This window comes from Cuculus canorus, chromosome 1 (assembly GCF_017976375.1).
Source record: "Cuculus canorus isolate bCucCan1 chromosome 1, bCucCan1.pri, whole genome shotgun sequence".
NCBI classification, from domain to species: domain Eukaryota; kingdom Metazoa; phylum Chordata; class Aves; order Cuculiformes; family Cuculidae; genus Cuculus; species Cuculus canorus.
Window position 1 is genome coordinate 20,506,356 of NC_071401.1, and position 288,358 is coordinate 20,794,713.

Genomic DNA, 288,358 nt, shown 5'->3' on the forward strand with positions numbered 1-288,358 from the left:
AGGATATTCAACAGGTATGTCCTAACACTGAATCCAATATGCGTACCAAAAGACCATTCACAACACTCCACCCACCCTGAAATGGAGTAGAGTTCCCATTTAACCACCTATTCCAACAACAGCACATGCTAGAGGATTTGCTCTCTCAAATTCCACACTTAAGCTGCTATGCAGTGAAAAGCCATCATTTTCATAAATGAAACACAGTGATCCAATTAAATTATTTATTACTGTTCCAACAACAGGAACATTCAAGCTTTTACAACTGTTCACCAAGAAGCAAAACCCATCACAACAATATTTTATCCACAATTACGAAGACATATGCAATCCTCTTTAAAAGAATTCAGTTCTGTAGAACATTTTTATGAGTCCATGATGAACGTTTCGAAGTCATGGTCTAAGTCTGAAACAAGGGCATCCACAAAATCTTCCACTGAAGGGGATTTCTGAAGCATACCTACAAACAAAACAACAGGCTCTTAGTAAGAATACCATGACCTTGAAAGTTTTGTCAATAATAATGCTTATTGCTAACTTACTTTTAATGTCACCATGGGACAAAAATGGCTATCAGGTTACTTTCTCAAGAAAGAAATGCATTCACAGTGTATAGGTATTATTTAAATTCTTCAAGCTGCCTGTTACATGTTATCACAGACTGACAGGTTCCAAGACTTTCAACTGACTTTTATCATTACAATCTTGCTTAAGCAGGGAATTATATTCATTTTAAGGCAATGTAACCATAGACTCAGTCATACCCAAGTGACTGGCATAAATCAATGATTGAGAGCATATCTAAATCCTAATTTGCTGAGTCTCAGGTCTAGAGCCAGAAAGAACACATTTTCTCAAAGTTTTATGCACCTTGAAAGCATTTAATCCATTATGTAAAGTACAACTATCTGAAATTTTTCAGAAGGCATGAAACATACCCAAACAAAAGCATTTTCAGTGCATTGCAGTTTTAGTTTTGCTTTTTTACAGTACCAGGGCTTACCTTTTATTAAGAATGTTAATTATTGCATCTGCTAGCTCTATCATACAGCTACAGAATAACAGACTGGGAAATTAGCATAAAGAAGAATCATGCTCAAGTACTTTGCCAAGTAATTGTACAAACAGAGCAGCTCTTTTGCACCTTCCTCCCCAGAATCCCAGTTTTTAGAAAACATGAGAATATATCCTGTAAATTATTTTCAGATGTGTTTCTCTTTGCTTAATATTACATTAAAGTTGGTCTTTTCACCGGTATTAACATTTTCAAGATTATATATGGAAATTTACTGCACTAATTGTACCAGAAAAAAACTCCAAACAGTACAGCTGCCAAATGTAAAATTTAATCTCTGTACTTCTTTGAAGTGATCTGTTCTTTCTGACAGCTGCCAATGTAAATATAACCCTGTTCTACCCTTTCTGATCAGTGTACCTACTGAACATAATTTCATATTCTTTCACATCCTCAATAATATTTGCTTTCAGTGGAAATTATAATTGCATGCTGCTAAAAGACCAGAATCTTTTACTATCACAATGATTCAAAATGCACCAGGAAACAGACCAGCTTGAGGTAATTTTGTGTAAGCAACCAGAAAGAATTTTCTTGCTAAGACCTCACAGAATACCATTTCAAACTGATTTAAACACATGATGCAAGTGTCAACATAAACTGCCATGACCCAGTAGATCAATACTGCACAGTAAAAGGAAAACAATCTCATACTATATATAGGCTGACTGAAGTGCTGCTAAACGAAGTTTTCATCAGGTTATTTTCAAAATGAAAGAGAATTAATATTTCCAAATACTTGGTAAAACTGTTGTGTACTCTAATGTTAATAAAATTGGCTGTGTACTTCTAGTTCACAATGAAAAATGGCTTGCTGTATGCTGGGCTGAGAAACAGTTGTGTTCAGATACCAGCTACTAATCTAACCTCCCCAGAGGGCCACGGCCTCTTGCAGACTCCCTTTCTCAGGCTCCTGAGTGGGCTGGCTGGGGAGCATGCATATTTGCTCCCTAACAGCCTTGGAAAAAAATCTAGTTTAAATTCATATTATTTTCCTGCAGCATTCTCAGAAGTTGAGCGAATGCCTTAAGAAGGTGACATGGATGGCAGCCATATCCCAGAAAAGAAACCTGGATGACCAGCACAGGTATAAGAATCTCACTAGTGGAATTATTCCTTTCTTCCTTTCAGTTTTTAAGATGTGGCTCTATAAAAAGAGTCATTTTCCTATAGCCAATATGACTTTTCCTATCAGATATCAATATGGAGGGATGACTGTAATGCTGCATAGACTGTATATAAAGATGGCCGTAATAGACATAACCATCCCAAGCCCTAAAATACAACCCCTGCCTCCCAATATTCACTTTTATAAAAAGCAAACACTCCAGATGATGTTTAGCCAGTCCTTTTGACAGACTAAAACTTATTCTGCTGTGGACACCTCTTAAAATCATGATTATCAATATGTTGCAAACACAGCAAAGTTAACTACAATCATCGGGGGAAGATAAGAGACTGATGCTGGGATTATCTTCAAGTTGATTCAATTTCCCTCTTTCATAAAAATGGCAAATCATAACAAAAACATTCCAATCCTGGATATTACAAAATCAATAAAATAAACCAGTACACTTGGATGTATTTTAGCGCAGCTGAATACAGTCTTACCAAATCCCAGTCAAAACTTGTTAGCAATTGCATTCATTTAGACTCCACATGGTTTGTTTTAAATACGTAGGAGAAATCAAAATTGTTCTGGTGATAGTGCTGCCAAGTAACCTCCTACCCAGTAGTTCCAACTTTTGATAATACAAACAAATTTCAGATTTCTTGCATTAGTGGTCTACTGCCTTGCTATTTTCCCATCACCAACATCAAAAGCAGACACTAGTAGAATTTGCTTTTGCAAGGGAAGGACAAAGAGTAACTGAGGTCATCGCTGAAGAACTCCTACTGTAGTAAAATGATCAAGCCCTTGTGAAATAAATAACTACAGATTTTAGAGCAGACAACGCCAAAAGAAACAGACACTGATGGTATTTCTGAGTTTTAACCTCTTACTCTACACAGATGTGTTAATAACAGTCACGTCTCCCTTTAAAGTCCATTAAAATATATCAAAGCAAGATCAGCTTTGATATATTGTAAGTACTCAGCACTTCAGTCTAAATGATTTAGTAAGATGTCCACAAGGTCTGATGGTTGCAGTTTTAAAACCTAGGAGTGTATTTCATATGTTCAGCCCAACTCCTATTTCAGCTCAGTCTCTCCCAAGCCTAAGGCAACTGCATAGCTTATCTTCTCTGCTTTGAAGTTTTCTTTCACATTACAGCACTGTGGTTAACCACACCCTTTTGAGAAATGGTTAGCTATAACCTACAATCACTGAAAATTGGGAGAAGAATAAAGCCTCTGGCAAAATTTGGCCTCTGCTCCTTTGGAACACTAATTATTTTGGGTCCATGTAGTTTGCATTAACATGTTGCCATTCACATCACTTCTTAGGATTCATGCATATTTCTTACACTTTCAAAGAGACATACAATCATTATCTGAAGATATTTACAGCCTCTTCAAATCATAATTATTTCATGAAGTACAATTTGAGGCATGGAATAACAAATTTTCAAATTGCATTGGAGCAAATGCGTGCTTATCTACACACTCCGTTGGTTTGACTATCATGTATGCACACAGCCAAGTATGACTGTCCACAACATAATTCAGCATTAATGAATCAAGAACACAACTTCACGTGTATTTTGCATGAGGACTTCTTCAGAGACACAAAGGGCAACATAACTGTACCAGAACCGCGGAAGCAGTGCATCCCACGATATGTTCCATGCTTGCAGCTCCCAAATCATCCAACCCAGCACTTTTCATGCCGCAATTCACTTTCTGCCTATGCACCTGGTTTTCCTTCCAGTTAGGAAGTGCCAAGGGAGTGAGGGAGGGATGGTGCACACCTGAATCTTGTTCAGACCTGCAACCCACACACAACTGGACCTGGAAGGGACACCTGGGTTACACATCTTTAAAGGAATTTGGAATTCCTAATGCTACGTAGTCCTGAGAAACAGATGGTCTGCAAGAGCCATGCTGCCAACCCAAGTGACAGAGGAATCAAGCAAGTTCTTCCCAAACTCTATTTCCACTCTAAGGGGAAAAAAAAAGAAAAAGCAAGCCTGTTGGACAAAGCATTGTTCACTCATTTTTTAATTGCCTGCTATCCGTATCTGTGACTATTTTGTCACAGATTATCAAAGATGTAAGATAAAAGAGGTCACTTAAGTAAATGTTAAAAAAGGTTTCATAAAGCTTCTATGTTGGTTTGTTGGCTTGTTTTTTTTTTAAATGGAAACAAATGCCAAGAGAACCAAATCCAAACAATGAAAAAAGTATATTGTGTTTTCTAATTAAAGACTAGTCCAAACAAGAATCTTGTCAGTTAACTCCACTGAATGGCAGGTCAGATTCTTTATCTTCCCTTATCAGTACATCTATGAAATCATGTGGGATAAAGATTAAAAGCTATGGTCATATCCAAACACAAAAGACATTCAACAGATACCTTCCAAGAAGAAAATCATAATAAAGAAACTATAATGAAATGTGCTTCCGAAGTTATCTATTATCAGTCAGTCAATGAATACGGCTAACTTCACAATGAGATAGAACCTAAACACATTAAAGAACAAGTAACTGTTCTTACTTTTCTCCTTAAATTATCAATTTTTTGTAATAAATACAGAGTAATTAAATATAAACATATAAACTTTTCCATCACGTGTTCTAGGATTAACCTCATATAATCCCAAATAAGCAATCAAATTATTAACTTGTCAAAAAAATTCATTTTTCAGGGAGTTATTCAAGCATGCTTGTTTTAAGTTTTGCACTGTCTAAAAACGCACATCACAACAAGCAGAGGCAAGGAATTTTTATGGTTATTTTTATGACCTTGAATACCTTTTAAAATTTCTGTTTAAAGAAATATTCAAGAAATACAGAGTATAGAAGTGAAATTCAGAATACAAAAGTGGCCAAGGAGATAATATGAAGCAAGGAAGATGTATCATTGGTGGAAGAGGATCAGATCAGGGAATATTTAACCAAACTGAACATACATAAGCCCAAAAGGCCCTGAAGGGATGCAGTCACGAGTGCTATGGGAGCCGGCAGATGGCCTTGCAAGGCAATTCTGAGTAATCTTTGAGCAATCACAGCCACTGAGAGAAGTGCCAAAAGACTGGAAAAAAGTGAAATGCCATACCTATCTTCAAGAAGGGCATGGAGAATGCAGGGAAGTACAAGCTGGTCAGTCTCATCTCAGTCCTTAGGTAGGTGGTGTATCAACTAATCCTGGAGCCATTTCCAGGCACACGAACAACAAAAACATCAGGAATAGTCCATGGATTCACCGAAGGCAGGTCATGCTCAACCAACTTGGTAACTGTATATGATGAAACAATTGGCCTGGCAGATAATGGGAGGGCCGCGAACATTGTCTACCTGGACTTTAGCAAGGTTTTTGACACTGTCTCCTGTAAGATCCTTACAGAGAACCTGTTGATGTACAGGCAGGATGATCAGAGAGTGAGATGGATTATAAACTGGCTGAATGGCCAGGCCCAGAGGGAGGTGATCAGTGCTACAAAGCCTAATTGGAGTACAGTCCTTTTAAACATCTTCATTTAATGATCTGGATGATGGGGTAGAGTTCAACAAAGAGAAGTACAAAGTCCCACGCCTGGGGAGGAAAAGCCCCAGGTAACAGTATATGCTGGGAACCACACAGCAAGAAAGTACTTTTGCAGAAAAGGACCTTGCGATACTGGTGGACACGAAGTTGAACATAACCCAGCAGTGCACCCTTGCCACAATGAAGATGAATGGCATCCTAGGCTCATTAGGCGAAGTATTGATAACAGCCTGATCCTTCCTCTCTCCTCAGATTTGGAGAGAATCCAGCAAAGGGTCACGAAGATGATGAAGGGACCAGAGCATTCTTCCTGTGATGAAAGGCTGAGAGAGCTGAGACTGTTCAGCCTGGAGCAGAGAAGGCTCAGGGAGATGTTACTAATGAGTAATACTTGAAGGGAGGGTGCAAAGAGGACAGACCCAGGCTCTTGTCAGCAGTGCCCAGTGACAGGACCAAAGGCAATGGGCACAAAATGAATCACAAGAAGCTCCCTCTGAACAGCAGGAAATGCTTTTTCCCTGTGAGAATGACCAAGAACTGGCACAAATTGCTCAGAGAGACTGTGAGGTTTCACTCTTTGGAGAAATTCCAAAGTCGTCTAGACATGGTCAGAGGAGTTACTGCTGTCTAGTTCTCTACACATGAACAAACACACTGGCAGCTGCGCTACAGTTACTGACGGTCAGGTGACACAGAGTTCTCTCTAGTAGTTTATGGATTTGCTGATTTAAAGAAAAAAAATTTAAAATCAAACTGCGTATTTTTTACACACAGATGTTTTGGTCACATCATAAAAGATCCTATTAACCTACCACTAATGTCAAGTTGACTGCTCTGCTGTGTGCACAATTATTCCTTAAATGTAGCTTGCTCTCTTCTGCAAACTCCAGGCTGCACAGATATCGCCTACACATCATTAACCATCGGTCCTGACAACTTGCTGATGAACTACCAGCACTAAATGAATCAAGTAAATGACTACTATGAGGACTATGAATACTGAAGTGCCTAAAACATCATATTACTGCATTTCAAGAGTTGAACTTGCACGTATGCTTTCACTGTACCTTGCCAGACTTCAACATATTTGGATTTCTTTTAAACTTAAAATAAACTTGGAATTTTCTGGACTATGATGCCACTTTTCCAGATTAATTTCAGTAGCAAGTTTTATCCAAAATATCTGATGCATACTCTCAACCCCACACTGATTTTTGATCTTTAAGGTCCCTTCCAACCCTTACTATACTATGATTGTACCATGATTGTATCATGGCCCATTGTGTTCTCATTTTATTCAAGTCCATCCACAGATGAATTTTGTGAACTTAATTTGAATAACATCTGATTCCAGGAAGCACACTGCCAGCAACTTCAACATACCCTCTAGGACATTCCGAGAAGACTTTGTGCTCAGTAAAATGAAAAATACATCCCAAAAATAGAAGAGATGATAAGCATAACTCCTGTTTAAAAACACTTTCTTTCTCTACCACATGACTTACAATATAATAATTGGAAGCGCTTGAAAAGATGTATGTTCCTGTCTTGCAACTACTTAATCCACAATTTTGGGCTACAGCTTTTTGAGGATACAAACACAAACTCTTCAGGAGCAGTAAAGAAAGGCAAGTCCTCGAAGTCATACTGAATGAAAAGTAACTCTGTAGATCTGAAACATAAGTAGACTGATCTACATAGTTGCTTAATATATCATGAGTCTAATGAAAGCAGAGGTTATAGCCTCAAATATAAACAGATGGGTCAGAGAACTGAAATATTCTAGTAATGAAACTGTGCCAATCTCATGATGAAATACAGATGCATTACCGCTGTCTTCCTTATCTGTAGGAAGAAAACTCACAACTTCTAGTCTACCAAACTGCAGTGAACAAAGATCAAAAAATTAATATTCATCCTTAATATTATGAATTTCAGAGTTAATTGAAAGGTGCCCCATTAGATGAAGTACTTACCAAATGCTCATATTAGGAACAGTGATACTAATGCAAAAATATTTGAATGCTGCGAGACTACAGAGGGAAGTCTTTATATTGATCTCACAGATCAAATAGATTTGACATGAAGTAAGCAGTTTCTCAAACTTGTTTCATTCTCCTGAGCATTATTTTAATATATGAAGTACAATATTTTTGCTATCGCTATGAATGATTTTTAAACGTTGTTTTTCAGATTCAAAAAGCAAATATGGTATTGAGAGGAAATGAACAAAGTGTGTTTATTACATTCTTCAAGCCTCCATTTCATGAGAATGTACACTCAAAGTACTAATACAACCAAAGCTATTTTGATGATGCTAAAATGACATGGCCAAAACAAGTTCAAGTTCTTGTATACAAAGTAAACAGATCTATTATAAATTTCACATATGTAGGAAGCATAATTTTTTTGGTATCCAAAACTGATGTCATCTGTCTTCCTTTAAGTGCATTATATTCTGAATTCTTTAGACAGCCTTGTAATACAATCCTTTCCAACACTTCACCCCAACTATCTGTCTGTGTGTCTTTATAATCTGTGTATTACAGAGAATTCTACCGACCATGACACAAAGTTGATGGCCAGTCCACTTAACTAAGTAAATGAACAAGTTTTCTTTCATAAATCCAACGAAAATCATAATTAAACTAAAAAGACCAAATTGGGAAACGCAGTTAAATTAGTTCTTCCTTGAGCAAGAGTATAAAGCAGGTTTTTTTCTACCTTCAACCATAAGTATGGGCTCTCTTCCACCACCGTGTGCCAGCATCTCTCTACGATAACGCTCGCCCATTGCCCTGGAGAAACACAGACGTTAGAGCCACTTGCAAGTACAACCTGTTCAGTTTTCAGTCAGATTTGCTTCTAGGATCTCTACAAAACTCAGAGACAAAGATCAAATTAAATTTTCCACCCTTGATTCCACATCCACTCCTCAAATTCAAATTACATTTAATATTATACTATGAGTAACTGAACTAGACAAATTTTACACATATGAATACGTGTTGGTGTTTATAGAAGTTAATTGTGAACAACATTTCAGCCTTCGTTGCTCCAAGGGGAAAATTTGCTCTGTTACAATGTTCTGAATGTTCACATAAGGTATAAGAACACCTACAATTTGCGATCTCAGAATGTACTTTTTAATTTCACAAAGCAAAATAAGTAGGATAGCAATACTTAGCTTTGAAGTTGGTGACATGAAGCTTGTTTAATACCTGCAGTTGCTTTGATTTCAACAGAAAATTACAAGTAATTAGGCATCTATGAAAATCAGGCTCTCTAATTACATCTAAATATGGATTTCAGTGCCTCCCGACCTGGCACGCCTGTATTTTAAAACATCAACACAATTTTTTTTTGCACCAATGAACATGTCCCACGGTACACTTTATACCTGTGGTTATTTCCTGTTTTATAATCCACTTAATATCAAGAAAAAGGAGGAAGGGCAGCTTTAGACAGGATATAAGGAAGAAACTTTTTACAATGAGGGTGGTGAAACACTGGAACAGGATACTCAGGGAGGTGGTGGAGTGGAAACATTCAAAGTCAAGTTGGACTGGGCTCTGAGAAGCCTGATCCAGTTAAAGATGTCCCTGGTCCTGCACCGGTGTTGGACTAGATGACCTGTAAAGGTCCCTTCCAACCCAAAGTATTCTAGGAGTCTATAATTCTATGAAAAAGGGTAAAAATTTATTTTCTTTTAAAAAGCCCATTAATCTACATGACTCCATTTGCTTTATGTTTTCCAGAAGCACACAGCACAACACTTCATTCTACTTCATATTTTCTCTGTTTTTACCTATCAAATGGGTTCTGAGCAAAACACTGTTTCCACACCATGGAGGCAACAGCCCTGGACATAAGGTAGGAGTAATATTTGGCACCGTAGCCCACAAGATGACTGAATCGCAGCTGCCAGGCCTGTAAGAAGAAAAGAAACAAATAAACAGAACAGAAGTCATATTTTAAATCCTTTAAATTGTTCAGCATTTTCTGAAGTATAATGGAAGAAATCTGACAAACTGTTAAGAAAAAAAGTTAAAAAATAAAGACAGCCAGAAATCCAAGAATGAACACATTCTTTATTATAAAAAGCATGTTTCAACTTAAATATTGTATATCCAATAAACTGATCATCACAATTGAAATTTTACATAAATGGGATCAGGAGAGAAAATTAAGCAGTAAAAAAATATATTCATATCTGATAACAGCTATGTTGTTCTTCCAGTCTTAAAAGTAAATCACAATTACCTTATTAAAAGCAACACCACATTTCATCATTTTCCATGTTGGTAAGTGCAGCTTCACACTTGGAAAAGTTCAATTTATAAACTTTTGCCACAAACAAGATGATAACAGGGACTTGCATTTAATACTATAAAACATTCAGAGCCAGACAAATTATATCCACATGCAATGTCACCGTTCACAGATTTGTCTGCACATTTTTAAATGCATATATACAGCAGATTGTCATCCGTAGTTATACTGTCATTCATTTATGTATTGCTTGAAGCTTGGCTTCATGACCCATTCCAGTGATGGTGGACTCCTTTTTTTAATGCTGTTTGGTGTTGACTGTTTACTCTAGTTTTCTTAGCAGAGAAAATCAGAAGCACAAGCCTTACTTTCACAGAAAGAAAAATACTTTCATTTCCCTGACTGTAAGAGTGTAATTTAAACCACGAGAGACCTCCGAAGGTCATCTGGTCCAGCCCTTGCTCAAAGCAGAGCCAACTTTGATGAGCTTCCTCAGAGCTCTGACTAAAGTTTCAGTATCTCCAAGGATGAAGATTTCGACACCTCTCTGGTGCAATGGGGAAAGACAAGCAGGTTCCAGCTGAAAAGACATTGATTCCCAAGAGATCTGGGCACATTTTTTGAACTGAAGATGGATTACCGTAGAGCTAAAGCAGTGAGAAACTTACTCTGCACTTTCAGCTCTCTGAGGAAACCAAAGAAGAGACGAGTCCCATATCTTATTTCCCCTCCTACTCAAAGTTGAAGCTCTTAACATTCTTGTGATATGACTTGTCAAGATTTTTGTAGGTACTACAGAAAACAGAGTTTTAAAGAAGAAGTGGGAGATAAGCAATGAAGTAGCGCAACCAAGGTTTTAAATATAAATCCATGGGCTGTCAGATGCTTTTTCCTATTCTAGAGCCAAAGGCTGAAATTCTGAGGCAGCCAAACAGAAAAGTGAAGGGGCATTAGCAATTTTCCAGAACTATTTATCTTTGATTATGATTCTCTGCCCCGCTGTAAGTAACAATCTCTTGATTTTTGAACAGCTGAAACAAATTACATTTCTGTATTCAAGTCGGTGCTGATGATCACCTTATTCTTCGCTTAACCAAGTCAAAGATGTATGTGTACGCCCAAAAGAAAAAATCTGAGAGGGTGGAAAAAGAAGTATCTGACTTTTAATCAGTCTTTTTACCTCAAAATGTAGCAAACAGTGATCTATAATCTATATAGCTGTGAATAGCCAGTGAGGAACAAAGTTTTTAGCTCCCACTTCTAAGCAACACCTACAAATAAAGTTCTCAGTTAGCTGCAGTTCAACCATTCAAAAGCTACTTTTAACAAGATCGTTATCTCCACCCTAAGACAGGTTTCCAGGCCAGATGGAATTTGCCATGAGTGAGCAATCTAGCCTCTACTGGTAGCCTACACAACTAGTTTAAAGCAAGAGCAGCAAAGTTAGAGGAGATGAAAAAATGTCACCAGTCAGCAATTTTCCTGTGGGTCTTGATGCAGGATGCAAATTCTTAAGACTGATTAACTTTTTTTTTTCTTTTCTTTAAAGTAAACACCAACTGTACCATATCTCATTGTAGTGCAAGTATGTAAAAACATTTGGCTTGGATATAGATTCTCAAGTTTGCTCTGAAAAGTATTGTGGTTGCTGTGTTTATATACAGTTTTTCTAACTAGTCCCTTAATTATAGCCACAATCACTAAACTAAGAGCACATTTTGAAACAGATCAGAGAGTCTACATTTTTAGAAGACTGAGCAGGAAAACACATCCATTTATATTTTATTGTATATTAAGTTTTCAAAGTTAGGATTAAAAGCTTCAACTTAAAAATTCAACTCTCTCAGGAATGTGGAATGCTTTGCTGATGAATTGCTTTCATATACTCAGAAATTTAGATAACTTCCAAATATATAATTTCAGTGAAAAAAATCAAATTGCTTTTTCTGCTACAAACAAAAAAAAATTCTATGAGTTTGACACAGGGAAGAATATTTCATAGAATCACAGAATCACTAGGTTGGAAGGGACCCACTGGGTCATCGACGCCTTAAACCATGCACCTCAGCACCTGGTCCCTTAAACACCTCCAGGGAAGGTGACTCAACCACCTCCCTGGGCAGCCTGTTCCAGTGCCCAATGACCCTTACCTCCCCCATCAGAAAGGAATTAATTAAATGCATCATATAAGCTGTAACTAGGACAGTGCGTCTTCCTTAACAGCTCAGACTACATTGTTCACATCAAATCCTCTTGCATTTAATGATCTGCACCTAAACCAGCTCATCTGTGCTTCCAAGATGACTAACTAGTACATTCATTAAATTTGTTGAAATTCTCTGGATCACAGTAAGGAGAAAAGAAGATATCAGTAACCTGCCTCAGACCAAAAGATTGTTTCAGAGTCCATACCTAAAACAGATCTCAGTGCCCTCTGTTCAAATAGAAGACATTCTGTCTGATCTTGTCTTTGTTAATGTACCTAAATAAGAAACTCCACATTGCTTCCTTTCAAACAACCAAGGAAAGACACCGCTCATCTCTCTCTCTGCATTTGAGGAGGCTCTCAAATACGTTGAAGTTGAGAGTTCAAAAATTTACTGGTAACAGCACGGTATCCAAAAAAGCAAACAAAACCACAGGATGAGTCAATCCATCTTAAGATAGATGTCTAAGACAGATAGGCTATCGATGGCTTTACCTTCTTTTATTGGAACATATAAGGAATATACTTTTAGATAGCTTAAGTTACATGACTGCCACCCTCAAAGGTGTAACGCAACTAAGATTGTTTCCATATTGCCAACAGCAGTCAAGGAAATCTGATTATGAACACTGCTATTCCCTAGTGAATTTTGAAGCCTATATACTTTTTTTAACCAGTATAGATTTTTGCCAATCTAGAAATTAATAACACCAGCATATCATCATTTCCTTTCACTATTTTCTTCTTAGTCGTCACAGAAAGTTTCTAATCAGGAACTCCTAGTCTTCAGTATTTCACCATTACCTATTTCATTACTCAAGTACATTTTCTGTTTCTATGCTGTTTTACCAATTAACTTTCCAAAACTGTACTTAGCTACCCGTAAACAAATATTTAAACATTAAGACACAGCCTCTACCCTAATTCACAAGGAGCTACCTGCCTGCCTTAAAAAACTCTTCCTGCTTTATACAGATGAGATTACGATCCAGGCAATAAAACGTTCAAAATGCCCAAGAATATATAGGCTATTACTCCTTTAAAATGTTCTATTATCAATAACAAATAAACATGTAACTGTAAATGGATATAAATCCAAGTGGTTCCTCCTTTAGCATAAAATTCCATTTTAATAAGATTAGCTATAGATGCAAAATCACTTGATTTCTTGTGTTTTTCCCAACGCTAAATGATTTCTCCACATTCAAAAAAAAATATTTTAAGAACAATCTGCCTTTTGGAAAGCGTAAAGGCTAGACACATAGAACTAGGGCACATCTCCTTCTTAAACATTGCATTTTTGGTAAGAAGCTAGAAAGCTAACAAAGACTCTGAGTAACCACCTACTCCAAAAAGTTCCATGATCCCATTCCAGGAGTTTATAAAACATTGCATTTTATAGCATAGCCCGTGGGTTATCAAAATATGCCATCCACAGGTCATGTTCATGCCTGTTTTTTATCTAGCACAACAGACTGAAATAAAGCTGTATGACTGATCCACTGCAGTTATTAAAGGGGCCCTCTTTCCACCAACATTATCAATCTTCTCCTATACTATGTCTGAAATATTTCCAAAATTCCATGTGCAATGGCTTTCCATCCCATTGTGTAACAAACAAAAATACCTCACTGATACTTTTGTATTCTTACCAGGATTTTTTTTAAAGTCCTTGTAGGATACATTCTCAGGGTAAGATTCAGCTCATTTCATTTCAGCTACCAGAAATCAGGTGTCTTGCCCAAACTAGTCACATAGGCATCCTTTGTAGTCAGAGAACAGAAGTATTTATCCTGTTATCTTTGGAGAGGATAAGACTGCTGCTCTAGGAGAAATCTGAATAATTTACTACAACTTCTATCTTCTATTTAAAAGTTAAGCCTCTTCATTTATTTTAACAATATGACAGGATCAGTTAAGCTAAACTGTTTTGAAGAATACATAAACTCATTTAGGCTTCAATTATTTAGTTTGAATTCTAAATTTAGAACTGTTAAGATTATCACAAAAATAATCTCATATAAAAATATAGATATGATTCTAAAACTACAAAAACAAAATGAGAGCTTAATATATACTACACTAGCTTTTGTTTGTGGGTAATCATTTTTTCCACAGCATTCCACTAACTACATGGAATCAGTGCTACAAATTCCTGCTACAGCCTTTGGAAAGAAAAAAAAACCCTACAGAAATTCTTGACTAGTGCTTGGACTTCTCAAAATGTTCTTCCAACAGTGTCTGCTGTGACTTCAGGTACTTCAAAATATATTCAAGTTCATTTTGCTTTGAATTTTAAGACAACAAAACACAAGTGAGAACCTGAAAAGACCTAACATTAATAAGAAAAATGTTTTCATCATTTAAGTCTTCTAATTACAAAATGTGTGCTACAGTAGTTACTTATATGAACAAGTTGTTGAATAGTTTCCACGAGAAACAATATTTGAAGAGATGACATTTGGTGCCCTCTCCCTTCTTAATTAAATTGTTTCTGGCAGGAAACCCCACAGAAATGCAGCCAACTCATCTCCCTCGGCGGCTACTGAGTGAAGAAGCCTTGGATCTGACACTAACTTGACATTATTGCTTGTAACACCCTTGAATTTAACTATCAGTATGGGTGGAAAACTCCTGAGAGTCATGAAGAAGCTCTAGGGTCTGGTAATGGGAGCCAGATGTGAACAGTGATTAGCACAGAAACCACCACAGGCTATTGCCCTCTGCTGAGACCAAGGTTTATCAGGGCTAGTGGAACTCAAGGACAACACCGCCCTGGCATGCAAACACATTGAGAGTTAGCGCAGACAATGTTTTCTTGGCGCTGTGTCAGCCACTCATATAGTGGGAGCTGCAAATGGAACGTAAAGAGCTGCAGGTTACAGGTCAAGAACCAATAAGCTACTTTTCAGCACAGAGAAATGGTTAATTTTCTGTGGGGTGCAGATTAAAGGGATGCTCCACATTTAACTTAGCAAGCTTCCCATTTTGATGTACTAGCTGCACAGGCATAATTAAAAAAAAATCATAAAAAAACTGCTTTAGCAAAAGAAAAAGTTGTATTATGTGGTCTTTTTTTTTTTTTTTACTTTTACTCCATTTTGTATCTTCATGCTCTTCACACCCTTATTCTGTCCCAAACGGAAGTTCAAGATCACTTTTCTCTAAATTGAAGGAAGACACTGCAGAGATTTCATGACACGGAACTGCATCAACATCCAGTCATCACATGCAGAAAATTTCAGTCTCATTCACTCATTGCAGCGATGCCCAGAGTTAGTGTGCTCATCTACTTGAATTAAATGCCCTTCTCTGAATGTCTCCTATGCTCCCTTTCCCAAAATAAATGAGTCTGCAGTTAAACAAGCTGAGAAGCTTCCTGGTAAGGCTCCTCTTCTTTTCTTGCCGCCCCCTCCAGCAAAGGGAGTGATCAGTCCAGCTCTGCTAGCAGAAGCCTGGACTGTGGCTGCCAGGCTCCGAAGCTCAAGCTCTGCTGCCCGGTGCACTTATTCTGGGGAGGCCAAATTGCCATGTAACAGAATATATTCTCCCACTTTTAATTAACTAAGTGAGTAGTTTAAACTGAAAGAAGAAAAGGATTTTCACTATGCTTTGCAGCTCAAAGAATTCACTCTTTTGTTCTGAAATAAATAATAGAATTTTTTTCCTTATTGTACTAGTTTGTTATGTAAGTTTACAGTGCTTTGAAGATGTCCTCAATTCATTCTCACTTGAAAGAACAGTTTAATGGGGTTTGGAGTACAGAGTTTGCAAATGATGCCAGTAGCTTGCTCTGGGGAAAAGCTAAGAGCACTCACTGACTGGCAGAAACAACTCTCTCCGCAGGTATGCAGCAGCCTGCTCGGTCAACTTTCTGTGGTTTTGGCCTCAGGACCTCTAAGTTTTATAGAATTACATCATCATCATTCTGGAGTTACACAATAATTAAAAAAAAATCCAATAAAGAGCTTTAAAGCCACTTCCTTTGCTGCAGTTTCTAATCTTGTTTAGAATAACAGAAAGTTAATTTCAAGAAACCACATCTTGTGCTGTGCCCCTGACTTGCTTAATGTCAATACTCTTTAGTTTTTCAGAGTCTTGTATTTCTTGTTAGGAGTGGGAGAGTGCACAAAGTAAACCAACTCAGAGACATTGCTGACATTTTAGAAAGAGAGTCAAACAAGAGATTAAGATTTCAATTTATAACACTTCTGTGTTTTTATTATAAAATGATAAATAAACCTAGCAAGACAGGGAATGTAAATATTTTTGCAGTTATTTACAGGGGGAACAAGGAAAGGAATTTAACATGCAATTAACCACTTAGGTGATTCCAATATGTACCATATGGTCTTTGAATTACTTTAATTAAAGAAAAATATTTCATTTTTATTTATTTATAAACTATTAATGCATTTGAGCTGCTTATAGCAAAACCATTTACAACTATTTATTCTTCACCCTCTTCTCCCCTCCCCATAAAGGGCTTGGGGGAAGGAGGCCACAGGAGATAACAAATAATAACAACATCAAAAAGCTGTGTGTATGATCTGCATTGATCTCCACAATTCTTAGAACTTGGATTAAAACACAGAAGAGATATGAAAATTGATTTTATATTCTGCCCTTTGACCTTCTCTGGACAATATGAGAGCCAGTGCTACTTGTAAACACTATAATTAAAAAAAACATGCAGTCATGAGGATCTCCAAACAAGTCATTCATATTGTAACACAACTTTACACACATATACGTACACATGCAATACACACACAGACTTCTATTATCAATTAATAATTTATTACTGTCAAATTTTTAAAGATCCATAAGTCCAAGATAACTAGAATCAGACCATCACAGTTTCCTTTGGGTACAGACTCACATTGAAGCCTGAGGCTTTTGTTATGAATTGAACCAATTTTAAAGTATTGACCTATTATTTTAAAACAAACATCGTGAATGCTCCTTGAGGTAAAATCTTACAAAACCCAAGAAATATTTTAAGCAATGTTATAACTACAAAATATATTTGCCAGTACAACTTAATCACGTAAATTACCTGTGCCTGGAAGATGAAACAGATACTATTTTACAGTAACGCTCATTTACCATCTTTTGCCAGAGCCATTCCAGACACAGATTTAGGGGATCACAGCTTAAATCCTGAATCTGCCAGAAACTACTTTATTCCCCAATGTCAGTCTAACTGCCACCTCATGTTAAGCAAGGGTCATAAAACTTGCTCTCTCTATTTCTTTTCTGGTTTGACTGCAAGCTTTTCACAGAAAGGACAATTTCCCACTACATTTGAAAAACAGTTCACTTCAGGCTCTCTGGCCTGTCATTACAGCAACAATATATTTAGTTTTATCTATCAACTCCAGTACTGCAATCCTGGAAAAAAAAGGAAACATGATATGTGAGAACAGAAATATGTAAAACGAAACAAAGCAATTTGCATGTGTGTATATTAGATATATCTAAAGCACATATAGCTATTTCAAACTGCTACAAAGAGATGTATGCAACTACTTCCTGCACTGTTCGTTAAAACGCTCTGCTACTTGTAAAAGCTATCGCTAAAGTATGTTTGAGTTTCATGGGGCTAACACTCACAAAAAGAATTTCCTTAAAAGTGCTTTGTATCTCATGATATCTGTAAACACTCTGCTGCTTTAGATAGTTGCCCAGTGAATAGTGTCATATTACCACTGGAAAACAAATCTTCAGAATACTTGCTATCAGCATTTTCTTTATCATAAAATTAACTCAACTCCAGAAAGACAGAAACCTAAACAAACCTTGAAGTGTGACTTTAAGAGCTTTTGAAAGTCCAAGCGTCTACTTTAATACTAACCTCAGCAGGGCACCAATCTTCCTGAAATGGCTTTTAGCTATTAATTATTTATAGAACTATCACTACTCCAGACTTCACTGTGCACTCCTTTATTAATCTTCTCCTTAGACCCAGACTCTTCAACTTGATTCTATAATATACTTTTAAGAAGGCTCATATGAAAACTAATCCTGGGATTTGTACTTTGTGTAAACAACTTTGGTTTCCAACATGACAAGGTAAAAAATTACTTTGAAGGGATTACACAAACTTCAAGAGGTTGAGTAATGACATACAACTCCACCTCTCTTCAAAACACGCCCAGAAGTGGAACATGAGCAACATCAGTGCCTCTTCAAGTAACTGAAGAGAGAGAAGTGGAAAAGCAATCTTCTATCAAGGCTCTCTGTCTTTACCATTAAATTTGTGTATGTGATCTATAATAGTGGTTTCTTTAAAACTCCATATAAGGGAGATCATAGACATACAGGGTGTAAGTTTCCACCTTCAACAAATGAGGGAAAAGATTGACAAGAGTTCAAAAGATTAGGGACTAACCATAATCATATTTGCTGTAAATGAAACCATTTTTTCCCCTCCTACGGTCTGCTTATGAGTAAGAAACAAATTATCACAGTCTCAATTCTGATTATATTTTCTTTCGTAAAGGTTTTCAATAACAGAACATACATACTCATGTATGTCTGCATAATTTTCTCTTTGCTAACCAAATAAACTCCATTTCCTCAACCTTCCTCACAGGCCATGTTCCCAAAGCTATTCTCTTTCCCAAACCACTTCTCCGTATTTCTTTCAGGTTTTCTACATCTTCTCAACAGGTAGACACCTACTGCAGGACACAACACTACCCACTGCTAAGTCCTCAACACCAAATACTAAAATACATACTTAAAAAAACCCCCAGATTTTATTTAAGAGCATACCATGAGTAAAAACAGACTCTTTCAGCATTTATTGTCCTTTAAGTGCTTTTGCAAACTACTTTGGATCCAAATTCTCCGGATCATTAATCTTTGGATCATGATTTCTACCACTTTTGTCAACTGAAGGATCTTCTATAAATATTATAAATAAATTCTCATCCAAATCATTAAAAAACCTTAAACATAGAACAACAGGAATTTCTAGACAGATCTCTGGTGTCTTCCACTTAAAATGCCTCAGCTTGAAACTAGGCTTTCACCTGCTCTTTCAGTATGCTTTCTAGATATTGGCTCAGCCATATCTCAACAGTTTGCTTGCAGAATTATGATTTGCAAGTGTCAGAAAGCTGGCCAAGTCTAGAGTTCTGCTATCAACCACTTTCTTCCTGTTTCCAAGGGCAACCGATTTCTTGAAAGTGGATTTTTTTTCCATCTCAGACGTTTCTTTACAAAACCATGGTTATTTTGCTTACTTGATTGTTCTCGAGGTAAGAACAATTGGTTCTACTGCTTCTTGAGTGACAAAATCTCAATGATTAGCCTAGAGTTCCCAAGTACTCCTCCCTCCACAGAACAGCTATCATAACACTACAACATTTTAAATGCGTTTGTAACAATTCCTCTAGTCAGTGACCGCTTTGACAACCAAATATTCTGACAACTTGACTACATCTAATGTAATTACTGTCCCTTTCATTCCTTAGTCTCAGCTGTATTTCCATCTGTCTCAAAAATTATATACACTACCTACCTAATCAAAATTCACTTATTTTTTACAAAACATTGATGCACAGACATAGAATATTTCTGCTTCCTCTGACATTTGTTGTTCTCTCTCTCATTCTCCTTTTTCTTCAGTACTTATAGAAGTGTATCATCTTCATTACTTGAATTTTGCAATTCAGCATTTCTAGCCTTTTTTTGTTCTGAATTCTTGTATTCTTTTAGTAATTATCTCTAGTCATATCACGATTTGTATTTTTTTACCATCTTAATAATGTCTTTAAAGGGCTTGTTCCCTTATTACCAAACCTTTTTTGCATCAAGATAGTTTGCATCCTCGGTTCAGTCTCTCTGACAACTACATGTCTTTTGAATCATTACACTTAGCTATATCTGGGAGCCTTTCTCTTTCTGATGCATTGCTTTTAATGATTATTGATATTTTTTAGTTTTTAAGCTGCTCAAATATTGCACAATTATACTTTTGTCTCATTAGAGTCTTATGTTTTTCATACTTTTATATTGCTTCTACTTTTCTAATAACCTTTTCTCAGATATCTGAATGCACAACCTTTTTCTCCCACTTGGTTCTTCTCAACATCTTATTGATAAGCACCATAAATTTTATTCCCTCATCTTCAACCCAGTATTGGTCATTTAAAAGCTCTTTGCTAACAGCATCAATTATATCCTTCAACTATTTTTTTCCTCATTTGCTTTAACATAACTTTCAATTTTGCATAGGTTCTAAGGTTACATTAGTTTAACTTAAAAATATGGGACAAATTTGGGAAGATTTTAGGTTAAATAAATATGAAGTGAAATCATAGAACAAAGAGTTTAATAGTTAGGCAGCCACTACCTAGCCTCTCTCACCAATAATTTCAAGATTTATGTTCACCACTTGAGTAAAGTTTTCAGAATTCAAAACCACTTTTACCTCCAGAGGTTAAGGGTTATCGTTTATTTATTTTAAGACAGCTGCCTTATCTCTTGCCCAGTCTGACTATTTATTCTTTTTATATGGTGTTCCTGATACTCACATGAAATGTTATACAGGTCCAGAGTTGTAACTACACATTAGCAGTCACTCCAAAGACCTAACAAGAAATCCTAAGACAACAGATGCCACAAGGACACAGCAGATTCAGTAACAAGATACTTCCACTCGAACTGCCAGCCAGGCTTCAGCAGGCTGAGGAATAGGCATATTAAAAACAGTAACTCTCCACTGTGGTACATGATTACTTTAAGCAATCATGATCAGTACAAGACCAAGATACAGAATGTCAGAAACCATCGTCTCCTTTTTTGTCCTCTGGCTTACCTAACATAACTAAGCACAAGGTCAGGACACATTCAGACTCCTAGGAAAAGGCTCTTAAGAAGGAAAATGAGGTATACAACTGTTCTTCTGCTGTCAGGTGTTTTTCCAACTAAATAAGAAGGTGGCTTGGGCACACAGTGACAATGTTTGATGTAGAAACTATTTTATTTCTGCAGACAAGCTAGTTCTCTCTGTCTAGTGACACCTCCTCTTCAGCTGGCCAACCTCCCAGATGTCTTCATATGAGCCCTATTAATGAAATCCTTGTGTTTTCAGCATCCATGACGAACCATATCTTCTTGTAGTACCTGACAGTCTCCCTGAGCAAGCATTCCACATGTTAGGTTGCATATCAGCCATTGATTTCCTTTGTCAGGAACGTGACAGACAATCCCAGCAAGTTAAGACAAGGACCTACGTGGAGCCTTCCAAGGTCAGGATCACTGTCTGGGCAGAGTCCCCCCCAGCTGCAGGAAGAAGAAAGACTAACAACCACACTGGTGATACACCATTTTTCATGTGCTTCTTCCCTCTAGGGTAACTAGAACAATACGTGCCTTGTTTTCTGTTGGCAAACTTGGCTTGGTAACAGATTTGGTCTCACAGGTGCTTTGGTCTCTGCAATTCCTAGCAGTCACAGGCTATTAAGAAGTCTTAAGAAGCAAAAGAAACCAGCACTCTAGACTCCAGTATAAAAGCATAATTAAACCCATAACCTGTAAATTTTAGGCCACCAGTAGAGGTGATTATTCTGATCTAAGATGTACTTGACATGTTACAGCAAAAAGGAATAGAGCAAATCATTTAGTGTTCCAAAAAAATCAAAAGATTCTCGACATACCAACGAGTTTCCTCTTATCAAATATAATTATAATGATGTATGTTGGTTAAATTCCAACACTGCACTTTGTATTCAAGTACCACGCAAGAAATTTGTCTGTTTCTGGAAGAAATACTTCCCGGAAGGCCACATAATTTTAAAAAATTCAAACAGAACTACTTGGCAGAGATCTAAGAAAGAACTCGATTCACCGTGCCTCACTCTTCAAAACCATTTTTCCTCACAGTCACAAGTCAAACCAGCATCTCTCATTAAGCTTCCAGATTAGAATGAAGGAAGGCTACTTTGACAGACAGTCAATTAATTCAAAGTAATTCAACACTTCACAAAGAAAATTCAGGAATGATGATTTGGTCGGCTGGTGTTTATTGTAAAACCACTTCATTATTGAGAGCTGTTTCCTGTAACGGTGGGAGTCTCCAGTTCCTACTATCACTGTAGAGCCTTTTTACCCCATGTCTCATTTTCTGTTATAATATTGAACCAAAACGCACAGCAGGAGATAGGAATTATTATGCCTGGCACAGGACTAACAATAGCATATCATTAAGGTTTGATGACTGTCTCAAACAAAGGTAGTTTTCAAGCCTGAACTTGGGGGACGAGCAGGGGACAGATCATGGGGAGAAACTTTGATCACATCTCAGGTTGATCAAAGGGTCACCTGATACTTCTAAAAAGCCTCCTTGGGCATCCTGGAGACAAAGGTAGAAGAGACATGGGGAGATACTCTAAAAGCAGACCGTGTCATCAATTGCAAGGCAAGAACATAGAAATTCGCTTCACAAGAGACAAGAAATAAGCTATGATTCAAAGACATACTGGAGCAAAAGCAGAGAACTGAATTCCCCACAGCACACAGATTTTGACACCAAGTAATTCAGGAAGCAAAGGCAGGAAAATGTGTGGTCACTATTGCTTGGTTTGTCTTGTTTTCTTAGAAAAGACTGCTTCTTAAAGGCATCACAAGGACCCAAGAATCCAGGCTGTGCAAAATTTCTATTCATTTTCCAAAGTCAGTAACACAAATCTCCTCTGGCAACAAAACCGCCAGACTCTACAAAAATAGACAGATACATTTCCTTGCCCCCTGCCTGTCAATCATCAGCTTCCGGATTCAGTAATAGAGCAAAGAAATCCCAGCGGAATTTCATCTTCTAAGAGCCAGCAGCAAACCCTGTGAACTTTTGAACAGATAAGCAATGGCCAGCCAGAACCTGAGATTTGCATTCATCAGAAAAACAAAGTCTCATGGAATGCTGTACCTCATGGAGCTCTGTGGTTCTGTCTGTCTACAGTTTGTTCCATCTTCCTTTCTGCCTCGCATATGGCACTAGCTTCTGCAACTGCCTGGGTCAACGCAGCCAATGTAATTACTGCCACATGCAGTGCCAGTTGCCCCAGTGCCTGTAAATCTATTAGAATGGCAAATGCAGACATTGGCAGGATTTTCTTCCCACTATCCCTCCTATTGCTGGCACATAAAACACAATATTTGCTGAGGATGATGCTTTGTTTTACCTTAAAAAAGGTATCACTACATAAGTGCAGCAGCAGCACACACTTACTAGGTGTAGTTTATGTGCCTCATTTTTAAAGTATAACAAAAAGATGAATGCAAATTGTCCTGTTATCTGAGCTCTTCTTCAGAAAGATAGAAATTCCTCTGCTGAAGTTATCTGCTATGACTACAGTTCAGAAAAAGAATTTGCACATGAGATTGAAGCCCACTTACATTCAAGGGATATTTACTAAGTTTATTTGTCTGTCAAGACCATTCAGAGGGAATTACGGTTTATCAGGAGTGCAGATCTGACAGACAATGCTACTACAGAAAAATCACATTAATGCAGGCAAGACCTTCACTAAGGAAGAATCACCTCACTAACTTAAGACATACAAGCCTGAATTAGCAATTCATAATTGAATCTAAACCTATAGAGAGCAGATGGAATTCAAATAATCAAAATACTTTGTTTTCTCTACCAGCCATCTGTGCACCTAGCCAAATGACAGATGAAAATAAAAGCTGGTGTCTTATGATATTTCTATGTCTAGCTCTGAAATTAAACCATAGGATGGAATACACTCTCTTTAAAAAAAAATACAAAAGAAATCTTTTTACTTTCAAGACATTTATGTTTTTAATTGGACCACAAATTAAACTGAAGACATAATCTTAAATTCAGAAGAAAGAGCAGCAAAGGGCAATAAGCCAAATTACAGACATTAGTTACTTTACAGAGCACTAATGTTCTTCTAATGTAATTTTTAACTTTTACTGAAATTTAAATTGTACTACAGTTCTTGACTAGATAGACTAATTCTACATTCAATAAACGTAAAGAACATAGACTTTCTGACAATTCGAAAGTTCACAGTACATTTTGCTGCAATAAAGTTCAAAGCCAAATTTGCTGTAGTATGTTTCTACTCACTGTGTTAGGTACGTATGGCAATCCATAAACTTTCTCCTGTGTTTCCTTTAAAATTTCTGTGGTTGACTTTTTTAGAGGGTGTTTCCCATGGTAGATTTGGTCCAAGGCAGCATAAAATACCTGAAGAGATAAAATACATGTTTGTCTTTAGTACATGGCATTAGCGTTTGAAATTCAAATTGACAAACAGAATAGAACGGGAGAGAGAGACTAGGGAGAGGGAAGAATTTAAATATATATAGTTTTGTAAATCTTCTACTTTTAGTATAACATACAAGGAGAGAAACAAACTATCGAACTATACCAACCACCACCGACATAACCTACCATAAATCCACGTTTAGGTCACCAAGAACACTGTCAGTACTAAAGTCACCTGCATTTTTTAATAAAATTAAGACTTGTCCCTAAAGCCTTCCATCCATTTCCTGTTTCAAAGGAACATTTTTAAACAGATTTAATAAAAAGGTTTAAAGCTACGTGAGTGGACACAGCAAAATAAGCTATTCCAAGATGTGTGCCAACAGCTATAAGAACACACCACATCTCCAGGGCCAAGTTACAGCCCAGGCAGTGAGCTTAAAAAGCTGCACATAGAGCTGCTGATGTCCCCGAGTTTCTGCTAGAGCATTCCAAGTGCGTAGTAATAAGGCAGATGCTTCTTTCACTTTAGCTGTCACAATCAAAACAATAAACTGCTGCAGTGTAAGCTTAGCCTGCGATCACACTGCACCAGGAGGGTACTTTGCCAGAGGTAGGAGCTGGTTCATAGGCAATTTTTGTGCAGAAATATGTGAGCTATGTCAGCACACAGGTGCATGACTAAACTACCGAGTTGTTTGGAGATCAGGAAAGCAGAACCAATAAAAAGACTTTTCAGGCAAAGACAGCATAGCAGAGTATCTGGTACTTTAACAGCAAACATGAAATAAGCAAGGATAGAAAACGGTGGCATGCCCCAGAGTGTGCCATCACTGAAAAAGGGCAGCATTCATTTTTTTTTTAATACAAAAATTTCCTGTTCTGTGGAAATGAGGGAAAGAAGGAGACACCTGTTGCTGTGCAACACAGGATATCTTTGAGAAGCTGGGTGGATCCAGACATTTCAGCCAAACAGGTCAGGCCACTCTGTGGTAGGCAAATTCCACAGAAAAACTGACAGTAGGGAGTCCCAAAAAACTTCAGTGCAAGTGATGAAGCAAATGATTTGGCTAGAGATTCATGCCCAGTCACATTTGCACAGATACTGCAATACCATCCCCAATGACATAAATGCACTATTTTAGGAATTACAATCATGAAATGAAGAAATTTTATGGAGAAAAGGCATTTTCCATCCAAGGAGAATGGATGTTTTACATGACCTGAAAAACACACACCCCCCAGCCCGTGAGAAGAGTCCTTATGAAATTTGGGTACAGAAATATCTTGAACTCTTTAACTATTAGAATTCAACATTAGAGGAAGGCTTGATACAACACACAGAGCAAAATGTGACTGTTTCTACAGGACCATATTCCTTCTGTTTGAATATGTCATCTTCTAACACACAGAATCCTGATAAATTCTTTGACAGTGTTTTCAGATGATCAATGTGACAGTTGATTTTTTTTCAGAAAAAACTGAGGGTTATAAGGAGAGCAGTGAAGAAGTCATGGCTTGCAGGAGCCAATCCTGAATTTCCTGCTTGCTTCCTACATGGCTAATGGGAAGAAAAGAGGTCAGTAATATCCATACTCGCAGCATCAGTCATTGGCAAGTTTTGTGTCCTAGATATCAACACTAAGCAAGAGATGCAAGCACTTAAAATTGCCATCTACAAACCCAGAGTAGTCAACAAGTATCTGTTGACAGGATAACTCCACAAAGACTCTGCACTAAACGGTAAACAATAATAACTACATTTTTAAAAAAGAACTAACTTTGAAGTGGTACTTAAAATTTTCCATTATTACACTGATAACAGAAAACCCCCCAAAATCTAAAATAACTCTATACTTGATTGGATAAACTACAACATATTTTACTCTTACCTTAAAAGAGAAAGAGGCTCAGCAATGCCTTTGTTTGTTCTTTTCATCCTCAGAGCTGGTCTCTAGAATCCCGGTTCATTATTTTAACAAAGTTTAACAAAAGCTACAGCATATATGGTAGCAAGGGTGATTGAGGTAAATACGAGCAACTGCACGTAACATGAATAGGACTGAAAGTTACTTAAGTCACAATCCTAGAAAGCTCTTTCTCTCAGCATCCTACATCTTCGTGACTCTGCATGAGTCACTTTACACCAACTTTTCTTTTCTTTCCTTTCCTTTCCAAAACCACAAACTAAACATCAGGAATTTCAGCACCTGATGATCACAGGCTTAGGCATCCTACTTCAGCCCAGCCTTGATCCTCTTTTTCCTATGTCCTGGTCTTGGTAGGGTCCAGGCCACCCGGACAGCACAGCTAAAAAAAAAAAATCCATCCCTCAAAATAACTTGACGGAATTTCATATTGATAAGCATTCCCAACTACAAAACACACTTCTGTGTGTTTACATAGGCCTTTGAAATGGGAAAAGGAGACAAATCCCACAACCATGGGATTTTAGGACATACTGCTGAAGAGCATGCTAACACTTAACATTAAGCAGCGGCTAGAGGATGATTATTAATTTCAGTAAAACACATTTCCCAAAAGACCTAAAAATATAAAAAGGCCAGCAAATAATTATCTACCTTCATATCATCTCCCTATTTTGCACTGACTTTAGTACTTTTTAGTTTCACTTGACTCCAGTTCTTTTTAGCTCCACTTTTGCTTAATATCATCATAGATTCATAATACAATTAGGGTTGGAAGGGATCTTCAAAGCTCATGTGGTCAAGCACCCCTGCAGTGAGCAGGGATATTTTCAACCAGAACAGGCTGTTCAGAGCCCCGTCCAATCCGACCTTGAATGTTTTCCAGGGATGGGGCAACCTCCACCTTTCTGGGCAACCTGTGCCAGTGTTTTACCAATTATTAATACGTAAACTCTTATGCATTTTCCAGTGAAGCTACCACTGATTGAAGGACTCTGAGACTTAAGCTGCATGGCAAAACCCTTATGAGGCCGTGCATGGATTCTCCAATCTTTCCTCTCGAGTAACTGATTAAACCAGAGGGGTTATAGTTATGATGAAAAATCAGCTTAATTTCTTATTTTCACATGCCAACAAACTTATTTTCAGAACAGACCACAAAAGGACCTTTAGGAATTTTACCCGCTGCACCAAAGTTTGTAAGCATTTTTCTTTCTTCCAAAGGTCAAACATGGCTTACATAACATCTAGTCATGAATAAAGAACATACGCTTAGCAAAGTCTGAAGGAAAGGTATTAGGGTCATCATTCACAGTTTTTTCAGGTATATACATCAGTAGTACGTATATACTTTGCCATCTGCAGACCGAAATGTTTTCCTTCAATGAATTATTGCACTTCTAAATCTGCATGAGTAACAACACACCCTTCTACAAAGCAATTTGTGAATTTGCCATGCAGCCAGCTTCTCTGGGACACATTTTTCTGAATTAATAAATAGAATGTCTCTGCCAGCCAGCCTCTTTGAAGCGAGCGTATATTTCTGTGGGCATTACATTTGGAATCTCTATAAATGTGGTGCTGAAAGTAGGAAATTATAACATTATTCACTGTGGCATTGTGGTTGTTTGGCTCAGGCTGAGACTGGTTCAATTTCAGTTACACAAAAGTAATTTGAGGACAAGCAGTCTGCTTAATCACTGTATCACTGCCAGCACCAGTCAATCACTGTGTGCCTGCAGGAATTTAAGCCCACCAGGAGTGGGTGTTCCCTTCCCCCGTTCTATAGCTAAGGGGTCTGGAGTCACTCTGGGACAGAGTCTACAGACACCCCAGGAGCAGCCAAGGGCCAGCTGTGGCAAGGGGGATTGCACAGCCCACCCCATGGGACCAATGCAATGATCCCTCCTTGACTTCTGGAACATGCTATCTCCACCACCACAGGACAGGGAGGCCTTGTTGTTTGTTAATGTATCTGTGACTGAAAGTGTTCTTGGTATCCAAGCCCATTTAGCCCTCACAGTGTCAATGTGGTTTCAAACCTTGACAAGACTATAGCAAATACATACGAAAAATTGAAAGGAAATGTTAGATCTATACATAGCTGCAACAGACACACCAGAAAAGAACCGGTGCGTGTGAAAGCACTTGATCGCCACTCAATATTAATTCTGATAATTCAACTATTTTCAAAAGCTGCGGTTTTCACAGTATTTTCCCACAGATTTAGATATTTAGGCTTAAGCAGTGAGCACAGAGTACATTCACAAAAAACAAACTTGAAAATTAATATTAAAATGACTTAATGTTCATTAATTTGCAGACAGTTAGATAACGCGTGTAAATTAAAACAAAAAAATGGTAAAATTAAAAGAATTAAAATATGTTCCCTAAGTTCTGGATAGAGGGTAGAGACTAGAATGTAAAGAACATACCTGGAGTTGCATATCAGCTGCAGCACACACCTTTTTGGATTCACATAGTCTTGACACCATGTTTTTCGGTAGTGGCTTGAATAAAAAAAGTCAGAAAATATTTAGAACTGTTGTATATTTATAAATAGTGTGCTTAATACTAGAAAAGGCTGAAGACATAAAAAAACCGAAGCTTCCTGTTGGTAATAAAAATATATTTGAAGTGCTTTGCACTGAGGAAGGAAATCTCATTACTAAACAAAACACTAAATAGGCAATTAAGATATCAGCAGTAATTTATGTAGCAATCAAGAAATCACTCCATCGCAGTGTTTGTTTTCTACAAATTGATCCTATGTTCCCTTACACGCCTGTTAAAAATACTATGACAATCTTTATAGATAAAGAACAGACGGGGCAGTTAAAGTCCTATCAGGTCTATTAGTCCTATCCCGACTAATCTTCAAAAGCAGATACTATACAGTAGATTCTTCTGTTGGTCTTTGAGCACAGTTCACTTAGATTTACATGGAGGCCCATGTAACTCCCATTGATCTGGTGGGGTTTTCATAACTTCAACTGGGATAGCATCAAACCTTCTACCCTAACCCACATTAAAATGTTTCATCATACTGAACAGTAAATAGCTACCCTTTGAAATTTTTAACAAAGTTGAATTTATTCCACATCTACGGCAATAAAATTATCTGTGTCACCACAAGCTGAAAGCCAGAGACATTTTTTCAGGTCATTAAGCAAGTTCTTTTTGATTTCTATCCAGATGTCTGAAAGTACATCCAAAGACATCTTAATGCCAGATTTTTAAGAACATCTGTATGTGAATGCTTGACCTTACACTTCTGCTGCTGCTTCCTGAAGCTTTTCAATAGATGTTTTGCCTAGTAAGTATATTCCTTTTTTTTTGCAAGCAGTTTTATTAAACAAAAATATAAAAAATAGTTAAAATAACTGGGTTCTTGCTAAAATATTAAGAAAGCCACTACGAATTGTTCACTGCAATACAGATGTTTGGTATCACACTGAACTCTAAAAGCATATCTACACTTTTACAGTGCATTGAAGCGGATGAGAAATAATACCGAAAGTCTACAGATCCCAATGGCAGAGCCATATGTATAGATTCTGTGCAAGCCATATGACTTCAAGACAAACAATGTTAATGTTCACAGAATAAAAACTCAGCTCCAGAAAAGTTACACATAAGTGAGGAAAATGTTATCAATTAACGCTGTGGAATCTGGAAGTTACAGCAGATATGAAAAATTCTCAAGTTGCACAGCTGTTTTGTATAGTAGTTTGCCAAGGCTTGTAAACCTCTTCACTAAGACAAATGTTAGCTGCGTCAAGAACAGGACAGAACGACATCCAGTATTTTGCCTGTCATAAATGTGCACAGCTGTTAAATTTCAACACATAAAAATGAACCAATGAATGTGACATCTACAGTATATCCTTGTTAGGTCACTAATTATCCTTCCCAAAGAGAAAAATTCTATTTCAAATTATATGACGACTTTGGGCTACTAGAGTAAGGTAAATGGGCAGTTATCCATAGTTAGTAGCTGAGTACATCCATACTGGATTTACTATTGCTCAAAATACAACTTAATTACGTAGAAAAGTTATAAAGGCCAGAAGCAAAGTAGAAAGAAAATTACAAATGGCAAAAACTGATTTGGTTGGGCAATTTTTCTCCTGGCTCTAAGAACATCTCTTGTCCAATCCTCTTGCATAGGCAGAGTGAGACATGCACTTCAACAACTTTTCGTCCTGGAACTTAAAGCACATGTGGGTTTGCAATAACACAGTTTCAGCTGTCATGCGAGAAACGCATGACCGATAGAATTTTGAACAGATTTTGTTAATAAGTACCAGACCTATGAGCAAATTTTGGCAGCTTTTTGGACATTTTCATTTCCTAGTGAAGTAGTACAGAATGGAATTAAACAAAAGTGATGTCTTTTAGGGACACCTATATTTTGGATACAGTGAACTGAATGAGAAATCTTAAATTGTAATTTGTTGGTGCTAAAAAAGCTGAATATTCAAAAGCTTGGCAACAGCAAATCTGTATATTCTACACGGTTATAATATAAGAGTGTTAAGGCCAAGAGTACTCCTACCAGTAGGGTCAAACCAGCTATTTCAACATAATGGATTTTCAGCTTTGGCAGCCTCTGCATTCACCCATTTCTTCCTTACATTCTGCTAAAAGCATCTATCCTATTCTAAATTGAACTCCTGCAGGGAGACACAGAACCATCATTAACAATGGACTAAAATCTCCTTGCACAGGAGATGGCTTAACACCACCTTCTAGAGACCACGTAAAATGTAGGTAACACCAAGAGCCTCCAAGAAAATCTTTTTTATCTTTTTTGTAGCCATACTAATATCAAACAATGTAGATCTGCTCTCCTCTGAAGATCAAGCTCTACTGTTTGAGCAGATTAAAATCAACAGGAAAATAATCACTCTTCTGACAATACCTATTGACAAAAAAACACAGGATAAAGACAAATGTTTTATTGTTTAAATCTATCAGTGTTACTGATCCTGCTTAAAGATGTTATTGTGATTATAATTCACAAACCAACCAAAATGGCACCAGAAAAACATTGCCAAAATTAGATTAAATTGCAAGAATGATTAAAAGGAGATAAGTTATTTTTCTGAAAGAACCTTTGGGATTTTAAAATTTAAGATTTTAGGGAACTAAAATTAGACTCCAGAATGTTTTTTGAAGATCGACATTCCTCTCCAAAGTCTGTTTCTGTGAATGTAAGGCATACAGATACACTGAGTTTTGAGCGTACTGAGGAAGATGCTGTTTCAGAGAATAGAAACTACTTCTCCTTGCTCCATTAGTCTCATACAGTCCCTTAATAAGCAGCTGAGTGAAGAACAAAGTGCATTAGCAGGATTGTTTCACTTATTCTGAAAGATGAGCTCTCTGATAAGGCCAGAATCAAACTCTCATCCTCATTCCAAAAGAAAGACTTCACAGAGGTTTGGCTAAAACTATTTTAATTGAATAACCATTCCATTTAAAAAATTTAAATACTACATGCTTTATTTTGTGTTCCACTTTTCCATCCTTTTATGTTAAGTAGCTTTAAGATCTTGGCATGAATTTTTCAGTATGTTTGCAACGGTGGCTTAAAGAACAGAATTTCCTGTGTTTCAAAGCACACTTAACTCCTTACTGCTATGCAGTAACCATGACACATTATGGCTGTTTACTGTCTGTGGCCTATTCTTGTAATCATGCCAATACAATACAGCCTTTGTAATTCCATCTCTGCAAAAAATGAAGTCAGTTCAAATTTGAACAACTAAAATACTGGCCTTTGTTTAAGAGAGTCTTCAAAATCACACAAGCTTAAAATTATCCAGTGCAACAGACCTACCAGGTATCTGTGCATTTCAACAAAATTAAAACAAACATAGTGACACAGAAGGGTACACATGCATCAGGTTGTCTGTTTAAGCACTGTTGTGACCTCATTTTGGACCAGCTTGAATCCATGAGCTTACTTGAGCAATCAGACTTGAGTAACTAAGTCGTCTCTAGTTCTTTTTTTTTCCTCAAGTATTTTCAGCTCTGTGTTATCTTTAAGATGAAAGGAAAACTAGGCTTGCTGGAAAAAATATTTTGTGCTGGCCAGCTTTTTGAACTAATTTAACATGACTTGCTCTTTTGGCCAGAAGAGCTCACAAGCTTTTTGACTCCTTGGTACTCAACAGCATAACCATCCAAAATGCACAAGAAAGCAGAGACAGGCTTTCTGTAAACCTCAAGATATTTTGGACCAGATTCATATGATCCACATCTACATGCACAATGCATTTGCATCTTTGAAAGCCTGCCCACCAAATCTTTTTTTTAACAGTTCATATGTTTTAATAACCAAAACAACACCTCTTTCCCCTCCTCTTCCCATAAGCATAAGCACTGTTCCTAAGTGAGGACCAGTCCTACAACAGGCTTTTATGGTAAGGGCAATCATAAGCTGAGACTATGCTACTAAGTTTTTCTGATGTAATTACAGCCACTAGTAATGTTAAAAATCACACCACCTAAAATTTACATGCAAAAACTATAGCATAGATGCAGCAAGGCCAAAAGAAGAATGCTTTTTCAAATCTTCTCCACAGAATCAAACAAACCAGCGTAACTTCCTACTTCCCCTTGAAAAGGGGGTGAAGCAGACTCATTTTTCTTTCAAATAACTAGAAAACTGGTGAACAAAATGTTGATTCCAATTTCCATTTTCACACCAAAACATTAGACAGAGAACAAGCAGAAAAAACATAAGCCCCAAATGGATTTTTGTGAAGTCATTAACGTAAGAGAATTAGGATTTTCCATTCAAAGTACTTAGTAACATATACACAACAGACAAAAGTAATTCCTGTAACAATCACTAATTTCAAGAACAGAGAAGATGACTTCAAACTATTTGGATTTAAATGACAGATGCAGAAATCTGATATCTGACTCTTAAAACTAGCTTAGATGAGTGAACATAAGCAGAAGTAGATTTATATATGTTGGATAATGGCTTAAAAATACACTCTAATTTTTTTTTTAAGAAGCAATTAAAAGGAAGCAGTCTGAGGCCCTCAAAAGCTACACAGCAGTCTCAGGCTCTTTTTCTCATCTTCCAGCATAATCCATTCTTGCCCCCTTCAAGACTGAATTTCTGCATTAAACCAGTGCCTGTTTCTTAGCTTTTGCACTGCAACTAAACATGGTTTAGATTTGTTAAACCATTTTGAAAATACAAAGTCATAAATAATGTTCCACAAATCTCTTTCAGATGTTTTAGTCAAACTCATTCTCTGAACTCATATGCAACCAGATTAACTCCACAATGTTTTAATGCTACATGAACTTTATAGAGAACACTAAAAAGCAGTATTTCAGTATGTGGATTCAAAGAAATGACAAATACTCCTGAACCAAGCACTTTCAACTCCCACGTTTCAAGGAGATTCTCAGTTCTGTGCACATGATTGCTCAGTCAAAAAAAAAAAAAAAAAAAGAGCAGATTTACAGAGCAAATTTCTCAGACATTATCTATTAAAATAGAAGTTAAGCAACTTAAGAGTCTTTCCTAGTTTTGCATTGATGTGTAGTCTATTCTTCAACCATCGCATCTGAGCACACTGACACTTGCCACAATCAAAAGCACTAGAAAAAGATCTTCGGTTACTGTTTACTGGTTTGTATTTTTGAAATGGCTGTATAAATATAAATCCTGTTCTGCTGCCTTGCATTAAAGCAATCACCGAAAGCCACTTTGTTCCAAAGAAGAACAGTTCCCTAAATTTCCCATAGAAAGAAGATCCTTGCATTAGACTGCTACTGAACAACTGCAAAGATTTGTGACTGCTAGAATCTAACTAATCCGAATCTTAAATAAAGCAGTACACCTTTCATCACAAAATATTTCAATTGCTACCCTGCACTGTGCTAAAAATGGGAGTCCTTAAACACCACAGATAATTCCCATTTCTTTGCATTATTTGGTATCTGAGCTTTATTTTAAAGGCAGTTTGACGAAGAGTTAGTATTTTTCTCTTAACCCATCTGCAATTAAATTAAAATATTCCACTTAACTCTATTCATACAGAAGTTGTTCACCAACTACATTAAGTCTGTGTAGAAACTACACACCTTTTGCAGGAAAAAAGGTTGAAAGTCTTAAATATATAAATGGAACCTTGGATATAAGCATCCGGTCTTCCTTTAAAGATTACATTTATCTTTTCTGTTATGAGAATATTAACATTTATTCTGAAAAATTAAAATCATAATTTCTATCCATTGCTTATTTCTACTTAACAAATAACACATGAAATTTTGATTGTTTTCCTGAACACATTTATTCCCATTTTCAGTATTTTACATATTAATTTTTCCTACCTGTCCCGTTTTGTAATGCCTTGCAAACTGGTTAACCACTCGATAGTCATTTGCAAAGTACTCCATTAAAATTGAGGGAACTTCAGCAAAATCAGTGGCACATCTGGTTCCTAGAGGTAGAATAATTGTATACATTAGCATTTACAATTTTCATTCACACAAATAGTTAACTCTTCCCAAAAGATTTTGCAATGTTCAGTTTGGACTTTTGGTGAACTTTAATGTTCTTTCATTTATTAAGTCAATATTTTATTTCCATAGCATTATTGCACACATTGCCAGAAAAGCTTCATTATAATCCTACACATTTTACTATAAATCACAAAGTAAAACAAAATATTTGAACAGCTGGGTGAGGCACCTTATAAAGCTCTAGATCACACCCTTTTTAAACTAAACCAGACTGAAGCCAAACTGGCCCTACATGAAACACAAAATCTATTAAAGTGTCTTAAACCTAAATCAAACTACAAGGTAAATAAAACTCTGCCTTAATCCCATTCGCAGTTACAACTTTTAGCTTCCATCTGTTTGCTGATCTTACTTATGCTTTATGTTAACCCTGCTTTATAATGCCAAATCATTCATCCAAGGAACACTTGCAGATTGAAGACATGTTCTAAGTAAGTGCAATGAGGTAATATCTTAGCAGTCAGTATTTTTAAAAAGCACTTTCACAAAAACCTTGTTTACTCTAATCATTATGAGCACCTTACACAAAAGAAGTTAAGGAGTATAACACATTACCAAATCAATGCTACTTTTCTAATTTCTATATTAAAGTTAGGGATGTACAAAGTTGCCATTTTAATAATGGGCCCTCTGGGTCATTACCTCTATCCCTGACTGCTAGAGACAATGTCAGCATTCAAAATTAGACTTAAATGTAAGTATGAGTTTTGCTGCTAGAATTCTTTCTTGAAGGTTATTTTTCTAAATCACTCCTTTGATTTTTACAATATCTAATACGTAATATGTAGTTTGAATCCATAACCTGTTTATATTCAATGTCTTCACACCAATACTGCTCTTTAGTATAAATACCATTTCCCACAGTTTTTACCTCTTAACATGAGAGCAACTATATTCTCCCTCAGCCATCATTTCTCAAAGGCAAGTTAAAATCTAAAAGACTATCCCCTTGTAGCTCTTCCCTGCACCTGCTTCAGTTTGAATTCACCTTCAGACCAGACACAAAACCATACCCAAGCATTGCATGAGGTTTCATCAGTATCTTTCTTCACCATTCTAATACTTGTTGCTGTTAGATAGACCTCTGATATAATTTCAAATTACGTTTGCCACTTTCATACACATGAGCTATTTGTAGTTCTGCATTAGCACATGAAATTGCTCCTGTTCCTCCTCCGCTGTTGAAATATCCATATGATAGCATAAATTTTCTTTGTACTCTTTAAATGACTGATCTGCACTGTGTAGTTCTGAACTGCATTTCATTTCTTACACTGCAATATCCAGTCATTCAGTTCTCATACAACACCCCAAATCCTTCTTTTGTGCCATCACATTTCATTACTAGTCTTTTTCTTTGCTGCTGGAAAATTAAAAAAGCCTAAAACTAGGCAGGACTAAAGACAAATGCTTGCAGAACTACACGGATGTTCCCATAGCCATTTATGCCTTCCCAGTGCTCCTTAATAAAGTGGCAGAATTCTTTCAATAACCTTTCAAGAGACTCCTGAAAAATTACATTATCTGAAAGTCAGATAGGTATAAGGTCGGGCAGTTATCTGGGATATGTTAGTCCTCTTGCAAAACAAATCTAAGTATCCTCTACCACAAACTAACTAAAATGGAACACAAGCTAGAGTTTGAAGAATTCTTATAGACACACATACTCATTAAATAATCAATAAATGCATACAGTAAAATGACAGATTAACTTAAAAATAAGCACATCTTAAGTCATAAATGCACAGTGTTATCCAAGTTTTGGGCCCATTAGCAGCAGCATGGGTTCCTGACTACTTGGGAATGTTAATCAGAAAAGGGCGGAAGGGGACAGTAGGAAAGGTGTGAAATACCCAGTGCATCTCATCTAGAACATGAAAGTTTTTCTTCTCACAACAGCCTGTAGTCATCTTTTTGCCATCCAAGTGTCTCATTAGAGCAGATGGCCCCTAAAGGACATCCCTAGGATGAGCCATTTGATTGTCTCACATTCCAAACCCTAAAGGAGAAAAAAAAAAAAAAAAAAAATTCCCTACAGAAACAGCCCTACTGACCTCCAACACTGCTGTTGCAATGCTAGATGTGGAGTGAAATCCCATGGGACACAGGACTGCCTGGAGCTAAGGCAATGCTGAAACTACATACTGGGGCTTATGGGAAGTCTGAGCCTCAAAATTAACTATTTCCTGCTATATTCTGCCCCTTCAAGATTTTCTGACATGGAGACGAATATGATTTACTGCCACAACAGGAGAACCCCACCAAAGTAATTACACTGGGCATATAAGTACCCTTGGAGGTCAAGAAGAACGAGGCCTTCTACTCCTTTCACGTGAGTAGAAAGGAAAGGGGAGAGCAGTTAACCATCCCAAGGAGCATAAAGAGCTTATACTGAAAGAGCATATACAGTGTTCATTTGTTTTAGCAATGTCCAGAAGAGACACACTTAAAACCAGCTCATTTTAATTTTAAGTGGAAAACTTAAGAATGCACATTTTATTTCTGAGTGCAAAGTATATGTTGATAACACACTACCATGGACTCCCCTTTGTATCATTAGCATAATACAAAAATGGTAAAACGTTTTAAAAAGTCCCTGAGGCAAGGGAGCTAAATTTTTATCTGTTTGGTCATGCTTTGTGGTTTTTTAAATAAGTCAATGTCTACTGCAAATGGGATTTCCACGACACTATTACAGAAGAGGACATACCAAGTTGTGCACGGATAAGAAAAGCAGCATGCCAAGCAGCTTTAGCCAGAACAGGTCTTTGACCCTTTTGCCGCAACTGCAGAAGGCCAGAGCAGCCTGCGAGCTGTCAGCCAATACGTTCACTGGCACGGCAGGACTAAATGAAAAAAGGCAATATTCCTTTTCTGTGCATCCACTAAACCGTGGTTACATATTCATTCATGTTCATTTACATATGACAAAAAGGCCTACTAGTTACACATGCTTACAAATACAATACATTTTTACTTTATTGGCTTGGCTTTGATCAGAATCAACTAGAAAAGGCCTGGCTTTACAGATTTTATCATATAGCCACTGTATACTCTTTACAAGAGCTAATTTACTAATTTTCCTCAATTAAATTTCCTAAATCATTTGCAACTCGGAACTCACTGTGCTTTTACACTAGGTAAAAGTTTAGCTCTATTTCCTTCCAATTCTCCAACTATCCCACCATTATAAACTCCACATAAGGCAAACCTGCAAGAATGGATACCACCACTAGAAGAAAAACCAACAGTACAGAAAGAATACAGATGCATAATTCTTCTTAGAAGAAGAATAATATTCAAGTGTTGTTTCATTTGGTTTTAGAAAATATCTGGGGATCTGATATTGTATTTTCAAGTCACTAAAGATGCAGAAGTATCAACATGATTTTCTGGTTGTCTCTCTTTTTTTCTTGTTTTTTTTCTTTTTTTAAACTACTCCCTTCTTCTAGAAATTAAACATTTAATAAATAAATAAATAAAACAAAAAATCACTATTCTAACTTTCTTACCAGTGACATGTTGGTACCGAGTTCTTCCCAGCATAGAATGCATAGCATGTCCCATCTCATGGAAGAGATTTTCCATCATACCAGGACTCAGTAGTGTTGGTGCTCCCCGTGTTGAATGGGGCAGGCTAAGCATAAGAACAACTACAGGCAGCTGATACTCTCCATTTTCCCTTAGCCTGCCTCCACGAACTGTAAAGTGACAATCCTTTTCAAGATAAAAGCAAACATATGGGCAGCTGATGTCATTATACCAATGATATTAAACAATGATGAAATTATTATATTCAATTATTAAATCAAACCTAAATGCATACTCAGCTACACAAATTGAATTCAAAGGTCATTAAGTGTTGTTCAATAGTAGCACGCTGTTTCTTCATCTTCATTATTTGCTTCACATTCATAAAGAAACTACCTTATTTCATAAAGACACGAAGGTGTTGCTTTTAGAAAATAAAATTATTCTTGGTTTCAGAACTATCAAAACCTCTCAATTTTTCTAAAAAATACCACTAGCTCAAAGAAATTTACTGATGTGCCAAATCTGTAATTTATACATAGAAGTTCTCTCCTCATTCACCATCAGAAACTTCTTTATAAAATAATACTACATAGCACTCCTAATATATTGTGAAATATTAGCAAAACAGGGAAATATATTAAACTAATGCAGATTTAAAGTTTGCCCACTTACCACTTTGCTAAAGGATATCTCTACAGAGTGAAAAGCCTATTGTATTGCATCATATAGTCAGTATACTGGCATTAGGCAGCATGAATGAGTGAGTCTCAACAGCTGGAACCACCTATGGTTTTATGTAAAATTTTGAATAAAATTAGTTTTCATTATGAGCTTTCACCTTCAGAGAGTATTAAGATTTCAGATTATTTTAACTTATAAATAGTTCTCTAAAGAGAGTTCTATGACATATCATAGCACTTGTCATTCTGTAGAACAACGAATGTGAGTTCACCTATCAGGTGACGTTTTTCAGATGAAAGGTTACTCACTAAAATGCTTTACTTAAAATCACATTTCAAGCTACAGACCTTCCCTGTTCAAATTTTATTTGTTTTAAATCAAGGTACCATTTACTCAAACTTACATTGAACGCAAATGGCCCTAACACTACAGTCATTACACAAATAAAACGCATGCTGGAATCAGGTCATAAATGTTACCTGATGTGGTTTATCAGGCCGCTGAAAGAAATCACAGTAGATGTATCCTAGCAAGCCTTCAGTTTCATGAACAACAGCCTGAAGGAAAAGAAGGTATAATTTCCACAGTGAAAGAACTGATAAGATGTGTAAACTGAAGACGTAGTATTATAATCCAAAGATTTTTAACGAATACATGACAAATAAAATGGGAATAACTAATGTAAAAACTGTTGGCAATTTTAGTTAAAAAAAATAATGCAAGATTCACAGCTTGTTCCTCAGACTGCAGTCACCCCTCCATTTCACTCTAACTAGTTACAGATTAGTATTAAAAGTAACTTCTCTGCAGCTCCTAAATGCCTTCTGGGTCAGTAACAGAAGTTGATTTACCATGGAAATAAAAATAGTAAGAGTTAGGAGTAATTATAAAATTATCCACATATAATATAATCTTTAATATAAAGAACTCTTGCGGGAGGCTGGAGGTGGAACAACAGTGAAGAAGATCTGGCAGTGAATATACGGAAGGAAGTCAACAGAGAAACCTAGGAACCTGACGAGTAAATCACTGCCCAAGTTTATGTCTACATCCTCCCCTAAGATAGGGCAGAAAAACAAAGATATAAAAACCAATCTCAAAGTAAAGATGACATGCAGAATAAAAAAAATGAGGAAAAGAAACGACTGTTAAAATACGCACTTATGGCACTCATCATCTACAAATCGAAACTACAAAAACATAGCAGGACTCATTCAGACAGATGGCTTGAAAGGTAAAACAATAATCTTCAAACAGAGAAACTGATTCTGATTCAAGCACCCTTCAAACAGAGGCACATTATAAAGGCTTTTAAATACTAAGCATACAAAACGCACTTGGAAGGAGCATGAAGCCTTTGAGGTCTAACTTCAACTAAAATTAGACAACTAATTTATGCTTTTGATAGGTACTCAAACAATTTAAAATCAAACTCCAATTCATGGCTCAGAGGAACACACCATCTGGTCTAACTTCCCTCTGTTGTTTCACGTGTTGGGAACAAGAATACTTACCAACTTCCGAACATCTTCAGACCAAACCTCTCCACTCTGTGTCTGTTCAGCATAAAGGGAGATTCCCAGGAGCTGACTGAACAAAGAGTTCAAACCTTCCATGCAGGCCCCAAGAGAGAAAAATGGACAGTACAAGCCAGGATCTATGTTGTACCTACAGGAATATAAGCATAGTCAGTTGGTGTTGCTACACAAACTACAGTCTTGATCTCCAAGTCATAGCATGTGACAGCATACACTAGATAAGCCTCACAAAGACTTTATTGAGTGTATTTGGCTTTATATTTCAAATAATAAAATTAAGTCATAGAACAGTCATGGCACAGTGCTTCACAGTAGCTCAGTTTTTCTTATATTTGAATTTAGATACCAAATTCAGCAGATGATGACTATGATTCTCAGAGATGTGGTGAACACACAGTTCAAACTGAGCATAGCTACACCATAGGTAGCCAGACTGTGGCTTTTATCCCCAAGACGCTGCCAGCACTCAAGTGTGATTCCCATGCCAAGGCTGCACCATGTAACTGATCAGCAAATGGAGCTGGCTCTGGTGTGAGCCAAAGCCTCAGCTACGGCAGGAAACCAACCAATAAGCACTGCTGACTCTGCAGACTTGTCTTTCGCTGGAGCCACAGAAACACCAACGAGATGCACCCATCTCCCACACATGACTCACACCTCAAGCTCTGGGGACTCTCTGAACCGTGCAGAAAGTATCTCACAGCTTTGAGCCACATGAAGATCCTACTATGCGACGTGGAGTTCAAACATGGCCAAGCTGTCTGAGCCCAACCTTAAACAATTAAGTATGTTCAAGACCCTGTGGCACATAAAACACATGGGGAGGAAGACACCATCCATCTGCACATACACACAAACTGAGAACGAACAAAAAATAATTATAAAAGTAGTTCAGGGATGTAGGCATCCAAATCTTGGGCTCAAACTTCCTGAGACTCTAATCCTAAAAAATAAATTACAAGCTTATCAAGAAAACAAACGCTTTGCAAACTTACACCTTCTACAAGCTGTTCAGAGTCACACAACTCTTTGGAGGCAACAGCAAAATCAGAACTGGAATCTGCTTGTGTGCACACCCCAAATGGCAAAAATGTTCCTACTCCCTTACCTATAAAATCTAGGTGTTCATTTATTTAAATCATCTTCTAGGGTCTCAGAGTAAAGACTGTTTAACTTGAGAATCACAGACTCTCCTTTCTATCTTCTTTCTTCTTCCACGTTCTTGTGCTTTTGCTTCTTATTGAAATGGTAACTAGTCACTGAAATGTAAACAGCTAGACTACAACTCGAACACCAAAAGATGATATACTATTTTACAGTTTATGATCAAAAAGCTTAGTTAGAGACGAGCTGTGAGTCAGCTGCTCCCTATCCACTTGCTGGCCCTTCCTTCCTTCCCGCTTGAACACACAAAAGAAAAGATCTAAACCTGAGGTCCATAGGGAATATGACATCAGTCAATATGCTGCTTACAACTGCAGCCACAATCCACCACCGAACTTCATTGCTCTGTGATGCACTGCACAGTGAGGTTACTTCTCTAAGCCACGACACTCATTCCTGAATATGGCACTGTATTTTGTTTTATTTTTCTAGTGTTCTTTATATTACCTTTATCACATACTCTAGCAGCATTTTGCAACTACCATAGCAACATCTGTCAAAAATACACATATGTTCACTTAAAGGATTTTGCTCGTTTTCACACTGTAAATGCAAGAAGCTGAAGCTAATGTACTCCATTCTTTTTTAATTATACTAGAACATAGAAAATTTAGCACATTTTGCCTTTGCCATACTGACACAACCTCTTCAAGATGCATAGCAACACTTAAATTTGCCCTTTGCATAGTGCAAGACACATTTTCCTTCTTACTCAAAAACAATCTTTAGACCAAAAGAACAAAAATAAGCACAATATAAATCACTTTAAATCAAGTTAGATAGAAAGACTGGAAGCAAGTCTCTATAAGAAAGCAGAAAAGAAGAATTGATTTCCATGTAATAAGACACAGAAATTTGGAGCATGAGGGAAACTGCTTTACACCCAGAGCCCCCCAGAAGTACAGAATTATAGCATGTGTGTTGAATATCCTGAGATTTTAAAATTGGTAATTCCTAAGAACCGCAGCTCCTTCAACAGTAGCACTTTTTGGAAAGCAGTAGTAGATAAATCTCGGATGTCTCTAGACTTCTATAGCATCACCCTGTGATTATACTATCACCTTCTGCTCAGATTGTCACTCTGAAAACTTAAGCCCATCACTAAGTCCTTCAGTCCTTTTGATTCTGCTCTGAAGCTTTCCCTGCGTACAGACTATAAGACCTGTTAAAATGATCCTTTTATTAAAAGGAAACATAACATATTTTAGCAGTGAGTCATAATAACCTCCATAATGGTTTAGGACTGGTTTTGTCAAATCACTTTAAAATCTTATACCTTCTCATTTTATATCTATAAGATATAGACAATCTTATATTTTATTAGATTATATTTGCTAGATTGTATTTATTAGATTGTAAGATACATGTTATTTTATAATCTTATACGTATGCATTCTACATACTACTCTGAATAATAGGAGAGTTTCCCATTTGTAATTAAAACAATTTTTTCTTTAACTAAGCACTAACCATATATGGAAAGTTCAATACAAAAGTTCTGACTCTGCCCCAATTCTGCTCATCCCATGCTGGTTTCTGCAGAGCCACTCACATTTACCATACCCTGTTTAGGTTCCAGAAAGGTTTACTAATTCAGATGCAGCACAAAAACAATCTGCAAAACTATTTCAGAACCAGGGGAGTAACACAGACACACTCAAGTGGTTTCAGATGCAGGGTGTATGAGGACTCTTTGCAGGGCTTTTTGCAGAGCTCATTTCAACCAGCACTGCCAAAGCTACACCGGCCATGCGCAAAGCCCATCTAGTACCTTCGCATCCCCCCTCCTCCAGACATCCAATATCACTGAGTGTTTCCCACCCATTCTTTTCCTGTCAACTGAGAGAAGAGAGCTGATCAAACAAGTACTTTAAGAACCCACACGATACAATACTACAAACAAACATTCAGTAGAACAAAATTTAACTCCACCAACAGCTCACAGTCATTGCAAGCCATCAGACTTTCACAGCTGCAGGAAATTAAAATAGTTCAATAAGAAGAGAACATCGAGAAACACTTTTTCACCATGACAGGGGCTGAGCACTGGCACAGGTTGCACAGAGAAGTTGTGGTGTCTCTGCCCCTGGAGATACTCAAAAGCCACCTGGACGCAGTCCTGCTCAGTCAGGTCTAGGTGGCCCTGCCAGAGCAGGGGGCTTGGACCAGATGACCTCCAGATATCCCTTCCAACCTCAACTATTCTGTGATTCTGTGAAGACATCACATGGAGCCTAGAACTAAAACCACACAGCTGCAGTATGAGATAGATTCGAGCTTCATCAGAGGAGGAGAACATTTCATGATAACTGGAAAGGATTACCACGCTCAGCTGAAATACTGGATTAACATGTTTGCTGCGGGGTGCAGGGGACAAACTCTGAAACTACTTTGTTTCCTTTCGTTTCTGTTAAAAACAGACACATACTAGTGGGAGAAAGCAGTGATATTTCTTCACAGATAGAAGAGCTGGCATTAATATGTTACAGGGAGAAGATAAGTGTCATCATTTCTTCCTCTTTCTCTCCGCTCCTTGTTCGTGTGAGTTGTCCCCATGAAATTGCCTCATGATGAAGTGGATGGGGAGAAGGCTTTCTGATAGGTATTTTGTAATACGCTGTCACTATCCAAAGTGGAGTAAAAAAAAAAAAAAAAAAATCAGTCTGTAATAGTTTTGCCTTCTGGAAAAGCACAGTATTTATCCACCCACACACGAAAACAGCAGTAACTAGACCATACTGACTCAAGGCAGACTTCTCAGGGGAACTAGTCCTCTGCCCTGGCTAATGCTTGAAGATGTCACAATCCTGACATTTTGAGCACAATGAGGTCCTGATTAAACAATCACTTTAATAAAAGCTATACAAAGTTAATGTCTGTCACTTCTGGGAGAACATTGTCAGGATCAAACTTCTCCCACATTTAATGAAAGATGTGTTTCAATATTCATCTTGCCAACGGAAAATTTAAAAAAAGTTTTGAAAACCAACTTTTTCTTTTTTTTCATATGGAACACAGAAAAATGTTTCTAGTTCTGATCTCACTTATTTCTCTATTTCTGCCTTGCCTACTACACAAAGATCAAAGAACAAGATACTTAAAAATCCTCAAATAGCACTACAGTCATATGACACAAGACTGATATTTAAATTACTTTTGGACAATCCTGACAGGAGCCAGTGGTGATTATTATACTTTAAGTTATCTGGCATTCATTGTTTGTTAGTCACTGCAATGTCATAGGAGTTACAATGAAAGAGGTTAAAATATGGTAATATAAAGCAATCACAATCAGATTATAATCATCAATAACACACTTCAAAATGAGCATCGGGTACTGAAATAAAGCTACTGCTCCAGGAAGTGGATAAGTACATCTTCAAAAAAAAAAAAAAAAAAAAAATCTTTCTCTAATACCAGTCTATGCCCAGTAAGCAGCAATGACTCCAGACACAAAACCACAGCTTTAAATTCACACATTTTTAATTTGCTCCTACCTCATACATGAGTTCTTCTCACAAATCGAGTAAGACCAACTACCACTGAAGAAAGCCTAACCCCAAACTTGCACTGATTCCTGTAAAACTTTCTCTTTGGGCTCATTTAGGAATAGAAATTAGCCAAAACCTCTGTTATCTGAAGCTGATGTCCTATAACCAAAAACTCAGTTCCTGGAATTACCGATAGATTATCTTCCCTTTCAGTGGCAAGAGCAAGCATACAAATGACTTTTCTGAGCTCACACCTTCAAAATTTAATGCTACTCACTGCAGAATGAAAGGTGTAACATCAGATAAGATTAGAGAACAATGGGGAAAAGGGAAGAAAATAATCTAAAAAAATCTTGAATCTTTCTCAAAAAAAGAATACTTAATGAGCAGAACAGGAAATCCTACAATCTCTACCAGATCTGTAAAACTGAAGTATGGCTCAAGGGTGTGGGTGGAAAAGTATTTGGAAGAGTTTAGACAAACTACATGCTCCCCTATTGAAGATCCTTGCTTGATTCCAGGCACTCAAAGGGTAGCAGCCATCAGCAACTTCATTGTTTCCAGATGACAGGATAAAAGCATCTGTTTGCTAGTAAATGATTACCCAGCCTCGGTTATTCACAGCTTCATCACCTTACTGAAACTATTAAGAACACAACATTTTCCAGTCACAGTACTTCAGTGTTCAAATTCATGCTAAGCTACAACACCTTGGCAGCAATGGGGACTGCGATTGTGACAGCAAGCCAAACTTCTCTCAATTTTTTGAATGAAATTTCTAATGCCCTTCAAGGATCTGGGGTTGTACCTTCAAAATACTCTCTGACCCAGGCCAGATTATCTAAAAGACCACATAAAACTCCAAGATGAAGAATTCTATCAAGACACTCCTTCAGCACTTTAAACTGCTCTGTAACAAAGATGGAGCTTGTCTGTATCACATGCAGAGCTCTTTTGAGGGCTGATCCAAGACTCTAAAATGAATTTCTCCCGAAGCTAACGCGGAAACTCAAAGTTCACCATCTTCTAACCCAGGTGCATGGTATTTCTTTGATCCTTATTTTCAAATGTGAAACTAAGTGTATTTGAAAATGCTTACAAAAGCTTCCCAACAAAACCCTACCAAAACCAGACATTCCACTGCACATTACTGCTCTTGTTGATAGAATGAAAGGACAAAACCTTTTGTTAATGAATTAACTGATAGTGACTGACTTTACATAAAAAGGAGCAGTTTCCAAAGTACGACAGCTCAGGCTGCCCCTGAACTGCTCACTAGTCAGAGCAAGGCAATTTTCTATGTGTTAAAAACTGTTGACGACCCTACTGTGCATATAATTATTTTTCTTATACTACATATTAAAGAAGCAGCCATTCTAAGCATCACCTTATATATAATTTTCAAGCTGTTATTAACTACAGGCTTGAACAGCTGTCTAGCTTTGCTCCTTCTATTTAAAACAAATAGTAAAAAAAAAAACCAATCAAATAAAACTGCAAGAAGCAGCTGCTTTAATGAGCACACTCTCTCTGGTCACTCTTTGGCATGCTGCCTCTACAATCATTCAGACAAGTTACAATTTTTACCTCCAACAGGAAATGCATGCAAGTATTTCTGGGAAAAGAAATCAGAAAGGAAGCTGAACTATGCTAACAGGCATTCTGCTACCAGTAAAATTTCTGCTAAGAGTTACTGCTACTATCAAGAAGGGTTAAAGTTCTAGTGACAGATAGCTAAAATCCATGTTCAAAACCAGCTGAAACTCCATTTGGTGACAACTGCAGAGAAGTGCCTGAAGACAGGTTTTCTTGAACACTGTAAGTTGCAGCCTGCTTGCTTGCTGCACCAGCTGAGCAGACAGGTAGAATTCAACAGGGAGGATGATATGCATGGCATACTAACTTTACTAGCAGAACATTGTACTGCTCTTTCCAAAGCTGCCAAATACATGGGAACATAATTACAGCACTTCCTAAGGAAGGAAAAGGATTCAAGTCAGCTCAGCAAGCCAGGTCAAGAATCTGGTCTGGATGTTCTTTCGCTTAAAATGTGAGTTCTGGGCTTCAGCAAAGTGATTCGGAGTGCTTCAAATGGGCAGCTAGGATACGTGTCACCAGAGAAAAGCAGACACAAATGTAACACCACTTTCAGGCTTAGCAAGGTACCTACCAGGTAGCAGAAATCTTGAGCTTAACTCAGAGGTCTTGCTCCTCTCTGGAACTTAGGCTTCCCTGACTAGACTGCATGTAGACCTTGATACGAAGAGGATGAACAGCACAGCCTTCTCTATGGGATCATGCCGATGAAAATGCAGGCAAAGGAGACGGAAGAATGGTGGTCTGATGAATCACCACAGAACTTTTCAGAGAACTACGTACTCCAGTCGAAAAGATTTCTTACCATAAAATCTTTCTTCTAGGGTATCCGAGGTCAAAAAAAACAGGTATGTATTGATCGTTGACACTTGCAGTGCTAGAAAAAGTTTCCTGACCTACGCCTGAACTTGAGCATCAAATTTTTCTTAAGCCCTTATGGGAAACTCAGGAGATCTGAATGCACTTCTGGGAGAGCAGGAACAGGAAATACCAAAATTTCTATCCATTACAGACACACACATCAGAAAACACATTTTTACATGACTAGATATTTTAAAAAAATTGTTTTTAGTTTAGATGTAGGAAATATACTACATTTATGTAAAAAAATAAATAATACTGGTATATAAATCTGTACAAATCAGAAAGAACATCAACAAATATATACATGAACTCATCTGCACTGGAAAAAAAATATTTTTTCCCTGTGCCAAACTTTCATCTTGGTTATTTTTTTAAAATCAAAGTAAGGAATTCAAAGTAATCCCGTTATTGTAATAACGGATCTTAAATTATTTTTTTGTTACTGTAGAACTGCATAAATATGCTTAAGCAACAAAACCTCTGAAAGACTGAGAAGCAGAAAAATGAATAAAAGAAGTTTGTTCTGCTTCCATTATGTCTTCCAATGTATTCCCATAACTTAATCTCTCTAAACACCTGATTCCAGAGCATTTGTATTTACAATAAAGCCCAGGAAAGAATGAAAACGTTCTTGTGTACTTTGCGTCAAAATGTGAGCTCAAAAACTTTATGAAGAGAAATCTCAATACCCTCCTAAAGAAAGCAAAAATATCAAAAGAAACAGTAGTCTCTTTGATGGAAACTCCTGCCTTATGCTAAAGAAAAAAAACTGTCTTAAAAAATCCAGACACCTCTTACTTTTGCAATATGCAGCCTAGCACTATTTTTAGAAGTAATGTAGCCAAAAAAATTTAAAAATCAATTTTAAAAAGAAGTTAACTGACACAGTGAGGTTTGGTTATTCTTCAAGAACAGCAGGCTTCAAACAAAAAAGCTGTGTCCCTGTGAAGAACAAAGATGTAGTCTGTGATTATAAACAATTATTTCTAAGCTTGTAGGACTTCACTGAGTCTAAATAAAATGCAGACTTCTAAAATCACTTTCATTTAAGCTGCATATTTGGAAGGAAACTAAGACTGTTTTGTGTAGCGTGGCTTTCATCTATTAAGAAGACTTTTTGTAAACTTGGACATAAGGGATATTTGAGTAAGGATAACCGTTCTTCAGAACACAAGCATTCAGACTCTTAACAACTGCAAATTAGCTGCTTGGCAAGAATTCTTATCAGTGGCTATTAAATGTAGTCTCTGATATATCCTGATTTCTCTTTTTGGTTTTTTTTTTTTGAGAGAGAAATTATTATCCTGTTGATGATCACAAAAATACAGAACACTAAGTTAACTATCTCTAATAAAACAGATTCTGTCAAAACTTTCAAAGAAACTTGAAAAAATCTTGTTAGTGGAAGATAAAAGTGAGATGAACCCCTCGGGTTAACTTAAAGAGATCAAGACATGGAAAACCCCTTCCAATTTTCACTACATGCCAGACTACAAAATTTAATTCTTTACCTGAAGGGAGACTCTTGAACCATGATTTATAGAAGACTCTGGATTTCTTAAAAATAATAATAATAGAAAGCCTTTGTACTCTAATCAACCATAAACTCGCACCTGTATCTCGCATTCCTTTTCTCTTTCTGTTAACTGCACTTCATAGAATATTTTGGAGGAGGTCAGGGGGTAATTTGGAGTATTGGTTTGGTATCGACACTGTAAGTAACTTCTAAATTTGATTTTGTTTTCAAATCAACAGTGATTTCTTTGTCCTTCCACAATGTTTCACATAAAGAAATAATTCTTGTAACACAAATTCTGCTTTCCAGCAAGACTTCAAAATGCAGATTTTTCTCAAAAAAGCCCAGTCCATGAGCTTAGTGACTGGTAAGTTTAACAGACTTTTTGCACCTACATTAGGTGATTTAACATAAGACATGCCTTCCATCGCTTATAAACAGAAAGTTACAGAAAGTTTGCCTTCTCTATGAGCACTTTGGTTAAAAAGAACCGGGAAATACATCAATGCATTAGTTTTCCACTTCAGCTTTCAATTTGAACAGTGAGAGTTTTCAAACGTGTTCCATAAAGAGTCTGGGCTATTTTCCCACATAGTGTTCCCATCAGAGGAAACAATTTAACAAAAAACAGCCATAAAAAGTTTGCTTACAAGTAACTTGCAAACCTCAATATTAGTTGCAGCTTTTAGCAACTTGAGAAACGTAACTCCGTATTGAATGTACTCCTCTGAAAAGACAAAATTGCGGCCCACCCTCCTCTGAAGCTGGCAACCTATGTAGAGTTCCAACAAGAAAAGAGATGAGCTGTTCCTAATTCCTGTTCAGCTGGTCACCCCAAGACCCAAAATGCCAGCAGTTGCTGTGGTAGCTTCTCTTTCTCACACAGCAGGCAGCTGGCTTATTTTGACATTGATTTGTTCATCCCTAAGGCCAGTATTATTTATTTCTACAATCCCAAAGAGGCAGACCGGCACAGAATGCAATACCCTGCAAGCACATCCCAGTTGCAAGTTGAATAGAATCTGTGACATTTTAGCAAAAATCCTAACAGTGGATTATAGGCAGTGAAGTCAGCGCAGCCTGGTAGGCACCAAAGGTCAGGGAAACGGGAGTCAACACCAATTACACCAAGCTCACCACTGACAGTTCTCAAGAGCAGCTCCTGTGCCTCCATCAGAAATGGCTTGAGCACAATCAATCCCACCTTCGAGCCAAATATTTGGCCTCAAAAGGCCTTTTCCAGTGTCCTGGGGGTGTTTTTTTATGACCCGGAAGAAGTCAGCAAGGCTTCTACATCTTTGCAAGATCAGGGCTTTGAGAACTGTTTATAACTGCAGCTGCACTCACTGAGAAGTAATGGGATTTCATTAATACTAAGGTACATGCCTGCACTAAAACTCAACAGCATTATTTTTACAATATACATATTAGACATCTTCTTACTTGTTAGAGGCTGAAGCATGTTCAAGCATTCACTCTTTTATTAGCCTAAGCCTGCCAAAATTCTTGAGGTTCTCCTAATTACTCTGTCTTCTTTTAAGATACTGCTACCATGATTTTCTGACTTTTGCCTTCAGTTTCTCTTACCTGTACATTTATACTCGCATCTATTTTCTCTGCCACTTAAACTGTAGGTACAAAAACATTACAGTGACATAAATGTGGGTTTAAAGCCAGATAGGCTATTTAACAGAATTAAAAAAAAAAAGTAAACTATCTTGTTACCATTAATGGGAGACTCAAACTTTTGAAGTAGGATTAAATTCCCAGGGAAAAGACTTGGTGAAAGCTGACAGAAACAGAATTATTGTGGTTTGTGGCTAGGTTTACAAAAAGAAAAATGCACTCTGTGAATTGAGTCTGGAGCTCCTCCTGTTGTTCAACTTGCAAAACAGCAGAAATGGTCAGTAATTTAAAAAAAAGAACATACAGATATAAAAGACATTAGAAATGTGTCATGACTTTCAGTGCCATTTGAAACAAAGCGATGTAACTGGTCAAAGTCTAGAGAACTACAGAGGAAGTAAAAGATCACATCAGGATCGCACTGGCTAAGGTTTGCTCAAATTGCTCTTTGTAAATGTAGTCAATAGACCAAAAAGAAGAAACAATGCATCTTTTTCAACAGACACAGACAGTGGACAGTGATCCATCTAATACTTCTTGCATCCCTTAGTGGTGCATGTGCAACTTAACATTATAAAACATTGCTAAGTTGCTTAATCAAGACCATGGCAGTTCTATAAAAGACATATAGCTAAAAGTACATTTTCTTCCAAAAAATAGAAACTCTTGAAGAACAGAATAATTAATCTACTAAACAAAGAATACTAAGAATGGTAGAAATGCATGACAGGTAGAGATATCTTGTTTGAAAACATATTTTGTCTTTCCATGATGCAAAAATGCAAAATAAAATAGCATATAATAAGTAAAAATAAATTAAATTATATATTTACCTTATAAATAAATAAAACTAAACAATACAATTTAGAAACAAACAAATAGAAAGTATAAATTATTTTTCTGGGATAGGGGGGTGCAGGGGAAGCTGACACACCAAACCAAGGAAGAGAACATAACTTCTCCTTAGAGACATAATATAACATTCCAAGCTAATTGGGTCAGTTAGAAAGAAAGTAATAACAAATAGCCAAAAGTCAAACTCGCATCAGTATGAAGCTTTGTGTTAAACGTGGTTCTCATCTTCCAGTTATAAAAGTGTTGAAGAGAACATACCATAGCATCCCTGGGGCACTGAAGAAAGGATGTGGTCAAACAGAGGTAAGTACAAATAGCAAATAAAGGATAGTGGATTCATGTTTATATAGCTAATTAAGTGGCAAATAGAACATGTTTAGGGCACAGACATGACAAGGCACATTCCTGTCCTCTGGTTGTTGTATGAATGTTCTCCGACTCCCACCTGGTTTCAGTCATAAAGCACAGCCACTGATACTTTGCAGTGAGGGAAGTTTTACTTTTCAGGGCAAATTACCCAGTACCCTGTCAATTAACTACAATATGGGCAGAAGGAATGTAAAGCATTGTTAAGACACTGCTAGATCAAAAACTTTTCCCAAAGACAGACCACTACATAGAAAACACTTCTATGAAGTGAAAGACCTAAGCCCTTGTTTTTCATCAAAACACTGCAACACATGGTGGAGATAAAACCAACTTTCCCTTCCCAGTCTTGTAGATGCTTGTATACCTGCCAGAAACAAATATTACTGCCTAGCCTGGAGGGAGAAAAGGGCTGAGCCTCAATCCTGCACTGTAATCAGGGAGGCTCTGCACAGGTTCAGGAGATTCTTCACGCTGATCCAGCTGCCAGACTTGGTGCCAAATAAATAAAAAATAGCAAAGATATGATGGCAACATCTTGGTCTGCTGCACCAGCAGCTCTCCCTACACAAAGCTACCATGCAATTCTTAAAAGTAAAGCAACTTTACCGGGTCTTTCACAAAACTCTACAAGGAAAGGTTTTTCTTCGTAAAACCAAAATTAGCAGAACCTATTTGTCATCATCAGCAACTCACCGACAATGTGGTTAGCTTTATTAATTAATCTATGAAGGGCAATAAGACAGTATCAGAAGACATTCCGTCAGGAGAAACAAACACAGAGCCTTCTACACCTGAACGCTCTAAGCCTAACACTAACTATGAAAACAGGGAAAGCATACACTACAGGAAATATAGAAAATAAATAGGACACATAGACAATAAAATTCATCAGCATTTGACAGTAATGTTAAGCACTATGTATCAGAATGTAATTCTTGCTGTTTTGAAGATACCATGCAGGCAAGGTAAAGAAGATCTGTAAGCTACAAGACGGTACCTTGAATGAGTATGACAGTGCTCTTCCACAGACTGCTATTCACCACTTTTAAGATGGGATTTGGAGATATATGGACCTTGACTCTCCTGCAGCATAACCATTAACTCATTTCCACTTTCATAGAAGCATGTCTGCTATCTGCCTAATCTAAACAAAAGCAGACACTCCCAGGCCGTGGCACAAACAAGCAACCCCAACATACACCGTGTAGTGCTGCGTGCTCCAGCATCAGCTACCAGGAGCAGACACAGCACCCAGACACCCCTCTCGCTCCCCTGCATGGCAAGTTCTGCACATTCAGGACATGACTGTTGCTGCACATACAAACCTCAGTTCCCATCTGAGCACGCAGTAGCTTATGACAAGGCAAATATCAGAGCTGCTGCTCATAAAACTACTGCCTCAGTAACAAAATACAAGAGGGTGGCAGAAGAGCCAGGCCAACTGCTGCCAATCCTTCTGGGCCATGTCTGTACTAACACAGCTTTCCGACCTAGACTAAACTACTACTTTAATCAGATATCTCCAGTCATAAGTGTTTTTTAAAAAACAAAAACTTATAAAACTGCAGTGAAGGAAGATGTGTGCTCTCCCTCTTGTGAGAGAAGTCCCAACTTTAAATTATCTTTTCCAACACAAACCTAAAAGTCACTGCTGCTGGTCTAGTAAAGGCAACATACAGGGCTCACATCTTTCAGAGCTAGCATCTCATTATGTCTTGTGCACTATTTAAGTTTGTGTAGAGGATTCATTTCCCACTCTTTGCAGGAGAGATGAGAATGAATTCTATCCATAAACAGTGAAAATCTTCTCAAGAAGTTGCTATTTCAACTCCATAGAAGGGGATGATAGGTGCATGTTCAGCAAGAAGTTAAAGTACAAAGAGGAGTTGGATTGCATTCAGTGATCAATATTTAAACATCTACTGCAGCTGAGAGCTAAAAACGAGAACAAGGATTTTCTAGCTTTTCTGAAATTGTTTCATCCTCTTCAAAGAGGGCCAATACTTCCCTGTAAAGCAACAGAGGAGCCAAAAACTTTTACAGGCATTCCAGCAGTAACTAAGAAATGCCCCACCAAATTCTCTATTTCTTCATATTGGAGTACGTCTTCAAAGAAGGAAACCCTTTTTACATTAAGGACTTTCTTTATCCTTATTGCAAGGAATGAAATAAAGACGCTCATTTACATAACAATCATGGACATAAGGAGCTTACCTCTCAGCACGAAGGACGCCACTGTAGTAAGGGTGATCCCACGGCATTAGCTTCTGAAAGAGAATTCCAGTTTATAATTACAATAACGGACAACAAGTGAACCTAAAGAAAAATTTTTGTTTCCTTTGAATATTTTTTCGGTTTTGAAAAGTCACAGAACTTTAAAATATAATGAGAAACATTCAGCACTAAAACCTTCATCAGAAATAGCATCATTTATTGCAATTTGAAACCTTTGTTTTTACATTTGCTTGAAGATGGTACTTCTTACTCAAATACATAACAAGACTGCCTACGAGATTTCAACAAATACACTCAAGTCAAACAAAAAAGATAAACGTAGTTATGTACAAAATTAGGATACATACACTATGGTATGCAAATAGGATATGCATCCTAAAGTACAGCTCTTGTTTTTCAAATGAGTCAATTAATTCAAAACAAAATAACATTTACTTTCACCACTTAACGGTTTGGTTGTCTCAGTATCATTTTGTATGAACCAACACCAATCTCACATTCAGTGCTTGGTTTTAACACAAACAGCAGCCAGAAGGCAGAAAGTTTCTAATTACACTACATACACTAAAATAGAGTTAATTTTTCTTGTTGAAAAAAGTTAGCTTATACTATAATCAAAAAAAGAAACAAAACAGAAAAGCACACATAGAAATTTAACTCACTGAATTCTGAGGGTTGAGCTTCATTTTCATCTTTGTCATCATTTCAAAATCTTTTTGTGTTCTGAAAAATATTTTTAAGATGAAAGTGTTAATGAAAGATTTTTTAACAGTGGCATAGAGTATATAACACTCCACCCTAACAAAATGCCCAACATCAGAGATGGATAATAATCTATAAAACGGCAGTCCCATATACTACAGTAAAAGAACTTTTCCATTCTGCTTCTGCCACACCTTCAGATCAAGGCACTCTTACTCTGGTTGTACCTCTCTAAAGCATTTTCTTTCTTAAATACACCCCATTTATACATAGTGATGAAACTGTTTCGTGCTTTTGAAGGCAAGAAGGACAAACAGAAGAATTTGCTTATAGACGAAAAATATAGAGAGTTGTGCATATGGAGAGAAGACCAGGACAAGCGTTCTTCAACTCTTAAACTTGGTCTTCTTGTTTGCTGTTGCCTACATTTCTTGGCACATCACTTGTTGCATTCAGCCTCCGGTGTTCTCCGGTCACAGACATGGAATTTATTCCAAGCCAACAGCTCCCCTCAAAACTCCGCGGAAGTCTTGCTTTTTGTTTGATTAGAGCATATAATAAGCAGCACTGACTGACTTAATAATGCACAAGTCCCTCTATTCCTGAAATAGAGAGCATAGTTAGAAAAAAAAAAATTGGTGAAAAAAGATATACCTTTCAGACAACTGGTCAGAAAGCTTCTCCAAAAACCGCGTTACCGTCTCTAGAAGTAAAACAGGGGGAGAAGTTAAGAAATTGATTTCTTCCTGTAAAAGTCATTAAGTTTACATCAAAACATTCCAAACAAAACAAGGTCCCTTCAAACAACAAAGTTCTTTTTAGAACAACAAACTACTTTGTTGACCCCTGTGCCATCATTTCAAGACAATTTAGTAGCAAATTTACTTTGCTACATGCTGGGATTATGGCAACTTCATAATCTAACAAGTGAGCATTGATTCTGAACAAAAACACTAGTTTCTACTCAGTGAGTATTGCCATTTACAGAAAGCACAAGTACTGCACACTGCAAAAGGAAAATGCAGCAAGATACTTCACTGGAATAAACAGGTGTAAGCTTAGCAAAAGAAATTAACAACTTTGGACTCTTATCTAACACAGTGCATTTGATTTCTAAGTGTGCCCTTCCATAAGTGCTTTATACCTGGATTTTTGGCCATTGTTCCCTGAAGAGCCCTGTGGGCAAAGGTTTCGTACCCAACTAGCTGTGCCAGACTGTTTCGGCTAGTAAGCAATTCTTCTAAACAGTTCAACTGCCCAGCATCGGGATAAAGAAAAATCTTGTAAGCAGCTTCTCGCACCTAATACAAAAAAACAAAAATTAAAAGGTCACATTACTACAGCACAATTTTTAAGGGAAACACCCGACTGAAGATCAGGCACTACAGCTGTATTTCACAGATGTTGTTGGGAAAAGGTCTAAAGTCTTTTAACAACAGTAATTAACAATGACTGACAATTACTGCTCTCTTATCCCTTAAAGATGGAACAAAGAAATGCAATGACACAACCTAACAGATCAAGACTACCAAAAGGGGTACTCTTCTCTATTCCTGTCAACAGTCCCCTCTCTGCTCATTGCCTCTTTCCTTCTGCCAACATCTGTGCTTTTCAGACCACTCTGTGGGCTGTCTTAACTCCCTAAAACTTCTGAAAATGAATCCAAAAGCAAGCCAAATTGTTCTTTGCCTGTCCTTTAAGCTAGCTTATGGAAGAACTGATGAGAAACGGGGGGGGGGGGGGAGTTTAAAAACTTTCTTTCTTTTGAAGTAGCAAGCAAGCTATTAGTCAGTCCATCTGCCCACAATCAGTCTTTCTCCTATTTCTAGTTTGTTTGGGATTTTTACAACTTATCAAAAAAATAAAGTCACCTCAAGCCTCAGAAAATTTGGTGAAATGCTTTTCATGTTTTACAAACTAATTTAAGATAATCTCTATTTGCACAGATGGAATAGGCTTATGAAACCCAGCAACAACTTATGTTTGTCTTCATTAGAAAGAAGTGTCTCTCTTGGATCACATATTCAACAAGAATGCAGGTCCTGCTGATGGCAATAGCCAGTTGTCTCTGCAGCCTGGGATGCAGCCCACTATGTCCCAAGGCACAGACTGAGTTTTCCCAAGTGATCCAAAACTGGATTCTCATCTGCTGCTCGCTGTTCTTCTTTGTGAACCCCTTCACTAAGCACAGAAGGCTGGGAGAACTCACTGGTGAGCACGGAGGCAAAGAAAGCCATCGGCATCTCAGCCTTACCTGTGTCTGCTGCCACCAAGTCACCCACCTTACTCAGCACTGAGCCCACCTTTTCTCTGTCCAGCCTTTTAAGTACTAATGCAGCTGCAGATGCTCTTCTTGTTGCTTTTGATGACCCTCGCAAGCCTCAATTGCAGCTGAGCTTTGGCCTTCCTGACATCATCCCTGCATGTACAGACAACATTTCTAAATATCTCCCTTGCATCTACCTGCTTCCACCTCTTGTCTGCTGCCTTTTGGAGACAAAGCTTTGTCTTGAGTTCCCTGTTTGCCAAGTCTGGCACCTGATGATGTCTGCTTGGGTTTCTAAGTACCAGAATGCACCACTACTGAGTATCTTAATATCCTCGTCTGTTTGGAGGATATTTAGAGAAGTGCCAGTTTTCTTGAGCTCCTTTACACTCTTCAGAGCCTCATCCCATGGGATTTCATCTCCTAGTTTACTGAATAAGCTGAACTCTGCTTGCCTGAAATCCCCTCCTTCCTCAGTTCATTAAACATCTTCACTTACATTATTTCATAGCTGCTACAGCCAAGGCTGCCATTGATTATTGTTGCAAAACAGTTCTTCCTTGTTAGCCATAACAACATAATCATAAATGACAAGCATTTGCATCAACAATAACTAAAATATCAGATATGCACTTTTGCTATAGAGGATGCCAAAGCAAAATTGGGGAAATACACACCAGATCATCAGAACAATCAGCATGTAGACCAGCAACTTGTAAGTAATTGCCTTCAGCTGTAAAATTATACCGAATATGCTCTGGCAAAACATGTTTGTCGATCTTGTTGGGAAGGTGAGTTCCTGTCAGAAATTCATTACATAAATCCAATATTCTGACATTGAGGTTGACTGCCTTCTTACGCTGCAAGAAAAATAAAGTACAAAATACATAATATATTCAGATGTAGTACAACCAGAACTCAAAAGTTTCTAAAGCCTAAAGGACTTTTCCAGAAATTAAGCAACAAATACAACACTTAAAATTAGACCTACAGTACCAGCAAAATCCTAATGAAGGGCTGAAGTCAACAAGATCAGATGCTCACAAAAATCTATAACCTCATACAGGATTGAAAACTGAAAGAAAATGCCTACATTTCTGCAGTAAGAAAACGTACAGTGGAGTTAAAGTAGAATTTACATAAGCTTTGCTAGCCGCTTGGAAAGCATTTGTAAAATTATGCCTAATATGATTGCTACGTAAAACACTAAGGAGAAAAAAAGAAGCACCGTTGAGATTGATAAATCCTGCTAGCATCCAGAAACAGATACAGAATTGCAGTTCTCTTGTTACTGTTTGTATTGCGCTATTTTGTGGAGACAGCAAGGCATTTATGGTATTTCAACCTTTTCCTGAGGAATTTGCGATACAGGGTTTTATCACCATCATCATGGTACTTCCCACATTTAATGCTACTCCAAGTTTTGCTTCAGTGAACCTGAGAGTATGCGCTCCATTGCCTGTGAGTTCATAGCTCAAAATAAAAGGCCAGATACAACATACTTATAAAGTCCAAAGAACAACAAAACCTGTAGATCTCTGTCCTCCCATTCAACCCTTATTTTTTTTAAAGCGCATCTTTTGAGTTTTATTTTAAAAAGCAGAAATTCTTTGCAGCATAAGTAAATTTCAACTGATGATAGTGAAGGATTTCTGAAGTCTGAAATGTGAATTGAAACGGAACACTGAGCAGAAAGCAACAGAAAAGTGGAATAGGAATGGGATAAAGCGGAAAACATGCAAAAATAAGGGGCAAGTGAAACTGTAACTGAAACAGGACGAAGTACAGTAGAATCAACATTCAAATCAGAAATAAAACCCCGAGTCCAAGTTTCAGAGCTGTTCTTCATACAAAGTAATTGTAAAAATATGTTCTAGAAGCATTTTCCAGGTCACAAAAAAAAATCACAACCATGATCTTCAGAGTAACTTTACCACATAAACGTGGTAAAAAAAGTCTTGGAGGGTATGACTCAAAGAAACAAGGTACTAACTTCATATCAGGACATCAGCTATGAACAGACATCCAAGAGAGCATCCATACCTCATACAGTGAAAACTGATGGTTTTGGTAAATCTATCACTAACTACTGCAAAAGCATGTAAAAGCTCTAAAGATGTAATCAGACCATGCCCAGACATTCAGTTGTGCACAAAATTTACAACCTCTGGCTATGTGAACACCAAAGGAGAGCCTGGACACACACCTGATCTCTTCTAAAAGACTCTATTTGATTAATGTTTCGTCACAGTGCACAGGTGCTGCCTTTCCCTTCTGCAAGTTGCTCAGACATCTAAGCATTTATTTAAAATATCTGATGCAGACACCAAGCAAAAGAAGCAGGATCCCAGGTCTTGCTTATAGCTCTTCATAAGAGACAAAGGAATGACGAGGGTCAAACTGGGAAGAACAGCAACTAATATCTAAAACAACATTAAAAAACACACTTTAGAAGTTATTTAAAATATATAAAATTAATTACATCTGAGAAGACAAAATTCCACAGAGGACATGGGGAATCTTGAAGGACAAACTGGCCCAGAATCACACATCCCACATGTTTCATTATCTGGTCTTCAGTAGCCAGGCAAATTTCTGTTCATAAATTGTAGCCAAAAATTACCTTTTCTTCATCCAAATGAATGCCACTGATCTCAAAATCAAACATAAAAAGCTCTGCCACTCGCCTAAAAATACAGTAAATCCCCGTTAAGACAGCCTCATCTAATAACAAGCATCATTTCTTAACAGATTTTGGCCATAGCAGCAATTTAGGTTTGATGTCTTTTACAGAGAGCAAGGACAGTTCTATGAGTATTGTTATTAAAGACACAGACTTCCTATGGTTTATGTCCTTAACAGTTTACTCAGTGAAACAGGGTTTTTGCTTTACAATTATTTTAGTCATCTGCATGGAAAATATCCTTCAAAATAATTCCACTACATTAACCTAGATGTTTAACCAATTTGTGGAAATTACCATCTTAGTTTGACACTACCTTTATTCTAACAGATCAGAGAAAGATCTTTTCAAATCTAACATCCTTGATTGTCAGGAAAGAAGAATGAAGTAACTTACTCAAACATTAAGTTTGTCTAACCATATGAGCAAAGAAATAATTCAAAACTATAACTGAATTCAGCCAATAAAACATTCTACAGCAATCATAAAGTAAGCTTTAAATAAATATACTGTTATTCTGATTTTAAAAGATATGTTTCTGTAAACTGAAATCAAGTTACATAGTCTGCTCCCTACATTTATTGCTAAAAATACTGACAGATAACCACAGCACAGCACCTCATTTTAATCAAAATGGTGCTATTGAAGAAAATCCCAAGTTCTCATTTTTTTTTTTTGTTTTTGCAGATCTCGGTTACTCGATTACTACAGAACTACAAACTTCCTAACTCCTGTGCAGGTAATTTAGTAATGACTAATAAATTAGTAACAGAGATACAGTATGTTTTCCAGCTGTATTAATTAATTCAACAAAACACAAGATATAAGCAAGAAAAAGGAATTATATATACTATCTAAAAATCTAAATCTATAAGCAATTATTAAGTACCTGGTTTCTGGATCTAGTGAGCTCATAAGAACTTCATCAGCCAGCAGACGTCTCAAACTCTGGCACAGATCAACATCTGTATTTAATCTGGAAAGACAGAGTAGAAAAGTCACACATTAATAACAAACACTAATATTTCAGTTTCTTGGTATTACTTATTCAAAGGCAGAGCTTAATGCTTACTGAAACAACACTGAAAAACAGGGACTGCATTTTCAAAATGCTTTCTGGTTCACAACCACACTTAAAAATGACAACATTTTTATAAAAAGATGTGTGGACAAGTTGGCACGGAAACAGGTCTTGTGCAGCCAGACAGGAAAATACTCCTGATGAATATTTCACTGCCTCTGCAACTTACTGTGGGTAAGGAAGCAGCAGACTCTGGGTCACCTTCAGAGTACTGCTTGGTAAAGCTTCCGCTTAAGAAACCTACTCCAGAATGCCATAGGAAGGGAAGATCACTATGTTTGGAGATTAAAGATCATCCCTTTCCACCTTCTCAGCATCAAGAGCAGAAGAGAGGCAAATCAACTCATTGTGGTCAAGGACCAGAGGGAGCTTTCAGGATTTAGGTTTTATGATATTAAAAACATGTTCTATGAAATGGGTTTTAAACAAAGCACAGGCTTGCCAGGGTAGGCCAGGCATGTATCACAGCCCTAGACAGACACATCCTCAAACAGACACATCCAGTCATATTAATGGAAGACGGCCCTTTCCACTCACATATCCCACTCACTGGCTGGAATTCAAGGGGTCAACAAAACAGGAGAAAAAGTGATGTGAAATATAACAGTTTAAATCTTAAAAACAAATCAGCATTTTGTACATATGGTTTATAACAGCTAGTTAACTGTCACAAGTCCTAGAAAAATGTAGCTTTGAGTCCTTATTGGGTTTCAGAGCCTGGGAATCAGTTGATAACTGAAAAACTGTTCAGAACCAACTAAAATACAAACACCTTTCATGAGCACAAAGTTAAATCCTTAAATATCTGTAACAGCAAGACTGACACACTGTTCTCATGTGCAAATCCTTCCTACATACTTTTCTGTTGATTACTATTTTTATAGATGATCACACAGCAATTTTTAGCAACACATACGGATACAGTGAAAAGGAAAAAAAAAAGACAACATACTTCTCTACCACAGTACCAATGTTCCTGCAGGCTTCCTCAGCAGCCTCCCTGAATGCAAAGTCAGGATGAGCAATTTTCACAAAATCAGCCTGACATATTAGAAGAAGAAAACAGTGAGGCAAAAAGACAAAACCAAAAAATCATGCATTATAAACAAAATTGCATTCAAGTAGTTCCATTAACATTTATTTCTACAGGTCTGTGCAATCTATTTGCAGAATTTGCATCTTTTTCTAGAAAAAATAATGTATTGGAAAACTGTGTTGACAACTATTAAATCAGACAGTGAATGTTTCTTTCCAAACAATATCTTCAATCCATACACTTCTTCAAAACATTTTTAGTATGTTGCGTATCTTAACAGTCCTTACAACTATAGTCCAATGTCTTTAAATGTCATTATGAAAGATTTTTAAAACTAAAGCTTTCTTTAGTTTTCTTTAGTTTTTTTTTTTCTTTAAGAAGAAAAAACGCTACCAAATGTGTGTAGAGGGTTTGTTTTCAAACCTTTTTTACCCTTGTGTAGAAACCATCAAGTTATGCTTTGACACAAATATCTAGCAAGAAGAAATATGTTTAAAAAGAAAACCCAGAAGTTCTCCTGTATTCAGAACAGGGGTTTTATTTCACTTACTAATTTTTAGTAAGTGTCCAAATACTTAAAGGAGTTCAGAAGGCTAGAAAGATACTTAAAAGGGGGCTGGGGAGTTACAGGCTTCCATGACTACCAACATGAATTTAGGGAGGTTCTGGCATTGAAATGATAAAGAATCAAAAATTAGGAATATATTTAAAGATTAGAAATACATTGAAGACATTAAGCATGGTTTTACCAAGAGTATATGAAACAATCTTGACTCCAAAAGTGTGACTGCAGTTTGATTGGAAAGGCAATCTTACAAATGTTAAACACTTACAACTTTTACTTCAGAGTATTCCCATTTAAAATCCTACATAATATTGACAGAATAGATACTGAAGGGCACATCTCAAAATTCTTAGGTTCTCAATAGGTAACAATCAACAAATTGCTTCTAGAAAGAGCTCTGCAAGTTCAGCATCTTTGAACATGTAAACCTAAAAGTAATATTTAGGATGTAATTTTAACTTGGCAAACTTGTATAAATCTATGACCACTGAGTTCTGACACTAGTGTTTTAGTTAGATATTGATTAAGATGAATTGGACAGAGTCTATATAAAATATAACAGACAAAACAAGAATTAGTGACTTGACAGAGCACGTAAATACTTTCAGAAGGAAAAAGTGCCCAGCACAAAAGATGTCTTGAATCTAGACAATAGTAAGAAACAAGATTTGAGAACTGAAAACAGGCAGAGAAATTCAAATGTGAACATCAAAGTGAAAAAACACAGTGACCTATTCATTAACAACTTATTTCAGTATGAAGGTTCAGTCTGCTTCCTTCAAATGAAGAGTGATGCTTTGATAAAAGATATACTTCGGGCAAACAGTTTCTAGAGAGCAATATAAAGTGCTCCCTTAAACTTAACATTTTGTGATACAGAATATCAGACCAAGTATTTTAATTCTGTGGACCAAAGAATTTCCAATCTAGGAAATATCTGCATTTTTTTCTTGTGTTAATAAAAAGCAATACTGTTTAGTTTCATCTGCTGCTTTTAATCTGCAAGTTCTTTATGGACCTTCACCTATAAACTTCCCTAGCCCAAACACGTGTCTTGCATCCCCAACTTGAACTTTGACAGCAATGCCCTGTTTTTCATAATGTGACACTAGAAAGCTTATGCATTAACATCACAGCAGAAATATAATTCTGATTTCACTGTTATTTTTCTTGTTGTGGCCTTCACAGTATTTTTACTATCTGTATTAAAAATTAACTGGACAGTTTGACAGTATTCTGTGATTTGTAGCTACTTAACCTAATCCTGTAGTTACAGGTAGAAGTCTCTGTGACTAACTTTCAATCCATTTAATTTTCTGTCTTAACACAAAGTTTCACAGAGCTGATCTACTATTTACCACACTGCAGAAAATTATATAATGGAAGAACAAGGTGTAAGCCTATTAAGCCAGTCAGTTCAAAATAAACTGCTTCAAACAATAACAAAAGCTGTAACTTACCAAGTCTGCTACTCTGCACAAGGCATCTGAAAGCTGATCAAAGATCACTACTGTCTCTGGCCCAGGTGGTGTTGAACATGCCTTCTGGACTAGTTGTTCCGATTCTTGTAGTGCTTTGTCCTGTGCTTCTTGAAACCCTTCTGGACAACTCAGTTCTGGAACGCCAAACAGACCCTAGAGCGCAGAACAAAATGAAAACACGTGACTATTACCCGCCTTAATTTCTGCCCCTTTGTTTCAGGATGGAATTATCACCACAAAATTTTGCCAGAATGACCCTCGCTAGCATATTGTGTCACTTTCCTAAAACATTTAGTGTCTTTGTAATGAGAAGAAACACAAAATCAAAGACACTGGTATCACTGGCAAAAACAATCTCCCAGAGCAAAACCTCATTAATGTTCTTTAAGTTAGAATCTATCTCAGCAAATCTTAAGAGCTTAGTAACAAATTATCACAAATTAGAATCATAGAACAGTATGGGCTGGAAGGGACCTTAAAGATCATCTAGTTCCAAGCCCCTGCCCTGGGCAGGGACATCTCCCACTAGACCAGGCTGCCCAAGGCCCCATCCAACCTGCCTTTGAACACCTCCAGGGATGGGGCATTCACAAATTCTCTGAGCAACCTGTTCCAGTGCCTCACCACTCTCATCATGAAGAAATTCTTAATGTCCACACAAAATCTGCCCCTCCCCAGTTTATACTTGTTCTCCCTGGTCCTATCTCCACAAGCCTTTATTAATAGCCCCTCTCCAGCTTTTCTATAGGCCCCCTTCAAGTACTGGAAGGTCGCTATAAGATCTCCTCTGAGCCTTCTCTTCTCTAGGCTGAACAAGCCCAACTCTCTCAGCCTGTCCTTGTAGGGAAGGTGCTCCAGCCCTCCGATCATCTTTGTAGCCCTCCTCTAGACCCGTTCCAAAAGCTCCATATCCTTCTTACGTTGAGGATTCCAGAACTGGACACATTATTCCAGATGAATCATAGAATCATAGAATCACCAAGTTGGAAAGGACCCACTGGATCATTGAGTCCAACCATTCCTAACACTCCCTTAAGCCATGTCCCTAAGTACTTCATCCACCCGTTCCTTAAACACCTCCAGGGAAGGTGACTCAACCACCTCCCTGGGCAGCCTGTTCCAGTGCCTGATGATGCTTTCTGTGAAAAATTTTTTCCTGATATCCAGCCTGAACCTCCCCTGGCAGAGCTTCAGGCCATTCAGGCCCCTTGTTCTGTCCCCTGTCACTTGGGAGAAGAGGCCAGCTCCCTCCTCTCCACAACCTCCTTTCAGGTAGTTGTAAAGAGTAATAAGGTCTCCTCTCAGCCTCCTCTTCTCCAGGCTAAACAACCCCAGCTCTCTCAGCCGCTCCTCGTAAGACTTGTTCTCCAACCCCCTCACCAGCTTCATTGCTCTTCTCTGGACACGCTCCAGAGCCTCAACATCCTTCTTGTGGTGAGGGGTCCTGAACTGAACAAATGAAGTCTCACAAGAGAGGAATAGAGGGGCAGAATCACCTCCCTCGACCTGCTGGCCACGCTTCTTTTGATGCAGCCCAGGATACAGTTGGCCTTCTGGGCCGCAAGTGCACATTCTCCTCTTTCACCCCATAATCTCCAACGCCATCCTTTTCTCAAAGCACTTTTAATCTCGCTTCCAAAGCATGGGCACCAGACAAATCCTAGGAAGTCTATTTACATCCTGCAATGCAGGAAAATCACCCCCCTGAAGCAAGAGAGACTTACCAAGAATGTGAGGACTAAGCAGGAGTCTCAAAACAGTGAATAAATTGGCCAGCAGCTCTAGATATCAATGGATTGCAGACAACAGGACAGTGCTCAGGCTCATTAAATGAGGCCCAAATACTGGAACCAGATCGCAAAGGAACACTCAGCAACTCAAAAATTTAATGGCATGAACCCTTTTATTCCTGAAGTTCTTACCAAGCCTGGCCCCATCCAACAGGGCAGTGTAAACACACTGACTTGGGCAGAGTAATTTCATATACACACACGTGTATAAATCCATGCACACAAACATAAATACACATGTATCGCACCACCCTTCAATAATGTTTGCTGCATATAAGACTCAAGACTGCGCCCTCACTCAGACCCTCAGCCAATGTCCCACAACGTCCCAGAGAGCTCCTGGCCTTCCTGCTGCCCTGCATCGTCACCCTCCCAAGAAAGCATGTAGCCCCCTGTGAACAGAAGGTATCTTCTCTTAGAGACAAATTAGCCATGGAGCTCCTCTTCCACATGACACCAAGTCTGACATAAAGATTTAAAAATCACCAAAAAACGAAGGCCTGTGCAGGTCTTCATGTTCTATAATGGTGTGGCTGGAAGGCTGCAGCATTATTCTCTTTGCTTGTCCTCAGTATTTACACTCTACCTGTCACAGCTTCTTTGCAAGCCTGAAATAACATATCTCTGTTCCTGAAGAACTCTACCTCCTCTCCATGGATTAAGTGACTCCAGAATTCATTCCCTAGTGCAGAAAAATGCACATTTAACCAGATTATTTCCCAGAGAAAGACTGAGTATCAGTATACTCAGAGAGGCAGGAAATCCAGAAGAAAAGTTTCCCAAACAAATGCTGGATTATAAGCAGAGGTGATATTTGTCCTTACTGAATCCTTTAGTCCCAGAATTCAACAGTTTCACTGGCCTGGGCATCACTGCAGGAACAGATGACTCAGAGGCCTAGCACCTGGTATTTAGAGGTGTGAACTATCACACACACACTGTGCCACTGAAAATACACATCTTACACTGTCCAGGTACTTCTCCAGATTTCCAGGGCTCACATTAACAAACCTACTCAACCAACCCTAAAGAAACACATTAAACAGCCCAAGTGCCACCAACCCAGCAAACAAAACACTTTTTTGCCACATGCAACTGAATGTCAAGGATGATTTCCACGCAAAAGGATGTTAGCAGTCTAACTTATCCTGCTGTACTGCCGAAGTGCATTGGCATGACACTGGCAGATTAAAAAAAGACAGAGTCAGGTAAGGGCTGGGAGAGGAAGGGATAACACCTATGCATACACATAGTCTCTACAGAGGTTCTAGGTAAACGTTTCAACAACCAAGGCCTGTGATTTTCAAGCCCTTGAGTGTCTGGAAGACAGAATGTTTCAGTTGTTTACAACCAAAAAAAACCTTTACAAAGACGTAAACACCTAACCCACTGGTAACAGCCTGGCTGTCCCCACCACCGCGATTTAGAATCATAGAACAACTTGAGCCACAGCAGACCTCAAAGATCAACCAGTTCCACCCTCCCCCGGCATGGGCAGGGACACTTCCTACTCGATCAGGTTGTTCAATGCCTCATCCAATCCAGCCTTGAACACCTCCAGGGATGGGGCAGCCACAACTTTCCTGGGCAACCTGTTCCAGTGCCTCACCACCCTCATCACGAAGAATTTCTTCCCAATGTTTAGTCTAACTCCTTCCTCTTCCAATTTAAAGCCATTCCCCCTCACCCTATCACTACACACCCTTGTAAGAAGTTCTTCCCCACTTTTCTTGTAGCCCTTCAAGTACTGGAAGATTGCTATTTGGGCCCCCAGAGTCTTCTCCAGGCTGAACAACCCCAACTTTCTCAGCCTGTCCTCATACGAGAGGTGCTCCAGCCCTCTGATCATCTTTGTAGTCCTCCTCTGGAGCTGTCAGAACAGCTCCATATCCTTCTTATATTGAGAACTATAGAACTGGGCACAATACTCCAGATGAGGTCTCACAAGAGAGGAATAGAGGGGCAGAATCCCCTCCCTCACCCTGCTGGCCACATTTCTTTTGATGCAGCCCAGGATACAGTTGGCTTTCTGGGCTGCAAGTGCATATTGCCGGCTCATATCGAGCTTCTCCTCACCCAGCATCCCCAAGTCCTTCTCAGCAGGGCAGCTCTCCATCACATCATCCCCCATCCTGTACTGAAATCACAGACTGCCCCTACCCAGGTGTAGAACCTTGCCCTTGGCCCTGTTGAACCTCAGGAGGGTCACACAGCGCCGCTTCTCCAGCCTGTCCAGGTCCCTTTGGATGACACCCGGTCCTTCCACTGTGACAATCCACCACTCAGCCCGGTGACACCTGCTGCGGATGCATTCAATCCCAGTGCCTGTGTGATGAAGCCATTAACGCAAGGCGGCTCCCCTGTGCCCCCCCACCCCGCGCTCAGGCTCCCACCCCCCCCCCCCCCCCCCCCCCCCCGCCGCCGCCACACACACAACCCCGTCTCTCACCGTGCCCGCCCCCCCCGGCCGCTGCCGCTGCCGCGCGTCGAAAGCGGCGCCTACGGGGCTCCAGGCGGTGCTGACGGCGCGGCCCCGCAGCGCCCGGCCCAGCGCGCCCCGCCACCCGCCCAGCATCGCGGCCCGGCGGGGAAGAGGCGGAGCTGCCGGACCCGGCCCGGCCCGCCGTTCCGGGGCGGGGCTGAGGGGGAACCGGGGCCGCTTAAAGGGGATTGGGTTTGCTGACGCAAACACGCAGGCCTTGGGCGCGGGGGGTGAACGCTCTCTGAGCAGTTCGGGTTGGAAGGGACCTCAAAGCCCATCGAGATCCAACCGTCTGCCATGGGCAGGGACACCTCCCACCGAACAGGCTGCTGAAAGCCCCATCCAACCTGGACTTGGACACCTCCAGGGATGGGGCAGCCGCAGCTTCCCTGGGCAACCTGTGCCAGTGCCTCAACACCGTCATGGTGAAGAATTTCTTCCTAATGTCCGATGTAAACCGTCCCCTCCCTCCAATTTAAACCCGTTCCCCATTGTCCTATCACTACAAGCCTTTGTAAAAACTCCCTCCCCAGTTTTCCTGTAGCCTCTTCAGGTACTGGAAGGTCATTTATATGGTCTCCTCAGAGCCTTCTCCAAGCTTAACAACAAGCCCAGCACCATAGAGTTAGAATCATAGACTCATAGAATCATAGACTAGTTTGGGTTGGAAGGGACATTAAAGATCATCCGGTTCCAACCTCCTGCCATAGGCAGGGATACCTCCAACTCGATCGGGCTGCCCAAGGCCCCATCCAGCCTGGCCTTGAACACCTCCAGGGATGGGGCATTCACAAATTCTCTGGGCAACCTGTGCCAGTGCCTCACCACTCTGATCATGAAGAAATTCTTCCTTATGTCTGGTCTAAATCTGCCCCTCTCCAGTTTATATCCATTGTCCGTAGTCCTATCACTGCAAGCCTTTGTAAAAACTCCCTCCCCAGCTTTCCTGTAGCCCCTTCAGGTACTGGAAAGTAGCTATAAGCTCTCTTCAGATCTTTCTCCAGGCTGAACAACCTTAACTCTCTCAGCCTGTCCTTGTACGGGAGGTGCGCCAGCCCGCTGATCGTCTGTGTGGCCCATATAAAGGAGCGAACTACTCTTTACAGTTGACCTCTCTTGTGCAGAATCCATGCTTAAAATGAGCTGTACTGCGGCTGCAGCTGTAAAAATGCTTTGTGCACTTTGGGAACCTTTTTGAGTTTTAAAAACAAACAAAGCGGTCAGCAGTGAGCAATTTAACGAATACACTTGGAACCTTGTAACTGGGACAAGAAGGCTAGACATAAGAAGAGTTTCTTCACTATGAGAGTGGTGAGGCACTGGAACAGGTTGCCCAGGGAGGCTGTGGCTGCCCCATCCCTGGGGGTGTTCAAGGCCAGGTTGGATGGGGCCTTGAGCAGCCTGATCCAGTGGAAGGTGTCCCTGCCTATGGCAAGGGTGTTGCAACTAGATGGTCTTTAATGTCCCTTCCAACACAAACTATTCTATGATTCTGTGATGCTAATTCAAACTCTTCCAAATACAGCTCTGAATACTGAGCTGTGTTTTAGCAGCTGGTCATGAAAAATGCAGCACAATGAGTTATGCAATGAGCTGTCGTGTGCATAATGAGGCCTTTTTTCCTACAGATACAAGTAGTGTGATTCTGCGCCTTCCCACTGTGATGACTCCAGCAGTCAAAACCAAATTTTACTCAACATTTAGGGATATATCTAGCTGGTCTCAACCTGCCCTGCAGTCCTACATTTCCCTCTCAGCCCTCAGCGTACCCTCCTGGATGACTCCAGCAGAAGTTGGCCATCAGGTGACAACTTTATTAAGGAAGACCAATGGACAAATACATAGAGCACCCATGGATAATATGGAGTTACACAGTGGGCAATGGCAGCAGGTCTGGTGGGCCAGAGTTGCTGAAAAGGAGGAACCCAGTGAAGGTGGTATCATCATCAGCGTCTGCATACAGCCCGTTGAAATTCTCTCCTTGGTGAGCCTGCAGCCACACCTCATCTCCTCCCTGTAGCTCAAGGATGGTGGCTCCCGAAGCCTGGTCCTCTCCACTCTGGTACCGATCCTCTGTGTGCAGCATCTTGATGCCATTTTTAACTAGAGCTACTCGGACATTCCTTGAGTAGACCGTGATGTGGTAGGTGAAATAGTAAACACCGGGGTATTTGCAGGTGAATTTGCCAGTAGCTGGGTTGTAGTCATTCAGACCATTATAAAGCACCTTGTCAAACTTGATAGGGCGATTTGGAGGGGGAAATTTGGTGGCAACTGTAAGGCCAACACTGAAAGCACTCCTTGGCTGGACTCCTGGGGCACCTATGTTCCCCTTATCTCCTCTGTCTCCTTTCAAGCCTCTTTCTCCCTGAATTCCTGGATGACCTGGTGGCCCCAGATCTCCAGTATTACCTTTAGGACCTGGATTACCAGTTGGGCCAATTGGCCCTGGGAAACCAACTCTTCCAGGATGGCCAATTTCACCCTTTGTCCCTTTTGGACCTATGGGCCCAATGTCTCCTTTTAACCCCTTTTGTCCTTGTAGTCCCAGCTCTCCCTTCTGACCTTTGTAACCCACTGACCCCATAATTCCTTTTGGCCCAAATTTCCCAGGATGTCCTCTTTCTCCTTTATCTCCTTTGTTCCCCTTTTCTTCAACAGTCCCATTGGCTCCTAAATGAAAAATAAAATGACAAAAAAAAAGAAAACACTTTCTTGTGATCTTCCACTGGATTAGCAGGACACAATATGAATTTCAGCATGAAGACACATATGTGTAGGTGTCATCACTGTATGTCATCACTGTACATACTGTGCTCACTGTACATACAATTTCTCATGCATTTAGGTGTAGGATAAGGATAACATCTGAAGAACTTGCTGTTGTGTTAGAAAACAGGTGCCCTGCTGTGAGCAGTAAGAATAAGCTCCAAGAAAGGAAGGTGGGTTTTGTCTACAGGAAACACTGACAGCCCACATCATATGGGCACAAACAGCATCCATCCAGACACTTGTTTTCAGCCTTTGGTGTACAAACTGGGGGAGACGTTTCACAATTTAATCAGAGGAAGGTTCTATTTGTACAATACTCAGAACTTGTTTGCTGTGTGTTTCTATAGTTTCTAGATGCTTGGGTTTCCCAGATTGCTGCTGCAGCGCAACTAAAGGCTTTCTGTCCTTGTTATTTGCTACCACATGCTACATTTATTCTTCATCCACTCTTGGACTAAAGCTCAAGGCCTTTGGAAATCCTCTGATTGCTGCACAAGGGTTTGAAGGTGAAGGTCTCGTGATGTGAAGGGCTTGTTAGCAGTTGATGCACAAAAGATACCATAGTATACTCTATCAAGCAGGAAAAGAAGCTGATAATTTCTGCATAAGAGCCTCTGGCTTCTGATGTTAGCAATAATACTCTATTTGCAGTTTAGTGTTCTCAATTTACAATTGAGAGTATTTAACAGCAGCAATCAAAGGCAAATAGGTGAGATTGTATGGTGAACCTCTGGGAGAAGCGGCGCAAGTCCATCAGGACAAGGAGGCAGGAAAATAGGGTAGCTTGGGTAACTTTAAACATTTATGACCTCATGTCTCATGCTTCTTCCAGGACTGGGGTTGTTTCTAGTAGACCGGAGAAAAAATCTGAGAGTTGCAAAGCAGCTTGTAATTACTTCCATGCAATGCATATACTGTATGTAATTTTTCAGGGTTAGCTTCAGGATTTGGGAGAACCTGGACACTGTCTTTGGCAGATTTCCATGCTTTTGGATATATACAATAATTCTACAGATGCACAAGTCCAGCATCTCAGAGATACTGACTTTGTGCAGAATTATGTGATGCCACTTGCTCAATGGTGGACTCCCTGCTACCATGCGCATGTCACTCTGCACATGTACATCCGTCTGACAAAGGAGATATGCTGCATAGGCATAGGTTGGCTAAACAGATGTAGTATACTTTAGGTGTATAACCTGTGTATTCTACAATTTCTTTTAACAATCTCTTTCCCTGCAGTTTCACACATAGCTACAGGAGCCTCACTTTCCTGGGGTATCTTCAGATGTGGTGTCTTCCTCAGCAGCTGACAAAAGGATCAGAGGTGGGAAAGGCAGGATAACAGGCTGAGTAAACAGCCTGTAGGGCATCAGAGGTAGCAGGATAATTGAACATGGCAAATTCCACTTGTAATGTCAGCATGTGTATGCAGCCTCTACAACTTCTGGAAAAAAGTCTTTTCAACCTTTAATAAGTTACTTTCACTACAGATAGAATGTATAGCATGTCCAGTGCTCACAAACACAAGGGCAGCAGTTGACACACAAATAATAAATTTGAACACTCTTCTCTGACCTTGTTCTCCTTTCTGTCCATTTACACCATCTTTTCCTGGACGACCAGGAAGTCCTGCTTCACCTAGCACAGACGAGAAGAACAGATTTGCATTAAACAATTAAATGAGAAAAAAATGGGGCAAATCCTTCTGTAATCCTTCTTCTACAAGTCTAGTTAAACACTAATGTAAAAAAGTAGTTGAATTCCTGACTTCTGGTGGGTGCCACTGATGGAGAACTCTAAGTCATTTTGTGAACAAGAGAGTTCGAAATAAGTCTTTAGGAATTACTGAGGTAAATAAATAAGTGGGTAGGCTTGTCTTTCAGTGGTCCCAGGGCAGGCCACAAGCAGTGAATAACTCTTCATTGCCCAAATTATAAGTTCTGGTTATTTTTCAGCTGATCTAGTTTACTGTATAGCCATGCAAACAGTTGTGGTGTGTGAAAGGAAAGAGTCAGGTGGCAGGAAAAGGATCTGTTGGAGTATCCTGTCTATTCCAGCATAGCTATTTAAGAGCCACACATCAAACTACATCTTCAACAGTGACTTTGCAGTATGCACTATCAGTGGAGGTTTGGTCTTTTCTGGTGGCATAGGTGATTCATCAGCTTCGCAACCCAGTCTGTTAAAGGCAGACATTTCCATTAGCTCGAAAGACGTAGTAAAACACTTTAGCATATTTTAAGTTAATTTCCTTTAGACTGTTGACCTCTATTTGGTTTAGGTTATATACTTCACTGAAAACAGCTGTGATTCACAATCCTTGGGATCAGTACTCAGTCAAAGGTTTTATCTGACGAACAAGTTTGATCCAGGTCAAATTGTGCAGCTCAGTTAGCCAGGGTCACAATAACAGTGTTTGTGGCAGGTGTTAAGCCATATTGTCATCTGCATGATGCCACATAATAGCTGACCTATCATAAAGCCTGTTGGGAAAAATTCCACACCACCACCCCCGCCCCACCTGCCCCAATTTTCATAGAATCATAGAATCATAGAATGGTTTGAATTGGAAGGGCCTAATTTTCATAGAATCATAGAATGGTTTGAATTGGAAGGGCCCTTAAAAATCGTACAGTTCCAACCCTCCTGCCATGGGCAGGGACATCTCCCACCTGATCAGGCTGCTCAAGGCCTCATCCAACCTGGCCTTCAACAGTTCCAGAGAGGGGGCATCTGCAACTTCCTTGAGAAACTGGTGCTAGTGTTTCACCACTCTCATTGTGAAAAATTTCTTCCCAGTGTCTAATCTAAATCTTCCTCTCCCTCCAATTTAAAGCCATTCCCCCTTGTCCTATCACTACAAGCCCTTGTAAAAAGTTTCTCACCAGTTTTCTTGTAGGCCCCCTTCACGTACTGGAAGGCTGCTATAAGGTCTTCTCAGAGTTTTGTCTTCTCCAGGCTGAACATTCCCAGATCTCTCAGCCTGTCTTCATATGGGAGGTACTCCAGCCCTCTGATCATCTTCGAAGCCCTCCTCTGGACCTTAAAAATCATCTATTTCCAACCCCCCTGCCATGGGCAGGGACGTCCCACTAAATCAGGTGGCCCAAGGCCCCATCCAACCTGCCCTTGAACACCTTCCAGGTTGGGGCATCCACAGCTTACCTGGGCAACCTGTTCCAGTGTCTCACCACTCTCATTGTGAAGAAATTCTTCCTAATGTCCAGTGTAAATCTGCCCCTCTCCAGTTTATACCTGTTCACCCTGGTCCTATCTCCACAAGCCTTTATGAATAGCCCCTCTCCAGCTTTCCTGTAGGCCCCTTCAGGTACTGGAAGATCACTATAAGACCTCGGAGCCTTCTCTTCTCTAGGCTGAACAAGCACAACACTCTCAACCTGTCCTCATATAGAAGGTGGTCCAGCCCTCTGATCGTCTTTGTAGCCCTCCTCTGGACCTGTTCCAACAGCTCCATATCCTTCTTACGTTGAGGATTCCAGAACTGGACACAGTACTCCAGATGAGGTCTTGCAAGAGAATAGAGGAACAGAATCACTTCCCTTGACATGCTGGCCTTGACATTCTTCTGATGCAGCTCAGGATACAGTTGGCCTTCTGGGCTCTGAGTACACATTGCTGGCTCATGTCGAGCTTCTCATCGGCCAGCAACCCCAAGTCCTTCTCTGCAGGGCTGCTCTCAATCACATCATGCACCACTCAGCTTGGTGTCATCTGCAAACCTGCTGAGGGTACACTCGCTCTTGCTGTCTATATAATCGATGAAGACATTAAACAGCACTGTTTAATGGTCCCAGTACATGAGGGACACCACTTGTCACAGATCTCCATCTGAGCATTGAGCCCTTGACCACTACTCTCTGAATGTGACTGTGCAACCAATTCCTTATCCACCAAACAGTCTACCCATCAAATCCATATCTCTCCGATTTAGAGAGAGGGATGTTGTGGGGGACTGTGTCAAAGGATTTACAGAAGTCCAGACAGATCACATCCATTGCTTTTCTGGTGTCCAATGCTGTGGTCACATCATCATAGAATGCCACTAGGTTGGTCAGGCAGGACTTGTGCATGGTAAAGCCATACCGGCTATCTTGAATTACCTCCCTGTCCTTCATGTGCTTTAGCAGATGCTTCTATAAGGATCTGTTCCATGATCTTCCCAGGCAAGAATTTTTTTAATAAATTAGAAGCAGCAGATTTGCAGTTGTCCTGTGCTTTGCATTCTGGTTGTGACACCTCAGATGGACTGTTATATGTGCACATGCCCATAGATTTATCACCTTGTGTAACCCTGGCCTTGATATTGCAGAATGGGTACAAGGGCCACCATTATCCCGAGGCCTAAAGTGCTATGAGACACTGAGATTACCTATGTCTTCAGTTAACACACACAAATTTCTGTTACAGCCTGTTAAAGCATACATGGATTCTAAATTGTTGTAATAGTCATAATTCCTGAACTTCCCTCTAATGACTACTGAGTTACAGCAAGTCCTCCAAATGTAAAATTTAGATAAGAAAGAGAAATCTTCTTACTGCTGCACATTTATTTCACCAAGCAAGGGATCAGTTGTTGGGGTCTTTTACTGGACTTGAAGCTCTTTGCAGCTCTTTGCTATCTTAAAGGTGTAGGAAGAGGTTTTCATACTTTAAAATTTTCAAATAGACATGAAAATATTCACAAAATAGAAGGTATATGCTTTCTTCTTTTGTTCTTATCCCATGGACCTGATCCCTCCGTAGTATTATCTGTCATGCTTTCATTATTAGATTTTTCTTTATATTTCCTTATTCAAAAAAGTATACAACAAATGACTGAAATGTTTTCTAAAGGCTAAGCAGAATAATCCCATTAATGCAGAGTGACTACAGATCACTTCAGGAACTAACAACATTGCATTTGTTACATGAAATCATTTTTTCTGAACATAGTACCTGTGTCTCCCTTGTTGCCTTTTGAACCATCACGTCCATCACGACCAGGTATACCATTGTGCCCAGGATTGCCAGGAATGCCAGGATACCCTTGGGTACAGAGATCCTCTTTTTGTGTTTCTGCTGTGCTGACTGCAATAGCCAGCAGTATAATCCAGTTTTTCATTCTTTAGGTTATCAGATAGGTTATCTGATTGTGGCTGAAAGATTTAAGAAAGCAAAAGTACGTCTGCCTAAGTCTACCTTAGAAGGAGATGCAGTGTGGGATGAGTATAAAAAAGAAATAGGTTTTCACCATGTCTATTGTTTTGTTTTGTTGTATTTATAGGTGTCTGTATAGCACTAAGTACGGTCCTGGAGACCACTGAATGCTATTTCAAATAATAATTTAATGGGAATATCAGCCATAGCATGATAGCGTCATCCAGGTTCCCCTGGATGACATCTCATCCTTCCACTGTGGCAACTGCACCACTCAGCTTGGTGTCATCTGCAACTCGATCTCGCTGTCAGTATTGTTGATGAAGATATTAAACAGCACTGGTCCCTGATGAGGGCAAAGGTGTGAGGGATAAAGCAAGAGAGGTTGTTGGTGAAAACAAATCTTTAATCTGGTTCTCTCTGTTCATTAAACTATGCTACATAAAGTCCAACTTATATTTATCCTTACCATAGAGTGTCCTTATATAACGTCTTTTAATATAGGCTTACCGAAATTCATTAATACTTAATGCCAGACACAACCGTTTTAACTGAATGTAGGAACAATTAGTGAGAAGAGATTAGACAGAGGAACAAAAATCAAATAGTGACAAAATTAATGCCCATTTTGTTTGGCATTATTATTCGTAAATGTCTAATGCACAGAAACTTGGGCTATACAGATTAAGTAATTATACAGACAAAAGTGATAGTCAGAATGAATAAGTCTTCCTTCACTGGCTTTTGGATTGGTTCTTTCATTAATGAGAACTTAATGCTAAGATCAGTATTCCTTTTGCAATATTAACTAGCATTGACTAAAATAATGCCTTCTGTTTAATCTCTTCACCATCATTTCTCAGTCTTATGAAACAGTGCACACAAATACCGTGTGGAGAGAGACCAGTATGTTCTCAGTAAGAATAATTACACCCTGCTAGCAATATTCGATCCAAATATTCTTTTAACTTAATTTAAAGAGGAAGACCTTAGTTTTGGGACATGTAGCTGAGTAATTTTATTCTGTCTTCAGAAAAGTTCCCCATTTTTCAACAATTATTGGAAAAGTAACTTATTGTGCCTTTGCCAAGGGTCTACAGAGAGATGTTTGATCACACACCATCAAAATCCTGTTTTGTCTGCTGCTGCTGGTTGGCACTAAAGAAAGTGGAAAACAGATTAAATGTTCACTACTTCTAAGCTATATAAACATTTTCCGCCTTAGGCAAAGGACTCCAGAGGAGTACAAAAAGAAGAAGTGCTCTCTGTGAAGCTGTTAAAGTATGATGCACCCCATAGACATATCTGATGGTCCTTGTCTACTGCCAGAAAACCCCATTCCCAGTTGCCTAAGGGAATGTTTCTAGCCTAAGTAAGTAATAGACAGTTTGGTCCCCATACACGCTCTCTGCCCCACAGGCCAACAATATGAATGTCAATATCAATATCAATGTCAATATCAATATCCACATCAACATCAATATCATCATCATCTCCACCACCACCATCATCACATATATAGAATCTTTGTTCTTACCTCATTCTCTTTGTACTTGTAGTGTTCTTGGGCATGTTAAACCAGAGTATAAAAGCATCAGGTAAAGGAATGCAAGCTCCAAATATGTGCCTTGAGGACAAGCACTTGTTTGGTCACTAAATTTTCAAAGGTCAGTGATTTCATTTTGAGAGCTGTTCAATAATTAAAACAGAGGCTTAGACTGGAATCTTCCTATTCATTCCAATATTAAGCTGAAGCACTCTGTACTTTGGCTTTTAGCACTGTTATGTGAAAGACAATTGTTAAAATAGATTATTAAGGATTTGATTTGCCTGTTCCTTGATACAAATACATAACACAAATGCTAAAACATGTAATAATGTTAGTTTCTGTATAAAGCAATTTACAAGGGAATAAGGGACAAAAAGACTATAGGAATTAAAAATAACAATTCTGTAAATGTGGCATTACAAATATTAAGTGATTATGGAAAAAAAAGTAACAAGGTTGAATTAAAGTAAATAAATTGAAAGAGTTTTTCATGTGTAATTAGCAGGCTCCCCATCTAGCCATTCAAGCATCAGTCAAACCTATTGTGCTACTAAATTCTGTGGTAACAGCAACTAAATTTGAAGAAATAATGATACTTAACTGTGTCTTCTTGAAACTGCTGCTCTCTAAGGACTGGTGGAAGTAAAGCAGCTGAGCGTATCATCAACTCCTTAAATGGAGATTGTGAACAGTGAAGGATAAAACTAATAATAACAGGAGTTAATGTGTTATAGGATGTGGCCTTAATTCACCCCTGTTGGTGCGAGCGACTGCAAAACATTGGGTCTGAGGGGGTTCCCACAATGCAGAGGTACAACATGTGTGATCTCCGTATCAAATAGCATAACCTTAGCACAGCTGAGCAAGGAATAATTTTCACTAGGGTCTTCACCACCACCCTGCGGTGGTGATAAAATACTGCAAGTGTTACGGTGCCCTCGTTTTGTGTCGGGGTGTGGGATCTACCATGCTCTGAGGAAAGGAAGGACAATGATGTGCAGCAATCAGCTGCTCTACTTGAATGAACTTCTATAGCTAAACTAGCCTCGCTGCTGTGCTAATTGAGAAGAAGAAATGAGAGCCACGACAAACAATCCTTTCCTTTTTACCCGTTAGGCACCATCTGAAATTTTCTAAGGGTGTTTAGCCTCGGCATCCTCTCACATTTCAGCAGTTTGAGTCATTATAAACTAGCCCACCCTGCCAGCTTAGTGCTGTGCCCTCAGTGATCTGTTCTACCATGCAGAAAATCTGGATTTATTGATAAACCTTCCTGGCTGCAGGGTGGTGGGAGAGCCGGTTACTCATGGGGGAGAAGTGCTGGAGGCAGTGGGGGTTCCTGGGGATATGGCAACAGTGCCAGGGACTCCGAGGGCAGCACGGTCCTTACACTGACCCCGAAGAGCCTGAATATTACAATAATAACAGTCAATGTCTGTCTATCCCAATTCTGGTATGAGAATGACATAGTTCATTAATTACATCTACCTAGATGGACTCCGCATTCAGTCTGGTTTGATTTTTTTTCAGCAGAGAAACAAGAAAAGTGCTCTAGAAATGGCCTTGAAGACAAACATTACCATCAGCTGCTTGTAGTATGCCTTATCACATTATGCAGTAGCACAAGTTCATCATTTGCTCTTTAAAAATGTGGCATCTGAATGGCAGGAGATGCAGGGAGGGGTTAGATTTATCGCTGTGCTAATAACCTTTGTTAGGAGATGAGTATGGGAGCAATGACCATAATGGATGGCTAATAAAAGAAGATATAGAATCATAGAATCATAGAATCATAGAATAGTTAGGATTGGAAGGGACCTTAAAGATCATCTAGTTCCAACTTCCCTGCCATGGGCAGGGACATCTCCCACTAGATCAGGCTGCCCAAGGCCCCATCCAACCTGGCCTTGAACACCTCCAGGGACGGGGCAAAAACGGCTTCCCTGGGCGACCTGTGCCAGTGCCTCACCACCTTCACAGTGAGAAATTCTTCCTTATATCAAGCCTAAATTTGCCCCTCTCCAGTTTATACACATTCCCCCTTGTCCTATCACCACAAGCCTTTATGAACAGTCCCTCTCCAGCCTTCCTATAGGCCCCTTTCAGGTACTGGAAGGTTGCTATAAGACTTCTTGGAGCCTTCTCTTCTCCAGGCTGAACAACCCGAACTCTCTCAGCCTGTGCTCATATGAGAGGTTCTCCAGCCCTCTGATTATCTTTGTAGCCCTTCTCTTGACCCATTCCAACAGCTCCATATCCTTCTTATGTTGAGGATTCCAGAACTGGACACAATACTCCAGATGAGGTCTCAGAAGAGAGAAACAGAGGGGCAGAATCCCCTCCCTCGCCCTGCTGCCCATGCTTCTTTTGATGCAGCCCAGGATATGGTTGGCCTTCTGGACTGCGAGTGTACATTGCCGGCTCGTGTCGAGCTTCTCATCGACCAGCACCTACAAGTCCTTTTCTGCAGAGTGGCTCTCAATCACATCATCCCCCACTGTGTACTGAAATCGGGCATTGCCCTGACCCAGGTGTAGGATGCCTTGGCCTTCTTGAACCTTGTGAGGTGCAGTAGTCAACATTATTAGAACAGCACCTTCTAGACACTTTTTCAGTCCTTCATGAGTCAAGGTCTCAAAAGCCTGTGCTATGCTCTTAGGCAGAGGCCGAGGATAACTGTGCTTAGTGAATCTGCCTACTGACAGTTCACTTCAGTGTGTATATTGGGCCTTCTGCCTTCTAACTTCCTATGTGCCATAAACCGGGAGGAATTTAGCACATGCCTGGCTCTGCCAGCAATGTCCCTCAGGAGCACTTGGGGCACCTCCTTCCCCAAAAGCAGTTTCAGCTTCCCAAAAATCACTAGGAGAAATGCTGATAAATCCTACATAATTTTGTTTTTCTTCTGAGTAAAACTCAGCCCTTGAAGGGCAATGGTACTCCATGGTCTGTAACCTCTGCCCTCTCAAATTTGCTCTTATGAACTTTGCTCACATCACACTCCAGTGATGTGGACAGCTTCCAGCCTTCGCTTGTCTGTAGATTAGTTTGTCTGTTATTGCTAGTAGTCTGCTCTGAATGCTTAAAATACTAATATGACCTGGGTAAAACCTTGCCCAGGTATTGTTCACCTTCCCTCTCCCACCCCCCACTGCCAAGATGTAGAACAGAAATATAAGATACAACTCAAACAGAGAGAGGCTACGATGAGTGTGGATCACTTTGTCTGGGGCAACTATGCACGTGTGTATGTATACAAACACACACAGTCTATCACACACACATGTTTTTTGGAAACAAGAGCGTAAGTACCTGTGAGTTCTCAGGCTAGGTACTCGCCTGGACAAGCAGAAGACAGTTCTGACGGCAGTGAACTAGACTTAACAGATTAAAAAAAAATTGTTGTGCTGACAGTTTATACAGTTTTGACATATTCTCAGAATTGCAGGCTCTTTAGAAAGCCTATTCATCACAACATCCTGCACCAGTGTTTGCTCATATGTCCTCAGATAGTGCCTTTCTCATTAATATTGGAGCCCTCAGCACACAACCCGCTGCAGGAGCAGCACTTGGGAGGCCCGGAAAACTCAGCTTTGATGTGAACCAAGAAACAGAGGAAGAGCTTGGACACTGGAAAGAGGTAGAAAGAACTAGCAAACCCAACTATTGTGCCAGCATTTGAACTCGCCAAAGCATTTTTAATTAAGAGATTTCAGCACAGTATATTATTTTGTTAAAGCTAATGTGTCTAGCAAAACACCCTTTTTGACGCAGCCCTGAGCAGAAAGGACACACACATGGCTTTCAGATGTGGTTCCCTGCTCTGTCAGAATAACTAGAAATGAAAAACTTTCCTGAATCAGAGCAGTCAGTTGAATTTCCAGCAGCATTGCCCATCACTCTAACAAGCAGAAACGTAAGCCTGTCCACATACATTTACAGAACATGCCTTTTGGGTGAACTTTTTCAAAAGGTTTTGCTTTCATCCCAAAGAATATAAAATCTAATCCTCCTTACCTGTACTAAAGCTCTTAAGTCGCCATTTTCTGTTGGCAGGAGTTTTATAACTTTTCTTATAGCTTTTTTAATAGTTTTACAAAAGCTGCATTTGTATTTATTTCCAAGGGGTACCAAGGGAGCTGTCTGCCAGGACAAGGTAAAGCACGGTCATTGCAGCTGCGTATGGTTGGACAGTTAATAATGACAGGTTTTGCCTGAGACTTCAACCCCAGAATCAGTTTTAGTAGTTTGTTAAGAGGAACTTCTGCAAGTGCTGTAGCTGTTACTGGAAAACCAAAAGAGGAGGGTGTGACTATTTTGCTTTAAAGTAATAAAATTAGTGTGACAGTTGATACATTTTTGGCCTCACAGTAGAAACTCTGTAGTTAATTAAATAGAAAACAAAAACCACAAATTTTTTTAAAACTGCACAATAAAGTTTTATAAGACAGAGCTGAGGAATTTCAGCTTTGTACATTAATTCAAACATATACAATGAGAGAAAAATAATGGGAATGTAAGTTTGTACTTATTTCCAGAAAATAGATTCATTTGACAATGTTCCAAGAGTAAATAAACCTTGTAATGCAATTACTTCAGAACAAAGTTACTGCAGTCCTAAACATTGTACTTCAGCCGTCAACAGCCAATTCATCTGCTCTGTAGCCAGGATATTTCATTTACAATGTGTAACAGCGCAGGGATGGTAAGATGCACAAATCAATGTATGTAAGATAAAATGTTACAAAACACTTGTCAAAATAAAATATATATATGCAAGTCATCCCTAGTATGTACAACAAATAGTTTTAAATTAGAGATCGTTCAGAAGGCATCTCCTACATACAAATGCCACATATATAGAAAAAAAGCAGAAAGGCAAAGAAAGGTACTGTGTTACTTATGGCTAAAGACCTTTGGCTCCAAAACTCTGTTATAAGAATTTTCAAAAGACAACTGAACTGTGGAACATTTGAGTAGTCTGTCTTTGAACTCCGTTATTACACTGACCACTAAAATTCAATGTGAAATTTAGCATGGCAAAAACCACTTGTAAAACAATCTTATTATTTTATACATCAAATGCTCTGAGTTAGATGCAATTATGGTTTGGCATTATCCTAACTCAGTGGGAACACATTTGAGAACAATTATATTTTACTGCATCTCATGCACAAAGTCTGAGGTTATCTGCTCAGCAGGCCATCGGGAAGGCTCTGTTTGTGCTTTATCTAAATGAGGCACAAATGTGCTTAGTAGTCGCCCTAGAACTTTTTGTAGTAACTTAAAGCATGTGAAAGTGAGAGGAACAGAATAGATGTTGCTATCACACCTTTTGGATCATACACACCTTTTGTCATCAGAAGGAGGATCTGGGCAAGAGTTGCTGGAATACAAACTTACATTTTAGTTGCAACTCTTTTTCCCACAGACTCTAAACTCAGGCTGAACCTCAAATAAATATTTGTCTTAATGGTTAGATGATGTAATTGTGTGTCTTCATTTAACTATAATTAATTTAAAAGACTATGGTGTAGTCTAAATTTGGCCTGTCTTGTTATATTTTATCTTAACCTGCTGCAAGGTCAAATTGCAACGACAGACACAGGGACTATTATAAAACAACTATGTCTATATGTAGGGTACTATAGGTAAAACTGTCCTGAGTAATCTGCACCATGAAATATTTGCTTTTTATCTCTCTGAAATTTACTTCTTGAGAGAAAAGCTACTGCATCCATATGCAAACATTTCTGTTCATTTTAGGGCTAAGGCACCGGCATTACTATATGGGAAGAGCCTTTGTGGGCACTGACATATCAGAAGATATATCCCAAAACCTCCTATTTTATCCAGCACTCCACAGAACTGAGACCTGGAAGAAAGCAGGTTTTAGCAAAGACAAATATGTGAGCGTGGATCTCATAACGTCTTCAGGTCCAGCTGGAAAGGTTTCTGGGTGAGCACTGCAATCCGAATTCAGACATTTTATTTTTTGCACCTAGAACAAGTCTTTCAAAATGTAATTATGAAAAACATCATCTCCACTTCCACAGTACATGCATCGCTTTGGTTTGCAATCCTGAACGTGGCAAGTACCCACAAAAATCAGTATGTAAGAAACACAAAAGGATTACTCTTTAAAGGGGAATGGCATGCACCCATGCCTGCATTTGGAAATCTGCTCCTTGTGTTTAAGTGGAGTATTTAGAATTATCTTTTTAAAAAGTCTGAAAAGAAATAGCTTGTTTTAAACATCAAAAAAAAGTACAACCCATCTTTTTTCACTAACTTTCCCGTGCATTTTCTTTAAGCTGGATCATGTCAGTGCATACTTCCTGTTCTTAACTATTTCAGGTCATTTTCCATTGCTATGGAAAAGCAAAAGCAATGAAGTTCACTAAGCAGTAAACAATTCAGCTGAGCATCACCAGGCTTTGCATTATTGCTGATCTATATACACGAGTCATTTGAAATGTACATTTGTCAAAAGATGTCTTTTAAAATCAAAACCACAAACCTGGGCTTTGCAGAAGTTGCCACAAAGTTATCGAATCACAAAATCTAGCAACTGGTAGGCTTCACAACACTGATGAGAAACAAAAATATAGAGGTAACAGTAGTAGTCAGAACAAATACATGTTTTAAATAAGGCTTTTTTACATTGTTGTTAAGATGCCTGGCCTCTAGCCCCTTGTTTGTTCTTCATATATTACAGATTCATGACAAAGCTGATTGTGTCCATTGTCAAAGAATACCCTTGGATCTATCCTTATCATCAGATAATGCCCCTAATCAGCAGCATAGGATAAAGTATTGTAAAGACATTTATAGCAGATTAGTTCTGAAACATATGGAGTCTTTCTTTCCTTCCATATTACAAGCAGTCTTGTCATCTTTAATGAGAGCTATCAAGCAGAAATAATCAGTGCTGCACATACCAACATCCTGTTTCTTCCTGGTGGCTTATTAAAAGTTATTCTCCCAAATCAACTTCATGTCATAGGCAAACTGTAGTAATGCAAATCACATATTGCATATGCTGGCGAGAGCTGACCTTAATTGAACTAGGTTCCTCCCCTTCCAAAACAGACTGATGACTCAGACAAAAATCCATCTCTGGTGCACACAACTTCACTGCCTCTTCCAGTAGGGATTTCTCTTTCTTTGTGAAGACGGAATTGGTCAAAACCCTTTGTCAATCGACTGTGTATAAGAAGCATGGATCCAGACCACTTCTATATAGTTACATTACCATTCATCCATTTACTAAGTCAAGCTAGACGAATACAAAGTGTGAGAACTACGTAACATAGCCAGCAGTCAGCCGTCAGCACGTACTGTCTCAGCTCTGACTTTGTACATTCACATTATCTTCATTAAAAAATAAAAAAAAATACTTTTTACACAAAGAGATAAGCATATTGGTAAGCCGTCTCAGGCTAACAAGTGCGCAAAAGGTGATATAAAACCTCTACACTGAAGAGCATACATGCATGCAGTATATTGCTGCAACTGAAAGTAATCAATCTGAGATGCCCTGGGCTCCTCTTGCTTCCACTTGTGTGCAATTAATGCACACATCTTTATAGTCCATTTTACACACTGTTCATGTTTCTATATGACAGAATAAAATTTCCCTGTTCCAATCTGGAATATGGTAAGGCCTTGCAAGACGTTCTCCTGCCATTTGGCAATTTAATAGAAGAAGACAGGAAGGATTCTGCAAATTCTGCAACAGCAGGTTAATCACATGGGATCTCTCCACTTGATTTTAATGGGTGGTCTCTGCTCACTGCTTAGGAGAAAACTCTCCTAAGATTCCTTGCTGATATACCCCCCCTTAACAAAAAACTCCTCCCTACTCTAAATTTGGCCATGAATGTAAGATTAAGAAAAATGAAATGTTACAATGACCTGCATGATTCCATCACTACTTCAACGTAACTAAGAAATAGAGATCAAAATACTGCTGCTTAAAAGTAACAGCAAGTTGTCTTTGTCAGAAGGGAAACTGCTCTTCATCAGCAATGCTGACATCCAGAAACATTGACTTCAGAGCAGAGTTGAGGAACTACTTCTCCTGGACAAAGGTGGTATTTCTGGCTCAAGGGAGCCCAAGGTTTTCTCTCCAAAACTGGAGATTCACTGAGCTCGAATAAGCTTAACCATGTCTCCAAGGTTCTCCTCTGCAGTAAGACTCCTTCTGTGCCAATGCTCTTCTCATGTCCTTGGCCTCTCACTTTTTGAAGGGGGTAAGTTTGTTGAAGGTATGCCAGAAGAGGGATGGCTTCCGCTTGGGTTCTGCCAGGGCAAAAACCTGCTGCTGCGGGATGCTGGTAGGCACAGTGATGTGGCGCTGATGAATAGGATGCAGGCTTTGGTGTGGAGGAGGCATGGGACACCCATTATAGCTTACTCCTGCAGAAGGAACAGTTTAATAAAGTGTACGAGTCAGCTATTAGAGCAGTCAATACTGAGAAAATTTAAGCACAGGATCATGGAACAAATTCAATGGTCAATAAAGCCTGCATAAATTTTGTCATGAACTCAAATGGAAACACTATTAAATTTTCTGCTGTTAAACTTCTTAATTTCTGCATAAATTTGGCTTAAAAAGAGAGCAATACTAGTAAAAATAACATTACAGAATTACCAAAAACTAAGCAGGGAGCAAAGGACTACATAACATCAACTCCTTTACTCCTAAATTCAGATTTAATCTGGTCTCATTTGCTCCATTTATTCTCTCAACACATAAATTTGACTTTAAGATAGAACAGGACAAAATCACAACATATTTTCTGAGAAAGAAAAGGAATGAAAAAGCTGTTTCTAGAGAAATACATTTCTAGTCCATCCTTCCTTCTAATCTATGATAGAAGGAAGCTATTTTGAGTGCGTTATCATAAATACAGCAACACGTGGCTTGCAGGAAAAACTTTATGATATTTTAAACAAAGCATGGAATTGCTACAGAATAACAAGTTGTTGGAGTAAAAGCAAATGATGGAATCAGTAAACCTTGTTTCTAAGATAATCTCCACGTGCACTTTCTTACACCCTTAACTAAACCACTTGCCTTACTTCTTGAGTTTCATCTCTAATAAAGAGAATACTGACTTACTTGTCTGAAGGAGACTGGGAAGTTGATTTAGTATATAGTTTACAAAGACATTAGAATTTGATATTAAAATACGGATTCATGGAAATAATTTGAAGTCCATGTAAACTTTTAAAAGATTGAAGAACTTGACCACAGCCAGATTGTGCTAGATCCTAACATAAAGTACATTGGAACACAGTAAGAATATAAAGCACCCACCTTTAATTTTTCCATGCCTTGACTTACGGGCATTCTGCATGGCTTGTTTCTTCTGGTTTTCTGAGATTTCCATTCCTACGTCAAAGTGTAAATTAGGGCACTGGTATAAAAATACTGTATCAAACACTTGACTAGATTAAATTAAAAACAATAAGTAAAAAGAGTTAAAAGAGTTTTTAAGTAAATCTCGATAGCAATATATCTTAGGTTTTTAGAAGTATATTTTACTTTGTCATATAAATTTAAAGACAGTTTTTCACTGAGATAACAATAGGAACATTCACTGAGATAACAATAGGAACATTAATTTGCCTGTAGCTGCCTTCCAGATCCTGCAAATGACAACCACTAGGGAACTAACTACACAAAAAGTTCTTTTTATAAATAACTCCAGATAACTAGAGATTAAAAAGCTGAAAGCGACAAGCCACCAAGTAATAGGTCACAAATGCAGAATCTGTTTCTTTTTTTGCTCACTCTGAGCTAATTTGGGGAAACAAACTGAAGTCAACAGTATAAATTCGGGTACCTTTCCCTCCCCTCAGAGGACACAATATCACATCATCTGCCAAACACCAAAACAGGCTGTGATGTGGTTGTAGCTGCAACAGGCTGGGGCTGGATGGCTCACTCTGGTTCCTCATTTATGTGCTTGCGTACTTGTATGACTTACATGATGCTATAGTATGTGGTCAACCCTTTGCTATTTACTATCATGTGACAGGAGTATGACTGATCTGTGCTGAGTACAGAGATGCCAGACATCTGCTATGAAAGGTGACACCAGTGACTGGTGCTCTCTGGAGTCCAGGTACAGGCACTCCAGTTTCCTCTCCCTGCATACAAGACAGTTGAGATACTGAGATACGTTATGTTTGCACAGGGAGACAGCAGTGCGCACACACCGTCACTCATTTCACTCATATGCACATAGAGAGCACAAAAGCTGTGATTCAAAGTCAGAAGGAAGTGTCTGATTTGGTTCCATCTTACATCTTCCCACACTTCTCTATATTTTCAAAATTCCCTTTACATTTTTAGTCTGAACTTATGAAGAAATTGTAACAAATCAACCTATTAACTTACAACACAACAGCAGTTACCCATAATTTTGGGATAGCAGAAGTTTATTTTATTCTGCAGGGTTTTTTTTTTCCCTTTATACAAACAAAGAATCAGATTAAAAAAAAAAAAAAAAAGAAAGCATTTTCACTAGCAGAGATCAGACCACTTTCTTAGGGTTACTATTAGCGGTCTGGAGAAGGATTTTCTGGCTGTGGCCTTTTCTTCCCATATATTCATAACAGCTAAGAAAAGCTAGATATGGTTTGGGAGACAGTGACTTGCACCAAAGTGTCTTTGAAAATGGAAGTAAAATGCCATTTGCAGTTCTGAATTGGAAGAGTATGTGTTTGTTCTCTGAGTGGTTAGATTAGAGGCTTTGTGTGAAGCCCAGCAAGATAGCTTACAAAATCAACAAGATAAATTTAAACCTGAGGTGGAGAATACTGGTGCCTTTCCACCAGTTTTGGCTAAAGGAAATATTCAATTATGCCAAAAAAAAGATATTTTTGAAAAGAAGCAGTCTTCTGGGTAATGGAGAAAACATGTAGGCCAGTGTGACACACAAGACCAGATGGGCATTAGCCATCACAACTCAACAATCTTTCCTCCAGTTCACGATACCTATGCCAAAACAGGTACATAGGAATAATGAGCTGCAACATTTCATAGAATCATAGAATCATAGACCACAGAATCACAGAATCATAGAATAGTTTGGGTTGGAAGGAACCTCAAAGACCATCCAGTTCCAACCCCCTGCCATGGTCTGGGACAGCCCACTAGATCAAGCTGCCCAAGGCCTGATTTGAAAAGCAAGTTTCCAGAAGGCTGGATGTAACCTGGGCAGAAAAGACTACATGTGCTTATGTTCCATTATCAAAAATACAGTTTCTCGTTATACTGAATTTTCTTCACTATACTGCACTGAAAAGCACAGTGCCTGAAGAGCAGCAAGCCTGATGGACCCTCCCTCGCAATCCTTGTGCTCAGCACCATAGGAATTTGTGACCCAGCCCTAAATAAGGGTTAGTGCCATTACAACAAATCTCATCATTATCACTGCAATGGCCACCACTGTTGAATGGTTATCCTTTTGAATATCATATGTTGTTTTTCATGAGGTCTCAGCAAAATAAACAATGACATTTGGGGCTGAGGCTGCTACACCTTTGTAGTTTCCCCATGCTTGGGGATTTTGTCAGCAGAGTCACTTAGAAGGAATGGTAACACACCACTGCCTGCACAAGACAAATGTGCCAATTCAAGCACTAGTGTGAGCCTCAGAAGCATCGTGACATACAGCATTTAGCCCTCTCAACATACTCTCCTGGTGCTCCATAAAGCAACCACTGCAGGAGGAGGTGTAGATACAGATTTGAAGAGCTCAAGAATGTTCCTCAGAAAAGATGAGAATGGAAGACTTTCCCATTTTCTCCTCTCTTGCTCAGTCCTGCTCACAATAGTGCAGGAACTGTGATTTATTCCATATGAGGCTTTCTGTAACCTTTTTGCAAGAGAGATTGTTTGAACACTCATCATCAGATCCTCTGCATTGCTTTATTACCTTCTGATCACCTTCACTCTTTTGCAATATCCACTTTATTTTAGAGCTCTGTTAGCTGAATTAGGAAAGGCAGCCACCACCCACCCCTGTGAGCACAAGGTGACTGAACAAGCTCTACACAAAGCAACTCATGAGAGACATCAGTGTTGTGTCTAACAGGATCATAATGTCACACTGTGATGTTCAGCACAGGAGAAGAGTTGGTTTTGAAAAGTTTGCAAAGTTAGAGGAAAGTTTAGCTGTGACTGCTTCATTGTTTATACTCGAGAGGACTGGGGTTAATTGCAACGGTTGGTGCAATTCGGAAGAGTTAAAACTGGGTTTAGAGTATGAATTGATAAATTTGAAAGTATTTTCTTCAGCTTACAGGCCACCTACAATACATATGGAAGAGGCCTCATTTTTGTCATATTTACAACAGTATCAAACAAGAGAAATCCACTAAGACCAAAAAGTTTATATTTGTAATCTAAGGGTTATTTCTGTTTTCTTATTCTACTGACCAGGTGTTTGGCATCTTGTTGATTCATCATTCTGAGTTATATCATCCTTTTCACTGCACTTCCAATTTTTATCTGCTGTCATCTAATGCCTAAGCCTGAAGAGTGTTATAAAATGAGAAGTTCTCATGCAGTTAACACACACAGATGCACCAATATTCTCATTACTGCTTTAAGAATATTAAAAAGTTTTATTTCTCTTATTAGGGCTGCTGTCTTCTCTGTGTATGTTTTGCCAATGAAATTTGGGTGCACCTGGTCTTAAAGGAAGCATGAAACTATGCAAAAAATAAAACAAAAGAACAATCTTAAACGTAGATTCACAAAGAAGACACTGTCCTTGGAGTGTCTCACAAGCTGTGGGTCTAAAACTGATCCTAGGATTTGCTACATTTTCGCTTGCTCAAAGTTAGGCTTCATTTATCTGTAAACTGCCCAGTGGTGCTTTTGTTTGGGCTGTAACTAATGAAACCATGCAAGTGCACAGGTGTCCTGCACACAGGAGGTGGCACTAGGTGACATCCACAGTATAAATCTACAATTACCGCTTCTTGGCTTTACAATAAAGTGTCCTTTACAAGCAAATGTTTAAGGCCAATGATTCATGCAAAAGTGCTGGGACTTCGGATGGTTTTTAATTATGAGTTGGTCTTTGTGAATTGCATCTTGTCATATCTCCATTCTGCTCTGCAATTCACCAGAATCACACAGGTTACACTGTGACACGGATGTTATCACTGACTGCCCTGAATGTCTGGTCCACAATTACAGGGCAAACACACCTGAATAGGCTTCACTGAAACAGCTCAAGGTCACATCAGGTAAAAAGAGACACCAGTCCCAGAAGGCAGAGTGCACATCTGCACAAAGCATACAGAAGTGTAAAAGCAAGAACAATCCCCTTTGTTTTTACCAACTTTTAGATAGAAAGTCCTTTCACTCACCCATTTCCTTGTCTTCCCAAACTCTTCTCCTTTCACTTTCGCATGCCTCCATCCATCTCTTTTTATCCTCCTGTTTTTTTGCACAGAACAAATGTATCTCTTCTGTTGCTCTGTTTATTATCTTAAAAGCATTTTTGACATTAATGTTAAAGTCTTTGTCTCGCCCATCTTCAGTGTCCACAATTTCCATATCGTCCATGTCAATACGATCTTTATAATATAAAATGTCCCTTCTCAGTAAGTCCTTCTTACAGAACACAAGTTGATGGTCAAAAAGGAAGAAAGTCCTCTGCTGGCTTTTGCCTTGCTTTAAGATTTTGGTCAGTTCTCCTGAGTGGATCAATTCTGAGCTTCTGGCTAACACATCTGGTCCCTAAGAAGACAGATATATGCACGTAGTAAGGAAATAATATTTTAATATCTTACTGTTGGCCTAACCAGTCTCATTTTTATAATCAAATCTTAAGTTCACTCATTTTTATTGTATTTTTATCATTAGATTTGAAAATGTCATAGAATGTAGATAAACTCATACAGGCAAACTCAATGAATATGGTTCTGCTATACTTAATTTCACTAAAGTCTTTGAACCAGGTTCAATATTTGGCAGAACTACAAAAAATCCAAAGGCAAAGCTATAGGTTTAACATTTTAAAAAAATACATTTTGCCACCTTGATCCAGCGTCATCTCAAAGACAAGTGTCCATGTTAATGCACGCTGCTCTTCCTCATTTATGATCAAGGTAATCAGTAACAGAATCACTGCAAATTAAGCAATTGGACTTTTCACTGAGCAATGACCAGTTCAAAAGTAGACACAATAAACTACTAACTACGCAGAAAGGCACATCCTGTAAAGGACATGAAGTACTGTACACAGTACCTTTGCTCCGGAAAGGGGCAGACTGACACTTACCTCCCAGTCTACGATAGAGACCTGCCAGCGTGCAATCTTGTCTATGCTTTCTAGCCTTCGTTTTCGCTCGTTGATCAGGCATGCTACGTTCTTCATAGCCTCATATGCAGCTTTTATGTTGTTATAATCACTGTGAAATGTAGTCACGTTTCAAAGATCACTTATGCAATGGATATGATGTAATCACAAACTGTAACACAGTACCTGAAGTACCTGACGGCATTTCCCATTTATCCCTCCGCTCAGGATACTTAAATAAGAGAAACCAAATTCTCAGCTGTCCAGAACTTCACATAGCAGTCTGTCCAATTCAGTACTGCTGTACTGCTAGACTTTGTCCAGGAGCAAATTCTTAAGTTTGTAGAAGGAGGCAGAGGAGGTAGATTGATGAATTGCAATACTGTCTCTACTGAAAACAATGGCGGAACTCCCATTAACCTCAGTGATATCTACATTGCACTCAAGGAATTTGCTTTCAAGGAAAATTTGATTGGGATTTTATTGGGAAGGGCATTCGTTTAATCACGTTTAACTGTATTTTTTCCTTCTTGTTCCTGGTGGCTGGGTCAATGAATGAAGACAGAGGACTGTATGTGGGCAGAAAAAGTACTGAAAGCCACCTCCAACAGGACGAGCTAGGGACACAAGAACATGGGCACTGAAAAGAAGAATTACAGGAGACAATATTGGGAAAGTGGCCTATTTTCATGGAACAAACGTGTGACAGTCAAGATAGTCATCTTGCCCTGCCTGCTGCAGGTCAAATACAAGCCTTCTGTCCTTCTTCCACGGCTCTGCTCCCCTCCTTCCTTCCCTGAGCTCTACACATGCTTTTGAATCTCCCCAATCTGTAGGCAGGTTTTCATTCCCCTTTGAATAGCATCCATCACTCCTTTACCTTCCTCAAAAAGCGTCTGAGAAGAGAGAAGAGACATATTTCTTGCCTTTAAGTCCCAACAGAGCAGCTGCCTTCTCTCCTTTGTCAGAACGCCTCTTGAAAAGGCAACCAAAGGCAGAAAACAGCACAAGCCAGAAATAAATCCTGCAAAGGGGTCAGCCTTGCTGTCCTTTTTATCTGCTTCTGTCTCACTTTCTATTTTCATTGGGTGCTGCTGATGGATTCACTTCCCTTCTAAATCTACGCGGTACTCTCCTCTCTATTTATATTTTTGGAAACTCTTTCTGCAACACTGTATACAAAAAGAGAGATTAACAATAACAGGATCCTAATAATGTCAGGGAGATGTCCCACAGGGTGAATGCATGATAGCCATGCTGCTACTCTTGCTCTTCCTTATCTCAGTTCCTTCTTTCTCTGTCGGTGTATACATTACTCCACACTTGCTGCATAAACTGTGGCCTTCACAGTAGGCTGTGCACATTGGACCTTCAGACTTCTAATGAAAACAAAACAAAAAAACTACCAAAAAGCCCAGTTAGCTGGAGCTTTACCAAGGCTCTACATGGGTGTAGGCCTACTTGTTTGTGAGCATCTCTGTACACCGGGTACCCATATGTGCTTGTAGGCATCTCTGGATGCTGTGCCAAAGAAGAAACTATGGATGGAGGGTGGCAAGACCTTGCTGTTGCTTCACCTGCAGGTTTAATAGCTCACAGAATAATCTTTCTAAAATTAGTGAAAGAGATGTGAAAGAGATACCCATGTTAGTGACTGGTATTGCAAGACATTCCAAGTAGCCACAGAACTGAACAGAGGTATTTCACACCTGAATGTCAGTACCTCACATCTCCTGTATTTTGCCCCTGCAAAAATCCTGTGGTCTCCAAGGAGAGTTTTCTCAAGGTTAAAGAAGTGCAGACTTTGGCCAAGGAAGCATTGCCTCAGGCTGCATTTGGACTTCTGAGCATAGGGGTCACAATGTAACATTTTTCTTGCAGTAGTAAAAGGTAAAAAGGCAGATGATTAAAGATAAAATCTTAATTTAGTCAAAGATTAATCAGCTCAGGGGTATACTAGAAAGGCAAATAAACTGTAACTTCAATTCTTATTTATCACAGCTGCAAATCTAACATCTGGACTTTATTGCAAGCAAAGGCAATGCCTATTACTAATAAGTTTCTAAAAATCATTACCTCCAAACTGGCCCAGATAGTGTGTTTTTTTCTCAGGCCATCTTTACCTTTTCTTGCTTCTGTCTAAAGTGGTCAAGGGGAGTCGTGTTCCTGATCTCAGAAGTGTTAGAGTTCTGTCACCCAGAAAACCTGAGTAATTAAGTGTTATTACAATTATAAGATTTGGTTTTTTCATTCTCTCACCTGTGTTCCTGAGTGGTGTATTTGAGCAATTCTGCAAGCTGCAGAGGATATTTGCAGATTTTCTGAACGGGTGTGAGAAGAAAACCATCAATGGCAATGTCAATCATCTGCTGAAGCAAGCGACAGGCCTCAAAGAAGTGACGGTATTTGCCCTGTTTCATTAGTTTGGAAAGTTCAATGCAGGCACTGGGATGATTGTTACAATACTCTGAATAAATAGCAAAGCCTTCTTGCTGTTAAAAAAAAAAAAAAAAAGGTCAAAGCTTTAACTGAAGTATTTGTCTATAAAGTAGAAAAGATATTTTTGTAACTTCTATTGTATCTATTATATCTAATTACATTAATCTATCCATTTCCTGTATTGTTTCCAGGCTGGTCAGCCTTGAAACTACACAGAAATCTACTTTGTAACTGTCAAAACTATGTACCTTCTTTGTAAGAACACAGAAAAAGAGGCCTCCATTGAGTCAGGAGGCAGCTATAGGCTTGGCAAGTGTCTGTCAGGAACTCACAGCCTCTTTCCCCACCACCTTTCCTTATTTTCTTTAAGAATATTTAGCATGTCCAATATGAGATCATTGCAAATAATCCAGCTGATCCGTGATCATTACAGTTTTGAAAAGGAAATTTAAAACTATGTACAAAGTTACATCCTTGCTAATGACAAGGAGGATTCTAAAACATTTAAATAATCCTTTAATTGTAGATCATTTTACATTCTAAAACGCTATCTATATGTAGTTTCGTATTTGATAAGCACTTGTTGCTAAAATCCCATCCTACCATGGTAACTTATAATTTTCTTATCGTATTTTGTTAATTTCATAAATGAAAACAACTTTTGCATCTTACATGTTGAAGAAAACATGACCCTATTTCACTTAGATGAGGTTCCTCTTTGTTGTACTGTTTCTCAAGATCCTTCAGAAACTTCCTTTGGAACTTGTAAATATCTTCAATATTTCCAAAAATGGTGTTTAATTGAGCTGCAGTGAACATTCCTGTATGTTTGCGGCACTGCCGAATATAACCCTGGGAATGAAATAAAAAGCTTCTTTAGTATGAAGATGTGAAACTAGGTTCTTCCCTGTCTACCTCTCTGCCATTTAAGTCGGCAACCCCACTGCGATCTACAGGCAGGTGAGTGGTTTCCCAGCCATACACATGCACACAGACAGGCAATTTCAGATGTGCATTTGAAATGTTTACACATTGATTTTTGCAGTCCAGCTTCTGTGTCCAGTACCGTAAAGGAATCAGGGAACCAGAAACCAATAAAGTCTGTAAGGCCCATTTGCACCTCCTTTTTAGGACTACCTGCCTGGTGTGCAGCGCTGTGTGTGCCTCTACTTTAGCTGCCATGCTTTTTTGTAGCAATTCCTCTGTGCCATAATAGTTCTTCTCTACGCAGATAAGAACAAACCCTAAAACAATTAATATAAAGACAATTTCTACCAGGGCTAAAGTACTGGTTCTTTGACCATTAGGTAAGTAGGGCACAGTCTAAGCCAGAGAAGCAATTATGACGTGTTCAGAATGCCAATGTTTGGTAAAATCCATACAGAATTGGCAGGAGGTAAATAGTATTGGCAAGACTGCACATAAAAATATGATGTGTTTTCCAGTGTTTTTTCTTTTTACTTCTAAGAACATCACAGATGTCCAGTTCATTTTACTCATACTCAGTGTTAGGTAGGTACTCAGCTTAGTCCTCCAGTTTTAAAATATACTCAGAGCAAATTCTGCTCCACCATCAGTAACCGACATTAGATCACATTGGCATCACATAGTTAAGAAGCAAAGGTACAATTGGAGTCCTCTTAGGGCTGAAACACGCTGCAGCAGCTGCTACACACAGCCAGCTTTTCCTTAGGTACCTGTTCCACAAAGCTGAGCGCAGCGAGGAGGACACAGTGCAGGGGCTGAACACCCAGGAACAGCTGCTGTGCTCTTACTCTCCTATCAGTTATGACGCAAAGGTACAGACGAGTACGAAGGTCAACTGGTGTGATAGGGGTTATCTGCCAGGCTCCTCTGTTTGGCTGCTCTCAGGCAGCTTCCCCTCAAATCGCTCTGAGAGCAGACAGCTGTAAAAAGCCTTGCAATTGCTCTGGTGATGTTTTTACCAGGAAACAAACCTGAATATTGCTGGCGCTGGTATGAATATTCCTGTCTCCTCCACAGCCATCTGCTCTGAAAGATGTGCAGTGGCTACACTGCAAGCTGCCTTTATTTACAACTGTTAGGAGAATAACTCCCACAAGGAAAATGAATTCTTGTGCAGCTTTTGTAACGTGGACTGCTGACACTTCTTGAATGTAAAATGTTTTTCTGGGTATACTCCAGCTTCGTGATGCTGACTGCATCAGCCCTAGTGATTCATTCTAGTGCAGAGCCTGCAAATTTGGCTTACTATCTGCTGTACCTTCTCTGGTTTCGTCTTACTTGGGTATATTTTCAGCCTTGTGTCCTGCTTGCGCTCTACAGATTCACTCTGAGATAAGCAGACCACCTCTACCTGGCATGTTGAACATGGAGCACCACCTCTGCTTTAAAAAATGTGTGTTTGCTCTCTCATACTAAACTCAGCAGCACGTCAAATTTTAAAAAGGAGGTATAGAATAGATGTATTACAGAAATTTAATATTAGTATCAGTCTAAGAATTAACAGGTCTATAAAATATGAAGGTCATGTCTTAGAACTCAGCTAACCATGGTAGCAACACAGCTGTGCGTACAAATACTTCCTTGATTGTTCAAGACTTACTTACTTCCTTACTAGTAAGTAGTAGTACTACTAATAAATAGCGAATCTAAATGACAAAACTTACATTTAATGTTTTAAAATTAGCCAAAAAGAGACCAATATTTGTCCTTTTGTTTTCCCTTTCTTTCTTCAAAATGCATAAAAAAGGCCATAAAAAAAATAAATCAAAGAAACTGCTGTCTTATCTACTTTGTTATCCATGAAAGAATCTAATGATGAATGCTGGACTAAAGTATGACAACATGACAAATACAGAGAGAGAGTTAGCAAACTCAGGGTACAAAGAATATTTTGGTAGGTTGCTTAGCACCCTTTCAGATGCAAACCGCAAGTCAAATGCAGGTCAAATGTGTCACAGTCCACGTCAGAAGAAGAAAAAATTGGTGAAAAATATTAAGCAGCTTCCTGTTCCATGTATGGGCCTCCAACAAAATCTGAACAAAAAGCAGAAAAGCCCCCACATTTTATGCTTCAAATAAGCGAGGTCATTCTAAAACACCTTTAAAGACTTCTGCTTAGCTACTAAGCTTCCAGCAGAAATCTCTTTGTTGGAGAAAACAAACAAAAAAAATCTCACCTGGCAAACATTCCCATTGCAAGTTACTTTCAAAAATTTTATCCCTGAAATGTAATCAATTTTATTAAATTTACTGGAAGTTTTCTAACTAAAACAAAACCTCAAAAGTTCTACATGAACTGAAATGGAAAATAGTGGTCAAATAAGCAGAGCACTTTTTCCATGTCAAAATTGGAAATTTTATTTTAAGAAAAGGAAGTGGTGCCTTGTGGCAGCCGGCAGAGAGGAAAGCCATAAGAGGATACAAGAAAGGTATGACTGACAGCCTCGGAAGTGCAATTGGGAATATTTTGATATGAGAAACCACTCTGGTTCTCAGCTTATATGGGATGTTTTGTTCACGTTAGGTCAGCAAAATGCCCTCAGGTTAAAGCACGTACCTCACAGATGTCCTTGAGATGCTTGATATAGACTCGTTCTGTGTTCATAATTTCCTGTATAACGTTGGTTCTCATCTGATCCTTGTTTTCAGCTATTTTCTGACGATGCTTGCTCATATCTGCATCTTGTTCTTCATCCTGGATACTACTACAATTTTCTGGCACTTCTTCCTGATTAACTCGCAGCTGCAGCCAGAACAAACAAAGCAAACTAGAGTAAGGCAGCAAACTTCTACAAAATGTGTTAAAACTGTTATGGACTTCTTAAAGAAGGTAAGAACTTCTTACAATAAATTACTTGCTACATAAAGTCCTCATTCTTACCTTAAAGAGTTCCACAACAGGATTTATGTCATTGTATCCACTGTATATTCAAGTAAAATGCTGAGATTTCTGTCTGGTTAAATACAGTTTTCAACTCACAGTATCTGAGAGGTACCATGTTGTGTTGCTTGTATATTTTTCAGATTTAAGGTTATTTCTGATCCTTACTAATAGTTTATGTGTTATTTTGGCCAAGCCAGCATACGGGTAAAACTTACAAAAGCAGATAACTCAAACACTTTTAAATAGTATCCCTCTTCCCTGGTTCCCCATCTATATGATGTGAATAACAGCACCCCCTTTTTCAAATTTGTCTGATGGCCCATGTTGGCTGGAGATTTAGGAAGGGCAAAGGCAGGAACCACCTTTTGTACTTTGTGTAGTACTTCATATAGTGTGGCCCAAGCCTAATTACAGGCTCTTAAAAAGTACTTTAAGTTAGTTTCTAAAACATAATTCAATTTTATACCATTTGAGTTACACTGTCATTAATCTAGCTGAGTTCTGACTGAGGAGTTCAGACTGTGAACCAGATTCCTACACAATGTTGTGACAATAAATTAAGCCTTAATTTATCTAGAAATCCCTCCCTGCATCCCCACTACCTCATAAAAAATGTTGCATCCTCTCTGTATACACTGATCGCTCCTGGTGGAGCCTTCTGCTGCCCTCACTTCTGCTTGAGAAATTCCTTTATTTACAAAAGAAGCACACAAATGAAGAAGCCAGACTAAAAGATCTGGAGCTAACTAAAAGAGGAGCTAAGGGATCTTGGGGTGTGGTTCTCTATTGCTTTTTAGCTTGTGAAGTCATTAGGAATTAACCACTGATGTTCAGATACAAAGATGCTGAGGATCAAGCACTTCACTTAATGCCATGACCATTGCTGTTGCACTCTGCTAGGAATCTCATGTGAGAATGGTGCAGAAGCAAGACAGTTACTCACTCTGACAAAGCTAGCTGGAAACCAGGCTTCCTTGTCCTCGTTTCTTCCCCACCACCAGTCTTTGTTGGAAGCCTCTAAAACTCTAATGACATCCCCAGCTTTGAAGCCCAGCTCTTGATCATCCATCGTCACATGGTCCCAGAGAGCTTCTGCATAGACAATGCTGCCATCGCTTATCAGCTGAGATGGGAAGAAAATGAGCTTGTGAAGGACAAAAGATAAACAATGAACTGTTCATAAATTACTAAAAGATCAAAATACCTCACTAAAGTGACCATAATCACTCCTGTTACAGCATAGAACTAAAATTATGGATTTTCAGAAATCTATGTGTAAATTTGTTAGTGAGAACAATTAGAGTCCTACCCCAGAGCAGTTAGATAGGCTAACGAGTCAAGCTTCCAGGGAAGTACTAGTAACTGTGCTCTTCCCTTGGCATCTGCTTGTGGGCCCTGCCAGAGACAGAACACCACGGCTGCTGGATTCTTTGCTATGCTGGCTGCTGTCATGGCACTTTTTATTAACATGAAACCTCCAATCTGTGGAAAACACACTCCCCTGCCCCCATTGTCATTACAGAATTGCAAAGCCTGGGACGTTACCTCATTAATTGCTAGCTGTTCCCCTCCAGGCTGCAGGTACCTGGGAGTGGCTTGGCAGAGCTCCTCATAACTGTAGTCTTCCTCACTGCCATTGTCATCCACTAGGGCTGAGGATTCAGTCCCACCATCTGCAGCAACTAAAACAAAGGTGCAACAGCTGTTTGCTTCATCATTTTTATGATTCCTCAAAAAAAACAATGCAAGAGGAATCACTGAGAAGTTGCCTTTTTTTTGTCACAAATATAACAATAACAGCAGAAGCAGAGGGCAGCAAGGCTCCAGGGAAAACCGCTTTTCCGCCACTGAAAACTTTTTACTCTTCTTGAGAATCTTCTCATTTAGCAGCTGGTGAAACTGAGACATTCACCTTTTTGTGTGTGAAAAACAGAACAACCACCATTATTTATTTGATTTTTTACCCAGAGGAAATCTCCAATGACCTGAGTCAGAAGGGACGTCTCAGTGCCATCTCCCACACGGCAGAGGAGAGAGCTGACGTGGGCTCCCGGCACTCAGCAGGTTCACTGTCAGTGCTGGGCTTGGTGCTATCACATCATTACATCCCCTGCAGAGATATCACGACTGGATGTCTCTGTGCCCACTCACCTGTGAGAGGGATGCGCAACCCTGTTCTGAGCTGCCCGCCAGCACGGAGAGGCTCGCTGGGCAGCCCACAGGGACTCCAATGGACAGGGAGTCTGGGCCGAGCACAGTGTAATTGCCCAAGAAAAAACTTGTTCTCATTACCCCAATCACTAAAAAATTCTTGGTTTGACAACTGGACATTTTCTGAGCAGAGGCAGCTTTTTAAAGATACAGAGGCCAGAACTAAGATGAGCTTCATCTCATTATTATATTACACAGCCACATAAACTAAGAGAAATGTCATTTAAGGGGCTGTCACTCTGCACATGTAAATGAAAGTCCAAAACCCATTCGGGGCTGGATGGTAGATCCTTTCGGCAATTATCTCTCTGCTGGCAGATCAACAGGACTGGGGACTGATGGAACCAAGTCACACTGACTGACACACTGCTTAGTGCTAGACTCATTCAGAGTTGGTTTGCCTTTGAAAGCCAGATGTAATACTCAGTCTGATCAGGGGATGAAGAAATAATCAAGAAGCCTTCATGACCAGTGCTTGAGTCTGCTCTTTGGTGCTTATTAATTTCTCCCTAAAGATTTATCCCATGGCAGGCCCAAGCTGTGAATACCTAGAGAGTCTGAAGAGTCCACAGTGCTCACAAACCCAATTAAAAAAAAAAGGTAAAAAAATGAAAAAAGAAAAAAAACCAAAATGGGCTGCTAGCACCGAACTCCTTTTCTAATGGTTACAGTGTCCCATGCAGCCTGCAGGGCATCTCTCTCCCACCTGAGCACCTGGGAAGGAACCTTGAATTGTAGTTATTGAACCTGCTGCTTCCACCTAGCAGCAAGGCCAGGAAGCAGGGCCCTGGCCCTGCCTCTTCTCTGCCCTGCTTCAAGCCTGGGTACCACCTGCCTGCTGAGCTCTGAGGTCCAGATGCGTGACAGCCACAAAGAGATGACTCCTGGCTTTACTCCACACACCTACACAACTAAGAGGCACGCCACTGCCGATTCATTATTTACCTAATAGGGAAAAATACTTCAACCGCCTCCTTATGGACGCTCATACCAACACTAGCATCTTTGGTCATTTGCGTACTGATTTGTAAGAGAGATCAAATCTGATTACTGCACAGATTCACCAAAAAAAAAATCTTGAAAAATTTTTCTTTTCTTTAGAAGTGGAAAAATAGGCCATAGTCTTGATGTAATAAAACATGGATATTTGACTATTTTCTACTACTCCCCAGCATCTTAAATATACACTTATGTTAATGGTATAATCTGCCTAACCAGCGAAGATGCAGAATCCCTATCTAGAGAAACAAGATCTTTTTCCCTGCAGACTCGTAAATCTGAGCACTGATAAACTTTTAAAATACATCTCATGAAATTTACAACTGCTTTATTTAAAAAAAGCATATAAATATTTCATTAAATCAATTTTTAGCTTATAAAGTAACACCCCAAAAAATTAATCCCAGTGATCCTTTATGCATCTCCACTGTACCATCAGTACTGCCTGTTGGTTTGTTCCAGGAACAACAGCACATCAAAATAACCTAATTCATTTGGCTACAGATAAAAAATGGATACAATTTTGAGACCAAGAGCTGTTCATTTTACTGTAGCAAACCAACAAGCTTACATTGTCTTCATAGTTAGAATGAAGCAAAAATCAGTCCCTTGCACTCTGCATCTATTCCTCTATTGTTTACAGACAGAAACATCAGAGGTAGGAGTGGGCTTTCCTGATCACACCAATGGGGTACAAAAACTTAAGAAAACAGCCTGGGACTGATTCTAATCTCCCAGCAGCTCTGTCACCAGTGTAAGGCTGCAAACTCCCATGGATGACATGGCACAAGTGTAATCAGCATCAGGCCCCCTGACTGCCACAGTTTATAAGTTCAATTTAAAAACGCTGTAAAAAATAGCACAAGAGAAAGCATGTTCTACTCACACGTACCCATCTGAAGGCTCTCCAGGCTCCAAAACCGTGCCATTCCTCCCCTGGCTACCATGCTGCCATCAGACTTGACCCCAGGGTATCAACTAACAGGTGATGCTTGGTCCCAAAGGGCTGGTGGAGGATCACAGACGGCTCTGAGCTACCGACGGTGCAGAGAAACAGCCTGGTCACTGCCTTCAGCTCTGAGCCCTGCCTCTGAGGCCAAGTGTGGCTGGGAACTGCCAGCAGTGCGCACTCAGCCTGGCTGCCGCGAGCTCACAGCTTGCTGACATCATGGGGTGCCCTTAGGGAGGAAGTTCCAGAAATGAAACAAAAACCTGGCTGCTTGGCCCCAGCCGCGCTGTGCTTGCAGCTGCCTGTGCTGCCCAGAATGCTCCCAAAGTGCCTGAAAGTCTCAAACGCAGCAATCTAAGGAGTACATTTGTTTTTCATTAAAGCAGCTTAGCGCAATTTCAATCTATATTCAAAGGACTGCAATTCAAAGAGAAAGACTATTTGGATGGGAGCTGGGAGTTCCTAATATTACAACACTGTTCGGAGTATCGGTCAATCTTTGTTACACTAAACCGGTTAAAATTCCAGTAGAGGTAAACAATGCAGGTATTTTTTGCACGGCTATTAAAACTTCTTTTGCTTCAAAAGCAAATGCTATATCATTATTTAGAGCACAAGCAACCAAAGTGTTAAGGCAGCAGCAGATTGCTCCCAGAAAAAGAGGGGAGGGCAGAGACATTTCCTCAAACTACAAACTTCATTCAGCTGCTCCAGAATGAAGCAGAAAAACACCCAAATAGTCCAGCTTTCACTTGGGCTGACCCAGCCAGAGCACATTCATTCACCACGGGCCAGCATTTACCACCTTTATATCTGTGTTGTTCTGCAGAGAATCTGTATCAGTCCATGCACTGGAAGTAAAGGCAGGAGCTGCTCCCACGAGCAGAGTGCAAAGCCTGCTGCAACCTGCACTTGTACACAGCACTACATTGACAGTTTGGAAAGCTCCATAATCTTTATGGCTCATTTTTTACCTGCAAACTGTGTTGCTCAGCTGAGCCTATTCTTTAACTGGGGACTGCCTCTACCCAGGGATGTGTTCGCAAAACCCTTGAGGCATTTCTGCACACAGCAACCTCTCAACACCCACTGAAATCACATGGTTTCCCCTAGAGCTGCCTCAGATAGAGAAGGAAAGGGCAAACATCGCCCTGTAATACTAATGCCATCTTCCCACAAAAAATCCAGACTGTAACTCGCAGTAGATTGACAGGAATTCTCTTTTGAATCCCCAAACATACCTATTATTTCTTGCAGCAAGAACACTTGCTGGACAGCACAGTAAAAACAAGATACTACATATTATAAGATGTTTATACACAGCCCCACACATTTTTCTCAGCACAAATTACTAAAAAATGAACCCAGCAAACAGAAGCAACACTGAAGTGCTGATGATCCCAGGACCTGCAAATGAAGGCTCCAGGCTTCTAATCAGCCAGAGCAGAATCTGTGATGCAAAATTCCTAATCCACAGGGGAAATACAGATGAACTGCCAAATGAAAACCATATCAAACCCCACACAGTCCTTGTAGAAGACACATTAAAAAACACCTCTGAGAAAAACAGTCATTTGGTTTGATTTTTTGCAGAAAAGAACGGACCGTGTGCTTGTGCCCAAAGACTAACCCAGTACCATCATGGGGTGCCGCCAGAGAGGGGAATCTGTCCTCTCTCCTCTGCACGGGCATGCCTAACAACTGTGCAGCCACAAACTGAACCACTACAGAAGTACTCATTTGGGGTGAGCTGCTGGCGAGTTCGTTTCCTCGCTGCATCAGCCAGAGACAGGAGGAGGCACAGGCTGTCTTTTGTAGTGGCAGTGCACAGTGACCATGTCCAAATGGACGCTGACCTGGCTTACCCACTGCGCAGGCTGGGGGTAGAAAATACGCAAAATACTAAAACTAAAAGCTAGCTTACCCACCTCAAGAAAATCCAGTTCTAGATACCCCTCTGGTATCACAGGACCCTCCACCCTAGGGCAAACCAAAGGTCCTGCCACCTACCCTCAGCAGCTGGTAGCAGATGCCCAGAGTGGAACATAAAAATAGATGGGGCATGGAATGGCATATTTCTGTTGTACTTTTTAAAATTCTAGCTATCTGCAGATCAGATTCAAATTCCTCCTGGGGCAGAAGTGATGTCTTTGTGTTTAATGGAGTAAATTTTTCAAAACACTGTGAATTTCTGCAAGCTTTTAGGATGTGAAAGACCATGCACAGCAATTAATTACATAGTTTAATTTTACAGAGAGTGAAAACTATCTTTAATTTTGAACTTGCTATCTGGTGATTGCATTTGGTGTCCTTTAGTTCTTACATTACTGGAAACAATAACTATTATCTGTTCATTTCTCCTATGCCAATCAGACTCGTTCCTCTATTGTTCTGTTTTCCAAGTAGTAGAGCGCTAGCTGCGTTAATCATTCCTCACACAGAGAAAACGGGTAGGTTTTCTTCTCCTCTTGCCTTTCTCTGTATTGTCCTCTGTAAAAAAATGCCTTTTGAGGTGGAAAGAAACAAGCAGATGCCCCACCACCACCACACCAGTGGCACAATCAGGCTTTCTGTTTTGTTCTCTATTCCCTTCCTACAAATTCCTGCTCTTCTGTTTACTGTTTTGACTGTTACTATGCACTGAACTGACACTTTAGTTATCTGCTAGGGTTGCAAGATCTCTTCCCGAATGGCAATGTCCCGCTCAGAGTCCATTCTTCTGCAAGCATACCAGGCTTGTGCTCCTCCATGTGCACTCCCTTGCCTTTACCAACACCGAATTCCCCTGCTGCCAGCACAGTGTGCTGTGTCTTGGTATTGTGAAATCCTTCCACAACTCTGTTGAAGCAGCTTGTGCTTTTACTACCCTGAATAATTTAGCACACAAGCAAGAATATTTTCATTCTATACCTCCTTTCCCACATTATTTGTGAAGACACTGAACATCTGACACCAGTTGTGACCTCTCTCCTTAAAAAAGTTGACCACTTGTTAAAGCATGGGAGGATCTTCCCTCTTAATCCTGGACTCTATTAAGAGACACTTCAAAGAGATCTCGTCAAAGGTCCCTTTGAAGATTCAATTAAATTATACCTGGTCATATCCTCATTGATGTTTTCCAGGAAACCTAATCCATTTGTGAGCCACAACTTTCTTCTACATAGGGCACACGGACTCTTTCTTTATCATAAAAGTCAACTGACCTGTTGATGTTATAGCTTCTAAGACCTAAACCCATTCTTCATATATTTTAGGTACTGTTACAGCAGTCTTGCTGGTCTACTGCTCACTGGATCCATCCTGATAGTTCTTTATATATGGTTATTCCATTGCTGCCTTCTTCCTTGTACTGAGGCAAATTTGAGGAACAGATTCCATGCTGAGGCAGTGGCTCAGCAATTTCATTCTTAAATCCCTTTAGAAATCTCAGTTCTAGCGATCTGTTACTATTCATTTAGTTTTCTAAAACATTTACTGGCATTTTGTTGGTTTTTTTTTTCTTTTCCCTTGCGTTTAATGACAGAACTCTTTTCCAGTGTTTCCAAATTCTGTTTTGACAGGTGACATGAATTTGCACTAAGCATCTAATATGCTGTCCCAGAACACTCTCTGTTCTGCCTGCAAGCATTCAGCACCTTTGTCTGTTCCTTTAAATTCCTTTGTTAGATAAATGACTTCTCACTTTTCCTTACTTTCTCCATTTTAAATTAAAACACATGCTATACTGGATTTTTTTACTCTCTTCAGCCCTGCAAGGATATTGGCAAATAGTGCATTATGGATGCAGAAGGTGAGATTCATTATATGTCTGCATTTAATCAATGAACAGCACCCTAAATTATCTATTTCTTCCAGTCAAGGTCACCTAGCTCAGCTTAGAAATCTGTAAAGTTAGATGAGATGCATCCCACTCTTACAGAGTAGCTCTTATGTATGATCCTGCACACACCTTAGGAATGGTTCAAGAACTATTTTCCTTTCTGCAGGTCTCCTGATTACTGGCACTGAGCAATACACCTAAAACCAAAGAAATGTGCCCCATTACAATGCTTATCTCACATGACAGCAACTTCAGTCTCCTTTTTTTGACTGTGCTTGCTGCCCTTGAAACTTCACTAGTTTCCTTGGTTTGTCACATATACTATTGTCATTCTGGTGATCTCAGGTAGCTCATAATTTAACTCCATCACTGTACTTTTTCCTGTTAAGTATGGCATTTCATCCATTAATCCTATGGCACTTAATGATACAGTCAGTTTGTTTATCTGATTTGGCTTACAGATTTTTTTAATACATTACAGACCCTCTTTCACTCCTACAACCTTTTCTGCTATTGCTGTACAGCTTGTGCAATGGTGACATGCCAGTTACACTCCACTGGTTATCCTCCTTCGAACAAGTCTCTGACATATGCCATCTAGCTTCTTTAAAAAGATGTTTATTTCTCCATCCTACTTTTTAAACTTTCACTATCATTGGCAGGGTGGCCTGTTTTACTAAATCCTTTTCAAAGAACATTTGTCCAACTATTTCTGACTATTTTTTGCTTGATTTTCTGTGCCCTGCTTTGAGGATGAGTGATCACTGACATCGTCTGTAAAGGATGCACTATCCTATACTGTGTATTTCACCTTGCCAGCATTCCCCTAATTCTTTGTTTAGAAACTACTCCATAATCTCTTGATTTGCATGTCAGCAGCCTCCTTTTATTTTGGTGGAGAAAACAGAGGGTGTCTTTAATTTAAAATGTTCCTTGGTTCATAAATAATCTGAAACTTCCTTTTTTTAATACAACTTTCTGCATGAATGTGCCTGGAGGCAAAAAGGCCTCTCTGTCTGACACCAAGCATGGTGCTGGCAGCACTTTGGACAATTTTGCCACTAGACTCCTGGTTTTCTAGCTTCTACCGGACAATTTCGATTCTGCCTCCAGCACTTGCCTCCCGTCCATCACCATTGCAACATCAGACATATTCCACCCACCTCCTGGTAATCACAAATACGGTACTTGGTATAGTAATCCGTGAATTTGCATTTCCTACCTATCATCCTACTTATATCTCACTCTCTCGGGGTGGGGAGCAAGGACAGGGTAGCAAGCAGGGAACTGTTTTCTCTTGAGGAGTGATTAATAACTTCTGTTTGTTCACTTCCATAGTCAATAACCTATTTGGGGTGGGGTTTTCATTCGATAAGTGACAGGGATGGAGAACCTGAAAATCTCCTTTCCCAAACACCCAGTTCCTGAGCTGCACACAGACTGAAACCTAATTGACTACCCAATCCTGATGAACTGAGAAAAGCTGGACAGTAGCTTAACATTATAGTCAAAGAGCCAGGACAGGATACTACCTGAATTAAATCTAAATGCCAGAATTCACATTTGAATGAACCATCTAAATCAGCAGGTATTGGTCACAATTAAAACAGCTGAGAGAGCAATCCACCTCATCCAAAGGTAGTTTCTACTTTTTAACCTTCATTGACTGCAATGGCTAGGTTCTCAATTGTCTAAATGTAGATACTTAGCACCATTTTAAGTATTTTGGATATCCTGCTGACCTCCAGATGTCACTGAAGAATGGAATAAGTCTCCCATAGGTCCTTTGTCATATCTGCCAGCTGCAGGCAGATGCTCAGGTACCCCACACAGCACCGGACCACATGGGGCAGGTAAATGAACCAAGTCCTGTAACGGGTACCCTGTTACACTGCCTGTAACGGGTGTTCTAATATTGAACTCTTATGTAGTTCGTACATTAAGACTAAATTTAGGTGCCTGAAACTTGAACTGAATCTCACCCCACCTACTCAAAGCTCAGCCTATCTAAAGGAGTTCACCAATTAATTTAGTCAAATACAAGTCCCACACCACAATATGCAAAAGAGATGGGTTTGTTTTTAACATATTTAAAAGAATTGCTCTAATGTGATAAACAGGGAACCTCTTCAATATAATTTAAAACTTGTGATCCTTTAAGCACAAGAGTAGCGATGTAAGTCTCAACACAACCTTCCTATATGTGTTGGCTGGTTGTTACTCTGTCTCCTACATTATGATGATTTTCTGTCTTGTAACAGCCATTTTTTCTAAAAATATACACTTCCGTTTCTATCTCCCACTCTTATAAAAGTAGACATTCAATGTATTAGGCTTTAGCAAGTAACTAAAATAAGATACCACTGGTTTTCGGTACTTAGGTTTACAATTTCCTTCTATAATAAAGGGCTTTTGTGCTATCAAATTTCACTGTACATGAGCAAACAAAAAACTCTCACATGTTCAAAGACAAGGAAATGCCTTGTGAATTTAAGAGAAAGAGGAAAGAGATCAGAATATGTGACCTGAGTTACTTTATTATTTTCTGCTGAGGCTACTTAACAGATCTTTGCAACTGCTTGCAAACTTAAAAGTCCATGATACTCCCCACTTGCCTTCAGGGTATTGATTTCAGCAGCTTTTTCTGCTCAACTTCTATGTTTATTGTAATGAGTCATAAAAGTCACAGCTAGCATAATCAATTTTTCTTTGGCTTCATTGTCTTGAAAAGAGGCAGAAATCTTGCATTGTGTATTTGTCATCCTGATGCTTATGTTCAGGAGATGAGTTACTCAAAAGCTAAATACTTGGAAAGGTAGTACTCTCAGTCTAGGTAACCAATATTATTTCATGTGGTTTCCAAACATGAAATGGAAAGGGTAACTAAAAACAGATAAAGAATTCCGACTTTGTGATATTCAAAGAGTCTCTTTTTAGCAAAACTAGCTCATGGCAAATCTATTATTCTGTGAGTGGCCCTCCTTGATTCAGGGACTGAGATACCATGAAATCTCAGCAAGGGTCACAGCATTAGATGTCTAATTTACCTCAATATCTAATCTGGATCATTAAGTGTACTGAGATACATACAGCAAGAACACATGCCAGACATGGGTTTTAAAGTAGTTCCCAATATTTTGCTACAATATAAATGAAAAGGAAAATACCAATATAGTGTATATATAATATATCTCATCGCTATAGTTCCTTAGAGAGCACCTTGTGAAGAAAATTGGCATGCTCTATTGAGGGTATTGGAAAAAGTAGTTTCAACATGTTCTTATATAAATTAATTTGTAGTTGAGGAATTTTTCTGTGCAGAATTTGGACATCAAGGCAAGGCTGGATAAGGCTTTGAGCAACCTGATCTAGTGGAAACTGTTTCTGACCATGGCAGTGGGGCTAGAACTAGGTGTTATTTAAGGTCTCTTCCAACCCAAACCATTCTATGATTCTACGATTGCAGCTAAAACTTAGCTTAGAATCATAAAAGCCAAGTACTGACCAATAAATTTTAATAAATATTGAAAATGCTATTTGTCAAGTTTTGTATTTCAGTCATGGCAAGCCCTGTTCCAGACACATTACTCATTCTCTCCACACAGAGGCAGAGTGAAGGTACACAGTAGTGTTTTGCTCACTATTAACAGTGAAGGATATATAAAGTGACAATTTCGCTTTTATTTCCAATGCTTACTAGTGAAACATGTATAACTGTTCAGATTATGCTCACAGAGGTCTGAAAGAACAGAAATTATATTAACCCGGCTTCTTCTAGTCCCACCTGCCAAGGAATGTTCCACTAATACTAGATATGACTTTTCTATTAACTCAAGACAGCATTGCATGCTAATAGTAAACAATTACAGCAAAACATAGGGCACATCAGGGAGTCTGATACAGGGTAATGCCGCCAAAAAGGCAATCTTTTCCAAGAACCTGCCCATAACGTACCAGAACCCTGGCTGAGCTACACACCCCACTACGTAAGCAACTGCAACTGTAAACAGTTCTCTGGAACAAGCTGCCTAATTATTGAAGACTTGCCTATCTAGGTAGTCACACTGAACGCATGGCAAACAGAAAATTAAAAATACATGTGTGGTGTGGCTACAGTTCAGGTATGAACTCGAGCATATCAGACCTTACTTTCTTCATATTCTATGATTATCTCGAGGCAAGTATGTGAATAGAGAGTGGAAAATACCGGAGTGTAAGTGGTACAGAGGAATAAACCATAGCAAAGTCAAACAGTAAATGTGAAAAGCAAGTTTTATGTGAACACAGCAGCTACTAATGAGAAATTCACAAAACAAAGCACTTAGCTGGTACTACTTTGTCACTGAGTTGGTTTGCAACCCTTTGTGTTCCACACCATAATCGACTTCCTGACCAAGCTGGTGTATAAAGCTGAGACCTAGAAAATGAAAAAGAATTTCCCATCTTACCATTAGATGTTCTCATCTGTCGTCTTCGTCCAACCCGGTCCAGGCCGATGGGGGTACTTTGTGAAAAGGTGAGTGGCCGGAACCTGGCTGAAACAGCTTTGTAAGGGGGCACCTGGTGTGCTGGGACAGGTGGCCGTGTTACAGGCTACAGAGAAAACAGGAAAATCCAGTATTAGCAAAGCTACCAGCAAGTCCAACTGAGCAAAACTCAGATATGAAGCAAGGTTTCTTCAGATACTCCAGCTAATTACAGGGGCAGTAAAATCCCCTACTTTAAAGTGACTTTGTTAAATACTGCATACCACAGTGCAGAAAATATTTTATGATGTTACAGTTCTTTGTTACATTAAAAACTCCTTAGCCTCCTATAATGATCAGACACGCTCTGTAATTTTCACCTTGCAATACTCTGTGCCCAAATGCTTTGGGATCCAAGTGCTTTGAGAATAGCCTGTGCAATGCTGGCTAGTGCTGTGAAAACACATCCGAAGAGAAACCCAAAGCTAAAGAATGACAAGAAATGATACAGCTGGAAGCTGTGTTCATTTCCTAGGATATTTGCTTTCTTCAAATAAATTTATTGCTTGTAATTAAAACATGCCTATTTTACAACACAAAAAATAATTGTCTAAGTGATCCTCAGCCCTGAAGTTCCCAGGAGTCTCATTAAAAAGTGGTAATATTAGTTTTACTTGTAATTTCACCTAGAAGCCACTGTCTTTAGTTAAGTCATTAATTTGCTTAACTACGATTAGAGAACTGTTCTATTTCCAAATTAAGTCTAATTTTATGTCACCCATGAACAACTCCACATTAGCCAGGCTGAATGACCCTGCGTATATATTCAACATTAAACAGCCAGACCTCAGCATGTGAACTTAAGAGAAACTCATCTTTACATCTTATCTTTCAGTTGTCAATGTTCATAGGCCCTTCCGTCCTTCCGTCAAGTAACCTAAAAGACCAGGGTTGGTTTTTTAATGATCTCTTGACACAGTATTATGAAACCAATGATTTAGTACTGTTTGAAAACATTTTCTCACCCCTTAGCTGCTGGACCAAACCAAAACATAATAAAGAAGGAATTAATATTACACTTTTCAAATATTCTCATGGGGTTTTGAAGCTTTTAAGAAAAAAAATCAGCAAGGTGGAGATCAGTCTTTGAGGGCCCCACAAAAATTACTTCTGGCACAGGTATTCCTGCTTCGTTAGTTCTTTTTTGCATCCAAGCCACAAATATACTTTCTAATATGTCTGCTGAAAAACTCTGTGTGTATTGAAAATTATTTAACTACAGCCCAATCTTTAAACCTTATTTCTTCACTGCTTTAGCAATAAATCAGGATCCAACCACTGAATAACAACACAAAGAGTAAGCCCAATATATTGCACCAAATAGCTAGGAGCAGTAATGTCAATCACTATATGCAAACTGCATCTAGCAACAAAAGCTATTTCTGGGCAATTAAAATGTCCAAACCCCTTCCCTGCACAGACAAGGATGTGCTGTTGTTACTCAATGGTAGGCCTGGAAAGGCCACTTGGATGAAAAGTAAGTTCCTTTTGGGAATGTTCCGCATTTTTGGTCTTGACCAAAAAACAGTGATCCAGCAAGGTGTTTTTTTAATCCCAGCCATATTTACAGCAGCATCAGAGCATGGAAAAAGTCGACTCAGGTGGCCATGTTGATGCACATTCCTTCATCAATAAACTGATGCAAGCAAGGTTTCAAAAAGATAAATTTGTTTTCAGCACTAAATGAAGGGCTTGGAGAGCATTAAATCACTTCTGCAGCACAGTAAGTATTCTTTGGGTTGCTGATACTCAGTACTGCTGAAATCCATCTACCACACTAAGATGGCCTAGAATTTATAACAATAACTTTGCTCTTTTTTCCCTCCAAGCTAAGTAGTAATAAGATTAATTTTAAAATATCCCAGCTATATAGGGATTTGAAATTATGGTGTTTGCCTGAGTAAAATATTAATTGGCTTCAGTTGGAGTTCTGCTGTTACAGACTTCAAGATGCATTCTTTCATCAGGGAATTATTAAGAAAAAATGCGCCATTTACAATAGCAATCTTTATGTTAAAAATTGCTTTTCACAGGAGACTGAAAATCCTGCTGCCTGATCAGTGCAATATTACAAAAGCCTGAGCTTCCAAAGCTCTGTAACCAACTGCAAGATGGGGCCGCTGCTACCATCAGAACAGTAAGTTCCCCTACATATTGTACCTGCTCAGGGCTACCACCAAGAAAAAAGGAGCTATTTTTATCTTTCAGAAGTTTTTTATTTCTCAGTCTGTTACCTAAGCCAGCAGAGTTGGCAAATAAGTATATAGGCACTGCTCAAGTGTTAATGGACCCACTCACTATTTTCTTACAGGCTTCCTATGTTCCATCCGGTCAATTTAGTAGTACACAAACAGAGTCGGGGTTTTTTTCATATTCACAGTTTTCTCAGAGTCTTCCTTCATTTCATTAATTCCTTGATTAATTACCAAGTTTCTACAGCAACTTCCTTATTAGTTTTAGGTATTGTTGCTATGCTAACACCAAGATTTTGAATACCACAGCTACTACCACACGTTTTAAACAGGCCTGCTTTTGAGGAATTTGAAATGGCCAATAAAAACTGTGTAACTATCATATTGTCTGTAGTCCTCTGTTCCTCAAGCCTTTAAGGTCACTAAACACACAGCAGTATTACACACAAAGCAATGCTTATACACCAATAAAAGACATAACAACCATTCCAAGGTAGAAATAAGGTTAATCTACAATATGGAAAAGATTATCCCAAAGCAGTGTATCAGTTTTATTTCATGCTGTTTTGTTTTTTTAACAAGACGACAAAGTAATTAGTGACCAGGAAAGCAGAACTGTAAGTACACGATGTCAGCTTGACAAAAGGGAAGGAAGAGAAGGAAGCATCCATTCTATTTTCTAGGCTGAAGATAAAGACAAGGAAGTGAAAGGGTCTTTTGCAGTTTGCAGAGAGCACATCTCTTATCTTACTTGTGTCAGCAGACCTTCTATCTCTTCTGCCGGACCGCTTCCATAGAAATTGACCCCACCTATTACGGAGATGGGTCTTCTTTTTCGCCCTCTGTGGCAGCCTACTGTATTGCTCTGGATCACAGACCCGATGGAAGCCAGTCCTGCCTGATTTTCTCCATCCGTACAGTCAGCCTTCTGAGACTCCACCGCAACTGCATCTTCTGGTATAGAGAAACTTCTGATCGACATTTGGCCATAGTCTGAGAGAGGTCTGGGCCGAGATCTTTTTCCAGAGCCCCATCTCCTAGGTGTGACCTTTTGTGTGTCTGCTTTTTCTTCATCCTGGGATGGGGACCTCTTCCAGTGGTCATCAGAAACAACCTTTTTAAATGTGAACAAGTCAAATAAGCCACAGAATTTTCTGACAGTTAATCATTCGTGAGTTTTTCATATGGCAGATCAACTTAACATTGCTAAAAAGAAAGAGATACCATAAATTTCTTATGAGAAATGCAACTGACAATTCAGGAAGAGAGTAACTTTGCAAAGGAAAGATAGGGCGATGCTGAGTAAGGTTAACACCCAAACATCAGCACCTCTTAGGCAAACAAGACTAATAACACTAAAATCTTACCTATTACCTCAGCAGTACAGACAGGCCCTATCTTAAACACGGAATTCACTGAACGATGTCTCGAAAGACAGCTTTGGCGCTCACAGGACTTGTTCCTTGTGCACAAGTAGGATGTTACACGCAATACCCGTGAAAATAATACAACCAATATGCTGTGTTTCTGGACTTTTTACCAAGGCCTGTAGTGACAGGACAAGAGGCAACAATTTTAAAACTGAAAGAAGGTAGCTTTAGATTAGACAGGAAGAATTTTATAATGAGAGTGGTGAGGCAGTCAAACACGTTGACCAGAGAAGTTGCTGATACCCCATCACTGGAAGTGTTCAAGGTCAGGTTGGATGGGTCTTTGAGAGAGGGTCTGTGGCAGGGTAGGTTGGACTAGATGAACTTTAAAGGTCCTTCCCAACTCAAACCATTCTGTGGTTCTACGATATTCATCTGCTTTACCTCTGTCCAGTGATGAAAATAAACAATAAGACTGCAGTCTGACTGCTTGCTGATCCCATGCAGTTGTAAGCTGATACCAAAACACGCACTCGCACTCCCTCCTACCACTCACTCCCACACCCCCACTTGGTTCAGATCTAGAGATTGTACAGCCATGTGCAAACTGTGTGAGCGCGCTCACGCAGTTTGGAACAGAGAAGCTAATTTTCTGTATGCTCCGGGAGGTTACAGTCATATGGACTAGGACCAGAAACACATTTTAATATGAATACAGGGAAAACTGCTGTTTTTTGAAAGGAAGCTTGGAAAATAATCATGTTGTTCCTATTTAACAGCACATCTGGCTCACAGGGTTTAATGCCTACAGGTATCATAATTGCACTTGTACTACAAGTTTGGAAATAAAATAACTTCAACTGAAATACTTGTTAAAGGGAACATTTTTAAGGATCTCAATGCATTTGGAATAATAGTGCTGTAAATTTTTCTAGCAAAACTCCTGCGGGTTTTGAGAAAAAATAATGCACATAAAATTTTGTATTCACTTTTCCCTCGAAACAGAGAAAGGAAGACAGGTATTTCTGGGCTGGGTGTCAGCTTGCATGAATGCCTGTTGGCATGAAAGACAAGCTCCAAAGCACTGCTGAGCAAGTGAATCCTGCCCCAAGTTTTCACACAAATTATGAACTAACGCTGACTTCTTTTTTTGTAAAAAAAATCAGCCTACTTCTTTACTAGGGTATCTTTAGACTACTCAAGTGCACTTCTGACAATGTGCAATGCTAATAAGCATTCCAAAAAAAGAGACATGGTCTTGTCTGACTCCGGTTACATTTTGCTAATCTGTTTCAGACCAGATTTCAGGTATTGTATATTCAAAGCATCCACGAAGCCCAGAATCATCCTTTTACAATGATGATTGTGAAAGAGTACTTAATTTCTGTCACTTTCTTCTCCATCTACTGTTTCCAACAAGGCCAGTACAACTCCAATACGCCTTTTTTAGAAGGCTATCTGATACAGTAGGCAGATTTCACTTTTTATTAGAAGGACAGCTTAAGATAAATTTCACTATATGAAAGCACTATAGCTAGCAGGCGAGTTACTAGACAGTGAAAAATGATCAATGTCATGCATTGTCCTACATTCAATTATTCCACTTACAGCATGAAATTTATTCCAAATATAGCACTTGCATAAATTCTGACTTTTGTGGAATCACATGTCATTCAAGCATGCTTCAGCTTCTCTACAGATTTTATCTCAGGACCAGTTTTAATAGTAAAAGTGATTGAATAGAAAGTGCACCCTGGCTGGTGCACCAACACAGTTTCAGTGAAGCAGTCCCTTAAACCAGCCCCTCCGAGGTCAGTGCAACAGAATTGCAGGTTAAAAAAGGTTCTTACCTCAGAATCAGACACAGGTAAAGGGTCTCCACATATGCAGTGACTGAGAAAGGAGCTCACGAGAGTCATGCCTTTGTTTTGCAAAGACTTGTCAGTAAGAGCTACAAATGTGAGCACACTCTCTGTGTAACCAGTCAGGCAAAGTCCATCCCACGATCCTGTACTTTTAGACTGAGGGAAGGACACGTCACATGTCATCTCCTAATCTGCTTTTTAAACCCTTATCTTAACCAATAACATTTTGCAAAGAGAGGACTGCTCTCCTTCTGCAGCACTCCACCTACAGTAGTGATCCCAATGAGAGTGAGATTAAACTCTGCTGTGCAATAAACAATGCTGAAGGACGTGTATTTTTAGGATTACATATATAAACTGTATTGAAGGAAAGAGAAAACGTAATCCCCTCATAGCAAAAATCAGAGGAAACCAGACTGATATGCTTAAATGACCTTCTCTTGATTAATCTCTTTCAAGTGAAATCAGGTTTCTGTTCTACAAGTATTAGTGGTAACATCTATAGACACGAGTAGAGAAATACATGGCACTTCATGTAGGATGACAATCAAAATGTCATGCACTGGCTCATGCACTGTAAGCGTTGGCAAAAAAATTCAAGGAACTTCAGGATTGCTGAGAACTAAAGGTGTAAGCTGAATTCACATTGGATTTTCTGAAATTCACACCTGTTAGTGTAGCAGTGGCACAAGATCACCAACACTAGCAACCAAGATTATTCATCTTGTCTTTTAGGCTGCATCCTAGGTTACGTTTCTTCTGACAGCAAACACTACTTCCTTACACTCATGCAAATTAATTAATTTTTATCTGGACAGCTAATTCCTACTACAGCATATCAGTTAAACTGTTGTATTTTCCTTGTCTCTGACAGCATTATATCTACAAATACAACCATACAAAATGAACATTTACTTTGATCCAGGCTACACTTTTATTTGATGTTTTTCCCACGCAACATGTCATTCTTCAGGGGCAATTCAGCTCCAGATCCCCATATCTAAATTCTGATGTCTGCCATGCAAGTGTCTGTGAGGTAGATGTTAAACCTCTCATCAGAGCCTGTAAAAAGTCTCATGTGAGATTCTGTTGCCTACACATATGCATGCAGTGCTGTTTCAAATGTCCAAAGGGATCTAAAATATCTCCACGCACAAACATGCATGCATCGTGCAAATATGACATGGGACATATGGGAAGACTAGGCCACCCAGATGCAGCCCCTGGACTTGATGGGGTACCAGTCAGGGCACCTCCAGCAGTGCTGGGTGTTTATGTTCAGGCAATCACCTTGTACTCCCAAACGAGAGTGTCAGCCAAGCCTAAAAAGCACTATGGGAAGGAATTAGATGCTAAACCTGACTGCAGATATAGGTGGCACGACAGACATGTTTCCCAGACTGTGAGGAATCCTGCTCGGTCCCCATCTCCCACTCCAGCAAGATGCAGCTTCCTCACTAAGCGCTTTCCGTTTATGCACAGCTGTCTTGGATACCTTCCCCTCACTGCACTTGACAGATATTTTTAGGCAGCTCAACTCTAGGTGCCCCTTTCAGTTGTGCTGTTTAGGCTGTCAGCACAGGGTCCCCTGACCATGTCAACCAAGCTACAGTGGGAGATCTACCAGACAGCTCTCAGGCAGACAACTACACCGCGGAGCCTGAGCCCAGCCACATTGAATGTCTCCTTTGCCTGGGCACAGATTGATTTCCTAATCCAGGCACAGCAACTTCAAGGACTTCATCATGATCTCACTCAACCCAGCCTGGCACTGGTACAACCCTGCTGCAGTTGATGGCACATGACTGATGTTGGCATTCCCTGTTACTCATTAATACAAATGTAAGCAACACCAGCATCAGGTGTTTAACCACTGAAATCTTAGCTCAGCCTTTACAGCCAGATGAGAGCCAAGTTCTGCAGCTATTACACAGACTACAGTGTATATTTCATAAATACAGCACCCAAAATCGCCTTCAGAGGGAGTGCTGCCCAAGGAGCAGGAGGTCTGATCTCTACAGTACTGATAAAGTGTTGCTTATATGGATGCAACTTTTATCAGTGAAATAGCATTTTTGCTGCTAGTACCTGAAATTGCATGGTGGGATTTTTGCTGGCACAGTTACACCAATCATGAATAACACACACTTCACTCTATACCTGAACACACTTTCCATTGCAGGAAAAGCAAAACTGTAAGTCTGACCTAACACTGACCAGTCTGCTGCTGGTCAACTTGCTGCTGTTGGAGCGCTTGTGAGGGCTGACATACTGTTCCCACCACACTGGCAAAGACAAAAAATGAACCTTGGGTGAATTTTTGTTAAAGAACAAAGCCACAGCTCAATAAGCATGTTGATGCCTGTGCAGATTACCGAAGCTCCTTGCCCACTAATCAGCATTTCTACCCCTACCATAACCTATTCGGATCTTTTAAATTTTATTTTAATGTTTTAAATATATCAATACAATTAATGCTTCATAATGTATACATACAGATAAGTATGGCAGGGGAGACTTAAATCTCTAGAAAGTTATTTTCTCTTGCCACACAGGAAAGGTGGCAGGGCCTCTTTTTCTATAGGCCATATCTTATCCATTTTTTTTGAGCTTATTTTGAGCTTACTATTATTTGACCTTATATTGAAGTTTTATTTCAAAAAGCTAATTCTCATTCAAAGTCAAATACCTGCAGAGTACCTGTTATTGTTTGAATTCCACAGTCTCTACGTGGCAATCTGTTGGGAAGTCATGAGAAACCACAGGCAGGTTCCTCTTAGATATGGACCCTCAGCCTTGTTGGTCCCCAGGGGAAAGAGCATCCTCCTCCCTTTCCTCTATGGAACTGCAACACAGCGGCTATGACACACGGCCACAAGAATAGGCTGCTGCTGGGCACACACTGCCAGAGAGATGCTGCTCAATGACACTTTATAGCTGGTTTTCACTAGAACAGCTCTTCCCTTTTACCTTTTTTTTGTTCTCTTAGCTCCACGATAAATTGCATTGCTTCATGTCTCTGCACCTCTGTATTTTTGAGTTGCCTGGCTAATATACAGCATTGCAAACCATAGCTGCCTTTTTCTAATCCAGAAAACAAAGAGATAATCAAAATTTAATAATAGAATTATAGAATATCTCAAGTCGGAAGGGGCCCATGAGTATCATCAAGTCCAACTCCTAGCTAATGTCTTTACAAGAAACACATATTCATTTCCAAATGCAATTTACAAAAAAGTGTAATAAATTAACACATAATAATTCTGGCTGAGAATAAATAACAAAGAAAACATAAGGAGGCTGAGAAGTTTCAAAACATGATTACTACATATTTTCAGTGAAAACTTATGAAGGATAGAAAATATCATTTTCTGTCAATTACAAGGCTTAAAAGCAAAAATTAGAATATTCATAGGGAAAAAGTACAGCGTTTGTGCTATGACACAGGTATCTCTCTATTTTGATCACATGAGTACATATTTCTATGTGTGTTTAGGAGTCAATACAAAAATGTACAAAGCTAGCAATGACAGCTATGTGCTGGTATTGTAACTAGTGACTATTAAAAAACTGATATTAACTACCAAATGCTAGGAATTCAGTAGTACTATAAAAATTGATTTTTCAATTCATATAAGCTAGCAAAAATACAAAGGAGCAAGTGATCATGACCTAGCGGTCATAAATTATTTTATCACCTTCACTTAAAGAGTAAAAGTCCAGACAACATGTCTCCACCCAGCGACACGATAAAAACTAACCTTTGCACTTCTTCCTGTTGCTAAACAGCTGTGGGGGAGCATTAGTTGAAGTTCATTTATCATCGCTACTAACTGAGGTCAAAAGCTTGGTTTATGTTTCATGGACATGATCAATATTTTTATTTGCAAACTCTTATGAGACACAGAGGTTAAGAGACACCAGATACAGTACAGCCTCCCAGAGAAAATATATTTATTGCTTTCTTTCCAGATTTTATAAAAAGTCCTGAAGTACAATGTGAGCCCAGTGATTCCTTGTTGATCCAACAGGCTGATCATTTCCAACAATGATACCATCACAGCTATACTTACCATGGAAATCACAGAATCATAGAATCACAAGGTTGGAAAGGACCCATTGGATTATCGAGTCCAACCATTCCTAACACTCCCTAAACCATGTCCCTAAGCACTTCATCCACCCATTCCTTAAACACCTCCAGGGAAGGCGACTCGACCACCTCCCTGGGCAGCCTGTTCCAGTACTCTTACTGTGAAGAATTTTTTTCTGATATCCAACCTGAACCTCCCCTGACGGAGCTTCAGGCCATTCCCTCTTGTCCTGTCCCCTGTCACTTGGGAGAAGAGGCCAGCTCCCTCCTCTCCACAACCTCCTTTCAGGTAGTTGTAGAGAGTAATAAGGTCTCCCCTCAGCCTCCTCTTCTCCAGACTAAACAACCCCAGCTCTCTCAGCCGCTCCCTGTAAGACTTGTTCTCCAGCCCCCTCACCAGCTTTGTTGCTCTTCTCTGGACACGCTCCAGAGCCTCAACATCCTTCTTGTGGTGAGGGGTCCAGAACTGAACACAGTGTTCGAGGTGTGGTCTCACCAGTGCTGAGTACAGAGGGAGAATCACCTCCCTGGACCTGCTGGTGACCCCATTTCTGATACAAGCCAAGATGCCGTTGGCCTTCTTGGCCACCTGGGCACACTGCTGGCTCATGTTCAGTCGGCTGCTTTTACTGTAGAAGAAAGCATTCATTCAGCCCGTGCCTACATCCTCTATCACAAAATAGCCAGAATTATTAAACCAGTCCAATTCAATTACAATAAGAAATTTTTCATCTATTCTTTTTTAAGTAAAAGCGAATTGCACTGTATTCTTTTTCTCTACATCCCTCTGCCTCCTCTGTTAGTAGCACCAATTTTTTCTTTTTAAATAGCCTTTCAGAAAACCCCAAATAAATGCATTAATTATCTGTCCTTAGAATACACAGTGCTATTCAACCAGTGGTCTGCAAGATAGGAAAACAGGATCTGTGAAACAACTCCAAAAATACTGTTTAAGAACATATGCATTTACACCTATACGAACAAACAAAGCAGAAGAAATCAAAGTAATACAATCATATTCAAATTTTAACATAAGTTTTAGCTGCTTGTAAGTTATAAACATTACAGCAAGATAATCTACTTTTTCATCCCCTCCTCCCAAACTGGGTGGACCCACAGTTTAAAAATTTGCAGAGCACTGCTGCAAACGGGGACCCCCTAAAGGAATACTCCTGCACTGGACTAGCACGAACTCCTAGAACAGATGCAGGAAAAACTATGCCTTGTCAGAACGTACAATTACATTACTGTGCCCTGTAATATGGTAAAAACAATCCCCATTAGCAACACAAACTACTGTGGTAAAACAGCAATTTTGGAAGTTTTAGAAACTGCGAAAAAAATACATAATTCTGCTCTTGGGATTTTGCCACCAAAGCAATTGTGGCGTTTCAACTAACAAATATACCTATAAAATCGCATTAAAAGATCAGGCTATATAGATACAACAACAATCAAAACTTGGCATTTTTAATGCAGGTTTGCTTCATTTAATATGATCCTTGAAAGCCTCCTTATTGTAATCAACAAGCATAATGCTTTCCCTCTCAGCAACATGCCTTACCAAGATTAGCACGTTCACCTTCATAACATCCACATTTCACAGATAAGGAGCAAACACAAAGCAGTTAAGACCTGTAAGTCCCAGAGGAAGCATAGGGCAGAACTGGAAATGACAGTTGGATATCATGACTCTCAAATCTGTTCTTCAGCCTCAAGGTTTTCCTTTGTCTTGTCCTCTAATTCATTTCCAAAACTGTATCAGCTCACATTTCCGACTGGTACATGGGAGTTTGCAGGGAAACGTATTTGCTTTGCAGAAATAACCTCATCAGTCATATAAAAATGTAAGCGTGCTAAAATCAGAAAACTCCTTCCCACTGACTGATACTTGGGGGTAGCCGGGTGATGCTGTAGCACTTGTCCCTTCTTTACTTTAGCATCTGAACTGGAAGAGCAAGCACATAGTATATTATAAAGGAGTATTCATATCCTTGGCATTTTGGAAGATGTATAGGCATGAATGATTCTTAAATAAATCCCTAAGTAATTTCTAAATTGACTCAGAACATCCCAGATCAAGTAACAGGTCCTTTTATTTGGAAAAACAAGCTGCCTTTGTAATATTTGCTGGCGAACCTCAGAAGTCAGATGATAACCACAGGCTGGAAGTGGGGAACTTTATGCTAAAAGCAAGACATAAAATGCCATAGGCCTTAGCATCTCTTCACTGTCTCTCCAGGCAGAGCTCCTCTGGCTCCCCTCTCTCTCCATCCTTTCAGAGCAAAGCCTCATTGTCCCTGCCAAACCCCTAGCCCAGCCACCGGCAGGTCCCAGCAGCAGTCACTAACTCCAGTTTGCATGGGGTGGAGCTGCCTTGGGTAACTCTACGTCTGCAATTACTTCCTAGAGCGTGGAGTAAGGGTGAGGCTGCTGTGGTTGAGCCTGTAATAGGAAGAGTTGGGGCTGCTGCACTCAGTCTCCTCCAGGACCTGGCCGTTCTCCCAGCCTGCCACAGCCTCCTGCTCTGCCTCCTGGTACCATGAGCAGCCTCTGGATGCCAGAAAGGGGAAATGCAAGTGGCTCAGAGGAAATTGTACAGCTGTGTCTTCTTAATTTGGACAGTGCAGTTTGGTAGTCTCAAGATGGATTTCAGTGCTGACAACTCGACACTACGCTCAATGTAAAAAACAAATTACATGGCCAGAAGTGCTGTTCCGCTCTGAAGGGTATTATTACTCCTGATCCCAGCATGAGGAGCGTCTGGGTGTTACTGAGGTGTCAAAGAAGAGGTGCAGTAGACTCAAACGTCAGACACTCTGAAAAGGCAGAGAAACTGAAATGCAGTAAGGAAAATGAGCAGCTTGCCCAAGGCTAACGGCAGTGGAATCCATCCGAGCTCCCCCTTTCAGCACCCCTAGACACTTTTGTAGGGATGACAGTAACTAATGTATTGCTATATAATTGTCAGGAATGGGCAATTTTATTCAGCACTGCAGAGTTACTTGGTCTAAAACTTAACCTGATATAGAATTGAGATTACTATCACCACTGCTTTGTTTTCCTTATTTCAAGTAGAGGACAAAGCAACAAATGATTACAGGATGTACTGAATGGCAGACAGCTCTGCTGCAGCAATTTGAAAGAGTTTTTGCTGCAACGGGATGGCTCTCTTCTGCATCATTTCAGTGATCAGTTCTGCAGCTTGGCTTTGTAGCAATGCAGAGTGGTTTCTGGTTGAGCTCTGGCCAAGCAGTGTTGCAAGTTAGTTTTTGAGCAACTGTGAAGGGTGGAGACATTTGTAAACATAACCTGACTTGGGCAGAGCAGCAGCTCAGAGTTTAGCATAAATCTAATATCATTCAGTCTAACTGAAGTTTGCCATCAGAGATGCTATAAGAGCCTATTGCAGTGCTCTGTTGCTGTCTCCAGGCCCCGTGGTCAGCAAGACCAAAGTGCCACTGCAGTCTGGGACCTCACTCAAAATTACAAGACCCAGAGGAGTAACCCTAGTTTAAAAAGTTCCTATCTTTATTTACTTTACCTAATCACCCTTTACAGTTTAGCACACTTTCAGTTACACAGATTCATCTGATTAAGTCACATCCTAAACTGCACGTGGATGAACTAGAGGTGAATAAGTACAAAAAGAAGAGGCTGGAGAGCTGCAAACAACTAACTCCCAGCACATGTGCTCACGCCCAGACCCACAGCGCTCTGGAGCAGTAGGTAGCGAGGATGCCCATCCTTATCTCCTGGCTGCTGCACGTTCTTTGTGGGTTTTGAACATGAACACATAGAGCCACTACCCTTTCGTCCTCCACTGTAAGGACACATTTTGAAGGAAGAAATCAGGAGGATGAACATAGAATGTCCTGAGTTTGAAGGGACCCAAGAGGATCATCGAGTCCAACTTCTGTCCCTGCTTAGGAAATCACCAACATTCACATCACGTGTCTGAGGGCATTATCCAAATGCTTCTCGAATAATGTCAGGCTTGGTGCCATTATTGCTTCCCTGGGAATCCTATTCCAATGTTCCACCCCTCTCTGGGTGAAGAACCTTTTCCTAATACCCAACCTATACCTCCTGCAATGAGGTCTCTCCTCAGTCTCCTCTTCTCCAGGGTGAGCAGACCAAGTAACTTTAGCCACCCTGCATACAGCTTCCCTTCTAAACCCTTCACCAACTTTGTAGCCCTTCTCTGGACACTCTCCAGTTGCTTTAAATCCTTTTTATACTGTGGTGCCCCAAACTGCACACAGTACTCAGGGTGGAGGATGTACCTGTGCAGTGTATAGCAGGACAATCACCTCCTCCCATCAAGCTGTACTCGATGCACCCCAAGAGACGGTTGGCCCTCTTGGCTGCCAGGGTGCACTGTTGGCTCATGTTCAACTTGCCATTGACTAGAACCCCTACATCCCTTTCTGCACAGCTGCTCTGTGAGGACAGAGCTGAATCCTCTCTGTATTCCCACCCATATAGCTCTTCTTCCTTTTCTCCTCCATAAACTGTCTCTCAAGCTAAGCCATGTGTGCTTATTCAGAGCCTAAAGATCTGTACGGGAAAGATCAGCTCAACTTTGCCAACAGCTCAGTGCTGGGGGACTGCACGATGTGCATTAGTTGACCACCAAATTTTACATGGCATGAACATAACTCAATCAACAGACAGGTCTTAGAGCACTTAAAACGCAGTCTACAAACAAAATGTGACTCACCCCTAATTACAGCAGAGTTACCCCTTTGCTATAATTTATTATACATTTATAGTCACGCAGATAAGGTATTTAAGTAATAAAAAGTCTGGTGGGTTATGAAGCCAGGTGCCAGCAAGGCAACTTAAATAGCAGGTGCTCTAGGAGCTTGTGAAAGACTAGGTGAAATCTCAAATAACTTGATTTGTCTTTTTTGAAACAAATTCAAAACTGTGTTTTTGTTTAAGCAGCCTTGGTGGCTGTGCCAGTCCAAAGCAAAGGGTTCAAGTTTTTTCTATTTTCAGTGACATGGGGCTCCTCTTCAGGAACGCAAAGACGACACAGAACAGTCAAAATACAAACTTGTACTTGATCATCTCCTGATGCTATTTAAAAGCAACATACTGAATATAAATGACAGTGGCATAAAGCAGACTGGGAAGGCACAGGCTGCCACATATGAGCTTTGGTGACTCATGCCTCTGTAGCTTAAGAAGCGCTGAGGCACACATCCAGGCTGCACTTAATTAGCTCTTCCCTGGGAAGAAACCTCTGGCAGGACCAACAACTGAGAAGGACAAACACCTCCCCAGCTCCAGGCCAAATCTTACAATTTGGTGAAACCAACGAAGTGACAGAAGTGACAGGATATCAAATAAATGGATAGATGCCCTTGTGTGAAGACTGCAAAATCAGCTTTACAGTGTGGGGAAATGCAAGGTACAACGTTCTGTTTCCACATTTGGGAAAATACAGAGATGGACCAAGTTCCACAGATGACTTTTGCCATCTGATCTACTAGATGAGTGCGTAAGAGATTAAACTAGAATTGCTCCCAGCTATGGCAGTCTGTCCTGAAAGGAGAACATGTTTGAGGGCTGACTGCTTAGCACCTTGTAAGCTTCATACCGAAATAATATCTCCAAGTCAGAGAGATTTTAGTGGCTGTACTGGAATACATACTGGCTTTTACATTAAATCCTTACAGAAAAGAAGATGCATGAATGTGGAAACACTGGGGAATTGTCCATCAACGCAGTGTATTTGAAGTTCAGACAAAGTCTTAAAAATTTGGGATCCACATTGCTCAGCATTACATCTCAAATGATTGTTGAGAATGAATCAAGCACTGGACTGCCACAGGAACAACTTGCTAGGTGGATACATTTCTGTAAGGTGGAGCTGTAAGGTAGAGTTAAAAATGAATTGTAGTCAAAAGTTCAAACCCCAATGACCTCATTGTGTGAGTATGCGGCATTCATAAGAGTGCCTGCAGGCCGCACAAACTCCAATTAAAAAATAACCTGGCATAAGTATCTTTGGTGCCAAGCTACCTCCACGCTGAAGGAAGCATGCTGCAAAGGAAAAGGAAATGAGATATGAAACTCTCCAAGTAAGTGGCAGGGAGAGACCATACCACTCTCCCTGTTTTGCAGTCACTCTGAGTGTCACAGCTGTAGGGTTGCATATGGGATGGGAAGCAGGCATGGGAAAAAGAAAGGACAGAGTTTCCACCCCTTGCATAGTAAGACAGAAGTAAACTCTGTGCTGCACATCTCCTGCTTCCACTCTGCAGCTACCACCTCCAAAAGCATTGGGTTTTTTGGATCAGAAGAGAATTTGGGTGGCAACAGTTGTTCTGCCATACACAGAGAGTTCCAGCCAGTGCTTGCAACAGAGGGAGGGGACTACAGCTGCCCAAGCAGAGGAGGAGTCCATCCCCTGGCCACCATTTCCTTCACCTCCTGCAGGGCTCCATCCTACAGCAGCCGCCTGCCCACCACACAACCCCAGAGCTGCCATCAGTGCATGCTCCATATTTTAGGCAATTCAAGCAAGTATTAAAAAGCCCACAATTAACCTAAAATATGTTATAATATAGAGAGAAAGTTTAAATTGCATGCTAGATAAAAACAGAATGTGGTGTTAAAACTAAAACTGCAGTAACTTTTATCCACCCAATATACACGTTCATTTAAAACCTGTACTGGTTTGTCAGGAGCCAAGGGGAGGGACAAGATGAATTTCCTTTGGGTCACCACTAGATGGTAGATGAGTAGCATTAATTCTACTCTCATTTTATTCCGAGAAACACAACTGACATGCATCCACACTGGGGCTCTTGCCGCTTCTGGCAGTATGAACTCATCTTGCATAGGCCTTTAAGTGAGAGTTTTGGAAACGACGGATGGCTTTGGCAACTCTGTAACTTCAGAAAAGGAGTAACCTCAGAGCCCCAACATTGGGTTTATTTTTCCAGTCTTGCCATAGCTGCAAGCACTATAGTAACAAACACTTTTCTCCAGCAGAAGGACAGTATTGATAAACTCTGCAACCAATTACAGTTAGTTTGCAAAAAACATGTCAGCCTTTCAAAAGTAAGATGGCTTTGCAGATACTGTAAGACTACAGCATGAAAGGCTGAAGTTTGCACAGCTGCAGCAATTGCCTTTGTCTATCTCACATCTAAGGTCAAACTGAGGCAGCTTAAAAGATATGTTAGCTTTATTTTGAAAATGGTTTCCATATGCATACAGATCCAGAGGCATTTTTGCCCCAGTGGATTTTTCCCAATGTGTGGCAAACCTTTCTCTGCTGCCTCACCCTGAGTAGCTCAAAACTACATTACTGTACATTGCCAGAGCAGAGGTGAGCCACACAGCCTCGGAAAGGTGCAGGATACATCTGACGGCCCTTCACCAACACTGATGAATCATTGCAACTGCTCCAATGCCAACTCACACACTAGCTGAGGCAAGGGCACACGGTTAGTACGTGAACTTAGCTCAGAGATGCTGCGATAGATCTAGCGGGAATATGAAATCATGCATTAGATGCCTCTGTCTTTACCAGAACATGAGCAGCAACACTCTCAGCCCAGCAGGTAGAGTACTGCTGTTTGAAATTTGCAAGCAAATAAATAAATACCCATCTTACCCTCAACACGGCCATCCCAGTGTGGCAAAAATATCGGATACAGCTGAATGCTTAAATTTCCACATTGCTTTTTTTCAGGCCATAGTGCTTTACAAACACTACCAGCTTCTGCAAAGCTCCCAGTGCATCAACACCACTTTAAAATACTCAGATCTTTAGAGATCTTTCAGCTTGGAAGGAAATGCTGCTTAGGCTGGTAAAATCTGACAAGACCACAAGACAAGGGGGTATATCAACAGAGTGCTGCCCTTAAAAACATACAGGAATAGCTTTGCTGCCAAAACTCTTTTATACTAATGCACACAGAAAATATAATTTGACGTTAGCATCCAAAAAGAATATATTAAAGGAAATAATTGCTGTCAGCATATTTTACCAATAACAAGCTGCAACAGCCATTAGCATTCAGGTTAGTTTGCATTGTTTGCATTGTTTTGCATTAATACAGACAAAACCTGATACATTACATATATATAAACACATATATACAGCTTCTAAAGAATTTTTCTTTCTTTCTTACCTCTTCCTTTTTCTCTTCAGCACCAGAGGCTAAATTGAGGCTCAACTGAGAGTGGCTGCTTATGCCACTGTCTTCATTTCCATCATCATAATACATGGTTTGCACTGAGTCCTGGAAGCAAACAGGATTCCTGCCCAGCTTCGGCCCCGGTACTTCAGCTCTATCCTCACTCTCTGATGAGCTCAGTGACAACGTGCTGTGATGGTCTGGGCACTGGAAACCCATATTGCACTTGATCTTCTCTGCGGTGGGACTCTGAGGTTTTGGAGTAGTTGGCCTCACTGGTGGAACATGATGGTTTTCAGCTTCACATGTAAACTGCTGGGTAGCTTTTGGTTCATCCAAGTCTGAATAAAACACTTCATTGGGAAATGGACTAATGTCAGTGAGTGTGGGTGATAAGCTGCCAGAGTCTGGAATACCTGATGATGTCCTGAGGCTTTCATCTTCAGCAACAGTTACATTCATTTTAGCTTCTTTATCCTGAGCAACTGCAGGGCATTGCAGACAAGGTGTTCCCGGCAAGGAAGAGTCTGGACTAGATACTGGGGAGATGCATCTCTTTCTGTCATGATCCGTGCTGCTCGAAACCCTGCGGGAGTAGTCATCGTGCAGTCTGCTGTTTGACCTTATTCTCTGGGACTGCTCACTGGGAGAAGGTTCTGTGCTCTTCGAGCCATCTTTCTTCCACGCAACATCTGTAACATTACTGACAAGTTTCAACACTCGGTCAAAATCCTTTGCCCTGATAGGGCTCTTCCATCGCTTGGATCGCCTCTCAGGATTCCCACTGATTTTGTCTGAGTCAGCAGAATTAATACTCACGGTCCTTGTTGGCACTTCTTTTTCATTTGCAGCCTTGAGCTCAGTAAGGTTTGAGGTGGACTTCCGTTTGAATGAGCTTTTTTTCAGAAAGTTCAAGTTATCTGAACTTTTGCTTCTCCGATAAATGATCCGGTTGTTTTCAGAGTCTTTCACCAAAATTTCACAGATCTTTGGCTCTACGATGACAGGTGATGTTGGCCTAGTACAGTTGTGATGACTCTGAACTCTATCCATGTCTAGCAAGTTTATACGGCCAGCACCATAAGCCCTCCTGATGCTGCGTGAGCGATGAGTATTCCTCAGGAAAGACTCATCGCTCTCCTCTGCATCAGAGCAGTCAGAAGCTAAACCATCCACTGCATTCTGGAAATCATGTAGAGGGCCCGTATAGGAATACCTGTTAGTCTGAACCTGCATCACTGCCCCGTTTGAACCATGCTTGCCTACATCATTCTCATTTAAGATGTCTGAGCATTCCCTTGCTTGAATTCCTTGGAGAACTGAAGACTTGAGCTTCTTGAAAGATCCCATCTTTCTGATGGAAGACAAAGCATTCCATGTGGACGAGTTTCCCATCAAAACTAGAGAATGAGGCCTGTCAGAGCTGGAATTAGCCCGTTTCCGAGGGGTGGTGAAAAAGCGCATGATTTTGGAAGGGCTGAGTTTATCCTCTGGGATTTCCTCTTCGTGACTGTTGCTGGTGCTGTATCCGCCATTATGACTGACACAGTTAGTCTGGCTTGGGGGCTCTTTATTATCCATAACTATACAAGTAACAGTGGTGCCATTTCCACAACCATTGGGAAATGTTGTCATGCTCTCGACGCTGTACGCATGGAGGTGGAGGCTGGGGTAGCTCAGAGCGACACTGCTGTCTCCGTCAGCTGACCTCGCTGCCCCTTCTTCATCTGCTGCACCTCGGTTGGTATTGCTTTCACATCGACTGGGTGAGCTGACCTCCTCGGGCTGCACTGCCTGCATCAGGAAAACAAAAGCAACCGTAAGAGAAAATCCTTACAAAGTTGCCAACTAAAAGAAGCTTGAGCCCCACTCTAAGAAATACAGACACACGCAAAATTAAGGAGGATTTTTTTTTTGCCAAACATAGGTATGTTGTAGAGAAAACATTCATAACTCCCTCAAAGTATATATATAATTGCACTCATTAGCAATTTAAGAGACCAGAATAATTTCAATATGTACTTGGTTTTCTAATGCTTAATAAGCTAGTAAATTCAATATGACTACCACACCTAGTTTACACCACTAAAAATATAATCCCCACAAACAGAGAGAGAAAATGCCAACATCAATCCAGTCTTCCTCCTCCCAGAGCTCAGCACTGAGCTCCAAGACACATAGGAAGTTTTCAGCCTAAAATCCAAGCGTGCCGTCAAGTGCCACCTAATCCTCACACAGCAGGTGAAGAAGAGGAAAACATACATATTTTTTCTCACACTTGCTGCTGTCAGAAGGCTACATGACACTCAGCTGTCTTGTCTGTCCCCTATGAGTTGCAGACCTGAGAGTTACATCAAGTGCACAGAAAAGTACTTTTTCCCTTGCCAAAGAAAACAAGCTTCAGAAGTACGTAAAGGCAGTCATGACAGCACGACGGAAACTTTAATTTGGCAGTGACCAGAGGGTCTGTGACTGGGAGATGCTGCATAAGGGATCTCCCCTGAGCCAAGCGTGGGCGATGCAGCTGCGGTGCTGGGGAAGCTGAGGGACCCCGCGTGCCTCCCCTGGCTCGGGTCTCTGCCGGGCAGGCAGGTGCACTCTATACAACGCCAGAAGCCACTGGGATGCCCAGTCTGACTTTAAAAACGCAGGTCACGGCACGGTTCTCTCTGTAAAAGCCAGCGAGATCTTCACAAACCCGCCACTGCCGGAGGTGGGGGATTCACACACACACACGCGCGAAAGAAAAGAGAGAAAACGCACAGCAGGGAAAGAGGCAGCCCCGGCTCTTTCTTTGTCCCCTTCCCACCCAGGCGGCCGCGGCGGCTGAGAGCGAGCGGGGCTGGCGGCGGAGGGTCCGCAGCCGGGGAGGCAGCCGGCACGGGAACCGGCAGCTGCGGGGATGCTCCCTCACGAGGGCACCGACAGTGGAGTTTCGTGAGCCTCCGTCCCTCTGGGGATGAAAGCATTTTCTCGTGCTGCAGCGAGACGCCTGAAATCTCGCTCGTCGCTGGTTTTAATCCCCTTCATTCACAGGGTCTCGGCAGGGGCCGGGCCGGCTGCAAGGCAGGGCAGAACCGGGCAGAGCAGAGCCGAGCGGAACCGATCCAGGCAGAACCGAGCCGTGCAGAGCCTCCCCCGCCGCCGCGGCCCCCGCGCACTTGACACCCCCGCGCAGCCCTTTCCCCTCGCAAATTTCCAGGCGGACCCCCCCCAGACCATGTAACAGTAACGAGAAGCAGAAGCTGCGCACGGCAGAGAAGTTCCCGGAGAGAGCGGCTTCGGGAGGAACCGCACCTGAGCCGGCGGAGCGGGAGAGAGGCAGAAGGAACGCACCGGCCGGGCACTCGCAGCCCCACACTCCCTTACCTGGGCTCGGGCCCCGCGTCCCGGCGCCGCCGCATCGCCCGGGGAAGTGGGGGGGGGGGGGGGGGGGGGGGAGGCGGGGCGGCCGGAGCCCCGGGCAGCTGCTGCTCCGCCCCGAGGCGGCTCCGCGGGTCCGTCCCCGGCTGCAGAGAGCCTCTGTTGCACTCACCGGGTGGGATGTTCGAGGGGAGCCGCGCGGCTGCACAAGGTGCCTTCAAAGTGTCCCAGCATCACCGCCCCCTTTGCCTCCCCAGGCAGGCGGTGATGCTCACCCGCAGCTGAGTCGCGGGTTTTACTCGGGCTCCTGCTCTGTCCCACGGCTGCACAACGCTGGTACCAGCGCTCACTCCTCCTCAAACACGAGTTTATTTCCCAGCTACCATCGTCAGACTAAGTAATCCCCTTCCCTACATGATATCAATGATCCTCCTGGTCAGCCCAAAACAATTTAAGAAGCCTCAGATCATCTGTCAGGCTTTTTCATCCCAGCAAAGTGTATCTGGTATAGAACACTAAGTTATATAAATATAAAATAACTATGTTTATAAATATAAAATAGCCTAGAAGGCCAACCATATCCTGGGCTGTGTCAAAAGAAGTGTGGCCAGCAGGTTGAGGGAGGGGATTCTGCCCCTCTACTCTGCTCTTCTGAGACCTCATATGGAGTATTGTGTCCAGTTCTGGAATCCTCAATGTAAGAAGGATGTGGAACTGTTGGAATGAGTCCAGAGGAGGGCTGCAAAGATGATCAGAGGGCTGCAGCACCTCTCCCATAAGAGGACAGGCTGAGAGAGCTGGGGTTGTTCAGCTTGGAGAAGGCTCTGGAGAGACCTTATAGCGACATTCCAGTACCTGAAGGGGGCCTAAGAGAAAGCTGGAGAGAGATTTTTTTCTTGGGCATGTAGTGATAGGGGAATGAATTGGAGGGAAGAAGAGATGAGTGAGGCGCTGGAACAGGTTATCCAGAGAAGGTGCGGATGCCCCATCCCTGGAGGTGTTCAAGGCCAGATGGGGCCTTGAGCAGCCTGGTCTGGCAGGAACTGGATGATCTTTAAGGTCCCTTCCAACACAAACCATTTTATCATTCGATGATTCATAGAGTTGAGTTGGATTCACAGTCCAGAGTTGGAAGGGACCCACAGGATCATCAAGTCCAATTCCTGTTCCTGCATAGGACACTTCCCTGGGGAGCCTGTTCCAGTGCTCCACTGCCCCCTGGGTGAAGAACCTTTTTCTAAATCTCCTCTGGCACATCCTCCTGCCATTCCTTCGGGTCCTATCATTGGTCATCAGAGAGATCAGCACCTGCTTCTCCTCCTCCCTTTGTAAGGAAGCTGTAAACTGCAATGAGGTCTCCCCTCAGTCTCCTCTTCTCCAGGGTGAGCAGACCAAGTAACTTTAGCCACTCTGCATACAGTTTCCCTTCTAAACCTTTCACTAACTTCATAGCCCTCCTATGGGCACTTTCCAATCTGCAATGTAGAAATTTATTTTCATTTAGTATTTAAATTGGACTCGGCCCCCATTGTGTTTCTGGTGCCATACACAAATTTTTTACTGGAGGACAAATCAGCATATTCTTCTAAGCATGGTTATCTCTATTAAGCTTACAGATATAAATGCCGAAAAAATAAGTTCTTGCCATCAGCAGGCTCTTTCAGACACCTGTGCTTGGTTCCCAAGCTGTCTTTCAGTCCCAAGTCTGGATAACTTTTTGGTTCACCACTGTTACTTAGAATTAACAGCAAGAATAACATTTTATGGACAATCTGAACAGTGTTCATGTACTACAAGGAAAATTTTGTGAAACAATGTCCCATGGCATGACTCCTGACGAAGACTCATAACAAATGGTGGTCCTTGCTCAAACAGTTTATTGTCTAAAAATATTTCTACGCTTGGACTGGAGCTGTGTACATAACTAAAACTGGTTTAATGTACCTCAGGCAAGAGGCAGAATGAAAATGGGACAAGACAGAGTGCATGGTAGAACAGACATGCTAAAGAAGTAACAAAGTCCATCAACCCTACCACCTCTCCACTGAGACTGGTGTGACTGTAAATGCTGTAATTACTTCCCTTGAGAGTAGCACAGACATACTCTCAAAGACAAGGTATAGTTAGGGGATGAGGCAAACAAATGGGCTTAAGGGATGTAGGTCAAATGAGGTAGCAAATAACTCTGGGAGCGACCACAGGATTCTCCAACAGTCAGCAGCAGCAGGCGCAGCCTGCCACCTGCCCAGGTCTTGCTTGCCTCAGCTTTGGGGTATGCCCATGAAAAGAGTGAGTTTTGAAGAATGACTCAAATGGCGGGGTGAAGTGGTTGCTTTACAGTGTTGAGCATGGGAAGTTAAGGGGAAATTGAGATTAGGACTGGAAATGACGACACAGCATGGAGAGGGTCCATATGGACCATCGCTGGTGATCTGTGTTAGTTTGAGTCTACCTGAGGGAAGTTCTCAAGTCAGTGCAGGCAAGAATTATCTGCTTCAGACCATGGGAAAAGGAAGTATCTGAAAGGGGACTCAGTGAAGGCCCTGAACTGGCCAAGAGAATGACTCTAGCAGCAACATTAAAGGAAATATCATTTCATTTATATAAGACAAGACATGTATCAGAAGTTAACCTCAAAACCAGTTTCAACAGGACTTGTAAACTAATCTCACAGCCACCCTGGTATCTCTAGGGGGTCTGTGCTAGTCACTTAAAAACTTGTAACAGCATTATTCAAACCTGCATTTCAGTAGATTTATGTTCCTATGTTCCTGCACACTCCTTTCCATAAATATCTCACCTATATCCGTCACATACATTTTGAATACCCTTTTTAATCCACAATCCCCCTCAGAGGAGGGAACCCCCAGTTCATCCCTCTGTCCTCTATCTACAAGCTGGACAAAAAGACAAAGCAGAAAACACTACTGAGCTAAACTGAGCCAGTAATTTGGGTCTCTTCTTTTTGCAGCCAGTAGTGTTTCTGAAACATAAGAAATTCTGATAACTTCAAAATCTGAAATCTTCTTTTACATATATTTGAAGCTCATGAGCAGATTAAAAAGTGCTTGAGGAGACAGAAATGACATGAGAAGGTACTGACAGACTAACAACACGCTTTGTATGTCATATTTCCAAAATGTCATTGTGTTTAATAAAGAAAATACCTAGTAAATTGCATGAACAAAGACAACAGTATTTAGTCAATTAGACATTTGTCAAGTTTCTAAAAGTAAATGCTATAATCTTCCAGTCTTGTCATAGGTTTTCTACTGGTAGTATACTAAAACCCTCTTCAAACTCTTGCAGTCAGTCTGTCCTTCCACATTCCTGTACTACCTAGTGAGGCACAGATGCAGCACACTAAAGAGTGTGTCTGAGAAAAGTGTTAACTTCCTATACTGGAGACCAATAGTTACCCGAATATTTTCTTAATCTGAATTATTATTTTTTAAGGGCTGGGAAGTGTATATAGTATTCAGATAACTTCACACCAGGATTTTGCAAAATGATGTATAGCAAAATTTATAAACAGGACTGCCACAAGTAAGAAGGCAAAACACTGTTCCAACTATAAACTTGAATGCTTTCCAGTTTCTTACAATATTTGAAGAAAACCAAGCTACAGTATCTCATCAAAGTTACACACCAAAGTTTCAGTAAATTAATCATTCACATACAAAGGCTTTTCTACAATCCTAAAAAAGCAAAATGTCATCCAAATTTCTGATTCAAAAAAGAGATGCTTTTGAAGAGGTGTTCATGGATGGTTTTCCAGCTTTTTTTTTTTTTGTTTGTTTCTTGAGAAAATTAATATTATTTTTCACTGAGAATGCTTGAAAATGTGTAAATAAAAACAGAAGCACTTTCATAAGTATTTCTGGAAAATGGAGCTATGTACTGTGTAATTTACAGGCAAATAGTTCAACTCCAGATAAGTAACAAAGGCTGCAGTGAACTGAGAGGCAGTGCCAGCATTACACACTATGGTTGACCAGGTACAGTAATTTATGAAGAGGACTCCTCCATGAATAAATTCATACTGGTATATGCTAGACATTTTGAATGGTGATTTGACAATCGTCATCACACTTAGCACAGCAAAAATGAAACGCTTGTTTTAGAAGCTCTAAGACTGTAATTTAAAGAGGTTTAATGTGCATGTGACAAGGAATGAGAAGGATTATTCCAAGTGTAATACAGGTGGGAAAGGATTACAAAAAATGTGACAGGAGAGAAAAAATATGGAGTTTTAATAATGAAGAAACAAACCCTTCCCTCCCCTTTTAATAAGTAGTGATACATCTTTCAGCTTTCTCAGAATAGCAAAAAGCTCATTTATATAACAAGAAAGTCATTCCCTTAAAGCTGAAAAGTCTAAATGAGAATGGTTCTTAGTTTAGAAATTCTCTCTTTCACTCCCACAACTCTATTATATTTCTTTCATGATTCTTTTATAAGTACTTTCGAAAAGTCGGTTTTAAAGCAGTGTTTTTTTTGTTTTTTTTTTTTAAAAAGGTACTCTTAAAAGAGAGTACAAAAGAAGAGCCAAAAGAGAAACTTCAGGAAAACATAAAAGCGTTTGTCCTACTTCAACAGCTAATGGGCAAGATGGCAAAGGAAATGGCTCTAAGACATACTCTAAAGTAATCAATGACCACATTTAATTATTGAGATGAGGATTACTGAAATAAGAGATCCCTTTGCTTTAAATGACAGTGTCTTTTCCAGGCTGCAGTACATAGCTAATGCTCTAGTTCTGCAATTTGCACCTTCCTTTTACATCCTAGGCAAAGACTCCTGCAAGCAATTAACCTCCAAGGAATCTTTACACACTGACAGGTCCCACAGGGGGAATTAAGCTGAGTCATATATCTATTGAAGTTAAAGGCAACTCCCCCACCAACTTCACTGGGAGCAGGATCAAGATCTCAATTTGTTCATTTGGAAATGAGGGAATAGTATGTTTGTGTGTACAAGCTCAAACTAACATAGGCTGCTAATTATTTTCATGTGCTTTATATATAAACTGTGAGAAATTAATGCAGGATTTTTCAATTTGTGTATATCTGCAACCAGATTACTAATAATAAATTGAAAGGGATTTTCCAAATTCAAGACCTTTGTTGCCTTGGCACTGAAAAAAATCCCTTCCAGAAAATGAATCATGTTGCTAAGGAAAACACTCAAAGGACAGTTTGGGTTAAATTGCTATGTTAACGTCTTAATTTGCCCAGTGAAAGTCATCATTGCCCTTATGCAGGGAGCTGGTATGCTGCTTGCAAAAGGCCAGTTCCTGTCCCATTTACTTTGCTGCTGATAAAGGCAATTATTGACCAAAATGAGAAAAGTTTATCACAATCTGGTCTAAATCACAACACACAACAATCTGTTTTTCACTCTAATCTTCTTTCAAATGTGCTTTACCGGTCCTTTCACTGAGATTTTCAGCTCTGTTAAGCACAGAGACCTAATTTAGGGGGAATACAATAACCCAATGGAGTGACGCCATCGATGAAAAATGACGCTTGTGTACCAGGTTACCATTATCCCATCTCTGAGTTGCTCTTACTCACCCACCTACACCACTACAGCTGCATGCAACTTAATGATGGCTTCAGCCTTTCAGACTGCTACAATGCTATTTATAACCCCACGGGGTCTGACTGCGATGCTATTCTTTCTCCCCGTCCTCAAGAGGCATTATTCAGACAGCATGACATGAAGAGATGGCTGGTACTACAGAAGAGCAGTTTCCAATAAACAGATCATTGTGTTTAAACATAAAGAAGACTTCCCGTTACCAATTAGGAAGGCTGAATTCCACCTTTATTTTGTGTCTTACAAAGTGCAAGATGTAGGAAGGAAAAGGACCATGGAGATGTAAAAGTACACAGAAATAATAAGAAAAAGTTATTAGTAAAAAACTCATTTTTTTCTATACCATATATATTTTTCTTTTTTTTTTTTTTCCTTGTAAAAGGTTATATTAGATTTTCTGCTCGATGGATGTCCACTGAAGCTATGTGGACTAGCTGGGGGGAAAGAGTGCAATCTCAGAAAAAGATTTGGGATTGTCCCACTCTGCAACCCCTTGCTTTCTCTTCCTTCCTGCTCTACCTTCCGTCCCTCTCTATGTTATACCCCTAGCCTCAGCATCTGATGGCCCTGCAGTCATTCTGTATTTATTTTTCTTGCTTGAAATAATAGCATGTAAACGTGACTATTAAGAGCTCTTTATCAACCTTCTTCCCCACCCACATAATTACCCCGCCATCCCGTCCTCTCTATTCACAACTACCCCTTCCAAAATTACCTGAGGATATGAAGATGCATTGTTACCCAAGGAGGAGGTCATAGAGAAAGGGCCTTAAAGAGTTTGAGGGCTGAGGACCACCTGCAGTGGGTGTTAGCCCTGCTTAGGCCAGGGGATGAAGAGCTGGTGCACTTCATTCACTTTTGTGTGTGCACCGCATCAGGGGGCTATTCATGGGCTTATATGATTTTTGGGTGATGGTGCCTCTCCCCATGCTCAAGGAGGAATCACAAGCAGCATCCGACTCTATTTTAAATCATTCAGCTCTGCTGAAGGGAGCAGGGATACAGCAACTCTGCAGAGAGACGGTGTCCATACGATACTAGAAAACATGGAAATGCTTTAAAAGTGAAGCTGATGGTGGGCTTCATTAGGAATGATTCCACCTCCGTAGAAATTATGCAAAGTCCTACAAGATCATCTTGCTTCTGAAGCTAATTATAATTAAATAACAGGTCTCAGTAGAATAATTGGCCCAGCGTGATGCAATAGAAATACCCAACTGGTGATAATGCAGCTGCACACCTTAGTTAACTCCATGCTGGCCAGGACAAAACACCCTGAATAATTACAGCTTTTGATAGGTTCGTGAGATCAGTCCAGCAAATATCTCAACAAGATTAAAAAAAAGGTAGAAACAGATAGTATTTGGGACAACCAGGGTTTGTTGTTGTTGCTGTTAATCAGTGGAGGCTTCTAAGCCATCCGAATTCATGTGCCTGAAGAACCACACAGTCGGGTTTTTTTCTGTTAGTGTCAATTCTTTTCTTTGTTTAGTCTCTTTTTACAATGACAAACGTGCTGTCTTTGTTACTAAATTAAAATTCATGGGCACATTTCTTGTGCCGAAGACTGAATTACCAACTCCACCATGTCTCTTTTTCTTTCCCAGAAAGAAAGCAATCTTCTTGCTAATTTTACCTCTAGTTTGTCATTAACTTCTACTTTTTATTTTAATTTACTCTATCAAGGATCATGTGGAATGGAAAAGCTAGAAAAAAACAATTTGGACAAAGTGGATACTAGTGAAGTGCAAATGCTACAACAAAATTTATGTGCTGTGCCTTTTCAATAAAATACATGCTTTGAATTTAGCCTGCTTGAAAACTTCAAAGCAATGATAAGCCTTTAACTAATAGTCATCCCTCTCTTTCTCTGGTGCAGTAACTACCTACCTTCTCCTTTATGAACATTAAAATCAAGAGTATTTTTTTTCAAACGTGGATGATCAAGTTGAAGCAAACCATCTGTTTATCTTGCCAGGAAAATAATTGATCCCTGATTTTAAAGATGCAGAAAACACAGTGCTGCTCACTTGAAAGCTTGCTTGTCTGGACGTGTAATTGGACACATACAAATTTATAAGTTTGGGTCTAGCTTACTGGTCCTGTTAAAAACAGCCATATGTGCTAAATTAGATCTTTTATCATCAGAACGGTCAAGGAAATCTCTTGCAGCCTGATGTCATTCGTAATATTATAATTGTTTCTAGGAAAAATTAATACATATTGACATATCGCAGCTGCACAAGTTAGTCATTCAGATACACTAAAGGTCTAAGTAGAGGGCATTAGGTGGGATTGGCACAGCTTAATCACACTATTCGAGACCCTAAAAACTAGTATATGTATGCTCATTTGAGCTAGCAGAGGTTTCCACTGGCTGGCATCTGTCTACATTTTTGTTACATTTCTGTTTTTTCGTTTGGGGTTGTTTGGGGTTGTTGGGTTTCTTTAACTATTTCCAAGTGGTGGAGCTCCCAAGCAGTCTGCAAAGGAATGAAAAGATTCCTTGCAATTCCTGGTTAATGCTCCTCTATATTGTCGGTATACCTCTATGCATGTTTCATAAAGATTTTGGTGGGAAATCAGAAGAATTTTAGAGATTGGAAAATTTGAAACAGGTAACTGTCTTCCTATTAGAATAGTATGGAAGAAAAACTAACCTAATTACCCTGAGATAGAGTTAGTTATGTATATCTAACATACCAAATGGCATAATTCTATGAAACAAGAGGAGATTGGAACCAGTGCCCCGAGAGGCATTTATGGCTTATACACTCATATCCTTATGAGCAGACGTTAAACAACTCTGAATTTTACCAGCCCTGAACGTAATGGTAAAACATCTGAAAAAAATGAGAGCCACATCTAAGTCAGGAATGATGCCTTTATGACTGAGGTTGGGGAAGAGGGATTCTGGATTTTGTTTCTCTCTGACCTTGGCAGTTCAGCATACTTTTCTCAGCTTAAGTGCCATATGTGTAAAATAAGTGATGAAGGGAGTAGTACCTTATAACCCATGGGCCTGCAAGGACAAATCCATCAATGCTTCTCTGGCACTTTGATGCTTATGGTGATGAGCACTTTAAAAGTGTACACACAAAGAAAATAATCCATTATCTACCCATGCAGAGGACAAACCCTGAAGTCCAGTTTTCTGAAAGAACTTTAGAACTTTAAAGTTTAGAACTTTGGTGCCTGTTTCAAGACTAAATTGCCTTTTTTGATGATGGTCCATCAATCTTCTAAACTGGAGTTTACAGATCTGGGTAATAATTTATGTCTTGTAAGAGCACAGGATAGCTCTGAACCCGAAGGATTACACCATTTCTTACTACAAAAGTTAATTTACGTTGCTGAGCTGTCTTTGCCTAAACATTGCTAACAACAAAACAGACACTTCAGTTTCTGTCGGTCGCAGTGCCCTTTTTTAAAAAGGTCTTGTTAAACTTAAGGTTACAAAAATCTAACAAGAAAAAATCTTAGCAGCCATTCCCTGAACCTGCTGGGGTACATAATTAAAACCCTAAGCTGCAGATGTGAACTCTATTTCTAGCTGCAGTAGAAAGGGCAGCATTTGGCATCAATTCTATCTTAGGGTTGTGTTTTGCTTAGGCACTGCTAACTACCTGAGTCACATCTCTACCTACCTCTTGCTTTTCATGACATAATTCAGCAAACCGTATTTCTGTGCCAGGACCGGAACGGCTTCTTTGCTCTCTTTTGCTATCACACAGTGACCCAGAGATGCTGTGTTGTCCATAGCCCTCCTGCTGCTGTTCACATTCCTGCTTCCAACCTGGTCTCTACAGATGAAGGTAGAAGTGACTGCTCAAGCCAGTCTAAGACCATGCCACCACATAAAGAGAGACCTGCTGGACCTCCTGTCTATTTTTTTCAGCCAGGCTGTTAATTGTTCCAGCTCCCCAGGCTGCACCCGAGCTGTTGCAAAGCAGAAGGTAGAAGTCAGCATCCAAAGGCAGGGAGGACAGCACAGGAAGACGAGTGGGAACACTCCTCCTTCCACAAGCAACAGGACTTCTGAAATGGCTCCAGACCTGAAATTTTACTGAGGAGTTACGTGGGAGTGCTGTGGTTGGAAAGGGCTGGGAGAATGGAAGTGCCCTCAGTTTATTCCCTGTATGTTGCGTCTCAAAGTCACAGGGTCCCAAGTTGTTTGGGGTGAGTTGGTGTGTGGGTGGTGATGCTGGGTGGTTACCTGTAGCAGGTTCACAAAAGAGACACAAAGAAATGCAAAATTCTGTGGCAGCATTCCTAACAGGAAATATTGCAAGTATGTTCTCTGAAAAAGCAGAAAAATACATTTCCAGAAAGTGGGTAATTGTTTTTTTTATGAAGTATTGTTGTGTCAAATTCAGATATTAAAATCAATCATTAAGGTAAAAAGAGATTTTAGTCTGCTTTACTTTCAATCTCTGATTCAATTTCAGTTCCAGCCTCACCTCAAAAATAATGCAATAACAGTCTCAGTGCAAGGACATTGGGACTGCTGTGTACCTCAAAAAAACAGCATTTGTAAAATAACTGGGTAAAAATGCCATCTACCTCTTCTATGACACAAAGAAAATTTTGTTAGGGCAATCTATGACTGAGTAGCTATTCAGTCTCATTGGTAGGATGAACACTGTGTAGAGACTAACCTTTAGCGTTATGCTGAAATCAGTTGGTTTAAAACCTGTTTTCCCCAGTCCCCGTGGCAGCAGGGAACAGGGCCTCCCTGTCCAGCACTGGCAGCAAAGCCATATGCAGCATATGTTCAGCTGAGCCACTGGTGACACCCCCTGTCAGCATCTGGTAATTTTCCTAGCAGGGACAAGATTTACACAAAAGCTTTAACTCTGGAAGTCCTGAACAGCTTCAGACAAATACATTCCAGAATAACTTTTATAACCACTCAGAGATGTACCTTTCTAACAAGCCAATTTCGGCTGACTGTAGCGTCAGCTTATACTTCACCACAACAGGCCAATAGAAGGTGCTTAATTAATCAGAAATCCTGCAGTCATTCAGCTGATAGATAGCTCCTGTTCAGCGTTCAGCCCTCAGAGTCACAGACACTGCTTGCTGAGAAACACTGAGGTAATAGTCATCCTTCTCCATGCAAATATTCTACATCTTGATTTTCCAAGACTTAAGCAAAATACATCATACAAACACCTGGAAAATATTTCCAATCAACAATTATGTTTTTCATTGTTCTGAAGTCTGAGAAAATGGGGACAGGGGGAATTCAGGCTCTGGAGAAAAAAAACTTTCTTAAGGTTTGCAACGAGACATTGAAATGTCTACTAAATCATTCAGTATCCTAATGAAGCATGTTCTCTTTTCTCACCAGTCTTGCTTCTCTCATTGCTTAGGGCACCGAAGCTAAGCCACTGCTACTAGTAGAAACCAACACGAAGTTTTTAGCCAAAATCTCATTTTACTGGAACCCCTAAGCTTTTAAGAGCTTATTATTCCAGTTTTAACCTGGTATTAAATGAGAGGAGAGTGAAATCCAGGCTTTGCAGTGAGTATTAAAAAGCTTTGCTAACACATAGTAATGAAAGGGAATTAGCATATAACCAGCCCCAGCCTCATTTCCCCTAAATAGGGAGCTGTTTTCCCAGGGAGGATGTTGAGTACTTGTGACTACTTTCTGCTGCAATATTCTTACATGGGATCATGTGGTGCCTTCATCCTACACAGAAAGTTTTGGAAAATATTTCACTGGCATCAGCAGTCAACTTTTGTTCCCATAAACTTCTACCTATTTCCCCACTTTCTTTTAATGGATAAACAACTCTTGACTTCTTAGTATTGCTAGCTTAGCTAATTGTGCTGAAAGTTACACAGAAACCTCTCTGATTTACTCCTAAAACCTCAATTTTGTTTGGAAATTTTGCTTATTTCCTGGAAAAGCAGCCAACTGGATGGCCATAATTCTAAGAACATTCCCAGTCAGCAAGCTGCTTAACCCTCAGTCTATTTACGTACCAATTTCATATCCCAATTTCAGTTAGAGTGCATCACCAGAGCTGTGATCTTGCAAACATTTTACGTATGTGAGTCTCTGCTGTTGCGTCCTTAAACCCACACTGATCTCAAGAGATAATCCACACATAAATGTGTGTGCAACTGATAGTTTACTTGTAGGAGTGAGGGCAAAGGCCAACAGCATAATAGCTTATTTTGAAAAGATATAGTTATTAACACACAGGTGTATTTGAATTACAGTGAGATTCTTCCAACACTCTCTAGAACAGAAGTGTGACTTGGTTTCTGGCCAACTTTAAGTGCAAGTCTGAAGGCAAAATTCAGACTTTGTTTTAGGATCACTATTTGCACGTGATGCCAGTACCAAAATCAAGAAGCACCTCTTTGCTTGCCCTGGCAGGGAGGGCTGCCTTTTTGGAAGTAATTTTCCTTGCTCGTAGATGGAATGAAACGCCGTTACTTAAAGGTTTCAGGTCCTGTATTTTTCCTAGTGAACAATGGAGGATTATTTTCTTCAACTGAATATAGACCAGCAAGAGTAACTTTTAGAAACAGTATGTTTTAACAATTTTTCTGTGCAAGTCTGACTTTACCACACACACCAATACCACACTTCTCTCTCCAAACAAGTTTCAGAGAAGGAGTAGTGATTACGACTGTAGTTTGCACAGGCTACATCTCACTAAGATACATCTTGGGTCTGTGGCTGGGTGAGATTGTGCCCATGGGGGCTCCAGAAAGCTGGGGTAATGCCAGGGAATCTGCCCCCCCACATGCCGCTGCCAGCAAGATCCCTTTGAAGCTGCAGTACACAAACTGCCTCATTGTACAGAGGGTAAGTGCAGCGCTAAATAATGCCCAAATCATTTTGCTAGATGAACTGCACAGATTATCTGCTTCTCTAAAACTCACATACAGTTTAAAGAGGGGGCAAAGCACACTTCAGTCAACGTATGAAAGACTGACTATTAGTCTCAGTCATGGTTTTGCATTTAGCTGGAAAAACTAATAAAACCATAATTGTAAAATGTAATTAAATGCCACCATACATACCTAAATGTTTATGTCTTCCAGCAGCCATTAACTAAGAGATCTGTTGTTCTGGATAAGATTTAATCTCAATGTATGAAAACCCATTGCACAAAATATTGTCCAGTTATCATGTGAACCTTGTTCCAGAAAACCTGTTTGATTTTGAAAGAGCCTGTTGTTGCCCGGATTCAAGGTTCAGTCCTTTAAGTTGCTGAGTACCCTATAAGTCCTTAAATGTTGCTGGGAGGGAGAGGGATCCAGCACAAGATCCAGAAGCAGTCAGTAACTTGCGGGATTGAGTCCTAAGTTAATGTATAACAAACGGCTGCACAGTGGTGTGTGAAATCAGCAAGTTAAACATACACTTAAAATAACCATAACAAGGGAGAAGCAAGCATATTTACAGGAGCATTTAATTAAAATCTTTGTGCTGAATAGTCTCATATGCAGCATTCCTCCCTATGTACCATATGAAAGCAAAGGTTTATGGAGTGTACTGGTGAAAGTAAAATCAAGCAGTCAAGGAAGAAATAGCCTAAAGTTGCACCCAAAGAGTTCTAGTTAAATATTGTATAAACTGTGAGTTGGTTACTGTTAGCTAGAGTCTACCCTGAGCAAGCTGTACCTGACAGCAGGGACAAAATGGATGACCCAGAATGGCACAGGCTAAAAACACATCCCGAAAAATGAAAATAACAACCAACCACAAAACTTTACCACTGAGCTCTAGTATATGCAGGTGTCGCCAGCAGAATTGAATGCCAAAATTATACCAGGTCATATCTGGTCATTTACTGTAATAAATGAAAGAGGCAGAAATCAAAGGTGTAATTGTGTTTTTGAGAGCTGTAAAGCACCACAGGAAAGTAACCAGGTGTGCATAAGGTACTGCGGGTGCAGAGCTGAGTTATTCCAGCAGCAAAACAACGTAGTGCAGATAACCAGATACATCCCTGCCAGAAAAATGGGACATGGGACCTGACTTCCCTGCTGTTGCTGCCTGGTGTACAGAAGGAGTTGCTGCACTGTTCTAGAGACTCACATTTATACCCAGAGCCTGGCATTGCATGTGAAAATGTAGAATGCCCCTTGCTTTATGCTCTCCAGTCAGAAAGACCTGTACATCTCCCTCTTATATATTGCTTCCTCTACAGAAGAAAAATAGCATACATCACAAAATATCTGCTAGAATGTGATTTGATCTTCTCTTTTCCACTCTAGATGAATTAGAGTAGCAGGATGAGGAGAATAACTGCAATCCTGAATGCAAGAGAACATTAATTCAAAGACAGATTAATTTCTGGCTTATGTTTCCTGGAGTTATTCTGTGAATAATCACAAGGAGAATTTTTAATGCCGATATTATATTCATTTCTTAAAAGAAGAAATGCCAACAGATTTACTTAATAATAGATTTACATATCCAAGATAATTTTCAAAACCTAATTAATAATTTATGATGAAGTATGAGGCTTCATATGTGTCATGCCATTATTTGCAAATCAGATACTATTGAATTCCCATTTATTAGTTACATTCATTTTAGCTGAAAGCTTTTTTGGAATCTCAGTACTAAGAAAATTAGCTACCAAAGAGTATAAAGTAAGAACTACAACTCCAAAATGTTTGACTTGCAGTTAAAGCCTTCAGTGAAAAGGAGAAAGCAAGCTCGTCAGTTAAAGCCTTCAGTGAAAAGGAGAAAGCAAGCTCGTTACTGCCACACACTTCTCATGCAAGGCTGGGCTTTTATCACTTTAAGCCTTCTGAGTGGAAAGTTAACAGGACTTTCCACTGCTTATATGAGGCTTTAAGTAAAGATTATCATAAAGGCTAAGTCCAAGTAATTTTCTTAGTCTCAAACAACTCAGCAGAGCATTCATCTAGGTTGTTGTCATATGAATATTGATTTTAATCATGGTCCTGGGGTGAGAGGAAGTGAATAAAAGTCCACATCTTCCTTTGCAGTTTGAAATTTTAGAAGAAACTGAAATGCAAATAATATTACATGACACAGGTTGATCTCCAGGTGCTTCACAAATGCAAAGAGAAGCATCAAAATTTATATCACACAGAAAAAAATAACAGTAACAAACAACAGAGACACAAATGTAGTAAACGTCTTTTCTGGTAGTTTTTGGAATTCCTGTCCGTGAAACCTTGCTTAGAATACCAAATGCCATTATAGAATATAGACTGAAGTTTAGAGAGCTATATTACACTTAAGTTTCTGCCAAAATTAGCAGCAAAGTCCAGTCCAGTTTTGGCAACTCAGTAACTGAAATATCTTGATGAGATTCCTGCTTAGAGAAGAGTAGATGGTTATATTTGTACCTGAATTGCATCTGCAGTCTCAGAGTCTCTAAGTGCTTTACAAACTTGGGTAAGTTTGTAAACCTTTCATGTGTATGAAGCATATAGTACGCCTCTTACAAAATTTTCAATTTTTTTCAGAAATTTTATTTAAATTTTGAGTATTTCACATTTTGATCTGATGATCTGAGATGCTGACATCCAAAATGGGAAGCAGTCAAAACACAAAATCAGTGTCCATTTTTTGGTGAAGAGTAGAATAGAGAATAATCTCCGTATCAAAGAACAATCGACAGAGTGAACTTGTATGAAAGATTTATTTAATGCAAATATCAAGAGTTGATTAGGACAGAAGCAACCAAAACGGCAAGAGGAACCTACAGAAGTCCAGCAACCAACAAGTCAGAATAACTTGGTTCAAAATTACCAGGAAATCAGGACGGTCCAGGCTTAATTGCCTCATTTGTAGAAGTGCAGTAATGCAATGCACTACTTCTATTCTGCTGTATCCAGGTTTGTACTATAAACTATGAAAGGACTTGTTTGCAAAATCAGTAGGATTCAAGGGCATATGTTGCCTTCTCAGGTCAAACCAAAAGTAGAGCAAATACATCTCAATAGAAAATAACTCCCTTGACCCAAAACTATAAGCAACGCTGACTGAAGTTGTGACAAACAGGATTAAAACCACGACTAAGACAAATATAAATACCTATTTTACTGAGATCTAAGCACAGAAACTGGCTTCCAGGTGGACTTCATGCCATTGATCACAAGTCTTAGAACTCAGCAGTTCAGACAGTTTTAAATCCATCAAACCATTTGCTTACCTAGTCCATGCTTCATCAGTTTGTCCATCAGCATGTTATTAGAATGAGTCCTATGAGTCTTTCTTGTTGCCCTTCTTGAAGACAGGGGTGACATTTACTTTCTTTTAGTGCTCAGAAAACTCCCACAGTCACAACCTTTCAAAGATCATCATGACTGGCTTTGCAATGACGTCAGCCAGCTCCCTTGGCTACATGGTTGCATCCCATTAAGTCCCATGGACTTGTGCATTCAGCTTTATTTAAATGTTCCCTTAACTGATCCTTACTGTGGACAAGTGTTCCTCTTCATGTGTTCCCACTCAGAGCCTGGGATTGCTGAAGGCTGGTATTAGCATTAAAGACTGAGGTGAACAAAGTGCTGAGTACCTCAGCCTTCTCCATGTCCTTTTGTCTGCCACATTCATCAGTAGGCCCACGTTTTCTCTAGTGTTACTTGCTTCCAATACACTTGTTGAAACCTTCTTTGTTGTCCTTTATATCCCTCATCAGATTCAACTCCCAGTGTGCTTTGCCTTTCCTAACCCCATTCCTGCTTACTTCAAAAGTACCTTTGTATTCCTCCCAGGTCATCTGCCCCTTCTTCCTCCTCTTGGTAGTTGATTGACCTTGACTGTCTGGCTGATAACCACCCAGCCACTTACTCACTCACTACCTCTCCTTAAGAGGACAGGGAGAGAAAATAAAGTGTAAAAGCTCATAGTTCAAGATAAAAGACAGGGAGAGCACTTACTAATTACTGTCATGGGCTCCATGACAGACTCCACTTGGGGAAAATTAATTCAATTTATTCCAATTAAAACAGGTTTGGATAGTAAGAAATAAAGACAAATTAAAACAATACCTTCCTCTCATCTATCCCTTTTTTCATACTCAGCTTCATTCCACACTCTTCTACTCCATTCTGCCCACAGCACAGGTGAACAGGGGATGTGGCCAGTTCTCATCAGTCCACTGCAGTTCATTTCTGCTGCTCTTTCCTCCTCACACTTTTCCTCTGTGCCAGCTTGGGCCCTTTCCATGGGCTGCAGTCCTTTAAGAACTGTTCCAGCATTGGTCCTCTCCATGGGCTTCAGTTTTTTAGGAACCACCTACTCCAGCATGGTTTCTCCATGAGCTGCAGTTCCTGTTAGGAGAACCTGCTTCTGCATGGGCTCTCAAAGGGCTACAGTTCTTTCAGGAAATATCCACTTTCTTCAGAGTGGTCCTTTTCATGTCCTGCAGTATGGATACCTGCTCCACCATGGTCTTCCCCACAGGTACAGGGAATATCTGCTCTGGCACCTGGACCACTGCCTCTCCCTCCTTCTTCCCCGACTTGGTTTTCATAGGGCTGTTTATTATGGTCTTTCCCTCATTCCTCACTGTCTATGTAGTGTTTTGCCTCTTTCTTAAATAACTTTTCCCAGGGGTACCACCAGCTGTGTCCTGCCATGGGACCATTGTGGAGCCAGCTGCAACTGTCTGTTTCTGGCATGGGACAGCCTCAGCTTTTCCTCATAGAGGCTACCCTGCATGCCCCAACTGCCAAAACCCTGCCACATAAACCAAATACACTTTTGTATGCTTCCATTTGATGTCGGAGTTCTGTCAGGAGCTCGTTGTTAATCAGTTCAGGTTTCCCGCCACCTTTATCCTGTTTCCTTGTTGGGCTGGACCATTCTTGAGCTTGGAAGAAGAAGTGTTTCTTGAAAGTCAAAGAGTCTCTTCTCTTCAGGGTGTTCTCCCATGGGATTCTTCCAAGTAGATTAATAAGGAGGCCAGATTCTGAGCTTTTGAAGCCTAGGGTTGTGATCCTGCTATTTGTCAGGTTTCTTCCTCTCAGGATCTTGTAGCATTTGGTCATTGCAGTCAAAGCTAGTCAAAGCCTCCATACCTTCAACCAGATCTTTCTTCTTTGTAAGTATAAGGAGGTCCAGTAGAGGGTCTTTCCTCATGAACTTCTCAGTTACCAGCACTAGGAAGTTATCCTCAATACACTCCAGATAGCTCCTGAGTTGCTTGTGTCTTGCTGTGTTGTCTCTCTGGCAGGTATGGGAATAAGTTCCCCATCACAACCAGGATTTCAGTCATGTGGTGGTTGATAATCTGGTAAAATTCATGGTGGCTGCAGAATTTCTGTCCTTGACTGTTATGAGTTGAAAATCCAAGGACAATTCCCTCTCTAGAAACTACTATTGCTTTTTACAACCACTGCCAGTAGGCTCAACCAAAGTAAAGAAGGATACAGAAGTCTTGGACACTAAACAAACTGCTAGGAGTAACATGTTCATACTGGTGATCTGAGTTTACACATGCTAATAGAACAACGCAAGGAATACTCGCTCACAAAAGAGTTGGCTTTAAGGGATGTTCATTCACTACTTTTTGTTAGCTCAAAATTAAATTGAAATTTTAGAAAAATGGAATAGCAGTTCACTTATCAGTAGTTAATGCCAAATCTTTCACTATAGTCAGAACACAGAAAACAACAAAGAAACTGAGAAAAGAAGAAAAAAGTAGGCATGTCTGCATGTTGCTGTGTCAATTTCATTAAGGCATCTCAATATTAACAACTCCACACAATACAAAGCTCGCCCTGTAAGAAGGGCAATCCCCCTGCAAATATTTTGGTTAGCAGTTGCAAACTAATCCAAACACTGTACCGTTCCTAAAACCAGTTCATCACCAGGTCATACAAGGCAATTAGGCCTGGATACTAGATGCAGAGGGGAGCAGATTAACAACCACCACCTGAAAAGATATTTTGAGTGATCCTAGTTTATTTTTAACAATATTTTAAAGCCTTTGAGAAGATTAATTCTTCAGCCCAAGAGCTGAGCACCTCGCTTCTGCTAAGGTAAACCGATGTATTAATTGAGTCCTCAGCACAGGAATGTTCTCTATAGGGCTTGGGAGCGATAGCTTTCATACTGCTGTTGTCAATACACATGAATTTTCCTGCTTCATTTCTATTTTCCCTAATTCTTTGGCTTCTATGTCCCCATATTTCACTGAATTCCCATAATTAATTGATACTCTGGGTGTAACATTTACCCTTTGATTTTAATCTCCTGCATAGGTGAAGCTGTGGCTGTTTGCAAACCTCATCCTGCTGGAGGGTGCTATGAGCTGGGTGCCTCCAGCCCCACAGACATGAGTGTTGAAAGAGAGGTGAAGTAACAAACAGGAAGGATGTGTTTCCAGGAGAGAATGAGAAAGAGGAGCTCACTGGCAAGAGAACTTACAGGCAGATATGCAAGTTAGGTTTCTGGACTATTGCCCAAACGCTTAAATGATAGTCATAACTTGCTTCTTGTAATATTACAAGAGGATTCCTGGTTTTATAATAATTTCAATTACTGTAATACATAAATCATAAATAAATAATTCATTCCTTAAAAACACACTGTTCTTAGTTTTAAAATACTACTCATATTTTATGCTGTTGTTAAACATGCTTAAGTAACATATTTAACTCATTTAACTTTTTTACAAGCCAGAAATTCAGGAGCCTACTGATGAATGCCACCAGTTACCCAAAATCCATTGTACCCCTCTCAGCAGCCAGTGCACCAGGAAGGGTCAGGTTTGATGTTCGCCTTTGCTCTACCAAGTGTGTAACACTGAGGTACTTAGCCAGCTTTTCTATTTTCTTCCTGGATAGCTAAGCTGTTCCATCAGGAACGTTAAAATGTTTTAACAACACAGCGACAAACCACCCAGCACACCAAGGAGCCACCAAGTGCTTCATTCTTTGTTGGGAGGTTAGTTTTAATTACAAGGTCCTGACTAACAGTTGAAGAAGGCAGTAGCTTACTTCAAACAGTTCCAAATCATTGTACTTAAAAATTCTGATGCTTATCATAAGCAAGGACAAAAAGTGAGGAAGACAAAAATAAAATTGTTTCAACTCTGAGTGAGTTTGAAGTCCTATTACAGGACTTTGCAGAAACCCAGTAATCTATAAAGCCAATTTTCAAACGTTACTCTCACAGTATAAACAGCTAAAACCTTCCCATTAGTCATCCAATTCTAAAATTGTTGGTATCAGACAGGAACTTAATTTTAAATAAGATTTCTGTACAAGATTTGTTTATTTAAAACTTGTGGGTTTATTTTATTTTTCTGGTTGGTGCAACCTAACATATCATCATCATCGTCATTATTCCTATTGAGGTCTGAATCTTGTTTATTTATTCTGTTCGCTTACTGAAGCATTTTACTCATGCAATTTGCCCAGAGACAACATTATTTGCTTCTTAGAAAAAGCATTCTGATTATAATTCTGTCTCTGCAATGGTATTAATGCAGGGACAGATCCTGGCTTCATGTGAAGCTCTTAGCTTCAGTTCTTCCACATGCAAGTAGAAAATGAAATTACCATAATTAGGAGGTAATGAAAATACAAGAGAATAAGGAAGTAGACTCCTCATCATGGAAATGCTAAGCATGGTAAAAATGAATCCAGGATCTTTTGTAGAGAAGTTTCCTTTGTTAGAAAGAAGGAAACATTTGACAACTTCTGTGGACTAAGCTCAGCAGAGGCTGCAGTGTAACTGTCCTGCCTCAAGTGGGCCAGCTGTTGAACATCTGAACTTTGAACATTACAACAAACTCTTATTTTCTATTGCCACATGTTCATAAAAAGCCTTTATTTTCTTGTCATAGCAAATGGAGAACATAGGAAAGAGAAAAACTTTAGAAAATATACACGGAGCTGGGAAGTTTAATCTACAGCCATAGAATACAAGTAAAACAGAAACCACTACAATGATTAATTTATGAAATACTCTACTCCTTAATCTAATCAGGAAAACAAATTAAGAAAGCTGACCAACATAAAGAATGAATTACTTATTAAATCTAACAGGATGCAGCTGATGCCTCGTAGGCAAATCAAGGTCATTTTTAGCTAGAGTTCAATGGCCTAGTCCAATAGGATGGTTTGGGTGAATGAAATAAATGAGTTAGCTTTGTATAAGACAGCCAGTTCTTGCATACCAAATTAACTCCTACTTGAAGCTGTGCACGCAGCATTTGGAAAGATGGCCTCCAAAACTCAATGGTAGTTGCCAGGAGCATATGTAAGGTAAGCCCTGTGTAGAGGCAAATCAACTGTTAAAGTGTAGGTAAACTGCTCTTGAATTTGTTTAATATAATTATTTACAACATTCTGTTGAATGACAACTAACTTCCACGATAGCCCCCAAACTACAGCAATCAACTTCTACTAGTGCTCCTAAGAATCAAAAGAAAGTAATAGACCTGGAAACCAAGGTAAAAGTGATATAGCAACATGAGGAAGGAAAAATTGTTATTAAAATTGTCCTTGATATAAGTTTGGAACATTTGATGAGAAGAGAAATTGTTCAGTAATGCAGTATAGTACTGTATTAAATTTATATAAATTATTTTGAAGGCATCCTTTATTGTGGTGCCATTGAGTTGTCTTAAAGAAACCCTCTGCTTCACTTCACAAGATAAAAGATAGAAAACTTCAGCTCCATGATGCAGTTGGTAAATACAGTATGTAACAGTATTATTGTTACTGTATTAGTTTTGATATTGTTATTAATATGTTGTTATTACTGGATTTCAGGATTTATTATTAACTTATGTGATATATGTATTATGCTAATGTTAGTTTAGATTACTCGAGGTTAGGTTAGGTTAGCTTAGGGTAGGTTACATCAGGTCAGGTGTATGTGTCAGCTTGCTTAATGACAAAATCGACTAACAATACACTTGTTGGAACAATACACCATTGTTAAGTGAGGCACAACAGTAGAATCAAATAATCATAGGATAGTTTGGGTTGGAAGGAACCTTAAAGAGTGACCCAACGCCCCTTCCATGGGCAGGAACACCTCCCACTAGATCAGGCTGCCCAAGGCCCCATCCAACCCAGCCTTGAACACCTCCAGGGTTGGGGCAGGCACATCCTCCCTGGGCAAATTGTGCCAGTGCCTCACCACTCTTCTTGTGAAGAAATTCCTCCCTGCGTCTAGTCTAAATCTGCGCCTCTCCAGTTTGCAGCCATTGTCCCTAGTCCTATCACTACAAGACTTTGTAACCAGTCCCTCTGCAGCTTTCTTGTAGCCCCCTTCAGGTACAGGAAGGTCGCTATAAGGTCTCCTTGGAGACCTTACAGTAATCAAATTCAGTATGTTTTCAGGAAGCATAAAGCATTTGCATGACACAAAGAAATATGGCAAAACATAGAAATGCCAAATATGACATTCTGACTGTCTATGAAAAATCCAGGATGTGATCAAAGACTCCTACCTTGAAAGCAGCAGCAGTCTACACCCCAAAAGCAGCAGCATACACCCCAAAATCCAAAAGAGATTCTGTTGTTCCACCCTTCACCTTGCCTAGCACAGAGCCTGGGCATACCTAATATGCTGAGATCTATAGGCACACTTCTCCTTAGACACATATGGCTTAACATGTAGGAGCTATTAAAACTCTTCCTTTGGGGAATTCATATAAGGGAGGCTTATCACCAATATATCATAATACCCTTCACATTCTCATTACCTACTTAGAACATCTGCCTGGGGTTCATAATTAAAATCATATATGTGTGTTTGCACTTATGCATATATAATCATCCATCACAGCATTCTTAGATGGTTACAGTGTGAGACCAAACACGCATGATGTGAGCCACATTCAGTCCTTGACTCGCTTGTCACAGTATTTTGCAATACAACAATATTCTAGGGGAAAACTGTATTTCAATTCTCTGTAAAAAAAAAAAAAATCTATATTGTTTTAATAAGTGGTGCCAACTACTAAAGCTCTACACAAAATAATAAACCTGCTACATCTAGAAAGAAAACGGCTGAATCAGCAGATGAGAACTCTTGTGATTTTTCTTTTTGATTCACTCTACTAAATGGTCAGTTGTCCCAGGTGTTTTGCTTAAATCTAAATCAGACCAAGAAGACAGAAAATAACATTTCAATGGTTCAGGTTGTGCAATTTGAGTTACTAGTTTTACATGGAGGAGATTTACGTGGTCTTGGCTAAGCTTTGAATATATTGCTTTATAAAACTGGAGGCATCTCTATAAGGAGACTATCTGTCTGCTGTCTTAACACTAATTTCCTTGAAGACAGGGTTGCTTTTGCAAGTTCTAGAAATGGGTCTTGAGCTGAATTGATTCATTACGCAACTGCCATTCAAAAGCTGTCCACGCTCCATGTATCATATGAAGGAAGATAACTGCCACAGGGGCTCACCCACAGCTGTAATTCTCATCTAGTTGGCAAGCTTGTTAAAACCTGCTAATTAAGAACCTCTCTGGCGTTATTCAAGTCCCTCTAGCAGACCTTGACCTTTTCCCCTCAGCTGGGACACATGTAGGTGCCACAGTCTTCTGTATCACAGCAGACAGGAAAAGCTGCGTCAGACTAAGCTAGAGAATTCATCTTCCCACAGAACTCACTTGATAGTTATGTTTTGGTTTTGCTTTGAATAGATTATAATGATACTGTTTCATGGAATATAAAAATTTTGGATAGCCTGTCTGCTGATCACTAATAGCATTACTATTATTTTCTTCCAAAAAAATGTAGAAATTCTAAAATTTGGAATAATTAATTGAACAGGGAACAGATGAAATAATGCATCTTCATCTGCTTACAATTTAAAAATCTTACAAAATATAAGTATTTCTGATACAGTTACATTAAATGGTCTAATAAGTATAAATAATTTCGCTTTATTTCCTTCCCTTTAAGTATTCCACCTGAAAATATTCATCCAACTCATTGAGAGGAAGCAACTTTTTATCAGCTGCTTGGAAATTTGTTCTGTTCGTGTCCCTTTAGGGGTCTGGAAATGGAATATGCAGACAGAGTGTGATGTCAAAGACTGGTAAACCACACTGTTCCTTGTGTGTTGGAACCTACAAGATGACAAGATGATTAGATGGCAAAAACTGCGCAAGCAATGGGGACTGTTAAAAGATAGAGTAAATTGGTGATGTTCTTTTCAGACATCTTAAGATGACGTGTTAGTATTCCTATGAGAGGATAAACAAAATCATGCAATTAAATATGAGATTCTCCAATAAGATTTGTGGTCCCTCTGAGAACAGATGACACTCAATGCCACTATCAGGAACGATACTGCAAACTGCAAGAACAGCAACAATATCAATTAGTCACGACTTGGGCATGTTTTATTGTTCTTCACTCATTTGTGATTTGCTCGCTGATTGTACTAATCCACTGGAAGGTGAAAGGCTTTGTAAGAGATTTACGAAGACTAAAAGGAAATGTTTGTCTTCAGCTCACCCTGAGAAGCTGGATATCTAACTGATGCACTCTATCTTCAGAAATTATGCCCAAAAATATGCTTCGCTTAAGGGCAAAGAATCATAGAATCATAGAATGGTTTGGGTTGGAAGGGACCTTAGAGATCTTCCAGTTCCAACTGCCCTGGCATGGGCAGGGACACCTCCCACTAGATCCGGCTGCCCAAGGCCCCATCCAGCCTGGCCTTGAACACCTCCAGGGATGGGGCAGCCACCACTTCCCTAGGCAACCTGTGCCAGTGCCTCACCACTCTCACGGTGAAGAAATTCTTCCTTATATCTAGTCTAAATCTGTCCCTCTCCAGTTTATTACCATTACCACTAGTCCTATCACTACAAGGCTTTCCAAACAGTCCCTCTGAAGCTTTCTTGTAGACCCTTCAGGTACTGGAAGGATGCTATAAGGTCTTCTTGGAGCCTTCTCCAGGTGAACAAGCCCAACTCTCTCAGCCTGTCAGAAGACAATGGCAGGGAAACACTGACATCATTTTAAGTTCCTTTTTTAGCCCTACCTGGTCAAATAGTACATTTTTCCATCCAGAAATGAAGTCTGATTAGAAAAGGAGGAGTTTGAACATTTGCCAAGTATTTCTAGATGATAAGCGAGTGAGCCCACCAGGGTGGTAATGAGCCAATGAGACCCTTAGGCATGCTGCATGTACACAGCTTGCGCATGAGATGGGGTGCATTATGGACACGGCAATTCCCTCATTTTAGGGAGCATAACCCATTGTGTGCATGAAACAGAGTCCCTGTCCATGAGAAGAATCATATGGCTCTCTTACACTTTCCCAGGATGTCTCTCCAAACAGGAAACTAGACCAGAGTGTGTGGTGTCCACACCACACAATGTATCTATGTTTTTTTTTGCTATCTTCTTTCCAGTTGGGTCTTTATGTCTTCATCATTGGTCTGACTTCTAACACTGGTCTACAGGTCAGTACCTGAAAATGCTACATTTAGTTGTATGTGCTGCACAGACATATGCCTGCTCTTGCAAGATGGCAGCATGGCACCTTGTAATTATATGTCAGTAAATGAACTAAAAAATAGCTGTGCCCCTCTCTGAAGAGCAGTACCTTCATCTCTTAATCTTTTTTAAGGCTTGCTTTGAGAAGACTATTGTAAAATTCTGGTCATGGCTACATATGAACTGCTCTCTTTAGTACTCTTTTACTCTCTGTGAGTTAATTTAACGTCAGCACCCTAGCCTCAGCTTTGTAAGTCTCCCTTAAGTTTAACAAGAGAAGTGTCTTGTCTAGGTTTCAGAAGAGATGATGTAACTTCATTCTGTAAGGAAAGAAGGCAAGGTTCTCCATCTGTGGCTTTCTGACAGGTGAAATCATCACAGTCCCATTTGGAAAAAAAAAATAGAGCAAATGAAAGATAGATTCAGTCACTATAGGTGCTGTTACAGATTTTATAAATAACATTTTGTTCCTTTGAATAAGAGAGAGAATTCTGTTTCTTGACTGTAGTTTGGGATCAAGTCATGGATGGGGTTTTACAGAACTGATCCTGAGTAGTTTCAAAATCATTCCCAAATACAGTAAGATCCTTGGAATCTGAGGACTTAGAGACTAATTTCTGTACTCAATTCACTTCTGCATCACCCCAGATTCAAAAACTGCCTTGTTCAGTGGCTGCAAATACCTGTTTAATGGTCTCTCTAATCCTTTAAGAAAATTTAAAATTATTTGCAACTGAAAGTCATCATTCCTACAGTGTTTCTATACACGTTTGATTAAACACAGAACCAGAATCTTCAACCATGAATGACATTAGTGGCAGCAATTCTTAATCAACGACTTCATGTGATTCCTCTGCTTCTAGGCTATGGCAAGGTAAATCTGGTACAAACAGGACACAAAAATGCTGCTCTAAGCCAAGCAGGGTTGGACCAGCCTCTTAAACCACATGTAAGAATACAGTGCAAAGTGTTGCTGGAAAGAAACATTTGAGGGTCAAATAATATTGCTCATTTGACCACCTCATAGGAAGACATGCAGTTTCAGTACACAAGTATAAAATAGCTTTAATTTGGTCAAGCCCATATACGTGTACATTGACTCCCAGTGTTGTGGTAGATGGGACATTCTTGTTCCAGAAAGGGAAGAATCTCATTGTGGTAGCATGTATCCAAGAATGGCTCAGATACAAAGTGAATCCGGCAGTGTGGATACTACCTAGTGGTAAGGTTTATTTTAGGACAATGGAGGCAAAGAACCTGACCCTGGTACTCTCATCTGTGAGATTAGCTGCAGTGAGGCAGAGTGAAAGCCCACCAAGAATACAATTCAGTGGGCTCTGGATGAGCTCGCATATGAGCATAAGGCTGTAGAAGTGAGACTCAAAGCAGATCACTGGCCTTTGCCTCTATAGGAAAGTTAGCCAGGATCATTCTACTACTAATATAGTTGTAGTGACAGAGCACTCTATATGGACATCTTTGTTGAACTGCAGGTTTCCATGTGATGCATTAGGGGTCTGAACGCAGACCCTCAGAATAGAATCATAGTATCATAGAATAGTTTGGGTTGGAAGGGACCTTAAAGATCATTCAGTTCCAACCCCCCGTCATAGGCAGGGACATGTTCCACTAGATCTGGTGTAAGTTACTGCCCTAGCTTTACCAATGAGTCTTCACATGTATACAACCCTGTGCACAACACAAATTATTCTAATTTTAGGATTTAGCTTTATAACCATTTAGAAAGCTTAATTAGTTCATCAAATCTCAAGATCTGAGTTCACAAACACACAGCTGTCAAAAAACCCTTAAGAAAAAATGTCAAAGGGAAGGGGAAAAAAGTAACCCTCCTTACAGGCACAGGAACTAGTAGGCACTTCTACAGCTGCTTTTGTGGATAAAATGCACTCAGAGCCCTGCAAGAATCCTGCACACCCCGCCCTGGAGCAAAGATTTAACCTCGGGCAGCTCTTTTCCCTTCTACATGACATCCCTTTGTAGCCTGAGAGCAATGGGACAGGACCACGGTCCCAGAATAAGCTGGGGAGACCCGATGGGTGGGAGCAGAGGGCTGCATAGAGGGCAGAGGGGCCACGGGTGGTGAAGGAGAAGGGAGAGGGAGCCAGCAAGGGGGAAATGGCAGTTCCCGAGGGATGCCTCTCTCCTCGGCGCTAAGGGAAAAGTTAGGGAGATATGCAGATTAAAAGAAGGAGCAAAGAGCTACAGAAACACAGAAAAGGCAGGTAGAAAGAAGAAAATGTCGCTGAAACGGTTTTCATGCAGTTTTTCATAGGCTGCTTTTTTGGTTTTTTTCTGTGTATAAAGAGAGTGAATAAGACCAAAGCAGCCCCAGACACTTCAAGCTCAGAGGGCAAGCCAGCAATTACGGAGCTCACTTGAGGTCTCTCTGGCTTTGGCAGCACTGCGAGTGTTTTATTTTCACACAGGTAAACCATTCATGAACAATTTCTCCAACCCATTAAGTGTAAACAAGCTTTCCTTTTGCATAGACAAGTATTTCTTCCTACCCCTGTGATTTCCACTCTTAAAACAAATATTTTTATGTGTGGAACCTCTGAAAGAAAACAAGTCTGAGGCTTCCCATTATTTACTGAGTTTCTCAGGACTTCTCCTGCAGTGTCTGGAGACAGGGTCCCATGCCAGAGATTTTATTTTGCGGAGTCTTTCCATTTTATGACTCTTGGAGCAACTGGTCATGTTTATTGATCTTTCCACACAGCTGTTCTTTTCCTGCAGGAGCACTGAGATGGATTTTCTGTGGCCTGATACGTGAGGCCCCATGCATCTCTGTTAAAGTGGGTTTGTTGACGCCAGTATCAGGAGTCAAGGAGGCAGCAGCTTCATAAGACTCAGTTTGTGGGTGTAAAGGGAGCAGAAAATGCTACACACTGGCTTCACTTTCACTGTAAAAAATGTGCTTGTGTGATGAATTCCAAAAATCCCATGAACAAACTAGTCCAAACAAGGAACAGCTGTGATAGATAAGGATGGATGGGAGGAATTGTGAGAGACCTGTACTGGGAAAGGAGGGGTGAGATGTGAGGAGCTGCACAGCAGGGCCGTGGGGCATCTGCATGGAACACTTCCAGCTACACACAGGCAGCTCCCAACCCATCTCCTCATATCCCAAACAGCACCGAATTCACCTCAGAAACTTCTACCGTTCCTCACCCATCTTAACTAATTTCACTGGATCAGACATGAACAGGAATGACTTCATGGAGACACAAGACATGTTTCACGCAATAACAAAACCCACAAGCACTCATGACCCCAAAATAACCCCAAACGGGAGGTAGCATCGCTCGACCGTGGATTATGTTTCAGCGTTTCTGAGGGACTCGAGAGCTGAACAGCCCTGTCCCTGGCCGAGGTTCGGGGTCGCCTGGGGGGCCCTGCCCACCCCAGAGCCACCCCTCTGGCCGGGGTCCCTGTCAGGGTTCAGCCCAGGCACCCCAGGGATACGGGCAGATGCTCTTGGGGGTGTAACAGGACCAGGATGCTGGTGAGGGCTCACAGCTTATGGCGTGAAGGAGAACAGAGCAGGAAGGGAAACTTGTTAGAGAAAATCTCTCTTACCTCACTGCCGACTCCCCAAGAAGCACAGCAGATGCTCAAAAACCAGACGAGAATCTTAGCTCAGCACGAAAAGGGTGGTCTCGTTCTCCCCGAAACACTCTGAGTCCCCTCTGAGCGCCCTCCATGAGGAGCCCCAGCCCTCCACAGCTCCGCTGGGCTCTTGGGGGTCTCAAGGAGCCTCCGCACCCCGCAGCCGCCCCTGCGCCTCCCCTGAGCCCAGGGGGAGGGAGAACTGTGAGACTGTCAGCACAACACGCTCCATAAATTTTCCCTCAGCCTTCTGCAGACGTAAGTCCTTGAGAAAAATGCCTAAATCCCGTCGTTTGTTGACATAGTAACCACATTTAAGTTTTTGCCCCCCTCAGAAGCAATTTGCATAACACAATTCATTCCCTATGAGAAAGGTTTATCCAGCCTGCAGCGGGCTGGTTTATGTGGTTTTATTGTCTAAAGAAGGAATAAAGAGATTGAATGTTTATACACTAGAAACTTCACACCCAGACAGAGGGGATGTTTCATTACAGCAGTTGCTATTAAGGACTTCCACAATCCTTTGAAGGAAGCCTATTTCCAAGTAAAAGGAAAAAATCCATTATTCACACAAACAGCCCCTTTCTAATGCTTAAATGAAGTAAAACTTTAGGAACTTTGAGGGAGGTCCCAAAATATTTCGTATTTTTCTCTAGTTTATTCAGGTATATTTATCAGAGCCCTCCAGAGATGTTTGAGACATTTTAAACGTTCCAAGTGAAGTTTATAAAGCCACAACAGATACCGGGAGGAATAGCAAAGGGTCAGAAACAAGTAAAGCCTGTGGAAGACTCTGCTTCTATAGTCCTATGGAGATGAGCCCTATGGAGATGAGCCCTTTAGCCTCTGGCAGTGGAGAGGAGAAAGATAAAAGAGAATTGTGCAGCAGGGATCACATGGGGCTTAATGGGTTTTAATGCATCCCCTCATTGAAACTGCTGCTGCCACACGCAGATCTGTATTCAGATTTCTAACCCTTTTGCTAGTAATTTAGGCTGTGAGAGTAGGGTGACAGCATGGGCAAAACCCTGCTGCCCTGAAGGGCTTTTTCCAATCTTGAAGCGAACAGATGGGAGTGGGAGGTAAAGTAACTAAAATCGAACTTTGATACCTGGAATTGAAAACAGCTTTAGAAGCAACATTTCAGTGTTTCAGTTCAATGTTGCCCTATGAAAACTGCCTTATTTGCAGTTCTCTTTAAGGGTCTAATTCCGTGTTACTTACTAAGGAAATCTTGTCTTTGAGTAGAGTTAAATACGTGCTTAAGCTTGGAAAGTGCAGAGTGACAAAGAATGAGAAATCTAGCACTTTGGAAGCTATTACCTCCTTTCCTCCAACGCTGAGACTCATTACAAGTGACCATAACCTTCCTCCCAACACCCAGGCATCCTCATATTCCTTGATACATACACCTGCGCACCTCACCCCCCCCCAAAAAATTGGAGAAATTGTTCATTGGCATCTTTTCCCTTGCTACCAACAGCCAGAGTGTAGCTGAGAATCATTTGTTATCTCCTGACCCATCATTTAAATGGAAAAATTCTTAGGAAGAGAGGAGAGAAAGAAAATAGATGGCCTAAATGTGCATTCACAATTCATGGTTTTGGAAGTCTTATCCCTTTGGGGAGGTTCCATTAAATCTTTTAAAGATTGAATATGAAATCTAGTTGCAGCATCATTACATATTTCTCATCTATCACCAGCTAATATCCTGATCTGACACCAAATATAAAGTGTTATTTAAATATTGTAAATGTTTTAAGAAACGGGTAGGTATTATGAAGCTTATAATGCCATGGCCCAAACACATGCTGCTGTGCAATTTACACTTAACTGAGTATTTGAAGTCAAAATATTTTCAGTATACAAAGTTTCATTAAGTTTTTAAAGTATTTTAAAGCAACTCCAAAAGGATTGAGCACTATCCCACTGCCCTGGCTTCCCAAAGAATTCAATGAAGCCTATGGAACAAGTGAAACACATTTTTAGCTCTGGTGGCATTGGGTTGATGCATGGGAGCTACGCTTCTGGCCAGGTCTTCTTTGGACTTGTTGTTGAGCTCAGTTTGACACTGCACCTGATCAGCTGTGAAATGTGAGCTACAGGCTCAAGGTGTCACACTCATTTTTCTCCCTGCACACCCCACAGCAATCGATGTTTGCTTTGCACTGTGCCTGTGCTGGGGCCACTGGGGCAGTAGTTTCATCAAGATGATCCACTCGAAAACCAATCCACCCAAAAGCCATAGTTTTCCATTTCATCAGCTCATTAAGCTGACCAGGCTACAGTTGTGCAATTGCTGGATGCAGCCAGGCAGTACTGGCAGATAGGTGGGCAGTGCAGTGGAACTGCAGAAGAGCAGCTACCAGTTACACTAGATTATACGTAATATGAAATTCTCATTTAGGCTTTTTTTTTTGTGCCTGTGCTCTCTCAGTCAAATGGAACAATACTCTTCTCTCATCCTACAGCCACTGAAATGCGATAGCATTGCAGCCAAGAAAGTACCTGAGGAATATCAGTTGGCTGAGCAGAAGTGTTTCAGGCGACTGAGCAGCACCTGTGATCCTTCACACATGGTTTATTAAACAGTCTTCACAAACTCAAAAACTCTACTTTGAATAGTGTATTATTGTGTAGCAATATATACAAGAAGTAAATCAGATATATTTCTGTACACTGTACCAAACAAATACTCTGCTGTCAGCAAAAATAAGTACTAAAGTCATTATGCTCTTGGTAAACTGAGCCAAGTTTACATGAGATAAGCTATTAACTGAAAAAAACCCAAACAAACCCCCAAAACAAACACTCAACAGTAGTATATGTATATCTAGAAGCAGTATATGTGTATCTAGAAATACCTTTGCTGGCATACATATATGATATAGTTTGTGCTAAGAGTGTTTAGCTTTGTTTTTCTGAATCTGTTTCCAACCAAATAGTGAAGATACCCTGCCTGGACTGTTTACTGAGAAATTATATCATAATTAAGCTGATTTGCCATACACAGATAACTTGGAATTGTAGCAATTGGGCAATATTATCCACTGGATTTCAAGAGATAACAGAAAGTTGCACAAGCACACTTACTGCCTGCTATTGATGGTGACCCGCTATACTGAAGAGAAGGCAGAAGAGTCCTGCATCCTCTTGCAACGCTGCCTTAGAAAGCAAAGAAGTGAAGGAGCACAAGAAATGGGCTCTGGCCCAGGGCTGCAAGCGCGAAGCATTAGCAGCTTCTTAGTGCTGTGTTTGCAAATGCTCTGGTTCCTGCAGAAACACCTAATCCTTCCTGAACTCTGGCCAGCGTTTATGGTTAAGTGCAGACAGTAAAAGACTGTTCTCAATCACCTGCTTCTTATCTGTATAGTCCATTTGTGTGACAATGGATTTTCAGCTAGATTTTAATTATTCAGGCCACGTATTCGGCATCTATTTACATGGCGATGTGGCCAGAACCTATTCGGTGGGGGCTTCCCGGTGGGGCAGTTTAGGCACTGCCTTGGCCGTAGGGAAGCGAACAAAGCAGGGAGAACACAGGAAACCACAGAGCCCTGAATGCAAATGCAAGGCGCCCTTGAACTATCCTATAGATTGTAATACTCATTTACGTCCAGCAATGGGAGTCTCAAATATCGTTTCAAACGTGTCTGGAGGGATTAGCAGATTATCAGAGCTGGGGCTGAGAACTCCTTTCTGTTTCAGGACTGACCTCCTCGGTGCTCGGACCATAACCTGAGTTTTACAGAATCATTTCCTTAGGATCCTACTCAGTCCAGCAGGACACAGCCCATAAAAGGCCGCAAAATACTGAAGAAAACTTGAAAGGCAAAACCCAGAATAAAAGAACACAGCAAACAAAACAAGGTCTGTGGTCTGCTCTTTGAAAAGATAAAGCTGACATTCCTGCTCACTTTGAAGGGACGCCCTTTACCCAAAGTAGATCGATGAACTGAGCTTGGTTTGTGTCTGTTTCACTTGCTCAGGCTTTCTAAACTTTGTACCCCTGTTCAGTACAGCACTCTGGAAAATACCCTGGTGTCACCTTATTGAACTTTATTAAGTTTGGGCCCTAAGTACCACAATGGTGGATGCATCGGCTCTAGCAAATAGATGTGCCACGCCTGAAGAAGCAGGTGCTGTGTATTCCAACTGGCGCACAAGTGCAAAGTCTTTGCTCTTGATGATGAAGCTGTGCCACTAACAGCAGCTGCCCTTGAAAGGACTGCCTTTGGCCGCGTCTTTATGCTGGAGCTGGTGTTTGTCTGACTCCACTATTAGCTGATTTATCTTAGTCAGCAGAAAAATCTTCATTTTCTTCCTGTTGGGTTGTCTTATCCTATATTAACTCCCTGACCTGCTCACCACGATGTCAAAACAACCATCAGTGCTGCTCCAAGGGAAGGGGCAGGATGGGACCCAGGTGTGAAGAGGAGGGGGGCTGCCTGGCACTTTTTGGCAGTAGTTATCTTTTAGCCCGCCTTAAATATACTGTTTGGTTGTCCCCTTAGCCCCCAGCTGGAGATGTTGTCCAGACCACAGATGAACAGGGATAAGAGGTTATTTCTTTATCGCTCCCCCACTTCCCTGAAAATTACCGTCTCCTTAGATCACCCGACAGGGTGGTGCATTTGGTCTCCCCTTCTCAGTATCAGAACGACCTAGAAAAAGTCTCCTATGACAATTACTCAGGCTAATTCAGATTATTTTCATGGAACTGTGCGAGTGAGTGATGAAATGAGCAACTATATAATGGCATCAGAGGGTGAGGTTTCACAAAGTGCATGCGTTAGTTAGTGGCTTGCTACCACTGAAACAGGGTAGCCAAGTCTCCTCTCTCCCTTCTGAGCAGCGGTCTTTCCCTCCAGCTAAAACCAGTTTGCTGTTCCTCTGACAGTTTGATGAGCTAGTTTAACTTGCTCAACTAACAAAACATGGGGTTTTATTTTCAGTTAAATATTCTACAGCCAGCTCACAGGGGAGTGACAGAGCATTCACAACCTGCAGTCATGAACCAGGATTGCACTTGGATTGTGGTATATCCTGATGGGAAAGAAGGGGAAGTGGGCAGTGTAAAATAGCATCTTATCATGGGTCAATTGTGGCTTCCCATTAACAATAGCTGTTACTGCTGTTTCCTAGTTGAGCCTGAGATCTATCCCGGCACATGCTTTACAAGCTGTCGATGGTGTGCACAACACTGGAGACCTTTCATATACTCATAAAGAAAAACTATTTCTTGACATAGACACGAACAACTCCCATAAAAGTGTTGATTTACCTAAGGCTACTGTGCAGCTCCTTTGCCCTTCAGGGCCCTTTGAGCCACCAATGAATCCACTCAGATGATGCAATGCTTCTACCCGGACACACTACCAGAGGACTCTGGTAGGAGAAAAAATAGGAGAAAACAGGAGAAGATTAAATTTTCTCATTCTGTTGGACCTTTGTACATTTGTTTGAATTCTGCCTTCTGGTTTACCAAGTCATGTTGTAATTCTCAACTGCTTTGCTTGCAAGCCTATACCAGCTCCCACCTAGCCCCAGTACGCTGATATCATCTTTCTCCTCCCTGGTGGCACTCACCCGCTGGTGAAATACACCCATGCAGAGGAGGAAGGAAACTCAGGGAGTGTCAAATATAAGTCTAAGTGCCAGCATACCATAGCAGGCTTGTGTAGTCACCCCTGGCTTTGCTTCAAACAGTTTTGGGGAATGTCACTTCTATTTGTATTAAATTTTGTAACAAATAGAATCATAGAATCATAGAATAGTTAGGGTTGGAAGAGACCTTAAAGATCATCTAGTTCCAACTCCCCTGCCATGGGGAGGGACATCCCACTAAAACTTGCAGGCTGACATTCTGCCTCCTCCCTTGCTGACTTTTGCACAGCACAGGTTGCTGTAGCTGGTCACACTTCAAAGAGGGTTGAACACTTCTGGGAGTGATTTTAAATTACTTTCTAAATGTCCTGTTTACAGGGAGGAATAGTCTTTCAGGGAGGTAGTGTGCATTCTAGAAAAGGAAAGTCCCTTCAAAGGTCTTCCAGCACTAGTGTTCAAGTCTGTTGCACAGCTGGCCCAGCAAGTTGAAAGACCAGTTTGCATCCTGTCTTGCTTGACAGTTTTGAATTTCTCATCTAGCCATGCAGCTTCTGGGTGAAAATTATTCAGAGAGGCAGGACCTGCAACTTGGATGCTTTCCCAAGCTCAGTGTTCTTGTGATATGGCATCAATCAACTATTCAGACCTGGAACATTGTGCTTTAAACATGTGATAGTTTTGCATGTAGTCCAAGCTGTGATACCATTTCCACCTGTATCATCTGCAAAGAATTGTGCCAGAATCTCCTATGTTTACTCATGCTGGAGTCTTTCCTCAAAAAGACTAACATTGCTGCTGCTGCCCAGAGGGGAGCTGTGATTTCACATGGCATATGAATCAAGTCAAAATCTGTCTGCTGCAGAAAGGAGGAGGTTTTTCTGTGCTGTCCTCCTCTCCATTTCCCTTTTCCTTCCACCCTCATTTCCAGCTACGTGTTCGTCCCTCTCCCTACTATCTTGTTTTCCTGATTTAATTCTATGCATTTTAGTGAGTTGAATCAGCTTATTCTGTAATCAAAGCAGTGCCAGGGCCAGCAACAAGGTGAGCAGCAGGGATACATGGTGAAGAAAAGTGGGAGGAAGAACAGCTAAAGAAGCTGGATTTCACTGTTTTGTCAATACATAACGCAGCCTAATAAAAGGCCAGAATGCATGGGGAAGCAGGTAGACTCTAAAAGCTGTATAGACAGTGAAGGCAGCAAATCATATTGTCTGTGTCTGTGCAGGGCGCTAGAGACTGAGACGCTCCCAGTGGGTAGCAGTTTTCCCATCCTGGTTGTATACAGGTTCAGCACAGGAGCAGACGCTTCACCGTTGCTCACTCTCATGTTCTAGGCAGCTTTAGTATGAGCCCACAGCTGACCAAAACTCTCTAGTCATGCTGCACTGGCTATTCAAGCAACCACAAAAGGAAAGAGCTATGTGGCTCTGGAACACACATCTAATTTGTTCGTTTGATTCTCCATTATATTAGCCTTCTTGTCTACATGGCAAGCCTTGTTCTTTGGCAAAGCACACGGACAAGCCTGGCTTCCCAAGCCCATGCAAATGCCAAGAAGGAAAACCCTCACAGAGCCTGCAGCGTGGGACAACCTGGTGAGCTCTACAGACTCCAGCTCGTAGGTCTTGTTGCTGGGTCATACTCCCCAGGGCTTTCCACACGACCTATTCCATTTGGAATTTCCCATTAACTCGGCTATTCCATACCGGAGCATTAATTATCTCATTTTCCAGCTATAGTGGTCTCATCTCAAATGAGCGACTGAGAAAAATTACCCCCAAGCATGTGGAGTTGGCCATTTCTTGGCTGCCATGTGGTAATGGAGAGAAAGACTTTATGCAGTCAAGTCAAAAGATCTAGTGGTATCAGCTCTTAGGTCCAGACCAGATGACTTCATATTTTCCTTCCCCCAAGGCTTTTTGAGCAACATGTATATAAAAGCTGAAGCTAAGTATATTTTAAAACTAATCAGTCCTATAAATAACCAGTGACTTACTAGATTTCTAGCAATGCAAAGAGGCTAATAGTTTATTTGTTCTTGCAAGCAACTTTTTAATTTTATGCTCATCAGTGTTTTCCCATGTTGCCCCATATAACTAAATTAAATGTTCTGATAACAGTGCTAAGAGCAGTGGAAAAGCCAACATATTAAATAAACTTGGCCACTTCTCATATTTACATGCCATCTCTTGCTCACAGCCTGTGGATTTGAGTGCCTGGCAGCTGAAGCTGGAAGACTGAGCAGAGCCCTTGGCACTAGAACTCACTCCTTGCTTCAGCTGAAGCTGAGTTTGTCAGCCTTACCCTTATCTGTTTGTCAGGGCAAGGAACGCAAAGCTTTTTGCATGGGACTTCGTACGCTGATCTGCAGCACAAATGTTTGGAGCCCTACAGAGAGCAAAGGAGGAGAGTGGTTTAGACCTACTCTGCACTGTAGCCATGCACTCCATCCACTACACTCACAGAATGAGAAGAAAATCAGAAGATAATTTTTTTTTTATTATTTTCAGGACCATGTTATTCTGAACATATGTTGCTTGCTAATGGCTATTTTGCAGTTTGCCACACAGGCTCTGTCACATTTTCTTTTCCATCATCGACTGTCAGTTTCCACCAGACTGTCAGAGGTGAGGAGCTGGCCTCCCAGATTGTCTGCCCTGGAGCCTGGCAAGGCAACCCCAGTGGCCGGATAGCCCAGAGCGGGGCCACGACTCATCTGCTGACACTTAGGGGCAGGAGCAAGTGTGGGGAACAAAGTGCTCTCTTGTTTGGAATGGAAACTAGTTTACCCTGACCCAAGTGACACACTGCAGGTGTTGTATTTACCACCCGTACCTGTACTGACATCCTGCTGTGTGAGTGCACTCAGCAAGTTCCAAAATCAAATTAAATTGACTGTGTTATTTAGAAGACATTTACTCCTACATGGAGGTACCTGATTGCTTTGATGATGAGTGCTGTGGAAATGTTAGTCCATTAAGGAAGGTGAAGCAGAACCACTTACAGATAATAAAAGTTTAGTAGAGGTGATGACCCCTGCAGAGTTTGGTAATACCACCAACATGAAGACAGCACTGCTGTCCTGCTAGTCCTCTGGAAATTCACCCTCCTTAGCTCTGTAAGGTCAGCAAAGCCAGCGCATCCTCCTGCTTGTGATCTGTGGAGCGTAACCCATCAGGGTTTTATCTTCTGCCCCTCTGCAAGAGGCGGACACTGCCTGCTTATCCCTGCTCACAAAAAAACCCTGGCTTGGCTCAGCCCTCGCAAAGCTGACTCCAGATATTTTCTGGAATTGTTCTCTGATCCACAGGGGCCCCAGTGACATTTTCACCCTGTTTTCTAAGTAGCAGTCACAGATCCTAGAACTAGTCACATCGAGCCGCACGTTTAGTTGTCAGTGAGTCAAAATACAGTAGCTGCTGGATTACAATCAAGCTGGTGCTACTCCCAGCAGCCAAATGTCAGTCAACACAGGACTTCAGCCTCCTGAAATCATCGTTTACTCTATTTGTAGAAGCACATTTTTCTAAACAAAGAGCTCAGCAAAAGCTTTTTATAGAGCAACAGGAAACTACACAGAAAAAAGTGGGTTTGTAGGGAAGCACGATACTGACAGAAGGAGAAAAGCATCTTTGTTTTAATAGTAATTTTTTAAAAACCCTAAACTCAGTGCTATTTACTTTGGCTTTCTCGACATACCCCAGGGTGTTTACCAATAGGGATGAAGATTTACACTGCTCAGGCCCCTTGGAGAAGTGACAGAGATGTGGATCAAACCACCCATAGTTTGCTTGCAGCAACGGTTTCCCCAGAGACTTTTGGTTTTAAGTAAACAAATAGCAATGCAAGTACAAGGAGGATGACTCAGGTGAAAGTACACAGATCTGTTATATGCAGTGAACATTACATATATGTTTAGGATTCCTCTGAGACTTTAAAAAGACTGGTTTAATCAGACTAAATTACCACCCTTTGAGACTCCATAGGTTCTAGATTAAACAACTAGATTAAAATTAATGTATTGATTTTTAAAATACAAATACCCCCACTTCTTTTGATCTGGGCCAAATAGCACATTTCAAAACAAAATTTTATTATTTTAGATGTAAATAGCCTGAATTTCTTACTCATATTTGCTGATTTCAGAAAACATCATACTTGGTTCTACCTACAAAAGGAAAATGTGCAGGATTCACCAGGTAACCGCTTTCCCATTTGTACTAAACCCCAATCTCTGAGCTGGAGCGGGCCTCTAGGCCTTTTCAGGGGATGAGGGATTCCTGACAATGCCTCCCTTTGAGACCTATGCAAAATATTTCTAGGGCACAGAGGAACCCATTGTTGAGATGTGCTTCTTTCCCATCTGTCCTTACTCACAGGGCAGTGTACTTGGTCAAAACAGGACCAGCAGCTCAAAGGAAAGGCTGTTATTAAATTATTTCCTTTTGCAAATAATTCAGTATGACTCTTCCCCACTTTTTTACATGAGTCCATAGACACACATTTCAGTTCTGGTTATGTATGCCAACAAATACAGTGACACACATTGAAATACACTTTTGCAAGAATGGTGGTCTCTCTGGAAACTAGGGTTAGCAGTTCCCCAGGAAATAACAGGGAAAGCATGCTGAAAACTCATTCTTTCTACCTGCTCCACGCTTTCCTTAGACTATTCCCTCCATAGTGCTGAAGGCAGACAGAGGGACACCTGCAAGGAGCAGAGGTCACAGCTTCTTCTCTGTCTCCTTTATAGTGCTGCAGGCACCATTTGCAGAGCGAGCAAGGGAGCAGTTGGGGTCCAGAGGACAGCTGTGTTTTTCACTTTCCCTTCCTCATGTATACATGAATATAGTTACCTTCAGGCAAAAGGTATCCTCAATTTTTTCACAAACACTCACTGAACTATGCAGGAGAGTCTATCAATAAAGAAGACAATGCTTGCCATGGGCAGACACATATGCCAGTGTTGCCTTCAGCACAGGGAGACATCGACTACCAGACACAAGTTTCCTTCCCCAAACTCTGGGAAGGGGCCCCTGGACAAATTAGGGCAAGCCTGGGTCAGTGAAAGGAGCATATAGGTCTTTTAATGTGTAATGAGGCAGAAACTAAAAATCTACTGAAGATAAAGGAAAAGCAGACAGGTCAATGAGGACCTTCAGATGCAGCTCTGAGTCTGCTAGATACTATTATATGATAGGTACAAAGCACGTTTGAGACCTAGACATGACACATATTCTTTTAGCTGAATCCGAGTTTTGCTTTGCAATCCAGCAAACTCCCAAACCACAGGTCACTGAACCACCACCTGCATAAGGCCAGGATGAACTGTTCAAGACTGCCTTAGTCATGAGGGGAGGCTTTGGTTTTCCTCATGAAGTCTCAGGAACACATGGTCCTGCCTGGGTGTCATTCATGCCCTCAGCTCAGGGGTCTGAGAGAGGAGTCAGAAGTGGGCAGAGGCAAGTGCCTGAATATTAACATTCCTTCAGCACTTCTGGTAAATCCAGGCTTACCTAATTATGCTTATAGGCAGCAAAGATGGAAAACTACATCTAGATGGCGATGTGCTGAAAGACCATGACAGACTTTATCTTTGAGACAGAAATCACTTGGGACGCGATCCAAGCCTGTCAACTTGCCACCATCTCCAGAGTCAGGAGCTATGCAGAAACAAGTCACAGCATTAGTAAAAGAAGCGTAGATTTGTGCTTCATTAGAAAAGACCATATTATTTTCTATTCCACAAGACATTAATAGCTAAAGCAAATGTGCCACTACAGAATCATCTCTCTTCATATAGTTATGATACTTTGTTGGGCAAAATTGTCATGCCTTCAGAAAATGGCAGAGAGAGATGCAACAAGCCAAGAAAGGCAGAAGTCGCAACATGGCTGCTGAGGAAAGTTGATACTGAAGTCACTGATGCTACATTCAGTGGAAAGCCTTTCGTCACTAACAAATTCATTGGAAAGGTACAAGCAGTGTCACATGCAAATATTTTGCAGAGTCAGTTTGGTCTCCTGTTCCTAATGTCTGCTCTCTTCATTGGCCTTTATTTCCAGAATGCCCATCTCTAAGAATCAAGAAATGGAAATCAGAGGGTAGAGTAAATGGGAAACAGACTCCTACTGACAACTTCAGAAATGGTTTGCATTTTATTTTCCCTTCAACATTTGTCTGTCTGGTCTGCCCTGAGAAAATGACCAGAGATTTCTGAAGAACCTATGACTGCCTCACTGGTTCCTTCTTACCGTGGAGGTAGAGTAGCCCCCACTTTGGCACGACATTATATATCCAAACACCACATGTTTTAAATGCAAATTGGATTATGACAGTCCTTTCTTCTTCACTTCACAGTATCTTTTAATCCTCACCAGCAAAAAAAAACTTGCTTTCTATTTTGTCATGTTTCTGAAAGACTCAGCAGAGACAGAAGTCAGACTTATGTCAGCACAAAGCCAACTCTTCACAAATAATAAGCAACAACAATAAATAATGAATGAATTTAGTGTTTGTACCAGACTTAACAGAAAGTCAAACTTTCTATTTGTCTTCTCTAGAAAGGAAAGATAACACCAGCAGTGGCAGCCCAGACACACCCTTGCAGCCCAGGAGTGGCAGCCAGGCTTGGAAGGGCCACCTCTAAGCTGAGTGACACTGAGATGACACACTGGTGTAGTCACTGGTCTGTCACTCAGATGAGTGGACATCTTTCTGGAGTGACCAATGACACTTCCACATTGTCTGCTGAAGCGCAGTTGATCATTGCACACTACAGGCCCACATCCCGAGGACGTGACATTCATCATGTGTCATCTCAAGAAAAAGCCCCAAGGAACCCATGCAAAATCCAGCCGCAACTGAAAAAAAAAAATAAACGGAAGGGCTGAAAGTCATTCCCTTGTCTTTTCCATTGCCCTGAAGCCAGGCAAAGGTATGAAAACAGTTGTCGCTTACAGTGCTGGCTTTATTTGAGGCAGTGGCTTCAGTCAGTCCTGTAACCCTGCATTATTTTAATCATCCAGCTCTTTGTGGATTGTTTTAGAATTTATGGTCTTATTACTCTCACTGATGTAGGAAATCCTGAGGAAAAGGCACATGAGCTTCTGTAATACAGTCTGTCTGATTCTCAGTCCCTGGAGCTGCAAATTTTGGGAACACCTGCAATGTCGCAAGAAAGCAAGCTGTGCTCTGTCTCTAGGGGTGAACTGAGAGCTGCCGGAGGGGACTGAGAGCCTCAGCTGATCATATCAGCATCCCATCAAACCAGACAGAAAGCAATCAAATGAAGAACAGCCCTTCCAGGACCTGGATAGATACCAGCCAAACATCTCTTCTTCTCAGTAGCCAAGAATCAAAAATACTTGCATTCTTCATATGTACTGGAAAATCATATGACAGTATTGACATCTAATGATAATGTATCACAGTCTTTTGTGGCCCTCCATAAGCACTTAGGCCCACCATAAATACTTTGTTCTGGAACGGCATCTGTGAGATATGAAGGTACGTGATAAAACACAAAAATGTCTTCTCCCTCATAACACTCTTTATATTACATTCCACATTTCCGGAGGGAAAATGTCTACAAAGAAACACAGCATCAAAGTCCTACAGGGACTGTAGAAAGCTAGCATATGCAGAGCTGGGTTTCTTACTCTAAAGATGACTTAAATTAAATAATCAATTAAAGGTACTTTGGCTAGACATAGTAACACAGTTATTAAAAGTAAATATCTTCTTGCCTTTGCTCAGTGTGGATGATATTCTCAATGTCTTATTCAAGTTCAGTGAAGTTACCTGATTATAAACAGCACAGCAGTAGACTTCTGGGCAAATCATTACAACAACCTGCAAGGTACAGCCTGGAATGAGAACAAACTGTTTTTTCAGATATGTGCATGTTGAGAAGCTTTTCATCTGGTCTTGATTACAGAGGAACAGATTCCCCACTTGTATGCTTAGCATAAGGTAATCAACAATAACAAGCGCTTCGCACCCTTGTGCTCCTGCTCTGCTCAGAACAAGCTGCGAGGGAGAAGAGATTAGCATCCTGCAAACAAGGCTATTATCAAAACACAGTGGAAGGAAGAAAACTGATACCGGGTATCTGATGGAGTCACAGGTGCTCAATAGGAACATAATGTAGCAGCTGGCAGAGGCAGCTATAGGACCAGCCAAACAACAAGGAAAAGGAATGGTCTCAGCCAAATGCCTTTATGGACCATGCATAAATAGAAATATTATAGGAAGTTCATGTCAGGAGATGGTCTATTCCACACGCAGCAGTATTTCAAATGCAGACAACTCTGCAGTTCTGAACTGAGTCTGAGATGGCAGTGTGATGCGAACAATGTAGTTAGAATCATAGAATCACAGAGTCATAGAATGGTTTGGGTTGGAAGGGATCTTAAAGATTATCTAGTTCCAACACCCCTGCCATTTACCTCCCACTAGAAAAGACTGCCCAAGGCCCCATTCAACCTGACCTTGAGCACTTCCAGGGAGGGGGCATCCACAGCTTCCCTGGGAAACCTGTTCTAGTGCCTCACCACCCTCATACTGAAAATTTTTTTCCTAATGTCTTGTCTAAGTCTTCCCTCCTCCAATTTAAAGCCACCCCCACCCCCCCACCTTGTCCTGTCACTGCACGCCCTTGTAAAAAGTCTCTCCCTAGCTTTCCTTTAGACCCTCTTCAGGTACTGGAAGGTCTCTATAAGGTCTTCTTAGAGCCTTCTCTTCTCCAGGCTGAAAAACCCCGACTCTCTCAGCCTGTCCTTATAGCAGAGGGACTCCAGTCCTCCGATCATCTTTGTAGCCCTCATCTGGACCTGTTCCAACAGTTCCATGTCCTTCTTACATTGAGGATTCCAGAACTGGACACAGTACTCCAGGTAGGGTCTCAGAGGAGTGGAGTAGAGGGGCACAATCTCCTCTCTCAACCGGCTGGCCATGCTTCTTTTGAGTCCAGAATACGATTGGCCTTCTGAGCTGCTAGTGCACATTGCTGACTCATGTTGAGGTTGTCATTAGTCAGCACCCACAAGTCCTCTGCAGTGCTGCTCTCAGTCATGTCCCCAAGCCTGTACTGAACCCATGGATTGCCCTGACCCAGATGTTGGACCTTGCTCTTGGCCTTGTTGAACCTCATGAGGTTCTCACAGGCCCACTTCTCCAGCTAGTCCAGCACTGGTCCCAGTACAGACCTCTGAGGGACACCACTTGTCACAGGCTTCCATCTGGACATCGAGCCATTGACTGCTAATTGCTATAATTACAAAAGAAAACAAAATGGCAAATAAATCTCCTAAAACTCATATCTTACTGTTGCTCAGCTTCACTAGTGTTATTTGTCTTTTTCTGTTTCTCAAGTGAATGGAAAAAAAAATATGGCCTAAGAGAGGCAGAACACAGCAGTATTAGATCCCTGCTAAATCTGTGACGGTGGGAGCACAGAAGGCTGGTCCCACAGAAGCACAAAACCTGCAGATTTTGTGTCTGAGCTGCAGTCCATTAACCATTGCACCTTACTCAGGAGCAGATCCCAAAGCGTGGCAGAGCTCGGCTCTTCTCTGCTGCTTGGTGCCTCTTAGGCAAGAGGCAGCAGGTTGCTGCTTGCGTCTGCATCTGGCATGCAGGACCACAGGACGGGAGAGGCTGCAGTGGGGCTACAAATACGTAGAAGCAGCAGAGCAGGAAACCAGACATAAATATGTGAGCCTCACACTTAGCTCATGAGATTCAGCAAATCCTCTAAGGTGGTTTATAGTCCTATAATTCTGCAGTAAAATGCACAATAGAGAAATGTGACTGTAAAATTTGTTATGCAAACTGACTGATGAAGAACATAACAAAAGACGAGGATTGCAACTCCGAAAGATGCATGCTTGAACGGAAGTGGGATGATACAGACGTGGGAAGGAAACTTACCTCCCTGCACATCAATGCAAAGAGCAAATACAGTCAGGCCATCTGTGAAAACCACAAACCATGGTACCAAAGGCTTGGCGAACAAACATGGAATCTAATGTTGTCAAATCCATTGTTCTAAAAAACCCTCCACACTCAGTGTAGATTTGGCCATAGAAAAGTTGAATTTGTTCTTTTAAGACAATATATACATTCAGCATATTCAGCTGGAGCTTTCCAGGATAACTTCATGCATTTACCGTCTTTTTTGACACCCTGGAAACATCCTCTAGGAATCAAGTGGTGCAGAACAGGCAGCCCAGATCTCTCTTTGAGACTCTAGGAATCTAAATTATGTGAACTGTGTATAATACACAGCCGTCCTAGCTTTACCTCTGGGATATTTGGGGACCATATAGGGCAAAGGACCTCTAAAGTAATCATGACAATCTCCTGATCCAGGGCTATCCAAGGGCTATTCCAGCCCTGCTGATCTTTGGTTCTCCACCATCTACAGTAATGGAAGCTTGGGCAGTAATGCCCCACTACACCTGCGGTGCAGTCATTTACTTCCCTACTCCTTGCCTACCAGCTACAATGTTTGGGATTGACCATCAACTTCTTTCCTTGTGTCTTTAGAACAGTTTTGTGGTTTATTGAGACATTGGGAGTCTGACATATCAGGGGTTAAGTAGTGAGCTCTGTGTTTCAAGTGTTTCTTTTGTAGGCATCAATTTAAAACCCCTGCACTGACACATGTTTTTACATTCCTTCCTTAGGTAAGATTTAAATGTTAATTTGGAGATGGTGTGTACCTCCAGACAGCTCAAAGCAACTGACATTTTGTCTTGAAGTAAAACATCTTATCACCTTAAGTCATGCGTGCATTGAACAAGGAGTTGTTTAACCATACCTCATACTGGGTGAACTAGATATTCCTGTCTGAGGTCTACATGGCTGGAGAATCAAAAGATGTAAGGGGAGAAATCCCACATGCTGACAGAACTACAGCACCTAAAATGGGGAGCAACATCTAAACCTAAGGAGACATATCCTTGTCCTTTTCACACAGAAGGCAGGCTATTATGAAAACACAGTGGATGGAAAAGAACTGGTACCAGCTATCTGATGGAGTCACAGGTGCTCAATAGGAACATAATGTAGCAGCTGGCAGAGGCAGCTATAGGATGAGCCAAACAAGGGAAAAGGACTGGACTCAGCCAAAGATACCACCACATGGCCAAGAACAGTGCAGGGAGAGGGGCTCACTGGGGACGCTGGGAGCTGGGATAATGCTCTCCAGCCAAGCTCACACCCTGATGGGAATCTCTGCCTTCAAATCTCAAGGCAGAAGGCACAGCTTCCAAAGATCTCAAACACAGAAATTGTTGGATGTTCAGAGAGCTCTGAATATCTTTTACTGACCAGCTAATCCCTTTCTGACTCTCCTCTCTCATCCCACCATCAGTGTTTCCCTCTCTTTACATGTCCTAGAGCTTTTCTCTCCTCTATATTGGCCTCCTTCATGTTATTGCTTCTTTTACCTATCTTTCTAGCTCTTTCATCCCCTCTAAGTAAGGCAATGTTTTTTTTTTTTGCTGCACACTCATTTTGAGCTCTATCCTTTAGCATTGCTTCTCTTTCTCATGGTGTAAGCCTCATTTCAGATGCCAGTATCTGAGGTCACTTGTCACTAGTGAGAAAGAGATATTTCTAGGAGGAAATTAATTTTTGTGATGTTTAGAGAACATGTATCTGCCTTTGGCAGGGTGAGTCCTATCTTTAATGTCTATTCCTTTTCTAAACTCGTGAAGCTGAGCAGGGCCCTCTTCCATTCTCAGTTTGTGCAGTGCCTAGTGCAATGACATTTCTTCAAGGCTACTGTTTCGTCAGTCTCAGGATAAATATGGTAAATAACAGATGTCTGCTGCACGGTAGTGTGTAAAACATTAAACGCATTACATTTTTTTTCCCAAGAGTTTTTGTAAACACCTTAAAGAACTAATCCTTATGGTGGCTAGTTGCCTTTCTCTGTAGAGGGGTCATTTCGCAGAGGTTAAGTAATGTAAAGATTCACGGGCCCAGAGAGAGAGAGCAAAAGGAAGGAAGCTGACTGTATTTCTTAATGACCTTGCAGCTTACAAGTCTCTGCTCTCACTAGCACTAATGTGTTTTACAGTATGATTTTTCCATGCAAAATGCGTAATCTTTTCCTGCTGCAAAAAACATAATGGAAAAAAACCACAGAGCTGGGGTCCCCCTTGTTTCTTCCCTTTCTCTGGGTTTCTGAACTCTTCAGTCTTTTCTGCACAATGGTTTCAACACTGAGTAGAGGTTCTGGAGAATAACTCCCATTCTTGTGTGATCTCAGGCCATGTCCTAGGGTGTTGAGCTGTGGGTTTGAGTACCCTCAGGGTGACCTGGGCTTCCCTTTCTTGAAGTCTTAAAGGTTCTTGAGGTCCAAAAAAGAAGATACTATTTCCCTTCTTTGTGGCACAGCTAAGGAGAGTACTCAGAGCTGTCTTCAGTTACCCAATGGGAGACTGTAGAAAAGATGGAGCCAAATTCTTCTCAAAGGTGCACAGCGGAAGGTCAAAAAGCAATGGGTACAAGGTGCAACATGAGGAATTCTGACTGAAATGTGTTTCCCATGAGGATGTGGGGTGCACAGAAAGGTGGCAGCATATCCTTCCTCAGAGATATTCAGAAGTCAACAGGACAAGGCCCTGAGCAACCTGCTCTCTTGGGAGGTACTTCAAGCAGGAGGTCGGACTAGAGACCTCTAGATGTCCCAGAGTTCCCTTCCAGCCTACCTGACTCTGTAGAAAGGCAGTTCAGGCAACTCCTATAGAAAGAAAGCTTCCCAGAAGACACTCAAAGAGAAGTTCCAGCAGATGCAGGAGCATCTGTGTAACACAGACAGTCTTAGACAGATGAATTCACATTAAGTCTAAGTGCGCAGAAGCCACACCAGATACAGGAATCCATTTAACTGTGGTGCTGTAACACAAACTAATTTCCGTTTCTTTTCAAAGCCTGTGGCTCAGCTGGGGCCTTTGTTTCCCTTCTGGCAGCAAGTACAAACTATACCAATACAGGGTGGCTGACAATGTGAAGTCAACTACTTTAAAATAACCACACATTACCAATAAAAGGCTTAGTGGTACATGCAGAGCTTGTAGACTTGCCAGTTTACAGCAGTTTACTCCTCCTTTTTGAAAAGGTGCTGCATTTATGATAATGCTGAAATTAATTTCTTGTCTCAGAGAAAACATAATTTCTCTGTAGATTTTTAATTGCCTGAAAAATGTCTACAATTATTGCCAGAAATTTTATTCTGCCTTCTCCACTGAGCTTGCCATCTCTGGGCTCAGGGAAAGCCTGAGAATCACAGGAGAGCACTGCTTCTAGGATCACTGTCAAACGTAAAGCAGGCAGGTGTGACCACTCTACAGTCCTAATGATATTTGTGTTTATTTACTGCCAAATATTAAAGTAAAAATTAGGTAGCAATGAAGAATTATTCTGTGTACAGTTCGTTCTATCACTCATTATTCATTAAGTGTGATTCCTATCCTGTAATAGCTTTGGTTGTATTTAGGCAGATTTTCAGATCAGATATTTATGCATGTCAATTGTAGCTTCCTATGTTCTTTTCACTAGGACTTTCAAATTGTCTAGGTACTAGATATAAGCCAGAAGTCTTAACGTCACTTGTATCACACTTGATATAGGATTTTCCTCAAACAAAAGAAATTTGTTGCATGTTGGAGCAGTACTCCAGCTGTGAAGTGTTACAACAAACAGTGAAATATTTATAGTATTCTAGATGGACTAAATTGATGATTGGACTAAATTGATGAAGGCTGGACAATTGCAAACAGCCATAAAAACTAGACTGATACTCTTTGAGCACCGCAATTTTTCTTGAATTAGTACTAAATTCATCCAATATACTACTGAAATGAGAAGATTCCCAAATTTGGAAACGAATAATCAGTTTTATTAATTATAAAGCAACTGAGAGGTAAATTTCCTAGTATTTATTACAGATACAAACTACTAGTTCCAAGTTAGAGACTCAAATAAACTCCATAGGGTAGCTATCATCAATGCGTTACATGCACTCCAGAATGACCTTCTTTTGTAAAGAAACCTGCTACCAAAGTCCCTCCTGCAAAGTTTTTGTGAAAAGCTATGTAAAAAATGCAATTATGTGGGCACACTCCTTTCACCACGAGGTTTGCTGGATTCATTTTAGAATATACATCTGCTGTGGGTTTCAGACTCCAGGCATAACTCTACCCCCACTTATGATTATCTCTTCTCTTTGTGTGCTTCCCATTGGATCCGTATCATAGTTTTGCTTTAAGGAAGTTCTAAACAGTTTTAAGGGAATTTACTTTTTTTCTTTAAATTAATGTAACAAACAGCCAAAAAATGTCTTCAGAAAGGCTGAGAGGTGAGATCTAATCTTGTTTGAATTATATAATGCCAAAGGAAGTTTTCAGTGTTTCTCACCTTCCAAATAATAATCTTTGAATAACTTCTAAAGGTTTATCTAAAGATCTTTAAAGTGGGATTAGTCCTGCACAGAAAACTGAATTATAAAAAGACATCTGTCCCCATTCCTACGCTTCTTTCAAGCTCTCCTAGATGCACAAGCTCTCCGTGTGACAAATTAGCTTGGTAACTAGTAAAGGAACCATTCCAGAGATTCATCCAAAATTGTCACTATTTGTTCTAAAAATAATACAGTTTCATGTGTCATAATTGTATTAGCAGTTACAGATAATGGGGTTATGAACGGGATTAGTAAATATATCAATGTTGTAAATATGTAGGTGCTCTTTTGATAAGACCTGGTCATGGGACATACAGTATTTATTTTCTATGCAGTAAGCATGCTGGCATTTTCTGTGCACAGCCCAGAACATGAAGGGATTTGCATTCTAGGATATACAATATGAAGTTATCAAAAAACCAGTTTAAAGTTAAAAATCCCTTAAGCCTGAGTTCCACCTCTGTCAGTCATTTATGTAAGACAATAAAAAACTGGAACAATGTTGAAGCTTTATAAGACAATACCAGATTTACAAAATTCTGGTCTGGTTTGCGTATGTTCAGGGTGGCTTTTGGCAACGTAACTCAGAGCAGCCACTTCTTTGCCAGTATACAGCGAAAGCCAATTTACAGAGTGAAATGGTTATCACAAGCAATTACCAGCTTATTAAACCCTTGGAATAAGAGTTCCAGCCACAAATTTGAAGATCGAGCATCTTTCCATGTAATTAAAGACTTATGTATATTCTTCCAGTGCAGACTGTAATTAATATCCCAAATTAAGCAGTGTTTAGATATGTGTTACGTGCAAGTGAGCTAGTTGATAATCCGATTAGTTAAGCAGTGGTTTTCCTCTGTGGTTTACAGATCCCTGGGGATTAACGGACTACTTCTAAAGAATTTGGAAAGGACAGCTGTGGGAGAGTCTCATATTACACCAAACCAGTGCAATTCCAAGGCAATCACCGCAACAGGCTGCCTGACTGTCTCCAACACAAGCACTGCTGCCTTTCTGGAGCCAGGAGCAGACAAGTAGTTGGAGAGCTGTAGGGGTTTCCCGACTGGAAAGAAAATTTACTTGCTGATGGAAGCCAGTAGGAAGTGGAGAAAGAGGAAAAGAATGGTGGGAGGTTAGAATTTACAAAAGTCTGTAGTTACTGGAGGTTAAATGAAATTGCACACACGCAGGTCAACAAGTTCCCTACAGAAGACTCTGCACTGTCAGTAGAACACATAGAAGTTTCTCAAGACAGAAAAGATTGAAACCCTTTTATACTGAGCCTTCTTTTGTCTCAGAAAGTCTAGAGTATTAAAAAAATTAAGACAATAAAGAGAACTAGCATAACTAATGCATTACTACACTGATAGTTTTACAGCAAAGCTGCAAAAATGCAAAATATACCTTCAACTACTGCAAGTCACTGGGTCTCAGCACCTCCTTGGTGGTGTTCCTGTACTTTGCAAGATCAGATGCTAAATTCTCAGCAGCAATATCCTCTAAAGTAATGTAGCACTGCAGAAACTGTAAGCACATCAGAGATTCAGCAGCCTGAAAGACCAATCATTCTGCCAAATAAGTCTTATCCTAGATCAGCAAACAGCACATATCATATTGTGTGCCCAGCACAGAACACGTGATGATGTCATAAGCACAAATATAACCTCCACACCCTTCACAAAATGTATTGTAATCATTCAAAGAGAGAATATAGACCAAAAGACAAATAAACCAGTTTAGGACTTGTTTTAAGTATAAGAAGTCTGCACCCAATGGCATAATGGATAGAAAAAACAAATTATTATTTCAACACGCAATCTCTGAAAGGCCACTTGTCCTAACACAGTGCAAACTGAAAATATTTGAAATAGGAATCTCAAACATGAATAGATTCTCGAACAACAACGGGAGTCTCAAACATGTTTGAGATGCAAACTTTCACTTCTGTGCTTCTAAATCTTGGGCAGTTGTGCACATGCATCAGAGAGATGGGTGGAAAATATTCACCCACATACACAGACAGTTTTGGAGGAGTATAGTTTTTCAGTCAATAATAGCTTTCACTTCCGTAAAACTTCAAGCTCTTGGGCCTCTTTTTGTAGGAACACAACAGTGGTTTGGGTGAAAACTAAAAACGTTGTTTGCCAATCAAGTGACCTCCAGGTTAGGATGAGGTTGAGGGGGGTTGAGCTGCATCCTGTTTTTCATATAGACAAAAAGGTTTAGAATCATGTTGGTCATCCTTTGCTTTGAGTTCTCTGTTTCATGCTGAATTTGGGTCATTGTAATACTATATGACAGAAATGTTCTTCATGGCTGAATAAGAGATGTGTTTGTCGACAGCATTGCCATAGATTTAAATCTGCACAGGGAGAAAGGATCAAACATGGGAAAGTCAGGGTTACAGTGCAAAGGCATTGCTGAGAAGTCCAGTGGGCCTCTTTTTTTCCTCCTACACATGACAAATCTCTCACTTTGTTCTTCGAATATTGACTGACCCCTCCACTTTATGCTCTTTAACATGTTCCTACTAGGGGTACCCCCTCATCTCTGAAGTTTTCATCTGTTCTTTCATTTCAAACCTTGTTCTTCTTATACAATATGGCAGTGTCATTCCCCATGGAAGTCCTGGAAGAGCTAATTGAAAAAACATGGGTCTTAATTGTGATTTACAGGAAGAGTTTTTCACACCATAACTTAGTCCAGCTTCCAGGCTGCCTTTCATTGCCAGTAAAACTGTTCAAAGGCCCTTTATATTGCTAAAGGCTTTTCTATAAAGAATTATGAGCTCCTCTGTTTCCTTGCAGTCTCTGTATCCATTTCCAAATGACATTTCTTGCAAACTTACTTCCTGGAGAAGACTGGGTTATATTCTCATTGAAAATAAGGAGTATAAAACTATAAGTCATATGTTATGCCTAGCCCACAACAGGTCTTCCTCTGCAACACAGAATACAGACTGTTGCGTGATTTCAGGTTAATGTAATTAGAGCAACTACAATATGTAGAGAATATATACAAGGCATGTGTAGGATTTTGTTCTTGGTTTAGAGCTATTTGTGTCACAGTGACGATCCAGTACTTGTAATTACATATTCCGTTTCTTATAACTTGTTTTAACAGATTTAAGTATGTAAGTAAGTACTTCTTCGGAACAGGACTGAGACCAGGCTATACAAACATTACACAGAAACTCACACACAGAAAGATCTATAAAATAATCAGATGTAGAGTTCCAGGCTTTTAAGAAACTGCTCAGAAATGGGATATTAAGGCAAACTTAACCTCTTTAACATCCTCTGAAGACAGACTGGTTCAAATGAAAACCCAAGCAGAAAAGTGCTGCATTGATATATGAAAAATCAACAACTATTTCCTTCCTTCCTTCCTTCCTTCCTTCCTTCCTTCCTTCCTTCCTTCCTTCCTTCCTTCCTTCCTTCCCAAAAGATTGAAAGATTTCCTCTGCTGTCCTTGGAAAAAAGCCTGCAAAATTCTCCTCAAAAGAATGTTCTTGATAATAATCCATACTTAATGAAATTGCATAGTGGTTATATAACCAATGCTGATTTCATAAAGACCTTAATTTAGACTTCATAAAGTACATAGTGCTTGAGTTGGAAAGGCTTGAACATGTTTTACTAAGTCTGAACAGATAGTATTGCTGGCAAGAGATAAATGCTTCAGACAATTTGGTGCTAGTATTTCAAGTTTCTGCAGAAAAAAAGCAAATGCACCAAGAGAAATAGTGAACAAAATTATTCTTGGCTGCAATTTTACTCCTTCTGATAGGGCTAAACGGCAGAATCATTCAATATTTTAATTACTTGATTCTGTACATCTGTTTTAGACAGTAAAGCAATTGATAGAGATTACTAGTAGACTCATCTCATAAAAACACAAGCAGTACCAGATAAGCACACAAGATAAGCATGCTACTGCATGCAACTAATGTTCTACAGAGGTGAGTTAAATCCTCACCAATCAAGAAGATTGCTAGAAGGAAACACCAACACAGAACTGCAAATATTTCACAATACATTACACAGAAAAATTATCTTTGGCTGTGAGCCAGTGCTCTGGAGATGATGCACAGAGTCTGCTCTGTTGGTACACTTCGGAAATGAACTTTGCTTGTTCCAGATGGCTGGCTGGCTTGCAGACCTGGTTTTAGAGGCTTGCTCATCAGATGAATATCTGAGATAGAGCCAGAATTTCTCATTTGTGGGGCTAGCTGTAAATAATGTAAACAGGGGTCACACTGTGCAGCCAGATGCGTGGCCAAATGAGATGTAGCTAAGTCTAGGAAAGACCTATGATAAACACAGGAACAGATAATGGGATCACCCTAACTTAATTTATGCCAGTTAGCAAGTATCCCATCTAAAACTATTTTAGCTCTTCAGCATATGAACAGTCCCAGTTTAAGGTGCCTTGATTTAAAGGGTCACCTTACAAGGTGAATGTGTTATGAAGCTGTGAGTTTGTAACACGTAGGCTGTAAATTATAATCAGGTCCCATAAACATACCACACTCAGGTGATTCCTTCTCACTTTGCAAAAACGTAGCTGACGTTCAGCATGGAGACAACCAAGTAGGATTTGACATGGGTTTGGACACACCTGTGGAGCTTAGTGGATTTGAAGAAAATACATAGAAAAAATCCGTCCACATTCACAATCAAAACTGTCTTGTAATGGCATTAGATAAGTGCCACAACAGGGAGTGCTACAGCCTGGTGTGTGCCAGGCCACAGAGAGGGCACTTATCTCTAGCTTTTATTGTCATGGAAGATATGTAGATTGTGTATACATAGCCTAAGTCACCCATGACAGTAGGTCAAAGCTGAGGAGAACAAGAACAGAGGCGCTGCTAGCAAGACTGGGAAGTGTAAGCAGATCCAATGAGGTTTCCTTCCATTACAGACGCGCCGCCACAATCAGTAAGTCAGCCTGCAATTCAGACCTCCCGTATTTTATTTTTTTTTTTTGTAGAAGCTCAGATCTCACAAGGCTGCATTAAACATAATTCCTGTCGCCATCTCCACCCCAGGGAAGTTGAGAAATTCTGTTGCAGCTGAGCGACCACCTCCAGCTCTACTAATGGCAAAGCAATGTATCTGGAGACTTTTGTAAGCCCCAGCATATCATCTTGAAACACACAACACCAAGAGGGCATGATAAAAAGCCCAGCATTGTTTAGATAGTTAAAAAGACTGAGAAATGACTGGACTATATTGTGTAATGCTTTTGATAGAATAGAACACCAAGAAGCAGTGAAGAAGAGATTAGAAGCAATCTCCTTATCCCCTTAACGCTTAAACATGAGAAAAAAAAAATTAATTTATGTTTTTTCCTCCTGGAATCCCAAGGCACTGTCAGCATCTTCTGGAAGCAGGATCCTGTCAGTGCCTAAGGCTTTTGTTATGCTTTCAGTTTTTATCTGAATACAGATATTTGTACAGAAATATAGGAGTTACTAGCGTGAACGGATATGTGTTTGTTGTCATGATGGTGTCGCTTTTCATTTTCTTTAATGGCAGTATTTTTATTATTAAAGAAAAAATCTTTGTGAAAAATAATTTTGCCTTATCAAGAATAAGCAATAAAAGGTAAAATGTTAATTTCCACATAGCTATTAATCTTGTAGGCTTATGTATCATTTTGTCTAACTATAAAATTTGCCTTAGTCAAAAGTAATGTCTCTCCCAGAAACATATTTAAAAGGCAGCTTCCAGGCAACACCTGAAAAAGCAGTGTGCATATGAACTGCTTATGCAGTTGTGTTTCTTCTGTTACATCCTCTCTCCAAAGTAAAGAATTTTCCAGACTGCTATTTTACTCCTGGGTTACTCATATGTACTAGGATATGGGGACAGGAAGATTTTGCATAAATTTAATAGGAAAACATTGTTGATTCAGACTAGTGCCTTGTCAGTCACGGAATAACAAGTTGCTTCAGGGATGCACTTGGATTTTGCTGAATTTTTAATGAACAACAAAATAATTTTCAATTGTCCTGAGCAGACTTAGGATGGAAATTCTATTGAACTGGAAAAGCCACAAAAAAGGTCCTCAAAAGAATTGGAGAAAATACCTTAGAGCAATAGACTTTAAGGTATCAAATTATTTAGCTTATCAAAAAGTAGTTACACAGGAACTAGGGGAGTCTTTAATTTAGCAGCAAAACCATAAGAATCAATGTCTCAAAGCTGAGTCTAGGCAAATGCAGAAATAAGGCCCATTTTTATGTCTAAAATGGGATGTAGGCAAAATTTCTGTAAGGCAAAACCCCCAAAGCTTCTGCATCTTCTTTAGCATTTCTTCACTAGCTTCCTGCTCAGCCTGAAAGTTTTCCAGATGTCAGGTGGCTCCTGGATGACTCTAAAATTTAAGACTTAGCTATGGGCTAATCTAATGACTCACTGTTGCTGAAAGGAAAGGTTTCACTCTTTTCCAAGATGCATGGTGGTACTTTCCACCCCATTGTCTGCCAGACAATTTCATTTACCCAGCAGAGAGTTGTCTGGGGCATCTATCTCATCTCATGGATTACCGAGTTTACAGGCTCACAGGCTTCCCAATGACTGCCAGGTTTGGCATGTAGTTTGTAGTGGAAGCAGGTGATCTTGTGCCTCTCAGTGGTGTTCACCTGTTAGATCAGGTAACCTGTCTCCTGAAACCATTTCCACTTAATTGCCCAGGACAGCTAATTGCATCCCCTGGCCAAGTAGAATTCACACTCACATCTTCTATCTCTTATACAAGCCTCCAAACCATAACAATACAGAAGAGAGAGGTAGGAGGATCCTCCTAATGCACCTGAGCTGCTGTGCAGGGCCTCAGGAGCCACAGGATCAGGAGGAGAGCTGGCATGAGGGTGTCCCTTCACTTGTGATAGATGCTCAAGGCATAAAACCACAGATAATATTGATGGTAGAGAAAGGAACCCAAAAGGCCTTCCTGAGGTAACTGCTGTAGCTACTGGGCTGTCAAGTCATGCTCCTTCTTGCTCACTCTCCTTCTGGCCCCAGGTCTTGGGGCACGTTGAAGATGTGGTATCAGACTTTTCTGTCGAAATTTCAGGCCTGTAAAACTAAGGGGCTGCATGCCTCAGCTTAACCCTGATAACAGTGCAATTGTATTGACTATAAAGCTGCTCGGACGTGTCTAAGCCAGCTTAAAATATGTTCATGCAGATACTGGTAGCAGCCCGCCTGCCAGTATGATGCTTAGGGCACGCTCATTTATCTCACTGAGACACCTCTCTGCTGCACTCCTGAGACATGCTCCTTGCACACAGAGATGCTTCATGTTTTCCTCCAAGACCCCTCCTTGCCAACCTTGCATCTTTCCAAGCATCAAGCTCTTAATCTCTATCAGGAGACTAGACAGAGACACAGTAGGCAGGAAGTAGACTTTTTATGCTAGTAGATGATGCTTCTTATTTCTCTGATTTCTATATACTCACAAATATGGATGAAGTTGTGACAGGTGAAAAAAAAAGGAAGATGTTCTTCCAGTTTACAGGGTTCTTTCTTTTTTCTAAATTTCTTGAAAATCAATAGCATTCTGCACTTCACTGCCCAGCACTTTCCCTTAAGTGCTAGATTTATGAGGTGCTGCATGCAAGAGCTACATAGATTATAAGCAAAGACAGGTAGATGAAAAATGCTGCTGAACAGGGCTGTGCAGCTTTGCTGTGTTGGGCTGAAGAGTTTCTACACTGAGTGGGAAGAGAAGAGGTTTTGTTCATCAGGCTGGATCTGGAAAGACTGTCTGGGCTTTGAGAAGACTTTCACAGTCCTTGCTCCTGCTCCACTCCAGTGCTATGATGCTGACAAGATCAGAGGGGTCCTGGACCCAAATCCATAGTCCTGGAATCTGGATTCTTGCTGTGTTACCCTGTTTTTTCTCTCCTGTCACCAGAGATTATCGTCCTGCTCACACTTCTGTGGAGCTGATCTCCACTGCGATATGTACTGTTCATTGTCTCTCCCCCTTTTAAAACAGAATCTCAAAGGCAGCAACGTTTTATATTGAACAGGATATTCTTTTCTTACACTGAAATGCTTTTAAAACCAAAGTTATCTTCCAGGATGCAATACATTGGGAGATACACTTTTGTTGTGAGGGAAAAAGAAATTTGTTCCTAAGAATATTGGCAGGATTGATTTAGTCTAACTTTTTATTTTCATACTTCCTATTAATCTTGTTCTTTAATGTTTTGATAAATCTGTTAACATGTACTGAAGGCTGTTTGTACAGAAGCCTTCTCCTTGAAATTCATGCCTATCTTAGGGTTTTTACTGGCAAAGATAATAAAAACAACACAAAAATGCTGAGGGAGAATATTTTCAAAGTGGGAGGGAAGCGTATTTCCTTTGTATTTTCCAGTGTTCCAACATAGAAGACTATTTATGACAATGTAAACAGAAAAGGCAATCTTCCTCCTGAAGAATGCAGAATCATCCTTAATTAATTAAACTCCTACTGTGCGCTCATAAACATCAGGATGTTGAAGTGCTGTATGTTAACGGAGACTGATTGTTTTTATTATTTATTCCAGGGGAGTGAAGTAAAGTTTCTGAAATTCACAGCAGCAGCAAGTTACAAATATGGTAGTAAGAAATCATATTCAATACAAAGCAAGATGTTAGTTATTACCTCTGAACTCAGTGAATGTGCTGTCTATCTAAGCCTTGCTATGCTAGGACACACAGCTATGAAAATGGGTGAGGGATCTTGTAGGCTCAAATCTGGGTGCTCTTGCCTCCCTATGTGGCTGTGATGGAAAGGTCTATGGTCCCTTCCTATACCACAAAACCATGGTTGTCCATAAGAAAATGCCTTGCCTTACAAGAGTTGTCTGGGATGCAGGTGAAGTCCATGACCAAGCAGAAAGAACACTTCATTCAAAGCCAGTGCACTCAGAGAAGAAAGTAAACTTACCTCAAAAGAGTACAAGCAGGCAGGTTTACAGGAGAAACACACACACAAACAGAACTCTGACTGAGGGATTCAGTTTATGCAGATGTAGATGCTGGGATACCATAACATCTAACCTTAGTGGTCTGCCAACCCCTAGAAGTTCTCATACTCCTAGCAAACAGAAAGATAATACCAAAAGACAATGATTTCTTTTACTTTTTCAGCTATAGGGAAGATATTTGCAATTTTAGCTGGCACCTCTTCGAGCAGGGAACGCTGCTGGAAGTGAGTGAAGCTCATCTCTTAAGAAATAAGTAGAAGCAATTTTAACCATACTTATTGCCTGTTCCCCAAAACACAGGTCTAGCTGAACATAGGAAGGAATCAGTGTTGGCAGAACCCTTGGAGGAATGTGTTAGGCCATCATAACAAACGTGTGAGCCAAGCCCCTTCCCTGCCCTGGCAGAATCAGCCCCAGTGGTGTGTCGCCACCAGTGTGCCAGCAGCATGGAAGGCAGTGGGCTCACCACACCTTAGAGGGTTGCTGCAGGGCTCCAAGTGATTATGCTGGAGTGGAGAAAAGCCAAAGCCTGGCTCTTCTTTCCTTCTGCACAGCATAACAGCACCTGAATAAAAGTGAGGGAAGCTATCCTTGTTGAACCAGTGCAGCAAGTGCTACTCATTGAGCACTACTTCTTGGCATGGTGCTCGCATCACGTGGGCATTAACATCATGAGGGCCTCTACATCAGTGAACACAGTGTTTTCAGGGGCACTTGCTCAGGAGATGGCTCCCCTCGTTCCCTTCCCTCCTGTTATAAACTGGTGCATGCAGCTGTAACGGGGGCCAGCAGTTGTGCTTTTACATTAGCCCTTCCATAATGTCAAGATTCAATTATCAGAGCTAAAAGAGCTCCTCTAGAAATGACTGTATCTATTGCACTTAATAGAGTGAGTCAAATGAGATTATTCACTTAATTCACTCAATTCACTGGAGCTGTTTCCAAACAGTTTTTTGGACAGGTTGATTTTACCTGAAGTGCTTCAGCAGTCCAGTTTACAGTCCAGTTTACTGTAAGGTCAGAAAGACCTGTGCTAGCTCAGTATTTAGACAATCCTGGAGCAGAAATGAGTGGCCAAGGAGGCAGACCACTTCTTTCACCAAATAGTGATGAGTTTTGATAATCCAAAGTGGTCTTGGAACAACAGCACAAAGCCCAAAGAGTCAGCACTATGAAGCAACTGTACATCTAAATCCCTTCTTGGTACCAGTGCTGTGAGAACAACAAGGCAGATAATTGTAGACACCTGAGTAGCATTCCATCCAATACAAGAACAAAACTAGAGCTTAGCTGATACCAGGCAAATTTTATAACATGACTTCTGATGTTGAGTCCTTATGAAACATTGTGATGATTAACTTTGTAAACAGAACTTATTGACTCTGCATAGTGTTCAAACATATTATTAGCGTACTTTTTGTAACAGTATCATTATACCTGCAAAGCACAAATGTAGATAGCCTGCAAAATTCCCACAAAAGGAAAAACAAAACTAAAAAATCATCCAAAATTTACATAATTGCAAAAATCCTAAAACCCCAAACCAAACTGCCTAAAAACTAACAGAAAACTTGTAAAACTAGAACTTAATTACCTTCTTAGAAATTCACTGTCAATCTAAAAAAGTGAGAAGTTAAGCAAAGCGTATACTTAGAAATACCGTAGGTGAGCAGTATCATTTCTCTTTCAAGGGAAATGATTAAGGCTGCATGAAGGATGAAGTATGAAAAATGTATCGGAATGCTTGTTAAAAGAGGCTGTCAGAAAGTGTGGTGTGTCTTGGATTATGTTCACTCAAGGACTGTCAAGGGCAAGAACTTTAATGGCATAAAAGCACTGAGAAAAATACCAGAAGTTCTGAGCTTTGAGAGCAAAACATTCCAGCAAAGTGTCTACTGGCAGCAGTCAGGCTCAAAAGGCTTGCAGAAGCTCTCCAAAATACAATTGCATAAAGGATACCATAACTTGATCATTGAATATAATTCCAAAATATATTTCAAAACTTAATTTACAGTCCTGATGTTTTTTTTATTGTTGATTACTATCCATAAATGCAAATTCAAATAAATTAAGATTATAAAATACACATGATTAATGATTGACTCAGAGCTCTCAGCTCAAAACAACGCTCCTTGAGCTCAGACGTTACAGCATTTTTAAAGTGGAAGTGCAATATTAGTGTTTTCTCTGCACTACTCCTTTAACATGACAAAAGAAACTCTTAGCTGTAGCATGATGATATTTCAGTGCCCCAGCTGGAACCATGAAAATGTTGCTTTCAAGTTTACAAGAGAAGTATTATCACCTGTAAGTCCTTGAATAGCCTTTCATCCCTGTTTCAAAATTGAAAACAATCCTCCGATTTTATGAGTCATTAAAAAAAAAATGTTAACTGACTTCATTAAAACGAATTTTCTTCCATGTAGTTTGCTCCTCATCATCTTGTTTTCTCTTCTTGTTCTAGCGATTTCAAAATCTATGTTTTCCCAGGAAATTCACCTCTTGATCTTGCATCTATGCTAGACTTTTTCCATTAAAACTTTGCAGAGTTTCTGCCAAAAGCAGTTGTGCCGGTGAAGGTGAATACGGTTTATCCACTTTTACTTGAGCAACAGACATTTCAGCCACTTTTCACAGCCTGGGAAACAAAACATGTTGAGTTTATCTACCTTTTATGTACCCCTAAGAAGCAAGTTTCCCAGTATATCCTCACCAACACTGGCAAAGGTGAAAAGGTGAAGTGGACCATGCAACTCTTTAGGAAGTGTCTTTGTGAATACTGTGGTTTTTAATTGCGTTATACCTCATCAGTAATTAAACTGCTACTAGACCATTTGTAATACCTGGAATATTCAATAAGGAAACAGTCTGAGGTGGATAGTGTAATAGCTTACCAAATTTCTTGTTCCTTTTTTAGTCATAAAGGATGTAATTTTTAGCTATTTAATCAACATTAAGCTTGTTATTTTGTCTGTGCATTGCTTAGCATTTCTTTACAATCCAGATAACCCTGTGGGAAACTCATATGTAGATCCTGTCCTGCTCTTCCAACTTATGCAGAATGAACTTATAATACATCAAAGCCTTGAGCAATTGCATGAAAGGTCTAAGTTTTCCAACAACCCCAAAACCTTTTCTCAGAAAAGGAAAGAAATTCCATATTTCTATTATATGTGATCAGTGGCTGTCTAGGTTTAGTTTTGATACAGATTTAGGAGCTGCTTTATAGTGAGGCCTTCTGTGAGTCACCCTGATGGATGGGGTTAAGCTTATTTGCTGTAGCACAGGTATCGTCTTCAGTGTATGATGGCGTGGCATATTATTGTATCCTGTTTTAACAGGCATATAAGCATATCCTTGCAAGAGTAAATCTATGACATGGAATGGGTTTATTGACGTGTTTATAACTATATGCATGCCAAAATATTTTTTCTGCGTTAGGGTCAAGCATTGTTCCTTTCTTTGCATGGGAACATAGTAGATAATTTTGCATGTGGTGGGATCACCAACATACTGTTTTAAGCACCAGATCCTTTTCTAGATACTTACAAAAGGGCAGTTGTAAAGATGCTTTATCAAAGTTACTAATACTTAAAGACAAGGTTCTTGAATAGATAATTTCCCTACAACAGCACATCCGCTTGATAAGAAAGTTCATCCAGAATACCCAGAAGAAATAACAGTGGACATGAGATGTTAGTGGAATGGAGAATTTTGGACTGGGAGACAGACAACACGAAAATGAAAATCAGTTTGAAAGCTTGGTGTATGGTGTAAACTCTTTTACATCCACTCTCAGCAATCTTTAACAGATGTGCCGCAAATTAGTCTTTTTTCACCTTCTGTGACTGCTATATATGTTCAAATGTCTTGAACGCCTGTTTATATCAAAAGGGAACAACACTGAGATACGAAGTTTTACTACCTCATTCCTTAAAAGTTCCCTGTATCATTTTAGTTTACCATTACCTTTTGGGTTGTATTTTTATGTGCATTGCCAAAAATGTACCACAGCAAAACTGATGGAATACAACCAATGCATTGTATTACAAGCAAACCTTCTTCATTACTTTGTCTGTGTGATCTGATGTTACTGTGAGGATATATGTGTTCTAGAGAACCAAACAGTGTCTGAGTTAGGTTTCTTCTTGTGAAGGCAAGTGGCGATGTTTGACCATATTCACATTATTAAGTTTTCTCAGCCTCCTGCAAGGGGCTTCATCCAGACTGCCTGGGTGCAGAGCAAGCACTGGCTGGTCTTCGCCTGAACTACGCTGAAGAGCATCCTCACAAGCTGGCAGTAAAGACAACTGTAACCCTGTGTGCAAACCCCATGGCCCCTCCCTGCTCAATGCTAATATAGACAGCTTGTTTGTAAGCTTGCTCTGAGGTATTTTACTTCTGTGTATACTTTCATTTACTTCACTGGAATTACCAAAGCAAATAAAATCATATAAGAGGCATTGAATTTTTTGCTACTATGACATATGTGTATCTTATGGTAGATTATAAGCAGTAATCTTCCAGTGCCTCACAATGTGTGGAAGATGCTGAGCATTTGGGTTTTGTCAGTCCTCTTGCAGCTTGTCAGAGTTTTTGAATCTAAGATTTTTTATTTGTCATTTAAATTTGAGAGTGAATTGAAAGGAGTTAGGAGGAAGAAAGAATTCTTTGCTGAAGAAAACATAAATGGAAAAAATCATATAAAAAGAAAGAGATAAGGAATATCTAAATAGAGATGTAAGAGGAGAGAAAGAACATCTGGGAGGCTAACTATTAAGGGACTTCAATCCACTTTAAATTGTCAGGCAATCAATCACACTGCATAAAATTCATGAGGCTGGAATTCCTTTCTATAGAACCACTCAACAGCATAATTCATTAGTACAGCATCAGTACCCTCCCCAACTATTATCTGATTCACTTTATAAGTCTAGCTGAAATATAGTATCTGAGTTCAACTTGCACAAGCCCTGGAAAAAGCTATTCAAGCCTTTTTATTTACATATAAACAGGATAAAGCTGTGTTTTCTGGATATGGTGTGCTTCTACACCTTTTGTAGCAAGCTAGTTTGCTGTGACTGTTACTTTAATACTTGTACTATGGTTGCACTTAGAAATTCTTATCCAGATTGGGCACAGTGGTGTTAGTAAACAAGCAGAAGGCAAGAGACAGACCTCAAACCATGAAAAAATTACAAGCCAAGGAGATATGCCAGGCAAAGGTAAGAGTAGAGGAAGCAAAATACTAATTTTAAAATGATTACCCAATTTTAAAGAACAAGAAATAACTTCCCTCCGGTCACAAACAAAATCAGTTTCAATGTCTAGGACCCAGTTCACCACTGAAATCAAAAGCTACTTATGCAGCCATGGAATTAGTCCAAACAATGATATTGAAGGCAATATTATGGACTTGAGCAGAAAGCACTTTTCAGACTGTGTTTTGTAGGAAACCAAATATTGAAACTTCTAATAAGGAATTAGGGAAGAGGATATGATACCTCTCAGTGGCAAAAATCATGCATGTGCTATACAACTTCTCCCCTCCCCCCAAGCTCCGGCAAGTTAACGCTGGTCATGCAGCATCAGCTGTGCTTCCCTACACCGCGTCTTTACTGCAGAGACAGCATCTCGCCTCCCTGCTGAATTGCAAGCTGTGGCACAGGAAAAGCACTGTAAATCCCTGTAAACCAGAATATATTATATATCCCCCCAGTTTCTCCATACACAGCCACAGTGAGCTCTTGGCACTGAAGCATTAAGCAAGAGCTGGGCCCAAAGAGGGCAAAGCAGGGAGCCTGAGCCATGCAGTGACTGCTCCTGACGCGTTGTGCACCCGAGGATAAGAGGCACAGAGGGCCCAGCACTGCTGTCAGACTTCTTCCTGGCCCCCAGCTAATAGCAGAGGGAAAGTAAGAGACAGAAAGGAGCAAAAAGAAGTGCTATCAGACAGTTTATGGTGTAAAACTGCCACTTCTTTCATCTCCCAAACATACAGTGCTGCTGGGAATAGAGGGGGCAGGGAAGAAGATGAGGCTGAGGGTAGGAGACTCACCCAGAAGAGGCTGGAAACCACTGATGCAATTAATTCATCTGTATCCCAAGAGCTGTGGAAAGCTCTTATGCCTATTCCCAGCCATTGGAGCCATCATTTCCAGCAAGCTTGACAAAACCCTTGTTGAGGAAAGTGTACCAGGCTGTCACATGCTGCGTTTCAATGGACTGAGAATAGCCCTGATGAGAAGGACATGGAGGTTCTGCTGGATGAGAAGCTCAAAATGAGTCAGCAATGTGTGCTTGAGCCCAGAAAGCCAGCTGTATCCTGGGTGACCTCAAAAGAAGTGTGAACAACAGGTCAAGGGAGGTGATTCTGCCCCTCTACTCTGCTCTTGTGAGACCTCACCTAGAGTACTGCATTCAGTTCTGGAGCTCTCAGCACAGGAGGGACATGGACCAGTTGGAGTGAGTTTGGAGGAGGGTCACAAAGGTGATAAGAGTGCTGGAGCACCTTGCATATGAGGACAGGCTGAGAGAGTTGGGATTGTTCAGCCTAGAGAAGAGAAGGTTCTAGGTAGACCTTAGAGCAGCCTTCCAGTACCTAAAGGGGCTACAGGAAAGATAAGGAGGGACTCTTTACTGGGGAGTGCAGTGACAGGATAAGGGGTCATGATTTTAAGCTGAAAGAGGGGAGATGTAGATTAAATATTAGGAAGAAATTTTTTTCCTGTGTTGGTGGTGAGACACTGGCGCAGGTTGCCCTGGAAAGTTGTGGATGTCCCGTCCCTGGAGGTGTTTGAGGCCAGGTTGGATGAGGCTTTGTGCAACCTGCTGTAGTGGAAGGTGTCCCTGCCTATAACAGGGGGGTTAGAACTTTAAGGTCTCTTGCAACCCAAATCGTTCTATGAGTCTATGATTTCCTCATGATTTGTCATCCAAGTAGCTGCGGACTGTTCTGTTTGTGTGTTAAAATTAAGACCCACGCACTCTGGTGTGCCAGGGCTTTTCTAAACACTGTATTTGTGTTTCCAGGGAGGTAAACAAGAAATACGTCTTGGGTCTCTCAGCTTGTTGCAAGTGGCATGAACGACAAACAGCAAAAGTCTGGAATAGCACATGGCAAATATAGAAATGTCTTTTCAGATTTAAAGAGTCCAAAATGTTTACTGCTCTTTTCCTGCAAATAAATAACTCAATCAAGAGTTTGATAAATGATTTCTCAAGGAGGCCAATGGTCCTGAAATTGCCATGGTTAAGTGTGTTTCAGTGTCATTTTTCTTCTAGACAAATGGTTTATATATTAAAAGGTGTCACAGCTGCAAAGGTCACTCACTTACCAGTATGATGCACTGACTACGATGCACTCTTTTACTGAGGTGCGCTTCATCCCTTCAGCGCTACCGATAAACCTAAGTTTATATTCACTGTACTTGTCCATAGAAATCACCCCAGTCAAGTCCTCATTTTTCACTACATGGGAGATGACTGTATGACTACATCAAAACAAGCTCCTTTTTTTCCAAAGGCACAGGCTGGCAGGATGCTGCATGTCTATTTTCATATTTCTAGAAATGCAGGAAAATATTTAATGTAGACATCGTGGGCAGCAGTCTGGAATAATAAAGGGCAAGATTCCGGCAAACCTTAGGCTGTAGCAGAATGTGTGACATTTCACCAAGCCTCTAAACTATGAATCACCACTGGTTGGGAGGCTGTTCTGGGAAGTAGCCATGCTACCTTTCTGTCTTCTTCCTCTTCTCCCTGTGAACCCCCTCTGGGCTAGCAGAGTGCTAGGCTAGGTGAACCTCTGCTAATCCATGGTAGACCTCCAGTGCATATGTGTGAGTGAGGCAGAAGATAGACGAGTTCCCCTGTGTAATCTCACAGTCCTTTGGCCCCACTCTGGCCACAGCTGCTTGTGCTTAATTTCATTCTACAACCAGTGAGGGTCTTGAAGTGGATGGCAGTCTGCACTCTGCATCCTTGGACCACCATTGCTTGGACCACCATTCAGTCAAAACCCTGCTCTGCTTTACTGGCACACAGTGGCTGACAGGAACGCACCTAAACCGGACTACCACGGGTCCTGGCAGCCGCAGGACTGCACTACTTCAGAGTTGAAAGCCCACAATTAGCAGGGTGGCAGCTTCTCACTGAGCACTTTGCTAGCACAGTAACCTGAGCAGCAGCAACTAAGCTCACTCTTTTATGTTGCTTTGGGGTCATGACCATTTTTCCAAATTACAGTCACAGCAGCCACTGCAACGGGTACATGCATTTAGGGGCTGGCACTGTCCCATGTCAGTGGGTGGTATTTCTCTCTTCCATACACACATCTATGAGGAGCCACCTCTGAACATGAGGGTTACAGTAATAAGTCTTAGTAGGGATGTAGTTATCATTTCAAAAACCATTTTGGCTTTCTGACTCATCCTTTCCTTAGATGACTCTGACTCAGAGCAGGAATGTGAAATGTATCCACTAAGATGCATTGTTTTTTCCTGAGGATAAGATGGAGAGTCCAGTCCCACAAAAAACAAACTGATTTTTTTTTCTTAAACTATTGATAAGTGTTTCAGGGAGGATCTCACTGGATGCCCTGGAAACTGAAGTAATTACACCTTTTCTGTGTAAACTGAGCTGCTAGCATCACATTAGAAGAGGTTTCAGTAATTAAGTGATTACTTGCAGCCGATATGACTTGATTAGATATATAATCTGGTCCAGATAAAGCTACTTATTCATGCAATTCCTACATGCAGACATTGGGTCATTGATTCTGCATTCTGATGCAAAAACACACAATAAAGACGCAACTTGTAAAGAGTCAGTTACAGTGGACAGGTATTGATCTTGACATTTCAGGCTGATTTTCAGTAATCATTTGAAAGGCATAATGTATGCATATGGGATATCTCAGATGGATGAATCTCTAAGCACTGTGACAATTTTCCAGAGAAATAATTCCAGAAGGGATCTGACTCATCCACCCTGTTTGGTGCTATGGAAATATTTCTTAGATTTAGAGATGCAGCACAGAGCAGTTGTTATGAAATAGTCCAGGGAGTCACTCTCACTGCTTCGCATGAGGATGTAGAACCATAGCTTGATAGCTTGAATAAAAAATCTCAGCATCAAAGTCTGGCAGCCACCTTGCTCACACCACCACCGAGAAAGGTGCAGATGAGGGTGAGTTAATGTGACAGAACTGTACATAAGTTAACTTCTGAGGTACTAAAATGTCCTACTGCAAACAAAAGTCCTCCAGGGACTCTGGCAAGGGCTGTGCAGAGGCTATTTCTGAATGCCACAGTCAGTAGTAGAGATGTCTAGTTTGACATTCCTGAAATCTGATGTTTGAATTTGTCTCCAAAGCTTGTGTAACTAGAAGTTCAAGCTTGATCAAAGGAAAAGAGCTTTTTAATCCCCCTATGTAGGGTTGTTTAAGATCCTTTTCCTTGCCTCCCACATGGTATATTCCTCAACAAGATCCTAATTGGATGGAGCAAACAGAACCAAACAATGAAATCTTGTCAAGTTCACAAACATCTTTCCAGTACCATCCAGGACTTTGTGGGATGTTATAACAGAACTGTTGTGCTGACACTGCAGGTATATATCTCTGAAGTAAAAGACTGAGAACGTGTCTCCTGTGTTCAAACACAGTGCCAAATAAAGATTAGGCATTTCCTTGGAAACTGGAATGTGTGAGTCAAATTCTCTCTTTGTATAAAATGCTGCAATTAAAGAAGTCATGGCAAAATAAACATGCTTTTCAATCAATTTCTAAGTGTGCATTAGTTATTAGAAAATTTTAAATTGTCATTTAGTGATCAATAGCTGTGTTAGATTCTGCCATTCATGTAAATGAGTGACCTTATGCAGCCTTAGTTCTACTGGCATAAATAACTGACTCTCACTGGTGAAAAAAATGCCTTTTATACAAGTGTGAAGTTGCCAGACGACCTGACAATGCTCCAGCCTTCCCAAAGGCACTGCCTGGAAAAGTGTGTGCTCCAAGTCACGTGCCATACCCACCTAGCTGTGCTGTCCCATTTCCTCTTCCCCGTGTGTTCCCGGTACTGAAGCTCCAGTGTTTTTAAACTGAGATTTAATACAGGTTATATAAGAATAGCTGCACTGGGGCAAGAGGGAGATTTATTTAGTTCAATATCCTGTCTCTGGCCAAAAGTGAATGTCTAGAAAATCGTATAAAACAAACACCAAGTGCATCGTGGTAATTCATCAGAATGCTTTCAAGCCTTCAGGGGCTTCATAAGCCACAAGTTGTGTCTTCATATGTCATAGCTCTTTGTGGATTTCTTTTGAATTTCGGTGAACTTGAAACATATGGAATGTCCTACAGGTGAACTACTCCACAGTTTAAATTTATATTGGGTGACTAACTACCTTCTCTTCTTTATCCTAAACCTATCATATAAGCAAGAAATTCCTATCCATCCTCTTCATGGCATTTAAGAGTTTAGAGATTTCTGCTGTATTTCCCCTTCATTTGTTTGGTTTTTGCAGACTGAAGAATCGTAACTTATTTGTTTCATGTATGGAAGCCACTGCATAATTTTGATCATTTGTGTGACCTGCCTCTGGATCTTTTCCAGTGTCACTGTGTATTGTTGAGTTGGGGAGAGCAGACTTCTGCACGGTATTCAAAGTGCAGGTGAAATATGGATTTGCTTATACAACGACATCACAATACTTTGTTCTTTATTCCTTACCTAAAAAATTCTTAGCATTTTCTTTGGTTGTTTGGTTGGATTTTTTTTTCTAGTTTGGTATTTTTGGCTGGTCCTAAGCATGAAGCTGACATTTTCACAGAGCTGTGTGCTACAGTCCCAAGAATTTGAGCAAGAGACAATTTTACAATACAGTGACCACAGTGAGGTGCTGGAGGGTGTTTGTGGGCCTCTCAAGTACAATTGAATACTTTTCAATCAGCGATGGCATATACATGACTAAAGGACATGTGGGATATTATACAAAGTGGAGAAGATTCTGAAGAGACAAATATTTGTCTCACTTTGCCCTTGAAAATCATATTGCGTGTATCTACTCTAGGGTAGCTTGTGCAGACTTTATTTTTCTTAAAACAAGAAAATAGCGTAAGATATTTTGAAAGGCTAGTTTGTATACCTTATTCCTGTTCTACAGATAATGCAGATCTCTGATTTTACAAGAAAGCCTTTTTCCTTTTTGGCAAATATGTTGCTATTTAGCAAATTCAAATATATTGTCTAAAGCAGATTTTCAAGGCAAGAAAATTTTTGGATCATAAAATATCTCAATTATACACACAGTTTGTTTTTTCTTTCCTTAGAAGAAGAACAACACTTTCCAAAGCAGCCAGGGAAACATTCTTGTTTAAAATGACTGCATGTTATCTATAACATATACAGAAATGCATTTATTCCTAATGGATTGAGTGGACTCTGTGGTAGTCCATTATCCATCGGTACCAACCACTTAAAATCAAGAAGAAATCCAAGATTTTAAATGGATCTTCAAACTGCTCCAACAAAAGCACCAGAACACACCAGATGATTGCTTACCTGATTATATTACAATGGAAGAGATAGGACACAAGCAATTAAACACCAAAGTGCTTTTAAACACAATGCAGTTAACATGTCATTCCGATAAATGTTTTGCTGACTACAATATTTCAAAGCAGAGGACATAGCCTTCTGGTTTTGTGGATCACAGGCTCTCTTTGATGTCACACAGCTATTCTTGCAGGGCAGCTAAAAATTGTTCCATTTTAATCCATTCTGATTAATGCCACAAAATGAGCTTTCCTGACACTGGTAATTTTGCTGTGCTGAGGAGTGATTGAAAAGGATGGGCTTTCATCCCAGCACAGCAAATCACCCGCAGCCTGCTGCAACAAAGAGTTAACCATCTTCTTTAGCAAATGAGATGAAACTGTAACTTGTTTTCTTTTAATTAACTCTGCACTAGATTGCTCCAGGTCCTCCTGGCACCCCTCAGCTCAAGACAATAGCAATGCTTCCAGCTAGGGCAGGATTTTGAGGCACTCGGGTTTCCTGGGAGTAGCCGTGCTCTGCGTGAGTCGGGTCACGCTTTTCTCACGCTGTCTGAGAATGCTTTTGGAGAGACTGATTGTGGGCACAAGGCAAGTCAAACCTATCTGAAGCCATTTAGACAGACTCAGCATGCTGGTGAGGCAGGATGACCAGCAAAGATAACATATCAGCAACCCATACTGACTCTACTGTTCAAAATTAATTCCTTCCTCTGGATTTACTTTCCGCTCTTACTCTCTTGGTGTTCTGAGTTTAGCATTACTGCCTGAGGACTCCCAGTTCTAATAATTTTATTAGGAGCTGAATCCAGAGAGGACACTGTGGCCAGAACTCCAGCCCATGCTGCTTTTGGGTAGGTGTGGTACTCACCAGGTCACTGTACACATCCAGAGCATCCTTATGCCTTATAGAAAGGAGGATGATGCAGACAGCACAAATGCTTCCCAGTGAGGACAGACACCAGCCCACATCAAATAAAAATGCAGAAGAGACTTCTAGGAAGGAAGTGAAACTAAGTACTGGAGTGCACTCTGTGTGCTCCTAGAAAACTTACAAAAAGCATGGAAAATACGCTTCTATGGATTTAAACTTCTGTTATAGGAGATACTATGTTCTTCTATAAGTAGGTAAACTATGCCAGTATCGTGCCTGGTTGATTCTGCCATTCGCTGCAGTGAAGGGGCTGAGCAGGCAGTCTGTTTGGACATGCACTACCACAAATGAATATATCAGGTTTCAAACAAAATTTGTGATTAGTTTATAGTGGTGCATACTTATGTCCCTCTCTCTCTGAAGCAATGCTGAAAAAGATGAAATCAAAAACATGCCCAAATGAAAGGATATTGTAGATCTTGTTCAGATAGGAACAGTATCTCATTCAAAAGGAGGAGGTGTTCAGCAAGTGTGAATTCTCCCTACAAAACAGATATAGACCAGGTGTGTGAATCTGCTTCTGGAGGGGCATTTCTCTGCATATTGACTAGAAAGAGAACCCAGATGATCAGCTTATACTGTGTCTAATTCATTGCAGAGCTCTGCATTTAGCTGAAGTCTCTCCTGCTGAGCACAATACAAAGTCCAGTTAAATCAATGTTAAATTTCCCTGGACTTAAGAACATCAAATAGAAACCATCATAAAGATAAAATCTTATTTTTATCAGTGAAGTATGAACTTCTAGAGAATCAAAGTACAGTTATCACTAGTTTCAAACAAGTCATTGTTGATAACTTGTGCCAAACACATAGTCCACGGTAATATTTTACTCAGATGACAAAGACTGGTTCATTTTAGTTAGTACCTTCCTCACAGCATGCACTAAAATCACATCTGCATATTGGACAAGGTATCCTAACATGATGTGGAAAGAGGTGCGTACTGTAAGTTTAATATCATTAGGAACATCAAGATGACATAGTTTAAAAATATTGTAAGAGTTATTATACTCGAGATGTTCACATAAAATAGGGAAAATTAATGTTGTAATTATGCTGTCTTTGAGATGCCAACACATAAATATTAATCTCTATTGGTTTAAACAATTGTTGAGGCAGTGACTAGAAAAGGATTAAAAAAGAGACTCAGACTCTTCTAAAGGCTGGGAAAAGCCAGGCAGGAGCCTCGTGCTCAGGCACATCCAGTAACCCTCCAGCCATGTTAACACCCTGTCCTAGAAACATAGTGGATTTGCCTTACTCCAGATTGAGTAACTCCTGACAGCTAAATGGCTCATCAGTCAAATCCGCATCACAAAATGTCTGTCTAGTAGAGTGTGAAAAATAAATTTAATCTATAGGGATATAAGAAAACACACTACTGAACATGCATATGGGGAACATTTTTTCAAATCAACTACTGAAAAACTTCTGAGACATTCCCAGCTTTCAATGGGAGGGGTAGTCAAGAAATACTTCTTAAATTTTAAAGATCCAAATCAAAGTTAGGATAAAAAGTATTTTTTTTTAGTCATTTGGCATCTGTGTTTCTGTAACACAGATGGCTTTAAAAAAAATAAGCCAATTTATCACAGAGGAATTAAACTTTAATTATGTAATCTAGTTCTGCGTTGCCAATACTAATTTATGAGAACTCTAATATGCACTGATACATGGGTTGCTTGAATTAAACTGCAGGATTCAAGAGCATCAATCAGTCCAGCAATATGAAGTCAGATGGGTGAAGGACTTGTTTGAATTTGGATTGTTTCTTGCCCTTCCCGGTTCTGGGAAAAATGATGAATTATCTACTGCCTTCTAACTTCCAGCTCAACAGCTCAGTCAGGGACACCAAATGAAAAAAGACTGAGGTAAGATATGTAACCTACCAGCAAAGAATCATAGGGAAAGTTTAAGCTGGGAGGAATCTATGGACATCTCTCTTCCAGCCTCTTCCCCAAAGCTGCACTAACTCAAGTCGTAAAACGGTTTTCTCAGGGTCTTGTCTAGTCAAATTCTGAAAAGCTCTAAGGAGGAAAATTCCAAAGCCTTTCTTCACAGCCTATTACAGTTCTTCAAATCTCTTGCTGTGAATGCTTTTTTCTGTATAGCCAGGCAAAATGTACCTTGTAACAACTTTCTTCCATGGCATCTTGTGCTTTCATTGCATACCTCTAAGGGGAGCCTGTCTCTGCCTTCTCCCTACCTGCCTTCTAGACCACGGGAGGCAGCAACTAGACCCCCCCCTTGCCCTTCTCACACCCATGGTAGAAAAAGCCAATTTATTCAGCAACCCTTTCTATTCCGTATGACCAAATGAGTGGTCCTTCTGCAGACTGTCTACCTTGATATTCCTTTTGTACTGGAGACTCCAAAATCAGACACCATGCTTCATATAATAGCCTCATGAGCACTGAGTAGAGGGGAATGTTCACATCCTTCAGTCTGCTGGCCACAGTTCTGTTAACAGAGCTTCAGCAGGTGTTTAAACAGTGGAATGGCCCACTACTGACTCAGTAGTGCCAGCTTTATTTGTATGATGATATTGAACATGTCAATTTTTATTTCATTTTTCCAGAATTGCATAGCACCAGCATCACCTGCCTTCCATTTTCATAGGTACCACCTTGACCATTATGCTTTGTACCACCAGTGGGTAGCTTTCTGTTATCTTCTGGAAGGGGATGTAGGCAAGACAAGGTAAATAAGTTACTGCTGCGGTGTCCAGGGATTACACTTTCTCCGATTCTCTGGCACTTTGATCTCTTTGATTTCAAGAGCACTTCCTTGTCTTTTTTTGTTATCAGTGTTTTTATGACACAGCCATGAACATACCACTCTCCCTCATATTCTCAACTCTAACTCAAAATTAGCTTCTGAAGATGGAAGGTTATCTTAAGCAGAATAAACAACGCCCTTCTTTCCTTTTGGCGCTATTTTGTAAGTCTCACTGTAAAGCTAAAAGCTGTAGAGTATCTTTTTTTCTGAAAGTATATAACCACTGCTCAGTAGAGCAGAGACAAAGGATAACTCTGTATGGATCTACCCAAACCAAAAATAGATAGTTTCCAATAAGCATCTTGTTCAGGTAAAGTATGAAATCATAGAGAAGACTATGAAGTTAATCATCAGATATTACTGTGCAGGAAGCTCTGCAAAGCCCTCGAAGAGCTTGCTGCACCTGAAACCTGTGGCCTCAGGGTTCAGCCATCTGTTTTTCCAAGCATAGCTTGATGTATCCAGGCTATATGATCTCCGTTTAGTTTTATTGGGAAAAAAAAATTGTTGTTAAGGTTCTAAAAAGTGCATAAGGTAAACATTGAAAAAGAAAAAAAAAGACAAAAAAATGCAAGATGAAAACACAGAGATGTAATAGTTGAACAATAATTGGTAATAGTTAAAAAATCAAGCGTATAAAGGAAAAATAGTGAACCAATATAAAACCCTAAGGAAAGAAAGCAGAGCCCTGGCAGATGGCAACTGAGCAACAGCAAGGACCAGCTGGTTCCAAGGAGAAATACAGGCTAACTCTTCCCCACTTGACTGCTGACTGGCTGGTCAATAAATAATTGATTTATACTCTTAAACAGTCTTGCAAAATGTCTTTGTGTATGGCAAAAATACCTGACCAAACACAACCACGGTAAGGAGGAGCTGCATGGCTTTCTTATATAGCTTGAAACTGATACTAAAAAATTCCACAAGTCCTCATTTATGAAAATAAATAAATAAAATAAAGATCTTAGAATCATAGAATGGTTTGGGCTGGAAGGGACCTTAAAGAGCATCCAGTTCTGACCCCCCGGCCATGGGCAGGGGCACCTTCCACTAGATCTGGTTGCTCAAAGACTCATCCAACCAGATCTTGGTCATCTCCAAGGATGCGGCTTCTACTACTTCTCTGGGCAACCTGTTCCAGTGCCTCACCACCCTCACAGTAAAAAATGTCTTCCTGATGTCTAATCCAAATCTACCCTCTTTTGGTTTAAAATCACCACAAAATCCAAATGATTTCTATTCACTTGGCCTGTTAGCAAGAAAAGTATGTGCAAATAATGCCAGTGCCCACAGAACCTTCTCAGACAGTGTCAAGGGGTTTGATGGCTTTGTTTTGTTTAAGGCTTAGTGGGTGGTTGGGAGTTTGGGATTGTTTCTCACTACCTTCTCCCACAGCTCATCTGTGTGCCGGGAAGACATCCTTAAGTCTTCTAGGTGACCAAAGAAGTGCAGTGGATGCTTCCAGACATGTTTACACATGTACGCACAAGGCTACTCAAGAGCAGTACTTTGCCACGACACACATAAAGGTACTCTGCAGTCAGATCTGCATGCCTAAACCAGGCTCCCGGATCGCTCAGTATTGAGAGATCCAGCAATACATCTGACATCAGCTCATAATAAAGCACTAATGCTGCCTTGCTGCCAAGAGTTGAGACAACTTAACTCTGTTTACAATACAGAGTTCATGGCTGAGCAACCTCAAAACATTTTTATAGTTCAATTCAATGTGTAATCTCAAAGACACCTTGCTGTTTCTGACCTTTATCTACAGAAATAAGATGACATGGGAAGGCACTTTCTCAAGGAATCTAGTTTGGTGGTCATAGGTATCTTTATTTGATATATGTTCTCTACTATTAGAGGAATCAAATGGGAAGAAGAGGACTTTCCTTTATCATGTGAAAAACAATTATCAAATTATCACCTTAACTCCAGGAAACCACTTTTAACAATGAGTTTTGCCTTATTTTATAACGGCTTAATATGGAATTAGATTTCCTTGTCTCCTACTGCAAAATGTTGTAAATTGCTGTTGTGGGGTTTAACCTCAAAAGCACATATATTTCTTGTGGGAATGGATCTTCCTTACAGCTTTCATATCAATTTAGCTTTATAATGTGCTATGGGCAGTATCTAGATGAAAGCTATGAATTAAGGCAGGTATAAGAATATTATCGTCCCAATGAAATGCAATATTTTGTGGAGTGAAACAGGGCATACTTCCAGTAGTAGGAAGCAGCACTTGTTAGCAAGATATTTAATAACTTCCCTAAAATAAAAACTAGGTGTGTGACCTGGCATTTTGCAAGGTCAAAGCTAATAACACTTACTGTTACTCCAAGCGCTGCAAATAAATTTCCAAGCAAAAGTTGCCATTCACTTCATTTTCCTGTGCAGTTCCCTAGTCATAAATTTATTTTTTAATCTACAGAGAAACAAGTTTGCTACTTCATACCTAACTCTTTTAGATGTGCAACAGAATATTTCCCTGGCAAATCCACTGAGTGCCTCCAGCACAGTATTCACTGTTTTATTAATTCCTGTCATAAGCGGCAGCATTTTCCTGACAGACGGCTGGAGTGTTCCCACTTTCAAAATAAGAGGCAGGTAGATGAGCGCAGAGATGTACTGAAGCTACAGTCAGTCTTTAGTGATACAAAAAGCTCCAGTTTCAGTGTTCTCTGCCCCTATTACCTTCTGGAGGGCTTCAAGGACAAGTTCAGAAAGCAGAGTTCATGCCTCCAGTAAACATGGACTAAGTGAGAAGGCACAATAGAATGTGTTAATAGCAGGGCTAAATGAAACAGCAGAACACTATGGAGCTTTTTAATGTCCAAAACAGCAGCGCACGAATGCCTATCTAACCACCCTTGAAAATAAAGTCAGTCAAAGGTATATTCCCCTTTGCCGATCAGGTTTAAAGGATCTGTGTTTCCCTTTCACCAGCTGTTGGCAAAACAAGTAGTCTTGTGGTGAGTGGCAATCTTCCATTTGTTTGAGGCCAAACTGGAATGACTTTCACCAGTCTCCTCAGCATTCCAGATTCAGGTGGGAGCAGTGCCAGTGGGCAGCACAGGGTCCCTGGTCACTCAGCCAGAGACCAGTTCCCAGGTGATCCAGTACCCTGCTCCATACAGCTTTTTTTCCTGCTTGATTGCTGCACGTGTTGCTGAGTGAAAACACAAGGAAAGTAAGCGAATCAGTAAAGAGAAATTATATGGGACAGATGGGAAAATAGACAGTACACAAAGATAATAAGTTCTCATCTTTGTTTATACAGTCAGCAAAACCGCTAACTCAGAAAGATGGATGAAGCGGCTATATAAGAACTAGTAGTTTCAATTCTTCTAGGTCTAAACAAACAGATTTCTTATTTTGGCTCCGTAATGGTGTGGGGACTTTGAGTTTCACTTCGAGATCAGCATTCAAAGGAAGCCAGAAACTCAGAGGGATCTTTAGCTGGAATCCACTATTTTTTTCTGAGCTTCCACAATGCATTTGGCATTACTAATTGAGCAACCTTTCCCCAGAGAAGGAAGGGAAATTTTACTGAGCCTTATTTGTTTTCAAGCAACATTTCCGACCATGTTCTCATTTAATTGTACCAATACAATTTTCATTGGAGAATCGTAGATAAATTCAGGTTTTGATTTCTATCATGTTGTATTGCAGTCTCATAACTGTCCCTGGAAAACAAAGGGCAAACAGGAATCTAACACTAGAGAACTGATTTTTAACCTACTTTATATGAATAGTTTATACATTTTTAAATAGCTTCTTATTTACAGATTGTTTCCACTTTGATATTCTATTTATTTCATTTTTTAAAGTTTGCAATTCACTCTTTGTATTCATACATTCAGGGGAGAGAGGTGTATGTTGTTTCAACTTAATGAGAGTGAATCAATTGAGATGAATGAAGTATAAAAATGTCAATTTATTTTAATAAAAAAGGGCATTCAGCTGTAGATATTTTGTGAAGGTGTGTATCCAGTAGGTCAAAGAACAATAATATACACAAATATGTCATTCAGTAAATCAAATAGCCAGCAAAATTCTGTATATATCCTAGAAATATTCTATTTTTGTGCTTTATTTTGAACTTGCTTACACTATTCTCATTTTAAGGTTTTATTCAAGACCCAGACACATCTGGGAACAGAATTTTTGATAATTTTGCTGTAGACAAACAGTAAATATTGTACATTTTGTAAGTCCAGTTTATCTTCAGTTTCTTAATATACTACAGATGCCTTGCACAGATCAGTATAGCATGTACTTACATGCTAAAAGAGAGATTCACTTCAAAATTAGATATATTTTATCTCTATTTAGAACAGCATCAGGTAAAGGGAAAAGGAACTGCATAGAAGATAACTCTGGAAGACCTAAGTTAATTCAAACCCTTTCAGAATAGCCCCTGCAGACATTTTCTGAAGCATCTTGCATTTGTTCAGCTCTTACACAGGTTCCATATTGTCTAGTTGCTAAGTTATCTTACAGTATACCTCAAAGAAAAGCAAACCTGATGGCTTTTTGATCAGGCCTCAAAGAAGGAAGCTGATTCTGCAGCCAAACAGCCAAAGGAAAATATTAATATATCCATGATATCCCCTTTCAAACAAGGTTGTCGTTCAAACTGTTCACATAGTTCACACAAATGTAGTCTTTGGTACTGAAAGTTTTTCAAGCCCTTGCTCAAATGCCTGCTCCAATTAAAACAAGCATTTTCATAATGTGTGTCTGTAGGGTAGGTACAATGTGAAAATATTTAAATATTTGCATCCCAAATATTTTCCTGATTTTCTTACTGCTACATTACAAGCAGCAATGCTGAGTGATAATTATTAAAACTTTTCTGAACACAGGAAATAAAAGAAATCACATTCATTCCTTCCCTTCAATACTGAGCCTCAGTGGGAACAGATATATTGGTCTGGTGATACCTGAATCCCCACTAAAGCCTCTTATTAGGTCTAAGAGCAGAATTGTAGAGGAAAATAAAAAAAGAAAATGCCACATTTGCACACACTGTAAATCATTCCTTTCTTCTAACTGTATTATTCCCTCAAAGGACTTACTCGTTATTCATATCATCATCAATAACACTGTACATCTGGTTAGAAACAGAGATGTTTGGGGAATCCAAAACTTATGTAAGAAATTCTGCTCTGGAAATTTTGCCCATACAATTAAAAATTAATTCATAATGTTGACATATTACTAATCATTTGTGATTACTGCTTGTTTTGTTCATCTCATTTGGTTCTACCGCTGGATTATAGATATAGGTTTGTGTGCATTTTTTGAAATAATTTCTTGCTTCTATACAGTATTGGCCATTCAAATGAAATACACTGATTTAATTTTGTTAATTGTATTGGATTTACCTTAGATAAGGAAAACTTTCTTAGCTCTGTTCTTAGTGGTATTGCTAGTATAACTATTGATTTGCAGAAAAATAGCACATGTTTCAATTCCAGATCCTTAGTCTTCACCTCAAATGCATGGTAATATTGATCCTCATTTGTGGTTGTTTTGCCCAGTGCTTTCCACCACGATCATTAATCTCGTCACTACAGGTGAATTTCAGAACCATTTTCCTAATGAGATAAATTCAAAAAGGCATCTGACAATGGAAAGACAATTTAAGAGAATAGATTTTAGAGCAGGAAAATGTCACTGCAAATGTGAAGACCACTGAGTGTCATTTTGAGCCTACTTCAAGTGCTCGGCTAAATCTAAGATTTTAAGCATATTGATAGAAGAAACTGGCTATGAGTTTCACTCCTCCATATGAAAAGCCAGAGGAGTTTGCAGTCCTCAGCAACACAGATACCTACCTAGAAAGGAACTAAAAACTGTAGTGGGTCAGAAACTGGCCACTGAAGGCTTCTCATTAAAAAGCTGCTTTTTGACCCTGTTGAATGTTTTTTTTTATAGCCTTAGGCAGTATTTCAATGTGATTACTGAGCAAAAACATCACAAAGTGATGTTACTTCTCTTCATCCTTGGCAAACTCATGACTGCGAGTGGCAGTGACAATATCTTAAGACTTTCTTAATAAAAATATCAGCAACAGTGTAGCTGTTAGTAATGACTTTCCCTGTGGCTGTTTTGAGAGTTGATTCGCAAAGACCCTGGCAAAGAATCTGATCAGAGAAAACTGGCGTTTAGCCACGCAGTTCGCAGCTGTTTCCACATCACCATCAAAGCATTGCTTTAACAAGGGAAAAAAGGACAACAGGTCTGAGTGGCAGGGTGTACCCTTCCCAGCCCCTGCTAGCAGAAAGCCTGCAATGAAAAGAGCTATTATGGACACTTTCAAGCCAGCATTTATAATGTAACTCCGCTAACTGAGTCATGTCCTCCTTTCAAATACAGAACATTTTAAAAGCAACTTTACATAAAATGCCAAAAATTTGTAGTCTGTTTACTGCTCTGGTTATTGGTTTCTAACGATGCCAGAGGGCACAGACACATTTCCCAACTACTGAAGCTGGCCTTTTTTATGTGCCACTTACGTAAAGTGCAACTTTTGCTGAGAATGTGACAGGGTGAAAGGCCATAGTCTCATCCGACCATGTGCTGTACTGGAAAAATGCCTCATTTTTTTTCCCTTACTTCTCTCGTACTATTGCTGTATGAACAGATATAGTGTGTCCTGCACCTCTTGGGGAAAATTTAATCCCTGGGACTGAACGGTTACATGCAGCAGTACTTTTCTTTACTAACACCTTGCCCACTGGCCTGACAGCTTGGCTACTTGGGCAAACTATTTAATAAATGACTTTTGTGCTACAGCCACGGACTTTTTCTAAATTTCACCTGGGGAAGTAGGATTTGGTTTGTTGTTTTTTATTCAGATGACAGTGGGCAAACAGTTCTTCCCCTTACTCTCCCAAATTAGAACCCAGAAAGAAGCAATGGACTGACTAGTGCTGGCAGTGGCATGGTAAGGATGGGGTCTATTCGATGAACCAGAAAGTTTGTTGTGTACAACAGTACTGGTAGCAAATTGCATTTTCTTTGTTACCTACAAGTAAACTTCATGTGTAAGGCACACAGTTTTCAGTGACTCTATTTCAGCAGCAACAAAATGCCTCTGATTTCTAGGAAATGCCAAAACAACTTCATCTATGGCCTAGAACTTCTATAGAACATCCCAAACAATTTATAGGACTACTGAGTAACACAGACTGTAATAAAATTGTGAATACCTATACATAAGAAATGTTTCTGTTCAGCTTCTATGGTTTCTACTATGTATAACCTTAGTGAAATCAATAAACCAAGAATTTAAGCAACCCAACAATGCATGTTTTCTTGTCTTCCAGCCCAAGCAGATACATAGCCACTGCTCACTATGCACTAGACATGAAGTTGGATCTGAAGTCTGTCTCCTAGAAATGTCTATTTTCTCATGTTGATTTACAAAACCTTCTTCAAACGTCCCTCTGCTGACCCATTCCCTGTCTTGTCCAAAGTACTCTAGCTTCATCTCGTTCAACAAAGAGATTAATTCCTTTCTGGCAGGATATTGGAAAAATACTTTACTGTGACTAAAACTTCAAATAACACAAGTGTGATGAAACCTGCACTGTTCAAGGAAAGAATATAAACTATTATGTCCTCTGCATTTCATCACCTGAATTTTTAATTGGAAATAATTATCTGCAAGAATGTTTTGTTTTGGGGTAGATATGATCAACTGTAGGCTAAGTTAATAATGTTTTATTATTCTTTATTTTATTAGGGATAGTAAAATTTATGGTACACATAGAATTTTTTATCGTAAAACTGACAGATAATATTCTCATTATGAAACTAAACTCTTCAATTACAGCTATTTTTCTCAAAGGAGCCTATGATTAAGCTGAAGGCCAAGTCTAATAAAAAGATCTTAACTAATATGGTCATGTGTTCAGAGGCCCAAGTTATAAAGCTCTGTTAAGCATGGCAGAACCTCATTAATCAGCTTTGGAGAGCCTAATGATTTTAATTTAAAGTAAACTCATAAGGGGTACATGGATGCAAAACCTCTTTCTCCCGCAGATGTGCATCAAGAAATTGCAAGCATAGTGAAGTAAATTAGGCTGTGGTTGCCAGTTTCTAATGAAAACAAAGTCATCACATTGCACCATGTTTTAACAGTAAACTTCTAAAATTAAAGGCCCCCCACTTCCCCAGTGTAAGGTCATCTCATAGTCAAGTCTTAGGTCTAGCCATGCAGACAACACATACACACGGGCACTCTTCCTCGTCTACTTGGTTGGAGTGACAGGGACTCCAGTACCATCTCCAGTCCAGGGAGAGGACAGAAACAAAGGCGATCTCCTTCCTTCTGCCCATGTACTCCAGTGATTCCTGTACCTCATAATCCTCTATAGAGCCTTCCGTTCACTCACTTCTCCTGTTGATTTGCACCTACTTCTGGTCCTCTTTTTCACCAAAAAAAAAAAAATCTCCATTTCAGACTAGCTGCTCATCCTTCTCTCTCCCTTTGATTTATATTCCCACAACACACCTTCAGGCTCTCAGCTTACTCATCCTTGGTCTACTTCTAACTCCTCACATCCCCTCTGTCTCCAGTTTAGCTATATTCTGTTAAACCTCTCCCCGAGCTGCTTCTTGCACCATTCATTCTCTTCTATATCCCTGGTATGGTTTATTTGCACGTACAGAAACCCATACTCTGTCACTTAAGCATCTGTCATGCGGGTAGGCAGGCAGACTCTGCTCTTTTTAAAAGAAGGAAGATAGGAACCTCTTTTAGCAGGCACATTGTTATTACAAAGACAGCAGAAGCCAGCATCACACCATTTCCAAAGTACTCTGATAGTTTGCACATGACAGAAAAATGGAGAGAAGATTTTAACAAGTGCAAAGTAGCACAAAGCAATTCAAACCTTTAATACAAGGAAGAATAAGATATACAAGCTCGTACCTGTATTGGATTTGTGAAATCATCTGTTTCTAGATACCAAAGGCCAGAGAAGCAAAGGTCCAGTCATCCAGATGCTCCACAGAGTCGAGTGCCTCAGGTTACCAAAATAAATCTCTTTAACTGGGAAAGGGTTGCACTGTCTTTACATGATTCAGTGTTGTTCTTGAGTTGCTCTTGTAGGAATGCTGGCATAAAATGGAAGCTTGCCAACATAAAGATGGATGACAGCAGGAGCTACTATGGGCAGCAGGTCATAGCCAAAGCAGAATCCAGTATACTGCAGGAAATTGTTGCAGATAATGAGAAAGAGAGTCCAGCAGAAGTTGGGGAAACTTTGCATTAGGGCTGCTTTCAAAGTAGGTCACAAGTTTCACATCTCAGGTAAGGAAGCTCATGCATATAACAAGATGCATATATTTTTAATCAGAACACGATACACAGAAATATTTTGAGAAACAGAAACTTCTGTACTTCGCCACATTTGAAGAACACCAAGAGGAAGTCTGTCTAGAAAGGCAATTCTTATGACTCGCATCTCAAACTTTCTCTGGAAAATCACACGGACAAGAAACTTCAAAAATTGATAACTAGTGGTATTCTTAACAGTGGAAAATCCATTGGATGTTGTTGCTGGCACTTTCTTCAAGTCATTGTGCAAAACAAACCACTGGACAATCTAAATGTATATGTCTTAGATCGACTGCTACTAAGATGACAGTAAACTTTCAGCACACAGATATCCATGACATTGCGACAGGAAGTACTGAAGACTCTGAGAGACGCATTAAGATAAAGTTGCCTGATGCAAAAAGAGACTTTCATAAATTCTACATTTCTAGATAAGTTGTGACCAGTTTGGCTGCAAGAATATTGGGTAGATTTCAAGGACAACTTGGATATGGTGCCGTCTCAGACACAGGCAACAAAGGTTCGACCAGCCCTTCTCATAGAGGTAAGAAAAACATAATCACAGTGAACAGAATGTTTGGACAATGTTTTTGAAACCTAATTCAATTGAGTCTCTGAATGAGCATCTGGAAATGGGAAGGAGAGGCAATTTCACAAGGTCTTTTGAGGACAGGAAATCACTGATCACAAGACACATATTGCATCTGTTCACCATCACTGTGATTGGGGTGAAAGAAGAACAAGTAATGCAGACAGTGTAGTTACAACAGCAGAATTTGAAAATCTGGCTTTGAATTTGTAATGTCACCTCCTCAGAGACTGTTTTTGCCACATGAAAAATGCACATGGATCCTACTCTCAGCATTAGTAGAATTTTGTATTTTCACAGTCTAGTCAGAAGTTTGGTGGAAAATATAAGGTTTGGGATACTGCTGTTTTAAGAGGTTGTCTAAAAGCAACAGAAGTGCAAACTCTGTAGAGAGGTCACATAAAAGTAAGGCGGTCCTTTAATTGCAGGGAATGATTTCCCAAAGAGGAGTAGAAATATCATTCAGTTTATTTGCTGAGAAGCCAAATGTTTTCAGAGTGCTTTGAAAGTGTACTAGTACTTCTAAAGCCAATTATACAGATTTATCACTTCCTAGTATGTGCTAAAATAAGTGTTCAGAAATAGGTCTTCAGAACTTCAGAAAGTACCAAAATCCTGACCTTCAGGAACACAAAAACCTCAGCCACGCAGAAATTAAAACTTCTGCTGGGTTATAGCACTAGACTGGCAGAACATTTGTTCTATTGATCCTTTTCTTCTTCATGGTTTTGTGTTGATTCTTAGGCTGAAGCCTTTTGTGCTGTTAAATAGCTTCAGGAGAAGATAAAGGATTCAACGAAGGCATTTAGCTTTTGAAGGAGACTTTTCATTAGTTCTTTCCGAAAACATAGAGAGGATAATGATACCTGGTGTTCACAGGATACCAAGGTACTTTTTCCCCTCTGTTTTCCTATTGTTTCAGCTTGACTTGACTTTACAAAATGCAGCAGCAAGGAGAAAATAAAACTTGTGACCAATACAATTACTCAATACCAGAATTATTCAAACTAATTGGATTCATATTTTGTTTTCTTCCAAAAGCAGCAGGGGAAATGTTGTTGTTGTTCTGATGTCTTCTAATTAATGTCTGAGAACTATAATGCTGGGAACAATATGCTTCAGAAATCTGTGACTCATCGGCTTTTCTTTGAAAAGCCAAACATGAGAAGACTTCATGAAGAATTTATTTATACTGTTACTGTCAGAAAAAAACAGTTTCAGAGGTTCTGAAACAAATCCAGTTTCACATCTAGCAGTGTAACGCATGCGGATCTGACTGAGGAGCCAAAGGCAGGAGAAAAACAACGGAACTTTTTTTTTTTTTGGTATTCCACAGGACCAGCTTAGAAGCACTTCCCCCACCAGGTCCCATTGATGTCTTCGTGGGACATCTAGCGATGCACTGGCTAATTGCAGCACTGAGATTCGCCAGAGCACAGCTAGCAATAACCTGAGAATTCAGGTTTGCACATCTGTTTAGCATTTTGCCTATAAAGAATAACTTCACCTGTAGCAGATTAAGGACGCTTAGGAAATGAGTAGGTATTTGACTGGGTAGTTTGATGCAGCCTGGTACAAAGTGAAAGGTCACTCATAAACCCTCAATCAACTGAGCTTTCAACTCCCACATAGTGACCAGGGTCATTCTGATCTGTGCATTTGATTTGTGCCTCTCCCCACTCTGGATAAGATGACAGTTTAATAGGGTTGAAAGAGCACATATGAATTAATAATCTGTCTTAAGAGATCATTCATGATGTGATTTAAAACAGCTATTTTTATAGTGTGTTGGGAGAGAATGGTTTATCTACTATGTCTGTTTAATTTCCATTTTTTCCATGCTTTCTGACTTTACTCAAAACCCAATGCAGAAACATCAGAAGACCTCAAAATTAAAATGTGTGATTACTCTTAACATTGGAAAATACAGCGCACCTGTTCTCAAAAGGCTTCCAAAGCAGTTCCCAAGGGGAAATATTCCGTAGAGTTTATGATAAGCCATCAGATCCTATATATCTTAGCCACAGGATTTTTTTTCTTTTTTGAGCCTTATTGCTTTTAGTGGTTTTGGTGCTTGTGTGGTCATATCCCTTGCTGTACCAGTAAAGGTAACACTCTTGCAATGCTTAAGGGTTCTGCTGCACCAGTGGGCTGTGGCAATTCCCACCCCAATGTGTTCAAATCCCCCTCACTATAGTGGTAGCTCAGTGGTCCACTTCACAGATACTGAACCGACATATCATGTTGCCCACTGTATAAAGAGCAGGTGAGATCAGAGCTTGCTTTCCTTTATATGCCAGACTGTACTTCTGTTATAAAGCTGAGCCATCCTCACTTTGGTGGGGCATGTCATAAGTTTATGGAACTGCACCTCTCCTGAAACAGACCCTACATTTTATTAAAGTAAATTGTGTATCAGGAGTTCATAGAACATAATCCTAGATTGTTCTAAAGCAACCGATATACAGTAAGCCCTCAAAGTACATTTACAAAGAGTATGAACACATCTAGTAGCAAAATGTCTTCTTATCAGAAGTCGAGTAAGCTGTCCCTTGATCTTTGCTAATGTTCTCCAGGCTTTTCTACGCAATCTGTGCTGCAATTGCGTATTTAATTGTTAGCTAGTTCTAGAGATAACAGAGGGAAAAAACCCACTAGTACCTTAATCACAAAGATAAAATTCTGAACCTGTTAATGTTATGGGGAGTTGCTACTGGTCGTTCTAGAATTTCAATAATCTGCTAAGTTGATTTCATCTAGGTTCCAAATCTATTTTTCAAGTACTCTCTTTAAAAATGAACTGCAGAAAAAGTGGTTTGCTGTCATTTCACATACAGGTGGTTTTGGTATAGATGTTAAGATGAAGAACAGTAAAGGAAAAATCAGATCAAATAACAAAGAGAATTTCCTAAAAACAAAGACCGTGGGATAGTTCCTTAAAAGAAAAAAAAGTCCCTGACGCTAAGCCCATTTAAAATTACTCACAGAACAACCTCCCACTCCCCACCATAGACAAGATCTTTCCTGTCTCTAAACGAAATAAATCTGATGGTGGCTTGGATAGCAAGGGTGAAACTTGATGATTCAGTCTGACTTTCACAAGAGCTCTCTTTGTAATCTAACTGAGCTCTGCTAATGGGAGCACAGCACCAGTCTTGCAAGCCCCTGAACTTCCAGTCCCAAATGAAACAGATCTTGGTCACTGGGAATTAAATTCGTCCAACAGCTATCAGGCAAGCAGGTCAGTAGCTTGTTCAAATCAAGCCTCTTTTTAGCTGAGGCAGTTCTTTTCCCAGCATGTAAAAAAGTATAGAAGTTGTTAGAGAAAAAGTGGGAAACAAACTACTAAAGACTTCGCTGGCTAAATAATTTCTATTTAAACTGAACTAGAATTATTGATTTATAAATCCTTTGGAGCAGACATTCTGCAGGTGGATAATATCTAACGGAATGCAGCTCTGTTATGAATGCATTTTGTAGGTGTAAAACAATAAAATGTTAGCTAAACAGTAAAACCTATCTCTATGTGTAGATATGTCAGAAAGTAGCATATGCTAACAAGGTGAGCATTTTGCCTCAGATGTCATTTCCCCTTGTTATCAGTGTTACTATGGTTGATCAGAACTCAGTATGCAGCTCTGAAGCAAGAGGGAGGTGCAATGGGGTATCCATCCCTCTACCTTCTCAAGCATACATGTTCTTCCCAATTTGAAGGGTATATTTCACTGTAATATTTCAATTTTATTTTGTTTAGACTGCAAAATGAGAAATGCTGGAATTAGACCAGGTGACTTCACATTTGCTTTCTTCTCCCATATTCAACAGCTAATCATTGTAAGTTGAAAACACAAAATGTATTCTACAGACAGGGAGTCCTAAGGTAGGAGATGGCCCAAAAACATCGTAATTCCTCCCTACTTGTGATGTTACCATTAACACAAACCTCTTATATCGATGTATTTCACCAAAGGGCAAAACAAGAGTTTCAATGCCGCAAACTGCTCTTGTATAATAGGTTACTGGAGTAACAATGGCACCAGGGAATGATCCATCAACCTCTAGGGGTTGAACTGATAGAGCTACATTACAAACAACAAAGGTTTTCAGTGCAGATGGTGCTGTAGGTTTCTGCGTCTTCCTAGCCCATTACTAGCTCCATCATTTCTGCTTCATCTTAAGGTCTGAATTCACAGCTTTTTAAACGCCCCATGACACACAAGGTCAGCAGCACAAATGGTCCAACCAGGGCATCCTAAAGCTGAAGAAAACTATCACTTTATCTGGAAGGAAAGAGTGGGCAAGAGATAAATTTCTAACCCCTTATGAAGCCTTCATATGTACTTAGACCAGCTTCAGTGCAAAGGAATTTAAGCTCTATTGCACTTGCAGGATCTGCAATGCTTTTCTAACACTGCTGTCAGTAAACTGAGGAATGCTGTGGTCATAAAAATTTGAATAAAATATATCTCATTCTGATTCTTTGGAGTGGGCACTCTCTTGACGCTTCTGAAATAAATCTTCTCCCTTTCTGCTTCCCTAAAAGAATGCAGCAGTTCCTTTGTTATCTACCTACATCTGTGTTTTTGTTTGGGAAACAGATCCAGCTTGACTTGGCATTGAATTAGATCTCAAAAGAGTGATCTGAAGCCTGGAAAGCTTCACGCTGGATTTATAAGGCTTTAGAAGAGACCCCACGTGTCCAGAGCACTGTATCCTTTTGCCAGCTGAGATATGCAACCCTGTGCCTGTCAGAGGACATGCAAATTAACGACTGTCCAAGTACGCCTTTCACAGATCAACTGATGGGTTCAGAATCAACCTGTCCCTCATTTTGGCTTTAGCCATTTTAAAGGAACTAAAATTATGGAAATTATCTGAAGTCAGAATTTTCTTTCACTGGGTAAGACTCTGTCTGATTCCCAGGAACAGTCAATCTGCTTTCCAAGGCCACCTGACAGTCGATCAGCTGTGGGAGGTTGTATGTGATGAGATCCATACATTTCTTGGAACTTGCTCCTTATTGCATGCTTTAAGAGCTACCAACCACGTGGGCTTCCAGCCAATCCAGGACATCAGGTAGTATTTGGAAAACTTGGTTAAATGGTTTCATTCTTGCTCCAGCTTCGCACTGCCTGTGGCTGGAACAAGAAATTACAATACTTTGCATCTCACTAATACAGGAAATATTTTTTTTCGTAAGGATGAGTTTTCTTGTGTCTGTGTAGACTTTAAAGTGAATTTCTTCAGCAATATTTGAAATGACTACTTTCTGCTTAGGGCATTAAAATGTATGAGAACAGAGGTACTGGGAAATCCTAATACAAACATCAGAAAAGGTCAGGCTTTCACAGCAAATTTCCATAATTCATTATGGATCCCCTACACACTGACAGGCAGCAGTAAATTGTCTTGCTGACAAAACTGGAAAGAACAGTGAATGGAACAAATTGAACTGCTCGTAACACAAGGCCAGCAATGAGATCTCTAATTGGAGAAAATTGTTTCATCCTACAATCTTGGATTTTGAGTTTTACAGCTGAAAGAAGGCAATTACAATATTGCAAGACATTCAGGTCATGTTATTTGAGCTATACATTACACTTTATGTCTAAATTCTTCTAAATTTTGGATTCAGTAAGTTATCAATGGTGCCCTCCATTTAAAGTAGGACTTGTAATGTATGCAGTGCGACTGAGAGAAGGAGGCAGTGGCAGCTTTCAAGGTGGCTGAATAATTTTCTGTATCCCGGCTAAAGCCAGGCCTGTTGCTTTTGTGGTTTTACTCTGTTGTTTCTTTACTTCAGTGTGGTATATATTATTCCCTGCTGCTGGTGAGCTTTGGGTGTAGAACTGAGTAGAATTTCAAAGTCTGGAGATCATTTACTGAACCTACATATTTTCAGACTGGCTGAACATTGGTACAAACAAGAACATTAGTCACTGTCATGACTGATGTTCATTAGTAACATTTTTAAGGTCAGAAACGCAGCAGCTCAGGTTATCCATCAGCTTAGACAGCCAGTCCTTCAGTTACTGGACAAATGAACTGCTCATCTCACACTGGTAGAAACGTTCTTCTCCTTCTGCTTTATAAAACCGATATTGGATAATATCTAACCTGGGATCTGGGAATGTTTCCCACCTTTTGTACCAAGGTCCACTTTCTGTCTGAGTACTGAGTGTTTGTTGAGATAAGACTCAAATGTACACCATTGCCCCTCCAAGTCCTGAAATATCACACGGTTTCCACTGGAAAAATATTAGTAAGTGGGATCCACTGCGCGGTCCAATGTGCCTCTCTATAAAGAGGACTAAGGAATCAGGGCTTTTGAGACACCTGCAGAGCTTGCGAAGCCCATAGTTTGGAAACAGAGATGACTGTATAGTAAGAAAGGGCTAAGCACGTACACAGGCCCCTCTAGCCTTCCTTCAGAAGTGAAAATACTGTGTATTTCCTAACCTAGAAACTTGGTCCTCATGGATCTCCCTTAATGAGACTCCAGCCATTAAAACCTGCGATCAGTGACTACTTCAAAGTCATTCTCCTAAAAAAATACTGAGAGAAAATTGCAAAGACATTTTACATCTTGTCAAAAAATCAGTAGATATTCCAGTAACTGAAGAAAATGATGCATGAGATTCGGGATGGTTAATGTTTTCTGTAATTAGGGGCAAATCCTGGTCCAAAATCCTTTGAGGTAATGGGCACAGAACCCACTAAGTGCTCTGGTCTCTTCAGAGTACAGAGATTTGTTGTGTTGAGGAGTCACTAGTTAATGCTTATAACAGTGTACACTAATAGCGTGTTACTGGAATAGATAATCTGAGTTTGTAGAAAACAAACAACTCTTGCAAAGAGCTGAGCTTATTGTTGCTTTCTAACACAGTGATAAAGTTCAAAATAGTCACTTTCTGAAGTGAAGAAATGCCTGAACCAAGGAAAGTATTAAACCCCGTATACTCTAATGCTCTTTAACAAAGCAAAGTCTACAGGCTGCACACAGACAAGTTAATAATCACCCAAAACAAAACACCAAGACTCTGTGCTTGTAGGAGCCCTATGCTGTCACCAGGGGAAAGAAGTGGCACCCACAGGGTTTGATGACAATGTAACACCTTAGCTTTCAGAAGGAAGTCACATTTTGGCACTCAAACCAAAGAAAACATTTTCATAAGTGATTGTTTTTGCAACTCTTGGTCTACGTAAACCTCCCGTTAATACATTAGGATGTTAAAGAGGTTTAAGTGGCGAAAGCCTCTCAGCTTATCTTTGAGCTTACCTGGAGTTATGAAGTTCATCCAGAGCATGGCGATACTATTATCAGAAGACACTTAGAGGAGACATAAGAAGAAGCCTGTTGTACTGCATACTCCGTAACCAGGGCTACGCACAGCTCACTGTTTGATTCAGTTTGTCTAGCAATTTATAAACTTCAAATGCAAAACTTTTTGCTCACTCTAGTTCCCTTTTAAACATTTTTTTTTTTCTTCCTAGCACCACTTTACTGAAAGATGTGGCCTGCGAGAGAAGACAGCAGGATCCCTCCCTGCCATAGGGCCCAGGCAGCGCTGGTGTAAGGTGTACAGCCCCTCTTAACTTTCTCCAGCCTGGGATGAGCCAACAGATAATGAAAGAGAGGTGAAACATCCCACTTTGACTGGGAAATAAGGGAATCAAGAGACAACTAGTTTATATTGGAGAACACTTGCTAAAAATTCCTCCCAGTTTGTACAGCAGTTCAGCTTTGCTTGCAGCTCTCTGCCACTGTCCACGCACAAGGGTCAGGGGCAAAGCCTGTAAAGCCTGGCACAAGTCAAGACTAGGGCTGACCAGCAGAGACCAAGGCTCAAACAGACAGTACAGTTCACATCTGATTCATGTGTGTTACTGGACATTCAGAGGCATTGATTTGTGAAATTCTGCATGGAGTCGAACAGCTGGATTTCAAGTGTATTTTGAGAAATATGTTGGACCTTGGTTAGGCTGTTCGTTCAGCTTGTGTGCTGGAAATCAGAGCCAGAAAAGGTGTACTGACCAGAGTAATCTGGAATAATGTCCTTACAGAGCTACATGCTGAGCCCTATAAGATGTAAATCTCTCTTCATGTACATTAAGAAAATACCCACTGGCTTCTTCTATATGGTCTTCTGAAATCCTCCCTTGGAAAGTGCTAGGTGTTAGGATGTTGAATTGATCACATCTAAATCAGAGAAAGATCGGGTTGCTTCGTTATAGAGGACTGAGGGAGGGATGCCTAAAAGCATGAAAGGAAGTAAATGGTTTGGTCTTTCCAGAGTGTCACGTGTTACATTCCTGTCTTGTCATTTGTACACCTGAACCCAAAATTTCTACCCAAGGAAGCTGTTCTACTTTTCTCCTCTGATCACAGAGGACCCCACAGCCAGCAGAAGAGACACATTTCCATCTTGCAGTAAAGGTATTAATACCTGAGGAACTCCATGCAGTATCCTGTATTTTCTAAACCTCAGGATCAGTAACAGCAGAGGAACAGGGTAGTCTGGTCTGTGACCAATTGGTTAAACTCACCATTTTCCTTGTGAAATATGTGAATATTGCACTATGAAGCCTCAATAACTACCAGAAGCCCAATAAGGTGGAGGAATCTTCTCCAGTTGTAAATAAAGATTTTTAAATATACTTTTCTCTCTGGCTCTCAGAGAAGTGGTGTTGCTTGGAAACATTTTTTTGGGAAAAGCGCTGATAGCTTCAATGCAGCGGTCAAAGACACTGTTAACATTCTCTGCTGCTGAAACCAGTTTGCAAAGACCCACTGGAATTTACAAGTCTGATAAGAAGTTGCTGGTCTTATAAGAAACTTGAGTAGGGTCCACCTCAGGAAACAGTTCTACCACATTTTGTGGCCACACTGAGAATTAAATGATGTATGTAATGCTTATTTTCTGCCTACTCCCTAGCACTTGGTCCCTGTCTCTGCTGCAGTTCTTCTAAAATAGCAAGTAAATCATTGTCATTTACAGTATGGCATATTAAGATAAATTGGTGCATATTTCTTTAGTGCCTCAGGTGGTGATGTGATTTGCAAGAGCTCTTGTCAAAAGTAAAAAAAAAAAATAAACTGTCATCAGTTAGAACTCTTCAAATGCCATTTAACATCATACAACCCTTGCTAACTTCAAAAACAAGGAGGGGGCTGGGCACATTTCTATGCTCAGGTTGTATAAACATCGCACCAGAGTGCACTTCTTAGAGGAGCTCTGGGTCTCATTCATCCCTCCACCATCTCACCTTCATTTCTCATGACTTGTGTCATGTTCGAACTAAAGCAGAAAGCACTTTAGGCCAGGAACTATGTCTTTTTATGTTTTGTAAAGCACCTAGGATGATTTTAGCTGCACTAAGACAACGGATATCACATTACAGGTGGTTGAATCACCATCCCTGGAGGTATTCAAAAGACAGGTAGATCAGGTGCTCTGGGATATGGTTTAGTGGTTGATAGGAATGGTTGGATTCGATGATCCAAGAGGTCTTTTCCAACCTGGTGATTCTGTGATTCTATGATAAAGAGGAATGAATTATTGCTGCCATAGAAGAAGATTTCTACATACTGCCCCAAGTTTGTGACTGCTTTTTTTGTAATAATAATAGTGGGGAGAGCTTCAGATATTGTTAAATAAAACATGAGGTACTAAGATTACCAAACACTAAACATCTGCACCGGAACAGAAACTTAATCCCATGGGCAAAATGCACAGGTGCCCTAACATTTCGCAGTATTTCACATGAAGCATGTTTATTCTTTTTGGTAAGAATCCAAAATTTCACTTCCACAAGACAACTCTTAAACTTCTTCCATATACACACCTCCTTGTTTTGGTGCTGTGCCATCATCTTTTTCAATCTCCATATTGCTCAAATCAACATTTTATTGTCTTCAGCAAAGATCTTGCAATTCCCACTTGGAATCTACTGAGTTTCTAGGCAATCTTCTCAAATGACAGCATTCAGTTCCTTTGTATTTTTTCTTTCCCTACTATACAGTAGTATATATACAGTAGTATTTCCCTACTACTAATTCATTAATAGGAGCTGTATAATAGTTTCATGTTTTTGTGGAGGCTTTATGCTGGCTGTGGGAAGGCAGATATTCCTTGATCTAGCATAAAAATGGAAGTGTGCAGACAGATTATACCTGATCAGGCACAAAAACTGACAGTACAAAATAGATACATCAGTGATTTTGAACAAATTTTAATCAGCAGTGAGTTTATGTTAAATTAAAGCTTGCTTCAGATGTCTACAGCATTTCTGATGAAACATGAGGACTTTTAAAACCTCCCAAACCATGGTGTTTACACCACTCTTCCAGTTCTAACTCTATCAGATTAGGTAGTTAGGTTCACTTATGTCCAGGCCATTCCCAGCACATCTCCCTGTCAAAGGACATGGACCAAAAATACACAAGCAAAATTTTGAGTTGTCCCTGGAACTAATTCATCATCACCTCTGCTAACAGCGCAGCTGTAGAAGGCGAGTGTCGTCACACTGGGAGGACTTTAGCCCCTGCCCATGGTCAAGTTGGCAGCATAGCCCGGCATGTTCAACACAACATACACAAACATCAATACCACTGACTGTTGTCCATAGAGCTAAAATTACTTACGCCAACTATAGATTAGCCAAAGGCACAGAAGGTATTTCTAATAATTGCAAGAAAATAGAAAGACTTAGGCCCAAGGGAGAAGCCTGACAATGTCAGCTGAAACCCTCAGATACATGACATAAGCACCAACAGGGGTATAGCCAGTCCAGTCAGCATTCTCCACTGCTTTCCAGAAAAAGCCACTCTGCAAAAGCAGGAGCACAGCAGAGCAACCCATTTCCTTCTTTTCTCTTTCTCTTTCAAAACTTTAACCAAGAAAGATGTTCTGGCTCAGAATACAGTAAACATTGGAGAATGAATTCATTTTTATACCCATAAAAAGTCATTGCCTTGTTTTAAATTATATTTAAATGCATTTTTTTTTTTATTTCCAGCAAATAACCATAGAAATTAGTTTCAGTGCCCAGTCAGACAACAGAACCAACTCCTTAGGTGTTTTAATCACCAACCACTTACTTACGGATGGAGAAGTGAGCACAAAGCAAATGCTCTGCAGAAACTGCTTACTGAATTGAAGGACTAAAAAATAAATTTAAATCTCTGGTAAGATAGTTAAAATTAGAAGTGGTACACTTGAAAGCAGGAATGGTAAAATTTAAGCGATGATTTGCCACAAATAGTTCAATGACCCCTAACCAGTACTATCTTGTAAGTGAAGGGACATTTCCTTAGGGGGAATTGCACTACAGTTTAGCAGCTTTCAATTTAGCCTGTTTCTCTCTCTTCCAGTCTCTCAGTTCAGCAGCTATCAGGAAAAAGAAGCTGAGTAGTGCTGTCACAACAAGACATTTGGATGAGCAGCATACAGAAGAGAGTGAAAGAAAGTGGTAATCAACAACCCATATCAAATATAAAAGAGCTCGAGCTGGTACAGCTCAGAAGGAAAACAATTAAATGGCTAGAAACAGCTTCCAGTAAAAATAGCCACCTTGAACTTTCCACGTCTTCACTCTAAAGACAAAGGGTCAACGTACATGGGCAGAGCTGATCCAGGGCAGTTTCGCTTTTATCATGCTGCTCTGAATGTTGTTCATTTGCTACATTGCACATAATGATCCCTTTTTCTTACCACAAGAACAATAACAGTGACAACAAAATGCTTCTCATGCCATTCGGTACAAGTCACTGCAGTGATTTTGTTCTGGCCTCTACTTAATTCTTCTGTCCCGACTGCAGCAATATTTCTATGGTTTCCGTGGTTCCTCTCCCTTGTTTCGAGTTGCACAACTGCTTTGTTTACAGCTTATTTCTTCTTGCTGGAAACAAGTGCCTCCGATGAAGCGCCCCCCCCCCCTCTTTCGCATCCAAACAACCTCAGATGAAGCTCAGAGGGAAGGTTTGCTGCCTTCTGCTGGTGAACGAGAGTTGGGGATCAGACGAGTATCACAGAACTGATTTTCTGTGTTTGTTACCTGACCCTCAGCAAGGATCTGTTGATACGAGAGTCACAACTACTTAAGGGTATCGTAGGAGGCTAAGAAAATGCTGATATTTTTGTTGTGTGGCAAGAAGCCAGCATGTTATATTGTAAGCAAACAATCAGGGAGAGATGGAGGAATGGATTTCACTCCTGTGCTGATAAGCCTTTGAGGAGACACGTGGGACCAACAGAACTCTCAGAAATACAATGACAGGAGAAAAAAAATCTTTGATCTGTCATCGTGGCTCAAGATAATGAAACTCTAAGACTGTTGCTAGAAATAATAGTAAGTCATCACTTCGGAAAGCACTTGCTTCTGTGGCAGTAGCTCTCGAATCAGGCATCATAATCCCAAACTTTGTTCTGGCAGTGTGCATTGGGGTTCTGGGTTGCTGACACAAGTATTTGGGGTCACAGACTATTACTGAACCATGAATATTGTGAAGAGTGAGGGAATTTGTCAACCTGCCTTTTGAGTACATCAAAAAGTGACAAAATCAACTAACAAATATCCCAAGTGGGAAGAGCCAGTACTCACGAGCAGGGAGAAAAAAAGAGATGTCTCACACATGCTTGTGAGCCTCAAACGAAGTTCATAGAATTTGATGTACTGATATCTGGTGTATACCTTGGAGAGCTCTTTAAAATATAGGTTTAAAAGGCACTTTTCAAATGAAAACTGAGAACAGTAACTGTTTCTGGATGTTTTTTTCAGGGAACTTGCACTCAGAAGCATTTAGCAGCTCCATGTTTAAGAGTTGGAAATTAAGTAGTTGCTGTTCAAGAAGCAATGCACTCCTCTGAAAGCTGAAAACAATGTCTGAGTAAAGAACAAAGTGTAATTCTTCCCCATAGGTGCTGAGCATCCTCAGCTCCGTCACCTCCCCAACTTCAACAGGATCTGGGGAGCAGAGCAGTGACTTTGGCTAGTGCAAGACATTCCTGGATCCAGCCCTGGAATAATCCATTGCAGCAAGTACCATAGTCATGCTGCCCTCTTCCTGCACTCATATTTCTCCCAGGATGTCATCACATGAAGATGACATTCATCATCAGTGCACTGTCCTTCTGCTCATGGTGTGGACCTTTGCTCTGTTGTACCCAATCCACAGTTGTTGATTGTGAACTTTTCTGCCAGGGCCTGTTTCTGTTTTTATTGCAATTACCATCGTGGTTTTTGACACTGGGGCTCAATTTAGGCATGACCACAACAAAGTATAATAATAACGAACTGTTCAGTAACGTGCACTTACTCCTGCTGAACAGGGCAGATTGCAGCTCTGTGTAAGCCTAGCTGAGGTTTCTAAAATAGCAGCAGGGAAGGTTATTCAGAGCCAGAAAAGCCGCGTACTGCCGTCTGCTTCCCACGCCTCTCCTCCTGCCTTCCCACCAGCCCTTCACGAGCAGGAGTGCTGTATTCAACTCGCCGCAGAAAGAAAACAAACTCTACGCTCCCAAATTTTCTGGCTTCCTTATCACAGATATTGCTCCCTTCATAGGGTTCAAACATTGTTCCCACATTCTTAGGGAGGAGTTTACATCATTATTTCTTAACAGCCTTTCAGAGGATGGGTCCCTGCCCCAACGGCTCTAACTGCCAGGGAGAGTGAGCCATTGTGTGACTTTCGAAAGTTGGCAACAATGCGCTTGGTCGGGCTCCAACTGCCTGCAAAGCCACCCCCAGCTCATTTATCTCTCTGTGTCAGCGAGATAAAGCACAGCATCAGTCATCAGTAAAGCCCAGAGTCAGATTGATCCCCATCAAATGTATTTCCTGGCCTTCAATAAAACAGCACAAACCAACTGGTTTTGCTGTGTGAATTTGAATTGGATTCATTTAAGCAGCATGTCATCTTATTCATGGGTTCGGAAATGAGTAGTAGGGGGTTGTTAGTATATCAATAGCTGCATGATCTTGTTTCCTGTCCTTAAAGCCAGGTATAGGGCACAATGGGGCACAACGTGAAACTCAATGAACATCAGCAGCAACTGACTGAAAACGCAACAGTAATTCACATGAGCAAAATCTGAAAAGGCCTTTGAAGAGGTACCCTGTCTAAGCTGATACCCGCCACAGGCTGATTTGTGTAACTCACGCATATCTCGGAGCCTGTCAACAGACTGAGAAGTACCAGTAGCCTGTTCTCTAAGGAGAGGGGAAATGAGTAGAGGCAGACTGACAGAGGGGTGAGGAAGAGCAGCCCAGTCCTCTCCTTCAGGCTTTATAATAAAGATGCTTATGGCTTATAATAAAGATGCTTCATGCTTTGGTTTTCAAGCATTTGTGCCTATGTTAAACAGCTTGTTCAACTCTGAGCACTTTGCATTTGTCAACAGCCTTTTCAGCTGTCACTTCCCTCTAGTTTTCCTGTTTTCCTGTTTCCATACCCTCTCCCATTTCTAATTAAACTATTTATTATAAAACGATGTTTTGACAGAAGCAATGGAGTTTATGCCCTACACACTGTGACATGTCTAGAGCAGAGGTCCTCTCTTCCTTCCACTAAAATGTTATATAAATAAATATTTCACGTCTGATTAGAGTAGGCTTTGACCAGAATATTTTTCACCAATACTTCCAATGAGAAATTAATATCTAATAGAAGTGAAAACTGCATAGAGTAGGGCAGAATGATAACCATGTGGGACAGGACTTGTACCATTCCTCCTGGCCCCAAGACATCTGCTGCAGAGCTGCCTGATCCTCCTGGCCCCACCACACTGTGCAAGATTCATCTGCAGGTCATGCTATGGCATGTGGAAAACCAGAACATCTCAGTATTTTTTGCAGGCTGGACCACCAGTTCTTGAAATAAAAAGATTTAGCAGTCCAAAAGTAAACGTCTCCATCCTTCCTCCTCCAGCAGTGATGTGACCTCTTTCAGCCTCAAAGGATTTAAATCAACTTCCAGTACCACTGCTGTTCTGGCTGATTCAAGGACAGAAGCAAAATAAGGTTGTAGGGAAACAGTACCTTTCATTAGCCTCCTACAGTCAAAATGAAAAGCCTATGTGCCTGAAACCTAGTCAGATTTTTCCAAATGTAAGAGCTGGTCAATAAAATAAATGACCTCCCTCCACAAAGCTTTCCTTAAAATAACTTAGCATTACTTATGTAAGGTCTACTGCAGAGCCATCTATTCTGCTGGCTTGGCATCTCATCTTGTTTTTCCATATAATTGTGCCCACTTTCTCACATATTGTTTTACTTAGGTCATCAATAATGTACTATGTTTCAGTAAGTCTTACTGTACCATAGTTTCTTTTAGCTTTCATTTTCAAGCATCTGCTCATGTTTGCACATTGCACATATCAAATAATGTAAATTATGCAAATAATGGAAGAGATGGAGAAATGGTGTGCTGGGATGCATTTTTCAGTACTTGTCAGTTTGTTCCAGAGGGATTTGCTACAGTGCACTTAGGTCTAACAGCCTTCAGCAATGTAATGAGCACTGAAATGCAGCACACAGCTGGGTTATATTTGTGTCCATGTTTACTGTACCAAGAGCTAATAAGCCAGGTAGGAACACTGCAGCATAGTAAGATCAGTATCCTTTTCCATTTCAATCTCCTCTTCTGGGTGCTTTGCAGCCTAAAAGCAGAGAGCTGTAAGTCCTTAAAACTCTGATATGAAAGCAGAAAATTCTTTAACACACCATTAGCAAGCATAGGTAAGGTCATATTATGTTGTGTTGAAACGATCTTTCCATTACCATTTAGTGCATATGCATGTATGGGAAGGTAAATTTTCCAAATAAAGAGGGAAACTGAAGCAATATCAATGTGAACTCTCCCAAGAAGAGAGGGTGTTCAGTAAAATTCATTTTATCTGAATTTTGCTCCAAATGCACCTTGCCCCAGTAGATCTTTCCTGTTTAGCGTTTGATGCTACAAATAGCATCCACAGATGTGGACTGGGGTCACACTGTACCAGGTCCTTTAAAGACCTCCTAATAACAGCTTCTGAGCAGTGTTCACCTCACAAGTCAAGAGAAAAGATAGATCCAAGACTGAGAAAATGATACGGCAAAGATATATGACAACCACTTATGAAGCATAACGAATAATGAACAGTCAAGAGCAATTACCCTGCTGTGCCACTATATCTACTTATTCATAATTGTCTCACATCTGAAAGGCATAATAACAGGTAGAGATGAGGTTCTTACAGTAACTGTAAGTAACAGACTCTAAAATCAAGTTTTCAAAGCAACAGTTCAGAAGACAGTGGCTGTCATCTCAAACTGCACTAGAGTGGAAGCACACATTCACTGAAAAAGAAAGGAAAGGCAATTAAACTGGTCCCATCCCACCTTGACAATACTGATCTCTTCAATATGCGACAGGAACATTTGTCTTAAGGCAATGAAGATCTGAACTGAGTTGCTGAATAGGAGAAAGAGCCGATGTGAAAAGCATCTCTGACTAGCATCTAAGGGTTTTTTTTCTTCAAGTCATTTAACATAGGGTTGAAATTTTTCTATTTTATCCTGCCTTGGTATAGTTCACAAATCCTTGCAATCCCTAAATTATCTAGGAAGCTTCAAAGCTTTACCCAGACAACGTCCCTTCCTTACAGACACAAGCAGGTTGTGTTTATATACTTTTCTGGGTTTGCTGTTAATATAAATTTAGTAGCACTTCCAGACCAGAATGAGGAAAATGACTATGCATTTGGCTGGTTTTAAATGACGAATGATAAAAGTTTTGAAAGGCAATAAATAAGCTGTTCTCTAGAACCACATCCCCTTAGTCAGTCTAACTCGAATGACTTGAGCATCTGCAACTCTGTAATGCAGTTCCCTTAAAACATTATTGCTCTGCTTATAATTTTGTAAACACAGACTACAGTTGGGAAAAGAGTTTAATTTTCTTGTGCCATCAACCTTTTTACATGATGCATATCTGAGCTTACCTTCCATGTGATGGAGGGGCAGGCTGCCAAGGTGAAGGTAACTTTCTCTGTCATTACATTGAAGGTGACACGAAACATGGTTTGTATTCCAGTGGCCTCAGACCCAGGGCAGAAATCTTCAGTGACGGTCACACTGCTCACTTGTGTACATGCTGCCGAGTTCCTGTCACGCTGCACTATACATTTGGCAAACCCATAACAGTATGATCGAAGCTGAAGCCTGAAACAGCTGTAAGGGTCCAGCTTTTCCCAGCAGCCTTGCTCCTGTGTGTCAGAACTAATCAGATTAGCTGGTCTTACTTGTCTGAGTTGGGACTAACAGGTTAGCAGAACAGTTTGGGTGGGGGAAGGGAGCAGTAAATAAATCAAATTAGGGCATTTACTAAGCAGCTGAGATTTCCTTCCTGCTTGCCTTTGTCTCTTTACAGAACTCACACAGAGACAGGACAATGCACCACAAAAATGCAGCTTTGTTTTAGAGCAGCTCTTTGTATAGGAGAATTCTTCTAACTTTGCCTTGATTTGATTCGTTTTTGGTTGCCAGTGATTACCAAGAGGAGACCTCTCCCAGAGTGGCCTGGATGTCAGGCAGATAAACAAGTCTTGGACAGAAAATGCATATATTGTGCCTCTTTCATCCCACACTACCCGCCAAGGAAACATACTGGCTGCGCCAAGAGATCAGTCACACTGCAGTCTGCTCTGCACAGTACTAGATAACAAGATTCACAGATGGCCAAATCGGGAGACTAGGGCAAAAGGATCAGAGGGACACAACATGACAAGACAGGGCAGGACAGGAAAAGGATCACTTCATGATCCTCAGTCTGCTTCAGAATACTTTTCCATCTCTGTTACTGACTCAGGCAGATTTACCCTCATAGGAAGGAAAATTCAAAAGAAGAAAGAAAAAGGGAAATCAAGTAGTATAACAGCCACTACCAACAGTGGCTGACCTGATGCATGGACTGAGCTACCTGATGTGGGAAACGCTGCATGTGGAAAACACTTTCCTCATGAACACAGCAGAGACAGTCAGTTCTGATTGACACCACCATGTATGATAACACTACCAGTATGCAAAAACCAGACCTGGTTTGGGTAACTTTTCTCTTATCTATATTTATCTTTCCAAAAAGAGGACTGAAGTTCATTAATCACTTCATTTCCCCCCCTGACAATGGAGAAAGGTAGATGGGATCAACTGCCCTCTGAAACTACCTCTTTCTCACTACTGACTAATGAATCATAGAATAGTTTGGGTTGGAAGAAATCTTAAAGATCATCTAGATCCAACCTCACTGCCATAGGCAGGGACACCTTCCACTAGATCAGGTTGCTAAAGCCCTGTCTAACCCAACCTGAGAGGGAGCTGACATGACTCAAAATTAATCTTTCCCTTGAAAGCTTCCATTGACTGTTAAGATCAAGTTTAAAAATCATTGACTTTCCCCTGCTTGCTCTGTGGGACTGGTCTGTGACTCTAAACAGATGTTTGCTACTGAATGAGGAGACCATCAAAGTGTCCCGAGTGTGTTTCATTCGGCTACTCAGCAACTGTACCATGAGTAACACATTCACAATGTTGGAAACAGGCCAGGGTGAAACCCTTTATTCTTGCCAATTAATACCTGTTCATACAAAAGTTGTACTGACATTGAAAGAATAAACATGCAAGAACTCACCAAGGGAAGTAGCAGTTGACAATCTGACTCTGTAAGAATTCATTTATTATAGTCCAGGACTGACTGGACAGAGAAAAATCATCTGTTTGCTGGGATTAGGTCATAAGTGGGCTTTGTTGTTTTCATAGAGAAAATAAGATTCAGCTACCTGTAAATAATATATGGAGAGTACCACACTTGTGCATTTCTGAAGAGGCTTGTGTACCAGGAAAGGTGTTTCTTTCCTCTACACAATTTCCTACAGTCTGCTTTTATTTACTTGTCTATTTAGATTCTTTTAGGAATACTCAAGCACCAGTCAATGAAATGTATGCAAAATAATATGAAGTATCTTTTTTCTTTAGTTTTATAAAGGCTATGTTTTTTTCCTTTCTTTGAAGTGCATATTTACTAAGAATCTGAGGTAGAAAGTTTCCATTGTGAGAAAAGATATATTTCCAAGATGTTTTCCCTGTAAACTATCTTCCAAGTGCCAACAATGCTGATGTTTCTAAGAGATGCAGTTGCCACAGGAAGTCAAGCTCAGCTTGAGACAGGTCCTGTGGTAGTTTATGCCACACTGATAGCACTCCAGGGATTAAAATCTGTAGCATAAAGACAAGAGAATTTTAAGCTGATATGGTCTTAGTGCCCCCTGTACTGCTGAGGACAGAGACTGGTGGTTGTTTCTATATTTAATCAAAGCAACTGTCTCATGACTCCAGAAAATTACAATCTTCAGCTTCAAGGTCATTACAGCTGTAATATTGTAACTAATCCCTGCTTCCCAAGTGAAAGAGTAAAAGGTGTGTTAAATTGTTCTTGGAATAAGAACTCTCTGCGAGATTAATACTGGGAGTAGTCTCACTCCATAAATAAATAGGATTTGAGTCACAATAAAATAACAAGTATATTTTTTGCTGGAACCGTTAAATTTAGAAAGTGCCTTTGACAGGTAACTCAATGCCTATAGCACCTGTTGTTTGTAACCATTTTCCAAACATCTCATCTTGGGTCTCAATCACACGAGTAAATCTGAGACAGGGACCACCTTCCATCTCCATCTTTGCACAGCAAAGGATCTAGCACAATACCGTCAAATTTGACAAGGGCTACTGGACATTGTCATGGTGAATTAAATAAGAAAACAGCCCAACATATGAAACCTCCAAACTAGATGTTGAGTCAACACTGTATACCTTATCCTCCTCTCCACATTGTCCTTCAGCTACTCCCTGCTCCTTTGTTTTCTCCTGCTTTGTGATTTATATCAACTTTTCCTGTCGTGCTACCATCTGCACTGTAAGCTCCTCAGAGCAACATTTGATTTACTCTGTGCATAGCCCCAAACTTATGCCTGAGTTCTACCTGAGTCTCCTGAGCACAAACGCATCATAGGCTAAGAAACTCAACATAAAGAAAAGTCAGTGCTGAGATCAGTTAGCCTAGACTACTGCCTAAAAGTACTTAGAAAAGTTATTCCTCAAGTGCCTTTCCCACTCCTGTGAATCCAAAGACATGCATAATACACTTGTTTAAACCAAATATTCTTTAATATGCTGACTATACCAGCTTAGCAAATTGCATAGGACATCACATCTGGGAGCTTAGCAACAACTATTATTTTATGGCATACTCAGAAACAACAACTATTGATCATTACTTCCCTTTCTTTTGCCTACAACCCGTATGTTTCAGCCTGCATCCTATCCTTCCATGACACCTCACACTTTTCTTCCCTCCCAAAGAAATGAGCAGATCCAGGAAAACATCCCTACATAGCAACAATTGTAGGCATAGTTTTTGAGACCCATCCAGGGAGCCAGAATTCCTACTGATTTTAGCATACAACAAAGGTTAACTGAGACACTACTATTTTGCGCTAGTACTTGCTCTTCCCATAGATAGATATGGGTTTTATTCCGTGAAATATATGTAGGATTGCATCTCGATAGTTTCTTACAGGCAAGGAGCGTGACTGTCCTCCAGAGTCAATACTATAGTAGCAGAGCAAGCTGTGAGTAACAGTGGACAGACTTAACTAAGGTCTTGTCCCAAAAACTGATTTAAAGCCACTCTTGGACAGAATGCATCACCCACAAACCACCACCACAAATTTTCAGGCTGCTGTCAGATGGCACATTAAGCACCTTCCACTGGTGTAAGGGGTTTTTTTTGTCAAATATAAAGGGCAAAGCTCATAGGGGAAAGGCTATTTATAAATCCCAATACTCCATTTCATGAATCTGATTATGAGACACCTGTATTGAGCTAACAACAAATGATTGCACATCTTCATATCACCTCAGGAAACACATAACAGGGGACAGAAAGCATTTTGATTGCCAGTCACTTTGAGTAAGTAGAATTTCAGGTTTCATTTATTCTTATGGTCATTGCCACTAGCGCTCTTAAGTGCTTTGCAGGTCTGTTAGCCTCACATATCCCAGCTGACCTAATAGAAAGTGGCAGCTCCCACACTCCCTGTGGTTTGAAGATATATGGCCTCAATGAATTTCACCTCTCTTTGGGTTTGGTTAGTGTTTAATAGTATATGTTTAAGAAATGATGCCTGGAATCTTCCCTGAAGCATTTTAAACTGATTGTAAAGTCTGTTTTAATTACTATAAGATAGTGGATCAGACAAAGATGCAGACTCTAAATGTGAACTTGCTCTGCAGCTCAGAGCTGGACTTTGCAAGGAAGATAGTGTGCTTGCTCCATTATCCTGCTGCTTGCCCTACTGCACAAGGAATTCCTGCTTTGAAGGAAAGGCTTTTCAAATTCAATAGCTCCTTCTGGTGGTCTGAAAGAAAATGCTTTGTTGCAGTCAGCTCACAGTAATGCAGCATTAATGCTCAATTTGTTCGGTAATCACATCTATCAGCAACAGCTAGAAGTTATGCCCTGAGTAAAACAAGTATTAAAGTTATGATTCAACAAATATGCCACACCAACTATATTCTATGTTACTGTCATAAAGGAAACAAGATTTCTATGAAATCTTCCTTCCCTCTCATGCCACGACAACGATGTGAATTTTCTTTCATATAGTAGTTAAGGAAACATGAAGAAAGGTGATAGGATGAAAAGTGGCGGAAGTCACAAATTCTGGGCTACTGGCCCAGCAAATTTAACAGAAGTCTGTAACGAAGTATTTGGCAAGGCAGGCACATCTCAGAGCCAGTGGTTCTGATTTTGACGGAATAATCAATCTGTAGGAGAGGGATGTGCTCCAAACTCTGCTGAAGACAGAGGGACATCCTCTAGCAATTGGAATGCGATTTCGGTCAGGCTCAAGGGCATAACCTTCAAGGAGGAAGAACAGACCCTGAGATACCCAAGAGCTTTTGTTTTTTCTTTATATCCTCAGATTGCCCCGTGTTAAAACACATACTGTCCTTTTTTAGGCTCACCTCTTAGAGAGTAACAACCACACAGCATTTACAAGGAATGCATTCTGTCCCAGTCAGTCTCATTAACATTACCTCATTCCCCATATCCAAACAAAACAGTGCTTTGGGATTCATAAGCAACACTCCCCAGCTTTGTTTCTAACTGATGTATTGTTTTTAATTAACAAATTGTATTGCCAGGGCTCTATGAATGTATTTCCTATCTGACCATCTTTTTAAGGCTTATCTAGTGAGACATTCATGGATGCTGTCAGAGGGCCTCAAAGGAAATCTTTCACATCCCACTTCCAGCAGGGCATACTTGATAACTCCAGTCAGCCGGACTCTTGTTGCCTTATATTCTGCTGAAGAGAAGCACTGAAAAGAGCTTCAAAATAAATCAAAAACAGAAACATTATTTAAAACTACACTTGAGCCATGGTCTGCTCACAATTTCACCAAACTTTACACTTGGCAAACCCCAAGATTTTATGGAACTAATGAATAAGACGTGTTTAGGTGAACTTTAAAATCCAGACCAGATATCTTTTTAAGTGTAACTTAAGATATTTGCAGTGCAGATTTTGTTGAAAGCCAATACAATATAAACCAAACTGAAATCAATCTATTTTTGCCCCAAAATATTTACTTAAAAAAACAATATTCAGAATACTGGGGAAAAAACAGTTCGGGCTTGACTGCTGATGCTGTGCTATGGAATGACTCAAACTCTTTCTGGATATCAGTTCAGCATTAGCTATTATTCATTGCAAAGGGTGCCCCACATTACACAAGAAAGCAGCAGGAATGTTCCTGAATTGAGGGACGTAGCAAGAAATGAACAGAGAATACGCCCTGGGAGCTGCTGCAGCTTTTTTCTCCTATACTGTATTTATTTGTGTGTCTATCAATTGCATACCAGTGGGCAACTGCAAAAATTAAAATACTGTTTAAGAAAAACTAGTAATCTAGATAAAAACCAAATGTGTAAATGACAATTCAAGTGGGAGGGAATAAGGCATGCATTAACTGAAGGGCTGTTAAAATCAGCAGCAGCAGGCATCATAGACTATTGTTCCTGCCTCTGCTGTTGACCTGGTAGATGAGCTAAAATAAGACACCTTGCATTTCTGTGCTTTCCTCCCACTCCCTTCTGAAATCTTTTTAAAAGTCAGGATTTTTTTCTTGTACAATGTTTTACTGCTGAGGCTCTATAAGGATTAACCCAAGACAACAAGTTTCTAAAGACTGAGCAGAAAGTCTCCTGTCTGTGCACATCCAAAAGAAGATCCATGAGCTATGGGATGGTGTCATGTCACTGAAGGCAGGAAGATCGACAGAGGAAAAAGGGATTGTGAGGTGTAGACTTGTACTTTTTGATAGCACAGCTTGCCTGCAACCACAGAGGAAGCCTGCAGTGGCTACAGGAGGTGAACTCAGACACCTTCCACAGCTTAGCTCACTTCTTCGCCGGCACGGCTTTATTCCTTCCCTCCACAGTTCGTGCAAGAGGAAACCTGTTCGTCAAAACACCTCTAGTACGAAACCAGACATCTGACATAATGTTCTCAGAAGGTTAATAAAGCCACTAGCAGCTGAACTGAGTTTGAGTAAATCATAATGTATGTGTAAGAAAGATGACTGTGACACTATGGAGAATTAGTATGCCGAAGCACATTTATTTCAAATCAGCTGAATGATAATCACCAGAAATTTTAACTTTTATTTGAGCAAATAATTTCTATTGCTTCTTTGGAAAAGATTTTTATCCTGCTTACTCTCACATCCTCTTTTCCACTGTCACTGGTAGAAAACAGTCTGTGAGAAAAATTTTTCAGCCAAAAACCATTGAGTGTTCTAGATACCTTTAATAAAGAAATAAATCAATCAATTTTAATATGGGATGTTAAGACCTGATAGCATTTAAAATGTATTATTGTTACTATTGTGGACTTCATTATTTTTTCTTTTCTTTCTTGTGCAAGCTTTGTATTAAGTTAGCTTGACCTTGTGATTAATGGCATCTGGTGCACAGCACAGTATCTGTGGGTGTCATTGTTATTTTGTGGACTTTGTGTGAATACAGTCAGAATTTCCTGGAATATGTTGGACCAGCATAGGTTGCATATAAACAGGCCCTGATGGTCTGTGCTGTAAAACAAAATCAAACCATACAAGGGGAAAGGACTAAAAGGTTAGAAGGACAAGAACCCTCTTTACTCCACTTGAGACCACCAAAAAAAATGATAAAGAGAACTTTGAACATGCACAGATAGACAATGATGATGTGGCACTGGGAGGGATCAATGGAAATAATTCCCCTGAAATAATTACATGTAATAGTTTTCTGAGAAATATTAATGAATATGTATCAGTTACCTGATTTAAGGAAATCGAAATCATAGTATTATTGCTCGTGATAGGCAGAGGTACCCGCCATGTGCCTGGATCCTTAATAAAGCCATGCTCACTCGTTATCACTAAGTGTAAGGAGTCTTATCCTGGCAACATTATAAGGGCTGAATTGATTTTGTGACTCTGTCCTTCACTCTCACTGTCCCAATTCCCAAACACTGATTAAATGTCTGTCCTCATCTTTAGGACTTTCTGTAGCTTGGTCCCAGCTCAAGGACAAAGACTGGGGTTTACAACTGTTTGTTACAGTAATGCAAATTAGGAAGCTTGTATTCGGAATTATCAAAGCTGTGCAATTGAATGGCTTGAGATTATTAACTGATAAGCAGGGGCTAACGATCAAGTTGTCTGTAGACCAGCAAAGAACTATCAGAAGTTTATGCAAGTTACCTTTAGTGTAGCTTATCTCTTCCATTAAATTGTAAGTACTATAAGGATAACAGACCAGAAAACATCCCAGTGTGAACCCATCATACTGACAGCGATTCGATTTGGGGTGTATGGTTAGTACATGGATAGAATAAAATGCCAACTGCTTAAATATTTACTTAGGAGTCAGTCCACATACAGGGAAGAAATGTGTCTGGTAGTTGTCCAGACATCCATGGGAGCAATTTGATCAGCAAAACAGAATTGTGTTTGTAACTTAAAGGCTGAATAAAAGAACCGAAGTGGTTGCATCGTTCCTTGAACTACTACAGATTTCAAACAAGGATGAAAGAGTAGATGATTCTGGTGGTAGGTTATTGTCATCCCTGAAGTGGCACCAGTTTGCTGGAATCACTGAAGTGCCTTTATACTCTGGAGTACCAAGAATGCCAGCTGAGATTAGTGATCCGAAGGAATAAGCAAGGTCTTTAGGAATAAGCAAGGTCTTTAGTCTTCTAGAACAAAGGAATTTTATACAAAAAAAAGATTCTTGTAGCAAACACAGCTCTTGGGTCTTGGTCCAAGAAAGGATAAACTTCCACAGGAAATTCAGAGCACCACAAACCCCAAAAGGACACTTAGTTTCTTTAGCCTTGCCCTGTTCTACACAATGTAATGCTTTTTTACAAGGATATGTAATAAACCCTCCACTGCCACAGTTCTGTCCCTGGAGAGAGGATTCTGTGAAACATGCTGTAACTGCTAGTCCCAGTGTCTAACCCACCACTAATGCAAAGAGTTCAGAAAATACAAGAGTATGTATTATGCACAAAAAACCTCCATGACAACATACCCCCAAAACTAAGAAGACTGGGTTTGAAAAGTCCAGTCATTATAATTTCAGTTTTACTGTCCTCACCAGAGAATCAATGCCTGGAAATGGAGAATTGCATTAATCATCTGCAAGAGCTGCTGCTGCTTTTTTGTCCTCTGTACTAGCAACAGACAGGAAACCTATTAGCCTGACAGCATTTCTTGCTGTGTGTTAAGATCCTGGCTATCGTGGAAGAGTTCACTGCCCAGATACTCACATACACAGAGCAACGTGAAAGCCATGTTAAATCTTATTTCTAAAGTCCACTCATTTCTCAGCCCAGACAAAACCAGATTTCTTCTGTCCTGCTTTACCTTTTCGGTGTTATTTTTTTTTGCTAATGTAAACTGGGCCATCTCTCCAGGCTTAATTTATACCCCCAGCTAATTTGCCTTTGGTCTCATCCTCCTTCCTGTGCTGCTGTCCATTTGTTTCAACTTCCAATTTCCCTTTCTTGCACATATTCTTCATGTTGATGCTGAAAATATCTCTCTTCCATTGTTCTTAAGAACCAGAAGAGTTCCCATCTGCCAGCTCAATTCACCTTTTAGCCTCGTTAGAAGGCATTTACTGTACTGTGCATCTTGCCATCTCTGCAGTGGTTGCATAACTACTTTCACTAGGTGCAAGAAGACAATTTGACTTAATGGTGATGTCCCAAATATAGCTGTACCACGTGTACATACATGTGCCGTTTTCATCCCCATTGTGCAGCTCAGCTGGCAGTGACAGTCTCTCAAACAGAGATATAAATGCATCCAGAACATTTAAGATCCTCTGATACTCTCTGTGCTGCCTACATTTGCTCTCACCTACTCTGCATGGCAGATGTCTCACCAAGACATCTATCTCCTGTATTGTCTAATTCCATACATATTAGTACCTTTGCCAGCTCTCACTCCAGGACACATAATCTCACATGTACCACTACTATGATGATGGAAAATCACCTGCTAGTTCTCAGAGGTCTCAGGCAGGTCTAGGCACAATAAAGACAGTTCAAATGGCTTATTCTTTAGACAAACTCATTTGGAGGATCTCACTCTGCCCTCTTACATAAAGAAAGTTATTGAGCTGGTGAAGGAAAGGATTCCTGTTGCAGGACCTAACACTGTGAACACATTCCTGGTGCATTTGCTTCTGACACAAGACAGTGAAACTATTTTTTACATCTGCAGAATGTGAGAGACCCTCCCTTCTCCCTCCATCAGTAGATGTTTTGTACTGTTGTTTCGCAGAGTTTCTATGTCATCATTCCGAACACATGATGCCTGTTGTGCTACCAAGCACTGTACTCTTTGTCTTCTTTACAGGAGGCAGGCTTAAGAAGGAAATTAAGTAGAAAAGTTTGTAATAAACCTACAGAGCCAGAGATCAGAGCACCCAAACCTGCTTGTCACCTTGAGTCTTTCTCGCATGACTTAAATCAGACTGATTTATTCTGTTCCTAGTTAGGTAATTCCTAAAAGGCCAGGGCAAGGATGCTGAGAGTATTTTGGCAGTTTGTGATCTGCTCTGAATCAGGTCTGGAATTTCCCCTGCTGTTGCCCACTACTGCAATTTTCCCAGAAATTTTCACACCTCCATTTCTTTGCAAAGCCAAACTATCTGCACTATCATTCCCAGCTCTCCATCCACTGATAAGAATAACTTATTTGTCCTTATGTCAACAGACAGTTCATGAAACCTCCTTGTCATGATAACGAAGAAATATAATTGAGACCACAGGTCAGACTTGAAAACTTGCAAGAGAGGCTGTGAGACCATCTTTTGAAGGGTCTGTGAGAATGCAGAACTACCTCAGCAAGAGCCAAGCCTGGAGGGTCACCACTTTGGCCAATTTCACCTGCAGTATGGACAAACAAACTTTCAAACAGTTCTGTTGTAGGACAAGAATATCATGGTAAGAATGAGCTCTGCCCAGCTACTTCTGCACCTGTTGCACGCATTGACTAGAGCACATCTCTCAAATCATTTGTGGTCTTCTATCTAATCACATTTTAATTTCTAGTGAACTTTAAAAATTATCTTTTCAAGTGTGACCTTTTGAATGTATTTAATCTACCTAAATGATTAGGTTGTTTAACTGAAGTGTTATTACTTGCTGAGCAAACCCTCCCACCATATAAAAATATTTATTTATAACCCTAGAGCTTAAAAAGCAAACACTGACTACAGGATTTTGAGGTGGTTTTGGGTTGGTTTGTTAATTTGTTTAAATGGGAATTAATTGATCCAGAAATGCTGCAGTCTGGAAAAGCCTAAAAACGCTTGGATTGCCCCATAGCTTTCTGGTAATTTAGATCACCGTGTGACGTTATAATTTTGCAGTGCAAGAAACATCATTTCACATCCTAACTAAATGATCTGCATTGAATTAATTTTTAAAGTTGTTGAATTATGCTAACAAGATCACAATAATTAAAAAAGCTTCAGGGACAAGGGGACAGAGTTCGGAGTTAGCTCTGCAGTCCCTGTGAGAGAAAAGATTTGTGTTTCCTCTAGAGCTTTAAGTTAACGATGCAAATCCTCAGAGCTCGCATTAATGCAAGTCTGACTGACAACCTCCCATTCAGAGCAACCACCTCAGATTTCTGCAATTAGCATGTGCTCTGAAATTTCTGATTCTCTAGGCTTGGTCTCTAATTTGCATTTTGAAAAGGCTCTTAAGAGTGAAGATGCCAAGACCAAGGAAAATCACTGCTCTTGAGATACATTCCGCATATCTGCAAGTGTGGTAAAAGTGTGTTTCTGTTACAATCAATAGGATAAGTATCATATGGGGAGAAAAATGACTGTTCTTACCAAGTTGGGAGCATTGATGGCTTTCCTGGAGAAAGTCTGGAAAGACACAAAAGATACAAACCAATACATTAAAACAGGGACACAGCATATTTAAGAAAGAAAGTCCCAGACAGGACTTGCTAATCCCTGAAAATCTCTTCATGGCCTTAATAATAACTTTTTATGTAGAAAACTGTATATTCAAGATGTCTAGATACAACTTAATCACAGAAAAAAGAGAAAGCAGAGTTATATTAGACGTATCATCCCAGCTCCTGCTAGTGACCTCTTTTTCTGTTTGTCAAGGTTTGCTTCAGAAAACCCAATCAGACAAGTTATTGTGTACCCAGGAAGAGTTTTTCACATCTTAGGAACATTTTGCTAAAGAATAGGAGGCTTGAAAATCAATTAAATAAAGTCTGTGAACATCCATACCTAAATAGGTCCCATATTAGAATATTGAAGTCAGCACATAATGAGTAAAAGAATATTGATGAGATCAGTTTCTGACATTTTGGTCATGGACTAGACATACGTTTCACATTTGAAGTTCCAGCTATTGCACTCTAGATTTCCTGGATCTGATATACAATTTGTATTAAGTCAGGTTCTTAACAAATGAAGATGCCAATTTCCTAGGCCATTTTTTAATGATGTCTTCCTCGTGTGAACTTACTCAGGTCATTCTTTCGACTATTTTATATTATTACATGGTCTTACTTGCACTTTTGGGCCCATGTGAAGTAGGAAAACAAAGAAAAAATGTGAAAAGGCAATTGAAATGGATTTTTGGAAAACAATGACATTACCTGCTTAAATAGTACTCTATTTAACTAACTCAAAGTGATACCAAGGATTAAACAATAGCTGAACGATTATAATTTAGTACTGTGTAGCTGTTCACTACAATGACATCTGCTTTGCTATATCTGATAATAAAATAAAATGCTGGCATTTATTATTAGAATACGAGAATGCATTAATATGTCTGCATTCCCTACACAGAAAAACAATTAAAATGTTTACATTTATCATTTCCTTCTGTGTCTTCTATGCAGGAAGCTTACATTTTAACTCTCTGATTAAAATGACTTTGAAAATCCGTGTTACCTATTCCTACGGTAATTACACGGTACACCGCATTAGCATGAACAGAATCATCACGCTAAGGGACACAATCATCTCTTCCTGCTCATCACTCTTGAGGCCACATCTGGAGTACCATGACCAGTTTTAGACTTCACACTAAAAGAGAGATGTTGGAAAATTGGAGTATGTCCAGAGTAGGGATACTCAGAATGTCAGAGAATAGAGATGTAGCATATGACAAGAGGCTGAGAGAACAAAAAGGTAAATCCCTATTATGCATTAAGAAAAAAACTTCTATGAGAGTTATCATACACTGGCACAGTTTGCACAGAAATCATAGAATCAATCACAGAATCATAGTGTAGTTTGGATTAGAAAGGATCTTTAAATCTTAAATATCAAGCAATCTGCATCCTTGAAGATTTTAAAAACTTGATGGGACAAAGCACTGAGAAACCTGATATAACTTGGAAATTGATTTTGGTTTCAACAAATGGCTCCAGAGATCTTTTACCTATTTTTTTCTGATTCTACATTTTCATTGATTGTACTGAATTTGTTTGGACTGTGAAGATAAAAATTCCATCATACTTGTTCTCCTACATTCATCTACTGTTCTGCAAATAAGTTCTGCCCATGATGTCCTGATAAGAGAAAACAATTCTCCACTAAAAGAGTCTGCAGATTTAGTGTATAATCCAATAAAATAGCTTCTACCAAACAGACTCTGCAGGCCATGAAGCCCAGTAGTCACTTGGATTCCCTTTACAGCAGCAAGAACAGTCTTTATCTCTTCATTCACAACAACAGGAGCTCAGAGTTATCCATACAGATTTAATTGTCCACATTATAGGTGCCTCAGTTTCTTAGATGAACCCTACTCTCTGTATGATAACACTTGATCTTACTGTCCAGTATTGATTCAATGGTTCAAACATATGGTTCAAATGGTTCAAACATAGCTGTTTCTGCCTGTTTCTGACTGTTGCTAACTTTTATTTGTTAGCAATAAGTCCTTCAGATTGATAATTTTGTTCTGCATTTATTTAACACCTAACACAGTGGCCTACGCCTACACAGTAGGCTAAAGAAGGTCAACACATGGGTTCAAGGTCGCCCTACTGTGAGTGTGCTCTTCATTTAATCAGTCAGTGCCATGATTTTGGCCTAAGACAGCTGCCACTGCTATGTGCCATATCATAGAATCATGGAATCACTAGGAAAAGATCTCTTAGATCATCGAGTCTAACCATTCCTATCTGCCACTAAACCATGTCCTTGAGCACCTCGTCTACTCATCTACTATGAAGATGGAGATAACACACAAACAATGCCTGATAAGCACTATGGATGAAGATGTCCAGTTTTGGGAAGGGGGATAAAGAGTTTAGGTGCAGGAATACAAGATGAGCTGCAGTATTTGCCCTCCAGCCTGCGAGTCCTGGCCTGTGTCTTTCAGTAGCACAGATGTAGCCATCAGATCAATAAAGACCAAATTACACACCACACCTCTCAGTTTTACTCTCTCACACACTTATTAACTAAAATAATCCCTTATTGAATGAATCTGTAGGCTTTAAATCAGCATTAAAGAAGTTAATGTTCATTATTTTCCACAAAGTAAAAATGAAGAAAATAACCTAAGAATATGGAATACACCTTGGAGTTTTAATGAAGAAAGCAAGAGAACCATCTGCTACATCTAAACACGGTTTCTGCAGTTCAGGGAAAAGCTCTATGCATACAGGGTGGATCTTAGGTACTCTACCACTTTGTTTTTGCAATTTCAATAATTTTGTCATGAAGACTGTATTTCTTTACCGTTAAGGACTTGGCAAACCTCACACAAGGTTTAAATTACAAATACAGATGATCTCAACCAGAAATTATTAAATTACTGACCAATAAAGCTGATGAACAGTTTTTATTATTTTGTATGACAAGTAATTTCTAGTAAATGGACAGTAGCAGAGCTGTTCTTGACCCCCATCTATGGCTTCCTGCCAGTGATCCAGTAGCTCAACCTATCTGTACCAGTCACAGTCAGACATTGACAGAAACAGATGCCAATAAACAATGGCACCAGTAAAGCAGGAGGAGAAAGAGAGAAAGCAATAATTATTTGTTTTGTTTTTTCAAGCCTCATGAGTTTCAATAATTAAGGCTAATTTACTGCAAGTCAGACATGTTGCAATCTCCTTCCCACGCATCCCCTTAGCTGCTACTTCAGGTCTGTATACAAACTGCTTTCTGGTTTTTTTTAAGTTCAAGTAAAAATACTGAAACAAGACTCAGAGCAGAATTGGTTTCTCAGTAATTCCAGAATGCATACACATATTTTTTATATCACCAGTGACGCTTTTTATCTGTAATGCTCTGTTGTTGTGGCTTGCAGTGCTCCAAGGCCATAAACAAGACAATATTTATAAAGACAACTTTGACTGATACAGCTGAAAAAAAATTACAGGCTTTCAAGCATATAAGCCCTTTTTCAGTTCTAAATCTCCAAACTGACCCAAGAACACGAATTACTGCAGTGATTTTAATTTAATTGAATCAGTACTTTTCAAATTGGTACAATGGGAGCAGAAGAGAATGTTTGCAGAACTAGAAGTGATAATATTTTAGACACTCTGGGGCCAGAGATCAGCAATTACTGCCCACAGAACAGTGAGCTCTTAACAGAGCATATGATGTGGAAGAAATACTGCCAAACAGTTTTTCTGTTATATCTATGATTTCTAGTATCCACTAAAATTGTGCATTTTAGTTCCTAGGCTAATTTCTGGAAACATTTTTATCTCTCACCTAAGGATCCAAAGTAAGAGATGAATCTGTGGCTTTTGTGAATCACGTTTTCTTACTTTTCACTAGCTATTTCTGGGGGTTTTTTTAAGAATTATCTGCATGGATTAATTCTGTTGCTTAATTCTTGCTGCAGTTCATTCCTACAGTCTTCCTTTGGCACTCTGCATACAGCATATCATCACATCCTGGGACATAAGATCCGTGCATCCAAGGCTGGGAAGAGGCTGTGGGAAGCTCTATTGCAGGGTATGATCTTCTTCCAAGACTGTATGTTGGCATATAGTAAGATGGGATGACAAGTTAGGTGCAGTCAGTAAGAAGTGAGATGAAAGCAATTGTGAGCCTCAGTAAGACTGTACATAGTATTGGCTGATGATCCCAGATCAAGATCTCTTACTGGAGTAAGGAGGAGGGTTTATTTTTGCACACCGTACTCATTCAGCTATCAATGAGGTGAAATAATTAGGATGATCATCAATGCCAGTCTGTCCCTCAGCAGTGCAGAAGGTGATCTGCCAGGCACCACACCTCAACAAGCATGTGTGCGTCTTACCAGCCTTTAAAGAAATTGAACTTCAGTCTTGTGAGCTTTTCTACTATGAACAGTACTTTAGTCACAGCAAAGGAGGTGCTAACAAGTTTAAAAGTTCTTGTTTAAAAGTGCATTCTCCATACAAAATAAGCAGGTTGATTTAAAAGGCTAACAAGATTAGGCCTGTGGATTGCTGTGTCTTTTGCTCCAGCGTTTACCAATTTACATCTGGCTGTGTTGTATGAGGCACAGGTACTGCAGAAAGATCATCACTGTTCCTCTTTACATGTTCTTTTTTATAAAATCAAAACTCCTACAAGCAAGAAATTCTGAGTATCCGCATTGTGTCCCTTAGGTTTGTTTATTGACATCAGGCGCAGCATGTCTAGGTAATACAACATGATATGTCGTATATATCACCATGTGTCACCAATATGACACTGCATGTTCCCAACGCTGCAATGGATTTTCCTTTTGAAAGTATTATATCTGTTTTGCCACATGTTGGAGCAGGCAGAGAAGGAGCAGGGACCCAGCAGCAAATGTCATATGAGCTCTGGTCACATTTATTCACATCAAACTGCCTATATGACCTCAACTGACCTTGATACTCTCTGCATGCAAGAGAACATTTATGTAACAAGCTGAGCAGGCAGAACACGACCACCAATGGGTTAAATAAGCACACCAGAACTTTTCTGGCACAGTAAATCACCAAGTGCTTTGCATCATCAGGCCTGTCAGTCTCACCTCAGTGCCAGGGAAAGTCATGGAACAGGTAATCTTGAGTGCTACCATGAAGCACATGCAAGAGAACTGGGTGATCAGGCCCAGTCAACATGGGTTTACAAAAGGCAGATCTTGCCAAACTAACCTGATCACCTTCTATGACAAAATCACTCGACTACTGGATGGGGGAAAGGCTGTGGATGTAGTCTTCTTGGACTTCAGTAAAGCCTTCGACACAGTTTCTCACAGCATTCTGCTGCAGAAACTGTCAGCCTCTGGCCTGGACAGGCGCACACTCTCCTGGGTTGAAAACTGGTTGGATGGCCGAGCCCAGAGAGTGGTGGTCAATGGAGTTAACTCCAGCTGGAGGCCAGTCACAAGTGGAGTTCCTCAGGGCTCAGTACTGGGTCCAGCCCTGTTCAATGTCTTTATCAATGACCTGGATGAAGGCATTGAGTGCACCCTCAGCAAGTTTGCAGATGACACTAAGCTGGGAGGAAGTGTGGATCTGCCGGAGGGTAGGGAGGCTCTGCAAAGGGATCTGAACAGGCTGGACTGCTGGGCCGAGACCAATGGGATGAGGTTTAACAAGGCCAAATGCCGGGTCCTGCACTTGGGGCACAACAACCCTATGCAGCGCTACAGACTGGGGGAAGAATGGCTGGAGAGCTGCACGGAAGAGAAGGACCTGGGGGTGCTGGTTGACAGCCGACTGAATATGAGCCAGCAGTGTGCCCAGGGGGCCAAGAAGGCCAATGGCATCTTGGCTTGTATCAGAAATGGGGTCACCAGCAGGTCCAGGGAGGGGATTCTCCCTCTGTACTCAGCACTGGTGAGACCACACCTTGAATACTGTGTTCAGTTCTGGACCCCTCACCACAAGGAGGATGTTGAGACTCTGGAGAGTGTCCAGAGAAGAGCAACAAAGCTGGTGAGGGGGCTGGAGAACAAGTCTTACAAGGAGCGGCTGAGAGAGCTGGGGTTGTTTAGCCTGGAGAAGAGGAGGCTGAGGGGAGACCTTATTACTCTCTACAACTACCTGAAAGGAGGTTGTGGAGAGGAGGGAGCTGGCCTCTTCTCCCAGGTGACAGGGGACAGGACAAGAGGGAATGGCCTGAAGCTCCGTCAGGGGAGGTTCAGGTTGGATATCAGAAAAAAATTCTTCACAGTAAGAGTCATTGGCTACTGGAACAGGCTGCCCAGGGAGGTGGTCAAGTCACCTTCCCTGGAGGTGTTTAAGGAACGGGTGGATGAAGTGCTTAGGGACATGGTTTAAGGGAGTGTTAGGAATGGTTGGACTCAATGATCCAATGGGTCCTTTCCAACCTTGTGATTCTGTGATTCTGTGATTCTGTGATCACTGGGCGTGTTTCCCAAGCTAACACATACCTAGATCCATCTTTTAAAGGACAAGCAGTTTTTCAGGATGCCCATGACAACCCCAGCTCCTCCCTGGAGGAGGTGGAATGTGCTGCCTTTTCTCTGAGCCACTCAGCACAGGCACTTGCTAGGTCTTTTCCAGAGGCCAGAGTGAGGAGGCCATGGTTTCCTGGATTCACAGAAGCAGAGCTGGCAGGCAGGCATGCCCCTGCCTCTGCACCCATAGCCCCGTTACCCCATCTGTGCACCAGCAAGGTGCTGGCTCTGGTGGTGAGCCCAACACCCTGCTCTCATCCCTGTGCCTGTGGGAAGCCTGACAATGAGCAGAAACCACTGTGGCAGGCTAATCTGCATAAAGTTTCTTAAACATTAAAAGCTCTGAATGGGTATCATTTACCTATATTAATTTCCTTAAACTAGTTGTGAATTTTATTATAGCTAAAGTCTATTCCTACTTGCTGATTTTCTATTTTAAATTAGCCAAGATGGTAGGGACTGGATTAGAAATCCCCAGTGCTGCAGCGTATCTCTGTTGTTACGCAATACAGCAGGTGTAGGTATAACAGATTTAAGGCCTCCATTCAGGACAACGACAGCGGATTATGTAACAACTAAGTGGAGGAAAAAAACATTAATGCAATGAGAACTGTGTGCATGAACCAGCATCACTCAGTGGGGCTCATGTCAATGAAAATCCTTCTGAGGCAGCATGAGAGCAAAAGAAGCACATCGACCGCTGTGGAGATGATTAGATCAGCACACATCACTCTGTGTTAGATGTTTAAAATATTTGAGGAAAGGAAGATCATATTTTAGTCAGGTAAAAATAAACTTCATTTCTTTAATTTTTTTTTTTTCCATTGAGCATATTCAGAAAAGTAATTTTTTAAAAGATACAATTAAGATTACTTAGAATTCTGCTTTTTATGTCAGTACTAAACTGATGAACCATTTCTTTTAGCTACCTGATATTCAAACTTCAACATTATAATTATTATTCCTAACACTTCGATACAGATTCAAACTGTAAACAGTTCAGTTGAAAATACAATCTGACAATTGCTTGTGGTTAGCAGTCTCCGCAAAATGTTTAAATCTTCATTTCTGCATGTGCAGTTGAGCACAAAGGAGTTGTGACCAGGCAAATGAAAATAATAATTTTATTTTCAAGCATTTATGGAAAAAAAGTTGTCTGTTACTCTCTCAAACACTGATGCTGAGTGCACAAGGATGGCGTGAAGCATATTTTTTTTTTTTTTTGCTGAAGCAAGAGGAGGAATATTCAATGTAAAATTAGTGTGCTGTGTACTCACTGCCTATGACAAACCAAGAGAATTCAAATATAACACCTGCCTGGAGGTGTTCAGGTCCAGGTTGGATGGGGCCTTGGGCAGCCTGATCCAGTGGGACATGTCCTTGCCCATGGCAGGAGAGTGGAATGCAATGATCTTTAAGGTCCCTTCCAACACAAACCATTCTATGATTCTATGATTTTATGACTAGAAATATCCCAATTTTCTTTGCAAGAAAGTTATCCAATGCAATTTTTTTGTCCATTATTCCTGAATCACTTTTATTTAATGCACATAAGTGTAGACAGAAACAACATGCACATATTAGACTCTAATATGCAAGACATTGAGTGGAAACACCACCTGACTTTCACTCTGCCTGGAAACAGGAGAACTGAAGTACTCCCCTTAAGTTTTGTCACCTGCTTTGAAATTTTAAAAAAGTATCAGCATCAATGCCACATGTGCTGTGTAATATTTACACAGAAAAACTTCCCATGACAGCCGGAGAGGAAATGGAAACCAAAATTTTCATTGCCTTATCCAAGAATTCCTGCAAAATATAACTTATAAGACAAATGAAAGGCAGAGGGCAGCAATAAATACTCAGGATTGTTCCCTGGATTTGCCGAAGTCAGTATCAAAATCCCATTGATTCAAGCACCCATAATTTCACTATGAAGGAAGGGAATGCGAAGTTTGAGGAAGAGATTTCTCCTTTTGAATTTTAGCTAGATAATTATTTAAGCTTCAATAATTTTCAATACAGGTCATAATTGCTTGAAAGTGCTGTGCTCACGTGATCAGTGTTTTTTGTAGACAACATTTGACCACAGGGAATAACCAACACAATCATATGGCACAGTTTGCCTCAAACTAATAGTTCTAAGAGTTTAGGTTGAGACAGATTAGATGTCAAAGCTGTCTAAATCAGGAGCCTAGAAATGCTTCATTTTGTCTTAGATTTTGTAAAATAAAATAATAACCCACGAAACGATTTTTGCTCATACAGGCCTGCAGACTTTCCAGCACTGCTTGGAATTACACACTCTCTGATTGACACTGCTCTGAGACATTTCAATATGAGTAGCAATGGCCAGAGGAGCTCTCACATGAATATCCTTTACCCTACAGAAGTTCTCTCCACTTGATTGCACCCACCGGAGTAGTGGAAAGAATGCTCTTTACCATAGGCAAAAGAACTGAAGCTGGCAGCTAGAACTGATATCGTATGATACTTCCTATCCTGGAAACCTTTCTCCAGGTCTTCAGTGTTTGCCAGATGTCAACTGCTGAGTTAGAGAGCTCCCACACTGGACATCTGTCTTTGACTGAATTTTTTACTGGAAAGTTTTAATCCAAACAGTTCAGGTTTTTTTTCAAACTGAGTTTACAAAAAAGTGCAATCTTGTCAAGGATGTCTAGCAGCACTTTCTTTGGGACATAGACTTGAAATTTCATTTTAGTGAATTGTCTGGCCTCAAACACAAGGTTTTGTAATTTTACCAGAATTAAGGGCAATCTCTCCTGTGTTCTTACAACTTGCTTTATGGATGAGCTGGAAAAAGCTGTATTTGAGTGTGGAGTGATCAGAAAAGCAAGGAGAGTTACAGGAACAGAATAAAAGCAAGTCAATGAAGATCACAGAGAGGGCCAAACAGCCTATATGCTCAGACAGGTATGAAGCAACCAGGAGAAAAAAGGAGAGTAGTTCAAGGTGAAAGCATTGCTAACTACTAGAAAACTCCAAATTATAGGACTTAGAGCTGATCTTAAGTTTTCCTATCAGTGGGACAATAGTTTTACACCTTAATAAGTACCCCATGTTTTAAAAGCTGTTCGACAAGAAGAAGCAACAGAATACTGGTATAGTTTACTCTACAAACTTGAGCTGGAGGTCTGTGCTGCAGGTATTGGTAGTATGAAAGTTTAAACCACAATGATGACCCATTTGGAATATCAGTAGTATCACTGGTGCATCTGCTGCTGGATATGCACCACATGCTTCTCCTTGTATCCAAACAAAACAATTACCTGAGTTTAAGCTGAGAAGTTATACGGTGCAGGAAAATTTCATTATCTTTTGCAACACAAAAACATTGCTTATAACCACTTTCCTTATAGAATCCTAATAATTATCCTAATAGGCCTATTTCTAGCAGTAAATTAAGTCCAGTGGAAACATACAATACATGCATGACTAAGGAGATGTTAATTAACTTTCAGACGATTAAACCTCTTTCAGATTATTAACCCAGTTTTGGGATTTATATGGACAGTGTACCAAAATATGCCAGGAGGTAACAATAACATTGTAAATATTCATCCCTAAATGGTCCACCATAGACCACTACAGAGCCCAGGGGACATCCCACACTGTCAGTCTCCGCAGAGACTTGTATTATCAAGCTTGCTGAAAATATCTCTTTTAGACAATACTGAAAAACAGCCTTTCATGAGGGAAAACAGCATCATTATCAATCATGTTTTTTTTATTTCAGCATTATTTTCACTGCTAGCTTCTTCTGAGGATCCGTCTGAATAGGAAAACTGATCAGAAGCCCATATGCCAGGGTTTAACAGCTAAATGGAGTGAGAAAATCTTCAATTAGCTGAAAGCGATTTCATCCAGACAGGCAGTGAAGTGTCAGTCTACTGACCAAAGAGCTGCAAAAGCTAATTTAGCAGTCATTATATTTTGTAGTTATTAGACTCTAGCTGAACATCAACTATTTAGTATCATTAACTGAAAAAAACCCAACACAAATACAGGCAGTTATTTGACTATTAGAATTGGTTTGGATAGTACAAGCATCAGACTTGCTGAGAAAGTGGGAATGAATCACTGCACAAAAAAACAAACTAGCCAGCTTCCAGCATTAAATAATTGCTTTCATTTTGAGCATATTTAAAGAAACACTCAGTGACCAGTAACAAGCCACTTTCACAAGCATTCTTCACAAAGTTACTTCGACACTATTATAAAAAAGAGACAAAGCAGAGCAAGAAATTTGAAATACATTTAGATGAACAATTAACAAAGAGTTTTTTCCAAAACACAAATCATCCTCCTCTTTATAGTTCAATATTATTTCTATTGCAGTAGTGTTTTGAGATATAGTAATAGCACAGATTCTCTTTGTGCTAGACAGTATACATGGAACAAAAAGATAATCCTTGTCTTGAAGAACTTACAGGCAAACATATGGTTCCTTGCTAGACAATGCATTTTAGATCATAATTACCTCATTTGTTCCAACTCTGATCATCTCTCCCTTTTCTTAAGAGAATCAAGTTATTGACATTACAGCTGCTGGCTACAGAGCGTGGGCTTATGTGAGACATATGCATAGTTAGCATGAGAAGGCTGCAAAGTTATTGTTTAATTCCTTATTTACAAAGCATATAATTTGTTTGGCTTTGATACGCTAAGCAGTAACTGGCAAGTCAGATATTCTTCTCTGAAAATACTTAATCAGACAAAGCTAATTCAGCTTTGCTGTCCATAAGCATCTGTGCATTAAGCCATCTGCTTTTATGGGAGAATGGGAGAGGAAAAAAAGGAAATCAGTTGTCAGTAGAAAGAAGTTAAATGAAACTCAGTTAGATTAAGTAGCATGTCAAAACAGAAGTTAGTTGAGACGTAAGTAAATTAAAATCGTTGCCTCCTGTCATTTCTGAGACATTATGGCTTATCATTTGTGAGAACCATATCTGCAGGAGTACCCTCAATCCCTGCCAACAATAGCTGCAAATTGTAATTTTTATTATTGCCTCATGGGCTTTCTAAAACTTGTCCCCAGAAAAGCAGGAGAATTTCAACAACATTATGTCTCTCCAGATTTCTTAACTCCAGTCAAAGATGCATTTGTCCTGTCCTGTTTATCATTGCAGAAGATACGAATTTGGCCTCTTAATTCCTGCTTTCTTTGATCTCTCTACCAGATTCTGGAAACAAATGTCATTAAAATAAAAATTGAAAGATCTCTATTTCCAACTGGTTTTACAACCAGTTTCACAGGAGTCAGAGTTTCCTTGTGAGATTTATATATGACAAGGTTTTGGTTATTCCTTTATTACCTGAACACGGGAAGACAAATCGTGTTTCAACCAATCTTAGTTAAAAAGAACACGTTTCAAATGCTGATATCCTCTCTCTCAGGGCATTCTTATTTCACCAAGGAAATTCTCCCTTTTGTCAGTACAGAAAATATTACTTACCGCTGCTCATCTTCCTCTGCTTTATTCTATTCTTCATGACATTGTACTCTCAAATGGAACTGTCTGTGCTGGCACCCTCCTGAGTAATCCCTCACCTCTTGTCCTTAAAATTCGCTGTCCCTGCACTTAAATGTGGAGAATGAGGTCGCAGAAGTCTACGGTTATTGTTACATCAGTTAAAAAAGGAAAAGCAAACCCCAAAACAACTGTCTACATTGTTAGACTTTTAAGTCAGTTTCTTTAAGAAAAAAAACCCTGTTCTTTTATTGGCTTTGCAAAAGGAAAAAAATGAGCATGCAATGGAACGTCATCATCTTTGCCAAGCAAATAGCTGTAGATATGTATTAAACACTCCTAAGTCTCTTCGATCCCATTTACTCTCCACCTGTCTCTCAAACCAAGCATCCCATTCAGGCAGAAGCAGAGTAATACAGAATACAAATGTGTATTTTAAACACTCAATTTCTTGACTTGCTGTTCCCAATGTTTGCATGAGGACTATAAAGATAGTCAAGAGATGATAAAACATATAGTCAGTCAAACACAACAGCATCCAGCTCAACAAATTAATGGTATTCACATGTTTTCTGAGATTTGTCTCCCTTTTAGAGACACAGCCATAGGGACAACGCAGAACTCAACTGGTTCTGAATAAAATTAATGATATGTATTCTTAAGTATATATCGCTATATATAATATGTATCTGTACTGTTGTTTGCCAGACAACTTCAAGAGAAGAAAAATACATTTTTCAGTACCCAGTGTGATGTTTATCTTCTTTTGAATAAAAAGCCAGTTTTGAATCTCAGTCACCAATCTTAGATATGTTCACAAACATACATGCTGCTTGTACAACAAATATTCTGCCTGAATAGCCAAAGTCAGAATATGGTAATGAGACTATTGTTCATTATTGTACAGAAATTTTGCTGTTGATTAATCCTCCTTCCACAGAAACCCCACACCAAATTTTTCACATATCTTCATATTCCAAAATACACCTAAGCATCTAAATTTTTAGAAGTTCTTACTGAGACATGTTTCACAGGACTTAAAATCATTGAAAAAACAAGTAGCAAAAGAGCATGGTTTTCCTCCTGCTACCTGATGGCTGTTTTGTTTCCTGGGTTTTGCAAGCAGAGTCAACAACACTGCTGACTCCTGATTTTCAGGTCACCATCACGCACCTGCTGCGTTGGGGCAATGGGGAGCCAGGCGTTCTCCTCCTTCTCACCACCAACTCATGGTGGCATTTTTTCAATGTTGAAATTAATGAAATTAATTAATAGACAGCTTCGTTACCAACATTCCTTCTCATCTTTGTTATTGTCCATACACTAAACAATAGACGCTATTTCTCAGGAATACAGTTCGAGATAATTATTGTTATTGCTGTTTCTGGCACATCTCTTCCTACCACAGTAATATTTATTCACAGTTAGCATGCTATTTTTCTGAATCTTTTAAGGATATCTCTTATGGACATTAGAGTAAATGCATTTCCTACGTTGACAGCTTGGCAGATGGCTAGTCAATTTTTCATCTTTTACCATAATAAAATTAAAATTTAATCAGAACGTCAAGTTTTAAAACCACCCTGGCAAGAACATGTTCTCCAGGAGTCTCATTAATAACCAACAGAATACCATAATTCTGACAATTACAGGGTGAAGGCTTTTTGCTACTCTACCTAATTATTTTTGAAATCCTTTCTTGTAGCTGGTAATGAGAATTACATTGATCCTTTTAACTGTCTTGTAGATGAAGGTGTCTTTGATCAGATAAATATCGTGAATTTCCATGGCAACATTTAAAAATTCCCTTTCCTATCCCTGATTCCAAAGTACAAAGAACTGCTATAGGGAAATAAAAGTGATATTTTAGATTAGGAAGATCATTAGATGTTGGTTCTTATGAGCAATTTCCTTCAAGAAAGAATACAGAGGAAGAAAAATATCTATGACGTGACTTACAGGGAAACCACTTGTACAAAGGAAAGACTATCATTCTCTAAATAATAAGGTCCTCAGCATTTTATTTTTCCATAGGCAAGACAATAGTTAGCAGTATACTTATTTTGTAAAATCTTAAGAGTCTACCCCAATAAGAAGTAAAACTTCAGTATTTCATTAAAACAAAAAGTAAGCATCCAAGATGAGATTGGCAGCCAATACCTCAGCCTCATGCCTTTGCTGACTGTTCTTCTTCAAATGGAAAGACATCCCTGTTTCCCTGTAGGCTGTATGGTGGGATTCACCTAACCTACTTTCAGATGTCTAAAGTTTAACTACCTAAATCTAAGCTAGTCCTGTAGACTCATAAAGTCATTGAATTACAGAATATCTCAAGTTGGAAGGCACCCATAAGGATCATGAAGTACAACTCCCATCATAGGACTACCTAAAACTAAACCATATGACTAAAAATGTTGTCCAGATGCTCCTTGAACTCTGACAGGGTTGGTGTCCTGACCACTTCCCTGGAGGCCCCAGGAATCAACTGCCATCCTAGTTACTCCTCAGATAGTTAATGGAGAAAACTGTGTACTAACAGAAGGTGAATCACCACATCTTGCTTTTTTATTATTTGTTTTGCTCAGCTTCCACATTTAGGTGGCTAATCACTACAAGCCATCTCCATCAACAGGGCAGCAGGTTCCTTCAAATGCATCTAAATCCATAAAAACTTAAGAAAGGAAGACTCGTTATTCCCACCAGAAGTATGGCAGCTACCTTCTGGGCAGATCAAGTCAGGAAAGATAATGTTCATTCCTTAAGTCAGTCTCTTGGTTTGTAAATATAACATGAGGACGTGTTCTATCCAAAACTTCAGCAGCATCAGTTCTCTTTAAAAGGCATGTAAGCAGGACTCAAAACCCAGTTTCTTATGTGATGACAAACAGAAGGATCATACAAGACCAAAGGATCCTAAATGCAAAAGGGAACAAATATGGAGAAAAATCAGTCTGCATAATGAATGCAGATACGTATACAAAGGTGAAAAGTTTCAAGTAAGGCACTCAGTGTACCTTTCCTGCTCTTAAAATGAATTGTTTTGGAAAGAAGGCTTCATTATTCACTGTATATGAAGTTCTAAGCAATAATCAAAAGCTGCAGGGATTTTGGACAAAATCTGAAACTGCTGCTTGGAGAATGCTATAGCAGTCTACAGCAGACAAAGAACATCAGGGAAAGAGCTTTAGCATTCAAAAATATTCTTAAAAGCAGGCTCTTTATTTTGATTATCTATTAAATAAGAAAGACTTGTACCTCTGATGAGACAAAGAACGTACAAAACTAAGTCAGTACTTAAAAAGCAATGAAAGGATTTTTGCAAATCAGCCACATGAATATTTACACCCTTAACACAGGCTACAGTCGTTTTCCAGTTACCATGTAGGTAGCACAGCAGTTCAAATTCAATTTCTCAATAAAAACGCACACCGTGCAGTTTGTCTAGTTTCTCTTTCTTTATGGGACATAGAACATCTGGTGGAAAATTGCTCATTGAAGTTAATTAGCCTTCAGTTATCAACAGTTACATTTCCAGCTGTTCTGTTTCATCCTAGACTTCTTAATTTATTCATCTGGCGTATTCAGATCTGTTTCTTACATACACATATGTTCATAACAAGAAGAAGGAAGAAACCCTGTTTCTGGGGAATTAATCCCTCATCTGTCAGATTCCTGATTGTAACTTCATCAGTAATCAAGTGCTAGTAAGCATGCAATTTACAGTAATTATATTTCTATGTGGAATCAAGCCAGACCTTTAGGTAGTTTTTTAGGGATATGTACTCCAATAAAACTCACAAAAATTAATCTATATAATTTCAGGAATCTAAGGTACACATTCTTGTAATTTCTTTTAAAATAAAGATCAGATAAACCCTGATATTCCCTGAGGCCGTAAGATTAAGTTCTTGAGTAAAAGACTAAGAGCTCATTAGTCTGTACCATAAAAATACTGAAAAAAGTGAATATTACTCATGGCCCTTTGAGGCTAGAGAGAAGAAAAAATAATTTTTTTTTCATGTGCGTGTAATGATACACCAGATATTTAAAAAAAAAAAACAGAAGAGAAGATTAGGTAGTCCTCCTAAGTAATGAAATATATCCTGATATTAATTTCCTCAAATGGAGTAACTATTCCAACTTGCTTTGGACATATAATTTTAATTTTTTCCTTATTGATTTTGAGTATTGAAAAATTGAATAGTATTTCCAGAGGCAATTAGTTACGTAAGCCACTTGTTTCTGTCCCTTAATTAGACACAATTTAATCATTCCTTCCAGTGTAAATTCAGAATTAGTGTTTGTGAAACACTACTTATTTGCATGATTAAAATTAACTTTCTGCAAGTGTTTGTGCAACAAACCTCTCTGGCTCAGATGCCACTGAAAAATGAGCAGCGTGATGAGTGGAATCATATATAAATCACATGAACTTTACTGCGTTTCTTAATAATTGCACCCACTGCCCTAGAGGAAACCCCCTCACAGACCTTCTTCCTTCATGCTTATGAAGCTATCTTACAGACAAACCTTGGACAGGCTGGAAAAATGGGCTGATGGGTTTCATCTTGCTATAGAACAGACATATTTTACAGCAAGAACAATTGATCACTCGAATAACTTCCTCATGCATATGGTGAAGTCCCCAGCACTGGAGGATTTCAAGACGCAGCTGGGCAGGTTGCTAGATAATCTCATCTAGACTCCCTTTTGTACTAAAGTTTTGAGAAGGTGATCTTTTGAAGTCCCCTCCAATTTGGACTGTTTTATGAATATTTTCATCATTCTTCTTATGTTCTCGGAGTTATAGAAGTGGTTATTTTTGTTGTCTCTTATTGTCATCAGGTACTGAACTGGCAAAAAAGTCCTGGTATGACAGTCCTTTCTGAGTCAAATCTCTGCTTCACCCCAAACTCTGTCAAGCTTGGAATTTTGTTTGAGTAAGAAACAACAGTTAGGCTGAGGTTAATATAGGATTAACATGGATTCAGGCAGGGATTAATATATGTCTATCTTAGGCATATAGCTGAGATACTCAGCATACTCTCTTTCCCACCACATGTTTTCTACAGGTAATGGACTGATCTGAAGTGCCACCTGAAAATGTAGTCTTTCCATTAACTGCAGAGGAAATGAAGAACAGCCCAGGCTCTTAACTTGCTTGCTTATCCAACATATCTAGCTTAAAAGGGAATATAAAGGTCTCAGTCAACAACGAGTAATTGGCAGTTAAAATTAGAAGTTATATCCATCATTTCCACTTCCTGATTGCAATAAGAGAAATACATGTTTTCAAGTGACCCTGTTTTATGAAACTGTGGCATTTAGTCATCTACATAACTTCCTACAAACTTGCATTTCTGCAGTCTTACCTGGATTTTGTTGAGTTGATACAAAATGAATTACTAATATATTTCTGCAACTGTTATTTAGAGTTTCTTTTCTGTTGAAGAACTAGAATGCATATCTATAGCTATCAAATGTGTGTTTTCCACTTCTATACATGTAATACTTGACTAATGAGTAAGTGATGATTACCTTTGTAATACAGTGTGCGCAACTAAGACTTTCTTACTTCTTCTCAGGTGACTGCATACAGAACTTAACAAGCAGTTCAGTTTTCCAGCCCTGGTAGTGCATTAATTCTCAGAAGTAGCTTTCTGGGGTCTGTGCATAAGACTGGTCATATTGGGTGGCACCTTGGTGCCTCTCCTACCACCAACAACTGCCTTCTGGTTTGTAGGATCTTGGCATCCTCTTAGCTTTTGTGTTCCCCTGTGACTCCTGCCCTCTTTCTTTTCAGGGCATTGTTTTTGTGCAAAGGAAAGGGAAGCTGCAACAAACTTACCTGGCTAAGTATCCAAAAGAGTGTGAGAAAAGACAGGTGCATGCTCCAGAAGGGAAGTAACAGATTATACACCCTCTTTCCAAAGCAGATGAAAGAAGTGGTGAAGGTGAAAATTTGGGATATAGACCAGGTCATATGATAATTTTCTTCTTTTGATGCCTTCTATCAGGTGAGAACGGCTCTTTGTCCACCTCAAGTGGTTCAGAAAAGAGATGTAAGATTTAACTTTTTTGCCTGTGGGAAGAAGCTGACAAGATAGACTTTTTTTTCTCCATTTGCCTTCATATCCTGTGAGAGCTGGAGTCTTGCAGGTGTCTCTGCAGCTAAGAGGAATAATGGGGAAGGATAATGTTACATTCCCAAAGGAAAGAAGACATCTGCTGATGCTATAATACAGAATATGTAACTGTGCCTAAATGTAGAAAGTGTTCACATCAAGACAGAATTGCAAAGGGTAGTTGGGACGCCAAAGGGAAGCAAAATACAGTTCATGTTAGTTGAAGGCAGTCTCAAGGTTAAGGCTAGATACTAGTGGACATCACAATTGCTGGAAGTGCGCAAGAGCAAAATATTCTCGTTCTACCCACGGACCACACACATCTAAGACAGCTATCCTTAATTCCAGAATGGATAACTAAGTAATTCAGTTACACAGTACCAGTCAGTGATTTTCAGATGTGCCTGGCATGAATATGAATATAAAAATCTAAGAAAAGATTCCATGTGTTTTTTATGAATATATTAGAAGTTTATTCATCCTTTTTAGATTACTTCACACTAAACAAATTGTATTGCACTACTATTGACACATTAATGTATGGAGTCAAAGGAGTCTATAGTAGCAGGGAATTCAGATTCCCCAGAATTAAGAATGAAAAGTCATTACCAGTATTAGATGATACACATGCACAGAAAGCCATATAATTGTCTTGTTAGTGGAGGAATCTGATAGTGTTACGTATTCATTCGTTGTAATCAAAGCAAGAATTACAGACACCTCATCAGAGAGCTCTGTCATTCATCTTGTTCTTGCTATTTACCCCTGGGTTACAGAAATTAAAATCCATAACACAAACTGTGTGAACAATTATTTCTTTAATTTAAATTACATATATGAGTCTGTGCTCCAAGCTACCCATGAACATTATAAAAGTGATAGAAAATTGAATTCGTAAGCTAACAGCAACTGACTTAGTTGTCATAGGTCAGATCCTGACCTCACTGGCTGAATATATCTTCTAAAATCTTTGCAGATGCAGAGATCAATTAAAATGTTAGTTAATGATTATTTGAAAAAAAGAATGTTGGGGATGAAAAGATGAGCATATTGCATTAAAACTGTATCACATTTTTCCTAGAAAATTTATATTAAATATATTATATTAAAATATTTCTTTCTTTCTTTCTTTCTTTCTAATGTTGTATATAAAGGCTATGACTGTATTTTAAACAGGCATATGTTTAATTTATAGCTAATGAGTTTAATATAAAGCATGTTAAACAATCAAATTCAGAACAACTAATTTCCTAGAAGCTAATATATTTATTATTATCGTGATAGACACTACATTTTAACTTCTTTGTTTAATAGGTAGCTGACTTAAGCGGATAAGAAGAAAGAAGGAGGTGTAATGTGCCTTGGGTTTAGCTAAGTTGCAGTTACTGGACTGTCTTCTGGAGAAACACAATGTTTGGCTATGGGATTTGTGTGCCATGTTGAGTACATAGGTTCGGGAAAGCAATGTGGACCATGGACTAGCAGTGAAGGCCCCTAAACCCAGAGTTGGATTAAAAAGTTCCCTGTATTCCTGAACAAAGGCTTTCAGACGAGGTCTGAAATGTCCTTGCTTAACTGCAAAGGTGCTAAAGTTCTCCTGTGGCTGGAACACAAAACAGGGAAGCTCTGCACCACCTAAGAGATCTCAAGAGCTACATCTGCTCAGCCTCCTTCAGCCGGGCAGTGGTCCTACCACTCCACCCAATGGTTGGAACAATCTGCTGGGAAACAGGTTCCAGGTGCTCCCAGGTCTTAGGAAGCTGTCGTAGCTCCTCATTCCCAGCACTATCTTGCTCTGGCCTTTCTCTTTCTCATGGGTCAAAGCAAAGCTGTAGGACCAGAGCACCATAAAACTGAAAGCTGTATGGCCAAAATACTGTAGCTTATCCCTTCCTTGACTACAGTAGGAGACTCCAGCATGTTCACGCTATGACCCTCTGGTTCTACTCAGTAAAGTGTAAACAGGTACTTACAAAATGACTGCACTAGACAGGATAATCTACATTTCTGTATCGTCCCTGTTGCATGTCAAATACCATGTTCAGTTTTGGGCCCCTCACTACAAGAAAGACTCTGAGCTGCTGGAGCATGTGCAAAGAAGAGCAGCAAAGCCGGTGAAGGATCTGTAGCACAAGTGTTATGAAGTGCAGCTGGGGGAACTGAGGTTGTTTAGCCTGAAGAGAAGGAGGCTGAGGGGAGACCTTATCGTTCTCTATAGCTACCTGAAAGGAGGTTGTGGTGTGGTGGGTGTTGATCTCTTCTTCCAAGTAACAAGTGATGGGATGAGAGGAAATGGCCTCAAGTTACATCAGGGTATATTTAAAATAGGTATTGGGAAATATTACTTCACTGAAAGGGTAGTCAAACATTGGAACAGGCTTCCCAAAGAAGTGGTTGCATCGCCATCCCTGGACATATTTAAAAGACTTGAGGATGTGGAAGTTAGGGATATGGCTTAGTGATTGACTTGGCAGTGTTAGGTTCACAATTGGACTCAATGATCTTAAAGGTCTTTTCCAACCTAAACAGTTCTGTGATTCTATTATTTCTATATCATATTTCTGATACTACTGGTCTTTATCAAAGATGCTTGGCAATTGCAGGACAAGTTAGGAAATTGTAATAAGGAGACACCTGCAAAGAGGTCTAGAGACACATGGTTCATGGGTCCTTATAGCACCCATCACCATGGAACCAGGAAAAAGGCACAGGCCCCTCCAGAGCAAGAGTGGAACCAAGAGACCTGAAGTCTGTGCTTAGCTTTGCAAAAGACTTTAGGCTAATCACCTAATCTGCCTGTACTTCTGTCACCCACCTATAAAACCAAACAACTGCTTCAGCACCTCTTATGAGTGAAGAAAAACCCATTTAGAGTTTTACAAAGCTTCATGTATTATGGGAATGAGCACGCCAGAAAAGCCTGTGAATTAATGAGTAAGGACTGGTTCTGCTGATGCCATTATGTGCTCCTGCCTACAGCACCTGCCAAATGTAGTTAGCATCATTAAGGTGCACTCTCTTGTAATATGATACAGAAATGAGATCTGATGGAATTCATAGAAAATAATGTTCCTCTTCGCAGCAGCTTCTCAACTAGAAACTCAAGTAAAGTGAAGTAATGGACCTTTCTGATTTTACTTTCGAATTTTAAAAGGCAGAATGTTACAGATCACTACCTACTTACAACACTGTATTTCTCATCTGCTAATAGCAACATTTGTCCTTACTGAATCCAGGATTAATTCTTGTAGCTAAGTAAGGAAAATAAAGTGGCTAATCTACTTGTGATATTTGATTAACTTTGCATGAGTGATTTATGAGCAAAAGGTAAATGCAACTATTGACGCTCTCTGTGTGCTTCTCTAGCAGGACCTCTACAAGAAGCCAAAACCGCTTGCTTACCCACTCATACTTGATACAATTACTTTAGAAAATTGGATTTTTACAGAGGTAATAGTCTTTCATCATCTTCCTGTCCTGTGCAGTAATTGCATATGTAAAGTCATCTATCATTACCTATGCTAAACACGCAGATTTGCCCTGAACCTTTACATCAACAATTGTGCTTATTATTTTGTAAGAAACCATTTGTCACGGATCAAGACATAGAAACTCCTGTCTCCATCTCATGCAGTCTATGAAAAAATTAAAATGTGTTGGGAGCCCCAGTTCTGTCAAAAGACAATTCTTTCTTGAGTAGCTTGTTTGATTTTGAATTCTCTTTAATGTCAGGCTTGGATGATGGGAGATTCATTGAAGTGGTTTAGTATAAAATAAAACAAAGTTTCTATTAAATGACAATTTAATGATGCCTTTGTCATGCCAGCCCCAATAACCTACCATATAGGCCAATACAACCACATGTTCTCAGAAAATGGCAACAGAAAACCTCTGTTTTAGAGAATTCCCACACTTGCTTTCAAGTTTCTTTTTAAAATAACTGCCTCTGGCATTCATCCCACATTAATTAAGGATTTGTTACTTCTGAAAACTGTCACGCTTTAATTCACAGGAAACCTTTCACTTCTGGACTTCCTTGCCAGATTTAATTCCTCCTCAGAAAGCCATTTTAATCAGCAAAAAAGATACTCCTAGTTTTCTTCTGGGAAACAACATACTGCCCTCCTTTGACATTATAGTTCTTTTTCCCAAGAACTAATAACCAACTAGTAGTTGGTTTTTTGTGTGCCTCATAAATGTTGTAAATTCTAATAGATCAGTATGTTGCTTGCAGTAAACTGAAAATACTTCTCCTCTGTTATCATTGACTTTACACTTGTTTTTAACAAAATTTAATTGCTGTGAATCCTTTATTAAAAACCTTGCTATAAACTGCATTATGGAATAGATCCTGCTGCTAAAGACACCCCAGAATCTTGAAAAAGTGTAAGTTAAAGAAGTGAGTGGTGGAGGGCTCTGCAACTTCAAAAGCCATAGGTTGTCTCCAGCTAGTAACAGGTAAGAAATTTCTGGTCATTCATTGTGCTAGTGGTCTAAGAAAGTGCAACCCTGACCCCCACTGAGTCCCTCTTTGATTATCTTCACTTCAATTCATACCCCTCTGTACCCCTGAGGTCTCACTGTGATGATCCTTCATGGTGCAAATTGAAGTTCACCTGAATTCCATGCCTCGCTTTAGCCAGTGCTGAACCAGTTTCTGCACCTTTCTTTGCAGCATGAGGGATGTTATGGTGACATCTCTGCACTACTGCTCAATTCTAAAGGGTCAGTGCTGTAGTGTGTGCTGGCAAAAGCCAAGGGGAGTCCTTGACTTTAGTGTTGATGACTGAGTCCAATGCTGTGTGTTTATGACTTCTTTCCTTTTTGCAGACTGCATACTGAGGCCACACTAACTGTTCCGTGTTCTGGCTTTAGTTCAGTAGGTTTACATCTTTTGAAATCAGTGGGGAAACTCCTCCTTATTTCTGTAGTAGTAGAATTAGGCGCTATCGCTCACCTAATAGGAAACATAAAAAGAGAAGACAAAGTATGCAATTAGATATGTTTGTCTAGGAAATAAACAGTCCTGACAACAGTGCTTACAGCCAGATCGTCTCAGGCAAGTCATTTTAATTCTTCGTATCTATTTTATATTCTATATTTTACCTGCTGAGATCTGTAGGTCCTTAGGAACACCTATGAACTCTCTCTCTAACACTGTATGTTTAAATGATGCAGTCCATATGGGGAATATAGAAGAGTAGTTTATTTGTTTTCATGAACTGCTTAAAAAATAGACGGATACTTTTAATGAAGTTCAAATAAGATGATTTTAGCACATTTTCAGTAGCAGGGAAAAGTTGATTAGACTGGCGCCTGGTTTGATTAGCCATATGCTGAACTGACTATTTTGATTTGACGTATCCTCTCCTGGCATAAAAATGAATAACAATGACAAGTTTTACTTTTAAACACTGAAACACAGACAGTGCAGAGTGAACTTTCATCAGTTCTGCTGCAGTTCGTGAAGAAAAGAGCTAAAAGAGAGTTAACTCAGCTGAGGAACTGGAAGCAAGAATAATTATCCTCTTAATAAGTTGTCCCAGAGAAAAAAAAAAAAAAGATTAAAAGACTGGAAGAAAGAGATCAGGGCTGGTATTGACAGTTGTGTTTGAACAGAGAGAGATCTGAGTTTATATCCAGTCTTTAATATGTCATTCAAAGTCACAGCAAGGTGTGTGATAGGCTGAAGAGTTTGGAAGAGTGAGTGTATCCACGAGATAGTCTTTTATTTTAAGGGTTGCACTGGCCACCTGAGGAGAGAGATGACCTCCATCCTTGACAGAGAGGCAGCCTGCATCCTTAGCTCTGCTGGCTGATGTTTTGACATCTCCCAGAGTGCAAAGTTATCACTTGAGTTTTGTGTTACATCCAAAACCTTAAAATCCAGATTTATGCTTTCCTCTTCATCCCGAATATCAGTGCCTCAAAAATCCTTCCGATTTCAAATTTATTTTGCATAGGATTGGGAAGATAAAGGCGAATTAGTTCCACTTTGTCAAGCTTGTGTTATTCCAAGGCAGTTTAACAATGGCTCTTTAAGCAGAAGTATTATCTCAGCATCGCGGAGGAGCACAGGGGCATTCTCTTGGGTCCGTTGGTGTTTTGAAGTCTGCTTGTTAACTATTAACATCTACTGTGGGACATCCAGCCTGCGCTGCTGTAAAACCTATCCAGGAAAAGCCCTTCCCCCTCCTCTCCTCAGAGGTTCTTTTAGCATTTCCTAATTAGCACCCAGAAAAGGAGTTGGACAGTTTTAAATCCAAGGTCAAGGGAAACTCTGTTAACTGAGAAAACCACATGACTGCCCTGGGGCTTTTCCTCAGCAGGACGAAGCTGGGCAGAGGGACAAAGCAGCCTCTCTGCAAGCCTTGGGGCCTCTTTCCTGCCACCATCCCCCAGTAACCCCAGCAACCCACCCGCAGACACCAGCAACGCGTTAGGGTTACTGGCTGGCAACCCTACCAAAGGGTTTCCATGGCCACCTGTTCCATAGTCAGGCTCCTGGCAGGAGGCTCTCTGTTGCAGCCAGCAGGACGGGCAGGGGCAGCAGTTCCCCATGCACCTTCCTGCCGTCCCATCTCTGGATGATGACATCCCTCCCCACCTGTGTCCCATAATTTCTGCCACTGCATGAACAGTTACTTATTTCTCCACTCTCTTCATCTTATTTTTATTTTCTTTCCACAGGTTTTTTAAAAATTGGCTTAAAAAAAGAAAACATCTTAACTTTCCCAGCACTCCCAATACAGGCTTCAAGGATCATTCCTGGAGCAGTTAAACCATCCCAAAAAGAGTTTAAAAAAAACCCCAAGCAAGAAAACAAACCCTACATTAGACACTGTTTTTTGACTCAAGCAAACTCTTTGGAGATGACCTTGTTGTTTTCCCCACAGACAGTGAGATGCCCATCCCCGTTGCCTGCAGGGCGAGAGGGCAGGGTGCGGAGGGCACTGTCCCCACAGCTGTGCCCCTGAGAGCTCCTGTGGCCCCAGACCTCGAGCTCCAGCCTCCGCTCAGGGGCGGACACACAGGAAGGGTATTCCACGATGAGCAGGTGCCACGTGCCCATAGTCAAAGGGACACTCCAAGGACTTCACTTTTCACTGGGAGATGGAGCCAGGCTTTGGCCCTATTCATCCCTTAGGGATGGGAAACCAAGGATTACCTTTGGACTGGAAGTGGTGACAACAGTGTTTTGATGAATAAATCTATCTCGAGCAAACACGTAGGAAGGGAAAACTGGTCTTTCCACTTTGCCAAGGGCCAGGTTTCAAGGATGTTTCATTCTAGCTGTGTTCCATTCAGAAAACTGTATTTTTCAGCAGAATACATCTCTTGAAAGTTTTATATAGCAAAAAAATCAGATTTGTTTTGTATGTTTCTCTTTCATACAGGGGAACAAACTGCTCCACACAATTTCTCCAGCTAGCAGTATTCTTTCTACAGAATTTACTGTTTAAGTGCATACCAAGACCCATGAAAAATAACCCATTTATTCCAATTTTCAACAAACCTGTCCCCTTATTTCTAAGTACATGTAGCCCCAGGCTTGCAATCTACTCTATGTGGATACAGAGATCCGGGCAAAGCAGCTTGCAGGTTCCCAGCTTATATTGGAAATGTGCTGCCACAAGGTGAACCGAATTATAAGACTGATGGACTGTAAAGTATATTTTCCTTTGCCATGGCTATTATTACTAAGGGGTGCTCACAGGAGTGCCATTTTACAAATAAGCAGCAATTAAGTTATAAGTTAAATTATACTTAAGCCTTTGTCTGTACAGCAACCTTCATTCTAGGTACTCAGTCCTTTAAGCATTCACAAGTTTCCCATTGCAGTCATAAATACATTGATGAGGAAACTGAGCCACAGACAACTGAAGAGTCTTCCACAAATGTTACAAAAGGTCTCTGCAGGTCTGCTTTCAGGAAGCTTGAGTCCTAGGCACACAGATGCTGTTGTGGCTCAGGAAGAACAGAGAGTCTAGCATGTTAGCAGTGCACAGCACAGTTCTGCATCACAATCTGCCAGGACGCCAGGGCATGGGGCAGCAAATGTCACCTTTCAAACCCTGTTCAGACTGGGAAGTCACACTTTTGTATGGCACTGCCTTCCTGACAGGCTCAAAGGACTCGCAGATGCTGCACACCTCAGCAGCCATGGACAGCTCTAGTGTCCAGAAACCCTCTGTAGGTGATGAAAAACAATTCTTTGACAATTGTATTTATCATGTTCAGACTTCATACCTTTGAAATATGTCCCCAGGTAGTTTGTATTGGGTTTACATGATGAAGTTTTAGTAGCAGGGAGACTGCAGGGGTGGCTTCTGTGAGAAGACACTAGAAGCTGTCCCTATTTTGGACAGACACAGTTCCAGCAGGCTGAAAGATGGATCCACTGCTGGGCAGAGATGAGCCCATCAGTAATGCTGAGATAATACAACTAAGAAAGAGTACAAAACACTGCAGAGGACCTATGTGAGAGAGGACCGGGAAATAAGTGAGAAAATCAACCCTGCAGACACCAAAGTCTGTGAGAGAAGGAGGAGGAGTAGGTGCTCCAGGTGCCAGAGCAGATTCTCCTGCAGCCTGTAGAGAACGCCATGGTGAAATAGGTTGAAGAACTGGAGTTCTTGAAGAACTACAGTTTCCAAAAATGTTCTGATGCTGCTCCATCAGCTGCCCTATCATACAATGCAAACAGAATACTGAGCACTAGATACGTAGATACTACCTACACCACAACTTCTGAACTGTGAAAAATACGTGGGTGGAAAAGGAATCTTTCTGATTTGTTTGAGCCATGCTTAGTAAATTCACTCTTACTAAGCCCTAGAAGCTTTGACCAGTGTATGTACTCCTGCAGTTCTTTTCTCTTTCTGTGTGTGTGTTCCTGATGGAAAGCCTTTCCATACAACGCACTCAATATCATAGGGCAAGTCGACCATCCTTAAAGCACCACAGCTGTAAGATTTTTATTTGATTCTTCAGTGGAGCACAAAAGCTTTCACTGACCCCCTCACTGGCATTTCCACACCTGAAAAAAGCCAGGAGCATGGGCTGCTGTGATAGGCCTTTTCTCAGCATTCAGTTACCAACTGTTTCTTCCAAACCTGCCTCTGGGCATCAGAAGCTCCTTATTTTCTCTCCGGGCCAAAAATATATGAGTTCTCTTACAGTGGGGCTGGAATCTGGAACTCACTGGACTTACAGGTATGTCAATCAAAAGAGGAAGCTCAAAGAGAACGTACTTCCACTGATGGCTGAAAACGGCGATCATGTATCAATAGATGAGGAAAAGGCTGAGGTACTTAACAACGTTTTTGCCTCAGTCTTCACTGACAACCTCTCTCCTCACCCCTCCTGGGTCATAGGACAGCAAGATGGTGATCAGGGGGTTAGACCCCCTCCCACAGTAGAGGAGGATCACGTTCGTGACCACCTGAGGAATTTGAACATATGTAAGTCTATGGGACCTGATGAGATGCATCCCAGAGTCCTGACGGAACTGGCAGATATGGTTGCCAAGCCACTCTGCATGAAATCTGAAAAGTCATGGCATTCAGGAGAAGTCTCTGGTGAGTGGAAGAAGGGTAATATTGTGCCCATTTTTGAAAAGGGTAGAAAAGACGACCCTGAGAACAACTGACCTGTGAGCCTCACCTTTGTTCGTGGTTAGATCATGGAACAGATCCTCCTAGAAGTTATGCTAAAGCATATGAAGGACATGGGATTAATGGCAGCCAGCATGCCTTCACCAGTGCAAATCCTGTCTGACCAACTTGGTGGTTTTCTATGATGGGGTAACCACAGCAGTGGACATGGTTAAACCGACGGATGTGATCTGTCTGGACTTCTGTAAAGCCTTTGACACAGTCACCCACAACATCCTTCTCTCTAAATTAGAGAGATATGGATTTGAAGGGGGAGGGTAAGGTGGATAAGAATCTGGTTGGATGGTCATATTCAAAGACTAGTGGTCAATGGCTCAAAGTCCAGATGGAGAGTGGTGATCCAAAGGGATCTGTACTGGTACCAGTGCTGTTTAACATCTTTATCAATGATATTGACAGCGAGATTGAGTGCACCCTCAGCAAGTTTGCAGCTAACATGAAGCTGAGCATTGTAGTTGCCACACTGGAAGGATGAGGTGTCATCCAGAGGGACCTAGACAGGCTAGAGAAGTGGGCCTGTGAGAAATTCATGAGGTTTAATAAGGCCAAGTGCAAGGTCCTACACCTAGGTCAGGGCAATTCCTGTTTTCAGTACACGATGGGGGATGATGTGATTGAGAGCAGCCCTGCTGAGAACGACTTGGGGGTACTGGTTGATGAGAAGCTCAACATGAGCTGGCAATGTGTCTCCGAGTAGATCTTATAGCGACCTTCCAGTACCTGAAGAGGATCTACAGGAAAGCTAGAGAGAGGCTATCCATAAACGTTTGTGGTGATAGGATGAGGGAGAACGGGTATAAACTGGAGAGGGGCAGATTTAGACTAGACATTAGGAAGAATTTCTTCACCACGAGAGTGATGAGACACTGGCACATGTTGCCAAGGGAAGTTGCCCCATCCCTGGAGGTGTTCAAGGCCAGGTTGGATAGGGCCTTGGGCAATGTGATTTAGTGGGATGTCCCTGCCCATGGCAGGAGGGTTGGGACTAGATACTTTAAGGTCCCTTCCAACCCAAATGATTCTATGATTCTATGATTCTATGAAAATGGCAATTTTCCAAAGTGGTCTTCTCTTCCTATGGCATTTCCTCACTTTATCACCTCAGCAGAGAAGCAAGATCTGGGATCTGTCATCTTGGAGTTTTTCTCCCCAAAAGAATTTACTGTCAAAGCTCCCTGAACAAGTTTCACAAGTATAAGTTGTAATAATGTTGCTTGCTGTGGTCTTAGCAAGTGAAAAGAAAGAATGTCTATAAACTTTTCCTAAAAGTAAACACAGAGCATTTCTGCTAACTGATGCTGAATGGGACAGCACACAGCAACTGCCTACCGCAGCATTGTGAGAACATGAAGGTGAAGCTCATGGATACTAGAAGTCCTGGTTAAGAAGCTCACAGGGATAATTTTAATGGCAATGATGACTAATTCTGTATCTGCAGAACACAGGACTGAAAAGGAGCTGCCGAGACACTGTTTCACGTTATCAATCGTCACAGGAAACCATAACATGAGAGATTTTTTCTTAAGTATATGAAGTTCAGTCTTAGAACTTGCTCAACGCCCTCATGACTTTTAGAAGATTCCTCTACAGTCAGATTGCTCTAGCAGTTTAAAACAATCTTATAATTTCCCGCAGTTAGTACTTTCTTGCTCTTTTGCCAGCATTATTCCACAGCTCAGATAGCTCTCATCTCTCCTGTCATGTTTATAGAAAGCAATTACATCTTTCTGCAATTCAGAAGGAAGCTTCTTCTCTTCTTCTCTAGCTCCTCATGCAGTGGGTGCAAATTAGTGACAAAAAAAGTCAAGGCCACATCAAGCATTCCATTTCCTTTCCCCTCATAATCATAGGTTCATCACAAGCTGTCAGTACATGTACTAGGCAAAAGCATACTCCAGTCACAGATCTACTGACCTCATGGAGGGAAGGACAGCCATGCTAGGGTCAGCTGAAATATCACCTCACAGAGCAGATATTTGCTAGCAAAGTAAGGAAAGAAGGACAGCTGACAAGTAAATGGCATGGATGATCACAGGGTAGTGCTCAAGCCAGTTCCTAGGCTCTGTTAAATTTGCTTATACACACAGCTTCTGGGATCTAGTGGAAGCTCATGCCTTAAAGTTAATCATTTATCTTGGGATGTTATTCTTTATCAAGAGAAATGTAATTTTTACAATAATTGCAAAGGATACATTTCCTTCATGACGTCTACTTCTGCTCTCAGTACCTTTCTGTAAGTCCAGAGCAATGTGGACATCTACTGCTTACTGCTTATTGCTGATTGAATGGAAGAGAGAGAGCTGTTCTAAAGGGCAAAGCACAGCCCAGCTGACATATGGACTGCAGCAGTGCGTATCTACCATCATCTACGTAGAAGTATCAAAGTACATGACTAAAGAGAAAGCTAATAGCATCTGACTCTCAACTCTTTTGCTTCAAAAATGTGAGCCTGTGATCAACATTATTGATGACTATGTTCATTAGTTTAATTAATAATGTAATTAATTAACTAATTAATTAAAATTGCTATAGCCCATGTGAGCAAGTCAATATTTTGCACCTGATAAGTGAAAAAAACTATTCAAAATATTATTACAAATGTTTTGGAAGTGGTTGAATAAAAAGATAAGTTTATATCATTAGGTATGCGTGCAGTACTTTTTCTTCTAAGAGAAGTACTTTTGCTTTTAAGATAATTTAGTCTTTAGAGAAGAGAGAGGTTGACAGCCAAAGAAAGATACCTATCCCCTTCATTCTCAGACCAGGTATATTGGGAGCATTTGGCTTGTTCTGAGCTTTTGAAGACGACTATTCACTTTGAAGTTTGTCTTTTCTGTCAGTGAAGCCAGCAGTTTTTCATTTCTGTCAGTGGAAATGATGAGGTACTTTGAAGTTTTCTTTTTCTGACATATTAGCAGCACTTAAAATCTACATAGTATAGAAGTCACCTTTTCTGGAAATGTTCTCATGATTCTCTATGAGAATATTCAGTGTGGGTGTTTATTTTATTTCCATGTTGCAAAGTAATGGCCCCTTTTTCCTGTAAAGCATGGTCTGAAAGATAGAGACAGTCTGATAAGTAATTTTGAGTCTCACCTGTTGGAATGCAAATACAATTTTAAATCTATGTAAGAGAATAATAAAGGAACTGATTCTAAATTTAGGAAAGGAATAAAAGGAACATTGATGAATATTAAAATTATAAGTAAATAGAACATCTTATCATGTGGTTTTATTCATACATTCTCACGAGTTATGAAAATGGAGAGAATGGTGCTGTATGTGTGCACTGATCTAAATTAGACAAGTCACATCAATGGCTAAACCTATGGTTTCATGGCATGCGAGAATAAGCTAGAAAAACAAATAGGAAAAAAACCCCCACAAAGTTCTAAATATTTTTGCTAGTTCAAATGTTGCACATTTCTGAACTTAAGATGATGACCATAAGATCCCTCTTTTTAATCTAAGCCTCTTTATTTAACTATAGTATATCAGATTACTGTTTTGTATTCAGTTACAGTGTATATTGCTTGGGGACAGGAACACAGAAATTTATTTCATCTTCTAATAATAATCAGAAGATCATTGAAATGCATTTTAGCTAAGTCAAAGGGAAAGCTTTTCATGTAAGAACAAATAATTCATGTAAGAGAACAATGAGAATACAGGAAATTTCATTCAAACCTGTGAAACCCCTCCTTTCACTGAAGTGTGGTTAAACACTAGAACTGGTTGCCCAGAGAAGCTGAGAAGTCTCAAACCTTGGATATATTCAAAACCCTGGACACAGCCTTGAACCACCTGCTGGAGCTGACCCTGCTTTGATAGGGGCATTTGGACAAGACAGGCTCCAGAGATGCCTTCCAGCCACAGTGATTCCATGAACAATGGTGATTTACCGTCTCATAGTAGGTCCCAATGTGATATTATTGCTAATGTGGCTAAACGTGGCTGGACACAATAGCAATAAAATACCCCAGATGAGCAGGGAAATATGTAGGGCACTGATGAAATAAGTACTTGAATTCTTAGCTTTGTTTTGAATCCCCACTTCAAACACAAAGTTCAGAAAGTGGAGTGGGTTCAGAAAGAGGTACACAGAAGATTAGTCATCTGAAAAAAAAACCCCATATTTCACAATCAGAACTTTTTCTGCTTGATTTACTGATGAGATCACTTGGTTACAGTCCTTCAAGTTAATGCAGCAAAATTTTCCAGCAGTGGAGAGCTTTATAAGAGAACATTAAAAAAATGAAGACTGAATAGCTGGCTCAAAAAAGCCAGAGCAGCAGTATACTGCACTTTTAACACAAAGAATGACTTTGCATTTGAGTAAGTTAAATCCTAGGAGAATGCTATGGCTTGTGTAATGCAGAAAATAATCTTGAATAGTCGCTTCTGGTCTTAAAATACGCTATATCTAACAGTATACACTGACGCTGAAGAAGACTGAACTGTTTCTTTCTCAGCTTATCTACCCAAATAGTTGACAGTCATGGTCCTGCTTCATTGGAAAGTCTATATTGCAGAAGTAAATTAGAAGTATTGTATGGTAGACTACACATAGATGGTATTTAGAATACAGATAGTCTATAGAGTATAGATAGGCTATAGACAGGTGCTCTTTGTGTATTTAAAAGAAAATACCAGACCTCTGAGAGTACTGCAGGCTCAGAACAGTGTATGTCTGACTACACATGTGATCACATTACAGTATGCTCCTTTTCAAAAGCTGTGATTGTTATTACCAGATCATATTTTCTTTGCATTATGACTTGCACACAAAATTATCCCAAGGATATTACAGGGTGTTGATCTGTCTATGGAGGGGGAAAATGGGATGGCCAGTAATGCCAAGACATGAATAAAAACGGAAGAAGTAGTTCAGTATACAGAGACCCAAATTTAATGGCATATCAGGGTCACTCAAATTCTCTAGATAAGATCAGAGTAGGAAATGAATGCAAGGCTTATGCCTGCACAAAGAGGCCATTCTTTGCAGAGATACAAGTATTGCACAAAGTGAGTGGGCAAAGTTTGCCTCCCACATTTCTTTCATTACTCATATCTAACACCTGCTAGTTAACTAACATCCATTTTTCATACTGGCCTGCTCCAGTTCCACTGAACATTAATGTCAGTAAAACAATCTCTCACTTCATGTTACCTTGCAGAGATAAAAATAGTAGTGCTGCCAAAGCCGTGCAAACTGGATTCAGCGGAACTAAATGAATTTTAAAGCAGAGTGTACCATATTCTCAATCCCTTGTGGGAGAGAGGGTTGCCATCAGATGAGTGGAAAAAGAAAGCAACTATCTAACTACAACCGGTGACAATGTGTGACTGAATAGACCTCAAAAAGAACTGTGCACTGGAAGCAAAAAAACCTTAAAACAGGTAGAGTGGCAGTTTTCCAGTTTGGGATGTAAGCAGGACACCAAACTTCACTAGCGTTACAGTTCCTCATGGGACTGTTATCGTGAATACGAAATCACAGTTTTATGTCTTACCTAGAAAACATTATATATAGCACCTGAGCACACACTGAATTGACCATTGATAGACCAGTTGCTCGGACTGCCTGTTGTCTAGTTAATTGTCACCACTAGTATCTAGAGCACAAGAATATTCTCAAAATCACCTGCACAGTTATTGAGCCAGGGCTTGGCAGACGGCATGATCACATGTGGCTTTGGTCTGGAGACCTAAGACTCTAAATCAATACTACACTGGCAACTTCAGGGAGACTGCAGTGATTTCTACTGCCTGAGAGGGTAAATACATCAGTTCAGAGGGTCAGAATATGGATCAATTGCTATACTTTTTGCTATATGATATATGGCACCATGCTCTATACAGAAAAGTATATATAACAGAAAAGTAGTAGCTGATGAGACAGAGAAAATGATCTTATATGCATCTGCTGAAGAGAAAAAGATGGAGGATAACTTCATAACCTTTGCTTTCTAGTGTGGCCCAACAAAATGTGTTTAGACACATTTATTCTGTAGTCTCTAACCATACTGACAAGACTATGATGAATGAGAATTGCTCCAAGCACAATATTCTCTTTTTTTCATTGTTGGTGACTCTCCACATAAGCTGTCTTTCATGGCCTAATTCTTAATGCTGGTCTTTATGCATTTTGGGCTGCGGTGCTTTGATATGCTAATGAATTTTGCTGTGCTGTTAATAACTCAAAGCTACAGGACACCCAGTGATATCATTATTACTAGCTTGTGTATGATTGTTCTGTCTTCTTGCCAAATTTTTGCCTAGCATTTTCAGCTGGGAAAAAATAATGTGCCCATCTGGGAGGACAGGTAAGGAGTATTTGACGTGACCCTGCATTTTGCTGACCTACATTGCCTGTGAGATCTAAGGCACGTGACATGCATGTTGGGAGTACAAGTTTAGCAAGGGTATTTGCTTGCAGGGAAGGGACTTTCCTTTGACTATTTTTTTATTGTTTTCTAAGTGAACTTTGTGCTGGGAAGAAGGGAGTGGAAAAAAACTGTTTGCTGAATGTGGGTGAAGCAGGCATATTTAAGACAAGTATTCCCAGGCAGTACCACCAACCTGCCCCTAACACGACAGAGAGCTGAAAGAATAGGGTATTTTTAATGACAGCTTACACCTTTCCATCAGAAACTGCCAGTGGCTCCTGGGAAATTTTTATTGTTCCCCTCTGGCAGTGAGACTGAGAACCTAATCTCATTCCACATGGGCCCAGGCTCCCGTATCAGTACTTTTATAGCAAGTAGGAACTTTCAAAATAGTGTATAATCATTAACATCAATAGTAGTAGCCCACTGAGGTATCACTGCAGATTTCCAATAGGAAGGTGCCTTGCAGTGGACTGTGGCAGCCACAACTCCTGTATTCTTAAAGTATTAACTTTATGATTTGCTGTGACTTTGGAGTAATGTACAATACATTAAGAAAAAAAAAATCTCCAGAAAACTCATTGAAATGCCTTGCTCTTACCTCCCCACTAGAAGGGAAAGGTATTTTTTCCACATATATTCAGTCATTCAGTGACCACATGGAATGTATCCATGTGCCCTGGGTCCAATTGAGCGCATCTTCCCAGGTTGTTTCACACTCACAGCCTCACTTGTTTGCCTCAGTGCTGTGAGACTGTGACACACTGAGGTGCCCCCTAAGATCCACAGCCCCACAGAAGTTTGTGGTATTCAGCATCGCACAGAATTAGGTCATTAGCTTCAGATTCCAAGTCTGTTCAAGTTACTGTGTTAGAAGTATGAAAGGCTTCCTGTATTTCCTGCAGAGCTCAGAGCAGGTCCAGAGTTCCTCAGCTGTACGGCCAAAACTTACTTTTTTCTGCCGCAAGTACTAAAGGAAAATAACTCCATGATACTTCCTTTCTTTCCTCATCTCTCACTTTCCCAAAAGTACAGGATTCCTTTGCTCCTCATCTTCCAAAATACAGTCCCTCACCACCCCCGTGCATCCCAGCCTCATGCCATCTCACACCAGTTCCCTTTCCTCACAAGTAAGCAATACCTACTTTCCAGCCAGCGTTGCTGTCACACAAGTGAAGAGAGTAAATGGAAACCCCCAGGTACAGGCCAGACCTTGTTCTTGTGTCTGATGGGGTAAAAAGTGAGAAGAGAATTGAGATCCAGCAGTGTAGGCGTGGAGTCTGCTTCTCCTGTTGTCTTGGGGGGTGTGAAAGGCACAAGATTTGACCAGTCAGATGCTGCTGTGGTCCCTATCTGTGCACTATTTCCTATATAGGGAGAAAATTTCTTCTGGCTTTGCAGCTGTGAAGGTCAAACTGCTGTATGCATCACTTTGATTTTCTTTTTCTGTTTATGACTTAAAATCTGAGAGGATGTCACACCTGATGGAGGAGATGCAGAGTTTTTACGAGTTCAAGACAACTTCCAGACTTACAGGCTGTAGAAGGTCCTTGCTCCAAAGCACCCACATAACGAGATTCAGTGGATGAAGGTACTGGATTGGATCAACCTAAGAAGTCACAGACATTGTCATGCCTTGTCCTGGCGCCACAGCTGAAAGGTACTGGAAAAATGCTGAGGTATTTCCTTAAATATATCTTTTAGAAGCTTTTAGAATCTGGGTTGGTTGGGTTTTCTTCTTTTTAACAAAAGAATTGAAATCTGGTGAGGGCTACAATAAAAAAAAAGGGGAAAACATTACACTTCACCAATGAAAAATATTAAAAAAATTCAGGAATAATCTGAAAAGCTGGAGGAAAATAATTTCATTTTAAGTCATTACAAGTAAAGCAGGAGCTGCCACAGTAGTCTCAATAGTGAATTGGCAGTCAGGTTACCTCCATATCTGAGTTGCAATTGCGTCACATAAAACTAACTTCTTGTCAGCCTTTGCTACTGAACCAACTCCTTGACTGTCATACCAGTTTTTCCTAGCTCAATACTACTTTTCAGTCTAAGGCATAGAGGCTTTTGAAATTTTTTACTGAAAAGTTTTTTTTATTGAAAACAACATGTTTTAAAATAAATAATTTTATTAATGTAAGGTACTGTTTTATAATTTCCATTATTGTTGCTAATAATATCAACAGTAAAAAGCTATTTACACCATTGGAACATAGGAATAAGTCTATTGGATCACATTAAAGATCCAGCTAGCTCATAGAAGTCAGAGTTTAAGGAAGAGTGTAAGAATAATAGAAGCATTTTACATTCCAGGTTTCAGCTATCAGAGAAGCTCCTCATCTAGAAGTTGCAGTCATAGCTATTTATGTTGTTAGTGGGTTTATCTTCTACAAACTCATGGAGTGAACTCATCACTCAGTATCCAAAATATTCTATGGCATGAGTTCCACTGTTTGGCTGTCTACTATGTGAAAAGTACATCCTTTTGACTGTTTGAAATGGAACATTGTTGAATACAACAAGTTCATTATATTAGTATGATTTCTGAATTATGAGAAATAAGACTCCCTGATTAATCTCTTATTGTCACTCAGACTTTGTAGACCAATATTATACTCCCCTCCCTCCCCAAGTTGTCTCTGTTTTGAAGACACTTGGGCGTGATGTATTTGTTCCTAATAGAGGTGTCATTTCTTTGATCTCTTGTGTTTCCCTTCTTTGACTCTCTCATAACCTTGTTGTGACAGAGGGGCTTGAAGAGCCTATACCATTCAAGTTGAAGGTGCATTATGGGTTTATTTGACAATGTAGTGTTACCTTTTGTGTTGTTTTCTATTTCTTTTTTGAGAATCCTGAATTCAAAATAGCTTCTTTGTCTTTCTGTAAAAGGAAAAAAAAAAAAAAAAAGAAAAATAGGAAATAGGAACATTACAGGAGTCTCCAAGAACTCAGCTACAGTGGACATTGACACAAATAATACATTACAATAATACCAACTTGATGGCTGGTGGGATGATGCGTTGTCTGGACTTATGATTACAAGAGCTGCATTTGCCAGTTTAATGAGACACAATGATGTAAGCAGATGTGACAGTTCTTTCCTGAGAGGCTGCCTGCCCCTTGTTGAAAGATTTCGTTGCCTAAGGTTTCAGAAGAGAGAGAAAGAGAGATACGTCATTTACGTGGGTGTTTTCTTGCTCTGCAGGCAGCCAATTATTGCCTATCACATCTCACACAGCTGCTATTCTGCACACACAAGCCCAGGCAGATGTCACATCCTATTTTCACAACTCTGGCCAACCAATCAAGGCAAACATGGAAAATGTAATATTCCAGGCCTTGCAGGTGGAGTCTGAGTTACCACCAACTATAATATTCCTCCCTATGCCATGGAGAAGCCTAACAACCAACAGTAACATAATCATGTAGCCAATGTCCTACTGAGCAACAAGGTAAGGATGACATGCGCAAATTCTTAGAACTTGAAGTTCTAGCTGTATGTGGAAAAATTTGATTTCCAGATATTGAATGTAGAAATGGGCTCATATGAATACTTTAAAGTATTCTTCAGACTTAAAATGTAGCAATTCAGATTTCTGTTCTGGGGGTACCTTTGGCTTGTAATTACTGTGCTGTACTCTGTAATTAAGTGCCTGCCATAGATAATTTCTTAAGGCCTTGATTATATTGGCTCCTCTCCAGCTTTGACTGTGGGTGGTGAAGTTCTTCTTGTGTATGCAATGCCAATAAATGCAGTTTCTGCAACAATTTATCTCAATGTTAAAGACATTTTTCTCAAAAATTTGTAGACATAAGGAAACAGTGGCACTGCCGAGAGTCTACAATAATTGTCTGATAATGAAAAAGAATCTCACGTCCTTTTCTTTTCCACAGTCAGTAGTTCAGCCTGAAATGAATACCTGAAGCTCAACTTTTATTGCCAGGCTTTCTAAGGAGCTCTCTGTGGGTTCTTCTAGTTCAGTGGTTTTGTGGGTCCAAGAGAGCTGATCCCACAGTGCCTCAAAGACAGCCCCTGCCTCACTGGACATGCATTCACACAAAGGTTTGTAGGTGTTTCCTCACTATGTTTCCACACTGCTGCAATGGAAGTGGCATGTTCTGTGGAAGCAGCAGGAATCAGGAAAATCAAAACAGCAGCTTCCTGCGTGTACCCTGTCCCACATGGTCAGATGGAGAATACGCTGACCAGAGTGCAGCCCTTGCAGATGCAGGGACTCAGCACTCAAAGGGAACTGGGACGATCAAGGTCTAACAGAGTGAGCATGCACACACATACACAGAGAGAAGCCAATTTGTCCGTGAATCATAGAATAATAGAAAGGTTTATGTTGGAAGGGACCTTAAAGATCAACCAGTTCCAACTGCCCTGCCATGGGCAGGGACATCTTCCACCAGATCAGGTTGCTCAAAGCCTCATCCAACCTGGCCATGAACACCTCCAGGGTGTTCACATGTCCATGAACTTAAACTTTTGATTGTTCCACCGGGACATCAGTATAAATGACTGGTTTAACCTGTTGTAATACCTCCCAGCTTGTACTTAATAAAGGACTCTCTCTGGAGGGCACTGGGGTCCATTTGATATATGGGAACATCTGCCATGCCTTGAATGGAATAGCTAAATCAATTTCTATTTTGAACCACAAAGTATAACTACCTATCGTGAAGAAAATTACTTTATGACTGGATGCATAGGAAAAGTCCGCTAATGTACTTCTTTAGTGTCATGAGTGACTGAGTGGTTTTCCCAGGCAAAATTCAAAATGTTTTTAACTAAGTTTTAAAGGCATCTTTATAGCTATAGTTCACATATACCGATTTGATCAGGAAATGAAAGTTGGCACACAGATGGATTTTAGGCATTATCAAGATAGCATCAGCGTACAGGGATTTTGTTTTATTTTTTTTAACAACATATATTTCTTCCATGCAGGGATTTTGCCAAGTAGCACCAATGATTCCCATGGTAAAATTTAATTAAAAGAGAGACAGATTACTTTATTTTCTGGCCTCACTAGCTGAGTGGAATAAAGAAGGCATTAATTCAATTGTTATTACTGATAACAATCATGTATTACATAAAAGGTCTCTCTACTGAGAAAATGTTATTTTAAGTTTGTCTTTAAATACAGCAAAGCAGGGAAGATCATTCAGTCCTACCTGTAGTCACATCATGTGCAGACCTCATATATCTAAGGAAGATGTGTGACTGAATGATATTTGTAGTGCTCTCTACTCTGATTTCATAAACTCTCCTCTCTGCAGCTCTAAAGGGATACATGCTTTCGTTACCTTCAGAAGTTTTTGTTCTACAAAAATTTGTATTATATGATTACAACACAAAGAGTTGTATTTATCAGAAGACAGGGTGAAAGTCTACACATCACTAACTTGTCTTTTTGATTATAAAACTTTTTTTCTTAAACAATACTAGTTCAAAGCACTCTAAAAATCAAATGGAAATCCAGTTGGTTCTCAGGACTCAGCATGGTACTGCCTTTTGAACTAACTTTTCTCTCTCTTGCCTGGTGAATAAGGCTAGTCAAGCCATTCTGGTAGTTTTTAGTGTTTGTGTCATCACGATCCATTGAATCTTCATTAAAGAAAGTAATAGGGCAGATCTTTGTGAAATTAGTTGAATCATATTTTCATAACCGTGGAGTAACTTAATAATTAATCACATTCCTTTTTTTGTATTATATAGGATGAATAACTGCACAGCAGTGACTTACAACCGTCCTCTAAGGCAGGTGAGTGTGCTGGGAAGGTGTAGCTTTGATCAGTAGGAGCCCTGAGACCGGGACAGGCAGAAGAATCACAGACGTTCTCCTCTTCTGACAACTGACAGCCATCTCACAAATTATTATTTTGACTAGATTACTTAGGTCTTACCTAGATTACTATGGGTGCACAGGGTAAAACAATATTAGCTGTGGTTATTGTTACAGTTAATCACATGGCATTTCATCTCCAACTGCTGTCAATCTGCCCAGGATCATTGAAGAAATTAAGAAACACTTGTTGACAGCAGCTGAGAAGAAGTGTGTTGTATAACTTCTTGTGGAAACTATTACATGACCATCCCCAGCTATTTACGTGCCACTGGCATGAATAAAGTTGGAAGAGAGGAACATTACAAAACAAAAGCAATATTGGCATATTTTGCATTAGACTGGGGTTTTTTTATATCCAGTAAAAACCAGAAATTACTTAGACTCCTGAACTAGTTAACTGGAGACATATGAATCCTGTCTGCCAGAAAAAAGCATATAGCCCGGTCCAGGGAGAAGAAACTGTCTGAAGTTCATTATTCTCAAGGGAAGGGCACACCGCAATGACACATTGCACAACCAGAGTACTTGAGGAGCACTAGCTAGGAAAAGGAACCTGGTTCTTCAGTAGCAGTTACAGAAAGATGTCTTGGGGCAAGCCATCCCCACTGAAGTGAAAAGTGTGAGGTAAGTGGCTGAGGGGATAAACACTGTCATCTATAGACATGCTGTGCTGGTTTTATACCACAGACAATATCACACGCTGTCAAAACCAGCATCTGGTTTGCATCATGCAGGAATGTTTCCAGGACTGTCCCCTTAAAGTCATGGAAAAGAGTAGATAGAATTGCTTCAAATCTCTCTGAAGTGAGAGTGAAATGCAATGACATTCACAAGGATAGAGCAAAGTAAGGCAACTGGTTGGGTCAGGACTTGAAGAAGGGCAGGACTCGTCATGCCAAAGCTCAGCAAGCATATTGACAGTCGTGTCAGATAGTAAAGCTTGAGAATATGGTCTAGTAACCTTATTAAGTTATTACTGCAGAAGGGAACAGAGATTCAGTGGCAGTGCCTCGCTTCTTGGCTTTTCTTTCTGTGATAACAGCCTCAATCAAACACACTTTGTCTCTTGGCATCAGTGTCCTTTGATAGCTGACACCCTGCTAAGCTATGGGTGAAGCCGACAGACGAACAACAAAAGACCTTCAAGGTGGAATGATACTGTTGAACAATCTCTCAGGCTCTCTCTGCTTTTCCTGAACTTTAAAATGTAGTCTTCACTGTGAGAAACACTTGCAATAGGAATAGATTTTATTAAAAAAAAAAAAATCCTTTGAATTCAGTAAACATTCCCCATATTGTATAATTTTATATAGAGAGACATTTTCAGAAGTATGTTATCTTTTCTTGTGGATGAGATCGACTGCTAGCTTTTTGGGAATAGTAGAGCAACAAGAGTTTTCTAAAAGCATGCATAATAAGATACATTAAGTGAGCTTGTATCTAATAAAGAATATTCAGCTCCTGATATTGCTTTCCATTGGGATGAAAGACAGCCATACACTCACATTTACTGGAATGACACCTGTCATATTTGATGTTACTTTTAAAAATTACAGCCTCCAAAAAATACTGCCTCTTTTTGAAAAAAAACAGGGCTTGAAACATAGGCTTTTGTTTGAAAACGTGGTTGGAAACAAAAGCCTATGAACAAAAAGGGCCCTAATTATGCTTTACTGCTGCCATCTTCTGACACCTATCCTGAATTGCAGGTTTTTGGAAGAACGGAGTTAGCCTCGCCTACTTTTTCCTAATGTGCTTTCCCGTAAATGTCATTACATTGGTGATAAACCAGAGTAGTACTACAGACACGTGCCTTTGACTTGCACAGAATATTTAGCACAGGGAACCGGGGCTGCACAAAGTACACTCATATGCTCTAAAGACTCCAAGACGGGAAATATTGATTCAGATTTCATTCTGAATCTTGTTGTTTGGATGCACTCCAATAGGAGCATAGGAATACAAAGAAACAGATAGTTTAATATCCTCACTTTGTATTGTTTTTATTAATAATTATGATCTAAAATTATATCCTTGGTTAAAGAGCTGGACTACTGAACACAGTTCTAAAAGAAACTGCAGTTCTAGCGGCTGATTATCAACCACCCTCAAAAGCTTTTTCTCCAGTAAAACCGGCTCACCAAACAGAGAAGGATTTAAAAGAGAAGAAGAAAAAAAAGCAGAAAAACTAAAGCCCTCCTACCACAGGGAGGGGAAAGCCCATGGATTAGCTGCACATATTTACTAGAGTTTCTCATTAGTACTGACCGAGCATGGCTCAGTTACCATGATAAGAGATGTTATGAAAACCTAAGACAGGTATAGTCGGTGTGAATGTCATATGAATGGTATTACATTGAAGTATCCTTCACCGTTAGAAACTGCAACAATATAAATGCAGGTTTTCACAGGATGCATTTCCATGTCCTACTTAAACATTTGGATTCCTCGTACTTTGGCTCTAAGAAGATGCCAGACAATGAATTCAGTACAGAACTGAGCCAGACACTGTGGGACGTGTTGTCAACTGCCAGATTTGGGTCATGACCAACCCTCATCCCAGAATGCTCACTTTCCCCTCTTCAGGTGATGTTTGACTTCCAGCCACTTTGTATACTCCTGCCTTGCAACAAGCTCAGTTAATGCAAGGTTCAATGCAGCCTGCACTAACAGTTCCCTTTAAATTCATTTGTGCTGGAGTCTTGGGAGAAAGAGTAGCGCAGGAGTAATCTGTGCTCATCAAAGCAAAGACCAAGGCACATTCAACCATAGCTGTGACCAAAAACCTATAAAGCAGACGATCTAGTAACCTCTCAAACACGTTTGCCTTTGCAAAGGTGAATAGAGATAAGTGGGAATGGTTTATTTTTCATTTTTAAAATAATTACTCCTCAAAAAAGGTATCCCAGCCTCGGTAATGACACAAAGCAGCACATCAGACATCCAGCACACTCCAGCCAACCTTCACACCGATGTGGAGGGAGACACTACTGGTCCACTTCCAATCTCTCTTCAGTCCTGAGAAGAGAAAAGCCAGTCTTCCCACCGATTTGATGCTGTTGGGGATCATGATGTGTTTACTGGGAGTTTGGCTTGCACAAAATTCCTTTCTCAGAGGATGCTGGTAAACATCCCTCCAGGTGTTCAAGGCCAGGTTGGATGGGGCCTTGGGCAGCCTGATCTAGTGGGAGGTGTCCCTGCCCATGGCAGGGGGGTTGGAACTGGATGATCTTTAAGGTCCCTTCCAACCCAAACTATTCTATGGTTCTATGATTCTATGATCTATGATCATATGATATTAGCTGTGAGCTGTGGCTGGTTTCTAGCAAGTTGTCCAGCTTGGAGTCTCACAGGGACTGCTAAAGGGGGATGCTTCATCTGGACTCCTGATTACAGCAAGTGCTAAATTCTGTATCTCTTGTCATACCCATCAGCCAGGTTATTTTAGGGTCTTTTCTGGCTTCTGCTTTGGTGTATTTTTCAGGCTCTCTTTTAATGTGTTCCCTTCTCCTCATTTCTTCTGCCTTTCTCCTCTGACATACCAAATGCTTTCTTTCCTTTGTGTTCAAATTTAGTGTCTGTATAAACAGAAAAGGAAATTTTGTAGATAAGAAAACTATGCACATTTTATTATTTTCCACTTTTTTCTGTGTCATATTATAAAATACATGCAGGAAATAATCCCTTATGGATTGGTACATCCCTTGTTAGACCTCAATCCTGTTTGGAAACAATAAGTCTAGAGTTTCATATATTGTTAATTTTAGGGTTAAGAACTGGATAGAGATTTTGCAGGACAAGGGCTTAGTTTTGCTGGACATTCTTCAACTTGTTTGTTTAGCAGAAATCAGTTTCTACTTTCTTTTCTTTCCACACCAGTAAAATATCTAGTGAAGTAATAATCCCACGTGATTTACTGGTACTTTGGACTGATGCCAGCTTTGTTTTAATCCCAGCTGCTGTCTTATCCTCTGGGTATTCCAGTTTATAGTAAAATGCACAGCAGAATCCCCAGAATCACATGTGAGCATAGATTTTAATGTTTGTATTCAGTCCTTTTGTTTTGTCCCTCATGGCAGAGCTCTGCTGGTCCTCAAACTTGACCAATTTGATTACATTTAAACTATCTTTAAACAGATGCATCCCCTGGGTGAAACCTCTTCCCTGATTAGTCTGGATGGGAAGCATCTGTTTTCCCTCTGGTAATGAGAGTTCCAAAAATCAAAGCACAAAGACAGGCACTGGTCATGTGGCATGGCACTGGCTGAAGCCCAGCAAGCATGAAGTACAGCAGTGGAACTTGAGTTCGGGCAGGTTGACCCAAAGACATTAGCACAACCATCCTAAAAATACACACATCACCCCCCAGAGTAACACACCTACAAGCATAGTGATCTCAAGCTGCAGCAATGCTTTTATCCTTAGTGATGTGGAATGTATCAACACTGTGCTAAGTGTCACAATCCAAAACATACAAAATGCCCCAAACCAGCAATATTATTAACTGAGAGCTACTACCACTGCATCCGCAGCAGCCTTGTGTTCCTCTCTGTTACCTGTTTGTCCATGCTCTGTACCAGGATCCACTCCTTCCCCTTCTAGTGCTGAAACACGCCCAACTTCCCTGCACCAC

General features: G+C 40.1%; 3 protein-coding genes and 1 long non-coding RNA gene across 11 annotated transcripts; all 4 read right to left on the reverse strand.

Moving 5' to 3' along the window:
- Positions 1-221: 221 nt before the first annotated feature.
- Positions 222-68,615, reverse strand: MIPEP (mitochondrial intermediate peptidase). The gene is made up of 19 exons (XM_054069576.1): positions 68,461-68,615; positions 64,201-64,374; positions 62,092-62,180; positions 60,948-61,034; positions 59,999-60,062; positions 58,053-58,235; positions 56,254-56,410; positions 55,764-55,812; positions 55,070-55,130; positions 54,387-54,439; positions 40,668-40,821; positions 39,633-39,710; positions 38,451-38,655; positions 34,747-34,856; positions 28,815-28,889; positions 24,311-24,430; positions 9,532-9,653; positions 8,448-8,521; positions 222-460 (listed from the first exon to the last, which is right to left on the reverse strand). Exons 1-19 carry the CDS (start codon positions 68,584-68,586, stop codon positions 366-368), a joined length of 2,076 nt encoding a protein of 691 aa, XP_053925551.1. The 5' UTR covers positions 68,587-68,615; the 3' UTR covers positions 222-365.
- A 1,663-nt stretch (positions 68,616-70,278) lies between these two features.
- LOC104064222 (complement C1q and tumor necrosis factor-related protein 9A) lies at positions 70,279-79,779 on the reverse strand. Of its 2 annotated transcripts, XM_054058669.1 has the most exons (5): positions 78,576-79,744; positions 77,963-78,052; positions 76,225-76,424; positions 72,844-72,906; positions 70,279-71,166 (listed from the first exon to the last, which is right to left on the reverse strand). In XM_054058669.1, the coding sequence occupies exons 3-5, from the start codon at positions 76,388-76,390 to the stop codon at positions 70,361-70,363; spliced, it is 1,035 nt and encodes a 344-aa protein (XP_053914644.1). In that variant the 5' UTR covers positions 76,391-76,424; positions 77,963-78,052; positions 78,576-79,744; the 3' UTR covers positions 70,279-70,360. The 2 variants fall into 2 exon arrangements, with proteins under 2 accessions (XP_053914644.1, XP_009564819.2); XM_009566524.2 differs by lacking the exon at positions 77,963-78,052 and having other exon boundaries at positions 78,576-79,779.
- A 4,216-nt stretch (positions 79,780-83,995) lies between these two features.
- SPATA13 (spermatogenesis associated 13) lies at positions 83,996-232,385 on the reverse strand. 7 transcript variants are annotated; one of them, XM_054058601.1, is made up of 13 exons: positions 232,110-232,292; positions 128,799-130,598; positions 114,066-114,428; positions 111,045-111,189; positions 100,163-100,299; positions 99,561-99,740; positions 98,291-98,476; positions 95,419-95,598; positions 94,567-94,799; positions 92,290-92,419; positions 91,373-91,745; positions 87,300-87,374; positions 83,996-86,395 (listed from the first exon to the last, which is right to left on the reverse strand). In XM_054058601.1, the coding sequence occupies exons 1-13, from the start codon at positions 232,185-232,187 to the stop codon at positions 86,214-86,216; spliced, it is 4,062 nt and encodes a 1,353-aa protein (XP_053914576.1). In that variant the 5' UTR covers positions 232,188-232,292; the 3' UTR covers positions 83,996-86,213. The 7 variants fall into 7 exon arrangements, with proteins under 7 accessions (XP_053914576.1, XP_053914582.1, XP_053914603.1 ...); XM_054058607.1 differs by lacking the exon at positions 232,110-232,292 and adding an exon at positions 160,810-160,881; XM_054058628.1 differs by lacking the exon at positions 232,110-232,292 and adding an exon at positions 144,816-144,999.
- Positions 232,386-266,297: 33,912 nt separating this feature from the next.
- On the reverse strand, positions 266,298-281,004 carry LOC128849989 (uncharacterized). Its single transcript, XR_008447517.1, has 4 exons — positions 280,868-281,004; positions 280,688-280,750; positions 279,013-279,638; positions 266,298-266,758 (listed from the first exon to the last, which is right to left on the reverse strand). It is a non-coding gene; the product is annotated as an uncharacterized LOC128849989 (long non-coding RNA).
- Between the last annotated feature and the right edge of the window lie 7,354 nt (positions 281,005-288,358).

What these genes read in the sequence shown, in the direction of transcription:
- MIPEP (XM_054069576.1), bottom strand. Translation starts at nt 68,586, where the DNA reads ATGCTGGGCGGGTGGCGGGGCGCGCTGGGCCGGGCGCTGCGGGGCCGC. An exon ending in TCACTAGATCCAGAAACCAG is followed by an intron (nt 60,063 to 60,947) that starts GTACTTAATAAT and finishes CTGTATTTTTAG; the next exon opens with GCGAGTGGCAGAGCTTTTTA. An exon ending in GCCCATACTTATGGTTGAAG is followed by an intron (nt 461 to 8,447) that starts GTAGAAAAAAAC and finishes TTTTGTTTGTAG; the next exon opens with GTATGCTTCAGAAATCCCCT.
- LOC104064222 (XM_009566524.2), bottom strand. Translation starts at nt 76,390, where the DNA reads ATGAAAAACTGGATTATACTGCTGGCTATTGCAGTCAGCACAGCAGAA. An exon ending in AGGCAACAAGGGAGACACAG is followed by an intron (nt 72,907 to 76,224) that starts GTACTATGTTCA and finishes CGTCTGTGCTAG; the next exon opens with GTGAAGCAGGACTTCCTGGT. An exon ending in TGGACAGAAAGGAGAACAAG is followed by an intron (nt 71,167 to 72,843) that starts GTCAGAGAAGAG and finishes TTTTTCATTTAG; the next exon opens with GAGCCAATGGGACTGTTGAA.
- SPATA13 (XM_054058601.1), bottom strand. Translation starts at nt 232,187, where the DNA reads ATGTTTCGTGTCACCTTCAATGTAATGACAGAGAAAGTTACCTTCACC. An exon ending in TACACCACTCAGGAACACAG is followed by an intron (nt 92,420 to 94,566) that starts GTGAGAGAATGA and finishes TACATTTCACAG; the next exon opens with TGATTATAACAACATAAAAG. An exon ending in AAGGCATGGAAAAATTAAAG is followed by an intron (nt 86,396 to 87,299) that starts GTGGGTGCTTTA and finishes TTCCTTCTGCAG; the next exon opens with GAGTAAGCTATAATGGGTGT.